Genomic DNA, 277,246 nt, shown 5'->3' on the forward strand with positions numbered 1-277,246 from the left:
AAAAAAAAAAAAGAAAAAAAAAAAAAAAAAAAAAAAGGTCACAACAATAATAGCTAGTTATCCTTTACCAAATATATTATATCACGTATGTTATGTAAAATAAAATCCTATTTATAGCTTCATAAGTAAGCTGCACTGCCTCATGAACATTGTGACTGCTTTATTAGAGTAATTGACTGCTCTATTAGAGTATCTCGATCTTGTATGCAATTTCTTGAAGGGGGGGGGGGGGGCATTTGCCCCAAATGCCCCATCCTGGATCCGCCATTGCAAGGGGTGTGCAGCTAGCTAGACCAATAAGGGGTGAGGTCATCTTGTTAAGTAAATAGCTTGATCGTTCAGAGGTGTGGTCTCCATACTCTATCGCTATTAATATTTAATTGTGAAGTTACAGATATCTAGCTCTTATATAGTGTCGGGACTGAAGCGGTTCTGAAATCCAGCTCTGCAATAATTCTGTGGCATCTAAATAATTATGCTGCTGAAAGAAGTGTTGATACAGAAAATTAACGCCTCGATATGGTTTCATGCTTGAAGAAGAAGACAACCAACCTGATTGAAGACAAAAGGTCGGAACCCCAATAGGCATGTCCTACTGGTGAGCTTGTTATTGTGGCGTAAAACAGTGGCTGTGCAATGTTTAGTTTGGCCTCTAGGCTTGTGATCATGTTCAGGCAGTGAGTGAGTTAGGCAGACAAAATTTCACGTTTTGGTGATTTAAAAAAAATCTATATCTGGTCACCAGTAAGTGTTTTCTTGCTTTTAATACTGTATATATTTCATGTTAGATGGACTAATATTATTATGCAAAGGTGATTTTTGTCACATATGATGCCTCTAGGATGATTTTTGGCAGCGCATGTCACTTTTGGAGCAATCCCTACTTAAACAGTGCTATCATACAGTTTGAAACACCCACACCATTTTCTAAGTCAGTTAGAGACCGCCCACTCAGATCTCCAAGGCTTTAATTGCCTCGGGTTTTTAAAATCACAAAGATCCTCCTGGTAGGTCTCTAACTATAACTTAAAGTACTTTGTGTGGGTGAGATCAAAGCAAAAAGTGTGCTTTATTTTCCGTAACGCATTCTAGTGTGCTATATTTTCCATTTGCGTCACAATAAAGTATAGTTATGCATTGGTTTGGAAAATAAAGAACAGTTATGCATTGATTGCAAAAAAATTTACGAAAAACAAGATCACGTGCGTAACATTTCTAATCACCAAAAGTAGCCAAAAAAGATACTATATATTTGTTTTACTACTACACCTGTACTACATAGACACTTATCAATTGTCTGATGACTGAAAACCAATGTGGTTCCGAGTTCATGAAATGAACGCTCCGAACAAGACAACAAGACAGCACGTAAACTAGCTATGCTTGTACAATATGAAAATAACAACACTCAGGCATGGTTGAGCCTAATGTAGCACTCGGCTTCACCTTGTGCTATATTAGTCTCTTGCCCTTTTATTTCCATATTGTATGCGCGGCAGTGCTTTAACCAGTATTTGTGACCGGGCCTGCGAAAACAGGGCATGTGGGCACAAACTACACCCCATCGCTCTACAGGTCATATCTCCATACTGGAAACGTATATTTCCATCCTGTAACTTGCATCATGGTGCCAATTAAATGCTTAATAAGAGCTGAAAATTGTAATGCCATAGCATAATGGTACAGAAAGTTATGAGTGATGAAAGTGTGAAAAAGTATGCAAAAATCATGTGCCCACATGCCCTATTATCGCAGGCCCAGTCACATTTATATCATACACTATGGTAGTACTGCATATAAGAGATTATGGTTGTGTGCACTTTCTCACAAAAAAATATTGATCAGAAAGCAGCCATATAATATCTTTCATGGCACCTTGGCTAAATTGGTTAGGTAAAATCAAGTCCAAAAGTGTCTTCAGAGCAGCCAAAAAAGCTTCTGACAAAACTACTTAACCTCTCTATGGCCAGATGCTTCCAAACTCAATACAGTGAAACTTCCCTTATCTGGACCTCTGATCTACTATCTAGGCACCTCCATTGTTTGAACAGCCCAAATTAGTTACGTGGCTTGTAATCTTGACAGTAATGAGTTTGGGTTAGATGAAAGCATAAGGAGGGAGTCTAAAGGTTGTTATTTGCCTGTTAGGGGGCTTGCTTATTCTACTAACAATAACTAACACTTGGTTGCTAGGTAATAAAACATTTTTACAGCCCAGGGGAGTGATCATGGATGTTACTTCTCCCTATGCCAACTAAATTGTATAGTACAAACTGATAGCAATAACAACATCGCTTGAATTTAAAACAGTTACTTTAGTTACAGACATTTCTAAGATATACAGTATAGACAGTAGTTCCAGTAGTTCCAGTGTATTGGCTAAGGCTATGGGCTTGGTTTTTCCCATTTAGATGTAGGACAGGTGCCTTTTGGCATACCGCAGTACACACAATGCATGCAACATGGACTTATCTTTGTTGTCCTTTCTATCCCATTTCTTCTTGCTGACAGTGCAAGATGTTAATTCATGGTAGTGCATGATGACTTCCCTACTGTTAATTTCAGTTTTGTTTGAACACTTCCTCTAAATTGCAACAATTCGCAAGATAATGTTGGTCAGTGAATAATTTGTTCACTTGTCAACTGTCGTCCAACGATGGTGGTTGTTTGGTAGGTGTTTCGTGGTTCTCCTATATGATCATGCAAATAGGAACAGTGATATAATCAGCCACAAATTGTGGCTCCCATTTACATGAGGCTTGGGGATGACATACCTGGGGTTTCCCAACTTTGAAGCTACAGGGTTAAGGCCATCCTAACAATTCTAATGAACAAGCCATGAGAAGTCTTATGGATTGGTACCAACCACTAACAAGAGTCTATTCATAAGAAGTCACCATTATACAGTACAATAATTCAGCTAAGCTAATACAATAATACAGCTTAGCTAAATAAGGATTTTAGCTTCACCTCATGAACTCATAATGAAAAATTATTGATGCAGACAGAACTGTTTAACTGGAACTGAAATCAACAGTTAGCAGTTACAGTACTACGTACATTTGTAATGGAAATTATCTATATTTTCCATAGTGACTGGATAGATTGCAAAAGTACTTCTTGTAATGTTATTTGTTTGCAACGCTGTGTAACGGGCTGAACATACTGTAACTGAAAACGAAGCACACTGACCACTTCACTTATTCATTCAGTAATTGATAGTTGGGGCACACTATCAGATGAAAGAGTCTGATGCCATTCTTTCTTTTGATGTGGTATGTGTTAATTTACAAGTCATAATAATATTATTAAATAACATCTAATCCAAAACAGCCAAGCTGTAAAAAAAGTGTGCGGCCCTCAAAAAGGCTATGGTGAAAAAAGATGTGAAATCCAAGGTGGCGGCCAAGCAATGGTTGTGATGGTAGGTTAATAGTAAAAATTTTAATAATGACAATTCAGGTGAATTTTGGTGCTGCTTGGTCAATTGGCACAAAATTCAACTGAATTGTCATTATTAAATTTTTTTACCATTAACCTACCATCACAGCCATTGCTTGGCCGCCATCTTGGATTTCACATCTTTTTTCACCATAGCCTTTTTGAGGGCCGCACACTTTTTTTACAGCTTGGCTGTTTTGGATTAGATTTCACTTCTTTTTGTATTTGCATACCCCAAAGCCGGCCTATGGCCAGCTTTGGGACTTTTTTAACCTATATTTTTTTCTTTGCCACAGGAAGAAGAAAAGATGAAGCAGATGTACTTTAGATATTTCTGAATTTATCAGTAAATGTACAAATTATATATATAATAAATATATTTATCACATAACTCTCCATGGTGGTTTCTTTGTAACTGAACACTCTACAAGGTGACTTCTTCTAGCTGCTCTCTCTACAGGGTGAATTGTTTGTAGCTGAATGATCTACAAGGTAACTTCTTCTAGCTGATCTCTCTACAGAGTGATTTGTTTGTAGCTGAACTATCTACAAGGTAACTTCTTCTAGCTGATCTTTCTACAGGGTGATTTGTTTGTAGCTGAATTCTGTACAGGTGATTTGTTTGCAGCTGAGCTCTTTACAGAATGGCTTCTTTGTAGCTGAACTCTCTACAAGGTAACTTCTTCTAACTGATCTTTCTACAAGGCAATTTGTTTGTGGTTGAATTTTTTACAGGGTGATTTCTTTGCAGCTGAACTCTCTACATGGTGGTTTCTTTGTAGCTGAGCTCTCTACAAGGTAGTTTCTTCTAGCTGATCTCTCTACAGGGTGATTTGTTGGTAGCTGAATTCTCTACATGGTAGTTTCTTTGTAACTGAACTCTCTACAAGGTAATTTCTTCTAGCTTATCTTTCTACAGGGTGATTTGTTTGTAGTTGAATTCTGTACAGGTGATTTGTTTGCAGCTGAACTCTCTACATGATGGTTTCTTTGTAGCTGAACTCTCTACAAGGTAACTTATTCTAGCTGATCTCTACAGGGTGATTTGTTTGTAGCTGAGCTATCTACAAGATAACTTCTTCTAGCTGACACTGTGAAAAAAGAGGAATATAAGATGGTATATCTAATGGCTTAAACTATACAAATAATCTCAGTATAGCCTTGCATTAGGTTGTATACAATCACTGGACTGGACTAGTGGACTGGACTGATGGACTGGACTGGTGGACTGGACTACTGGACTCAGGTATTTTCCCTTTTTAAACCAAATATTTGGGCAACTGGTTGCAAGTATGTTAGTCTCATGTAGTTAGACCACTCCCCCACACACAAACAAAAGAAAGGTGTGATCATGCCAGACTTGTCAACATTGCCCAGCTTCAGCTATGTACAGAGGTTCTAATAGTTCTTGTTTGTCAACAAATCTAAAACAGAAGTTACATGCGGTAATTATAGTTTAAAGTTCAAAATGAATCAATTTTATTGGTTGAAATCTTGTGCATGTGATTTCACTTGTTATTGCTGTCGTGCAAAAACTATAGAACCTTTTTACCAGCTATTGAATAGCAAGACAGTTAACTGTCGCTACTTAATTTAGCTGACTCCATGACTATAATTTGCATTGTTACAACAACACTACATACACATGTACTGTATGGTTTGTACTTCATGATAAGACAAATGGTAGTCGTACAATAGAGATTATGCCAAAAGAGAGAGAATTGCACACAATTCTAAAATAACAGACAGTGCCAAGTAGACAGATTCACCTGCATATTTTACATTCAGTGTAGCAATAGCTACGACCAGTTGCCCAAATATGTGCTAAAATGAAAAACAAACAAAAAAAATCTGAGTCCAGTAGTCCAGTCCACCAGTCCAGTCCACTAGTCCAGTCCAGTGATTGTATACAACCCTTGCATTATACTAACTATCTTATACTTTAGTATAAACTCCATCTTATATTATGGGAAACAGATTATACTTTAGTTTAATACACATTCTTTGTATGGCTTTGTTTACTTAACAAATGTGATAACTTTTTAGCTTCACCATCAGATCTCATTATTGTCTCATTTTTAGCTTCACCATCTCATGTGACTTAAGATTTTTTTACTGTACCAAAGTCATGATGATTTTACAATAAGTAGCTACACTTCTGTTAATCACTATAGCTAGCTAACTAGCTTCAGTTTGTTGTGATAATTTCATACGCACACATTTTCATACGGTAAAGCATATAATACCAGTAAAATTAATTATTCAATCTAAGAGTCATACAAATCTAGATTTTCTTGCACAGTTAGCACACTTGCAAAAGTTCGTAGTAATGCTTGTTTAAAATTGAAGGGGTCAGTGGTGTGCGCATGTGTATCAGATGCAATTAAGTCGCCATCTTTGTCACTATTGTTGTATCAGAGGTTGTAAATGTGAGTGATACGACGGCGTATCTCGCGGAGAGAGTGTGCGCGATCGGCGCCATCGTCCAATGAGCCACGATGATAGTTATGGACCACAACTGTAAATCCCTGCTGACTGTAGTGGTGAAGTGGCGCGGCCAAGTGGGCAATTCCTTCGATGGCAGCAATCAAAAACAGCTCTAGGTGAGTAAGTATTAGACTAAAATGATAGCTCGTACGATAGGTTTAGCTGTATTAAATTGTTTATTGTGTATTGTATGACAATGGCCTGCAAATGATTCAACTTTGGTGTTGCTGTGTACGTAGCTATTACATCTTTTATATCCTGTTATCTCAGATGACGAGTGGACACAGTTCATCAGCCATCAACAGTAAGAGTATGCATGGTCTGCTCTTACGATTTTGTATATTATCTTTTCAGAGGTACAGTTTCTTGTCGAACCTCTTAGTTCTACAGGCTGTCAGTGTACAACATCTGCAGTATTAGTTTCTTTCAATGGCAGCTGCTTCCTTTAAAGAATCTGGTAGTGACCATATGTGGACAGTTTTGTTCTTTTTTCACGGAGTTGTTCGACGTCATCTAATTACTTATAGCTGTAAGTGCATTAAGCCTGATTGTGTTTTTATTCATTTTCTTTTCAATAGGGTAGGAATTACAGACTTGGTCTCAGTTCTAGGAGATTCTTCTTATTGCTAACATCTGTAAGTAAGTACACTGAGAGTGTCCAGCATACGATTTATATTTACCTTCGTTTAGGTTTGTGGAAACTGGTCTCATTTCTTGTGGAAACTGGTCTCATTTCTTCTGGGAACCGGTCTCATTTCTTCATGTTTTTCATCAACAGCTGACGGCTGCTACCTCGTCTGGCACTGTAAATGAGTTGAGTGCTTTCAAGAACCTGTTCCGTCTTGTTTGTCCTTATTTCACTGACCATGCTCGTATTGCTAACAAAAGTAAGTTCACTGAGAGTATGCAAATTATATTATATTTAGTCTTGTTTCAGTTGTACTTAGTGATTACAAGATTCTTGGACTTGGTTATGAGTGTATCAGATGCTTCTTGTGAGCTTACGTAACACGTTAGCCCAACAAAGTCACATACTAAGTGGCTGTTTTATGTCTGGTTAGACTCACTGATAACACCTGTAAGTACACCAAATAATCCAGAATATGAATTATGTTTGCCTCCATTTAGGGTTGTGAGACCTGGTCTTATCAAACTTGTCTTAGATGTACATGGATTGTCGGTCTCAGTTTTAAAAGATTGTTACAAACTGTAAGTATAATGATTGTTCAGTATACGCATTATATTTACCATCTTTAATAGAGTTGTGGGACCTAGCCGCCGTTCTACTTGGTAATACTAGGTTTCCAGACAAGGTCGTGGTTTTATGAGATTCTTATTGTTACAAACTGTAAGTCCAACGATTATCCAGAATACACATTATATTTACCATCTTTGTATTAGAGCTGTGGGACAGTTCTACCAGACGACTAACAGATTGTCACAGAGTTCTACATAGTGATGATAATACAGGTAATTTGTAATGGAATTTGTGAATTGTATTTACTGTCTTATCTGCTGCAGTTGGATAAAGACTGATAAATGACAAAATTGATTTGATACTGTCATGGCCAGCCAAGGAGACATTGATTTACTAGCTGTACCTATTGTGGTTTTAGCATATTTACAGAATTAAATTCATTACAAATATAATTATAGAAATTATTTAATTAAGGTAGCCACAGATTATAGGAAAGTAAAAAAGTACAGTAGTATAGTAGCCAATACATGGCTGAAATAGGCTTAGTATAGTCTGATAATACACCGCACTATACTAGTGATTTATTTACAGCTGAGCTCTTTACAGAATGGTTTCTTTGTAGCTGAACTCTCTACAAGGTAACTTCTTCCAGCTGATGTCTCTACAGGGTCACTAGTTTATAGCTGAACTCTCTACATGGTGGTTTCTTTGTAACTGAACTCTCTACAAGGTGACTTCTTCTAGCTGATCTCTCTACAGGGTGATTTGTTTGTAGTTGAACTCTCTACAAGGAAACTTCTTCTAGCTGATCTCTCTACAGGGAGATTTGTTTGTAGCTGAACTCTCTACAGGTGATTTGTTTGCAGCTGAACTCTCTACATGATGGTTTCTTTGTAGCTGAACTCTCTACAAGGTAACTTATTCTAGCTGATCTCTACAGGGTGATTTGTTTGTAGCTGAGCTATCTACAAGATAACTTCTTCTAGCTGATCTCTCTACAGGGTTATTTGTTGGTAGCTGAATTCTGTATATAGGTGATTTATTTGCAGCTGAGCTCTTTACAGAATGGTTTCTTTGTAGCTGAACTCTCTACAAGGTGACTTCTTCTAGCTGATCTTTCTACAGGGTGATTTGTTTGCAGCTGAACTACCTACAAGGTAACATCTTCTAGCTGATCTCTCGACAGGGTGATTTGTTTGTAGCTGAACTATCTACAAGATAACTTCTTCTAGCTGATCTCTCTACAGGGTGATGATTTGTTTGTAGCTGAATTCTGTACAGGTGATTTGTTTGCAGCTGAACTCTCTACAAGGTAACTTCTTCTAGCCGATGCCTCTACAGGGTCACTAGTTTGTAGCTGAATTCTCTACATGGTGCACGTGGTTTCTTTGTAACTGAACTCTTTACAAGGTAACTGATCTCTCTACAGGGTAATTTGTTTGTACGTAGCTGAATTCTGTACAGGTGATTTGTTTGCAGCTGAGCTCTTTACAGAATGGTTTCTTTGTAGCTGAACTCTCTACAAGGTAACTTCTTCTAGTTGATCTCTCTACAGGGAGATTTGTTTGTAGCTGAACTCTCTACAGGTGATTTGTTTGCAGCTGAACTCTCTACATGATGGTTTCTTTTTAACTGAACTCTCTACAAGGTAACTTCTTCTAGCTGATCTCTCTACAGGGAGATTTGTTTGTAGCTGATCTCTCTACATGATGGTTTCTTTGTAGCTGATGAACTCTCTGCAAGATAACTTCTTCTATTGATATCTCTACAGGGCGATTTGTTTTTAGCTGAATTCTCTACATGGTGGTCTCTTTGTAACTGAACTCTCTACAAGGTAACTTCTTCTAGCTGATCTTTCTACAGGGTGATTTGTTTGTAGCTGAATTCTGTACAGGTGATTTGTTTGCAGCCATAGGCGGATCTGAGGGGGGGCCAAGGGGTGCTGTGCCCCCCCTGGCCCTTCTCTGGCCCCCCTTGGACCTACAGTACCATATGTATACCAGAAACTAGAATCATGCATTCACACTGCATTTAGAAGTATAGAAAGCCAATTGGCAAATAGAAGACAACGCTTATAAATGTGCCTAACATTTATAGTTAAACTGTACACTGTAAAGAAAGTGAGGCAAATAAATTTGAATTTTGTGCAAGGATCGAGATACTCTAATAGAGCAGTCACTACTCTAATAGAATAGTCGCAATTCTGATGTCATCAATTTACAAATTTTACAAATCGTAACAATGTTAGCTACTCCTTATTTTGATTTGGTATACACTTTACCATCAAACAGGTTATCACTGTGAAAAAGGAGGGATATAATATGATATTTCCAGTGGCTTATTGAATACAAATAAGCCGTAATATAAATCCTGCATTATACTCATCTTATACTTTAGTATAATCCATACTATACTATTACATATATGGTTTCAGTTTATTTACCACATTACCTCAAATAGCTTATATCTAATATAATGCCCACACTGTACCATCACATATATGGTTTCAGTATGTTTAACACATTAACTAAAGCCTTATGTGAGATTGTTAGTATAATATAGGTTATATCAAGCTTTTTTGTATTCAATAAGCCACTGGAAATACCATCTTATATCCCTCTTTTTTCACAGTGTATCTCAGATAGGCTAACCAATCTTTGTACGCATTGCAAATCATACACTCTTTAAGCTAAGCATTATCAAAAATGCTCTGAAATTCAAACCTGGGAGGTCTGATTTTTAAAATTTTCTCCAACTACAGTTTTACAAACTGTATGTCCATCGTTCATCCAGCTATATGCTGAATAAGGTTATGCAAATGAATATAACTTGTGTTCTAGAATTTCCCCATAGCTCATAGTAGAATAAACACTGTTGTGCACTAAAACTTCTTGCCCCCCCTTGGCCCCCCCTGACAGTGTCTCCTAGATCCGCCTATGTTTGCAGCTGAGCTCTTTACAGAATGGTTTCTTTGTAGCTGAACTCTCTACAAGGTAACTTCTTCTAGCTGATCTCTCTACAGGGAGATTTGTTTGTAGCTGAACTCTGCAGGTGATTTGTTTGCAGCTGAACTCTCTACATGATGGTTTCTTTTTAGCTGAACTCTCTACAAGGTAACTTCTTCTAGCTGATCTCTCTACAGGGAGATTTGTTTGTAGCTAGGGACCCGCCGATTATGCTGGCATAATTATGAGCATAATAGGTGTCTGAAAGCATTGAGCATAATAGGTAGAATATTTGTGTAATAGTATGAATTCTTGCTTATCAAAATAGTTATCACAAAAAGATCGATATACTCTAATAGAACAGTCAGTAACTCTAATAGAACAATCATATAACTGACTGTTCTATTAGAGTATATCGATCTTTTCTGTGATATGCATTTTGACAAGTAAGTTTGTGCTTCAGCCACTTATTATTTATCCATAAATTGGAAATTATTACTAGAGCATGGGAACTGAAACATAAATAATTGGGCATAATTTGAGCATAATGGGTAAGTATTGAGCATATATTTAAGCATAATAGGTAAATTTTTGAGCAGTGCAGCATAGCATAATAGGTAAAATTATCGGCGGGTCCCTATTTGTAGCTGAACTCTCTACAGGTGATTTGTTTGCAGCTGAACTCTCTTATGATGGTTTCTTTTTAGCTGAACTCTCTACAAGGTAACTTCTTCTAGCTGATCTCTCTACAGGGAAATTTGTTTGTAGCTGATCTCTCTATATATAATGGTTTCTTTGTAGCTGAACTCTCTGCAAGGTAACTTCCTCTATTGATCTCTTTACAGGGCGATTTGTTTGTAGCTGAACTCTCTACCTGGTGGTTTCTTTGTAGCTGAACTCTACAGGTGATTTCTTCTAGCTGAACTATCTCTTTCCATAGTTGCATGAACTCCCTACTTCTAGCTGATCTCTCTACAGGGTGAATTGTTTGTAGCTGATCTCTTTACAGGGTGGCTTGTTTGTAGCTGATCTCTTGAATTCTCTTCAGGGTGGCTGCTCTATTAGGATGACTGCTCTATTAGAGTATCTCGATCTCGCACTTGCTACACCAAGTTGGATTTCGTGTTATAACTCCGTGGCTTTAAGTCTGATTCTTCTACACCATTGAAGAGCCTTTCTAAGATGATTACTCCATCTGTACAGCAATTTTCAAAGCATTAACCCAAGCGGTGTTACTGTATCTGGTAGGCGTGGCAAACAGTCGTTTTTTTATTAGCTAATCTCGATTGCGTAATTGTTACACACTGTTGGTTTTTTCGTTGTATCTTCCTGGTTTTTAGCTCGATTCCTTTCAAACCACAAAAGGTTTGAGGTTTAATAGTTAACCTATTCACCCACCGATTTTCAGCTTCTTCCCATACGCGGTTTACCCTGTAGGCGTGACAACATATTGGTGTTATTTTTAGTGCATAATCGCTCATAACTCTTTTCCTGTTTATCGTATTCCAGCCAAAGTTGGTGCCGAGATGCGCCTTTATATCCCCCTTCTGTGTGCCAAATTTCAAGGCAATCGGATATGGCGTTCGCGTTTTATAGCAGTTTTTGTAAGTGTGCGAAAAGAGGAAGAAAAATAAGAAGAGTTTTCATCACGTGATTGAAATTACGAAGCCGCCATTTTGTTGCACAGGTAGCAATGGTGTTATGCGCGATAGTCGACTGTTCAAGTCGTTCTGACAATGGCAGCGGAATATCTTTCTACGGTATTCCTACTGTGACTGATCGATACGGAGAAGCAGAACTTGAACTACGGAAAAAGAGGAGAGACGGATATTTGGCTGCTATTTCCAGGGCAGATTTAGACCTGACTACACTACACAATTACAAGATTTGTGAAAAGCACTTCCATTCTGGCAAGCCGGCTTATCTCTATAATACAACGGATCCTGACTGGTTGCCCACCTTGCACCTTGGCCACAAGGAACATGGGAGTTAGTCTGGCGGCGCCCGCCCCTTCGCATAGAGTAAGGGTCTGGTATGCTTAGTATCACCGAGTTGTTCTGGAGGAATTTAATTTGAATGTAATGACGTAACGAAATGGCCTTAACGGAAGTGCCTCACCCAAAACTGTGGCAGAGATATTGAACTTTCTTCGCCTTTACACAGGCGAAAGTGGATTGGTCTACTTTTATAAAAGACACATGTCTCCCTACCTAGGAAATCAGAGCGTAACATGGTTTTTTCGCGTATCAAACAAGGCGAAAAGCCCTTCCCGATATAACACTTTCTTCTCTTTGTTCTTTATTAGCTAACTCCTTTTGTTTCTTCAGTACTGTTAGGGCATTTGATTCCTTCTTTTGACGTAACATACACAAAAATGCGCTGATTAAACGTGGAGCGTTCTGATTGGTTGCACCAGTTTTTGGTAATCCGGTACAACTCCACTATACTAAGCATACCAGACCCTTACTCTATGCGAAGGGGCGGGCGCCGCCAGACTACATGGAGTACTGATACAGCGGATGTCACAGCTTCAGTGGATAGATGGAGAAGAGCTCAAGAAAGAGAGAAGTGGAAGAGGATAGAAGAATTGTTGCCGACTTTAGTAGCAGAGGAAGTCCAGGTAATTGTTGCAGAAGAGATTAGACTAGTTGCCACGGTTAAGGATAGAATTACACTAATTGCATACACACTCCTATACTATATAGGAGAGATTTTGCATACCCCACGCAGAATTACTCCCATATTATATAGGAAAGATTTTGCATACCCCACGCAAAATTACTCCCATATTATATAGGAAAGATTCTGCGTACCCCATGCAGAATTACTCCCATATTATATAGGAAAGATTTTGCGTACCCCACGCAAAATTACTCCCATATTATATAGGAAAGATTCTGCGTACCCCATGCAGAATTACTCCCATATTACATAGGAGAAATTTTTTAGTCTTTGTCAGTGTGACTCCCACTTCTTTTATTCAATATTCTTTTATTCAATATTATCACTTTCTTTGTCACTTACAACTAAGGTCATTGTGACCTTCACTTTAATCTATCAAAGAAAGTGTTTCTTTGAAGCTTTGGTTCACACTTCTGCATCACTTTAAAAGCTTGGTGCATATATAAGCCAGCTGCAGAACTGTTCAGCACAGTTGTTGAAAGCTCTTGAAATGGAGTGTAGCAGATGAGTCATGGAGAATCCCTATTGCATTGAAGATGACTTTCAGGAACAGCCTGACAATCTGGAAGATTTTACACAGGATCAAATTACTGGTGAGTATCAATAAATATGTATTTTGTCAGAACTGGTATCATTGATGTTACAACCCAGTAGATATCTGTGAACATTGTCAGAATGTTGCCACATTTTACTGTGAAGAATGCAGCAATGCTTACTGCATGATGTGCAGCACAGTGAGGCACAAACAACCATCAAGAGCCAATCACCACATTGTACGGTTGAGCACGCTGCCTCACCAGGTGTCCTCACATCAACACGATCAATCCTCTGGTAAGTAATGTACATCATGCGCAGAAACTGCAGATGTTATGTATGTTATAATACAGACCAACTGGAAGCACAAATCACTGACCTCATGATTAAGCACTTTGCAATACATTCGATCAAGGACTGGCAGCTTGAGATGATAATGGCTACATTGAAAGGCCACAATACACTAGTGGTCCAGCCTACTGGATCTGGCAAAAGCTTATGTTTTCAACTGTTACCACTGCTTACTGGAAAATTGACAATTGTTTTAACACCAACTATCAGCTTGATGAAAGATCAATACTGTACTCTTGAGAGCAAAGTTTCAGCTACATTTGTTGGAAGTAGCCAGACAGACAAAGAAATTGATGACAAGATTCTTAGCGGACATTTTAAAATTGTGTATACAACACCAGAAAAGTTCTTTGATGACACCGGGACTCCTTCCTACCCTTTCAGTGAGCTTATCATGAAATCACGAGTCGGGCTGATTGCACTTGATGAGGTTCACTTGATAAGTAGTTGGAAGTTTTTCAGGTACAGTGTATGTCTTTAGTGAATTGATGTGTACCATTCATATATACCAACAGGCCTGCATTTGGACACATTTTTGAATTCTGTAAATCTGCAAGCTGCCCCACCATGGCTCTCACTGCAACGGCAACTCCATCAGTCCGACAGGAAATTATTCAACATCTCATCCAAACAACACAGGCTGTTGGTAGTGTGAATCAGCAAAACATATTTTACTCCTGCCATGAGTTAAAGTTACAGCCACAAGGTATATTATGCATAAAATTGAATGCACATAACCTGATTGCTCTCCCATAGGAGATGATCGATATACACAAATAGCCAAGAACATTACACCCATCATTTCCAGCAAGGATCAGAGAGTTATTGTCTATGTTGACTTTGTAAAGGATGCTGCTCCTTTAGCCATCTCTCTCCGTCAGGCTGGCTACAGTACCTGCAGTTACCATGGCCAAAACATGTCTGCAAATGATAAGATAGAATCCATGGATAGCTGGAGGAGTGGTACTGTAAAGATCATGGTGTGCACCACTGCATTCGGCATGGGAATTGACCAACCAGATGTCGAAATGGTAATTCGGATTGGATGTCCACCAACATTGGAGTCAATGGTTCAAGAATTTGGCAGAGCTGGACGAGATGGTCGACCAGCACGGGGTATGTATTGTACTATGTGCTTACACAAATGTATACCCAAAATGCATAGGGATTCTGTTCTATCAAGAGAGTGATTTGCAGCATGCTTCTTTCTGGACCAAGACAAACACTAATGTGCTACAATCCTTCTCACATTCCTGGAGGTATTACTTCACACTATATCAATACGTATGTGTATAACATCATCTGCTCCACACATAGGTTTGCCTATGCACATCTCCACAAGAAGTGTAGACGTGTAGTGCTGTTAGAATACTTTGGAGAAGATGCCACGGCTAATGATCCTTGTTGTGATGTTTGTGAATTGTCTAGTACATCCACAAGTGACTATTCTTGTGAGATAAGGGCTGTTGTTCAAGTTGTGGATGAATTGCCAACATCTGGTGAAAAAAAGGTATTTAGAAATGCCCCAATATTGCTGTCCCTCTTTATGAATGCTTTCATGTCTTATAGATAGCACAGTGGATCCGAGGTTCAGCAGACAAGACAGTACAGAAGTTGAAGAACTCTTCTTCCAAAAGTTTTGGTTGTGGTAATCAATTCAATCATTCTGTCGACAAATGGCGCAAACTGGTTCGTCAAGCTTGGTTGCTGGGCTTTCTAGAACGTTCATTAGCTGTTGGTAGTGCACATAACCGGATGTCAAGGATCATATACGCTGCATATACAGTAACTGGACAAGGAAGGGATTTGCTGACAGAAGATGATGTTCAAGAGGTGTTGCTACCAGATGAAACCATTGATACAGGCACTAACAAAGATAAGCTAGACTGTGAAGTAGAGATTGTCTCAGCCGTACGAAAAGGAAAAGGGACTCACATTCTTAATGTTGCAAAGGAACTCATTTCAGACAAGAATAATTGGTTTCCTATCAAGGAGTCGAAGGACTACAATTTTCCCGGGATTTTTAACACACCTTTCCCCCAACGACTTGGGTACTGTGATGACATAACAAAACTACCTAATTATGAATCCACCGACCCTCACTTTCTATACTCCGACATACAGATTGGCAAGGGAAAGGCACGACCAAAGCGTTTGATTCCAATGAATATCGACGGAAAGGTTGAAAATGTTTTTTATCGTTTTGCACCTTGTGGAGGGGTAAAGAAGTGCAGTATGCACAGTGATGGCTGCTCGCACATAGTTCCCACCAGCTCTGTTAAGCCATGCAGCATTCATCCTAATGCAGCTTTGGAGCGTTCTGGTGATTGTCCAGTGGATTTTGTTTACATTTGGCCTGCAGATCAAAGTGACAACAGAAGGTGGCTATCTGGAATAATCAGATGTGGTGACATGCATTCGTCAGACCTACACAATCATCCTCACCATAAGGAGAGCAAGATTCCAGTGAAGGTGGATACCGACATAAGGCGAGCAGTTATAGAAAATCCTCACTTAAAATCATCAGAGTTGTTGATTGGTACGTTTGCTGTATGTATGTACGTACTTACGCAGATACGTATGTAGGTACTGTATGTATGTATGAAATAAAATAAGGAGCCGGCAATAAAGTTGCCTGAAAATGTCATTAGTAAACCTTTATTGCCATTACCAAAACTTTATTGCCATTACCATCATTACAGCTATTTCTGGGCCGCCAGCTTGAGCTTCACAACTTTTCCAACCTGGCATGTTTCTTGCAGACCACACTCTTTTTTACGGCAGGGCTGTTATGGATGTAATTTGTTTGCAAACCAAATAATGGTACTGTCTTCATAACAAAGTGTGTTGCCCCTTCAATCACAAATTAACATTGTAAAACAAATAAAGTTGTGTTTTTGCAAGTTTAGATGAATTCAGAAAAAATGCTTTGTTGCTGGTGTCAAAATAGCACTGTTATGCAAAACAATTTTCACACCATCAGCCAACAAAATCATTCAAATACTTTGAGGGAAATCAGATAAATATAAAATTGATATTTGTGACCGCCTCAGCTAAACCCGACTTGCTCGCACAATAAAAAAAATTATTATTGTCTCAGCCATATTTGCATTGTACAAAGAATGGAATATCTGAGTTTCAGCCCACTGTGTTGAGTAGATTTGAAATTATAGTGCTAGACAGCAGGAGGGTGGGAGAAATTGATTTGTAGTGAGTATTGGAATAATTAACTACAGGCGCTTACATTTGTCATCATAACTTTTGTTTGGAATGGCCTACAAAGTTGAAATTTGGATTACAGCACTCACCATGAAGTGGTACATTGATTGAGGTACAATGTTATCTCTGTAGTAGCTTGAGGGTCCAGTTATGAAGGCATTTAAAACAAAGAAATGATGACAATTTTGTTTACGTCTAAGGCATCGTGAACAAACGCACGTAACATGTGAACCGTTGGGGCTACAGGCACGAAACAAAGATTTTTTCGAACTGTCCATGAGCAGGCGAATAAGATGGTATATTAGTTTAATGGATTTGAGAATGGCTTCCCCACGTAATGGCTCGATTAAAACTTGCATAATTTATTATTGAGGCATGCATAATTTTACGAAATATTTTTAAATCTTGCTTTTCTCAATAAGTATGCATGTATGAACAAGTTGGGTTTTAGCTGAGACGGTCACATATGCAAAATATTGTTCATGTGAATGTTTCTGGATTTACATAGTAATGAAAATCACTGTACTAAGTTGAACATACCATTAATTCACTTACCCTTGCAATAATTTTGAATTGTAACTTGACAGGAAAAGGAATGCACTACTTGCCTGGGGCAGCTAGTTTGGCAGCAACTAATCATTTGAAGATCAAAAACATTCGATTAAGTACTCTCAGAGAAACACAGCCAAATAGAGATCCTCGGTCTGCCATAATGAGTTTTGAGACCGATGCAAAGAACTATGATCGCTCAATGAGAGATAAAGTGGAAGGTGAGCAAAAAGATGCATTAAATATAAAATACTGATCTTTATAATTCACCAGAAAAGAACCTAGATGAATACAGTCATTTTGGCCACCCATACGTCCAGAAATATGGAATTGGAGACACATTCACATGGGTCTTGGCAATGAGCCCATTGATGTCAGAAGTTTTCAGCGTTGCTGACTGTGTTGAGGTGGATGTGACTTACAAAAGCTGCTATGAACTGCCATACTTATTCAATGTTGTTGCTTTCAATTACTTAACCATGAGATGTAAGTGGACTTCAATGCTTTTGTATTTATTGGCATTTTTTCACACGTTTGTACTATATAGGGATGGTTGTTGGACGAGTGAGAATGAATCTCATTGATACAGATGCTTATGCTGAGTGCTTTAGAGCATTGTTTGAACAAGTTGCTTCAGATCATCCAACATTCAAAGTTGGCGAATCGTTAACTGGGATCATTGCTGATTGGTCAGATCAACAAGCAAATGGGTTGGAGAAAGCAGTAGGGAAGTTAGTTGCTAGAAACATGCTTAAAGGATGTCAGGTATGTACACATTGCTATGTATGTACAAAAGTATATTACGACATGGTCAATAGGTTCATTTTATTTGATCAGTTCAGCGTGTTGCAAAGAAACTAAATCTCCACACTAAGGAAGGAAAAGAAACATTTATAGCAGTAGGTCAGCAAATACTTGAAGCCAAGTCAGCCAGTGAAGTGATGACATTATTTGACATCCTGAGAGGAGAAAAACCTATTGATGAGGCTAATTTACCCAACATTGCAGGTACTATGGATACCAAGGAATGGAAGAAGGCTGTACCATGGGTAGATTGGTGGATGCGAAAGCAACACTTGGGTAAGTATGAAAATCAATGCAAAAAAATAATGTGATTGATATTTTACAGCTATGCTTAGTCCTCATTTCTCAACAATGACCGATGAACAATTCAAAACATTACCAAACTCTACCAATGCAGTAGAATCCCACAATCGTTTATCCAAAATACCAAAGCCTGAAATTCTTAGTGCTGCCATGTTAACAACATACAAAGTTGACATGGCAGCTGCACTGGAACACATGGCAAGGCTCGAGGGACTATCAACTAGCTACGAAGACAGAAGCGATAGTACTCGCATTAAAAAGAACAAAGCTGTTCAAGTCACGTTCAAAACGAAAGCTATAGATTAATGATGATGATGGTCCACCAGACAAGAGCAAACACTTTCAATCAAGTAAGCAATGAACACAGTACTGCATGTCAATATCATCATAATTCTAACCAACAGATCCTAAGAAAAGAAAGAAGAATTCCACCTCTTCAGCCATTGACGTCAAGGATAAGAAGAGCGCCACCTCTTCAGCCATTGATGTCAACGATAAGAAGAAAGCCACCTCTGCAGCCATTGTTATTAATGATATTAATGTGCATATCCAATTAGTGTAAAATTGTACTTATCCAGTTGCCACAGAACAAATAGAAATTGCAAGACAGTGCTTTAGACCAGTGGACAGTTGTGAGTGCTCAAGCAAGATTGAAAGTCTGAAGGTATCAGTCAGTCACTTACTTACTCAGTCAGTAGAAAATTCTGTTGAATAAAAATAATTTTAAAATTCTGTAGCAACTTGTTGAAAGCGTTTCGGGTCAATCTGAAAGCTTGTTTGGGCTTAGTTTTACCTCACCAATACTGCCTCATCATCGTCAGGGAAAATTGAGGCTGGTTTTTGGATGATTTTTTGGTGGGCCACGCCTACTCCTTTGTCGTCCCTACTATACAGTTACTATTATACTGTATGATGAATCAGCAGGCACCCTAGTATATGTGACCGAATCTGTGAAAATAGGACATAATCGCATTTTTCAAATTCCCGTTTATTAAATATTTATAATCTACTTAGCCAAGTGTACCAAATGGCAAAGTTTCAGCTTCATATACCAATAACTTTGGGAGTTACAGCCCTACAAAGTAGCAACAACAGAAAAATCGATTTGTACAGCAAGTATAGGGAAAATACATTACAGGCGCTTACAAAAATGGTTGTAACTTGCCAACAGATTGAGGTACAAAGCTAACATTTTCACCATTGTGTTCACCATGAACAGGGTAATCAATTATTGGGTACATTTGTCCTTTAGTCGCCCTTCCTCACTGCATACAAAGGTGAAATTCATGAAGAAAAGTTGATAGCATATGATTGCTTTGACATGATGTAAACAAACACTTATAATGCATGTGTCCTTGGGTCTACTGCAATGAAAAAGATTTTCCAACTCCTCTTGAGCAGGCAAATGAGATGATATCCAGGTTTTTATTGTTAGTCCCTTCCTTCACTAAAAAAGAGGGGCTAAAAAGTTTATGGAATTTTCAATAATATGCCAGTATTTTCACCCAATGTATTCAATGCCTTATATTGTAAATTTAGGCTTGTGTGATTATGTCCCTTTTTGCAGATCCGGTAACTCCAGCACGTGATTGGTAAAGAGCAGCTTGTGGAGACAACTGGATTACTTTACCTGTTTCTGCAAGAGCCATATCAGAGTGATAGCTCGTAGTTTGTCTCTGCTCAAGTCCAGTTTCCTATTGTGGACCCTTCAGTTTCTGGCATTGTAATGTCCACTCTAGCTGGGGTACAGTACTATATTTTAGCGTGCACCATGGATGGACTACTGCATCGCATCCAAGGATAAAGGTACTTGCACTTGTTCAGGCATTTACAGCTGACCTTACACAGTTTCTTAGTTATACAACCAGTCACTTACCTAGTGACATCTCGCTGTCAGGTCTACCATACAATGCTTTGTCACGGTACAACTTGGCATCGTCAAGGAGCTTCTGGACCCTAACAACAATAGTAGCATGCTGCAGCTCATGGACTACGTGTTGGTTTCCTATCTCTGTTAGCTATTTGGTGCAGCGTGTCCACAACAGTTCAGTATTATGGATAGTGTGTTCCCACCTCAATTCCATGGATAATGTGTTCTGATTCAGTTACAGAAGGAACTTGCTAAGAGTAAAGAGCATGCTACATCTCTAACAATGGAACTTAAAAAACTCACTTTTAATGAAGAATGCTTAGTAGATGACGATTTTGCAAAGACTCACACTGGTTTGCCTAATGCCAAAACTGTAAAGCTGTTTTTGAGCACGTGCTCAAGACTCTGCCATCAGATGGTGTAACCAAGTTATCACCATTTCAAGAGTTCATGTGTGTGTTGCTCAAGTTAAGAATGAATAGTTCAGTGGAATATCTGGCATATCGTTTTGGAGTCTCACCGTCGACAGTATCCAGAACATTCTTAAAGTGGTTGAAGCAGATGGATTTATGACTAAGCAATTTGATATTGTTGCCAGACCGTGAAGCTCTTCGTAAAACACTGCCAGCCTGCTTTTCAAGCCTCTTTTGGGAAGAAAGTTGCTATCATTATCGATTGCTTTGAGATTTTCATAGATCGACCATCCAACTTGCAAGCTCGAGCCAGCACCTGGTCCAACTATAAGCATAATAACACTGTAAAGGTGCTTATTGGCATTACACCCCAAGGAGTAGTGTCGTTTGTGTCAAAATGTTGGGGAGGCCGAATAAGCGATAAATACCTAACAGACCATTGTGGTCTTTTAGGCAAGTTGCTACCTGGAGATATTGTTTTGGCTGACAGGGGATTTGACATTGCCGAATCTGTTGGTTTAATGCAAGCTAGTTTGCATATTCCAGCATTTACTAGGGGTAAACAACAGCTTTCAGCCATAGAAATCGAAGACACAACTCACACAAGGCAAATTGCAAATGTTCGTATTCATGTTGAACGGGTGATTGGCTGTGTAAGGCAGAAATACTCTATTTTGCGGAGCACTGTACCAATTAATTTTGTAACGAAGAGGGCAAATGAAGAAGTGCCTATTCTAGACCATATTGTCCGTGTCTGTTGTGCCTGGAACAACCTATGCGATTCCGTTGTTCCGTTCGAATAGCACACTTTGTTAACTACTACATAGTGAACATTTTCATCCATGTACATACACTGTTAACAGTTTTATTCATGTACTATATATATATACATAGTGAACATTTTTATTCATGTACATACACTGTGAACATTTTATTACATGTATACTAATAATCACTTCTTTGATTTTCTTTTCCCTTTTGATTTGCTGAATCTGGGTAATATTCTGCAATCTGGGCAGTACCACTTTCCCTTTGGCACAGAATCTGCCTTAATTTTTAAGCACTTTAAATGGAACCATTCAATGGTACAATCTAGATTGTCACACCCTATCATCTCGCCAATTTCTGGGCCATTGCAGTAACAAAAAGTTTGACTAGGTGGTGACCTGGTTTCGTCTGATACGCTGCTGCTATACTGAGAATTGTCTACATGTCCCTGAGATGAACTGTGGCCATGAGTTTCCAAAGTACTGCTATCAATTGCAATCTCATGGGTGTAGTGAGGGGTCGTGTGTACCAACTACCCAATAATTCAGGAAGCAAGCAAGTCCTGAAAAAAGCTTCTGCTTTTGGTACACATTCATTCTTCCAAAACGCATTGTTTCTGGAGATTCTTTCAATGTGAATTGTAGACTCCTCATTTCCAGAGAAGGTACACACACAGAAATCACAATAATCAACATCACAGACAAATATCTGTGTCTGCACCTGATAATAGTAGGCATGGTTATGATCTAGGCTGATTTGTCCATTCACTTCAATAAGACAAAAATTCTTATCCTTTGCAACAGCAGCTGATATGGACTCATCACGATGACAATAAGGGCATTTAATTTCAAGCACACCTTTGGGACAGCAGTCACAATAGATGATGCCATCTGGAGATGCCCCAATGTAAGGCCATTGTGGATTAATGAACAACCCGCATTCAGCTACATGCAAGTTTGTATGCTTGGATTTAACTGTTTTTTCGTACCTTTCTCTGGCTTGCTTTTCATGTCTACAACCCCAGCTTGTCTGCTTGGATGTAAAGCTGAAAGCATCGGGATAACACAAATACTTTTTACCAAGCTCTGAGCCGGGTTGGTTACATCAGTGTGACAGACAGCCTTCATCCGAGATGCAGTAACTCTTCCAGCCCTGTACTTAAACCATAGTGGTGTTTTACTTTGCTTCCTTGTTTCCTTCTCCACAGCCTGTGACATGTCATCAGTTATTTCTATAGAAACTTTTTCACAGGAATTCAACAAATCAGGGTAATTTAGTTTGCAGCTATCTGAAGTACGGAGTGATGGTAGTGGTTTGGGGAAATTTGAAAGTGATGCTTTTGGAATATAGCTATCTGAATGTGGAGGAACTAATGATAGAATTGCTGGCTTTGTATCACACAAGCTCAGATTGTTAAAAAATTGTTCCATTTCTGTGTCTGTTGGTAATGTACCACTTCTTGAAACTGGTCTATCTGAGTTGGTTTCACTGCCCTCTAACGTTTCATCCAATTTTCTCATGCCGATGTGAAGTCAATATCTTTGATCTCCAAGTACTCAACTGCTGTTGATGCTGAAGGTATTATCCAACCACATTGCTGTTGTGTGCAAGTTTGTACTTCTTCCATTCGGTACAGAGCCTCCAAATAAAACAAAAATGCTGCAACATGTGTGCACACTTCTCCTAGCCCTGCCAAGCAGTTACAATGTGCACAGGAGATTTCACCAGTGGTTTCAATGATAACCCAACACTTCAATGGAGTCTCTCTCAGCCGTTGTGAATGACGGACCTACACGTTAGAACAAACAAGAGTTTAAACATTACTTTTTATTCAACACAATGCAGTGTAATAATAGTACAAGAAATGCATGTAGATGTTGCTGGCAAAAAAAGAGCCAGAAGTTGTACGAAATAGCTACTCACTTGACCAGTAGTGAGATACTTGTCAGCAACTTTACGAGTCTTAATCTCCTTCACCCATCCACAAACAAACTGGTTATATGCCTCTAGGCCTTTACGGGCTTTAAACTGCTAAGCTGTGACGAAACTAGTCTGTAGGACACCAAATCACACGCATCTACGGTAGGTGTCACATCCACTTCTTCCCCAAACAGGCCGTCAGATAGAGGATCTGTTCCATTAATAACCGAGATTTTGGCAAGGTACCTGTCTTTGGCATCAGGTGGCAGGTTTTCGGCGTATAACGATAAACGCTGCATGAGTCCTGTTCCATACGCAACACATGTGCAGACAAATGGCGGATTCGAAAAATTACGTAATTTAGATCACGCGATGAAAACACTATAAAGGGGGAGAAACTAAGCCAATTTTTGAAGTCGCATATCTCGGGAACGCTTGAAGCGATTTCGCTCAAATTTGGAATGTGGAGTGCTGAAGTTAGAGGGAGTGTCCACAGCAAAAATCGTCTTGTTTCATCAAGGCAGCACAGAGCTATGAATGTGTGAAAATTGTGTTTTCTTTCTTCCTGTCAATATACTCACGGGTGTTGCGCGCCGGCTTCTTGGGCCGCACGACACACTACCGTGTGTCTTGATACAACTAAAAAATTAGAAATTATAAGTTCAATTAGAGATCATGGATATAAAAACTAGCAAAACAAGGTAAATAGCATACACCTGAAGATACACTAGTAGACATTTAATCCCTAATTCAGTTATGGGTATAGACTGAAACAGGGATTAAATATACATATCTTAAGGTGTAGGAGACCTTCCTTGGTTCACTGCTTTGTTTATGATCCCAAATTGATCTTAAAATTTCTTGTACTGTATTGTATTTACTATGCATATACATTATACTTGTGTAAAACTTGACCACTATTTCAATGACATATTTGACATAATGTATATGCAATGGTAGGCCAAATATAGTTATAATTATTACAGTATAAAAATAGAATGGGGGGTACAAAATTAATAGATTAACAGGGAAAAAGTAATAAAAAGAAAAAAATAAACTACTGGTGTATGCATAGCAAATAAGGTTAATGTAAAACAGCAACACTGTGTTCAACGATACTCATAGGCATAGAGAAATTGAATGTGTTCTTGCTTCACATCATTGTCTTTAAGAATTTCAATCAAGTTACCCAATGTAGGTTTAGATTCCACATACTGAGCAAGAGTTTCATACATTTTGTGATACATTGATTCATATTCATCTATTTTCTCCTTCTGTTTATCTGTAAGACCAAAATCCCGGTACAGCATTCTGTGGTTCACCTTATCAGCACAGAGTAGCTTTGCTAATGCCTTTATCACAGAATTGTGCTTATTGGGATCCAAGTTCATATCAGCATCTAAACATTATGTGTGCATAAACAACAGGGTGACAAAAGTATGTAAAAGTGCATTTCAAAAACCATATCAAATGACTGCTTCAAAATGTTTACTTCCTACATATGTACAGTAGCTTACTGTTACGCTCATGAAGATATCAAGGGTATTAGGTTAATATTTAATGCAAAAAATGGGAGCAGGAATAACAAAAATACAGGGATGCAATCTCAATGAAATAGTATACGTAGCTTTACAGCCTACGTGGGCCTATGGAGCACATGTTTGCCAGATGTAGTAACGCTTAGTACTATTGGGAATTTGTACATATTTTGTACGTACTTATTATACGTATTTTGTATATTGTAACTGATTATGATGCCAATTCTATTATATAATAGTGAAATATTGAATTTGATAACATCTATACTAGCTACTGTAATATCATTAGTACTTTGATACACAAATATAGTTTGTCTAAGCCAGTTCACACAGACACAGTGAATACAGGTATAACTCCTTGAATAACACTGGCAGCATGGAAAAAATTCCTGCTCTATCCATTTAAGTGAGCAAAATCAATCAAACTGGTACATTCTAAGTAACACACAGCATCAACAAAAATCCATGGATCAATTACACAGGAGCCTAATTAGGCAGTTCTTAAATGTTGGCTATGACTTACAAGTGAATGAATTAACACTACAGACAGCAGAAAGCACAGCATTTCAGACAAAGACATTCAACAATCACTTGGAATCTGTTTCAGTTTCTTGTTTTTATTAGTTGGTTTCAAGTTGTCTTAAAGTATCCAATACGTAGGTTAAGAAATTCAAAAAGTTGCTGTAGACCTTCTGTGCTGGTCACTGTAAAGCTCTAATAAAAATTACGAATCCCACAATCAAATTTAAAAGTATATACTAAGGCTGGATACTTAGGCTGGTTTTTGGTTAATACTTTTGGTGTGAAAATACAAACCTTTGTGATTCTTAACATGTACAGTACTATTGTACTGTATGAAATATGTGGTACATCAAAAGGCAGGTGTTGGGCCCAAGTGAAAATCAAGCCCAAAGCATTAATTAAACTTGTTTAAGTCACCAAGTAGTTAATCGTTTATTGATTTAGTCACTGACTTACATACTAAAAAGTTCAGTGCACTATTTTTTGAAAACATTTCTGGTTACATTGATTGCATATTTAGGCTTGATTGTACCTAGCCAATACTGTCAAGGTGCCATGGAGACATGTGAAGTGATTGCTGGTTGGTATTTGAGGCAGTAAAATGATTATTCAGATATTATATAAATTATTTGCAACACTGGACACACCTATTATGTATCCCAATACTTGTCAACCATATTTGTTAACAACGCAGTTACATGCACCTTTTAAAGGAAACTCCTTATATCCCATTTCATATATTCCTTCCTCTTTAGATAGCATGCATCAATTCATGATTTTTTTTTGTAGCAAATCATGTTATACAAAGTTCACATGACTGCAAGTGAAACAAAATAGTCAGTCAGCATCAGGAGCGTAAAACTAGACTTTAAATGCTACATAATAAGCGAGCAGCTGTTGATACAGTAATCATTCACCATTGCTAATTATGTCATCATCAGATGTAAGTTAATTACAATATGACTAACTATTTTGTTGTTGTCCATTGCTGAGAGCTCCTTGACCATCAGACTCATCCCGTTTGTCATTTACTGCAATGATATTACAACATGACATAATGGCAGCAATATAAAAGTCAACGTGAAAATTCAGGAACTAATTGCTACCTAATAAATTATGTCAATGTGCAGTACTTAGAAAGTATTGGCTCGGTCATCTGAGAGGCACGCTATATAATGGGGGAACATGGCTGAAAGCAAAGCACTTTGCTTTTCAGTAATTGATGGTTGGGGTGAGCATTCATCAGTCGTGCAATTCTTGTGGCTGGTGCCATCCTTTCCTTTAATGCAGTATATACTGGGTTTACCAAGTAATGTAAATATGTAGGGCTATATACTCGTCAAATAAGCTAAGACAATTTATGTGGAGGGCATGTACAGACTATAAATATAAAAACAAGTACCTGTATATATTTTCTAAGTGGTTATGTAATATTTTTTTGTAGTCTAGCAGTATATACTACATATGTGTAAGGAAAAAAAAGGAATTTTATATTTGAGTAGGGATCATAGAAATAAAAAGCAAGAAACAACAAGAAAGGTCATCTATGCCTGCAGCTATACTAGTGTACATTTAATTCTTACTTCAGTCATGGCTGTATAATTATTTATATATTTAATTTTTATTTATTTATCAAGACACACGGTAGTGTGTCATGCAGCCCAAGAAGCCGGTGTGCAACACCATGAGTATATTGACAGGAAGAAAACACGATTTTCATGCATTTGTAACTCCATGCTGCCTTTACGAAATACCATGATTTTGCTGTGGACATGCCCACCAATGTCTTTACCCCACAAACCAAATTTCAGCAAAAATCGCTTCAAGCATTCCCAAGATATGAGACTTCAAAATAGGCTTAGTTTCCTTCTTCGTTTTTTTTGTCTTTTCGCACACTTACAAAAACTGCCATAAACATGAATGCAATATATTCGATTGCCTTGAAATTTGGAACACAGAAAAGGGGTGTAAAGGTAAATCTTGGTACCACATTAGGCTGGAATATAATGAGCAGCCAAAGAGTTATTAGCAATTATTCATGAAAATAGCACTAACATACTGTCACGCCTACAGGGTAAACCGCTTACAGGAAGAAGCTGAAAATCGGTACGTGGATAGGTTAACTATTGAACCTCAAACCTTTTGTGGTTTGAAAGAAATTGAGTTAAAGACCATGACATACAAGGAAAAAACCAACAGTGTGTAACAATTATGCGATTGAGATTAACTAATAAAAAACGAATACTTGCCATGCTTACCAACAAACCGCTCAGTGGAATGATTTGAAAATTGGTGTACACATGGATTAACCACCTTAAAATGGCCCTTCAATAGTTGAAAGAAAGTCAGAGTTATAACACAAAATCCAACTCCTTGCAGTATATGCGAGATCGAGATACTCTAATAGAGCAGTCATTTTAATAGAGTAGCCACCCTGAAGAGAGATCAGCTAGAAACAAGGGAGAGCTCAGCTAAAAGATCTCACCTTGTAGAGTATTCAGCTACAAACAAATCACACTGCAAAGAGTTCAGCTACAAACAAGTCACACTGTAGAGAGATCAGCTAGAAGAAGCCACCTTGTAGAGAGTTCAGCTACAAAGAAACCATCATTTAGAGAGTTCAGCCATGAACAGACCACCCTGTAGAGAGTTCAGCAAGAAATAAATCACCCTGTAGAGAGATCAGCTAGAAGAAGTCACCTTGTAGAGAATCCAGCTTTACAAAAAAACCACCCTGTAGAGAGTTCATCTGCAATCAAATCATCCTGTATAGAGTTCAGCTAGAAACAAGTCACCAGGTAGACAGATCAGCTAGAAACAAGTCACCCTGTAGAGAGTTCAGCTACAAACAAATCACCATGTTGAGATTTCAACTACAAACAAATCATCTTATAGAGAGTTCAACTACATACAAATCACCCTGTAAAGAGTTCAGCTTTCGACTACAAACAAATCATCTTGTAGAGAGTTCAACTACATACAAATCACCCTGTAGAGAGTTCAGCTACAAACAAATCACCCTGTAGAGAGATAAGCTAGAAACAAGTTACAGAGATCAGCTAGAAGAAGTCACCTTGTAGAGAATTCAGCTACAACTGTAGAGAGTTCAGCTACAATGAAAACCATTCTGTATAGAATTCAGCTAGAAAAGTCACCCTATATATAGAGAGATCAGCTAGCACCCTGTAGAGAGCTCAGCTACAAATAGATCATCCTGTAGAAAGATCAACTACGAACAGATCATCCTGTATAGAGTTCAAGTCATGCTGTAGAGAGATCAGCTACAAGAAGTCACTTTGTAGAGAGTTTAGCTACAAAAAAACACCCTGCAGAGTGCTCAGCCAGAAACAGAGAAATCACCTAGAAACAAGTCACCATGTACAGAATTTAGCAGTACAAACAAATGACCCTGTAGAAAGATCAGCTATGAACAGATCACCCTAAAAAGAGTTCAGCTTGAAACAAGTCACCCAGTAGAGAGATCAGCTAGAAACAAGTCACCTATAGAGAGATCAGCTAGAAGAAGTCACCTTGTACAGAGTTCAGCTACAAAGAAACCACCCTGTAGAGAGTTCAGCTACAAACAAATCGCCCTGTAGTGAGTTCAGCTACAAACAAATCACCCTGTAGAGAGTTTAACCTTGTAGAGAGTTCCAGTCAGCTACAAACAAATCATCCTGTAGAGAGATCGGCTACAAACAAGTTACACAGATCAGCTAGAAGAAGTCACCTTGTAGAGAATTCAGCTACAAATAAACCACCCTGTAGAGAGTTCAGCTACAAAGAAACCATCCTGCACAGAGTTCAGCCAGAAACAAGCCACCCTATAGAGAGATCAGCTAGAAAAAAGTCACCCTGTAGAGAGCGCAGCTACAAATACATCACCCTTTAGAGAGTTCAGCTATGAACAGATCACCCTGAAGAGAGTTCAAGTAGAAGCAAGTCATGCTGTAGAGAGATCAGCTAGAAGAAGTCACATTGTAGAGAGTTCAGCTATAAAAAACATCCTGTGGAGAGTTCCGCCACAAACAAGTTACACTATAGAGATATCAGCTAGAAACAAGTCACCCTGTAGAGAGTTCAGCTATGAACAGATCACCCTAGAAAGAGTTCAGCTTGAAACTAGTCACGCAGTAGAGACATCAGCTAGAAACAAGTCACCCTGTAGAGAGATCAGCTAAAAGAAGTCACCTTGTAGAGAGTTCAGCTACAAACGAATTACCCTGTAGAGAGATCAGCTACAAACAAGCCAACGTGTAGAGAGATCAGCTAGAAATAAATCACCCTGTAGAGAGTTTCAATCCATTTCAAGTCACCCAGTAGAGAGATCAGCTGCAAACAAGTCCTGTAGGGAATAATTGCCATGTAATAAATATATGTATATGATTTGTATAACTACTGATCCCATCCAAAAACAGTTTATAACTGTAAAAAAAGTGCGCGTCAAGTAAAGCAGAGTTAACTGCGACAAAAAGTAATGATATCATAATGCGGCCATGTGCGAGGTGTGCAAGTTGTAAAATTAATATTAGCTAATCAGATAACACAATATTATTGTTAGTGTTAATGAGAACTATGTGATGCTGCTAGTTTTTAAATGTGTGAGCATCTAACATAAATGCCACACAAATTTGATTCTCAATAAAGCAATGTGTATAGATTCTCTGATAGCAATAAATAATTTGAGCTTGGCCGCCTTTCCTTTGTTCATAACATTGCCGTATACAGGCCAAACTCAAACTATTTATTGCTATCAGAGAATCTATACACATTGCTTTATTGAGAATTAAATTTGTGTGGCATTTATGTTAGATGCTCACACACTTAAAAACTAGCAGCATCACATAGTTCTCATTAACACTGTAACAATAATATTGTGTTATCTGATTAGTTAATATTAATTTTACAACCTGCACACCTCGCACATGGCCGCATTATGATATCATTACTTTTTGTCGCAGTTAACTCTGCTTCACTTGGACACGCACTTTTTTACAGCTATAAGCTGTTTTTGGATGGTATTTCAATACTTTTTGTTAGAATTAGCATACACTGTTGATAACAGTAGGTGAGTTTCCATGGTTTTGACAGAAACCCCAGATTATAGTGACAGAATATTAAAATGCAACTGTAATTTTAGTGGCATGTAACTGCAGTCAACTATCACCCAATTAAACTAACAAACCCTTAGTAACACTTTGCCTTTCATCTTGTATTGCATTAACACGATCAAGATACTCTAATAGAGCAGTCACAAAACAGCTGTAACACAGCAATCAACATTACAGCATAGTTACAACTTCTACCTAGCATTGGATTGTATAGTTTAAATTACTAGCTACTTACAGACTTTACAATATAAAAATACAGCACTTGTAGAAACATGACTGTTCTATTAGAGTATCTTGATCTACTTCAGGTATTGACTAATTCAAGCAGAGAAGTTACGTCTCTGCTCATATCAATAGGAGCTCTTGTGAAATGAAATGAGAATAGTAGAGAAATGGCAAGTATGTACAGAGACAATAGAGGGGTGCGTAATCATGTCCTGTTGTAAATAAACGCCTTAAAATTTATGTTACTACTAAATAAGCGCACCAGAATAGGCTATGATCTTTGCGAGGCTGTTGTCTCATTGCTTGTCTTTTCATGTTGAAGGGATTTAGTGCAACTGAGACACAATTGGTAAGTTAAACTATACATGTTGTAAAAAGGCGATTAGCACATACCATGATAAAACATGTATTTGTACAGTAGAGTCTCTCACGATTATTAGACATTGGACCAAGTAAAACTTTTACTGCTATATTTAGAGGTTGTAGCATTTGTATATCTTAGTATCTTAATAAATAATCCTCCATGATCGCTAATCACTAATAGTACAGTGAAAGCTGGTCATTATTCAGGTAGGGACAAAATTTTCTGACCTAGCTTATTAAGGAGGCGGCTGCATTTTGCAGCCTTAAAATGGTAAGAAGCATGCTGTTCTAACTGGCTATAGAGATGGATTTAGTGTGTGACAGCGAATGAGACAGTGAGTGCTGGCAGCAAGGGGGCAGCCAATCTGTTAGAGCACCAAAGGCACTGTTTCAGACGTAGGCAGTTGGCTGTCAGCCCAAAGTGTAAAAATTTTCACTTTTGGTCCTTACAAGCTCCTGATGCAGAAAGTGATGAAGTCATTATCCATAGGATATATATATTTTCAGAGTATCCCTTTCAGTTCTCAATATAGTAGCCAAGCATAAGACGAACATAACACAGCATTCCAGTGGTTTAGTGGTGACCTAAACACTGCCTGAGTTAAACTGTGGTGAGATTTGAGACTACCAGAAGCCCTGCAATGCCTTCAACACATGAAATACCAAATATCTAATGCCTGGCTTTCATCCACAGTGGACCAGCTGCCACACAGTATTGCAAGCAAAACAGTTGCCATGCCCCTTAATTATCAATTTTTAAAATCTTGAGCAAAATTTTGTGTGCAAGCGGGTGTGATGTGCTTCAGCAGTGCCGTGTATATGGTAGCCATATCAGACACTGCCTAGCAGTGACACATCATGAGTATTTAAGTCACCATGTGTTACTTTATCATCCATCTAAATACAATCCCTGAATGTGTCATTTTGTGTACAGAGCAATCTGCCACAAGAAGTGACCTGAGTAAGGTTTCGGTGTAAACCATTAATATTGTTCACCATTAATTGTTAACCGTATGTACAGTGATACCTCACTTAGTGGCCACCTCTTTAAAAAAAACCACCTTGTTATATTGGTCACCTCTAGTAGGTCCCAAATATAGCTAAGCAGTACTTTATGACCTCATTAGTAAGGCCATCTTGTTATTCAGGCCAAATTTTTTGGTCCGAGGTTTCACTGTACTTACTTGAATTTTTATTTTTTTGTAACTTTTCTTCTTCAGGTTTACTGATGGGCACTATGAAGCATTGTTGACTGGTTCATGCATAATGCGGTGACTTGAAATGCTAAAACGGTACATAGCATGTCTTGTATGTACATGTTGTAATGTGTTGTAATGTGTCACACATCTTAGAAATTGTATTCTCTATAAATACTCAGTTCCATTGTGCCACTGGGTCATAAGTGGGTTGAGTATGGATCATCCAGGACATTTGGGTCACATTTTGTCCTGGCCAAGTGGATCTCATCCACTGACAGAATATACAGGATCAGATCACATGTATAAATTACAGTGGAACTTGCTTATTGCCACCTTCACTCAATAAGCAGGTAGCAGCGTATAAATTCTCAATTTGGAATTGGCTTTTCAAGAGAGGTCGTCTTTCTATACATGGTGGCCATTCAGACAGGTTGTACTGATTGAGTGTACATACTAGAGCTGCAACAATATCCTCCACTTAGTGTCATTTGATAGTGATGCAATGGAGACTATGTATTGTTGCATTTAAATACTTTACTATTATATTGCTACTCTAGCACATATTTATAACAGGAATGTTTGTTAACTGTTTAGACATACTGGAGTCGCACCCACTCATCTGGATTCTACAAATGGAGTCATACCAACTTGTTGTCGTTGCACATACTCGTTACTCCCATTGTGTTAGGATGAATATATATGCCGTCGTGTGAGATTTGCTACCATGGCAGGCCACTGGAGAAGATTTTCATAACAGTTATATCACAGTCATTATTCTACAATTCTTATATTATTGTTGTGAAAACTTTTTGGTATTCATGTGTCCTCTGTATATTGTAATTACGTGTGTAATTTTGTGTGGGGGTGCTATAAAATGCATGGTAAAAATTGTAAATTATCAGGTGACCTTCCTTTTAGGCTAGCTACATGTGCTAATTAATCACAGCTTGTGTCAACAACTGGTAACCAGAGTTGTGCTCTGTGTCATTCTTTAAGCCGTGCCCTTAGAGAGCAAATTACATGGGGGGCGACTAAATTCAAATTTCAAATCGAATGATGGTATGCGTGCATAGATTATAGTCAGCACACTTCTTTGTGGCCACATGCACTGATTAACTACACACAGCACCAGCTCATCAATAACCAGTGACCGCAGTTGTGCTCTGCGTCATTCTTTAAATTCTGAGTTAGATTCTTAGAGAGCAAATTACGTGGGGGCAACTAACTTCAAATTTCAAACTAGCCATTCTCGAGAACATATGATTCAATCTCAACAAAACTTTTAGAACAGTTTAAAGACACATTGCCCTACATGCCAAGCGAGTATTGTGGAAAACAACAATATGGGTTTTGTATTTAGCCTCTAGGTTGACTGAGGACAATTGAAACTTTGTTTGGTGCTGAAATTACGACTGTAGGGTAATGATGTATGGTGAAATCAATGATGTGAATCTTGAGGAGAGTGAGAGAGTACTGAAGCGATAGCAGGGTAATCAACGTTTGGAATGCACAAAGGAACGCAAGGCATACACCTGCAGTTGCATCTAACCGCATGCGATAAAAAAAAGTACCCTTTGATGTCAGAAATCTCGATCACGAAACAGTCACCATGGATTTGCTTTACTGCTTGTGTGGTAGTTACTAGTGACACGATGAATTCAACTCTACAGTTTCAGAGGGATAGCGTAAGTGATGGGTGAGTTACAGGAAGGCTGAATTTGACAACATTTGTTCCTGTAAAATCCTCACATGTAGTGGTCGTGTCATTTATTGTCTGCAGTGCACGTTTCTGCTTTACTGGCTGTGCGACTCACTACCGTGAGTCTTGATAAAATCAAAAATAGTTGAAGAATAAAAATCTCTTTTTCTTCTTCCTGTGGTAAAGAAAAAAAAGATAGGTTAAGGTGGCACTGAACCGATTAAGTCCAGCCGCACAAAACAATTTGTTTCAACCCACGTGCTTAATGAGCTATTTTAGGGTGCCCAAAACTTTGCTAGTGTACAACTTAATCTATGCCTAAAAAGCTGTTGTGATAGCTTGTGATGCTTTAGTTTAGCATACAAAGTTTCGTGAAATAACATGCCTTCATTTTTCGCCTATAAAACTCCTAAGTTTTAACCCGATTTTTTAAATAACTTGGCCAGTAAACAACTTAACGCTAAGCCACTTCGGTTCCAACCATTTCTCACCTTGTAGAACAATTCTACGCTTTCCTTTTCACTGATAGCAACATGAAAAGTGGTGAAAACGCACACCTGTGGGCTACAACATTGGCTAACAACTCCATCAAATCCGAATCACAAAAATTCGAAGCGTACTATTGTAGAGTATCGCTAACCCAATTCCTATACCAAATTTTGATGGTCTGTGGTGCATAATTTTGAAGTTATTTAGCGAGAAAGGAGATGGTGTGGCTAGTCAGGGTGCGGTCTGTATAACAGTAATCACACGATGGCAGCTGGTGCCGTTCGCCGGTGAATTAACCAGAGTTGTGACAAGCTAATAGTTTTAAAGCATGAATAACGTTAGTTGTATCAACAAAAGTAGCTGGACAGTCTGACAGAGCTTGTTCCGTTAGTCCACTAAGCCGCTTCGCTGTGGTCCATGGATTTCCACATTTGTTCACGCATGACCACAAACATGCTGTACAATTAACTTTGTGTGGCTGCCCTTAATCGGTTCAGCGCCACCTTAAAAAGCCCTAAAGCATGCCATATAGCTTTGGGGTATCATACAGTACGATAATATCATACAGTATAATAGTACTATATAGTAGAGGTTGGTAAGAAATCATAGGGTTTCATAGATTTTCGCACCTAAAAAATGGCCTTGCAATAAGTTTTACCCGAAAAAACCATCTGGAATACATTAGTACTGCTGTAATGATGCTGTACCTTGGCTTAACGAAGCGAAAAGTCGAATGTTTCAAGGTACAGTCAGTTTTAAAATTTTAAAAATTCAACTGGAATTTGTCTGTCTGCCTGCCTGCTGTAAGACCTGGTTGTGCTAGGTGCACAGCTCCAGAAATTTCAGACAGCTAAGGTAATGACGGAAGATTCACGAATTGGTTCTCTGATTACGATCTGTCCACTGCACCACGCTGTTTGCTTTCATCATTCATTCACTTCTTTGTTCTTCTAGAAGGATAATTAATAATTGTAGCGCTTAATAGTTGCGGCGTGCCACAACTCATACACATGATTTTAACAAAGTGTGAGTAGATGTGTGTAAGTAGTACCCAAGGAGTTGTCTCTAGCATTTATTAATACTGGGTAGTCGTTTTATATAGTCTCAATTACCAGTTTAGCTTTTTTTTGAGGTAGCTAGCTAATAATGTCCTTGAGGGGCGGATCCACATTGGGATCCAGACTTCAAAAAGCGAGGGTTCCACTCTTAATGGTGGACTATCCAGCGATGCTTTACTGTAAAATCATCAATATTTAGGCCATTATAAATGCAGCTGAAGCTTTTAACAGTTGCTATAATAGCTTTAAAAGACAAGACAATAAATATTTTTAGAGACGCTTATTGCGCACGAGGGTAAAATATAGCTGCTTCAACTGATATTTATACTATGTGGAGAAAAAAAGAGAGTATAATGTAGCTAGCTAGCTAACTAGACAAAAAGTAAACAAACTAGGTATTTAAAAAATATAATTTTTTAAAAGGAAATAGGGATTGGTATAGTATACATGCTACAAAAAGTAAGGAAACAAGCTCAAAAATGTTACAGCTGAAATGAGAAATGATCCAGCAGTAAAAAGTAAGGGAACAAGATTAGACGACTACTTGCTAAAATGAGACTCACTTTAATCCCTACTTTTGGCTAATTTGATGGTCTCATTTCAAGATGCTAGCTAGCCAAAAGTAGGCATTAATGTTGTCACTAACCTTGCCTGGGACAACTGTATTCTGTGATTCTCTGCCACAATCCGTAGCCTCACTTGTCTCCCAAAATCATCTAGCTCAACCACGATCTGTAGTTGATTGTGGTGAGTTGGTAGGTGTGCAAGGCCTCGACTGCTTTGGGTCAAGACTTTTTACTTTTGATTAAAGGCCAAGAGTAACATTACAAATTAGGTGACAAATACTTGGGCAGGCAAGAATGTTGGAGCAGGGCCAGCAAAATTGACCGTCCAAATTCTTGCTGCAGAAGCCATCCTATGAATGTGCTTATAAAGCAGTCATCCTAAGTGAGACCTTGCACTATCACACTGCCTCTAGAGGGAATGGAGGTGCTGCATGTGCAGCAAATGAAGAGCCTTGGTAAGTGCGATGTATTGGTTAGTAAATAAAGCCTTTTGTTTAAGTATGAAGCAGACTTTGTCCTAAATTGGCTCTTCTTAGTAGGCATACCCGAAGTGGGTGGACCTATATTTACCCTAGTGGTAGCGGTATAGGTCTTGGATAACCAACAAATAGCAACCATCTGCATAAGTGTGAACCAACATTTGCCTTAGTGGCAGCAACATTGGCTCAGTAACCAAGATTGTGCATGTAATAACAATGAACCAATATTTGCCTTAGTGGCAGCAACATTGGCTCAGTAACCAAGATTGTGCATGTAATAACAATGATCTAATATTTGCCTTAGTAGCAGCAACATTGGCTCAGTAACCAAGATTGTGCATGTAATAACAATGATCTAATATTTGCCTTAGTAGCAGCAACATTGGCTCAGTAACCAAGATTGTGCATGTAATAACAATGATCTAATATTTGCCTTAGTGGCAGCAACATTGGCTCAGTAACCAAGATTGTGCATGTAATAACAATGAACCAATATTTTCCTTATTGGCAGCAGTATTGGCTTGGTTACCAACAGTACATATAACAGTAACGGACCAATATTTTCCTTAGTGGCAGCAGTATTAGCTCAGTAACAACAGTGTATACATGTATAAAATAATGAATGTTGCCTTAGAGGCAGCAGCATTGACATAGATATCAAACAGTATGCATGTAAATACATATCTGTCTTAAAGTTACCATGTGAAAATATTGAACCCAACATCTATTTTAAAGTTACCATATGACAATAATGACCAACATAATTATGTCTTAGAATTACCATACGAGAATAATGATTCAACACTGAAGCAGCGTCTACCTTAGTCCAGTAGGATTATTATTATTAGTCTGTGATGCAGAGCATAGACATTGTGACAGAAGCATGATTGGGAGGGGAGGGATTGGGAAGAGCAATTGCCGACTCGTTTGATTAGTTGCACGTGTTACTGCGCATGTGTCAGTATTCTAATTACAGCACTGATACTCTTATTGATGCCCTACTCTGATAGCCATTGGATACTAGTATTTTTTTACCTGTATCACGGTGAGTATTACATCTGTTAGTTTCCAACATTAACTCGTTTTAAATGCTTTAAACTTCATTTAATGTTGTCATTAACCTTGCTTGGGACAACTGTATTCTGTGATTCTCTGCCACAATCCGTAGCCTCACTTGTCTCCCAAAATCATCTAGCTCAACCACGATCTGTAGTTGATTGTGGTGAGTTGGTAGGTGTGCAAGGCCTCGACTGCTTTGGGTCAAGACTTTTTACTTTTGATTAAAGGCCAAGAGTAACATTACAAATTAGGCGACAAATACTTGGGCAGGCAAGAATGTTGGAGCAGGGCCAGCAAAATTGACCGTCCAAATTCTTGCTGCAGAAGCCATAGAAAGGAGACCATGTGCACATGGGAATCTTTCACCCCAAGGATTCTGGCGCTTGAACTCGATGATGCTTATTGTTATACATGAATGCATAATACAATGTTTACAATTGAATGGTGCAAAGTTGAGTTACTTTCTATAAGCTGGGTGCTGTGTAAATGATGTCACTGAAGTGGAGGAAGGTGTTATGTACTTGTGTATTGCAATGAATGTATGTGTAGTCGCATAGAAAAAAAAAAATACTGAGCAGAAATCACATTGCGTCAACACCATCACCAGGTGAGTCCTTGGCCATGCTCTGTGAGGAATAGAGGGCCAGTTTGTGTTACTCTTCGTGCCAGATATGGAAGCATCCCTAGTATGGGGCATACAGGGGTGTCAGTTGCTCCCAAGTAAATTTGTACACCCTGTCGAACAGGTCAGTGTTTGATAGTGATTTAAATTTTTTTTGGGACTTGAGGATATTTCTATACAAGTAGGGTTGATTGGATAGTGTCTGCTTGATACTTAGCATTATTTCGGAGAGTGATCGGCAATCTGACTCTGTGGGGAGTCCAATGCTTGAGACTTTTTTTGATGCCACGTAAAAACTAGCTGAAGTCAAGGTGTGAGCTGCTCACTGAAAGATACACTTTGATAGTGGTGCAAGAGATGTTGACCTCAGCTAGGATGTGTGACAAATAGAATTACTGTTGATTCTGATGATGGCATTCGGGAGGTCCTAGATGTTTGCAGAAATGGATGTACTTTTTCTTTCCTGCAGAGTACGTTGTTATAGATGATGGGGTTAGTTTTTTGAGCAAGGAAGTGATCAGCTTTGCTGCGGAGATCGGCTAAATGTGGGACATCCAGGGTGGTGGCACACATCTACAGGAGATGATGGTGGTAAACGATAAGGATAACAACATGATTACAGTGCTTGTGGATATGTGGGCAGTTGCAATACATACAGCTTGGAGCAAACACACCAGTATGAGATTCTTGGTCAACATGCCGGGCATGCATGTACCGGTGTGAAATATACATATAAGCAACTAGGCCAGTGAATTATATAGGGCCCTGTCACATTTGCAATGTGCATGACATATATCCCATAAATATTATGAGTAGGTTCACGCGTGCCCACACACACGTTATTTGTACATACATCATGATTACATATACAGCTATACATAGAAATAAAATAGTACATGGATATCAAGTGCACTAGAGACATAGGTCCTGTTTGAAAAAATGTGGTGTATTCATTGCGGCGTAATGCAGTTGTGACTAGTAGCAGAGGTTACTGGGGCATCTGGATGACTTGGAGTGTTGGAGGAACTGAGGCGACATCTAGTCGAGCTGTCTTAGCGACACAATTCGAGCAAGGCAAAGTGGAATTGGCAGTTGGTAAGCAAGTGGCTGTTGGCTGTGAGACGAGGAATTGTTGAAGCTTGTTTCTTGACAGCAGGTCTGCTGCCGTGTTTTGGACTCCCGGAAGGTGTGAAACTGTGATGTGAATGTCATAGTGGGCTGTGAAAAAACAAAACCCGAGACATCTGAGAAAGTGCATCATTATGTTGTCTTTAGATGCACATTTCTGAATGGGCTCCACAAGGCCAAGATTGTCACAAAAGAGCTGTACCCTCTTTCTACTCAGGAATCTGTCCCATACTGAACAGCTGAAGATGATAGCAACAAGTTCCTTGGCCGTTATGGTAATCGGCTTCCACTCAGGGGGGCCAGGGGGAACTGGAAGCATTGATCTCCAAATCGTGCACCACAGCCCCATGTGCCAGAGGCATCTGTCTGTATCTGGTAATCCAACGAAGTTTCCTGAGAGTGGTACAGAAAACTGATGCCATTTCGGGATGTAATGAACAGTGTAAGTCGGATTTGAACTCAGTGGTAAGTCTGATCCGATGAGACAACTTCTTTACCTTATTTATTATTTTTAAAGCAAGTGTTAATGGCCGACTCTGCTGCAGTTAATGTGCACTTGCAACCGAACTGTAGAAAACCACCTCATGATCTCTAGCCCTCATATGTTGTTATGCCTTTATTAATGTAATGTGGAGGGCTGTTGATTTGGAGCTCCACTGGTAAATAGTAACTGTTGATTGGTGATGATGACAGATGTGAGGTGCTAACAATATATATATATATATAGCTGTTAAAGTATTGTCATTTGTTGTTCATAATGTTTGTTTTTGTATCAGCAGAAGGCTGAACACTTAGTGAAGCATGATGAAATTAACACACTTTGCATGCTTGACAACCATGAGGGTTTGAACTATTCTCAGCTAACTAAGTATTCAGCAAGTAAATATTACAGTGATGGACAGTTAATAGGTTTACCACAGTATGTATGTGTGTCTGCATCACCTTTTGTTTATCTGTGTAATAATACAAATAGACTGTAACACAACATAATACCGTACCATGGCTATGCTGTTACTGTGTAGACTTTGTGAGCATGTGTAATGTAATGTTGAATGGTATAGCTGGTGTAACGCTATGATCAGAATTCTGTTGTTTTTTTTTAAATTAATTTTATTTTAAAACAGATATTGATGGCTGACTCTGCTGCCATTAATGTGCACTTGCAACTGAATCCCAGAAAACCACCTCCTGGCCATAACACAATTAGAATTTGAAACTAGCATGGTACTGTTAATCGCAGAAAACACTTTTCAAATATTTCTAAAATTTTCCTTGTAATTCAAGGTTTATCGTACCCCTTAATGGGTAGGAATTTTTACCTATAATGCTATGTTTCAGAGCTTAATTTTTAATGTGACGAATGCACCCGTAAGGGAAAATTAGGTCACATATGTCTTTGCTATTACTTATAATCACTACTGTGTGGCAAAGGATGATAATAGCATGACCTTGCAATGGGAAATAGGCGGATAAAACTCCAGCTGTGCATCATTGCATTGTTATACAGGAAATACACTACTGAAGTAACTACTACAGTAGTAAAGAATGACTACATGAATTCTAGGTTAGCAACTCTGCGGCCAATAATGTTTGGCAAACAAGACATCCAAGATAATTATCACAAGAAACTTTAGTTTAGGTTGGTTAGAGGCCGAGTGATATCAATAGTTTACTATCAAGATGTATAATCAGTTTAGATCTTGTAACAAAATGTTTGGTAAGCAAGCTGCATTGACTACCACCCAGCATTACTTATTGTTTAAATTGGTTCTAATTGTCTACACAGAATGACAATCATTTTTTTTTGCATAAAGTTAGCATGTGATCTGCAGACGGTGATTGCTGGGACTAAGCACACTGACAGTATACCTGGGGGTTTACATCTAACCATTCCATTAGGTTTCTGTGATCATGTAGCCCCAATAGACAATTACTCAAACCCACAATTAGTATAATAAGCATGACTGATTATTTAAACCCACAATCGATTATTTTATGCCACAATGTGGCAATGCTGTATCTCTAGGGATGGCAGTTCTAAGTTTACACAGGTAAGTGTGTGTACGTATTTGGTTTAATCTGCCTGTATCCTGGGGTTACCATTCTAGCAAGTGACTCAGGCTATCTACATTAGGAATTTGCTAGAAAATATGCTAGGGTAGCCATAACAATTAATACCCTTTTATGAAAATAAACACATTGCATCATGGTGAAAGTAGGTATTACTTCAAACACTAACTTACGTATGTATGGAGCCCTTGTAGGGGGAGACGCTCGTTGTTGTCTTTCATTAATGAATGGAAGTCAACTCTTCCTTTGGCTGTCGCTCTGAGTTTATTTGCCTGTCTGGTGGGATGTTATTCATTGATAACAAATCAATTCATTGCCGTTCCATTTAGTCACTCTCGCTCTACTATCCTTCTGGTGGAGGCCTTAACTATCAGCCACCTGTCGACACGTCTCCAGTGTTCTGGTAGTGATGTCATCCCGAAGTCACTGCTATCGATTTCAGTAAAGCACGCGGTCTGTTGATTTTTCATGAATCACTATTGCCATCAGGTTGGCACTAATTTCACTGAGGCACCTAGTTGCCAGGTTGCATCTGAGTCACTCTCTTGCTCTGGAGGCTGTGTCAGCAGGTCGATTTCTCTTGCACCTCTAGTTTTACAGCGTCTCCGCGACTTTCGTGAATAGCACTCCCTATCTGGCCTTGAGTCTCACAAGAGGTCATGCCAGTGACAGCTGTGGTCGTCGTTGGGGGTGGTGGCAGCAATGGTAGGGGGACGCGGCGGTGGTGATGATCCGCCCGACGTAGACGCCACGGTGGTAATAGTGGTTAATCCTCCCGACGTCAATCCAGAGGGTGGTGCCCGAATAGCCGCTATGATTGCAGGGATGTTATTCATTGTTAAGGGGCAAGGCGTAGTCGTGGAACGTCGGCTTCGCTTCAGAGGCAGCTCCAGTGTGTCCTGGCTCTGTCCAGAAGTACAGGTGCTTGAAGGGGATTGGCGAGAAGCTGTAGCTTTCTTCCTCGGCATGACATTACGAAGAGCAATTGCCGACTCGTTTGATTAGTTGCACGTGTTCCTGCGCATGTGTCAGTATTCTAATTACAGCACTGATACTCTTATTGATGCCCTACTCTGATAGCCATTGGATAGTAGTATTTTTTTACCTGCATCACGGTGAGTATTACATCTGTTAGTTTCCAACATTAACTCGTTTTAAATGCTTTAAACTTCATTTAAAGTGAGTTTCATTTTAGCAAGTAGTTGTCTAATCTTGTTTCCTTACTTTTTACTCCTGGATCATTTCTCATTTCAGCTGTAACATTTTTGAACTTATTTCCTTACTTTTTGGTATATGTAATAGGATGGATGGCTGTGGTATTCGGGGTTAATAGTGCAAGTATTGTAAACAGGAAGGAGTATTCGCCGAGCACTATTTCCTTCCTGTTTACAATGCAAGAACTATATTAATCCTGAATAGTACAGCCATCCGTCCTATTGCAAATTAATCTGACAACCATAGTAACTGTTGCTAGGCAACAGAGTTTCAAAAATAACCACTTCAAAAGACCAATCACACCTAGACTACAACAAATTTGATACTGAAATTTGATTGGCTGAAAATGTGGTCTCTAATTCCCGTAGAGCCACGCTCATGTCCAATAGAGACCATGTTCTGAGGCGATACAAAACTATAACTATGTGCTTGTAACATTGGCAACATACGGGTGTTTAAATGGGTAGTAACAGCCGTACTGAATTAGAGGGAGGTGTAATGGGTTTGTTTGTACTAATCAACACTATATTACTTGTTTACAAGCAGCTGTTGAGGCACAATGATAGCAGCAATGAGTTGTAGTCCAGTCACTCGACTCCACTACTTCGAAACATAGAACACACCTGTAACATTGGCAATGCATGGGAATTTAAACGGGTAGCAACAGCCACGCTGAGGTCCCACCATGTAGAGGGCTTGTTTCCAGTAATTAGCCATACATTTCTTGTTTACAAGCAGCTGTCAACTCAAGGTACAATAAGGAGTTGTAGTCTAAATAAGTTAGACGTCAAGAACCACTGGGCTCTACAGGATTTAGAAAACCCTCAGGCCCTTAGTAGCGCCAGAGCGCAGCGAGAGCGCTACAGCCCAAGGCCTTCGAGTTTCCAAAATTCCATAGAACCCTGGTTCTTGACATCTAACTATTATTTAGCAACCGTTGCCTAGCAACTGTTGCTATGGTCTCAAATGACTTTTACCTTAGCAATGGTTGCTAGACAACCATATTGTTGCTATGCCTTGGGTATGTATCACTATGGTAACAATAGTTGTCAAGTTGGACATTTACTTGTAATAGAAACACACCACAGTATTTTAGCCAATCAAATTAGTATTACAGATTTTTGTCAAGGGACCTTGACAAACAAGTATAATACTAATTCTATTGGCTAACTGCTTGACGTATCTCAATATAATATGTCAAGCTGCTACTGAGAGTATTATATTGTAACACATTCGCTTGTTGGATTATAGCATGTATATTATACCAATCCCTACTTCCTTTTAAAATTTTAGATCTTTTAAAAAGCTAGTATAAATACAAAAGGAAGTGATATCTAATCAAAAACAGCCAAGCTGTAAAAAAAGGTGTGGCCCCCAAAAAGGCCATGGTGAAAAAGATGTGAAATCCAAGATGATGGCCTAGAAACGGCTGTGATGGTAGGTTAAGTGGCACCAAATTCACCTGAATTGTTGTTATTAAAATTTTTACCGTTAACCTACCATCACAGCCATTTCTTCACTGCCACCTTGGATTTCACATCTTTTTTTTACCATGGCCTTTCCCATTAACCTACCATCACAGCCATTTCTTGGCTGCCATCTTGGATTTCACATCTTTTTCACCATGGCATTTTTGGGGTTGCACTTTTTTTACAGCTTGGTTGTTTTTGATTGGATAGATATTATCATTATAATTATAGATTCATTGTGTGTGTGGCTTAACAATGATGCAGTGCATGGCTGCTGAAGGAGTTTTGGACATCAAATGCTATCATTTGCAATCTCAGAGTGTTTATAATCCAAAAATTTCCTGGGATACATGCCCCCAGACTCCCCCCTATCTTGTCATGTTCACTGATGTTGTATGTGCTTTGTAAATTCATTGTTATACAATGTCAGGTCATGTCAGATCAACTTCGGTTTTGATCTGACATAATGTCAGATCAATGAAAGTTGGTTGTAATCTGCTCTGCATGCTCTTAGCTATCTTCTAATTTATCTGTGAGATGGAAACAGATATGTCTAAGTAGGAGTAGTTTAAAAGTGATGTTGACACTTTTAATGATTGAACACTTTGTTAGCCCTAAGCACCAAAGCATAGCTATAGTTGCATCTTGCTAACAAACACCTTGACCATGGATTTCACTACTTTAACTACTAGTATACAGTATATGTGCTTCACTGCATTCATCTGCCTCTTGTTTAAAGCAATTATGAGCTTTCTGAAATCGCTGTTGTGCCAGACAGTTATCTTTCACCAAGCAATCAAGTCTAACCTACAAAGCTGCAATGGAGTTATATAAGAAGATACCTGGTACAGATTTTAATACTATGTAGTAGCAAGAGTATATAATAAAAATCAAGAGTGCCGAACGGTGCATTAGCTTGTGATTAATGATTGCATAAAATAACACAGATATTTCAGTAATATGTTTGGTTACACAAAATGGTACGTAATTTGAAATGCGTATGTGGCAATGGGTCTTTCTTTGCCAGTTTTCCGTGTTATTGTACATGTATTCAACAGTTATCGTACAAGGAAAGTGTAGTAAGGACCCAAGAAAATTCCAGCTTGCTAAAATAATGGTTGCACAAATGAGCATATTGCCACGCCATTTCTCTTTAATGCTATCACGTTTTCACTCGGTTTAGTGGCCGAATTGGGTTAAATACAGCAACCCTTAATGGCAATATAAACGAACAATTACTGAAGTATCTGTGTTACTTCACGCAAATCACAGGGTAATAATACACCCATTTGATACTCTTGGTTACTATTATATACTCTTGGTAGTACACAACAATGGCTCAACAAATTATGTTATAACTACATACCTTATCAAACTGTTCACTTTCAAGACGATACTTAGCTGATTTTGGTTGGAATCAGCCAAGTGTCAGTTCTAGCCAAATCAAGCCAACTGACATTTTGAAAAAAGAAACCACATAATTCACTCTTAAAGTTAAATAGAATCATACTTTGATTAAGCATTTATCTCTTATAGCCAAAGTAGAAAGTACTGCTAATTATCTGAATAAACAAACTCACAATTAATTTTTTTTGTAACGATAATGTGCAATCCACAATCAAACTATTTCTTGAAGAATTCTTGAAGCAGCCCCCTTTTGGAGCAGTGTTAAACAGTGGTTATAGTTATTTTATATTGCTACTTATTAACTAAATTTAAATTACTTCAGTAGGCTAGAAAACTCTGTGACACACATCTTTAGGCACCAATAACTATGGGAATAATCTTCCACATATGCTCTAAATCTACACGCCATCTTAAATTTGAATCTTTTCAATAACCTCTTCTGCAAACTGGTTATTTGAGGGGGACAATCAACATACTACTTTGAAGCCTTTGTCAATTGCAACCATGGTTGGATTTGGGAGGTGGGGTGGTGGCTAAGGGGCTGGCTAAGGGGCTGTAGTCCTCTTTCCTTTATTAACTAATACTTTGCCATCATGACCCAAATTCTCTATGTTTAATCAAAAGCAAACTTATTTCAGGAACCATACATTACTAGTCTATTTTTACTGCATGTAATACCACCATTTATCTGAGTTCAGTGTTGGTGACAAGACTTCTGAGTGTTGTTTCATGAATAAGTCTGCTTTCTAAGATGGTGACTACATCTTTATTAAGGGTTTGCAGAAATTCCACTGTCATCACAATTATGAACTCAATTCTGTGATTCATAATAATCCCAATTACTTCCAAGTTTGAAACCAAACTTGAACTTTTGCACTTCTGAACAAATAATACTGTGATTATATAGTTAAATGTCGTGGCTACTATTAGCCTAGTATCAAAAATTGGTACGGTTATTATTCAAAGGTGGCCACTATTAACATGCAGTGTAATAGCATAAGCAGCTCATGGCAATGGACCTGATCCAAAACTATCCAAAACCATACAAGTGCCGTATACTATCTGTTTTACGAATGCTATACTTTTGCTACATTTCCATGTCGCGTCCATGATATTTTAATTGGGGGTGTAGTTTGTACAGGAGCCTATGGGAGAATGGTAAGTTGAGTGTATAGAGTAGGTCTAGCTTTACGAGACACAAGTACTGTATGTTTTGTTGTTAAAAAGACGGTGTTTTAAGATGGCAAAAAGTTTAGCAGTAGGCTTTTTGATAATGTGCGCTAAATAGAGTTGGCACAAAGAACATGTTATCGCGTTAATCTAACATTCATCATTGTTTCAATTAGCCTACGTGCTTTTACATTGCTAAGTACATGCAAACATAGTGCAGTTACAGTTCATTAAACGAATCTATGAAAGTTTCTAATTAGCGCATGCAGCAAAATAAACCTGCTTTGAGGCATCATTCCTGGGTTTTGCCATCTTAGAGAGCTGTATTTTAAACAACAAAACAACATACTTGTACGCTTAACTCACCTTTCTCCCATAGGCTCCTGTACAAACTACAACTCACCTTTCTCCCATAGGCTCCTGTATAAACTACACCCCCAGTTAAAATATCATGGATGCGACATGGAAATGTAGCGAAAGTATAGTGTTCATAAAACGGATAGTATACGGCACTTATATGGTTTCACATAGTTTTGGATAAGGCCCATTACCGTACCTATTACAGCACACAAAAACTGTTGTTATACATGTAAGAAGAGTATGTGCTTTACTTACTTCATGTTTAGTAACTCTATTACATTTAACTGGGATGTGCACTAATAGGAAACAGCAGATGTACGGTATATGGCCTCTAGATAGAGACTATCCCCTTATTTTTTCCTAACTAAAACACTACCACATAATATTGCTGAACAGAGGCGTAGCCAGAACCTGGTCTAGGCCAGGGAATCAACAATTTAAATTTTAAGATTGAGATACTCCAATAGAACAGTCAATCACTCTAATAAAGCAGCTACACTATTCAGAGAAGCAGTGTAGCAAATATGCAGTTATGATTTTTATGTACTACATTAGTAATTTGGTGGAGGGCTGCCATTGTGAGTAGGCAGTTACCTTTTTTCGCTCTTGTGCCTTACCAAACCAGTGAGTCTAGATATGCCACTAGCCAGACTTTTGGTGATGCCAGGGCCTAGCAACATGACATTGTATACAATGTCATGCAGCTAGGTCCTGGCATCACCTTAAATGTCATGTAGTTAGGCCCTGGCATCACCATAAATGTCATGTAGCTATGCCCTGGCATCACTAAAAGTCTGGCTATACTCCTGCTACTGCATGGATAGCTACCTAACTCAAGGATAAGCAATCAATTCCTTAGAACAATTGAGGATTATGGATTCATATAGCTGTGATGTTTATTCAAGGGCAGTGTTTATGCTCAATCTTTTAAGGCACAGCAACCTTTTAAGGTGCGGTGTTTAATGGAAATTTGGTTTACACATTTTTTGCACAAGACAGGCCCTCAGGCAGCCATTCATAGTTAAATTTCTCACTGTGGCATGCTTAAAGATGTTATGCCAGTACACACATAAAATAACTTACTATTATCTTGATGATTAGCTGGAAATGCAAAGAGAGATGGAGGTAGTAAAGCACTCTGTATTCCCGGTTTGGGTTGTCCAGCCACAGTACCTCCTGTATACGCATGCAAAACAGTTAACTTTAAGCAAATGAAATTACAAACCACTACAAACTACATGTTTAGTTATACTACTGGCACGAGAGCACATACTATACAGGCAAAGCATGAGTTCCTGTGATATGAACTGTATGTTCTATGTGGGTAATTTACTTGCATATGCACATGAAAAATTGCAAGCACGCTTCGTCAGTGTATTAATGATGAATTTTGATAGCAAATAGTGATTACATAATTCAAGAATAACAAGCCTATACAGAGGATTCAAATGAATGCATAAGTATGTACACAAGCATACAAAAAGATTTGATTTAGTGTTCCATCAATAATCGGATCGGTATCAAATCGAAGCTGATATTGGGCATTTTGGCATCGATCGGTATTGGTTATAGGTGTTACAATACCGATTTATAGCCACTTGCACCAATCGTCATCATCATAACTATCATCATAAATGCTATGCTAGCAAAACGTGGGGTATAACAGGCTGAAAATAGTTTGAGTATTATTCTAGCATAAATGGTGCAGGAATTGCTTTGTTAAACATTGAGCAACTGCTACTTACTATGTTTGCATGAAAAAGATCGAAATACTCTAATAGAACAGTCACTGCACAACAAAATGTTCTAATAGAGCAGCCACACATAGCCAACATGAGCGGTGTGTAAATTATATGGCAATTATCGGTATCAGTATCTGTATCGGTGAAAGTTTACTGATAGATATCGGTATCGGATCAGTAGGCATTTTTCTGCATCAGTGGAACCGTAATTTGATTGAGGGTTTATATGCATGGTGAGCAATTAAACACAGGTCATTGAAATGTAAACTATCTCTAGTTTCCTAAACTTTATATTGTTCACAAAACTTAATACCACAATCAATCCAATGAAGTATGATTATATTATAGTGGGGAGATAAAGTTTAATTATAGAAATTTAATGATTTAGTATTGTAGTAATTCTTGGAATGCACTAACAAGTGGAAGTAGTACAATACAATATGATAGTTTGCTCCATTAGATACCCCCTCCCCCACCCATAAAATGCTGCTGTCAAAAATCATCATAGAACTAAATATGTGACCCAGTCTGAGAAAACCAGTCTTATTGCCCATGTCAGCAGATTCGATTTTTTACCCAGGACACAAAGCTACATAAATAGACTATCTAATTCCACAATCAAAATCAGTTAGACTTGAGTGGTCTGGTTTTGCTGGCTGCGTTTCCCAAGCCCAGTGGCGATCCGTATGTGTGGTGTGGGGCCTTAATAGAGCTCTGGTCAGCCTGGGGATGACTGCATGTAGCTGTACAGCTCTGTGGTATTGAGTAAGTACCTCTGCTGTGAATTTCCTGTCATTTTAGCCAGTTTTGAGACTTCACTGGCCCAAAGCTTGGCCTAATTCATCCCTTGGCCTTCCTTTTCAATTTTTGAACACCATCTTGCCCACCTTCCAGGGCCCCCGCCTCCCACCCAATTTGCAGTCGCCTGATACAGTCAACCTCGGTTTAAAAACTATCTAAAATGGTGGGAAACTTAGCTGTTGGCTACTTGCACAGTGGATGTTCTGGAAGGTAAGGAATTGGTGTAAAACGTGTGAAAATTTGGTACACATAGCTTTAACCATTGGTGAGCTACAACACACTAAATACTTAAAACTGGCGTTTCTCGATACTTTTAAATAGGCGATAAGCCCGGTTTTCCCAGACTGGGTCACATATCATATGTGACAGCACCTCATCTTAATGTATCTAATGTCAAATCTAGCATTAAAACAAGAAAAATACTCCAGAACACGATTAATATTTAATTTAAAATTCACCAAACCTGGCTTTTGGTCTACCTGCTTACCTGACCACTGTCACAAGGCTAGAGGTCAAATGAAGCAGTCAATGGCCACCATTTCACACCACAATAACAAACTCACATATGGCATATGTCTTTCAGGTTCTGACAAGTGTATAATACCCCTTTGTTCCTTGTATTTATCTTTCACCTCCATGTTGTCACTTTCATTTATACAAAGAAACCATAACAAGGCATTAAATTTTTCCATTTCAAAAATTTATTTATATTTAGTCACCATGAAATCACGTATTCAATAACCACAAAAGAATGCATTTGAAGCATTTATGCTATTGTAAGAATGGGTAGATAGTAGTGTAGTGATGTGCGATATGAGATATTTAAACCCCAGTGTGTGGGAGTATCAAAGCGCCGCGCTGGGTTATAACTACCATACAGCTAGACAGAGCGGCGCTGCTACTGTACGATATATTAGTTATCACCCAGTGATAACTAACTTATCACCCTGTTGCGGAGCCACTCAGTCTCTTTCGTGACATCATAATAACCGCGAATGGCATTGTTTACCAATGGAACAAAAAGCCAAATAAGGAAATATTGATACAAAACACACCAATACAGCACTTAAAACTACCTAAATCTTACAAGAAAACTGTTAATCCTTTACACAATAACACTACAAGTTACCAATACCGTGATAGCTAGTTTAACAAATGTCAAGAATAGTCCGTGACGATTTTCGCTCCAGCAATCACTCCCAACGGTCAATATGGTGAAGAACTAACTTCCTCTAGCTTCATCGTTCTATCTTGGACTATGGTAGCCACTTGTTGGTCTTTATTTTTCTCTTGCACACCACGCGACACCACCATACCAATTTCTGACGAAGGTGAATCGTACCTGGAACCGCTGCTTCATAACACTGGCCTTCGCTACAGTTTGTAGGCAGTATGTAAGGTCTCTCTTGTAGCTACGAAGTAGAATCTCCACACAATTCGGACGAAATCTTGAGCACAGTGACAGGAACTCAAACCGGAACTTAATTTACTATCCGTAAACTTCTGCGCACTCCCGCGCACTGGGATATAAAACAGTTATATCCTGTATACTCGGATGATATCATTGTTATTACACTCGTCCTCGGCTCCGCCTCGGACTCGTGTAATAACAATGATATCACCCTCGTACCGGGATATAACTATAACATATCGAAATATCGTGATAAAAAGTTTTATATCGTGATATGATATAGAATCTTTATATCGTGATATAAGCCTAGGTATAGATTTAACTATAATTAGAGAAAAATGTACCCAAGATGTCATTGTACACTGTACTTTTTTTTGATAAAAGAGCTTGCAATGTTGTATGTTAGCCATGTACCATGTTGTATTGTACTTCTAGTACATCACTGCTACAAGTGTCATCAGTGTAAATACACTAGCTGAGTGATGAGTTGTTGTATATTGTGATATATATCGTATCGTAATATATTTGTGCAATAATCGTGATAGGAAAATATCCTATATCGCACACCACTAGTAGATAGCTGCACTTATTAAATCAGATCTAAAACAGAGCACAGCACCATGTCCCTGATTAGTTTGCTCAAAGAAGGCACAACAACTACACCCCTTGTTATATCACATAAGTCTCTACCAGAGGCTCACTCAACATTAGCATCCAGATTGAGATAGTCTAATAAAGCACTCACCCTTATACAACAGCCATGTACTGTACAATATTCTAATGGAACAGTCACACATGTATATTGTATGTGACTGTCTCAGCAAAAATCTGACTTGTTTGCACAAGCATACGTTTTTGAGAAAAAAAATTAAATATCATAAAATTCACATGCTACAAAGAAAAAATACACATGTTTTTATTGGGCTATTACTCAGAGAAGACAAACTCAAATCGATTGAAACTATACACCATCTGATTTCGGTGATTTTCCTGCTCATGGAGAGTTCAAAAACTTTTTGTAGCCCCAACATTATGCATGTCATGTGTGTTTGTTTATGAAGAGGTAATAATTGTAAATAAGATTGTTGTCATTTCTTCAACTAAACTGCCTTTATACCCACATATGTAAGTGACTACAGGGCCAACCACTATAGTTTGGTTGATTTGCTAATCCATTGTGAACATTTTAAGCCACATTCCAACATTTTAGAGAAATGCAAATGGAAGTTATGGCTGTGAATGTAGTTTATTTAGTATAGTTGCTGTACAAATTGATTTTCTTGCTCTCCCTATAGTCTAGCGCTATAATTCCAAAACTATACACAACAATATGCTGAAATTTTCATAATCCATTCCTTGGACACAATGCTGAGAAAATCTTTAATAAATCACAAGTTGTGCAAACAAGGTGAGTTTTTGCTGAGAAGATCACATATAGCAATCATACTAAACAATTAAACTATAAAGTATTTATGTAAAGGGATCTGAGCACCAAAAATTAGTGAAATAAGATACATGGATGATGAGTCACATTACTACACATGCAGTTAAGTGGAAGAATCCCTACTTTAGCATTGAATGAAATTAATCAAGACACACGATAGTGTGTCATGCAGCCGCATGATAGTGTGTCGTGCAACTGCACGATAGTGTGTTGTGCAGCCCAAGAAGCCGGCACGCCACACTGTGGGTATATTGACAGGAAGAAAGAAAACATCATTTTCACATCTTTGTATCTTGGTGATCCCTTATCTGATTGGAACCAAATTTGCTGCAGAGTTGCCTGCCAGCTCGGGGAGCCCACATACCTAATTTGAAGGAAATCGCCCTAGCCATTTCGAGATACAAGCAGCCAAAGTTTCAATTTTTTTCTTTGTTTTTTCTCTTCGTATTTTTGTACATTTTGCAAAAATTGCTATAAAACACAAACGCGTAATCTGATTACCTTGAAATTTGGCACACATAAAGGGAGTCCAAAGGCGAACCTTAGTATCAAATTTGGTGCAAATCCGATGAAATGCTTCAGGATTTATGACCAATTATTCACGTAAAACAAGACCGATTTGTTGTCACGCCTACAGGGTAAACCGCTCAATGGAATGCGTTGAAAATCAGTTTGTGGGTACATCAACCATTGTAGGAGTGCCTTTTGGTGGTTTGAAAGCAATCAAAATAAAGATCATGGAGATATGACACGAAACTGAAGGTGTGTAACAATTGTGCGATCGAGATTTATGAATTAAAATACCAATAATTTCATGTCTACCAGGCAAACCACTTCGGGCAATGAGCTGAAAATTGGTATGTAGCTGGAATAATCATCGTAGAAAGTTCTTGCAGTAGTACAAAATAATCAGATTACAAACCACTGAGTCATGATTTGAAAGCCAACTCTGTGTAGCAAATGCAAGATACTCTAATAGAACAGTCACCCTAACAGAACATTCAGCTACTACTCCATTATAGAATTCTAATATATATATATATATATATATATATATTGCAAGTTATTCTGTAGGGACTTCAGCTGCAAACAGCTAATCTTATAGACAGTTCAGCTATAAGCAAGTCACCCTGTAGAGAGTTCAGCTACAAATATATCGCTGTAGAGATTCAGAACATTACAAGTCACACTGAAGAGAGTTCAGCTATAAACAAGTCATGCACTGAAAAGAGTTCAGCTACAAACAAGTCACTGTGTAGAGAGTTCAGCTACAAAGAAACTCTCCTGTAGAGAGTTCATCTATACAAACAAGTTGATCAGCTGCAAACAAGTAACCCTGTAGAGAGTTCGCTACAAACAAATCACTTTATACAAGGTTCACGATCAGCTATAAGTAAGTTACTCTGTAGAGAGTTCAGCTACAAACAAGTCACTCTGTAGATAATTCTGCTACAAACAAGTCACCGTGTAGAGAATTCAGCAACCAAAAAACCACCCTGTTAAGAGTTCAGCTATACAAACAAGTTACTGTATAGAGTGATCAGCTAGAAAAAGAGAGAGAGCTCAGCTAGAACACGTCACCTTGTAGAAATTCAGCTACAAACAAATCACCCTGCAGAGAGATCAGCTAGAAGAAGCCACCTTGTAGAGAGTTCAGCTACAAAGAAACCACCATTTAGAGAGATCAGCTATGAACAGATCACCCTGTAGAGAGTTCAGCTATAAGAAGTCACCTTGAAGATAGTTCAGCATTACAAAGAAACCATCCTGTAGAGAGTTCAGCTACGAACAGATCACCCTGTAGAGAGTTCAAGTAGAAACAAGTCATGCTGTAGAGTGATCAGCTAGAAGAAATCACTTTGTAGAGAGTTCAGCTACAAAAAAACACCCTGTAGAGAGTTCAGCCACAAACAGAGAGATCAGCTAGAAACAAATCAGCTAGAAACAAATCACCTGTAGAGAGTTCGGCTACGAACAGAAAACCTTGTAGTGAGTTCAACTAGATAAAAGTCACCCTGTAGAGAGGTCAGTTAGAAGAAGTTACCTTGTAGAGAGATCAGCTAGAAACAAGTCACCTTGTAGAGAGTTCAGCTACAAAGAAACCATCCTGTAGAGAGTTCAGCTACAAACAAATAACCCTGCAGAAAATTCGGCTGCAAACAAATCACCCTGTAGAGAGTTCAGCTACAAATAAATCACCCTTTAGAGAGTTCAGCTATGAACAGATCACCCTAGAAAGAGATCGGCTAGAAACAAGTCACCCTGTAGAGAGATCAGCTACAGAGAAACCACCCTGTAGAGAGTTCAGCTACAAACAAATTACGCTGCAGAAAACTCAGCTAGAAACAAATCGCCCTGTAGAGAGTTCTGGTACAAACAAATCACCCTGTAGAGAGTTCAGCTACAAAAAACCACCCTGTATAGAGTTCAGCTACATACAAATCACTCTGTAGAGACTTCAGCAACAAACAAATCACCCTGTAGAGAGATCAGCTAGAAACAAGTCACCTTGTAGAGAGTTCAGCTACAAAGAAACCATCTTGTAGAGAGCACAGCTACAAACAAGTTACCCTACAGAGAGATCAGCTAGAAACAAGTCGTCCTGTAGAGAATTCAGCTAGATAAAAGTCACCCATAGAGAGATCAGCTAGAAGAAGTCACCTTGTAGAGAGATCAGCAAGAAACAATCACCTTGTAGAGAGTTCAGCTACAAAGAAACCATCATGTAGAGAGTTCAGCTACAAACAAACCACCCTGCAGTGAGTTCAGCTGCAAAAAATCGCCCTGTAGATAGTTCAGCTCCAAGTAAATCACCCTGTAGAGAGTTCAGCTAGATTAAAGTCACTCTGCAGAGAGATAAGGTCACTCTATAGAGTGATCAGTTAGAAGAAGTCACCTTGTAGAGAGTTCAGCTACAAAGAACCCATGCACTCTGTAGAGAGTTCAGCTATAAACAGGTTACTGTATAGAGGGATCAGCTAGAAACAAGTCACCCTGCAGAGAATTCAGCTACAAACAAATCACCCTGTAAAGCGTTCAGCTACAAACAAGTTACCCTATAGAGAGTTCAGTTAGAAACAAGTCACTCAGTAGAGACTTCAGCCACACACACACAAATACCCTGTAGAGAGTTCAGCTACGAACAGCTCACCCTGTAGAGAGTTTAGCTAGATACAAGTCACCTTGTAGAGAGATCAGCTAGAAACAAGTCACCTTGTAGAGAGTTCAGCTATATACAAAGAAACCATTCTGTAGAGAACTCAGCTAGAAACTAGACACAATGTAGGGAGTTCAGCTACAAGCAAATCACAGTGTAGAGAGTTTAGCTACAAACAAGTTACCCTGCATGCACCCTTATAGCTACAAACAAATCGCCCTGTAGAGAGTTCAACTACAAACAGATAACCCTGTAGAGAGCTCAGCTAGAAACAAGTCATCCTGTAGAGAGAATCCAGTAGAGAGTTCAGCTACAAGCAAATCACCCTGTAGAGAGTTCAGCTACATTTCAAGTCACCAAGTACAGAGATCAGCTGCAAACAAGTTATCCTGTAGGGAATATTTGGCATGTAATAAATATATGTATATAATTTGTATAATTACTGATAAATTGATTCAGAAGTATTAAAAATCTGCTTTTCAAGTTTTTTTTCTTCTTTCTGTGGTAAACAAAAAAACGAATGATTGAAAAAGCCCCTAAGCTGGCCATAGTCCGGCTTTGGGGTATACAAATACAAAAAGAAGTGATATATAATCAAAAACGGCCAAGCTGTAAAAAAAGGTACAGCCCCAAGTGAAAAAAGATGTGAAATTCTAAGATGGTGGCCAAGAAAAGGCTGTGATGGTAGGTTAATGGGAAAAGGCCATTGTGAAAAAGGTGCTGGCACCAAATTCACCTGAATGGTCGTTATTAAAATTTTTACCATTAACCTATCATCACAGCCATTTCTTAGCCGCCACCTTGGATTTCACATCTTTTTCACCATGGCCTTTTTCCATTAACGTACCATCACAGCCATTTATTGGCCACCACCTTGGATTTCACATATTTCACTTGGGGGCTACACCTTTTTTTACAGCTTGGCTGTTTTTGATTAGATTGTTATAACATGCCAATATAGGAATTTTCCCAAATAGCTATATTTAACTGGATCTGCAACAGCATTTTCAAATTACATTTAAGTAGCCAAAGGAATGCTCAACCAAAGTTTCAGTTCTAGAAGCCAAGAAATTTTAAAGTTACAGTGCTATATACAAAGTAGCAACAACAGAAAAATCAATTAATTTTTGTACTGTGACAATCTGGAAAATAACCTACGTACAGGTGCACTGCTTAATCAAACAGTCATAATTTAAGAATGCAGTCCTCTACTGAGATGCAACCTACATCATTGGGTTTTTAATGAAAAGGCGAATCCATTGCTGGGTAAGTTTTGTCTTCCAGGAGCTTCCTATGACCATGGCAAAGGTGAAAACGTGAGAAAAATGATAACAAACCACTCAAGACAGACTATTGCTCATATCTTCTGTCTCCTTGGAAGTACTGACATGAACAAAATTTTTGAACTCCTCTTGAACTTGTCTCTTGGGGATCAATTTTATCCATTGCATTCATTGCATTCTACTATAAAATTAGTAAGATGTGGGATTCTTGCAGATTCAATCACATATTATCCATACACCTTGTTTTATTGCTTGGATCACTGCTTCATTACTTAATTTTTGAACACATTAGCCCTTCCTTGGAGGGATATCCTTTTGATATACTATGCACCTCTGTTGCTCATTACTGCATTCATAAGCACTGTTTTAGTAAAAGTGTTATGGTATTTATATATTATTTTGAAGTGGGTTTTAAAAGTTATGAAATATATGGCGGTGGCCAAGAAATTGCTCCTTAAACAACTTGTTTTATTGTTAGAATAACTACTTAATCAAATACTCAAATTCTAATAAACATGAACTTGTTAAACTTTAATAAAAGTAGTATTTTATGCATCTTGAATCATTATAATGCTTAAACGCCTGTACTGATACATGTACATAGCTTGTGATTGCAAACCCACCTATTCTTGTGTTAGCAGCACTAAGAGTTGGTGGCTGAGCAGCTGCATAGGTAGGCTGATGAGCAGATTGGAATCTATGAGTATCGGTATCATCTGTTGCATTTCCTATAGAAGATACATGAAAGAATAACACACGTCTTTGATTGAAAATTGAACAATGTCCATATATTTTGTGATATCAATTAAACACTAATACTAATTGGTCACACAAAAATGCAGTTATTTAAAATTGTCAGGTCTGTCTGTCTGCTAATGTACTGGTGAGACTCTATGTGAGTCACTAGGATGAGCAGCTAAATATAAATATGTGACTGGATATGCGAAAACCAGACATAGCTAATTGTGCAAGCTTGATCTAATAGTATAATGCTTTGTTTACAATGGGTAAAATACACAAGTATTATTTTAAAAATCCGTAAAATTTTTAAGCGCTTTGTTATTTGTGAAAAAAGGGTCTGGCTGTTATCTTATTTGCCTACTTAAGAGAAGTTAGTTTCATTGCAGTAATCTAAAGGAGAACGTAAGTTATGGGCATTTGTTGATGTCACATTGAAGAAGATGTATGTGATAGATCTTTCTTTACTGATTTCGTCTTTGAAGAAAAATGATATATACAAGACAAAAATCTACCCAGCAATAGATTCCCCTATTCATGACAAGCACAATGGTACAAATTGCAACACCCTGTGTATATTTTTGTGTCCATAAGTTACAACCATTTTACGTAGTAATTGCCTGTACCTATACTTGCTGTACAAATTGATCCTTCTGCTGTTGCTACTTTGTAGGGCTGTAACTCCAAAAGGTCTGGGCTTATGAGGCTGAAGTTTCACCAGAATATACACTTAGCTAAGTAGATTATAAAAATTTAATGATAAAGAATGCGTGCTAATGTCAGGTTTTATACACACCAACTGGAGAAGGTTTTCAGTGGTAGGGTCATGAAGGCTGTGCTCAATATGCCTTAGACGGATGGCTGCCAGGTACCCTTTTATGGTCTTGTAGGAGATGTGTTGGGCCTCATGTACACAGAAGTATTGCAGAGTTAGACAGGATGCTGGCAGTGCAGCTAGGTTGTACTGGTCACAGAATAATTGGAACTTGGTGAGGCCTGAGTGGTAGATACGCCTTGTGGACTGGGAAATTTCATGTTACCAGCACTGCAGGAGGCTTGCATGAAGGTTTGCATTTGCCATGTAGGGATGGTGCCCGGTGTTGGGTTGGAGTTGGGTTGGCATTGGGGGAACTAGCCCTGTCTATCTGAAAACGGGAAAGAGTATCAGCAATTTCATTACCTGTAGACACCCTGCACATGGACTACACATATACATTAAGGTCATGGTGTACAGCACAAAAATACAGTAGCCGTACTAAAGCCATAGTGTGTGTGGCACAAGTTGACCCTTTGTCACCCTGTTGACCCTTATATGTCCACCACTGATCGATTGTCACAGTGGAATAGGATTTTTTGACGGGACCAAAATGAACCCCATGCGTGCACACTTGATATATAGTTGCGCCTCGGTGGTTAACGGAATGTGATGTTTTAGTTGTTTTACTGGTGTGGATAAGTCAATCATTCTACGGAGAAAGAGTCTACCAGCAGGTAGTACTTTGCAACAACTTCCCAATTAAAGAAAGTAGTTCCTTCTTTGTGTAGCTATCCTTGTGCATCATCCAGTGAAATTCATGAAGAAGTTCCAGTTTCTTTTCAGACGAGATACTGACCTCCCTAGAGATTGTATTCAGTTGAATTCTCAGGAAGATCAGTAAAGTGGTGGGGCCTATGACTTTGGACATCTTAATTGGGGCATTGATCCTGTCACAAAGCATGAACATGGCTGTGATTTGCATACACGCTGGTGAATCAGTGGGACCGGCAGTGAAGAAGTCATCCAAGTAGTGGAGTAGATGTTGTACGCTGTAAGAGTGCTACAAAATCCAGTGAATAGTAGTTGATAGTTCGTTGAAGATGTGGGAGGCTGACCTGAGGCCGAAAGGCAAACATGTGTCTACATAGAATTGCACCCCAGCACACCCCAAGAAGGTTCCACTCATTTGGTCTAACTGGGATGAGACGAAATGCATTTTTAAGATCAATTTTGCTCATAAGTGCACCTGGGCCTAACGTGTTAATTACTTTGTGTGCATCATCTATTGTGCAATAAGGTAGAGAATATTCTGTTGGGTTGATGTAAGCTTTACATTTATGACGTACTGAAAGGTGATAAATGATTTGCTATCCTCTGTCATGTTTTGGCACAAGGCCTAAACCAGAGGTACGGAAGTTCGGGAGGGGTAGCGAAAGGGTCCAAGAACACGTCCAGTTTTGCACACATCTTTCAGGGTGGCATCAATTATTTCTGGCTGCTGAGATGCTGAGTATAAATTATTAGCAAAGTAAGTAAACTGAGGTCCTGCATAGCCGATTGTATAGCTGTGTCGTAAGTTATTAATGAGCTGCCTAACAAAGGCTTTGTTGGCATAGTTACTTAGCTCACGTTAAAGAACAAACGGTCGTATCAGGGTCCATGGTAGGGTTTGTTGAGGTCTGGGCTGTCCACGGAATGGGCAGCTCTTGACCGGGTGGTCACCTCCACAGTAGTCGCATTTGTGGACATAGTTGTAATACAGGGGGTGTATGTGCGGTAGCAGCCTGCCTGGTTGTAATCTCGACAAATGGGTGAGCATTTTTGATGTACATTTGAGTGAGATGGCTGTCCAGAAGGTAGTTTGTTTCCTGCTCGAGTGCTTGAAGATGAGGGACAAAAAGGACATCTGTCAGGGAAATGTCTAATGGATCCACAATGAGGGAATGGCCAGTGCAGTGATTGTATAGCGTTTGCGGTAAAGCATTCAAGCCATAAGTCAGAGTCATGAGTATCCCATCTTAGAGATGAGTCATTTGCAGCTTTGGTGTGAATTTTTTGGTCGAGTTTAAGCCATGCTGACAAGGGGGGTCAGAGGTTATAATGCACTGGTAATGTATTAATTCTAGTGCACAAGAGGGGTTAAGGGATGTGTGAACTGGTAAGTATATGTTCCAGGTCCCCATCCAAGTAGCAAAGGAGAGTATTATTGCGAAGGAATTGCTGGCAGTAGCCATGGGTTGGATGGCGAATGAGTCACCATCAGGATTAAGTTAAATTGTTATTGACTGCTGGGTCAAGGGATTGTTTGTGCCAAACATGGCTTTAGATAACAAGGTTGCAAAGTCAATATACTCACTTCTTGCTATCTTATCTTGATCCTAGTGGGGATGACGGGTAGTGGAGTCCTTGTTGAGTTAGCCAGAGGTGGAAGGATGGTAACAGCAAGTATTGTTGCAGGTAGCGGGGTCCTAGTGACAGCAGGTAACGTGGCACCTGATGTTACAACAGGTAATGAATTTACAATTGAGCTTGAACCAAGACAGTGGCATGGGTTGACCCCGATGCAACAGACAGGTTATCATCATCTATAACATTTCCACTGTTACTGACCTGGTTTTCTACTGGTGGGTTTTGATACTGTTGGAGGTAAGCAGTCATTTGATCTGTTATGACTTTGTAATTAACCAATTACATGTTAATATGAAATGGAGCCTTCCGAAATGTAAGTTGTTGTCGCAGAGGTGGAGTGCTGGAATTTACTGACTGTGTTGTTGCCTGTGTTGTAGAATGTGCTGATCGGGCACTGGAAGTTGTTGATTTGGTAGTAGAATTTGCTGCTTGGGAGCCATGCGTGTCAGCAGCAGGGTTACTTTCAGCTGCTCTTTCAGAAAGTGATCATATGTGGTTGTAGAGATGGTCTACTACTGCAGTTTTGTTCCCTGCAGTAGTGCTGAAGGTGGGATTTCAATGCCATTACTGTTAAAGCCGCTAGTTAGGGTTTGGGTGCGCCCACAAGGCTGTAGGGTTCGGCTGCTAGTGTGCAACGAGTGGCTGGTATTACAATACAGGGGTGTACGGAGGGGGTTTCCAGGGGTTTCAGGAAACCCCTTTGAATTTTATACTGTACTTGAAACATTAAGAAATTGAAACTTCAGGTTTCCAGAATCTGGAATCTGTCATGGAACAGGACACATTTTAAACCTTTATCTTAGTTAAATAATAGTTTATCACATGATAGCAGCACTTATAACATTGTTCTGAAGTATGATTTTAGTGAAAGATCGAAATACTCTAATAAAGCAGTCAGGCAATATTAGCTACTCTAATATAACAGTCACTTGGCTCTACTGGAAACCCCTTTTCAAAATTCCTGTGTACGCCCCTGCAATAATTACTGCAGCTGTGAACAACATACATTTGAAATAACAAAATGCACACAAAATAACTCATGCACATCAGAATGACAGCAGTGTTAGGACAACGGTAACGGCAGTATTAGGCATCCACTTGGGCTCGGCGGCGGGGTGGTGCTGTTAGTGGTTGACGAACAAAAATTGGAGAGTCAGCAGTGGTACACTCGTTCATGGCAGCAATGATGACGGATTGATAACGGGTCACCTTTTCAGTAAAGACAGAGCGTTTAGTATCAGAATCTGGTACTTTTTTACAGCCAGAGATAATATCACACTTTAACAGGGTGTTGACTCATGAGACATGGTATAGCACATGAGCTTCCAGAACTTGCTTATCAAGTGTTATTGCCTCAACTTTTATTATTGAAATTTTTGCCACATGCTATGTATACTGAGCACGTTAACTTCAATTTAATGGTGAGCAATAAATTACATTTGCCATACAAAAACCTAGTTTTAAAACACCTACAGTGTAATTGACCATTAAGGTAATGTGTGATCCTTTAGAGTGAAAGGATGTAAGCAGGATTAGTGAAACAGTTATGCCAGGTCGCACACAGCTCCTCAGTATAAACTATTGTATCTGCATGGTTCCAGTAATATCATTTTTTAGATGCACAGAAGTAACTATCCAATCATGCAAGTTGTTTATTTACTACAGCAGCAGTAATGAGGTAAATCTGAACAAACAGTTTTGCATGTCAGTGCACACCCATGTGCTTAAAACACAGATGTAGATATTCTGGATGCTGCAGCAGTAAGTGTGAAAGAAGCTTGTACCTACTGTAATACAACACACTAGACCAATAAACAAATAGACAAATATGTCGGAAATTTGCCTGCCCTACCCCAAAAATACTATAAGAGTCCCTATGATGTAAGGAAGTTATCTTCCAGTACTGAAAAACTGAGCATAAGAGTTTGTAGATGAAGACTTACATGAAACAGATAGAAGGTGCATGAAAAAGGTCCCAAAAGTGATAAAAAAGGTATGACCTTGAACTCATGTTGGTTATAATAACTTGGGGCTAAGGGAGGTGAGCAAATTGCCATGGTTGTTTATCACACTGTGGTTTTGACAGAAATGTAGTTCAATTTTACAGTGATCCTTCCCTACACCAGTGCCTTCATCACTCTATAAAGAACAAACAAAAGCACATATTGATTTGCTACATTACTCAAGTTGCCAGATGATGGGAGTTTAATTTCACCAAAATTCCACGTCAACACGTGCTTTGCATGCCAAGATATGATGAGTTAAAAGTCGAGTTTTAAAAAGGTGTGCACAAAAAGAAAAAAAATCTGCCAACACGTGAATTTGAACCCACGACCTCTTACACACTGGTCAGGCGTTTTACCACTTGAACAGGTATGTACTGTGGTTTTCAAAGGAATGTTGCTCAAGTTTTCTCTACACCTTGGCCTTCTACTTGCTGTAGAGACCGAACAGAAGCATGCGTGAACTTGTGATAATAATCTTAGAGTAGCTGGATGACGAGTGCTTCATTATCAGCACAGATTGTGTCAATTCACACTGAGTTTGGTAAGTAAGTAAGTGGCGTGACAGATGGACAGACAGCTTTTAGCTTTATATCTATATACGTAGATGATGCTCACCTTGAATAAAAGCCTGATAGATTGGACCTTATATGACTGGCCAGCTATAGTTATAGCTAGCTACATGCGTACTCATTGCGTAGCATGCAGTTCCAGGGGTGGATCTAGGGGAGGGATATGGAGGATGAAGCTCCCCCTTCACTTTAGACTTTACTTGATCAATATGCTGAAGACTGTAATGAACTTTTGTCTTAGCATAGTTATACTGATGAGTAATAGTACAAATACTCATTGAACCCACCTTATGACCATCTTTTCAAGGCATTATCACTGGATATGTGCTAAAGGTTATCCAACAAAGGCCCAGATCACTGGGATCACCATTGGAGGTGCACAAGATTGAGATACTCTAATAGAGCAGTCACCTAACTACCCCAATAGAACATTCAGCAGATACATAATATGTAGTTGGTTCTGCTATGGAATTTATCCATATCTGTCTGCACCTAAAAATGTGTCTATACATACGATGAAGTGCATCGGTCTGTTTAAAAAGCCTTCATTAATAACTAATTCATTTACTTGTACAATCATTATGTATGGCAATACTTAATTCAAGTATACACATGTCACTGAAATGCTCTCAGATTAAATCTTGCATCATTCAAATTTCAAAATTTTCCATTATTATTCTAACATATACTTGTTGTTGTGCAATTGTGAGAGGGTGTTGGTTGTCTGAACCTACTCAAACCTTTCTATTAACAAATGCTGCTGAGTTATACCTGATCTAAAGGGCAGTTAACATGCAAGTTCCCCTGCCCACCCCCATAAGGGAGCTAGTGTGAGCCCGGCCTGCTTGCTCGAATGCCACCCCACTGCCCTCAAACTCACTGCCCTGCCCACTGCCGATTGTTTCTATGGAACAGTTATCTTCCCCTTGAAGGATGTCCAATCCCCTGGCAAGTGGGTGTAAAATAGCACGGTAGTCTTTTAGAAAAGCAATCTCCTTGTCACTAAAACATCACAACCCCAACCTCGTGCACAGTTCATTTAGTTCATCTGTTGTATTTTCTGTTATCTAAACAATGGCATCATTATATGAGTTCCATCGAGTAGGACTTGGGACAATGAGCTTTCGCTTTGAAATTTCTTGGACAGTATCAGATGCTAAAGATGACCTGCTTGCCTTATTCCAGGCTGCTGCACACTTAGCAAAGGATCTTCTATAAAGAGCCCTTGAAGCAGATAAATGTTTGTCTACATCTTTACTGGCCACTAAATTTAAGGTGTGTGCAGCACACCTTTCATGGGCCGGCAAGCCATATTGTAACTGGGTAAGATCATCACTATCATTGTTAACGTCTAGCAATTGATCCACGTCCTCAAAAGTGTGTTGGCATTCTCTTCTTCATTATCATTTAAGTTCTTCTTCAGTAACTAGCATTGTTGCTTCAACAGATGGTGATGAACAATCAAATGGATGATGAAATATTGCAAAGACCTTTACGAAATTTGATCTATTATCAGTGACTGTAGAGTTAATTTTCCCAGTAAGCTCATATGAAGTGTGTATATGCTCTATGTTAGCAGCAAGAGTATCGCATGTATAGTGCCCTGTTACTCTAGTACACGCAATTGCAACTTATTGTCATTTCAAACTAATTGGGTCAATCCAGTGGACCGTCATTCCTAGGAAACTCTGGTTATAAGCGGTCCACACATCTACTGTAGTGTAAATATGGTTAACTTTCTCCAATGACGTCTTGACTCTCTGCACCATTTCATCATACAGATCATCCATATAAAGTGTAAAGACTTTTTGCCAGGCAGTGGCGAAGAGCAAATCCCACCAATTAGCTTTAGAAAGGCTGGAGCTTCCACAGTGGATAAAGGCATCATCTCTTCAATAACATAATTGGAAAACAAATTTTGCAATCTGGTGGCTGGAACAGTATTATTCGGCAAAGTACACTGTTTCTTTTGTGGTTGACTTGGTTCACTTTGCTGCTCATCAATCTTTCGTTTCCTTCTTTCCGAGCTTTCATTTGCTTGCTCCACTTCCTTCGCTACTAAAACCATGCTTTATAAACATTGGCAAGGTGGTTTTTAAAAGTTAGAAGTTGTGTTTCGCGCGCTCGACAAAGTTTTATTGCCAACACATAACTTACTATGCACCCGCATATTCTTATCACCTTCATGGTCCTGGACGACAACAAAATAGTGACTGTAATTCCAACCGTTAAATGTGGAGGGTACTGGCACTTTGCTGCAACTGGGAACACCAGCCATCACCGACATTTGATCTCACATTCGAGTCTGATTCGACAAAGTTCACTAAACCACATGTTGGTAGAGTCGGCACATTATTCAGATCATGTGTACTCAACACACTTGTTCAGATCACGTGAATGATGTAGACTACACTCGTAAGAAAATGTCTAACCATGTACAAGGTTGCTCGCTATAAAGCATTACAAAGTAGCGTGCTATATTGTAGTAACTCGAAAGTAGTGCGATATGAGTGATTCATTACATCGCTACAAGTAGCGCGTTATATTACATTAACTCGTTAATATGTAACGCCCTAATTTTGCAAAGGGTAGCGTCCGCTACATACAGTACAGCTCAAAGGTAACGTCGTGAGTATACACATGCGAGTAATGCTCGCATCTCCTCGCGAGATCATTCTTTTGCAATGTACTGTACAGTACCTGTGGAATATCGCGTGGATATGCACTAGCCGCGCGAGAAGCTCGCCACACATGAGAACACTCGCTACTGAGTTTAGTAAATTCATATAACACTTGTGATCGGTCCCATAATTATGTTCGTGCAATCCTAGCTAGCTAATTATACAGTAGAATGTAATAAACGCACGCTGGGCCTGCAGAACGCAATGGGTTGAATATTTACGAAAATGAAAAAAAATCCGTAAATTCTAAAGCGCTTGTTTCACAGTGAAGGAAAGTGATAACACTAAAAACCTTGGTAGCATCGTGATCCCAAGAGCAAGAGGAGTTCCAAAATCTTTGTTTCGTGTCGGAGACAGCAGATATAAGCGTTAGTCTTCCTTGCGTTGGACGAGCGGTTCACTATCGCTTTTTCTCACATTCGTTCGTCTTCGCCGGTCCCCCGTGGACGTAGGAAAGGCCTGGAAGACAAAACTTACCCAGCAATGGATTTGCTTGTTCATGGAGAATTCGATGGTGCAAGTTTCATCTTGGTAGAGGACTGCATCTGTATGTTATGATTGTTTTATTAAACGCCTGTAGTTTATTGTCACTGTACAAATTGATTTTTTGCTGTTAGCACTTCGGAGCACTGTAACTTTGAAATTTCTTGGCTTCTAGAGTTGAAACTTCGGTTGACCATTCCTTTAACTATCTAGATAAAGAAAATGTGAATCAGAAAAATGCACTAACTGGGGTTCTGTGGCATTACTTGGCGACCAATCCATCTAGGTTTACGGTAGCTACTGCTAGCTACAGTACTGACTGTAGTCCGTGACAGAGTCGAGTAGGTTACCAAGTATTCGGTAGCTACAACACAGGCATTGCAATAGCAGCTGGCGGAACTGAGCCAGTTCCGCCTCCCAAGACCATATATAGGTGAGACCTGTTATCTGGTCTTGCGTGACGCTCTCGAGTAAAGCTGGCTATCATGGAACATTACTGTAGCCTTGCTGCATCCACACGGGTCACTCGAGCACACGTCATGCGCGTCATGCGACGTTACCCGTGAGCTGTACTGTATTACTCATTATAAAGACATGTAATGGGTTATATTACTTTGTTACAACATAGGTAATATTATTACATAATGTATTACAAATGTAACTCGTTACCCCCAACTCTGCTGTTCTCCAAGGTACCAACCCACTGCCATTGCTAACAAATGCCTCTCATAGACCCTCACTACTACCTATAACACCATGTATCCAAGACAAGGTGAGTATATTGATTTTGCTACACTCACCACAAAAGCCACATTTGGTGCATCGGAGCTAGCATCGCAAACCTCATTACACTGTACACTTGAACTTGCCCCTTCTGGCGATTCATTTGCTATTCAACCTACCAGTAGCCATAAACGGATTTTATCATTTCCTGCTTGGTTGAGGCCTGGAATATTTTTCAGCAATAATGGTTACCTTAAGGTGACTAAATTTAATGATTTTAGCGATTTTGGTTTTTTTGCTAATAGTCAGGTTCACTATGTACTTTTGTTCAAAGTTTATGGAGATTAGCAAACCTATACATTTTTGGAAAGCTTAGAGCATGAGAAATCTGAAAATTAATGTTTACATTTGCACAGATTCCTGCAAGGTCAGCATTTTTAAATTTCAAAATGGCAGCCAATAAAGTAAGAAATTCCCGATATATCATAAGAAATTCCCGATATATCAATTTAAATTTGACATAAAAGTTCATCAATAAACTCAACAAATTCTCTGGTGACATTTGTACATCTCTATTTATTAGAGGTGATAGTTAATCAAGAATAATTAGAAGTTTTTACAAACGGAATAGAAGAGTATCCATTATGCTGCAATAACTCAAGAATAGTTCTAAGCGAAAAGAATTGTGGAATATTCCAGATTAATTTAATGAGATCTATGTATAACTGGAGCAAAGTATAAGTTTGGCTTTCACTGAAACAGTTCAAGCCTAAAAACAGCAGAAAAATTGAGTTACTCTAATAGAGCAGTCACATACTCTAATAAAGCAGTCAACTTTGAGTCCATATTGCTAATGTAGCAGTCACTTTTATGAAACTCCTAGCTAGTGTGCTTATGTTTGACATAAATTTCAGGAGATTAGCTAATACTAGGTTTGAAAGAATAATTGTAATTTGCATAAAATATTCTCTCTTAAAAGAAACTTTGTTAATTAGCAATTGGCAACTATGACTTCACCCTGACTAGATCCAAGAGCACTTTTGCATGTACCAGTTGGTGGCATGCATTGACACAGTTTACTATGTCAAATAACTTTGCTCAAAATTTATGGGCCTACATAATTATTATTAGAAAGCTTAGAGCATGGAGATCAATGCTTACATTTATACAGATACCTACATGTTAGTCAATTAGCAGTTTGAAAATAGCAATCCATATGGTGCAAATTTCTCCATATATCAGCCTCTTATTGACAGAGAATTGCAAAAAACACTATTTCTATGTTCTCACACCCATATAGAACCATTAATAGCCTCTAAAATGCTAAGAAACTTAAAAGCAATTCATTTGGCAAATAGTTATTGCATGAAACAAAGTGAATAAGTGAATTATTTTACACTGAGATGTAGGGTACAGCTATGTATAAAGACATCATGGTTACGTATGTATGTACATGTACATGTATTTATATCTATTACAGTTAATTCAAAGATATGAACCTTATGTCTATTACAGTTAATTCAAAGATATGAACCTAACAATCATCATGATCAACACTGTCACTGTTGTCATTTTCGATGTATTATATACAGTATGATAGTATTATATATTAGGGATCATGCAGAATTGAGCTTTTCCAGGTCAAAATATCACCCTAAAACCAGTCTCAATTTCCCTTCATGACAGCTTTGCAATATTGGCTAGGCACAGCCAAGCTCAAAAATGTCTTTAGACTAACCCCAAACTCTTCCAACAAAATTTCTATAGCATTTTATTAAAGTTTTTCTATTCAACAGAATTTTACGCTGACTGACTGACTGACAGCCAAGCATAATTTGACATATGGGCTTGAATTTGCCAACCACAGTACATACAATATACACATCATGGGCTTGCCTTTGTCCTCCTTTGTGTTCCAGTTCTCTTCACTGACAATGCAAGGTGTCAATTTACACTACATAATGTGATATGGCTCAACTGTGGCTGTGTTAGCTTATCGCCAGTATTTTCCATAGCAATATGATTGATAGTGGAGACACTTCGCACGCTGTTTTTTGTTTGCAACGCTGTGTAATGTGAAAAGCATAGCTGAAAATGAATCGTAATGGCTTGCTACAAAATTGATAGTTGGGGGCTTGGGGCATGTGTCCAGGTGTAAGGTTTTCCAAGTGCCCTTCTTCCTTTGATGCAGTATATGCGCGGGTTCACCAGTCATAATTATGTTAGTCCCACATTTAATCCCTATATTTCAGTCTATACAGTAGTGAACAAAAGAGGTTGCCTATATTCTGCAGTGGACATTTAATCCGTAATTCAGTCGTGGTTATAGACTGAATGAAGTAAAGGTCCGCTAGTATATCTGTAGATGTTAAGGCAACCTCTCTTCTTTCACTACTTTTTAGCAATTCCTTTGTTTCTTCACTTTTTTGATCGTAATCCAACTTCAAAAATTTTCATTTTTCCTTCTACTTGTATGTATAAATCTCCGTCACTTGTGCATCTGTACCACACAAACACAGTTCTGTGCAAGGTAAATCGTTGTAATAGCACCAGCATTTTAGCATGGAGCAGTTACTTGTAAGCCTGCCATTAAAAACATCTTGGCTAGATTTTTTTCATCTTCTGGATAAGAATCACTCCATCGACAATGGCAATATTTGGATTATTTAAAGATGGTAATCATTCTGTCACTGAAAAAGAAATTTACATTGGATAACAGTTAGGTAACAGTGGATACTAATTTTCAAGATCATGTATCAATTTTAACTTGTTGGTGCATGTCTATCTGGTGCATAAAATTGCTCTTGGTGATCATGGTGAATTCATTGTTTATGTAAAAAAGAAACTTCCCTTTTAGGAGAGAGCTAATTCCATTTACTTTTAAAATGAAAATTCTTTCAAAATTCGTCTAGTGCTAATTATGCTAAACATATGTAAGCATATTACCAAAAAAATGGACTCAAAAGTTGACTGCCTTTAAGCGACTGCTCTATTAGAGTATCTAAATTTTTGGCTTTTTTAAGGTTTGAAATGTTTTAGTAGAAGCCATTATTATACTTTGCACCAGTTATACTCCAAATAATCCAGAATATTCATTAATTCTTTTCATGATAAATTATTCCTGAATTATTGCAGTATAGCTAATAGACGTTCTTCTATTCCCTTTGTAAAAACTTTCAATTGTTCATGATTAAATGTCTCACCTCTAATGAAAAGAGGTGTAAAAATGTCACCAGAGAATTTGTTGAGTTCATTTATTAAACTTTTATGTTAAATTTAACTTGATATATTAGAATTTTCTTATTTTATTAGCTGTCACTTTGAAATTAAAAAATGCTGACCTTGCAGGAATCTGTGCAAATGTAAACATTGATTTTCAGATTCCTCATGCTCTACACTGTTAAAACAGAGGTGTTCAGTTACACCCTGACAAAGGTGTTTATGGAACACCTACACCTTTAAAAGTGTACATATACACCCAGGAGTGTTATATTACGCCTATAATGTTATTGGATTGTAATAGGTGTAGTGAAGCACCTTTGGGGTGTATTAAAGGTGTTATTGTACACTCTATACTGATACATTTGAAATGAATTTCTTTTTATGTAGGAATGAGTCTACACACCATACAGTGATGCTATAGGATTATAAGCTCATGCAGTGTTGCTGATTTAGTTAAGTGCAACAGTGAAGCCCAAACAATGTTACACTGAGCTCAGCATGCAGACGAGCAGATCAGCAATACTATCCACACTCAATCCATCAACGTACTGTAGCTTGCTAGATTGTACAATTCAATAACTGCTTTTACAAGTACTAATAGTGTTTGTACATTCTGTATATTTGATTTTAGTGTGCATTAATAATTATTCAACTCCGTACAATTAGGCCACTTCAACTAAATCTTTTGTTTCTTGGGCCCGACCGACCCTGTATTTTTCAGCATAAAATAATTATGTTAATCACGTGATCACCTTGCAAAGAGTGATAATGCCACGAAGGAGTTGCAAATGTATCTTTAAGCTCTCAAAAAGTAAATATCTCAACATATAGCTGCCTACTCACAAGTGATACAGCAACCGTAATGTAGCTTAGCCACCGTTTGACTCGCAATATCACTCTTCAGCTAGCAAAATAGCCTATTTTTATTTTTATTTTACTGACCTACCGACTTTTATTTGGCTGAATTTTGCCCGAGAAACAAAAGATTTAGTTGAAGTGGCCTTATAGACATCTAAAATATAAATTGTACACTGTGCAAAAGGCAGAGGTCACAGATATGAGCATGAATGTACGTGCAGTCGATAAAGTAAATAATTCTGTGTGCCGTACTAATTTGTCAGCCATACGATTGCAATCCATTATATAAGCATGGTAATGTCAGTGTTGATACAAGGCTACACATTAAAAGCTACTTCATAATCAGGTTTTCAATCACTCCAGTCGTCAGCTGGGCATGTAATAATATCATTAAGAGACTCCATATCATGTTCAAAATGGAAGGCAATTTTCCTTTGTGATGCCGGCAGGTAGCCTTGTGGTCATCATCATACACTGTGACGTGATTCAAAATGCCAGTTTGTGAGTTCAATTTATACATCAAGCTCAGCTATCGAGATTTTTCATACACTTGATCCGACCTTTAAAATTGCAAGAACTAATGGATGTCAACACATGTTCACTAATGAAAGTTGTTTGTGACAAGGCCAATGGACAATTCAAGCGGATACTGAGCCACACTCCCTGCAGTCCTAGGCCCATGTGTTGGCACGCATACCTTCCAATATACCAAGAAACAAGTGATGACTTGACGATCCAATTGTGTTCCATTGAATTCCCAGCTTTTGAACGGCAGTGCGCACTATATAGCGTGTACCAGGTGCGAGACCAGGTGCACAATATCAGTAATATCTCGAGTAATATGGCCACCAAAAGAAGCAGTTGAGACGATAACGTGCGAGCAGCTTTCGATAGCAAAGAAATGTATCAAAATTTAACAGCATCGACGGCGGGAATGTGAAAGACGATTTGTACACGGCTGCAGCGGCTGTCAGTGCTTGGGTGCCCAGAGTGGGAAAAGGTGAGTAACGGCCTGGCAACTTTGACGTGAATAATACATGATCTATAGCTGTGAAGAAAGAACTGGCGACGGTTAGAAGTGTTCACTTCTGAACAGCGTAATGAGACTGGTATCTTCAGTAGAACTTTATACATTCTCGTGACAATGTTAGAGGCCATTTCCACTGGTTTGACAACTGGCAGGGCAGACAGGAGATAGCTCAGATGCCGAGAACATGCATCATTGCACATCCAAAGTCCGAGGCTTACAATGTGGTGTGCCAGAAGCTGGTTCAAAAGCAACACCCAGCTAGATCCTGGATGACAATGGACAGTGGACTTGTGTCAGTATGTTGTTCAGTGTAAAACCTTGATATACTGGTTTATTTTAGAAATTAAGAATTCAGAGGAGGGTGTAGCAAACAAATTGATCAAAGTATCAGTAATGAACCAACTAAAAAACTTGAGAATGGAGTCCAACGACAATGGATTGGAAATTTCTGATGGCTGAGTATGATGACACTATTCAGTCCATGAAGGGTAACTATTAAAAGAGGGTGGCAAAGGAACTGTACAATTCGAAGATAAGTGGATTTAACCCTACTGAACGCCTGGCTTTAATAGTGACTGAATGTCCACTTTTGTCAGAGGTCATTGATCAAAATTCCCCTCTTTGCACTCAAGTACTTGGGTAAGTGTACCATAATAGTTTGTTATAGTTTGAAAATTATGTTTTCTTTTGGTATACAGATACAAAACAAGTTTAAAGCAACTGTTCCAATTGACGACAATATAAAGGACTCATTTTTATCAACTGGCCTATGTGGAGAACAAAATTGATGTCAACATTTTAGTGTAAGACCAGGCCATAATTTAAGAAGCTATTGGGACTTCTTGGTGAATGTAGCTAATGATTTTTGTCCACCCAGATGGTAAATAACAATTAAGAATACTGAATGTATGTAATAAGGTCTTATTTTTCTCAGATGTTACTGATTGTGTACTTGGAAGCTGATTTGTCATCTGTTACATCCAAGATGGTTTGCAAGGATAGTGTTTTACTTAAGAATTTTGAGGTATGTTTACCTGTAGTGTACATTCACAAAGTTATGTTTGGTTGACATATAAAACCTCTAATAGTTTCACTGCATGAAGCATTAATTATGTATTAGCATATAAATTCACAACTCTAGATAGGCTGTAGTGCTTCTTGGCATCCAAAATCAATAATTGTCCAGTACTACTTACTGTACGGTGGGAGAAATTTTGGCTAATTTGGCAAAATGATTTTGATTCGCCAAAAATGCAATATGACACAACTATTCGCCAATATATTATCCACCAAATTCCTTCTCGAGTAAAATCACCAAAATTTTGTATTGTGCGGTATTCAGCCAAGACTATAGTTCCTTGAAATATGTACCTATTGTCATGCTTGTTATATGTTATATATTTTTATTCTTTTATTTGCAGTGACGTGATGTCGATGTAGACTCTGTGCAGTTTCGAATTGTCAAGAACCATTTCTGGTTTTTACTGGATGCGATCCTGAAGATGAGGGTAGCTGAGTCTTCCATCACTAGTTCCATTCCAGCACTAAGTGTTTAATCTCAAAGATGAGGAGCTGTTGCAACTGGAGACTGTTATTCCAATCTGGAGAAAATGTGCATAGAACAATAAATTCTTATGAAATTAAGTTTATACATTATGTATAGCAGTTTTCAATGCTTGTACTTTTAATATCACCCTAATAAAATTGTAAGACTACTGAACACTGCTAAAGACGTTATTGAAACACCTAGGGGTGTTATGTATACCACCTTAAAGTTTATTGGAACACCGTTGGTGAGTGTTACTGAAACTCCTTTAAGGGTGTACTGGGACACCCTAAGGGGGAGCCTGACAACAATTGTAGATAAAACACCCCAAGGGGTGTTTAATAAAGAACTTTTTTTTAATTGTGTAAGCTTTCAAAAAATGTATAGGTTTGCTAATCTCCATAAACTTTGAGCGAAAGTGTATTTTTTGACATAGTGAACCTGACTATAAATTTTGTACGTTTAATTTCATTACATCAATTCACAAATTCTAAATTTTGTATGAACTAATTTTGCCAATATACAAAATCGCTAAATTTAGTGTATCACTAAATTTAGTCACCTTAAGGTAATCACAAACCTGCTAAGGCTTCAGAATTGATTGTATACCAGGCAATCATAACCTCAGCCAGTAGATACTATCCCCTCCATGCCTGGCTGAATTATGATACACAATTCTGTATCACAGCTGCTAGTAATCCCACTTTGAAGTGGGGACAAGTGCCACTCAGACCTGTGGTTTAAATGTATTACCTTATTTGTGACTGCCATTCAACCAGGTCAATTCCCATGTACCCACTGCAGTCAGACTAATCACTACTCTAAGAATTGTCCTTTTTGCCCCTCACCTACACAACCTCCTAATCAGCAACCAGTTACCAGAGAAGCAACTAGTAACACAGACCCTAGAACTCCAGTCTGCAAGGACTTTAATAACTTCAGGTGCACTCAAACACCCTGCTGGTACTTGCAGTGACCACTGCGGGGGTAACCACCCCTGTAGGGCATGCACTAAACCTCTCCCATGGACTCCGTTATGACCACTCATACTTGGATGGGGATTAAGCAATCATCCTGACAAAATTTTTGTTAAGCAGCTAATTCATTACTTGCAGCATATAGGCTACCTTGGACCACAATTTGCTCACTTAGAAAACAACCTGGCTTCTGCATCGCGACAGCCGAAAGTTATTGACACAGTGCTTCAAAAAGAGTGCAAAGTAGGCAGAATTCTTGTGTCATTCCAGTCACTTTCCTTGCCCAACTTATGCTCGTCAGGCCTGGGCCTTGTACCCCAAAACAACATAGGGTGGCAAGTTATTTACCATGTCTCTGTATCTGCACCACACAACATAAACGATTACATAGACCCTGATTGTGATTCCTTAACCGACTACACTATTGATAGCATTGTTAACAGACTTGGTCGCAATGCACTTCTCAGTAAAATTGACCTAAAAGACACATTCAGGTTGATTCTGGTATGCCCATGCAGAGGACTGGAACCTCCTTGGTATTCAGTGGCGCCAGCTTTTTTATGCAGATACAGTACAGCTCACAGGTAACGTCGCGAGTATACACATGCAAGTAATGCTCATGTTTTCTCGCGGGGCCATTCTTTTGCAATGTACTGCACAATACCTGTGGAACATCGCGTGGATATGCACTAGCCGCACGAGAAACTCGCCACACATGAGAACACTCGCTACTGAGTTTAGTAACTTCATACAACACTTACATCACATAAACATTTGTGACCGGTCCCATATGTTCGTGCAAGCCTAGCTAGCTAATTTTACAGTAGAATGCAATAAACGCATGCTGGGCCTGCAGAACGCAATGGGTGGAATATTTACGAAATCGAAAAAAATTTGTAAATACTAAAGCACTTGTTTCACAATGAGGGGAAGTGATAACACCAAAAACATTGGTAACATTGTGATCCCGAAAGCAAGAGGAGTTCCAAAATCTTTGTCTCGTGTCAGTACTCCCAAGGAGACAGAAGATATCAGCATTGCGTTGGACGAGTAGCTCACTATTGCTTTTTCTCACGTTTGTTCGCCTCTGCCGGTCCCCCTGGTCGTAGGAAAGGCCTGGAAGACAAAACTTACCCAGCAATAGATTGGCTTGTTCATGGAGAATTCGATGGTGCAAGTTGCATCTTGGTAGAGGACTGAATCCGTACGTTATCATCGTTTTATTAAGCGCCTGTAGTTTATTGTCACTGTACAAATCGATTTTTTGCTGTTACCACTTTGTAGCGCTGTAACTTCGAAATTTCTTGGCTTCTAGAGTTGAAACTTCGGTTGGTCATTCCTTTAACTATCTAGATAAAGAAAATGTGAATTAGAAAAATGCACTAACTGGGGTACTGGGTTCTGTGGCATTACTTGGCAACCAATCCATCTAGGTCTACGGTAGCTACTGCTAGCTACGGTACTGACTGTAGTTCGTGACAGGTGAAGTCAGTAACTAAGTGACCAAGTATTCGGTAGCTACAACACAGGCATTGCAATAGGAGACTTCACAGCTTACAGAACTGAGCCAGCACCGCCTCCCAACACCATAGGTGAGACCTGTTATCTCGTCTTGCGTGACGCTCTCGAGTAAAGTTAGCTATCGTGGAGCATTCCTGTAGCCTTGCTGCATCCACGCAGGTCACTCGAGCGCACCTCAGTACATGCGACGTTACCCGTGAGCTGTACTGTATGTGCCTCCCATTTGGCTTGCGTTCTGCCCCTTTCCTATTTAACACCTGTCTGTCTAATGCAATCCACTGGGTATTACAGCACAATTACAGAGTGGCACACTTGCTACACTATTATTATTATTATGTGTAAAAAGGAAAGAAGGCAAAAGCCTGTGATACCTTATCATTACAAAAAATGTTAACTTAAGACTAAAGTTAGTACAATATAATTAAAAATCAATTTGAGTCATTTGATCTGAGAAGAAATCATCAAGCTGGTTCTTAAATACATTAAGAGACTGTGCTGTAACTACATAATCTGGTAAACTGTTCCAAGGATTTACTGCTCTTACTGAAAAAGTGACCTGGTGGTAGCATGGGGCTTGTATGGCTTGTACATGTGGCCTCTAGTAGAAGTGACTGAGGAGATGGTAAAAAGGTCAGAAAAATCGATGCCAATATCATTGTTAACAAGACGGTATAGTAGTATCATATCACCTCTTAGTCGACGATATTGTAATGAAGGTAAGCCTATTATACGTAAACATTCTGTGTAAGGGGTGTCTTTCAAGCCAGCAAGTGTTCTAGTAGCTCTACACTGGATCTTTTCGATGTTCTGTTGGTCAAGACTGTAGTGCGGCCCCCAGATAATGTTACCATACTCAACCACTGGTCTTACCAAAGACTTGTAAAGAGTAACAAACATGTGGTTATCTGTGAAATGAAAGGTCTTCCGAATAATAGCCAGTGTCTGATTAGCTTTGGAGATCACAGATGTGGCATGGGAATGAAATTTTTAAGGTTGTCATCAATGAATACCCCAAGATCTTTGATTGTATCACTGGAAGATATTATTGTACCCTGAATATTGTACTTGCCATACTCATGTGGTGGACAAGAAGCATTTAGAGATGTTAAACCTTAGTTGCCACTTGTTGGCCCAAGTCAACAACTTGTTGATATAATCTTGTAACTGCTGAAAATCCTGAGCATCCTGCATTACACAAAACATTTTTAAATCATCAGCAAATTGTAAGACAGAACTACTGACTTGGATAGGAATGTCGTTAACATAAATATTAAACGACAGGGGACTGAGCACAGAGCCTTGAGGCACACCACTGAGAACATTACACCAAGTTGAAGTTTCACCATTAATAACTACTCTTTGCTTTCTGCCCACTAAAAAGCCTTTTAACCAGCCTAGGAGGTTCCCTGTTAAGCCATATGACTCCAGTTTAGTGAGTAATCGAGTGTGAGGAACTGAATCAAAGGCCTAAACAAAATCGAAATAAATAATGTCAACTGTGTGGCCCTGTTCAAGAGATTTGGTCCAACAGTTCAAAGCAGTGAGCAGTTGGGTAACACAAGATCTTCCAGCAGTGAAACCATGTTGGTGAGGAGTATTTAACCATGTGTTCCATTATTTTGTCCTTGATAATACTTTCCATCATTTTAACAATAGGAGAGGTGAGGCTGATTGGTCTATAATTACCAGTAATAGTGTGGTCACCTTTCTTGAAAATAGGAGTGACTAAAGCCTCTTTCCAGGCATCAGGCAATTAGAAGAGTTAAAAGATTTATTAAACAAAATTGATAGTGGTACACTAAGCTGTTGTCCACATTCCTTCAGTGATAATATTGGCCAACCATCTGGTCCTGATGCTTTGGCTGGGTTGAGCATAGACAACTTAGCATATACTTCTTGTGGTGTAAATTCTATGTCACTGAGTGGATCCACAACGTGGGGCATGTAAAATGAAGGCATGGAGGATAGATCCTCTTTAGTAAAAACACTAGCAAAATAATTACTTAACAATGTGCACTTCTCACTATCAGAATGTAAAACTGTATTGTCAGGACTACGAAGAGAGTCAATTGATGGGTGTACTTTTAATTGAGAGTTAATATATTTCCAAAGCTGCCTAGGATTTTCTTTGGCTCAAGAGACTAACTTGTTTTCATAATTAGAATGTAAACGTCTTGTCAAGTTTCGTAGTTCATTTCTTACTTGACAGTAACATAGGTAATCATCCCGAGAATTACTATGGATGTACTTATTCCACAGTTTGCGTTTTCTGTTTCTTAAATTGAGGGCTCTTTGGTTCATAAAAATACACGATTTCCTTCTAGGTACATCTTGAGGAATGCAGTCATCAAGAATATCTGTGAATGTTTTTGCAAATAATTCCCAAGCAGAGTGAATGTTCAGGGGTGACAAAAATTCATTCCAGTTGACTTCTTCAATCAAATTTCTCATCTTATCAAAGTTAGCTTGGCGTAAATTATATCTAGGTAAAGTTGCTTTGGTACAAGTAGAGTAACATAATAAATTGAACTGAAGACACACATGATCGCTAGAACACTACTTAGATGATTTCTTCACTGCCGGGCCGCCAACACCAATGACTGTATGAATTATCTAACAGCAATGCTTTCCCTTTACAGCAAGATCAATGCACCAGTGAAGTCATCCAAGGTAGAGGGCCCGTCTACATCACTAAACACTACCACTATGGAAGCAAGCATAATGCAAGAGCGAAAGCAGGTCTTACTCTCTGAATTATTCCATCTCAGATACCGCCATAATTGCACTAAGTAAGCTTTGCTTTCCTTAATTGGTAAACTTTCATTTTGTTGCAAAGTCCTACCAGCTGGCCGCATTTTCCTAACAGATTCATAGACTTGAGCATAGCAGTAACGAAACTTCACTACCATCTGTCCTTGGCTGTTGAAGCAAAACTAGATCTCCAATGGTGGCTAGACTTCTTTCCACAATAGTCAGGAAAGAGCGTCATTCTACAAACTAACTGGCTTCCCAGCAAATCAGTGCAACTCTATCCCGACGCTTCCGGCACCCAGGGATGGGGTGTTTACTGGTCATGCAGGTGGCTGCAACGTATCTGGTCCAAAGCACAGCAAGTTATGTATACAACCTGGAAAGAACTATTTGCAATACTCATGGCAGTTCACACCTAGGCTATTCACTGGACCAAACAAAAAAAATTATTTTCCATTGTGACAACCGGGCAGTGGTGGATATCTGGGAAAAGGGTACCACCCACGACCCCTACATCATGGCTCTGGTGCGCCGCCTATTATACGTACTTCAGAGCAGCCCAATATAACATCGATATGTGTGTAATGCACATACCTGGTACTCACAATAATATAGCTGACGCTCTATCTTGCTTTCAGATGACAAAGTTCTATACCAGCTTGTCCCTCTGGCAAAGCAAACTCCTGATCCCATCCCTGTTTGGCCTCCACAATCATTCATCAACACTTCCTGCAATGCTGTTATCATGGAGTTACCACCTCCATTGGACGCTTATACCAATCAGGCATATCAGCTGTCCAACAATTCTTTGTCCGATATGCTTTCGTACCATTGCCAGCATCATCACTAACTCTCCAATACTTCTGTACTAGCAAATCATAACATATGTCTCACAAAACATAGTGCTACCATGATATAGAGATACTCTATAATTATCATATATCACGATATAGAACTAACTGCAACATTTGCAAGACAAACATGTACATATTCCTCATTGTAAGCTAAAATTTAAGGTGAATGTATACCACAAGTAAAAGATGCTCAGGTTTTAAATGCATTCTACTACTGCTATACAGTTGAGACAAGTGGCTGGCACTTCATACAAACCTTAAAACCTCACAGTTTACTTTGGGGTGGGAATGTATCTACCTATAAACCATCAACCTTAATTAAATGCCAAATACCATAATATCTGGCCTCCCCCACATCATTATACTATATCATGATACTTTAATATAACTGATTGACTTTATCAGCACTTTGTTACATTGATATTATCGATATATCATGGCAGCACTAAAAACCTCGTACTTGTGGTTTCTGTCTATGGCACATTGCCCGAAGACCTGACATCAGACCCACTTTTACAACTAGTTTGCAGGGGACACGACTACACTACCTACCAGCTGACCTACAACACTGCAAATGCTTTTATTGCTGTATGCCACTTTTATGCTTATATCACAACTCACTAATACCATGTATGTTATTGCTGTCTGTATTCTGTATGTTTATGATTACAACTAATAGATCACTGCACCATTCAATCAGTAATATACCTTATGTTACAAATAGAATTGTTCAGTACTGATATATATGTGCTAATTTGTAAGTGCGCCACATAAAGCATGCATGCATACTGATGTTAAACTTATCTATGTATGACAGTGACAAGGGGCAGCCATTACAAAAAGCAAAATCAATAGTTAAAATAAATAAAAATCTAGGGAGAAATTGGGCGCTAAGTGTTGCCTACTAAGGCATAAATAAATAAAGTTACTTCGGTACCTATTTGCATGTCACTGTGGTCTATGTTACCATAGCCTAGATGGCTCTACTAAGGATGTCATATTGCACGAGCATCATGCTGGATGGCACGTAGGCTCCAAATTGCTATAAACACTACTATATGGGTGTATGACATCCCACAAACATGTGGGTTCCCAGTGCTGCTGCTATTATTGCTTGCATGGCTGCTTTACCAATCCACATAGCTGCTGTACCCATCTGGGTTCCAGTGATGCTGTTATTATTGCTTGCATGGATGCTTTACCTACCCACAAAGCTGCTGTACACATGTGGGTTCCAGTGCTGCTGCTATTATTGTTTGCATGGCTGCTTTACCTACCTGATATAGCTACTGTACACATGTGGGTTCCCCATGTTGCTTGCTGCTCTCTCATACAGCAAACTCATATAATCCATACCACGTGCCGTCAGCTGCACAGCTGAATAAGTAAAGCAATTCTGCCCAATGACTCCTCAGTTGCTCTTTGTTACTCCAGAGTTATCACAGCAGGCTAATAAGCACTAGACATCACAACCTGAGGATGAGAAAGCGTGCTGTTTAAGCTTCATTTGGTAAATACTTAAAAATAATTCTATGGTATGTAGATATGTGTTTATGGTGGAAAATAACTATCCCCTTCCCCCTTCAGGGGAGGGTGCAAGGAGCTTGGCTTGCTTGCAATAAGTACTTGGGGCAGTTGGGCGGCATACAAACAAGTGGGTCGGACTCGCACTTAGCCCTCCTATGGGGGGTGGGCTGGGGACCTTGCATATGTTAAGATTACAGTCTGAGTCCAGGATGGAAGCAGAGAATTTATTGGAGTGGTCTCACATACGTAGCAGCTCAGTATACAGCACGTGAAGTTAAAATTGATAGCCTGGTAGCTACAGTATGGCATATGTACAATGATACACAACAAACGAAGAGTCGTGCATAACTTATTATCTGCAAAAAACGATTTATCTTGCATGGTACTAGTTACCAACATGCACAATACCTAGATTAACATAGCTAGAAATGTTTGTTCAGGTTCAATATGCTTTCACACGTGGCTTGCGTGTAGGCATGTGACACTCATGTTGCGAGTGAGGCAAGTACACGCACTCGCGACGTTGCTCGTGAGCGGTACTGTAACAATACCTAGTAATATATATATATTTCACGTATTCCATATGCACTTACACCAAGGCAAGCTTTTAGGTATACACCATTCTCATTACGTATATCACATGTAAAAAGCTATAGATTACATAGACATTAGCATAATGCTTTACAAGTTCATCACTTAGTTCATAACCAAGTGTATACCAGCTGCATTGATTGGTTTGCCCATTCAGGTTAAATGGTTTTTAAAGAAGCAGTATATTATTGTACTTCTTTTATGCATACATGAACATGCATACACGCATACTTAAAAAGCTATATTCTCAGAATTGGAAGCAATTAGTATACATAATCACATACATTATCATGCGATTAGGGAATAATTGTACTAGTAGCAGTCAAAATTACATGAAAATATGTGTGAGTGCTTACTAATCATATAGTGACCACCTTCATGCTTTGAAACTCACATGTATCTAGTTCTGTGTGGCCATTAACCATTACAGGTGACAATTATTCTTTCAGCACTTAAAACTTGATTGGCTACTCAAAATATCACTACTTAAAATGCTTAAAAGGCTTCTATTGTCAGTCTATTTGATTGGCTACTGATTAAATCACTTTCTTGTTGCACTTACAGTAAATGGCTACTGTGATTCTGTTATTCCATTGGCTGTTTTACAGTGCAATTACAAAACAAACCATGTGATTTGGGATTAATCACACTTCTACTATTGGAACAAATGTATGACACACTAAATCACTATGTGATTAGTATGTAAATCAGATGTACGTATATACATACCTTGTTTTTTAAACAACAAACTCAAATCTAATCTCTCAAGATCTTGTAAAAGGTAATGATTTGCAGCTAGAGCAGCAGTGGGTTGCCATTTCTTTGTTTTTTCACCAGCATAATCACATACTCCTTTAACTATAATGCAATCCATCTTAGTTGTCATGATACCAAAGCCTTCCATCTCATATCCTTTGGCTTCCTTGCAATGTGCTTCAAGAAGCTCCTTTCTTTTTTTCACGTCATTTAAAAGCTCTGAGTTACTTAAGAATGGTCCTGAAACAACCACAGAACATCGTTCTTTGTCTTTTGTGCATGGAAAAACCCAATCATGCTTTCTTAATAATCGATCAAACATGTATTTAGAAACTGGCAATGTATTGCCACGCGGAATAATTTCTCCCTCCTGTGACTTTCTTATTGAGCAATCATGAACTCTTTCTGCAATTAGCACATCACCAAGCTTTACTTTGTTTTCAGGAAAGCCAGCTGCAACTCCAACTGCAATAATGATTTGCATGTCACGAAAGACCTCTTTGTCAGCATGAAGAGCAGCATCCCTTCCAGACCCTTGCCTGATTCGTGTAACAGCAACTGGACATTTCCCAAATTTTCCAATCAGAAATATCCGAGGATCAAAATCAGATCCATACTTGGCTTTACAGTGAATCTCCAAAACAACTTTGCTACCATCTGGAGGCCTTAGGTAACACTTAGTTGCAAGATCTTCATAATCATTGACCACGACTAACATAGCCTGAACTTTAGCAACTATTTCTTTTTCCTTTTTGTCTAGTTCATCATAATTTAGCACTACCACCCTAAAATTGGCATCCAAATACATTTTATCCAAATCACTTTTATCATATAGTGGTTCTAAATGTGGTAAATACAAAAGATCAACATGGTTATATGCACTATATACAAGAATAAGGAAAAATTACGAATTTTAAGTTTGATAAGGCATGAAAAAGTAGTGAAACAAGGGAAGTAGCCTACACCTGAAGATATATTAGTGAACATTTAATCCCTAATTCAGTCGTGAGTATAGGGATTAAATGTCCACTAATATATCTTCAGGTGTAGGCTACCTCCCTTGTTTCATTACTTTTGATCCCTAATCAAACTTAAAATTCGATCTTAATTTTCCTTATGCTTGTTTTTTCACTTTTTTGTAACATTATTATGACTGGTAAACCCATGCATACTGCTTTAGAACAGAAAGAATGTCGTCATGCTTATTGTTTTTGTCTGAACATACCCCAACTATCAATTACTGAAATAGTGTAGTGGCCATTATGCATTGTTTTGAGTTATGTTCAGCCCGTTACACAGCATTACAAATAAAGAACACTAGGAGAACCCTCTGCAATCAATCCAGTCACAACAGAAAACTTGAACAATTCCCGTCAAACATAGGGAAACCATCACATTGCGCTAGCACGAATCAACACCATGTGTTGTCAGCAAAGATAAACGGGACATAAAGGAGGACACAGGTTAAGTCCATGAAGCATGCATTATATGCACCAAAAGGCACCTGCCAGGCTGAAGCAACATTGAACAGCGAAAAAAGCCTGGAGTCTTAGCTGTTATCGAGTTACCCTTGTCTGAAGGCACTAGTCAGTCAGTCAGTCAGGCAGTCAGTAGAAAAGTCAAAATTTTCTAGCAACACTTTGGAAGTGTTTCAGGTTGTACTGAATAGAGCTGTACCAATATGGGTTTTTGGCATGTACCAATATCCGATATAGATACCACCAAAAGAAGCGGATAACTGCTAGTCGATCCGATATTTGTATTACAAACAAAAGTCATAGATAATCTATGCAATAGTGTACATTAACTTACTATACAACAACATGTGGATATATTCATTGCTCACTCTATGCCTGTGGTGATAGTGACTTGGGTTTCTATTGTGCAATCCAGACAATTAGGCACCCACAAACATTTTTATGCATACTCCCATGAAGCCTTAAATTGATATTTCTGCATTACTCCGCATTTTATTAGCTTGTGTGAAGGCTGGTATAGTAGGTTTCCTTGGTTATTCTGTGACTGTTCTTTTATAATACAAAGGTGCTATATAACCGCTTCGTTTACGACTGATAAGCTTTCCAACAACAAACACTAGAATTACATGTATTAGTATGGCTTCTCATAGCATAGCATTTGCTGTAGAGTGAACAATATACTAAACAGCCACATGCATAACGTAGAAAACCAATATTATAATCCGTTTATGTACAAACTATTGCTGTATAAATATTGGTAGCGATATCAGTCTTCTTACTGTTCTGTACCGATTCTGATATTGGTAAAAAATGCCATATCGGTGGCCGATATTTTGGCTGATCCGATTATCGGTACAGCTCTAGTACTGAAGGTACTTTGGGGCTTGGTTATACATAACCAATACTGTCAAGGCACCATGAAGGCATTTTGAGGCTGGCCTAAAAAGCTCAAACCTTTATGATCCCTAACATACAGTACTATCATATTGCATGACACTACAATGCAAACAATAGTACAATTGAACATTTACTTAGATATGCACGTCTATAAAGCAAATATACCTTCAGTGTCCTCAAAAGTAGAAGTTTCTTCATAATCTGTCATGTGCTTTTCCTGAACACGTGCTGTGGAAATACAGCCAACAAATTGTAGGGGTGAAGATGTGCAAATTACTACTGAGCATACATATGTACAAAATCATGTTGATGTATTTTTAAATGCACGTACATGTCTATGCAAAACCACAGGATATATACATTTTGCATGTAAACCTCTTTACAGGAATACGGTACATCCCTGGAAAAGTTTGAATTTCTTCTATCAAAGTATAATACATTGATCTGGCACTGATACCCCCAGTTTCTTTTTATAAACATTCAGGATAAAATCGATTATGGGAATTAATTAATGCTGCACGAGATGATTTTTTGCCAAAAGTGTTAAAACAGAACATTATGTTATCCTTGCTATCTTGTGAGCTGATATATGTAATTTAAGGTCATGGTTGATATGTCAATTAAGGGACAATGCAAGCGTAATGTTCGGTCTGGCTATAGTCCCACTCCAGCCATTATCAATCCAATTTCCGTAGCCTCTAATATCTATATTCTTATCTTCAAGACCAGAAATTACTATTCGAACTTGTCATACTACCCAGATAACATGACACTTAAACTAGCCTTAAGTAGTTTGAGTAATGCTGAGGCTAAACACCAGTAGTATGGTAGTGTAGCTACCCACTGAGGGCATTAGTTTGATTTCACCTGTTTGCAAATTGGATTGGTTTTGTAAAATCTGGTCACATGTAGTGCCTTTCTATAGTAGTTACAAAGTTAAATCTCTAATATAACTCAGATGAAATATAACTAGTGATGTGCAATTCCTATCAATATAACGGAATATTGTAAAATACTCTGGCTGTATCGCAATACCGATATCATGCTCGCGCATCAATAATCTGATTGCACAATCATGGAATTGTGAAGGTCTAGTTTTGTGCATTTTAAATGGTGTAGCTTAGTTGTACCAGTTCCTAGACTCTTTAAGCTTGTTATATAACAGTGCAGTGGAGTAATAGCTGGTACTAAACTATCAGCTGCCCATGCATTTAAAGATTACATTTAATATGGATCTCTGTACTTTTGCACTGTAACAGTATAGCTGGGTTGCTTACTGCTTTCCTAAATTCTTTTCAAAGCTTGTTATATAACAGTGCAATGAGGTAACAGCTGGTACTTACGTAGCTATGAAAATTTATTAGCAGCAAACGTACTTAAAGCATTTTTAGAAAATGTACATACATAATAATATAACATACATAATAATCCCTGTATTCTAGGATATAAAATAAATAGTGCTGCTATGATATAGAAAAATCTTTCGTCACATATGTACATTGAAGGTTTATAACACAATATGTATATATATATATATATACACAAAAACAGCCAAGTTGTAAAAAAAGGATGAGGTCCCAAAAAATCCAGGTGAAATCCAAGGTGGCGGCCAAGAAATGGCTGTGATGGTAGGTTAATGGCAAAAATCTTAATAACAACAATTCAGGTAAATTCAGGTAAATTCAGGTGAATTTGGTACGCCTTCTGATTCAGCACCAAATTCACCTGAATTGTTGTTATTAAAGTTTTTGCCATTAACTTATCATCACAGCCATTTCTTGACTGTCACCTTGGATTTCACATTGTTTTTCACCTTGGATTTTTGGGGTCCGCACCTTTTTTCACAGTTTGGCTGTTTTATATAGATATCAGCTCCTTTTTGTATTTGTATACTCCAAAGCCAGCCTGTGGCCATCTTTGGAGCCTTTTTACTTGTCTTATTTCTTTACTGCAGAAAGAAGGAAGAGATCAAGAATGGAATTCTTTTGTATTTTGTATATATATAATTTAGTATGCATTACAAATAATACTGTATTATTATTACATATACAGGTTGGCTGGCTTGTAGTAGAAATTCCTACAACTACAAGGTAACTTGTTTGTAGCTGAACTTTCTTACAGAGTGACTTCCAGTGTAGCTAGACTCTCTATAGGGTGATTTGTTGGAGATGAACTATAGTTACAAGATGACTTGTTTGTAACTTGACTCTCTACATGGTGATTTGTTTGTGGAACAAGGTGACTTTTTGGTTGCTGAATTCTCTACAAGGTGATTTGTTTGTAGCTGAAACTCTCCACAGCTTGAATTGTTTGTAGGTGAACTCTCTACAAAGCTACTTTTTTGTAGCTGAACTCTCCCCAGGGTGTTTGTAGCTAAACTCTCTACTGGGAGACCTGTTTGTGGCTGAACTATCTACAGGTGACTTGTTTCTAGCTGATCTCTCTATAGGGTGGCTTTTTGTAGTTGAATATTCCACAGGGTGATTTGTTTGTAGCTGAGCTCTCTACAGGGTAACTGAACTGTCTACTGGGTGACTTGATGCGTACATAGCTGAATTCTCTACACAGTGACTTGTTAAGTAGCTGAACGCTCTAATAGAGTAACTTACTGATGATGCAGAATGCTCTATTAGTGTGACTGTACTATTAGAGTATCCTGATCGCACACTTGCTACACATAGTTGGATTTTTTATTATAACTCAGTGGCTTTTGCTCCAATTCTTTAATACTACTCCATGGACTTTCTATGATGATTATTTACATACTGGTTTTCAGCTCACTCTTCTTAGCGGATTGCTTGGTAGGCGTGAAAACCAATAGTTTTTTATTCGTAAAACTCAATCGTGTAATTGTGACACAGGTTGAGTTTTGTGCCATATCTCGATGGTCTTTATCTTGGTTCTTTTCAAATCACAAAAGGCACTTCTACGATGAATACTCCATCTACATAGCAATTTTCAGCTCAATCTTTCAAGGGGTTTACCCTGTGGGCATGACAGAAGTTCGATCTTATTTTACACGAATGATTGATATAACTCCACAATTCTTTACCGGATTCCCACCAAACTTGGTTTATACTGAGATTCGCTTTAATGAGCCCTTAAAGTGTGCCAAGTTTCAACTTGATCGGAGTATGTGTTTGTATTTTATGGCAGATTTTGCAAAGTGTGCAAAAAGAAGAAAAAGCAAAGTAAAACCAGAAACTTTGGCTCGTATCTCAGAAATGGCTGGGGCGATTTTCTTCAACGTTCATATGTAGACCCCCGTACCGTGCAGGAACCTTTGTACCAAATTTGATTCCAGTTGGATAAAAGATCACAGAGCTACATATGCATGAAAATCATGTTTTCTTTCTTCCTGTCAATATGTTCGTGATGTTGCGTGCTGGCTCCTTGGGCCAGATGACACACTACGATGTGTCTTGATATACATATGTGACCCACTGAGTGAAAACTGGCCTTTTCACAAAATTCTATTTTGTGATAAAAACATATTGAAATAAACTGGGTAAAAGTATGTGTGCTACATAAAAATTTTACGTACATTTTAATCACATTGGCATGTGCTGAAACAAAGCTCAAATCAATAACAACCAGATTCTCCTGTTCATGGAGAGTAAGAAAATCTTTATTTCATCTTTGTACAGCATATGGAATGTGAGTTATGGGTGCTTATTTACAATTTGTAAAAATGAAGTTTACCATCATCATTTCATTATTGAAATGGCCTTTTTTTTGTCCACACAGAGATGTAAAGGAAAAACACTATTATATCTTGATTGATGTGCCATGCCAGTTCATGGTGAACAGACTGAGCCAAACCCCATCTTCGTAGCTTGTTTCAGTCGTGAGTTATTATTGATTAAATAAGCACCTGCAATTTATTTGCCGCATTGTTGCTGTACAAATCACCTGTTCCAACTGCCTACCACTAGAAGTACAAGACTATTCATCACGAAAAGCTGAAACTTTGGCTGTCCACTCCTTCGTTACTATACATAACAGAAAAGTGATAAAATGGAATTCAGCAAAAATGGTCAGTTTTTGCTCAGCGGGTTGCATATATCATATGACATAGAATTAATTGTAACATTTGCAAGGCAAGAATTCTTTCTAGGTTAAGATCTATACCACAAGTAAAAGTAAACACGTGATCAAGTCTGACAAAATGAATGGGGATTATAGCCGGAAATACATGTGTTTGCTTAATAATGTGTATCTTCATTTCTGTGAAAGCTATACATATAACAATTCTGTAAGTTTCAGTAAAATCTCCATAAATTTCTACATAAGCGGTGAATAGTTATCAATCAAGTCCATAGAAAAAGTAGTAATATTTCAAACTTTGATTGGCTATAAGCCCCATTTTGTCATACAGTTGAGGCAAGTGGTTGGCAGTCTGGCACTACATAGAAACCTTAAAATTAAGGTCTAGGAAACTTCAAACACTACCCTTTATACATGCAGTGTCCTTTTACACAGAGGGACCTTTAATATACAGTAGAAGATACAAGTATATCCAGCATTACAAGAGCTAGACAATTCCTTATTTATTAAGGGTCTGTTTCAAGCACAGTTTATGAGTGAAGTCCGTGAATACAGACTGTGCAATACACGGACTTCACTCACTTTGGATTAAAGTGTTCATTACCTAAAATTAAAAATGAATCTTCTAATGCTGTCATTTGTCGTACATTTATTGTGAGTGGACCTGTGAAAACTAGGCATGTGGGTACATACTCCATCCTATCGCATAACAGGTCATGTCTCAGTGATGGAATAGAATATATCTGCTGCACCCTGTAAGTTGTAATTACAATGCCATTTAACCATAATGGCATAAAAAGTTATGAGACAATCAAGTTAATATGCCAGTTTTAATTCACATTCCCATTCAAGTATAATGGACTCTTGTGACCAATAGTCATCAGTTTCACCTGCACATTATAGAAAGTTACACCACAATTATCACCTAACATAGTGAAAGAAACATTCGGGTATATCTAAATGTCATAAAGCGGGCTAGACACTGTCACACAGTGATTGGAATCCATGCAACTGATTCTAAATTATTGTAGGAACAAAAAGACAGCTAAGATGTTTGTAATCTCTGTATTTCAGATTTCCTTGAATTTTGTTCATCCATGCATGTATAATGGAAGGCTTTGACACAGGAGATTTTTATATATGTGACTGGAACCAGGAAACTGGTCTTATAAGTCATGATAGCAGGTTTGATTGCTCACCACAAACACAAAGGTACAGTAGTGGTAAAAAAGTTCCTGTTGCATTTGCATTGGGTTGATATGTGTTTGTGTTCATTCTCCAAGTGGTGCATTTGCTTTGCGGTTGTGTTGCATCTGCATTCTGTTTGCATTGCATCTGCATTGTGGTTTCCATGTGTTTAGGCTTGCTACTTTACGGAGCATTGAAAGAAGGTTGGACACTAACAAATAAATTGATGAAGTACAGGATTCAGGTCTATGCATCAGGTTAGCAATCATATACAGTATGCGTCAAAATAAAATTAACATAGTCGTAGCCGTACTATGGTCACACTTCAATGCTTACAAGGACAAGTGAGGGACTAAGGGTTACAGATTTTGGGCTAAAAACACCATTTCTTTTCTGGCTTTAGACAAGAGCAGCTTGGAGTAACTACATTGCCACCAGTACTAAATACCCTCTTCGATGCGCCACTAGTTGCACAAGCTGACAGATACTTTTTAACCAGTGTCGACAATATTCAAAAGTGTGCCTGGTGAATTTTCCACCACTCAAGAGGGTTAGATTTAATTTCTGGGCAAGGTACATATGAGTAAGTATTGAGGCAATTCATCTTGAATAAATTGTTCAACAGTTTTAGATCTAGTTGAGGATGTAGATGCTTTACTTTGACTTAGTATGTCGGATAATTTTCTTTTTTTTAGTGCTTAGATAGTCTCATCTTGTTGACTTGCTTCTGTTAATGTCATTTCTTCTGGCACAGCTGATTCTTCTATCCTTCTGGCTAAAATTTTCCCTCCAGCAATAATTTTTTTCTTGTAAAGTAGTTTTGTCCTCTTCAGTACAATAGTTTGACTTTAATCGTGGAACCAAGATAGTAGCCAAGCTGGTTAATTCCCTTGTATTGTCATTATCATATTTTGTATTCATGTATTGTTTAATCTTATTTTGTATATCTGTTTTTAGGGTAGTATCTCCTTCATTTGCCACCAGTGCTTCTGTATTGAGGTGGTCCAACATTGGCTTCAAGGAAGAGGCGGTCACCTGCTTTTCAGCAGCTAAAGCTTCTGTGAAGTCAGCTACTGGTTTTAGTGCACCCACGATTGATTCTATTACACCTGCATCCTGCCATCGGAGCTTAAGATGACTAGTTTCGGGATCTGCACCAAGTTTTGGCACACAGCTTGCTCTTGCTCCAGCAATCGTTGGAGCATCTTGTACCTAGTATCCCATCTAGTTACACATTCCTGAGAGAAAGATTTATAATACAAAAAATGTAGATTTGCTAGTGTTGTGAGCCTGTATTAAAAAACCAGTTATTACGTGTTAACTGGCCTGCCTTACCAAGCTATGCTGTATTTTGAGCAGCGATCAAGTGCAAGGCATCAAGTCATGCCCCCAAAACCAAAGGAGAAGAATGGTCCGAAGAAGAAGGGAAGCGCGAACAAGAGCACCGCAAGAAGAAGGAAGATAGCGTCTCCACCAAATAATTCATCAACACAAGAGGATCCACCCGCCACCACTACGACCGGCAGAAAGAGATGACAAGCCAACAGTACGGAAGGCTCTCGGGCAAAGCAACTGAAGACATGCCCCTTGACAACCGCTGATATCCCAGATATTGTCTCAGCAGTAGTATAAGCTCTCCCGCCGCAAACACAAACGAACCCAGTGAGATCTAGCCGACGGAAAAGAATCAACCCACCCAGACTGAGCAGACGTCACGCCGCCGTAGAACTGGAACCCCCGCAAGCCCGGAACCTCAATGCAGCACCGACGAGGAGGATATAGAAAACGAAGACTTCGGTAAGCAACAGCATAAGCTGTACTTTGCATAATTAGTCACTGCATGTGCTATTTTCAAATAAAGTGCACTATGCCCTAGCTTTTGCAGCACGCAATCAAAAAAAATTTTAAAAATAACCCCCCTCCCCTGCACTGGTGTTCTTATTAATGCTCACCCCTTTACTTGTAAGGCTGCATCATGCTGAATCACTGGCATGCAGCTAATGTGCACATTCGTTCTGTGTCTTGCCTGCAGCACCTGATGACCTCCCCGACAGCAGCCGGCTGTCACATATCCTGGAACTTGATGACGAGATTGCCAGCATCGATAGCGATGACACAGGAGATTTGTCCCAAAAACCAAGAAACTGATATTGATCAGCAACAGGCTACCTCCAATACCAGCAAGACTAGTGAAACGTGTGGAGGATGGTTTATTTGTTGAGATGGCTGAGCTCCTGCCAAGCTACTTGGACACGGCAGATCTTAACACAGACGACCAACATACCAGATCACGGAAGCGACCCCCAGTGCTATCGGATATTATGGATTGGGTGCAGTGTTTTGGGATGTACATTGCCATAGTTTCTCGCCATAAGCCCAAGCGTGTGGCAGATCTTCTGGGATATCAAAGAATCATAATGGGAGCATCCCTGGATTGTCGTGAACGAAAATGGTTAACTTATGACTGTTGTTTCCATTTAAAGGCATCTGCTTCTAATCTCAAGCAGTGGTCTACCATAGATATCACCATCTGGAACACAACCTTCCCAGAAAGGGCTATCCGGGGTCATCAACCACAAGGTCCTCCCCATTACTACCAGCCGAACTCAAACCCTCATCAAAGGTCAACACGCCAAAACCAACCCCTACCAACAAGACAGCCTATATGCCTGGATTGGAATGACAGCCCTAACGGTTGCTCTCGGCCTTCCTGCCGCTATGCTCATTTATCCTACAGATGTGTCCATAACCCTAGAGTCACAGACAGGAATCACAAAGCCTCCCAGTGCACAGTTGATGTGAGTAGATGGAAGGAGGCACTTTCAGACCACACAAATAAGCCACTAACCGACTTCTTTCTTTCTGGAGTCACACAGGGCTTCCGCATAGGCTTCAAGCAACAACTGCACCCATTGAAGTCTGCAAAGTGGAATTTATGCTGTGCTCTCCAACAACCCCGACACAGTGGAGAAGTACCTGGCTGAGGAGATCGCTTTAGGGAGGGTTGCTGGCCCATTTCAACAGTCACTGGTCCCACACTCACATCTTAGCCGTTTTGGAGTCATCCCCAAAAATCACCAACCAAACAAATGGAGATTAATCGTTGACCTGTCTCACCCAGTTGATGGCAGCGTCAATGGAGGGATCCCAAAAGGATTATGCTCACTGAAGTACATCACCGTAGACTCGGCAATCGACCAGATCAAACAGATAGGGTATGGCACACTGATGGCAAAGATTGATGTTAAAAGTGCCTTTCGCCTACTTCCTGTGCACCCAGCCGATCGTCACCTATTGTCAATGAAATAGAATAATCAGATCTTTATTGACACTTGTTTACCTTTTGGGCTACGATCTGCCCCCAAGCTGTTTAATGTCTTGGCTGACCTGTTGTCGTGGATTCTCAAACAACAGCAGGTGACACCAGTGATGCATTATTTGGATGATTTTCTCACTTTGGGCCCACGTGACTCCCCTTTGTGTGCCAACAACCTTCAAAAATTAAGGACACCTGCTCCAGCTTAGGAATTCCACTTGCGCTGGAAAAGATCGAGGGGCCGTTCCAGCGCTTGACATTTCTAGGGATTACCTTAGATACTGAACTGATACAGGCTCGCCTACTTGAGGACAAGCTCAGTCGACTGTGTAACCAAGTAAAAGCCTGGCTATCCCCCAAAAAATCTACTAAAAGAGAGATTTTGTCCTTGGTAGGTCTTCTACAGCACGCCACTAAGGTGGTAATACCAGGGAGGACCTTTGTCTTAGAATGTATACAGCAGCAGCTCGCCTCAAAAAGCTATCTCACAGTACAAGGCTCACAGCCAGCTTCTGGTCGGACCTCAGATGGTGGCACCTGTTTGCATCCTGTTGGAATGGGACCAGCTTTCTTGACAACTCCCCGGACCACTTCATTGCTACAGATGCGTCAGGGTCCTGGGGGTCTTTGGACTTCAATGGATACAATTGGCTTGGTCGAAGGAATGGGCACGGAGGGATATCATGGCAAAGGAACTGGTACCAATCGTCTTAAGCTGTGCCGTGTGGGGCCCACTACTGTCAGGCAGCAAGGTTCAATTCAAGTGTGATAACAGTGGGGTGGTAGACTCAATCAACAAGGGCTCTTCTAAGGAGCCATTGGTCATGCATCTTTTACTGTATCTTTGGTTCTTCTCAGCCTATTTCGGTTTCACAATTGTAGCCTGCCATATTCCAGGGGCGCTGAACACGGTTACAGATCAGCTCTCCAGAAACAGATCGGCAGAATCCTTAAAGCTGAATGCACATGTGTCCATCATCCCGGAGGTTATCCCAATGTCACTCTTGAAACTCATATCACCACAAAAGCTGGATTGGACACCCCCCTCCTTTTAGCGCCACTTCAAACGCTCCGTTAAGAAACTTCATGCACCCTTTAATTAATGGGAACTAATAAACACATACCACTATACTGTATAGGCTATATTAATACATTGTATATATGCACACTTTTGATTCTGGTTACTGTGCAATGATATGTACGCATATATATATAATATAATATAACAAGCTTGTCTACTGCACCTGTCTATCAAGGGTATTATTTACAGATTGCTTCAAACTACCATCCTCGCTAAGAACTGTCCACCTCAATAGATTCCTTGGGAAAGCTCATAAACTACTACACACCAGCCTGGCTAAGTCAAGCAGGAAGACCTATGCGCAGTTAACCCTTAAACGCGCAAAGGCCATTATAATGGCCCTATTATTTATTACACCGAAAACGCACGAAAGTTTATGCTTACTTTCACGAAAATAATCGCGCGTCTTTACAAGGCTGTATCTCTGAAAATCCTTGACGTATCAACTTGAAACTTGGTACACAGATGATGGATACCCTGGGGTTTACCCATCGTGACTATCAATTGTTTATCATTAATGCTTCTCTATTTATCCGAAGTAATATGCGCATAATTTGGAAATAACCGTCATGGTAGGTAGCTCCGTTGGCGATTCACCTCAATACTTGGTGTCGAGAAAGAGTTGTACCTTTGATACAAGGTGGTGAAATTTCATTGACATAGCTGCAACTCTCAGGTATTTATGAATTTTAGAAAAAACTTGTGGTATTCACACAATTGTGCGAAGTAACCGCACGTCTTTACACGACTGTATCTGTGAAAATCCTTGATGTATCAGCTTGTAACTTGGTACACAGACGGTGGATAACCTGGGGTTTATCCAATATTATTATTATGTTTTTATCAATAACACTTCTCCATTTATCCACAGCAATACGCGCATCATTTGGAAATAATCATCATGGTAGGCAGCTCCTCTGTCCATTCGCCTCTACACTTGGTGTTTAGAAAGGGTGGTATCCTTGATACAAGGTGGTGAAATTCCATTAACATAGCTACAACTCTCAGGTAGTTGTGAATTGAAAAAAAATTGTCGTATTCACATAATTATTTTTACCCTGTAGGCATGTAACAAAGAACTCCAACACAATCACTGTGACGTTTCAACGTGCTGCCAAGACGTATTCTGGTGACTGGTAAATCAAATACCAACAGCAATCCATTTTATCATGCACTGTTCATCAAACATAAAGTATTATTATTAGCATTAGAATTTGAAAAACTTTTCAAACATAAAATGTACATGAAATACATACACTAAAGAGCTGGATCTTTACTCAGTAAAGGGTTTGCCTCATTTAGAAACCACCGATCCAAGTGATTTCAGAGAAAAAAACCACAATCGTGGAAAAAACTGAATTACAAACAGCTCTGTACATAACTAAACAGATAATACTGTCAACTCATCTAAACTATATACATCGGCTGAACCTGTAAAAAGTCTACAGTGTACAATATAAGGGAAAATTATTGCTCGGACAGAATGGCTGATCAAAAGTAAATTTAATTGGCCATTTCTGAAATTGCATGGCCATAAGATAGAGGTGTACTATCCTGGTGTGTGAAGCACAAGCCTTCTAGGGGGTCTGGGGGCATGCCCCCCCCCCCAGGAAATTTTTGAAAAGGGATCACTCTGAGATTGAATCTGAGACCACTCTCAACTACTTATCACTGCACATGCATTTTACAGAGTTTATTAGTAATACATGTACAAAATTTGTGTTGCTGCATACATATTTTACAAAAAAAAACTATGAATCAATGTAATGTAAAGCCAGTTTGTAGACTTAGCTGTGCTAAATGCTTTGTTACAAGTGTGTTGAGTCAGCACAGATTGAATTATCAACTAGCTATTGCTTGTGAATAGCAATAGATCAAAACTTACTCTCGAACTTTCCGTGTGCAGAACACTTTTATCCCCTGACTTTCATTCCACTTTCTCCAGCCAGTGCATTTTTACAGATTCTAACAACGAAATGGCCATTGTATACTTAATATCATACCTCCACTTCACAAAAATTACTTTCTTTTCTTCTCCTGGAAGGCGCCATTCGTGTAGTCAGAGTAGTGATCGCTTCTTCAAAACATCGACAGTAACCCACAATCGATAATTGGGATAATACAAGGTGCAGTGCTCTAGCTTACGCATGCGCATCGAGTGATGCTTCGACGGGATCGAGACTTCACGTAGCGATTAAATAGCTTTGGTAAGGAAAGGTAACGATACGACAATGATAATAACTATAATAATACATGTTATAAAGACTAATAATAAAGAATTACAGTTGTAAAAAAATTGATCGGCACAAATGGCCGACCAACGGCTACATTGATCAGTCAACAGCATCACTTGGTCGGAAAATGGCCGATGGCCGACTGTTATATTGTACTCTGGTCTAAGACACAGTAAATAGCATACACCCCTTATTTATTTATAGTTTTCCTTGGTGTGGTATATCTTAAAACAATTTTCAAGGCACAAATGAACCATTCCACAATTTACGCAGCCATACTTAGTACGTTTTCTCTGTGTCTTCCGGTCAGAACACACTGCACAGTCACTGTCAGTCCCAAGGTTCTCTATGAAATGGCGTTCCTCAAGCCTCGCAGGCGATTGAGGTGGAAGAGCCTGTGATTGACGTCCTCCATGCTGGCGTGAGCTATGTTGACATAAAAGTTTAGTAGCCAGTTCCTCCCTAAAGCTTTTGATGGTCCTACGATCATTCACAGGTGCGAAACAGCACTCTAGAGTATAAGCATTATCGATAGCCAAATCCAATGCAAACCAAAACAAACGAAGATACCACCTGCGTGATGATTTATGCGTACAAGTGTGAAACCTAAGCGTTTGATCAGCCAAATCTACCCCACCCATGCTTTGATTGTAAGCCACAACAGCAGGTGGACACGGTACAGACACTGATGAACCATCTCTTAGAGACCTAGCAACTGTGGTGGGTACAGTGCATCCCAACTCGGTGTCAATAAAAAATACAGGCTTAGCATCTAACCAAACAAAGCAGTGAACTTTATCATCAAGAGTAATGGAATGGGTCATTCCCCGGGTACATCCAGCAACAGAAGATTTTTTTAAATCCTTGGGAAACCCTGTCCTATCATATTGGGTCGTTGCTACAGAAGTGGTCCCATTTTGCAGGTCAGCAGCTAAACTGACACTAGAGAAAAAGTTGTCATAGTAAACCTTATAACCTTTCCCTAAAATATCCTCACATATTCCCATGACTACTTTGTGACCTAAGTCCCTGACAGGGCCATCTACCTTTCCCGTGTAAACCGTAAATTTACAAACGTACCCATTTTGGCTGTCAGCTAAACACCAAACTTTGAATCATCGTTTGACGGGTTTCAATGGTTGGTACTGTTTGATTGATGAGCGTCCCTTGAACTTCACCATGGCTTCATCGACACTTAATTTTTGTGCAGGGTTGTAAAGCGACCTACTTTTCTCGCAAATTTGTTGCAGTATTGGCCTAATTTTGTAAAGCCTATCATAGCCGTCAGTTCCATGAGCAGGTGCTTGAGCATTATTATTGAAATGAAGCCGGCCACACAATTACTCAAAACGGTTCCGTGACATCCCTGCGACAATGGCAGGCTGACCAAAAAAAGATTTTGTTTTCCAATAATCCCGAAGGTCAGGTAAACTTACTAACCCAGTGGAAATTATAATCCCCAAAAACTGTTTTATGTCATTGGTACTTGCGTCACGCCAGTGGTAGTTTATCCGGTTGTAGGGACGCTGTTGAGCAAGCATATCGATTTGTCTCAGCCGCTATATGTTCAAGTAACGCGTCATCAAAAAACAGTGAGAAATAAGTGAGTGCATTTACACTACTGGGATCCCGCCAACTAAAATTGGGGCCTTGGGGTTGTCCTATGAAGGGAGGAGGATTAGAAAAAGAATACGTCACATTAGGAAAGGTGACAGGAGGAGGAGATTCATCCCGCTCATTCTCTCGGCGCCCTCTACTGCCCCTACCGGTACCTCTACCCTTACCAGTACCTTTCCTCCTACCTCGACTAGGCACAAGATCCATTGGAGACACAGTTCCCCTACCCCTTCCTCTACCTCTACCCCTCCCTCTACCTCTACCACTCCCTCTATTTCTACCAGACAAAGGATCAGATGGAGATGGTGAGTAGTCCCTGCCTCTATCACTAGGTGAAAATGGGGCATGTGGAGAAGAACGAGAGCGCAGGGAAGAACCAACAGGAGAGCCATGGTAAGCCACAGGAGAATAACTACAGGGGTATTCAGTTTCCAGGCTACCCATCCTACCGTCACTCACTCCACTATGTAGCCCAGATGGTCCAGGATGGCTTGACTCATCATGACCTTCACAATATCTCACATCAGCTATTAGAAGAAGCAGGACTCAAGTTATAAAACATGTGAAAAGCATTATACCTTCATAATCATTGTTTGTTTCTTCCTCGATGTCTTCTTCGTCGTTGCTGAACTCTTCCTCACGATCATTTTCTTCCACATCGCCATAATCATCTATAATGGCAGGCGAAGTGATAGGACCGATTCATCTGTCTGCCATTTTACCGTCTTGTTTCCTGGTAAGCCTATCAAGGACAAAAGAGTCTTCTCCATGGACAAAAGAGTCCTCTTCGTCCGAGTTGTTCCAGTCATCGTCGGTGTCGCTATAGAAAAGTTGATCAACAACAGTATTTTCATCCATATCTCACTTATCTTTAATCACAGCACAAAGTTCTTGAGCTCAAATTAAAGCCCAGAAACGTGGCTTTCCATTGCACTAAACCGTTTCACGATCACGCAATCCTAGCGCACGCACCTCTGTGCCAAATATGGAGGGCCACTTAAATGGCCCTTGCGATTTCAGTGCAATATTTCGTAAATTCGCGTGCGGGTTTAAGGGTTAAAAGAAGATATTTCAACTTTTGCAAGTTGGTGGGAAAAAAGCCAATTCCTACAACTGAGTGCACCCTGACACTATTTGTTACACACTTGGCAACATCTAACACATCACTGAGGACTATAAAGGTCTACTTAGCAGCTGTCAGACACATGCATGTCTGCAAGGGGTTGCATAAGCAGTTCAATTACCAAGTCACTCCCCGGCTTCAGCTCATCCTAAGGGGAATTAAGAAGCGTAAAGCTGGCAGGCACTTCACCAACCACGCCTGCCAATCACCATTCCCATTCTACGCAGCATCAAAACTGCATTGTCAAAAGAAGCCCCCTCTTACGACAGCACTACATTCTGAGCTATGTGCTGCCTTGCCTTCTTCAGCTTCCTAAGGGTCAGTGAGTTCACTATTCCTCCAGAGAATTCATATGACTTATCCTGCCACTTATCACTTGGTGATATTGCGGTTGACAACAGAACAAAGCCCCGTTTACTGCAACTCTTTCTTAAGCAATCAAAAACTGACCCATACAAGCAGGGTACCAAAGTGTACATGGGCGCCACTGATAGTATAGTCTGCCCAGTAAAGGCAGTTCTTTCTTATTTGCTAAAAAGAAGTACCCAGCCAGGACTACTCTTCGTCACTGAGAAGGGAAAAGGCTGGACCAGGAGCATGTTCTGTGCAAGACTCAAATCTGTGCTACATAAGCTTAAGTTAGACAATAACTGCTATAATGCTCACAGCTTCCGCATTGGCGCAGCAGCCTCTGCTTCACTAGCTCAACTACCAGATGCTCACGTTCAAATGCTGGGCCACTGGAGGAGCAATGCCTTTCAACGATACATCAGACCTCCTCCCAAAGAATTAGCAAGACTGTCTAAGACTATTGTAACAGGTCATCACCCACGTGCAAGGACTGTATAATATCCTCTATGACCTTTGTTGTAATAAAGTGCTGACATATTTCAATGATCAAGTATTCCTTATGTAACTGTTGCATTACTATAATTACTCTTGCATGCCAAGAAACGTACATTAGATATCTATGAAGAACCAGATACTTGGGTGAAAGGCTGACTGTGCTCTGCAGTCCTCCTTTCTGTGGCTTGAAGGAAGGCATTTGGAGCATAGAATACCTCTTGAACACCAAATCCCTTCTCTACCCAAGTATCGGCTAACTGGAAATAGAGAAATAATATAAGACTAGTGTTGCACTGATAATCGGTTCAATAATCGGTATCGGCCGATATTGGCTACTAGCCGATTAATCGGTTTTGATTAAATCAAGGCCGATGTTAATCTCCACTGCGCTGTGTAGTATAATGACGTGGGGGAGGCTAGACATAAGTTATTTGGCATTTTAATCATAATGGTTTGGCGGTGACTACAAGCGGTGGCTACAAGCGGTGACTACAAGCCGTGCCCATAATAAACTGTCAGGGTTTAGGCCATGCCCAACAATAAACTGAGGTTTTTAGGTTTCTATGTAGTACCAGCCACTTGTCTCAACTGTATAGCAGTAGTAAAATGTACTTAAAACCTGTTTACCATGAGTAACTTTTACTTGTGGTGTACATCTAACTTTACATTTTAGCCTAGAATGAGTTGTATATCAATGGTTATGTCACTAATATGAGCCATTTAATAATGATGAGGATGAGTGTTAGTGTTATTAGTGTATATCAGATCGGTTATCGGTATCGGCTAATTCTGTTGCTTAATATCGGTTATCGGAATAATCCGCTAATTTGGATATCGGTGCAACACTATATAAGACCCTGTAGGCCAATAAGCAAACTAAAATAAATTTATTAGGACAGAATAAAATATTTTGACCCAGTGTGGTAACTGGGACTGGGTACATTTACCAAACCACCACCACTAACATTAGTCAGTGGGAGGCAACTGCCGGAGGAGCTAATGTTTCTGCCCAAGATATGTTTAAGGTTAGTCGAGTACAAAACATTAAATGGCCATTTTACACTGAAGTCTTTTTCTACCTGAAGCATTAATAGGCAATTTCATTCCAAACTTACAATTCTTTGTATTATGAATTTTGAGATAATTTACCTCTCCATGGGTAATTTACACCCCAAGGACAGAGAATTTTGTAAATAATAAAAATGATCATATATGGTAAGTTCAAATAAAAACCAACTTGTTTCATTCAACAAGACCTTTATTCGGTACCATGTTTTAACAAGTTAATTAATGCCTCAGGGAGATAAAGACAGAAAATTTCAAATTTCTGTACAAAAATGTCTCCAAAGATCAAATCTGCAATGGCAATATATCAATAAAATACATGTCATGAGGACTACTATATATGTGACCAGATCTGCAAAAACCCAACACAATCGCGCAAACCTAAATTTACAGCGAATACAATGGGTGAAATCATTGCGTATTAGTAAAAAAAAAATTCAATAAATTTTTTGGATGCTTTGTTCTTAGTGAAGAAAAGGCATAACAATTGATTAAAACTTGGATACCATCTTATCCGCCTGCTCAAGAGGAGTTTGAAAACTTTTGTTTCGTTGCAGTTAATGCAAGGATACAGAAGTTATGGGCGTTTGTTTATGTTGCATCAAAATGATAGTATGTGATCTATTGTTCTACAATAATTTTTCCTTTGTATGTAGTAAAGAAGGTGATGCAAGGACAAACTTACCTGGTAATTGATTTCCCTACTAATGGCAAACAGGATGGTGCCAATTTCAACTCCGTGCGCCATTCTGCTCATATGTTACGACCACTTTAGTAAGTGCCTGTAATTTATTTTCCCTATACTTGTTGACAAATCGATCTTTCTGTTGTTGCTACTTTGTAGGGCTGCAACTCCCAAAGTTATTGGCATATGCTGAAACTTTGCCAGAGCATGCATTTGGCTAAGTATATTATAAATATTTAATAAACTGGAATTCGAAAATGAGCGTTTTCGCAAATCTGGTCACATATGTAGAAAGTTCATGGTTTTATGTAAATAACATGATTTGGATAAATTTGGGGGCTACACTACTATACTAAATCACTGAAAATGGTGTGTGCGATGACCACACTCCTCAATGACCTAGCTACAGTCATAAAGATCAAGCTTGATGAGCATGCCTCTTAATGGTGTAACTACATTTCAAGCATGATGACCATGCTCAGTTGCACCTACAGTGATCAAATACAGTGATCATGCCCCTTAACAACAATAGAGGCATGGCAAACATGTACATTTATGATCTTCCTATACTTATAGCAACCAAGCACAGCCACCATGCATCCTTATTGGTATTACATGTACGTATATGTGACCGTCTCAGCGAAAACCCATCTAGTTCACACAAGCATGCGTTTTTAGAAAAAAAAAATTAAAAAAAAAAATCGTTGAATTTACGTGTGTCACAAAAAAAACTTTTATGAAAATTTTAGTCGAGCCATTACTCAGAGAAAGAAGATTCAAATCAATAAAACCTATGCACCGTCTTATTCGCCTACCCATGGGGAGTTTGAAAATCTTTGTTTAATTTCTGTAGCCCCATGTCACATGCTTTTGTTTATGATGCCGTACACGTAAACAAAATTGTTGCCATTTCTTTAATAAAACTGCCTTCATATGCCTATGCGCAAATAACTGCTGGGCAAAAACTAAACCTTCCAATCCACGATGCAGGTGCACATTGTAAGCCTAATTCCAACTCTGTAGACTAATCCAAACGGAAGTTATGGCTGTGAATGTAAGTGCCTGTAGTTTACTTTTAGTATAGTCACTGTACAAATCGATTTCCTTGCTCTTTCTACTGTCTAGCACTGTAATTCCAAAACTATTCACCATAATCGGCTGAAATTTTGGTGAAACATTCCTTGTATAATGCAGATTATGATGAGAAAATAAAAAGAAATTCGGAAGTTGTGCAAACTAGACGAGTTTTCGCTGAGATGGTCACATATAGCAAAACAAATAAACAAACTAGTAACGTATGTATTTCCTCATGTAAAAGCCACATTCAAATAAATGCATCTTGATTGTAAGCCAAGGGGTTTTCAGCACATTAGGAAAATGAATGCCACTTCTCAAATTAAGGCTTAGGCTAGTAATGAAATTCACTGTTACTGGTTTTAATTATTCTCCTTGTCCCTTGCTGATACTGTTGTTACTGAAGAGATATGTCGTAATTCCTTTACTCATAGCTCTTTGTTTCATAGCTTTTAATTAATCCTTATTACATTTTTAAAATTTTAATACATATTAAATGATTAAAGGAGTAATTACATGCTGTAACTGACCATCAACAGTTTTCTTTTCTTTATCTCTTTCTGCTCCTTTGTGAAATGTGATTGCACTCCTACCTGCATTGTAAGGAATAATAATTTTGATTGATGGCCATTACTGTACTTCATACATCAGTAAACTATAAATAACAACTCAATTATATAAAAATAACACAGTTTTTGCATTAAGAAGTTGATTCATTTTCAGACTGTTGCAATATTCCAGGTTGAGGCTGCCATCTGCAGACTATTTAGAGACTACTTCACATCACAGAGATTTGTGGAAATACAGGAGGTGGTATATGTTCTTCTTACTGTAATTAGTGTTTATGCTCTTACCTTTAGAGCACCAAGACATATAAAGGAGACAGTTTGGAATAATTTACAATAGCTAAAGTGCCTGATTCTGATATAATTGTTGATGTTGGGTGACTTTACGGGGCTTTGTTTGAAGGTTTGCTCCTATTGTGATGCTGTTAGTTGGCCATTAGATAAAAGCTGTAGCATCACGCTTCACCCTTAGAAGATCACGTATAGTGTCTCTGAGTCCTTCTTCCTGTTAGTGATTTGCTATGAGAGAAACCACCCAAGTTCATCGTGCTAATGTCAAGCTTATGGTAAGGTTCAGATTAATTAGATTTTTGACTAGATTCCCACATTTAGCATAGCTGATTTTTCTATAGAGGAGAAAGACGATATGGCGGTAAGGTGGTATGGCGATATAAAAAAAACAGCCGATATCAAAACCAGTACGACTTAAATATCACAGTTTACTAACAATACCAAAAGACATCACCCAGCTACAGCAAACATTTAGCTGACTTTCAGGATATTCTTTACATCTGAAAGAATCAAGACACACGGTAGTGTGTCGTGCGGCCCAAGAAGCCGGCGCGTAACACCCGTGAGTATATTGACAGGAAGAAAGAAAACGCAATTTTCGCACCTCCGTAGCTCTGTGCTTCCTTGATGAAACAAGACGATTTTTGCTGTGGACATGCCCCCCAACTACAGCACTCCACATTCCAAATTTGAGCGAAATCGCTTCGCGCGTTCTCGAGATATGCGACTTCAAAAATTGGCTCAGTTTCTTCGTTTTTTTTTTTCTTCTTATTTTTCTTTTTCTTGTCGCACACTTACAAAAACTGCTATAAAACTCGAACGCCATATCCGATTGCCTTAAAATTTGGCACACAGAAGGGGGATATAAAGGCGCATCTCGGTACCAACTTTGGCTGGAATACGATAAACAGGCAAAGAGTTATGAGCGATTATTCACGAAAAATAACACCAATATGTTGTCACGCCTACAGGGTAAACCGCGTATGGGAAGAAGCTGAAAATCGGTGGGTGAATAGGTTAACTATTGAACCTCAAACCTTTTGTGGTTTGAAAGAAATCGAGCTAAAAAACAGGAAGATACAACGAAAAAACCAACAGTGTGTAACAATTACGCAATCGAGACTAGCTAATAAAAAAAACGACTGCTTGCCACGCCTACCAGATAAACCGCTTGGGGTAATGCTTTGAAAATCGTTGTACAGATGGAGTAATCATCTTAGAAAGGCTCATCAATGGTGTAGAAGAATCAGACTTAAAGCCACGGAGTTATAACACGTAATCCAACTTGGTGCAGCAAGTGCGAGATCGAGATACTCTAATAGAGCAGTCATCCTAATAGAGCAGTCACCCTGAAGAGAATTCAAGAGATCAGCTAGAAACAAGAAACCTGTATAGAGATCAGCTACACACAAGACACCCTGTAGAGAGATCAGCTAGAAGAAGTTACCTTGTAGGGAGTTCATGCAACTATGGAAAGGGATAGTTCAGCTAGAAAAAATCACCTTGTAGAGTTCAGCTACAAAGAAACCATCATGTAGAGAGTTCAGCTACAAACAAATCTCCCTGTAGAGAGATCAGCTAGAAGAAGTTACCTTGTAGAGAGTTCAGCTTCAAACAAATCACCCTGTAGAAAGATCAGCTAGAAGAGGTCACCTTGTAGAGAGTTCAGTTACAAAGAAACCACCATGTAGAGAGCTCAGCTACAAACTAGTGACTTTGTAGAGACATCAGCTAGAAGAAGTTACCTTGTAGAGAGTTCAGCTACAAAGAAACCATTCTTTAAAGAGCTCAGCTGCAAACAAATCACCTGTACAGAATTCAGCTACAAATAAATCACCCTGTAGAAAGATGAGCTAGAAAAAGTTACCTTGTAGAGAGTTCAGTTACAAAGAAACCACCATGTAGAGAATTCAGCTACAAACTAGTGACCCTGTAAAGACATCAGCTAGAAGAAGTTACCTTGAGAGAGTTCAGCTACAAAGAAACCATTATTTAAAGAGCTCAGCTGCAAACAAATCACCTATACAGAATTCAGCTACAAACAAATCACCATGTAGAGAGATCAGCTAGAAGAGGTTATCTTGTAGATAGTTCAGCTACAAGCAAATCACCCTGTAGAGAGATCAGCTAGAAGAAGTTTACTTGTAGAGAGTTCAGCTACAAAGAAACCATCATTTAGAGAGTTCAGCTTCAAACAAATCACCTGTAGAGAGTTCAGCTACAAACAAATCTCCCTGTAGAGAGATCAGCTAGAAGAAGTTACCTTGTAGAGAGGTCAGCTACAAACAAATCACCCTGTAGAAAGATCAGCTAGAAGACGTTACCTTGTAGAGAGTTCAGCTACAAAGAAACCACCATGTAGAGTTCAGCTACAAACTAGTCACCTTGTAGAGATATCAGCTAGAAGAAGTTACCTTGTAGAGAGTTCAGCTACAAAGAAACCATTCTGTTTAGAGCTCAGCTGCAAACAAATCACCTGTACAGAATTCAGCTACAAACAAATCACCCTGTAGAGAGGTCAGCTAGAAGAAATTACCTTGTACATAGTTCAGCTACTAAGAAACCACCAAGTAGAGAGTTCAGCTGCAAAGAAATCACCCTGTATAAAATTCTGCCACAAACAAATTGCCCTGTAGAAAGATCAGTTAGAAGAAGTTACCTTGTAGAGAGTTCAGCTACAAAGAAACCATTTTGTAAAGAGCTCAGCTGCAAACAAATCACCTGTACAGAATTCAGCTACGAACAAATCATCCTGTAGAGAGATCAGCTAGAAGAAGTTACCTTGTAGATAGTTCAGCTACAAACAAATCTCCCTGTAAAGAGATCAGCTAGAAGAAATTACCGTGTAGAGAGTTCAGCTACAAAGAAACCACCATGTAGAGAGTTCAGCTGCAAAGAAATCACCCTGTAGAAAATTCTGCCAGAAACAAATTTCCCTGTAGAAAGATCAGTTATAAGAAGTTACCTTTTAGAGAGTTCAGCTACAAAGAAACCATTCTGTAAAGAGTTCAGCTGCAAACAAATCACCTGTACAGAATTCAGCTACGAACAAATCATCCTGTAGAGAGATCAGCTAGAAGAAGTTACCTTGTAGATAGTTCAGCTACAAACAAATCTCCCTGTAGAGAGATCAGCTAGAAGAAATTACCTTGTAGAGAGTTCAGCTACAAAGAAACCATCATTTAGAAAGTTCAGCTTCAAACAAATCACCTGTAGAGAGTTCAGCTACAAACAAATCTCCCTGTAGAGAGATCAGCTAGAAGAAGTTACCTTGTAGATAGTTTAGCTGCAAACAAATCTCCCTGTAGAGAGATCAGCTAGAAGAAATTACCTTGTAGAGAGTTCAGCTACAAAGAAACCATCATTTAGAAAGTTCAGCTTCAAACAAATCTCCTTGTAGAGAGATCAACTAGAAGTTACCTTGTAGAGAGTGAAGCTACAAACAAATCATCCTATTGAAAGATCAGCTAGAAGAAGTCACCTTGTAGAAAGTTCAGTTACAAAGAAACCACCATGTAGAGAGTTCAGCTACAAACTAGCCACCTTGTAGAGACATCAGCTAGAAAAGTTACCTTGTAGAGAGTTCAGCTACAAACAAATCTCCCTGTAGAGAGGTCAGCTAGAAGAAATTACCTTGTAGAGAGTTCAGCTACAAAGAAACCATTCTGTAAAGAGCTCAGCTGCAAACAAATCACCTGTACAGAATTCAGCTTCAAACAAATCACCCTGTAGAGAGATCAGCTAGAAGATATTACCTTGAAGATAGTTCAGCTACAAACAAATCATCCTGTAGAAAGATCAGTTAGAAGAAGTTACCTTTTAGAGAGTTCAGCTACAAAGAAACCATTCTGTAAAGAGCTCAGCTGCAAACAAATCAACTGTACAGAATTCAGCTACAAACAAATCACCTGTAGAGAGTTCAGCTACAAACAAATCTCCCTGTAGAGAGATCAGCTAGAAGAAGTTACCTTGTAGAGAGTGAAGCTACAAACAAATCACCCTATTGAAAGATCAGCTAGAAGAAGTCACCTTGTAGAAAGTTCAGTTACAAAAAGAAACCACCATGTAGAGAGTTCAGCTACAAACTAGTCACCTTGTAGAGACATCAGCTAGAAAAGTTACCTTGTAGAGAGTTCAGCTACAAAGAAATCATTCTGTAAAGAGCTCAGCTGCAAACAAATCACCTGTACAGAATTCAGCTACAAACAAATCACCCTGTAGAGAGCAGAGGCGTAGCTAAGGGGGGGCAAGGGGGGGCATTTGCCCCCCCCCCCATCACTAAATGATATTTTTTTAAACCTTCGTCACAAGTTTACCAGTATTAAACTGACACGCAAATGACTGTAAATTATGTACACTACTACGCGGTATCACCAGGGGTTGCTAGTGAATGCGCACACACAACATTCAACTCGCTCGTGGATCCATCAAACGAAAATATTAGAGACATACTTCTATATTTAGCCTAGATTACTCGCGTGATAGAACATTTTTTAATCTAAAGAGTGACCCGCTTCTCCGCAGCAGGAGTCACAACTCACAAGTGACAAAGCCCAATTGACGCTACGAACTTACTGCCTACAAGATGATAAAGTGTTAGCTAAATAAATGTACCAAGTTTATTTTATCGAGTCGATCACACTGGATCTTTGTACGTACGGCAGTGCAGTCTGTTTTTACTTTGTCAGTCAGTCAGTCAGGTGGATCAGTCAAGCTTACAAGTTCTGCTAGCAAGACAGGTGGGATTTCGTGCAATACATGGCATTTGAATTTCGCTGAGTGAAGTGAGTGAATACGTCATCCTGTCAGCAGTGTGCTAGGACTGCAGCACAGGCTGTGGCTAACGTAAAGTAACTTGTATTTGCACTAAAGTATTAGCTCTACGGGGCTGTGGATAAATTTGTTGGAGTACAGTTGTGGCACGTGCGATGATGCTCGACGAATATAGCTACCTCGATTGGAAGCAGTCAGTACTGAAATAGTTACGTAGCTAGTTATTTAAGCTGTAATAATCTAGTGCTAGGGGTGGTGGCAAGGGGTGCTGGTTACCCCGGGAAAAAAAAAAATAATGCAACACCGTATGTTGGCTAGCCCACCATTGGGTCATTAGCCTTTTTTGCAATCATGAATGATTTTGAGTGTTTCATGGGGGCATGCCTGCCCCTCCATCACCTTCTGGCTAGCTACGCCCCTGGTAGAGAGATCAGCTAGAAGAAATTACCTTGTAGATAGTTCAGCTACAAACAAATCACCCTGTAGAAAGATCAGTTAGAAGAAGTTACGTTGTAGAGAGTTCAGCTACAAAGAAACCATCATGTAGAGAGTTCAGCTGCAAAGAAATCACCACTGCCCAAATTTCAAGGCAATAGCTCTTTCCAATCTGAAGTTATCAATTGTCAAAGTTGGCAAATTTGATGTATGGAAGGCCCCTTTTTGCAAATCCGGTCACATATGTATTATATGTGACCGGATTTACGAAAAGGGTCTTCCACACACATCCAATTCTATGAACTTGAATGACCATACCTTTGTGCTCAAAGTAGATACTAACCTGAAATTTTGTTCATGTATTAACCTATGTTGTTACTCATCACTGTCCAAATTTCAAGGCAATACTATTTTCCTATCTGACATTATGAACTGCCAAAGTTCGTAAATTAGATGTGTGTGGAAGACCCCTTTTCGCAAATCCGGTCACATATATATAATTTGTACATTTACTGATAAAATATTTAAAGTATATCTACTTCATCTTTTCTTCTTCCTGTAGTAAAGAAAAAAAACATAAGTTAAAAAAGTCCCAAAGCTGGCCATAGGCCGGCTTTGGGGTATACAAATACAAAAAGAAATGAAATCTAATCCAAAACAGCCAAGCTGTAAAAAAAGTGTGCGGCCCTCAGAAAGGCTATGGTGAAAAAAGATGTGAAATCCAAGGTGGCGGCCAAGAAATGGCTGTGATGGTAGGTTAATGGTAAAAATTTTAATAATGACAATTCAGGTGAATTTTTGTGCCGCTTCACAAAATTTACCTGAATTGTCATTATTAAAATTTTTACCATTAACCTACCATCACAGCCATTTCTTGGCCGCCACCTTGGATTTCACATCTTTTTTCACCATAGCCTTTCTGAGGGCCGCACACTTTTTTTACAGCTTGGCTGTTTTGGATTAGATCATCTTAACACCAGAACTTTACTTACATTTACACCAGAAGTTTGGTGACACGATATATACAATTCATGTAATTTTCAAATATCTTGCAACAGCAAAAACAACAACAACAAAAATCCTATACTTGCATCACGCAGGTGGGAAAAGAATGTTTTACTGGAACAAGTACACAAAAAAATTGGATTTTCAACTAGAGTAGGGACCATAGCACATCGATAAAAAGTACTGAAACAAGTTGGAGTAGTCCATGATATTAAATCACAGTAAAACAATAAGAAATGTTATATCCTAACTGTGCTCAAGATACCATAACAGAAATGCACAGTAGGGATATAACACTTCTTATTGTTTTATTGTGAGTTAAGGGTGCTCTGTACAGTCCGCTTATATGGCTTCCCATGAAATTCAATTTGTTCTATAACTTACGAATGGTTTTAGCAAGTGTTCTGTACTTTTTTACTGGATATAAACTAACACTAGTACACAGTTTAGTCCAAACCCAACTGCTAAATTTGCTTTAGAACATGAGTTACAGTTTTTCCCTTTATACTAGAACTAGTCCTACAGTTTACGCACAAGAGCCTTGATACTTTTATGATACACTATGCTAAACAGCACAAACCATTGTGCGTTTTTATTTTTGTCTTTTAGCTTCTCATTCATCACATATTTATCTTTTGGGTTGACACTCCCAGAAATCCTTTTCTTTACTTCCATGTTGTTCATCATCTGAACTTGCTATTTAAAAATGGCAAACGCTCTTCTTTAGCAAAATTACTAAAGTAGCTTGTGTGAAAATTTCATGTCCATTGGATTAAAAATGATGGAGTAGTTCTAATTTAAGTGAGAGGGTGTAGAATAGCAAGATGCGTACGCTTGTTGCTATGGGATACCTAATTTATGGGTACTAAAATGTGTCAACATGTCACAGACTAATTAAGTGACCAAAATATTTATTTTAGTGCAAAACAGACTATGTCTTGGGAAGCTTTGTACGAACTGTACAGAGCACCCTTAATATCATGGACTACTCCAACTTGTTTCAGTACTTTTTATCGATATGCTATGATCCCTACTCTAGTGGAAAATTCCAAAAAAAATTTTGTGTATTAGTTTGTAAACTTTTTTGTAAATAATTATTATTACTGGTGAACCCACACATACCCCATCTGAAATGGCACCACGCGCCCCAGCTATATCAATTATCATCTGAAAAGTGAAGTACCCATTACACTTTGTTGTCGGCTATAGATGTTCAACCCATTACACAGCAGTACGAATCAAGAACTGTTCGAAAACCAATTCTGCAATCAAAATAGCTGCTATGAAAAATACAGGCGATTTCCGTTACAAAGGGAAGCCATCATGTGCTACCGCCAAATTGACACTTTTTGCTGTCAGCAAAGATAAATGGGACACAAAGGAGGACACTGGTAAGTCCATGAAGAATGCATTGTACATACTGCGGTATGCCAAAAGGCACCTCTCAGGCCAAAGCAACGTCAAACAGTGAATAAATTAAGCCGGTAGCCTTACGCTTGTCTTAAGGCATCAGTCAGTCAGTCAGTCAGTCAGTCAGTCAGTCAGTTTAAAATTCTGTTAAATATATATATTTTTTAAATTCCGTAGCAACTTGTTGAAAGCGTTTCGGGTTAATCTAAAAGATTTTTTTGGGCTTAGTTTTACCTAACCAATACTGCCTCATCGTTGTCAGGGAAAATTGAGGCTGGTTTTTGGGTCATGTTATTTCATGGGCCATGCCTACTCCTTTGTGGTCCCTACTATACAGTACTATGGTACTGTATGATACAGCCAGCATAGGGATGACCTACAGTAGATTGTCGGCACATTTGGCTTCATCATATCTGATCAAAGCCAGTAATCTGCCAACAACCAGCATGCATGGTTGCAACTAGCATTTTCTACAGACTATCACTTGATTAATAGTCAAACTATGATGATATGCTTGGATAGGTTTTGCTAGGTATTTAACGCTTCCTAACAAAATCACCTGCATGTGTTGTACTAACTAAGACTCTACGTGAACATTAGTTGTCGTCAATGTAAGAGTCAGTCAAGAAGACCTATCATTGGTGATGAATAGCAAACAACATTTCCTTCTATAGCCAAGTAGATGTCTTCAAGAATGAAGTTGTAGTCAGGGCTACTGATTAAAATGTGCATGCCAAGTGAGTCCATAGGTAAAGTGTCGGAAATGTGCACTGGATATTTACTATGGATGATTTACTTCAGCTTTATACTGAGGCAGATAGACCTGGTACTCAAGCCACACATTTACAAAGAGTCCTGTCTGAGAACCCTTCCTTATGGAAACATTGATGTATAACAGATAAAAATATCACATATATCATATCTATGTCAGATTTCTTTGGTGAAAGGTAATTGTTTAACAATTCCCTTTCTGTGGCCAGAGTCTGGGAAGGACTGATAATAGCCCTACCCCAGATGACTTGCTAACCCAAGTATCTGCCACAACAAGTCTGGTATCAATGGCTTAACATTTTTGGCCTATACAATCTAAAACACTACAAAAAAGTTTGTCACATAACTGTCAAGGCCTTGTACACTTACCAAACCCTCCACAATCAACTGATAGTGTGAGGTCTGCAACAGCAGTAACCAAGAGAAAAGGAACTTGGGGCATTAAACTGAGGCTGTGGTGTAAAAAGGTTAGTAAATAACATTAACTCACGATAAACTCATGTGTATTTTGTTTGCAAGTACATAACTTTTGATTGATGAAATGCTTGCTGATGATATTCATGTACAGTCTACAAATCCTTTGCTAAATTGATCTGCAATAACCATAGCCTGTTGTTGTTTGCTACGTATTTTGTCTTGTTGCAGGTACTAGCAAGTGATGTCAGGTGTGAGCTGCACTGCTATGAACTCCGTACGGTATAGCTGAACTATCTACAGGCTGATGTTTGCTAAACGCTCTACAGGGTTAAGCTGAACTCTACATGATGACTTGATTGTAGATGATCTCTATATAGGGTGACTTGTAACATACCTAAATTCTACAGGGTGCAGAATCCTCTATAGGGCGACTTGTAACATTGTTGAACTCTCTACAGAGTGACTTGTTTGTATAGCTAGCTACAGGATGACTTGTTTTTTTTTAAGCTGAACTTTCTACAAGGTGACTTCTATGTCTACATGGTGACTTGCAACATAACTAATCTCTGTATAGTGTGACTTGTAGCTGAACACTCTACAGGGTGATTTTTTTGTAGATGAACTCTGTACAGGGTGATTGGTTTGTAGCTGAACTCTTTATATACAGGATGACTTGTTTGTAGCTGAACTTTCTACAGGGTGACTTGCAACATGGCTGAACTCTGTACATGGTGACTTGTTATGTTGCTGAATGTTCTAATAGAGTAACTGCACTATTAGAGTATGAATATTTCGACTGTGCACTTGTTACACCTGATTGGTTTGCACAGTGATTATTAATCTGATTCCTTGTAAACCACTGAAACACCTTTCTAAAATAATTAATCTATCTAGTTGCTTATTTTCCATTAATTAGTTTAACTGGTAGGTGTGTTTTTTATTCACAAAAAATCACGTGTTTATCATGCACAGTTGGTGTTTTTGTTGTAACTTCAATGTATTTTATTGTATCACAATAAATTGCAAGTTAACATGCATGCTGCAGATATCACAATATAGCACTATAAGAACTTGCACATAATTTCTGTGACCTAAGTGCACGCTATAGCGTACGGGTGCGCTATGATCTAAGCACGTGAAGTAATGTTGAGATGGTTTCAAGTATTGTGTAATCAACAAACTGGTTTAACAGGTTTGCGGTCACATGACATGCCACGTTCTTGAAAGGTGAATGGCCTAGTTAAAGAAAAAAAGTATCGCCACTTAATGAAACATTATTGCGGCCACGTAAATGTGATCACTGCTGTGAGCTTAAGGGTGCCACTATTGCATGATCTACCGAGAGTGTGGAGACTAGCAGAGTACTGTGCGATGCTCTTGCTGCTGCATGATATGCAACCTCATGATATACCAAAGCACTGCTGCATGAATTTTATGGCTCCTGCATGTCTGCTATTACTGTTGCCACAACTATTGAACTACAACTCTGCCGCAAGTAATTTACTTCTACTGTTTCATTGCTAGTATTGCTGCCACTGCATGCATGCTCTTCACTATAGCCTTGCGAGTTATCACTGCTTCTGCAGACAGGCATGTCCTAACTGTTGCTTTCATGTAATACCATGCTTATGCGACTGCTACACTATTTAGTGACCACCTCAGTTGTCCAATCCCACTCTAATCTTACTAGCTGATGCATTATCATTACTGTCACTGACATCATTATATTTCCATGATTGACCTACCACTAATGTGTAACCACTCTCCAATCCCTTCTACACCAACCCCCCCTCTATGCTATTAATTATGTACCTAGTGGGTATTTGTACACATTTCTATGTCAAAAGTGTATTTTACTTTAGTAATACTATTATCTCCTTAAGCATGGCAGCTCTTAGACATGCTTGGGTTATTCCATTTCCACCTTTGAGTATGTGAAATTGCCACCAGGTAGTTACATTGCAGTAACTTTCTGTCATTGAACATGCATATGTGACCACTGCACTTCAGCTGTGGTACTCTCTACAGGCTTGCTCCATGCCCATGCATATGCAGGTCCATTGGTGGCTACAGGCAGTTAGGAGGTGCGCATATCTACACCACGGTTGCACATCCCTTCTCCATGTATATAACACCTTACTATAGGGTTTCCTTTCCCTGGTTTAACAGTAGGATAGGCGTCATTGTCTAGGGCCCCTTTACAAGCTTTCCATACCTCTGCAACCTACCTACGTTCTTATGCAATTAAATATTTCATTCGGTTGCTAATGTAACTTGTAATATCTCCAACTGTTGCATACCTATATAGCTCAATGGCCGTTGCTTTCGCAGGCATGCTCCATACTCAGGCATATGCATGTTCATTGGTGGCTGCATGCAGGTAGGAGGCTGGGTGCATATATCAACATTTACCAGCTTGTTTTGGAGGTACATACCTCCAATCCTCAGTTGCACTTGCCTTCGTCAGTACATAGTGTCTGTGTGCACAAGAGTACTCTTGTACTTTAAACTTGAAAGCATCTGCATACAATATAAACTGCTAAAATCATTGCAGGCTTTTATACTACATATGTAACCTCTTTAGCTCTAATTGTAAGTTTACCAGTGCTTACCAATGTCTGTATGTATAGTACTTGGCTGCATTCAGACTTGGAATACAACTGTTGCTGCTGCTTATGGGCTTTTACATTTATGTTCTGTTTACATGCTTGCAAAAATGCATATCAGTATTTGCAAAGTCACTTAATGCTCACTAATGTGTGCATAAATTAGTTGCTGCATACAGGTAGTTGACACTCGCATACAATCAATTGGCAGACCTACTGTGTACATTACATTCATGTTATATTTACACACTCCTTTATACTTATGCTATACCTGCACACTCCTTGGTACTCACAGGTTCTCAGGCATTAGTCCCTGGTGGTCCTGCAAAACTCTGCTTAGTAAGATGCTTACCGCTATCGGTACACATACAGGCTCACTTAGTTGTATTCTCATTTGGCATTGTCGTAATTTTCTATATACCATCGGGATGTGTCATATACTTCATGCATACTTGTGCTATGTGTGGTTATTATAACTACAATAATATTACTGTCTGTGTACTAATATAATTTTATATGTGGGGTACAGCAAGCTTGGGCAACTGGGGAAATTTGGAGGAATTTGGGTGAAGTAGATGCTAGCTATGTAGCTGTAATGCTTTATCAATTGATGCCAATATTAATGTCCATGACATAGCTTGGTCTGTCATTTTGGTTGCTAGTGATCAATTGCTGCAATTTGACATGTCTTAGCGGTTTACTTGCAAATGCTATGTTCATTGTTCATTCATCTACCCTGTTTATGGAAGAACTTACTGCCCGCCCTATGATTTCCTCAGTTGCCCGTTATTCATCCAAACTCATCCTCTCTATATCACATATGTGACCGTCTCAGCAAAAACCCGACTTGTTCGCACAAGCATGCGTATTGAGAAAAACGCAATTTAAAAATAATTCGTAAAATTACACATGCTGCAAAGAAAAATACGCATGCTGCAAAGAAAAATACGCAAGTTTTTATTGGGCCAGTATTCGAAGAAGGAAGACTCACATCGATTAAAACAATATACCATCTTATTCACCTGCTCATGGAGAGTTCGAAAATCTTTGTTTCGTTTCTGTAGCTTCAATGGTATGCATGTCACGTGCGTTTGTTTACGATGCAGTAAATATAAACAAGATCGTCATCGTTTCTTCTACCAAACCTCTTTCATATCCATATGCGCAAGTGTCTACATGGCTAACATTATACCTTGGCTGATGTACTGATCCATGGTGAACATTTTAAGCCAAATTGCAATGCTGTAGACTAATCCAAACGGAAGTTATGACTGCGAATGTAAGCGCCCGTAGTTTATTTTCAGTATAGTCACTGTACAAATCAATTATCTTACTCTTCCTACTGACTAGTGCTATAATTTCAAAACTACACACTACAGAAGGCTGAAACTTTGGTGATCCATTCCTTGGACACTGCTAATAATGTTGAGTGAATAAAAAATTTTTTTTAATTGTGCGAACAAGTCGGGTTTTTGCTGAGACGGTCACATATATGATCTATATATATATATACATATTGTCATGTTATGCACGATCTCATGTAGATATAATGCTATTATAGTATCATTGTATTCTTGTTGCATGATTGTTGAACTTGTGTATTGTCACGTATACCACTTTTCAGCTACTTGAATTTGAAAAAGATCGAGATACTCTAATAGAGCAGTCATCATAATATACTCTAATAGAACGGTCATCGCAATACTTTAATAGAGCATTCGGTATAGAATATAGCCACTGTTCTACTTAGTCTAAGCCATTACATCTATGTTAATGTCCTCAAATCACTCAAAAGTTCCAGTGAGTCATCTGCATTGGGCTAATTGATCATACATGTGAGCATGTCATGCATGCATTAGCAATTACAAACCCAATGGTTTCTGTATCTCAAAGAACTAAGCTTTCACTGAAATTTTGAAAGTAAAAGAGTGCAACCCTCAAAAAGGCTATGGTGAAAAAAGATGTGAAATCCAAGGTGGCGGCCAAGAAATGACAGGTTAATGGTAAAAATTTTAATAACGACAATTCACCTGAATTGTTGTTATTAAAAGTTTTACCATTGACCCACCATCAGTCATTTCTTGGCTGTCAGATCATTTTTCACCATAGCCTTTTTGAGGGCCACACTCTTTTTAACAGCTTGGCTGTTTTGGATTAGATCTTTATTAACTGCAATATTATTACAAAATCTAGAAGCATACAAAACTAGATACAATAAATCTAAAACCATAGATATACAAATAGCCAAATAATTGTGGTTGCTACCATGGTAACAAGTGTACAAAAATGTGATAACCCTTGAGAGTAATTATGTGCAAAATTCAGATTTGGTGTATACACTATTATAATAAAAAATATGAAATTTAAAATTGCCTAGGAGTTGATATCTTGTTATGCCATAAACAGGGGCCATAATTGGGAAAGCTACTGATTCAGCATTGCTATCATGCCAATATACAATCTACCAACATGTATCTTCAGGAAAATGCATGATAGAATTGGTCACCTTGAATGGCACTGATGTGACTCGTGGGCTAAATACTAATACAAAAACCATAAATATACATATAGCGGCATAATGCCATGGTAGCTAACAAGTATACAAATAACTAACAACCCTTGAGGGTAATCATGTGCAAAAACAGCATTAAGATATGTGGTATAGATGTGAGGTTATAATCAAAAAAGTGAAATTTAAAATTGTCTAGGAGTTGATATCTTGTTGCACCGTGGTAACATAAACAAGGGCCGTACAGTGGGAAAGCTACTGATTCAGCATTGCTATCATGACAATATACAATCTATAGACAGACTCTTTCAGGAAAAGCATGATAGAGATGCCACCTTGAATGGTACTGATCAATCAAATTTGGGTGGACTATTATTCTTTACATACCATGAGATGACAAGTTGTCCACTGCATCAATCAAATGTTCCCAAGAAGCATTAACATGATTATCCAACCAGTCAGACAACATATCTATACAGCAGGCCTCACAATCATTGGGGTTGTCCTTTTCTATGATTTTCATCACACTGTGACCAATTTCCAATTGGACTCCCAACTGTTTCCATTCTGATGACCACCATGGTACCACGTAGTTATGAAGATCTTTTAAAGCTGGTCTTCTTTTTCCTGCAATGATAATCACAATAAGCACATTATTAACTATTTCATTTATGCCACAAAATTTTTAATCCAAAGGGCTTATCTAGAAATATCATCCTAAAAACCAGCCTCACTTTTCTTCATACTCGATAGGCTGCATTGGTTAATAATTAGGCATACTCAAGCAGTTCAGAGTGACTCTAAACCCTTCCAACAAGCATCTACAAAACTTAAGTTTTTATGTAACTAAATTGTTTGCTATCTGACTGACTGACTGACTGATTGACTGACTGACTAATTCCTCCAGCCAAGCATATCTCAACAATAGATAAGGCTATGTGCTTGATTTCTTCACTGTTCGATGTCACTTCATCCTGAGGCATGCCTTTTCTCCAATTGTAGCAGCTACAATGCACGCATCATGGGCTTACCCTTGTTCTCCTTTGAGTTCCATTTTTTTCTCCACTATAACATAGGTGTTGATTGGTGGTAGTACATCATGGATTTAATGCTTTAATTTCTGTGGATTGATTGTACAGAAGCTTGTTGTACTGATCTGTGTGTGTAATGGGTGGAACACAGCTGACACTGAAGTAAATGGTCATTTCGCATTTCAGTATTGATAGTTGGAGCATGTGTTCAGTCATAATTTCTGTAGTGGCTGGACTGATTGCAGAGGCACTTCTTGTATAACAGGTGGAACATATTGTAGCTGAAAATGAAGCAGAATAGCCACTTTGCACTTCAGTCATTGATAGTTGGGCCATGCGCTCAGTTGCACAATTAAGTTTTACAATGTATCCCTTTGATGTGGTATGTGACAGCTCACCAGTAACAAATTACTATAGAACTTTTACACTTTTACATTTGAGTAGGTATCATAGAAACAATGAAACAAGTGATGTCATCTACACCTCCAGCTATGACATTCAATTCCTACTTCATTCAGTCTTGGCTATACTACCAACAGGCTGTATTCTGTATATGACTGAAGTAGGAATTAAATGTAAACTAGTATAGCTGCAGGTGTAGATGACCTCCCTTATTTCATTGCTTTATATTATACTAGCATTGGTACCTGCCCTATGTGCAGGACCATCTCCACATTAAACATTTTAATGCCACGAAGAGGGACTAAGCATTAAACACCAGCACTGCTAATGTAGCTATGTAGGGTACATGGTGATGTCACATTTTTTAAAGAGCATGAGGTTTTCTTATGTCATTAATGATGCAAAACACTAAAGTTTATTGTTTGTGGTTTTGACAGGAATGTAGTTTAATTATTCAGTGCATCTTCCCTACCAGTGACTTCAACGTGCTGTATAGAACAAACGAAACCTTTGCTGCTTTACATGAGAACTAATGCAACAATAATTAATATATTGGGAACCAAGCATAAATATTAGTGTCCTATATTTGCTGTGTAGCATGTATGTCGATAGTGCTTTAAAGTACATGATCCTTATGCAGTACATAATAATTTATAGTGAAGCATGCATGCAAGGCTAGCTAATTAGTTAAACTGCATGTGAGCTAAGGCAATTGTATACAGTATACCCTACATTACATACAGGTTGTGTACACACGGTACAGCTTCAGTTTCTACATTTTGATGTTTACCTTACCGACTGTCACAAAGAGAAATGAACTTGAGCATAATTTAAAGTCAACACAATTTGCAGTTATAGTTACTGCATGGCAAGCAAAAGTTCAGAACTTGTCCTATGCACTTTCAGTTCTGATGTTGCAGTGACACATATACCTCTTGCCATACAAAACCCAGTTTTGAAACACCTGCAGTGTAATTGACCAATAAGGTAATGTATGAATCTTTAGAGTGAAAGCATGTAAGCAGGATAGTGAAACAGTTGTGCCAGGTCAGATGCAGTTCCTCGGTGTAAACTATGGATCTGCATGGTTCCAGTATTATCATTTTTCAGATGCACAGTAGTATTTGTTCAATCATGCAAGCTGCCTATTACTACAGCAGTATTGAGGTAAGTCTGAACAAACAGTTTTTCATGTCAGTGCACACCTATGTGCTTAAAACAAAGATGTAGATATTCTGGATACTGGTGAAAGAAGCTTTTACCTACTCTAATACAACACACTGGACCAACACACTGGACCAACACACAGATGGACAAATATGTTGGCAATTAGTCTGCCCTGTCCCAAAAGTGCTATAAGAGTCCCTATTATGTGAGGTAATTCAGTGCCAGTGCTGAAAAATTGATCATAAGAGTTTGTAGATGAAGACTTGCATGGAACAGATAGAGCAAAAAGGTGCATCAAAAAGGTCCCAAAAGTGAAAAAAAAGTTATGACCTAGGCGGGGATTGAACCCTGGCTGGTTATAATAACTTGGGGTTAAGGGAGGTGCACAAATCGCCACAGTTGTTTATCAGTGGTTTTGACAGGAATGTAGCTCAACTTTTCAGTGATCCTTCCCTACACCAGTGCCTTCATCGCCCTATAAAGAGCGAACAAAAGCACGTATTGATTTGCTACAACAACACTCGAGTTGCCAGATGATGGGCGTTTAATTTCGCTAAAGTCCCGCCTCTATACGTACTGTGCATGCCAAGATATGATGAGCTAAAAGTCGTGTTTTAAAAAGGTGTTCACAAAAAGGTACTGAGTAGAAAGAAAAAAATCTGTCAACACGTGGATTTGAACCCACGACCTCTTACACGCTAGTCAGGCGTTCTACCACTTGAACAGTATGTACTGTGGTTTTCAAAGGAATGTTGCTCAAGTTTTCTCTACACCTTGGCCTTCTACGTGCTGTAGAGACCGAACGGAAGCACTCGTGAACTCGTGATAACAATCTTAGAGTAGGCGGATGATGAGCGCTTCATTATCAGCACAGACTATGTCGATTCGCGCCAAGTCTGGTGAGTAAGCAGCGTGACCGTCAGACAGACAGACAGACAGACATTTTCAGCTTTATATATATAGATTATCTGTTCTTACACATAAATATAATTTACATTTTTTTTATACTACAGTGTATATTACAGGCTTCTATTATTGAATTCGGCACCTTTGTTGCTTTTGCAGTAGAATTCATTGATTCGATAATATTAGGAATTAAGTAGGGCTGAAATGATCATGGTATTTTAGTATTCAGGTAATCACGAATACTAGTTGCATGTAGTCATACCAATTTGACATGTTTTGTACCAACCTTAAACAGTTTACAGCTATTCAAGTAGCAACAATGATACACACACTGTATTAAAGTACTAATGTTAGTGTCCCTGACAAAAAAAAACAACAATTATGCCAATCAAATTCTGCAGCCTTCTTTGCGTCACTTCCGGATGACAAATGCATCATGTGAGCTGGGTCATGTGATCTTAACGAGTACTTGAGTACCAATTTTACTATTCAAGTAGCAAAATCCTTAACGAGTACTCGTCGAATATTAGTATTTGTTTCAGCCCTAAAATTAAGTAAGATGAGCAACTGACTGCAGTGGTGGAGGTCCCCTGGACAAACTTTATTCTAACGTTTTTGGTGTACTTTTTTTTACTTCTCGGTGACTTTTATTACAGTATCTCGATTCACATGTTTGGTAATTGCTTTAAATCCACATGTTTGGTAATTGCTTTAAATCTAGCAGTTTCAAACCACAATAGGTTTGCAATATGATAGTTACAGTACTTCATGTACACAGACCAACTTTTTAAGTTATTCCGTCAAGCAGATTACCTTGTAGGGATGAAACTCTTTGACATTCCCTATCCACTGGATCCGCCCCTGAAATGACTAATATATCATCCAATGATTTCTGGTATTGTCTACATTCCCCATTTCTTATTAATGTATTTCAGGCATTTCCAGACATCAGCAGATTTCTTTGCTTAAACTTTGTTATCTCCCCTGATATAGTGCAGTGACACTTTACGAGATCAATTGCACTGGAAATAATTATGTATTTGTCTATATGTGCGACAGAGTACATATGAAGCAACTATAGTTAACTATGTACCACTCTGTGTGGGCAGTTCAAGTGCTATAATTCGTATATAGCATTGCTGCACTAACCACAGCGAGTGCATTATAACTTATAATGCACTGACCGCAGTGCAACATATGTGACCAGATCTGCGAAAAAGGGACATAATCGCACAAGCCTAAATTTACAGTATAAAGCATTGAATACATTGGGTGAAATACTTGCATATTATTGAAAAATTCCGTATATTCTTTTAACCCCTCTTGTTTAGTGAAGGAAGGGATTAACACTAAAAACCTGGATATCATCTTATTCGCCTGCTCAAAAGGAGTTAGAAAATTGTTGTTTCATTGCAGTAGACCCAAGGATACGCAAGTTATGAGCGTTTGTTTACGTCATGTCGAAGTGATCGTACGCGATTGATTTTTCTTCACGAATTTTGCAAGTGTATGCAGTGACAAAGGGCGAGTAAAGGAAAAACTTACCCAGTAATTCATTCCCCTGTTCATGGCGAACACGATGGTGAAAAGTTTAGCTCTGTACCTCGATCCGTTGGTACGTTATAACCGTTTTTGTAAGCGCCTGTAATTTATTCTCTCTATACTTGCTGTACAAATCGATTTTTCTGTTGTTGCTACTTTGTAGGGCTGTAGCTGTAACTCCCCGAGTGTTTGGCATATGAAGCTGAAATTTTGCCAGTGGGTACACTTGGCTACGTAGATTATAAATATTCAATAAACAGGAATTCAGAAAAAATGCGATTATGTCCTGTTTTCCCAGATCCGGTCACATATTTTATTGCACTGGTTACGGTTTTGTGCTACATTGCACAAGTGCCAGTGGCTAAGGCCGTTATGACACCTCACCTAATAGGTGGCAAGACGCTACACTGTTTACTCGAATTCTTATGTAGCCTAAGATGCGAAATTCGATTGTGGGGCCATACAGGGAAAGTCACTACTATGTTATACATGCTATCTAAAAGTAGCCAATGGCGATCAAAGAGGGAAACACGGCAGGTAAAACTCTATTTACATATATATAAACGTAGTTACATACCTTACTAGTTTGATCGAAGCTTCCACCTTAACAAATCGCTTTTTACAATATTATAATTGATACTCACCATAACAATTGATTGTGGCGTTGTCATGTGATTGTATGCTCAAAGCCATGCTTGATACGTAATAATGTCGTTAATTTTAGAGCACCACAATCGATATCGGCATTCTACCTTATAAAGAAATGTAGTTGCAGTGTTGGATCTTTCCACCTATTAGGTGAGTGGTACATAACAGTTATACAACGTGTACTTGTGCTCTGCCTGTATAAACGCACTCGCCTTTGGGCCTAACGGCCCTCAGGCTCATGCGTTTATATCAGGCAGAGCACTCGTGACTGTTGTATAACTATATAATATTATGTGTATCATATGTGAGACAACCTGAATATGATTTGAATATTACAAAGATCACAAGTGACATTTGTAACATATGTATGCTAGTGGTTTTGTGCAGTATATATAATAACACATTTGCTACACATTTAGTTCATCTGCAATCCCATGGCACATACATATGTACCTTATATTTACTAGTGTGGCCTATGCATGATACACATGATATGAATATGATGTAAATATGAAGTGAATATGAATTACACATCAAACTAAGTACACTTTGCACTATAGCTCACTACCATGTGAACAATTGTTTACAAAACTCACTATATTAAGTATAAATATACCAAACACATGGTGAGTTGTCATGTATAAAATTACAGATTTCTTTACTGACAGATACACAGCAAGAACAGCCTCTGTTCCAGTGTTCAGTTGCCGGAAATGCACTTGATTTTGATCACTAGTAGAAATAATGCTGGCCAAATGGCTTTTTCAGTGTAGCATACCAAAATAAATTGGCCTGAGCTGAGCTAGTAGAGACAGTGGATTTTCAAATCATTGTACTTTTGTCATACAAATTTCCTTGCATTCATTTTCTACCAGCAGATTCTGATATTATAACATACAGAACAGGCCACATCAATATGCGGCCATCATTTCCAATCCAATACGCTTCAATGCATGCTGAATGTATACCTTCTACCATGATGCTATCTCTCCAACCACCAATGAATGGATTTGATGATTTACATGTGGTAAAAAGTTACTTAAGATGTTCTAAGGCAAGAAACTTTGTTACTGCTAAATCCATGTAGTGAGTATACGGTGGTACATGTTTAACAAATAATGTACCACTCTGCGTGGGCAGTTCAAAGGCACCGCGAGTGCTATAATTTGTATATAGCACTGCTGCACTAACCGCAGTGAGTGCATTATAACTTATAATGCACTGATCGCAGTGCAATATATTTATATTGCACTGGCTGCGGTTTTGTGCTACATTGCACAAGTGCCGGCAGCTTAGGCCACTACGACACCTCACCTAATAGGTGGCAAGACGCTACACTGTTTACTCGAATTCTTATATAGCCTAACATGCGTAATTTAATTGTGGGGCCAAACAGGGAACATCACTACTACGTTATACATGCGATCTAAAAGCAGCCAATGGCGATCAAAGAGGCAAACACGGCAGATAAAACTCTATTTACATATATATAAACGTAGTTACATACCTTACTAGTTTGATCGAAGCTTCCACCTTGACAAATCGCTTTTTAAAATAATGTTATTCTAATTGAAACTCACCATAACAATCGATTGTGGCGTTGCCATGTGATTGTATGGTCAAGGCCATGCTTGATACGTAATAATGTCATTAGTTTTAGAGTGCCACAATCGATATCAGTATTCTACCTTATAAAAGAAATGTAGTTGCAGCGTTGGATCTTTCCACCTATTAGGTGAGAGGTACATAATAGTTATACAACGTGCACTTGTGCTCCGCCTGTATAAACACACTCGCCTTCGAGTCTAACGGCCCTCAGGCTCGTGCGTTTATATCAGGCAGAGCACTCGTGCCCGTTGTATAACTATATAATACTGCATTGCACAAATCTCTGCATGGTATAAGATAAAATATTGGTAAGTTGCTTGGAGGATAGGTGTCTTGCTCTAGCAAAGTCTTAGACAAAGTACCAAAAGTTTTTTAATCAAATAAAGATAAGTTTATATCAATGTTTACATGTTGTACATAACAACCAAATTTCAACTTGATTATTTGTTTGCACATGGGGAAATACCATCATCGTAACTCAGGAAACTACACAACCAGCATCCGTATAGTCCTTCAGAATATCAGATATTCATGTGTAGATGCATATAGAAACTGAGTTAACAGAATCTACTCATACAGCATTTCAGCAGCAACAAAGAACTGATACATTAGGTCCAGGGTACTACGTATTAGTGCTGGGCGATATAGTCGACATACAACATAATTTTTTATATCGTGATACAATAGCTAGAAATTATATCACGATATAGTGCACGTGATCTACATGAGCTCATAAGATGGCATCTCCAGTTTTGCCATTACTCCTGCTGCACCCACGTCTCACCTACGTCAACGGTGTGGCATACTGTTAGGTGTTTTGTAGGCGCTATCTACTTAGATCTGTGTGCAATGGTTGGGACATGTAGAAAGCAACAGACCAGTGAGAAGAATAGCAGTTCAAAGAGCCACTGTGATTAACTAGCGCCACTTTTCAGCTACTTGAACTTGTAGAAAGGTCGAAATACTCTAATAGAGCAGTCAGTGCGATACTCTAATACAACAGTCAGTAGAATATATAAGTATAATCATTGCTCTCATTATACTGCTTGGTCTAAACTATCTTCACATTAAAAAAGAAAGGAGAAAGAGACTGTATATGTAAAAAAGCCTCCAATGCCATTTCAAAGCATCTGTTTTTTAAAAATTCCCTGGGGAGCATGCCCCTCCTAGCTTGCATGTGCTTTGCACAAGTAGTTATTGTAAACTGATAATCTCTAAATATCATAATAGATCAAGATGACGAAGCTATTGGAGATTAAATTATAGGTGGACCAGAAGACTAAGTATTGTAAATCGCCAATCAACATTTTCATTTTAACTAGCTGTATAAGCGCATATGATGTATTAGCTAATAAATGATCTTATTCCTGTGTTTTGTGTACAGTATAGTAGTAGCTACAAACTTTAAAACCATCCAAAACAAAGAAAATAAACATTCAAGTTAAAATATTGGTATATATCGTGACACATATTCAAATCGTGAATAAATTTTGCCATGACATATGACATAAGAAAATTCTATATCGCCCAGCACTACTACGTATAGCTAGTAGTTTAATCATTGATCATTTAGAATGGCAGAATTCACTACAACACCAACATACCTGAGACCACTGAATCCAGCATGAATTATAAACAGTGAGTTCGATTTGTCCATTAATTGGCAGTTAATCTTGCAAATTTGACAGAATTTTGAGTGGAATTTGTTCATATTTCATGAGTCAGTGTCAGTAGGCTTCTGTATCACAGGCTATGTCAATTGTCTACTTTTTTTGCCTTGTACGCTTACCAAATCACCTTTACTACATAGGTTAGAACTGGGCAAACCCATTCCTTCTTCTAACATTGCTTCGAGTCATCTTCATAATTCAGTTCTTCGCCTACAGCTTGCCAGGATCTAGCTCGGCCAGGACAAGCGGCAGACAGGCAGGATTTTTTTATGATGAATCCGGTTTCGATTTTTAGGATCACAAACAGGTCCTCTTTCTTCTTGTAAACCCAAACAGCAAATGATACCTCATGGTTTCGGCATACTTTTTGCTAGAGTGTGCCTCCATCCAGGCCTCCATGAAGAAAGGAGCTCACGTGCTGCATGTCACGGGACAACACGGGCAAGTGACAAACAGGGGCTGTGTGAAACTCATGGAAGAAACCCAGAAGCCCTGTCACTCCCAGAGGAACTCTGCTGAGAAAAACTTGGACTCCATCATCAGGGCGGCTGTAATGTTCTACGAGTGACAGATGCCCAGCGGCTAGAACAACACTGGTGCTGGGGCAAGCTATAACAAAGCCATTACCTGATGAACTCAACCATACAGGGAAGTCGTAAGTTAATGATGTAACCAATTCAATTACTGGGATATGTGGTAACATTTCAGTGCTCATATTTCATCCGAAGAAGGCCAACTTGTGTTGAATCTAGTACAACAACAAGTATCCAGACTATAGATCAAAGGCTTATTCTAACTCTGGTAAAGATGTGACAAGGGCTGCTCACATACCAAGATACTTTAATAGTGTAAGTTGCATTTTCTGCTTAAAAGTATAATCATTTAGTGATCATAGGAATCAGTGATCATAGGAAGTTGTCCGTGACATATCAGTATTGGATGATGATGATGATGATGATAAGATTGTAGAAGAACTATACCGGCATTTCAGTCTCAAGTATGAATACATGTTACTTGAGAAACTTATTTACTCCCACAATATTGCCAGATTTGGTGAAAGGACTTCATTGGATGGTAATCAAGAAAGCATGCAAGCAGTTATTGATAAAATGACAAATGAAGTAGTACTGAAGCTACTACTATTAAATGTGTGTTCCAAAAATGTGTGTTCTGTGTGTACAGTTGTCCATTTTCTGATAGGAGTAGTGACTTCAGAAAGGCCACAAATGCCAGGAGAGAAACATGACAACAGTCAGCTTGCACTGCCATTCTAGGAGAAGACAGAGATGGCACATTGTAAGAATTACTGTGGCTTGTATTACAATATGTTACAGGTATTCTTTAGTAGAAAGAAAGTGCGTCAAGCACTACAGAATTCTTCAGCTATTGGCGCAGAATCAAAATGGAAGTATGAAGGAGTACTAAGAGCAACCGATGAATTAATCGGGCAAGATTCTGGTGGCAGCTAGTGCACCGACAGAGATAAGACATCTAATCACCCACCAGAAAAAAAAAGAAGCTGATTACATACACACTGTAGTGGTGTTGTAGAAAATTACAGGATGTGGAAAGTCTCTTAACAACAAAATAGATGTCGTAGCACAAGAGAACTATGTTAGAGAATCCACATGTCAAGACCACAGCCTTGTGAACTTTTCAGTTAGTGTCAAACTAATTTAACTAACAGTAGAAAAAACTGTCAATGGAGATGTATATATAATTATTTTCATGTTTCATTTTCAAATCAAATTAATTGTCAAATCAAACTACATATATAGCTATAAGTGAAATATTTCATGTGTATGTAGTTATACAACGGACACAAGTGCGTTTATACAGGCAGAGCACAAGTACACGTTGTATAACTGTTATGTACCTCTCACCTAATAGGTGGAAAGATCCAACGCTGTAGCTACATTTCTTTTATAAGGTAGAATGCCAATACCAATTGTGGTGCTCTGAAACTAACGACATTATTATGCATCAAGCATGGCGGAAGTCCGACATGAACTAAGCACTGTTGAAAAGAATTCGCAGTAATTGCATTCTTTAAATGGTAAATTCACGGAAAACCAATCTGTAGACAAGATTGGTGAACTGCAAAGCTACTTAGATACTTGTGCAGTTGATTTTCACTGGTTTTCTCTTCCCAACTTGTTGCTTGGCTTTATTTAGTACGGTTAGTTATTCATCACGTGACGGTTCCTCCAATAGGCTGTGTATATCAAAACTGAACCACTGGGGTTGAATGGGGTTGATTGCACTGTTGAATTAAGTATAAGAAAAGAGTTTGATCGGTGCGTAGTTTTCGTTGATAACCCCACGAAATAGCTTCCCTGTACAAAACATATGCGCTCATGCGTGCGTGTCAGACCTCCTCTGGCCTTGACCAATGATACAATCACATGGCAATGCCAACAATCGATTGTTATGGTGAGTATCAATTAGAATAATATTTTAAAAAGTGATTTGTTACGGTGGAAGTTTCGATCAACTAGTAAGGTATTTAACTACAATTATATATTTGTAAATAGAGTTTTACCTGCCGTGTTTGCCTCTTTGATCGCCATTGGCTGCTTTTAGATCACATATATAACATAGCAGTGACTCTCCCTGTATGGCCCCACAATCGAATTACGCATGTTAGGCTACATAAGAATTCGAGTAAACAGTGTAGTGTCTTACCACCTATTAGGTGAGGTGTCATAGCGGCCTTAGCCGTCGGCACTTGTGCAATGTAGCACAAAACCGCAGCCAGTGCAATATAACACTTTGGTCAGTGCATTATAAATTATAATGCACTGCAGTCAAGTGAAGTTATAATACACTTGCTGCGATTAGTGCAGCAGTGCTATATAATATCTAATCAAAAACAGCCAAGCTGTAAAAAAAGGTGCGGCCCCCAAAAAGGCCATGGTGAAAAAAGTTGTGAAATCCAAGGTGGCGGCCAAGAAATGGCTATGATGGTAGGTTAATGGTAAAAATTTTAATAACGACAATTCAGGTGAATTTGGTGCCAAGACCAAGCGGCACAAAATTCATCTGAATTGTCGTTATTAAAATTTTTACCATTAACCTACCATCACAGCCATTTCTTGGCCGCCACCTTGGATTTCACATCTTTTTTCACCATGGCCTTTTTGGGGGCCACACCTTTTTTTACAGCTTGGCTGTTTTTGATTAGATATCACTTCTTTTTGTATTTGTATACTGCAAAGCCGGCCAATGGCTGGCTTTGGGGTTTTTTTAACCCATGTGTTTTTTCTTTACCACAGGAAGAAGAAAAGAACTTAAAGAAGATTTTTAATACTTCAATTATTTTTGATTTTATTAGTAATTATACAAATTATATACATATATTTATTACATGCCCATTATTCCCCACAGGATATTATTTTGCAGCTGATCTCTCTACTGGGTGACTTGAAATGTAGCTGAACTATCTATAAGGTGACCTCTTCTACCTGATCTCTATACAGGGTGATTTGTTTCTAGATGAACTCTCTACAGGTGATTTGTTTGCAGCTAAACTCTCTACATGGTGGTTTCTTTGTAGCTGAACTCTCTACACGATGGTTTCTTTGTAGCTGAACTCTCTACAAGGTGACTTCTTCTAGCTGAACTCTCTACAGGGTGACCTTTTTGTAGCTGAACTCTCTACAGGGTGATTTTTTTGCAGCTGAACTCTCTACATGATGGTTTCTTTGTAACTGAACACTCTACAAGGTGATTTCTTCTAGCTGATCTTTCTACAGGGTGCTTTCTTTGTAGCTGAACTCTCTATATGATGGTTTCTTTGTAGCTGAACTCTCTACAAGGTGACTTCTTCTAGCTAAACTCTCTACAGGGTGATCTTTTTGTAGCTGAACTCTCTACAGGGTGATTTGTTTGCAGCTGAACTCTTTACATGATGGTTTCTTTGTAGCTGAACTCTCTACAAGGTGACTTCTTCTAGCTGAACTCTCTACAGGGTGATTTCTTTGTAGCTGAACTCTATATGATGGTTTCTTTGTAGCTGAACTCTCTACAAGGTGACTTCTTCTAGCTGATCCCTCTACAGGGGGATTTGTTTGTAGCTGAACTCTCAACAAGTGATTTATTTGCAGCTGACCTCTTTATGTGGTGGTTTCTTTGTAGCTGAACTCACTATAAGATGACCTCTTCTAGCTGATCTCTCTCCAGGGTGATGTGTTTCTAGCTGAACTCTCTACTGGTGATTTGTTGCAGTTAAACTCTCTACATAGTGGTTTCTTTGTAGCTGAATTCTTTACAAGGTGACTTCTTCTAGCTGAACTCTCTATAAGGTGATTTCTTTGTAGCTGAACTCTCTACATGATGGTTTCTTTGTAGCTGAACTCTCTACAAGGTGACCTCTTCTAGCTAATCCTTCTACAGGGCGATTTGTTTGTAGTTGAATTCTCTACATGGTGATTTGTTTGAGGCTGAACTCTCTACCTGGCGGTTTCTTTGTAGCTGAACTCTCTACAAGGTGACCTCTTCTAGCTGACCTCTCTACAGGGTAATTTGTTTCTAGCTGAACTCTCTACATGATATTTGTTTGCAGCTAAACTCTCTACATGGTGATTTCGTTGTAGCTGAACTCTCTACACGATGGTTTCTTTGTAGCTGAACTCTCTACAAGGTGACTTCTTCTAGCTGAACTCTCTACAGAGTAATTTGTTTGCAGCTTAACTCTCAGAGTCTACATGATGGTTTCTTTGTAGCTGAACTCTCTACAAGGTGACTTCTTCTAGCTGAACTCTCTACAGGGTGATCTTTTTGTAGCTGCACTCTCTACAGTGTGATTTGTTTGCAGCTGAACTCTCTACATGATGGTTTCTTTGTAGCTGAACTCTCTACAAGGTGACCTCTTCTAGCTGATCTCTCTACAGGGTGATTTGTTTCTAGTTGTGTGAACTCTCTACAGGCGATATGTTTGCAGCTGAACTGTCTACATGGTGGTTTCTTTGTACCTGAACTCTCTACAAGGTGACTTGTTTCTAGCTGATCCCTCTACAAGGTGACTTCCTCAAGCTGATCTCTCTACAGGTTGATTTGTTTGTAGCTGAACTCTCTACAGGGTGATTTGTTTGTAGCTGAACTCTCTACAGGGTGATTTGTTTGCAGCTGAACTCTCTACAGGGTGATTTGTTTGTAGCTGAACCCTCTACAGGATGGTTTCATTTGTTACTGAACTTTCTACAAGGCAACTTTTTCTAGCTGATCTCTCTACAAGGTGACTTCCTCTAGCTGATCTCTCTATAGGGTGACTTGTATCTAGCTGAACTATCTACAGGATGATTTGTTCATAGTTGAACTCTCTACAGGTTAATTTGTTTGTAGCTGAAACCTCTTGTTTCAACTGATCTCACTGTAGCATAACTTCTTTGTAGCTTAACTCTCTACAGAGTGATTTTTTTGTAGCTGAACTGTATATAGGGTGATTTGTTTGTACCTGAACTTTCTACAGGGTGATTTGTTTATAGCTGAATGCTCTGCAGGGTGATTTGTTTGTAGTTGATCTCTCTACAGGGTTTCTTTGCAGCTGAGTTCTCTACAGGGTGACTTCTTCTAGCTGAACTCTCTCTTGTTTCTAGCTGATCTCTCTACAGAGTAACTTGTTTGTATAGCTGAACTCTTTACAGAGTAGTATTTTGGTTGCTGAACTCTCTACACGGTGACTTGTTTGTAGCAAAATTCTTTACAGAGTGACTTGGTGGTAGCTGAATTCTCTACAGAGTGACTTATTTGTAGCTGAATTCTCTACAGAGTGACTTACTTGTAGCTGAACACTGTATAAACTATAAAGTGACTTGTCTGTAGCTGAACTCTCTTCAGGGTTACTTGTTTGAAGGTGATCTCTATAGGGTAACTTGTTTGTATAGATGAACTCTTTACAGGATAGTTTCTTTGTAGCTGAACTCTCTCCACGTGACTTGTTTGTAGCTGAATTCTCTAGAGAGTGTAGCCGAACTCTCTACAGGGTGCATGACTTGTTTATAGCTGAACTCTCTTCAGTGTGACTTGCAATGTTATGAATCACTACAGCGATATATTTGTAGCTGAACTCTCTATAGGGTAACTTGCTTCTTGCTGAACTGTCTATAAGATTAACTGTTTGCAGCTGAACTCCCTACAGAATATGGTAATAGAATTCTATAATGGAGTAAATAAATTAGCTGAATGCTCTATTAGGGTGACTGTTCTATTAGAGTATCTTGATCTCGCATTTGCTACACGGAGTTGGCTTTCGAATCATAACTCAGTGGTTTGTAATCCAATTCTTCTATACTACTGCAAGGACTTTCAATGAAGATTATTCCAGCTATACACCGATTTTCAGCTCATTGCTCTAAGCAGTTTGCCTAGTAGGCGTGAAAACTAATACTTTTTTATTCCTAAAAATCGATCGCGTAATTGTGACACAGGTTGGGTTTTGTGTCATATCTCCGTGGTCTTTATCTCGATTCCTTTCAAACCACCAAAAGGCACTCCTACGATGGTTACTCCATCTACATAGCAATTTTCAACTCATTCCATGAAGCGGTTTACCCTGTAGGCGTGACAACAAATCGATCTTGTTTTACGCAAATAATCGGTCATAACTCCTGAATCATTCACCGGATTTGCACCAAATTTGATGCTAGGATTCGCCTTTGTACCCCCCTTCTGTGTGCCAAATTTCAAGGCGATCGGAGTACGCGTTTGCGTTTTATAGCAATTTTTGCAAGTGTGCGAAAAGACGAAGAGAAAAAAAAACGAAGAGAAAAAAAACGAAACTTTGGCCACTCGTATCTCGGAAATGGTTTGAGTGATTTCCTTCAAATTTGGAATGTAGACTCCCCTAGCTGGCGGGAAACTCTGCAGCACATTTGGTTCCAATTGGATGAGGTATCACCGAGATACAAATGTGTGAAAATGACGTTTTCTTTCTTCCTGTCAATATACTCACGGTGTGGCGCGCCGGCTTCTTGGGCCGCACGACACACTATCTTGTGTCTTGATATATATATATATATATATATATATATATATATACAAAATATAGCACTCGCGGTGCCTTTGGACTGCCCACGCAGAGTGGTACATACAGAGCTTATGATAACGTCCGGACACCAGACAAAATCCGGTCAAATTGTATAGATGTCTGACCATAATGCAATTTGTCCAGACACAGTGTCCCATCAAAGCATAAAGAAGGAGCCTAAGGGCTGAGCTGGCATGCTATCAATAATAACAGTCACTTGGTTGCCAGGAGATAGTATACATTCTTACAACCCAAGGGAGTGACCACAAATGTACCATTTGCCAACTGCCAACCCTCTGGTGTACTTTAACCACATAACAGCTGCAGTAAGGCATGTGATGTCTTACCACTATAATGTTTATTTGCTATGCTACAGTACAGTCTATTTCCGGTTGGTTGACCAGAGAAACAAAGTGTTAAAAGTTACGTGCTTGAAAGTAGCCAATGAGATCAGCAGCCTTCAGTTTAAACTAGCGCCGTCCGCCTAGTGTGAAATTTCATTGGTTATTTCTATTCACGTGATATTTTGCGTTTGGCTTACGTGGACAACCAACCTGAAATAGACTGTAAACATGTTGGGCATTCATCTCATGTCCAGTCAATTTGGCAATTGTCCAGTCAATTTGGCAATTGTCTGGCGATTTTGGTTTGTCAGGACATTGTGGCAGGACAACAGAGAATTCTTATCATAAGCTCTGTACATATGTCTTATACATGCACTTTGGATTCATAGCATCTATCCTACATCTGTCCATGCATGTGAATTGCACAAATACAGGCCACATGTACTGTAAATCTTGTTTATCTTCTTCTACACTCAACAACAAATGTGAAGCAAATAACACATTTACTCTAGAGCAAATATGATGAATGAAAGTAATGTTTGCTTAATATGCACTGTATAGCACTGCAGGTACAAATATGATTTTCAAGTGTTGTGTGTAGATGTCATGCATAGATTTAGTCATTAGCATTGCAAACATATTCACGACTTTAATATATTTATGGCTAGTAAATTGAGTACCTTAGCTTGCATTTAGGTTTTCTGTGCTTATTTGTATTTGTACACTTACATTCAGCCTCAGAATACCTTAACATTATTTTCATATATGTTATCCATGACTAAAATTTACATGGCCCACTATAAATATACTTGCAAAACATGCGTGCAGTTTCTCACACTTGTAGGTGAGTCACCAAATCGAAAGTGCATGGAACACTGTAACACGGGTAATTTTGATTTGCCTGATATACATGCATATGCCCTTGGGGCTGCGGCCCTTGTGCTTTTGCATATACAAGTATAAGAACAAAGAAAAAAGTAATGAAACAAGGAAATAACTAAAAGTAGTGAAACTAGAGAGATTGCATATGCATAGAGGTATACTAGTGGACATTCACTCCTTATACTTCAGTCTGAATTAGGGATTAAATGCCCATTAGTTTATCTACAGGTATAGGCAACCTCTCTGGTTTCACTACTTTTTCCTTTAAGATGTTTGTTTATACTTTTTAAAATATTTGGTACACATGAAGAATGTTATACACATAGCATGTCTAAATCTCTGGGTTTATACAAAGCATGAGGACATCATGGTATCCTTAGCAGTTAAAGGGATAAAATTCATTGTGTTACTAGTGAAAAGAATGGGACACACAAGAGGAGAAAGGAAAGTCATGATGCGGCCTTGTACCTCATGTGATCTGTGAAAAACCATGTGTTGAGCCAAAGCAACATCTAGCAGTGAAGAAATCATTTATATATTCTATTTAAATTATTTATATAGTTATTTATTTATTAAATGAATTGAGTGAACAGACCTTCCTTCAAATTAAAAGCAATCAGAAGAATAGTAGTTCCCCAAAACCTTGAGGTAGCCAGACCAAACATATTTACCCTATAGAGACACATTTCTTCCACATGCAGCCTTTCCCAGACCATCACTTTTAGACTAGTCTCACACAGGGTAGTTGGAAAAGGTGGATACGGTCGGACATGGACACGGACACGGATATTTTTAAAATACAGTTTAACTTTTACAAAACAGTTCTTTTTCATACCTAACGTTGTTTTTACAGCAGCATTCGCTTCCAGACCCAGGCGTCGATCTTGTCATAGCGCTTATTCATTTATAAGTGCATGTGCGAAGGATAGACTAGCATTCTAAAGATCATAATTGTGTTGTACACGTGCTGTAGAAATATAATTCACTGTCATAGAGATTAAGCTGGCATGTCCCAACCTAATCTTGTAGGCCAGGTCCTTAATTCTGTACATAGTAGTTGTAACATGGGCACGAGTGATTTGCCTGAAATATATGCACAAGCACGAGGGCGCAGCCAGAGTGCGAGTGCGTATATTTCAGGCAAATCACAAGTGCCCATGTTACAACTAATATATTCCACTTGGGTGATTCATCTGCAAGTGTGGGGAAACTGCAGGAATGCTTTGCGAGTGTATTTATATGGGACCATGTGAATTTCGATTGTGGATAGTGTTGTAAGAGCAACGACAAGGTGCTGCTGAGAGGCCCAACTAAGTGTATTAACACAAGCATGCAGATCACTTCGATTGTGGGTACGCAATTAAACACAGGAAACCCAAATGCGAGCTGAACAGCTCATAACGAAGCTTAAGTGACACTATAAAGTACTTACTATACTAGCCACGAATAAACTAAAGCCTAAAGCAGTGAATATGTTTACAGCGCTATAATCAGGGCTGCTTAGAGAAATTAAGGGGCCCAGGGAAAGAGTTAAAGTGGGCCCCAGGGGCAAGGAGGTTTCCATTCTGAATCACAATTTCACCCAAGCTGTAAGTGGAAGACTTAAAAAAAAGGTCATTACATGCTGACAATGACAATAGCACCCCTCAACAACCATATCTCCTTATTTATAAGTTTGCAACACTGCTCCTCTAAAGAATACTGTGACTGCTTTATTAGAGTATCTAGATCTGACTGCTCTATTAGAGTATATCGATCTTTTAAACAGGTATTCAAGGGGCCCTTTGTGGGGCCTCCTGGGGCCCGGGGCAACATGTCCCAGTTCCCCCTCCCCCCCGTGGGCAGCCCTGGCTATAATGGCCTAGTCAATTAAGCGCCACTCCCAGTCACTACGCGTGTGTGACATCGCGCCAGGTGTCAAAACAGCAATATAAAGATGATTCGAGTGCACTAAAGTACTTACTTTACTAGCCATGAATAAACTACAGTAGTGAGGAATATTGTTAACACTAATGGCCAAATCAATTTAGCGCTACGCCTAGTGTCTGGACATTGCCACATGACTATACAATCAAAACAGCAATATAAACTAATCCGTGGCCTTCTTCATTCAGTAAAACAATGAACTATCTTCTTCCCCAAGTCCATCATCTATGCTTTGGCTCACTTTACAATATTAAAACCCACTATCAGTCCTGTGAAGTGTCACTATATTAAAGCAGAGGAGATCACACAGTTTCATGAAAGAAATCAGAAGATTTCTCAGAATGCTTGGAATGCATTAATGAAGTATATACAAGTTATATCCCTCCTAGGAGGGATATAACTTGTATATACTACCTCCATTTCTTGTTAATGCATTCCTGAACACTCATAGCAGTACTATTATACCACTTATACGCCACCTTTTCCCTTTGAAGTGAGGTGTGAAAGTGGTATATTAGACTTTAGAGCATGTATACAATTGCAACACTATATGGTCTTTGGCATTCTGTAGAGTGCTGGTCTGGTCCTTCACACGTGCGCATATAAATAGAAAAGCACTATGACAAGATCGATGTCTGGGTCTGGAAGAGAAGACTGCTGTAAAAGCAATGTTAGGTATGAAAAATAACTGTTATATAAATGTAAAAGTGCTTTCTGAAAATGTCCGTGTATGTGTCCGCGTCCGTGTCCGATTGTATCCGCCCTTTCCAACTACCCTCTCACACAGCCAGATCATACTGAATTTGGCCACAGGGAATACTAGAACAGGGGGGCACCCCAATATAACCTGTACTCCAATATTTGTCATTGTTTAAAGTGATCAAACTTGAAAAATAAGGCTATTGAAAATTGCACTTTTCCCCTGAACAAATTCTAGTACAGAGATAAACAACTTTGGTGGGGGTAAACTTCGGCGAATAGCAAACTAAATTGCATTTGGCGAAATAAACATTGGCGAATTCAAGCTCAATCTATAGCTATAAAGATGCTAATCTCAAGATTCACCAATGCCAAAGACTACCTCTATACGGTATTGATGAATAGATTATAGCACAACAATAATAAACGAGTCCTCAGGCACACACAGTTACCAATGGTAATTAAATCTCATAAGTGGGTATGGAAAGAAAAGAGAAAGAAAAGTAAAAATGTATGTAATAGTTGTAACACAAGCATGAGGGCTTTACTTGAAATGCGGCCCTTGGTCAGGCATCCATTTCAGGCAAAGTTCAAAAGCCCCATGTTACAGCTATAGTACGTTCGCGTTGAGCTGAACCCTGGGTTGGTGATTAAGAAGCCATACAAGATCAAAGGCTTTAAACATGATGTTCATGACGCATTTATTCGTAAGCTCATGTTACGGGCGTGCACTTAATTGTCGAAAATATGGCGTCCAGTGCAGCGTTAGTGAGTGCGGAGCGAAACCCTCTTGGAAAGAGGTTAAACAGCCAAACAAAGTTTCTACTCATGAAGCTATGGACCTACTTCGAGCAAGAAGCGAACAAGTCTAAAGTTTCCGTCAATGTGAAGCAGAGAATCTCTAAGGCCACTGGTATTAAATATCTTTGCAGCTGGGTTTGGTATTGATTTCGCCACGTAGGGATTTCAGAGTCATCTATTGTAAGAGTGAGGATGGAGTACCGCAAGAAAGGCGGGTTTTCTACGCCAAGAAAAAGGTACAAAAGTAGTTTGCAGGAGGCTACTCTATTCATCTAATCGTCACTGCAGGTACAAACGTTCACGAATCCGTGTCGATGCAGACAGTTTCGACCGGGATGCAATCAGACGGAAAATACATTCGTTATACGACAAGAAAGAAAATCTATCACTGTCGAAGATTTTGGTGGGTGAATTTGAACGCTCGAGCCTTTGGTTTTGTTACTCCGTCTACAGTCAAAACTCCAGAATGATGGTGTTTTCTGCAGCTGATTACCATCAAGAAATGAATGCAGAGAATTTTGAAAGGTGGTTTAAAGAAAAGTTACTTCCAGCATTACCAGCCAATTGTCTGATTGTAATGGACAATGCCAGTTACCATAGGTAGGTATTAGATTTGTCAACTGTAAACATTACTGTGTTAACTGCAGTCGCCACTTGGAGGAGCAACCAAAGCAAAAGTGGCGAAAAGCACAGCTGAAAGAGTGGTTAAATAAGAAACGTAAGGCAGTGTGTATATACTGTCACTGTTTCAGTATGTGACTGTATGATGATTCACAGGTATAGCATATCCAGAAAGTTCACTGAAAAGAGATCTGTGGGAAATCATCAAACGAGCAAAAACTCCTGCAAGATATGCTATAGATGAGATAGCTGGAAGTAAAGGTATGTTAAGTGTATACATTGTGGCTCTGACATTTTTCTGGTATGGCTTTTTTCTGGTATACTGTTGTGATCCCAGTTCTTTCGGCTAACATAATAATAGGCCATGAAGTAGTCAGACTACCAGTTGCACACTGTGAACTGAATCCTATTGAGATGGCCTGGAGTCAAGTGAAGGGACACGTAAAGCGGAACAACAAGAGGTATATCAACATTGTTATGGACATTGTTATAGTTTGGCATCTATTTAGGTTTACTTTGACTGAAGTTAAGGAACTGGTTTATCAAGGATTTGAGGCTGTTACATCTGAGAGGTGGCAATCTTTGATAAAGCACGTTCAAGAAGAAGTCGAAGATCATTACTGGGAACAGGATGGACTTCATGAGGAACTTCTAGAAGGATTCCTCATTCACGTCAGCAGTGATAGTAGCGATAGTGAAGATGGTGATGGTGGTGATGGTGGTATTAATGACTCCTCCACCACCAGCAACAGTGAGTCCGAGTCTTCTTCTGAGCCTACTTCATCTGATGTAAGATTGTTTGATATTTACAATACTAGTGTTACAACTTGTATGTTGTTCTCCAGGAGTCATCGGATGGCTGGGATTGAACTCTGCAAAGTACATGAAAAAAAACAACAGATGAAGTGTAAGTGCATGCACTTTCAAAGTTATTGTTACTTTATTATGCTTGCAGAAGGTGAACATACCAGACATTGTGTATATTGATCAGTGCAGGAGTGTTTAAAAGTCACTAAAGGTATTATAGGTCCAAATGCATACAAACAGTATTTCATTTAGTGAAACTTTCTGTAGAGTTCTGTGGGAATGTGACTTTGAGAACCAGGTGCTGATTTGAAACGGCTTGTATGGCATGTGCACAAAGTGATGGGAAAAGGATTAAAATGACAAATTGACTAGATGGGAATAGGAGAGAATAAGCAGCTGTGTGGTAAATGTGAAGTTAAAAACATGTTGTTTGCCTCACTTGCAGGTACACCTATGCTGGATAAAAGTACTTGAGCTGTTATAATTTGGGTTTTTACTCTTAATGGCTGAAAGAGGTTTTTCCCCTGAAGATAAGTGGGCCACTTACCTTCTAAATACAATGCAACAGTGGCCCCAGCTCTTCTACTCACGCAACTCTGTTTTACACACACAAAAACTGTTTATTTTTTCTTGCAAAAGTGTATTACAGCCTCTTACATAACAGATGGTGATATCATGCGTGTTGAGGGCGGGAGTGTGACGTCTGGCTTCGCCACAAACATGTGTCAACATGAATATCAAAGGGCCGCGCTTTAGAGGCTTCCCCATTGAAAATGTATGGAGAAACTTTGCAGTGTCATAACTAGAGTGTCTTACATTCGAATGAAGCGCTTTTAATATATTTTTAGCGGATTGAGAAGCGCTACGTATCGAGCAATACAGGAGGCCCATGCGATGTAGCAATCGTAAGTTATTAATCGTTTTTGAGGGTTCAGCTCAACGCGAACGTACTATAATATGTAACACTTCCCATCTGTGTCAGGTTGATAGCAGCAATCAATCACTCAAACTAACCACTAGATGAATTATATAAGTATGCCTAAAAACTTCAATTATGGGTCAGCAACCACTATGTTCTAGTTACGTTTTGGTTCCGATGAATGGACAAATTGTAGACATATTGTGGAAAATTTCAGTTACGCAAGTTTAATGTTTTAATCAGTGCTGCTGAATCGTTTATGGAATTATTATGGATTTTACTAACGGCCTAGATAGGTAAGCTTGCTTGTAGAGTGGTTACTTCGTGCAGAGTGGTAACTACATGATGGGGGTGTGGTAGAAATGTGCACAAACGATTGGTGAATAAGCTATAGCACTAGTTCTCACCTTAGCTCAATGTTTTTCAACTTGTAGGATAGCAAGGATAATAAAACGCTCTCCGTCTGAGTGGCTTTCATGGAGAAATCCAAGTTGTGCATGCGTACTAATCATGTGGGTATTAATCGATCTCCACAATCAATTTCGGCCTTAATATCTATGTAACCACTGCCCAGTTGTATCCTGGTCTACATTCAGATGTAGCCCGGCTAGGTGGGCTACATATATGAAATGCAGCCCAGACGGCTCCTTTGATCTGAAGTGTGAAATTGTCACTAAGTAATTATGTAAATACAAAATGGAATGAAAAGTGGTAAATGTCCAAGATTCTCCTGGGCAATCTCTTGCCATGAATATTCTTCTTGAAGAAGAGATTGAAACAGCAGCTGCCAAGTCAAAAATTCATCTGCAGGTTGATGTACATATTAATGCTGTCCTCATTTTGACTATATTTACACAGTTGATGGTAGATAATGGCCTAAAACACTTATATGGATTCTAGGGATTGACGAGAAGCTACATGCTAACCTGTATATGTGAAAATATTTTCAAGTCTGAAGAAGCTGAATGTCTAAAAGTTTCCTCAAACATTATGGAAATGGTTGTACATAGGTTGGGGGTCTGCTGCCAGTGCAATTAAAGACTACTTATCAATAAATCTTGAAGGAAAGTTGACCTAATCCAAAACAGCCAAGCTGTAAAACAAGAGTGCAGCCCCCAAAAAGGCTATCTTGAAAAAAGATGTGAAATCCAAGGTGGTGGCCAAGAAATGGCTGTGATGGTGTGTTAATGGTAAAAATTTAATAACGACAATTCAGGTGAATTTTGTGCCAAGATTAAGCGGCACCAAATTCACCTGAATTGTCGTTATTAAAATTTTTACCATTAACCTACTATCACAGCCATTTCTTGGCCACCACCTTGGATTTTACATCTTTTCACCATAGCATTTTTGGGGGCCGCACTCTTTTTTTTTACAGCTTGGCTGGTTTGGATTAGATATCACTTCTTTTTGTATTTGCATATCCCAAAGCTGGCCTATGGCCAGCTTTGGGGCTTTTAACCCTTAAAGCCACATAAAACTTTACAAAACGCATGCACCGCATCTGCATAAGCCACTATAGTGGCTATTGATATTGAACGATCGATAACTTGTATACGGAAGGTCACACGGACTTGGAATTAAGATTGTCGGAATGCTGACATCACAAAGAATAAAATGGTGTCCACGTTTTACTGATTCTGACGCTCCTTCACCAAGTTATGACGGTTTAAACACAGGAGTATAAATCCGCGTAATGTTTAGAGAAGAAAATATCTTTGAGGTTTGTGAACGCTGTGGACTCTAGTCGTGTGGAAGGTGTTTCTGTTGATCTACAAGTTGATATGGTCCACTGTGGAACTGTTCAAGCAGCGTCGCTTTTAGCAAGTCCCTCAAGATTAGTCATCTTGTTGTCAACTTCATGAGCGAAGCGTTTGAGTGAGCTGATGGCGATTATTGCCAATTGAGGACAGATTTTCAACTGAAACCAGACGAAGAAGACTGTGAAACACAAGGAGAAACAGTACTAACTGTTTTATTATTGATATCTGTAAGTATATAACACTTTCTGTTATGAAACAGTTTTTGGTTAAACATCATGCATTTCCAGGCGTTTCTTAATATTGCCACTATAGTGGCTTATGCGCTTTTAAGGGTTAAACCTATCTTTTTTTCTGTACCATAGGAAGAAGAAAAAGAATTAATCATGATCGTAATCAAGATTTAAAGCAGATTTTTAATATTTAACTATTTTTGATTTTATCAGTAATTACACATATCAAGACACACGGTAGTGTGTCGTGCGGCCCAAGAAGCCGGCGCGTAACACCCGTGAGTATATTGACAGGAAGAAAGAAAACGCAATTTTCGCACCTCCGTAGCTCTGTGCTTCCTTGATGAAACAAGACGATTTTTGCTGTGGACATGCCCCCCAACTGCAGCACTCTACATTCCAAATTTGAGCGAAATCGCTTCGCGCGTTCCCGAGATATGCGACTTCAAAAATTGGCTGAGTTTCTTCGTTTTTTTTTTCTTCTTCTTCTTCTTCTTCTTCTTCTTATTTTTCTTTTTCTTGTCGCACACTTACAAAAACTGCTATAAAACTCGAACGCGTTATCCGATTGCCTTGAAATTTGGCACACAGAAGGGGGGTATAAAGGCGCATCTCGGTACCAACTTTGGCTGGAATACCATAAACAGACAAAGAGTTATGAGCGATTATGCACGAAAAATAACACCAATATGTTGTCACGCCTACAGGGTAAACCGCATATGGGAAGAAGCTGAAAATCGGTGGGTGAATAGGTTAACTATTGAACCTCAAACCTTTTGTGGTTTGAAAGAAATCGAGCTAAAAACCAGGAAGATACAGCGAAAAAATCAACAGTGTGTAACAATTACGCAATCGAGATTAGCTAATTTTTAATATTTTTATTTTATTATTATTATTATTATTATGCTTGCCACGCCTACCAGGTAAACCACTTGGGGTAATGCTTTCAAAATCGCTGTACAGATGGAGTTATCATCTTAGAAAGGCTCTTCAATGGTGTAGAAGAATCAGACTTAAATCCACGGAGTTATAACACGAAATCCAACTTGGTGTAGCAAGTGCGAGATCGAGATACTCTAATAGAGCAGTCATCCTAATAGAGCAGTCACCCTGAACAGAATTAAAGAGATCAGTTAGAAATAAGTAACCTGTATAGAGATCAGCTACAAACAAATCACCCTGTAGAGAGTTCAGCTACAAACAATTCACCCTGTTAAAACATCAGTTAGAAGAAGATTTCTTGTAGAGAGTTCAAATACAAACAAATCACCCTGTTGAAAGATTAGCTAGAAGATGTCACCTTGTAGATAGTTCAGTTACAAAGAAACCACCATGTAGAGAATTCAGCTACAAACTAGTGACCCTGTAGATACATCAGCTAGAAGAAGTTACCTTGTAGAGAGTTCAGCTACAAAGAAACCATTCTGTAAAGAGCTCAGCTGCAAACAAATCACCTATACAGAATTCAGCTACAAACAAATCACCCTGTAGAGAGATCAGCTAGAAGAAGTTACCTTGTAGATAGTTCAGCTACAAACAAATCATCCTGTAGAGAGATCAGCTAGAAGAAGTTACCTTGTAGATAGTTCAGCTACAAACAATTCACCCTGTACAGAGCTCAGTTAAAAGAGGTTTCCTTGTAAAAAGTTCAGCTACAAACAAATCACCCTGTAGAGAGATAAGTAAGAAGAAGTTACCTTGTAGATCGTTCTGCTACAAACAATTCACCCTGTAAAGAGATCAGCTAGAAGAAGTTACCTTGTAGAGAGTTCAGCTACAAAGAAACCATCATGTAGAGAATTCAGCCGCAAACAAATCATGTATAGAGAGTTCAGCTACAAACAAATCTCCCTGTAGAGAGATCAGCTAGAAGAAGTTTCCTTGTAGAGAGTTCTGCTACAAACAAATCACCCCGTAGAAAGATCAGCTAGAAGAAATCACCTCATAGAGAGTTCAGCTTCAAAGAAACACTCATGTGAGAGTTCAGGTACAAACAAATTGTCCTGTAGAGAGATCAGCTAGAAGAAGTTACCTTGTAGAGAGTTCAGCTACAAAGAAACCATCATGTAGATAGTTCAGGTACAAACAAATCACCCTGTAGAAAGATCAGCTATAGAAGAAATCACCTTGTAGAGAGTTCAGCTACAAAGAATCTATCGTGTAGAGAGTTTAACTACAAACAAATCACCCTGTAGAAAGATCAGCTATAGAAGAAATCACCTTGTAGAGAGTTCAGCTACAAAGAAACCATCATGTAGAGAGTTCAGCTACAAACAAATCGGCCTGTAGAGAGATCAGCTAGAAGAAATTACCTTGTAGAGAGTTCAGCTACAAAGAAACAATCATGTAGAGAGTTCAGCTGCAAACAAATCACCTGTAGAGAGTTCAGCTAGAAACAAGTCACCCTGTAGAGAGATCAGCTAGAAACAAGTCACCTTGTAGAGAGTTCAGCTAGAAGAAGTAACATTGTAGAGCTACAAAGAAGCTACCATGTAGAGTTCAGCTGCAAACAAATCACCCTGTAGAGAACTCAGCTACAAACAAATCGCCCTGTAGAAAGATTAGCTAGAAGAAGTTACTTTATAGGGAGTTCAGCTATGAACAGATCACCCTGTAGAGAGTTCAGCTACAAACAAATCACCCTGTAGAGAGTTAAGTTACAAAGAAACCACCATGTAGAGAGTTCAGCTGCAAAAAAAATCAATCACTCTGTAGAGAGTTCAGCTAGAAGAAGTCACCTTGTAGAGAGTTAAGCTGCAAATAAATCACCCTGTAGAGAATTCAGCTACAAACAAATCACCCTGTAGAAAGATCAGCTAGAAGAAGTTACCTTGTAGAGAGTTCAGCTACAAAGAAACCACCATGTAGAGAGTTCAGCTGCAAACAAATCACCTGTAGAGAATTCAGCTAGAAACAAGTCACCCTGTAGAGAGATCAGCTAGAAACAAGTCACCCTGTAGAGAGTTCAGCTAGAAGAAGTCACATTGTAGAGAGTTCAGCTACAAAGAAACTACCACGTAGAGAATCCAGCTGCAAACAAATCATCCTGTAGAGAGTTCAGCTAGAAGAAGTCACCTTTTAGAGAGTTCAGCTACAAAGCAACCACCATGTAAAGAGTTCAGCTGCAAAAAACTCAATCACCTTGTAGAAAGATCGGCTAGAAGAAGTTACCTTGTAGAGAGTTCAGCTACAAAGAAACCACCATGTAGAGAGTTCAGCTGCAAACAAATCACCTGTAGAGAGTTCAGCTAGAAACAAGTCACCCTGTAGAGAGTTCAGCTAGAAGAAGTCACATTGTAGAGAGTTCAGCTACAATGAAACTCCCATGTAGAGAGTTCAGCTGCAAACAAATCACCCTGTAGAGAACTCAGCTACAAACAAATATGCAGTGAAAAAGATCAGCTAGAAGAAGTTATCTTGTAGAGAGTTCAGCTACAACGAAACCACCATGTAGAGAGTTCAGCTACAAACAAATCACCTGTAGAGAGTTCAGCTAGAAACAAGTCACCCTGTAGAGAGATCAGCTAGAAACAAGTCACCTTGTAGAGAGTTCAGCTAGAAGAAGTCACATTGTAGAGAGTTCAGCTACAAAGAAACCACCATTTAGAGAGTTCAGCTGCAAACAAATCACCCAGTAGAAAGTTCAGCTATGAACAGATCACCCTGTTGAGAGTTCAGTTAGAAACAAGGAATCCTGTAGAGAAATCACCTAGAAGTATCGCCTTGTAGAGTTCAGCTACAAACAAATCACCTGTAGAGAGTTCAGCTACAAACAAATCACCCTGTAGAGAGATCAGCTAGAAGAAGTTACCTTGTAGGGATTTCAGCTACAAACAAATCACCCTGTAGAGAGTTCAGCTACAAAGAAACTATTCTGTAAAGAGCTCAGCTGCAAACAAATCACTTGTACAGAATTCAGCTACAAACAAATCGCCCTGTAGAGAGATCAGCTAGAAGAAATTACCTTGTAGATAGTTCAGCTACAAACAAATCACCCTGTAGAAAGATCAGTTAGAAGAACTTACCTTGGAGAAAGTTCAGCTACAAAGAAACCATTTTGTAAAGAGCTCAGCTGCAAACAAATCACCTGTACAGAATTCAACTACGAACAAATCACCCTGTAGAGATCAGCTATAAGAAGTTACCTTGTAGATAGTTCAGCTACAAACAAATCTCCCTGTAGAGAGATCAGCTAGAAGAAATTACCTTGTAGAGAGTTCAGCTACAAAGAAACCACCATGTAGAGAGTTCAGCTGCAAAGAAATCACCCTGTAGAAAATTCTGCCAGAAACAAATTGCCCTGTAGAAAGATCAGTTAGAAGAAGTTACCTTTTAGAGAGTTCAGCTACAAAGAAACCATTCTGTAAAGAGCTCAGCTGCAAACAAATCACCTATACAAAATTCAGCTACAAACACATCACCTGTAGAGAGATCAGCTAGAAGAAGTTACCTTGTAGATCGTTCAGCTACAAACAATTCACCCTGTAGAGAGAGCAATTAGAAGAAGTCACCTTGTAGAGTGTTCAGTTACAAAGAAACCACCATGGAGATTTCTGTAATCAATATATGTGACCGGATTTGCGAAAAGGGGTCTTCCACACACATCCAATTCCGTAAATGTTGGAGACCATAACTCAGTGTTCAAGTAACATAATTATTAACCTGAACATTTCACCATGTATTCAGCTATAGTGGTGCTCACCACTGCCCAAATATCAAGGCAATAGCTCTTTCCAATCTGAAGTTATCAATTGTCAAAGTTGGCAAATTGGACCCCTTTTCGCAAATCCGGTCACATATGTATTATACAGTATATATAATTTGTACATTTACTGATAAAATATTTAAAGTACATCTACTTCATCTTTTCTTCTTCCTGTAGTAAAGAAAAAAACATAGGTTAAAAAAGTCCCAAAGCTGGCCATAGGCCGGCTTTGGGGTATACAAATACAAAAAGAAATGAAATCTAATCCAAAACAGCCAAGCTGTAAAAAAAGTGTGCGGCCCTCAGAAAGGCTATGGTGAAAAAAGATGTGAAATCCAAGGTGGCGGCCAAGAAATGGCTGTGATGGTAGGTTAGTGGTAAAAATTTTAATAATGACAATTCAGGTGAATTTTTGTGCCGCTTCACAAAAATTCACCTGAATTGTCGTTATTAAAATTTTTACCACTAACCTACCATCACAGCCATTTCTTGGCCGCCACCTTGGATTTCACATCTTTTTTCACCATAGCCTTTCTGAGGGCCGCACACTTTTTTTACAGCTTGGCTGTTTTGGATTAGATTATTTATTACATGCCAGTTATTTGCTACAGAATAACTTGTTTGCAGCTGATCTCTCTGCTGGGTGACTTGAAATGTAGCTGAACTCTCTACAGGGTGATTTGCTTGATGATGAACTCTCTACAGGATTCTCTCTACAGGGTGACTTGTTTCTAGTTGAACTCTCTATAGTGTTATCTGTTAATATAGTTGAACTCTCTACAGGGTGATTTGTTTCTAGCTGAACTCTCCACAAGATGATTTGTTTCTAGCTGATCTCTCTATAGGGTAACTTGTATGTAGCTGAACTCTCTACAGGATGGTTTCTTTGTAGCTGAACTCCCTACAGGGTGACTTGTTTCTAGCTGATCTCTCTCTACAGGGTGACTTGTTTCTAGCTGAGCTCTCTACAGTTGATTTGTTTGCAGCTGAACTCTCTACAAGGTGACTTCTTCTAGCTGATCTCTCTACAGGGTGATTTGCTTGCAGCTGAACTCTCTACAGGGTGGTTTTTTGTAGCTGAATTCTCTGCATACAAAGTGATTTCTTCTAGCTGGTCTCTATATAGGATGACTTGTTTCTAGCTGTCGTGATCTCTCTGCAGGGTGAATTGTTTCTAGTTGAACTCTACAGGGTGATCTGTTCATAGCTGAACTCTCTACAGGGTGCTTTGTTTGCAGCTGAACTCTCTATATGATGGCTTCTTTGTAGCTGAACTCTCTACAAGGTGACTTCTTCTAGCTGATCTCTCTACAGGATGACTTGTTTCTAGCTGAACTCTCTACAGGGTGATCTGTTCATAGCTGAACACTCTACAAGGTGATTTGTTTGCAGCTAAACTATCTACATGATACTTTCTTTTTAGCTGAACTCTCCAAAAGGTAAGTTCTTCTAGCTGATCTGTTTACAGGGTGACTTGTTTCTAGCTGATCTCTCTACAGGATGAATTGTTTCTAGCTGAACTCTACAGGGTGATCTGTTCATAGCTAAACTCTCTACAGGGTGATTTGATTGTAGCTGAACTCTCTAACAGTGTATTTTCTGGCATTTGAACAAAGTGAATTAGCAAGAAAATAAGCTCCCACGTGAATATGTTAGTAGTGTCACGTGGTGCATGGTATATAAGGATGTGTGGTGTGTATTAAATTCATTCTAGGCCACGTGTGTGATCGGGTTGGCTGTTTTCGTTTTCTCGAGTTCCGTGCGATGGAGAACGAAATGTTTGATAAGTTGATGGCTGAGCTCCAACAAACCCACCGTGAAATGGATGAGAAGATTACTTCGTCCATGGCTGAAGTTAAGAGCGAGGTCTCTTATGCGCAAGAAAGGACGGCCAAGGATTTCTCAAAAAAGCTTAATCGGACGACCTACCAGTTCCGCAAGAAAGGGAATGAGAAGCAGTACACTTTCAACTCGGGAGTTGAAGAATCTATCACGTCAGCCCAGCAGGAGTTGGAGAAGACGGCGTCATCGGTGGATGATGGTGGGAAGGATTCGCTCAAAAAAGCGGCGGATCACTTGGAGGAAGGTGCGTCCACATTAAAAACGCATCAGAAGCATATAAAGGTGGCCGACCGCTCGGATTACGGATGGGGGGTGGTTCGCCACTATCAGAGCGACCCACTGGCCAATGACAGTGACGATGAAAAGCAGATCCGAAGGGCAGACAAGGAGGCCAAGAAGGACTTTGAGGAGTCGGAGGCCTTCAACAGGAAAACCACCAGAGGAGGAAGCTGGGGCGGCAGAAGGGGACACCGCTACAACCCCTACAAACATTATGACTCCTGGGCTGATGGCCCTGGACCCAGTGCAAGGAGAGATGCACCGCCACCAGCTCCGAGACCACTTATGTCTCTAGGACCTCAGAGGCAGACCAGGCAAAAGGTCTTGGGTTCTTGCTTCACTTGTGGTGGGTTTGGCCACCTGGCACGAACATGCCACTACAAAGGAAGACAGTATCTTTTTAATCTGCCTGTGGTAAGCAGTGCAGATACCACATGTGTTACTGCTGAGTCAAGACAAATGTCTATGAGTATGCAAGGTGTTGATAACTGTATTAATGAACTTGTTGATAACTGTATGTTTGAATCAGATGTACCTATAGAATGTGTAAATAGATTGCAAAGCGCAGATGAGGTTGTTGATACCTCTGGGTTGTCTGACACTGGTAGACCTGACAGTGTAGATAATTGTGAGCTGCATAACCTAACAAAATTTTGGGAAGTTGAAGATACATTAGCAGAGGTACCAGTACAAATTTCAGATGTTCAAGGCAGGCTTAAACAGAATATTAACTTTTGGTGCGAGGTTCTGCAAGCCCCTCCCCCTATCATAGACTGTATAGAGAATGGCTACCGCTTACCACTAAAATTTGTCCCCCCACCCTATTTTCAACAGAACCACAAGTCTGTTGAGTTGTACAGTGAATTTGTGAATGATGCAGTCCTAAAATTGATAGCAAACCGTTGTGTGATGAAAGTAGAAGAAAAACCAGAGGTGTGTAGCCCCTTGTCAGTGGTAGGTAACCCTCAGGGAAAGCTGTGCCTGGTTTTAAACCTGAGATATCTGAACCAGTTCCTGCACGTCTTGAGTTTCAAGTATGAGGACCTGCGTATAGCTGCGCTAATTTTTGAACAAGGTGAGTGCCTGTTTAAATTTGATTTGAAGTCTGGGTACCATCACGTTGATGTATGCCCTGGGCACTACCAATTCCTGGGATTCCACTGGGATATGAATGGTATAGGGAATTACTATGTGTTTAAAGTCCTCCCGTTTGGGCTGCCCACTGCCTGCTACCTCTTTACCAAGTTAATGAGACCTTTAGTGAAATACTGGCGTGGCAGGGGCTCGAAAGCGATCGTTTATTTGGAAGATGGGATTATAGCAGTGAAAGGAGAAGTACAGGCAAAAATTGAAAGCAACAAAGTTAAACAGGATCTAGAAAAGGCTGAGTTTATCGTTAATATAGAAAAGTAAGTCTGGGAACCATCTCATAGTATAGAATGGCTTGGATTTCACATTGACTTAGCACTAGGTGAGTTTTCAGTACCAACTTCAAAAATCGATGCGTTTAAGTTGAAGCTTTTGGGAAGCCAAGCATGCAAGATTCCTCCCGGCCAAACAGCTAGCCAGTCTAATAGGAAAAATTATGTCAATGTCCCCCGCCTTAGGTCCTGTTGCCCGTTTAATGACCCGTAGCTTATATACCACCCTGAATGGCAGGATGAGTTGGTGTCATCGGTTAACACTGACAGAAGAAGCCTTGCTAGAAATAGAATTTGGCATTCCGAGATTTCAAGTTTTAATGGGCAGCATATTTGGCCAAGACCGTCAGCTGTTAGGGTGGTATATTCAGATGCAAGCTCCACAGGTTATGGTGGATATGTAGTGGAGCACGGTAATTTAATCGCTAATGGTCAGTGGTCCCCTGATGATGCAGATAAGAGTTCAACATGGCGTGAGCTGCAGGCAGTACGGCTGGTGCTGGACTCCTTCCAGGATAAGCTTAAAAATGAGCGGATTCGCTGGTTTTCAGATAATCAGAACGTGGTGAGAATAGTGCAATGTGGAAGTAGGCAGCCTTACCTTCAGTCAGAAGCACTGAGTATATTTGCCACTCAAGGGATGAGAATGAGCTGGCCGACTACTATAGTCGTATAGTAGACTATGATGATTACAGGTTGCATCCCGCAGTATTCCAATGGTTAGACAGTGTTTGGGGGTCCCGCACAGTAGATAGGTTTGCTAATCCTACAAATTCCCAATTAGAGAGATTCAATTCCAGGTTTTGGACCCCGGGTACAGATGCAGTAGATGCGTTTACTTACAGTTGGGTGGAGGATAACAATTGGTGGTTTCCCCCAGTCTATCTGATCCCCCAGGTGATTAGGTACGCGCAAAGCCTTGGTGCAAGGGGTACCCTAATAGCCCCCCAGTGGTTGTCATCACTTTTTTGGCTTCCTAAATGGAGTGGACCCAGCAGAATTTGTAGTGGGGTACCTGGTGCTACCAAGCCAGGCCACTTAGGCACTAGTCTGTTTAAGGGCCCCCCAAATACACCAGGTGTTAGCCATCAGGCTAGAGTTCCAATAATAATAGTAATACAAAGATTCTAATAAATAAAAAAAATTAATAATTTTTTTTTTTAAAGTTTAAAAAAATAAATAAATAAAATTAAAAAATTGGTTGTCAATTGTCTCAGAATTGTTAGTAGCCATAGGTGCTGTGTGGCACAGCTAATGTTTTTGTGTGTACACTTCAATGGGTACAACTATGTATGACCTGTATGTTCCAACATGATTTCAGTGGTCAACCTGTATGTCTCATTGAAAGGCTAATATGTATGCCCTGACTGGTCTCATCGGTCACAACAAAAGGTTGATATGTATGACCTCTGTGTCCTGTCTATTTTCATTGGTCACAGCAAAAAGGCTGGTATGTATGACCTGTGTGTCCTTTAACTGATTTTATTTGGTCACAGCAAAAAAGGCTGGTATGTATGACCTGTGTGTCCTTAGATGACTATTTTTATTTGGTCACAGCAAAAAAGGCTGGTATGTATGACCTGTGAGTGTGTCTGGACTATTTTCATTGGTCACAGCAGAAAGCATTAGGATGACCTGTATGTCCTGAATGTCCACAGTAAAAGGCTGGTATGTATGACCGTATGTCCTCACTATTTTTAATTGGTCACAGCATAAAGGCTGGTATGTATGACCCGTGAGTGTGTCTGGACTATTTTCATTGGTCACAGCAGAAAGCGTTAGGATGACCTGTATGTCCTGAATGTCCACAATAAAAGACTGGTATGTATGACAGTATCTCCTGACTGTTTTCATTGTTGGCTAGTATTTATGACCGGTAGGTCCTGGGTATGACCTGACTGTTTTTCATTGGTCACAGCAAAGGCTGGTATGTATGACCTGTATGTCCTGACTGGGATCTTTGGTAGCAGCAAGAGGCCGGTATGAAAGGCCTGTATGTCCTAACCGGTTTCATATCATTGGCCATACCAATTAAAAATCTGGAGAGAAATCACTGACAGAATTGTTAAGGCCACGAATGTCTAATTAATTGGTGTATATACTAAATCTCCTGTAGGTTTGCCAAGAGAAGAAACCTGGAAACATTTGGATGAGCTGCACGATCCCATGTTAAAGGACCTGGCTAGTCGCCTGCCCAACACGATTCTACAGTCGTGCTAGCAGTACGGTGAAGAAGTATCTTGGAGCGTACAGGAGGTGGAAGTCATGGGCAGTTTCACATCAGCTCCCACCTATTCCAGCCAAGCCTCAACATTTTGTCCTATACCACCAGCATCTAGGGGAGACAGTCAAATCCAAGTCTGCAGTTAAAGAGGCATGTAATGCTTTGTCATGGGTACACTCAAGCTCTGGTTTTGCGGCTCCGTCATCCCACCCTTTTGTGAGAGCTACCCTAGAAGGGCTGCAGCGTGAATTGGCAAAACCCATAGTTAAAAAGGAGCCAGTTACAGTCGAGATGCTGGAGGCAATGGTCAAGGATGCAGAAAGCTCAGGTACCTTATCAGACTTCAGACTGGTAACTGCCTGTTTACTTAGCTTCGCGGGGTTCTTGCGTTCCAGTGAACTGGTAGAGTTAAGGCCATGTGACTGCTCAGCTACAACACAGATGCTAAAAGTCAATATTGTTAAAAGCAAGAATGACCAATTACGTCATGGCAGTGAGCTTCTTATAGCCAGGACCAATTCAAGCACTTGCCCAGTGGCTATGTTGGAGCGATATATGGCCAGGACAGGCATGAGATGGGGAGATGATTGCTACATATTTAGAGCAATTCAGATAACAAAAAATGGAGAAACTCTCAGACAGTCGGGTCACATAAGCTAATCCTGTGTAATGGACCTATTCAAGAAGGTGTCCAAATTAAGTTTCGAAGCTCCAGAGTTTGGGCTCCATAGTCTGAGATCGGGAGGAGCTACAACTGCGGCTAATGCTGGAGTCCCTGACCGGTTATTTAAACGCCATGGTCGGTGGCGGTCAGAAAATGTAAAAGACAGATACATCAAAGATAGTGTGGAGAAGAGGCTGCAAGTTTCCAAGAAATTGGGACTGTATCTTCTCAGCTGCAGCCTTCTTTGTAGCTCTAGGTGTGTTATTAGTTACAGCCAACCAGCTTGTGGTGGCACAAACCTAAGGTGGTAATGGTGGTTTCTTTGTAACTAAACTCTCTACAAGGTGACTTCTTCTAGCTGATCTCTCTAGAGGATGACTTGTTTCTAGCTGAACTCTCTAAAGGATAATCTGTTCACAGCTGAACTCTCTATAGGTATGGATGGCACCAAGCACAATATCAAGTGTCATAAATTTGAATTGGTGTTGCACTGATATTCTGTTCAGTAATCGGTATCGGCTGATATTGGCTACTAGCTGGTTAATTGGTTTTGATTAAATCAAAGCCCATGTTAATCCGCCACTGCACTGTGTAGTACAATTATGTGGGGGAAGCTAGACATAAAGTTATTGGACCTTTTTTATTTAAGTTGTGCATTGTTGATGGTTGAGTGGTGACTACAAGCCACGCTCATAATAAACTGTCAGGTTTTAGCCGAACAGTAAACTGAGGTTTTAGGTTTCTATGTAGTACCACCCACTTGTCTCAACTGTGTAGCAGTAGTAAAATGTACTTAAAACCTGTTTACCATGAGTAACTTTTAATTGTGGTATACAACTAACTTTTACATTGTAGCCTAGAATGAGCTATATATCAATACTTATGTCACCAATGTGAGTCATGTAGTAATGATGAGGGTAAGTGTTAGTGTTATTAGTGTATAGCAGATTGGCTATCGGTATTGACTAATTCTGTTGCTTAATATCAGTTATCGAATAGTAGGCTAATTTGGATATCAGTGCAACACTAATTTGAATATGAATCTCCTGTGAGTCCTAATGACATGAAATTTTTACCACATAACTACTTAATGTAGTAAAATTCACGAGCTATAGGTAAAACCGACCACTCCTTTGTAGAATGACCAAACATAATAATGTAACCGGGCAAAACAATTTCAGTAAACCAGGCACGTTTCCACACTGCTTTTGTCCGGCAGTGAGCACACGCCTGGTTTAAAAAATCCAGACCCCTTTTGATTTTCATAAAATTTGGCACAAACATGGACCCTATCAAGAAGCTTTCTCACACCAAAATGTGGCTCATTTCACAGGTCTCCCTGTAAGTTATGACCACTCAAACTTTCTTTTAAGAATTTTCACCTAACTTATACTTCTATAATAAAATACCCACAATTTTGCTTGTGACTAACATAGAAATTTCTGGTTTAGAGATATTGAAATCCTTTTTATATTCTCTTTCAGGTGAAACACAATTTGTTATTCAGTTAATTTTATTTTTGTTTATTTGTTGGTCTAATTAACGCTCTTCATTCACCACTGAGTTTAAAGTTGGGATCAATACCATGAGTTATAAGTGTTAATGTGTAGTCGTATGGTACAAGTATTGGTATATATATAGATTGGCAACATGCCAGTAACCATATAATACTACATGTATGTTAGGACTGAGCGATACTGCTATTTTAGTATCGCGATCGATACTAACGCCACTATTCACGATGATACTCAATAGTTCACAATACTTAATCATAGCTGGTGCTACATAGTGTATTGCTCAGTATTATACTGAGTAATACACTATGTAGCACCAATTCCTGCAGGAAGTCCTTACAGGTGATAGCAAACTAGCCACTATAATTCTTGTTTACAATATGCTTTGAGGTTATGTTACGGTGTTCACACTTCTCTGCAGGGGTAACCAGCTGGATGAGCTTTATCACTTACAAGAATACTTGGGAGTGTATAAACAGTGGTAAGTACAAACAGTGGACCCGGGGACCAAGGACCCGGGACCAGAGGACCCAGGGACCCACCTTTTTTGGAATCCTATACACTTCACAATATTCCATACTTGTACTAGGTACCTATGCAAGTAGTCTTGCATGGCCAATCCACTTTTCCTCATCACGGTGTCACACGATGTGTATACCATTTAGTAATTAATTTATATAAGTGCCTCTGAAAAAGTGTCTAAAGCTGACAGCATTTAATGGCCACTCGCCTGCTGCACAATGAACCTACTAGTCTATTATATCACCTAGCTACAGTACTAAAGTTGAAATATTATGCAAACAATTATTCCAGGGAAATAACAATTGCTAAGCCTCGTAGCTGGAAAGTTTCAGACCAGGAACTCTACTACCAGACCTCATACAACATGGTGCATTTTCATAAATGTTTAGTAGCTAGGCAACATAATAGACTAGTGTGCTCATTGTGCAGCAAGCAAATTTGGTGTGGTTTCATGCATACCTAGTATTACAATTAAAGTGGGTGTGGTTCACAAAAGTACTTATCTTGTTGCAAGACTAGACTATATATAACTTGTACAATTATCGATTAGTGGACGTGGCTCCACATAAGCTTGCAGACAGCAACGGACACAGTTTCATGCTACAAACTGCACATACTAATTAATGGGCGTGGCTGAGCGTATGTTTGTAATGCAATAAGTGGGCGTGGCTCACAAAAGAACTACGCAACTAGCGTTTATAAGTTTCCACTTCGTCAAACGAACAATTTCGTTTCTCACGTGATCCAATCCAGGTCAGACCCGGATAATTTGTAAACCGGGTCAGACCCGGAGAACATGTGACCCGGTTGACCCGATCTGGTTTCCTACCCTATAAACAGTGGAATGGACTACTGGAATGGTGGAATACTGGAATGAAATTGAAGTTAAATATCTTTTTTTTACATCCAAATAAGTACAACTCTCCCTTAAGTAAGCAAACAAATAGGTTTCCCTTGAAATCATCTTTTAGCATACTTCACCAGGTGTATCCATTCACTGGACTGGACTACTGGACTTGAGTTTCATCTTTTTTTTTCTTGCCTTTTAGCCAGACTTAATCACAAAAACCGTTTTAGAAATTGATGCTATTCACCATGACACATAAAACTTGAACATTGATCACAAAAACTGTACTGAAACTTTATTGCAGTTTGTTATCATAAATAATTTGCCTGCTGCTAGCAATGATGCAAGCACTGTACACTGTTAAAACTGCTAATACATCTGTCAGTCTTCACTATAATCTTCTTTTATGAAATAGCACATAATATATTATTATGTTTTACACCATGCAATTACATTATACCTATAGCCTTTCAGTGCTCCATGTATTCACTCTAGCTTCACTGGCTCTTTGGTTTATAATGTTTGTAAATAGCAACGAGCGCACAGTGTTACATTTTTAAAAAGAATCCCCCCAATGTGCACACTTTCAAATAGGAAGGTAAAAGGTTACACATACTTGCAAAAATACAGCAAGTGTAACCTTTTTCATATAACATCTTTAAATTGGCTGTATAGGACCAGGTATCCTACAGACCTTCAGCACTTGTGCTGTAAAGCCTTAATAAATAAATTTTTAAAACCAACCACAGTTAGCTGTATGTGCCTCTAAGACAAGATATGGAGAGCCCTTGTGGCATATTAATCTAAGTAAGTGATTGAAAAGGTGATTGAGCAAACTTTGTGAGTCCAGTAGTCAAATCCAGTAATCCAGTCCGGTGAATGGATACACCCTACTTCACCCACCATAGACAAAGTTTACCAATGTAATGTACTGTAAAGATTACGGACTGTAAAGTCATGCACAATAACGGTTTATTGGGAATACCAAGAAGACACCTGACTTAACCCTTGTTTCTTTACTATTTATTTAATATAATTTACACACATAGATTTTCAACATGAGTTAATCAGATAGAGAGAGTTTTCCCTCACACACCGCCAGGGAGAAGCCAGTGAAATCTCCCAGGGGCCGACTAGCAGTGGGGCGGCTGTCATGAAGACACATACTGGCCGGGCGTAGCTGGGAGAATGACACTATGCAGCAAACAAAAAGATGACTAGAGCTGGGCGATATCAAGAATTTTACATCAACGATATATCACCAATTATGAGCAACGATATTACTAAATATCACGATATTGTATTATTTCAATAAATCTATTATTTTTTATGTAGGTACTCAAGACTGCTACTGATATGTACTACACAGAGTCCACAGCTATAGTGGCTACTACAAGTCTACAAAATCAAACTATTGTACTGTAGTCTGTAATGTATGTCATGTTACTCAAGTAATGTTAGTCTTTCATATTTAGTGCTAGAAACACTAAACTGTCCACTTTGTCTGGTTTAAGGCATGACCTTTTGTCAGATACGATGTTCCCTGCACAGCTAAAAACCCGTTCAGCTGGAACACTTGTAGCACATACACTCAGATACCTTCTTGCTAGTTGAGCAACCAGAGGGTATCGACTTGATTCATTTCTCCACCACTCAAGTGGACACTCTTCAACATCAAGGTGAGGATGTGACAAATACTGATCAAGTTGTTGCTTCACTTTCTCTTGAGGTGTTGAAGGGGCAGCTGAACTATGACCAAGGCACCGACCAAGCATCTTGCTCAAGCCTTTGGCTTTCTTGGCTGGAGGCTGATCAGTAGTAGTATCCTCATCAGTTGACTCAGTGGTGATTTGTTCACTAGAAAAGCACTCAAGCATTTGTTTTTCCACATCTTCCAAAACTTTTACTCTATCTTTAACATATGCCAATTTAAATCTCGGATTCAAAAAACAAGAAAGCTGTAAGAGGTAATCCACACCTGCATCTAGTGCAGGCTCAACATATCTCATCTCCATATCCACTCTAATCCTTTCTTTTATTTCTTTTGCTAACTCAACATCATCTTCCTTATCAACCAATACTTCTGTGGAGAGATGATTTAACAGTGGCTTTACAGCTGATATGGTAGGACACTTCTCTGCTGACAGGGCATCAGTCATCTCCTTCAGAGGTTTAAGTGCTGTAGCAACAGCCTGTAGAACATCACAGTCCTGCCAAGTAGGAATCAAATGTGATGAGCTCCTGTCAGCACCAAGAACAATCCTAATGGCTTCAATCTGTTCAAGCACTCTCTCCACCATATCGTACGCAGACCCCCAGCGTGTTACAACGTCTAGTTTGAGTTGGTGAAATGGAAGGTTCTTCTGTCCTTGTGCAATTGCCAAGTCTCGTTTCTTTTTCCAGCTACGAGAGAAGGCTGCAACCATACTTCTGCACACTCTCAATGCTCGTTGGACACGGGAATCATTTAGGCCTTTATTAACTGCCAAATTCAAGTTGTGTCCGAAACAACTTAGTCGTAGCCACCCAAGGATCTCGCAGGCTGCCTTAAAATTTGAGCCACTGTCTGTAGTAATCCCAACCAACCTGCTCTCTTCTAGTTTCCAATGTTGTAAGGTTTCAGCAAGCACTTCTGAAATATTAATGGCAGTGTGGTCTTCAGGTAAGTAGTGTGTTTGTAGACAATAGGTCTTGATCACCCAGTTGCTATCAATGAAGTGACAAGTTAAAGTAATGTATGGGTCTCCTGAAACTGATGTCCAGAGGTCAGTTGTAGTTGAAAAGTATTCCAACTCTCTGCCAGCAATTAGCCCTTCAATTTTATCTCGAACCTGTGACACTAACGATGGTATTGCTACTTTTGTGAAATGCTTCCGAGTAGGTAGCTGGAACCTTGGATTGAACTTGTACAACATTGCCCGAAAACCAGGTTTATCTACTGTGGACAAAGGTAGCATATCTTTGGCTAAGCAGTTAGCCACTGACTTTGTCAACTCCTTGTACTCCCTAGACGACGTCGATAATAGCTTTTGTTTATCCCATGTAGCCGTGAGCGATGGTTGGTTCGGATCCGGTGCTTTCTCTTTCTTAGGCCCCTTTTCACTGGCACGCTGCACTAAAGAATATTCCTCCGGGTGTTTATGCTTCAGGTGGCTGTGTAAATTAATGGTATTAGAATCTTTCGCCGCTACAGTATTGTAGCATAATCGACATTTTGGTGCTTCCATCGAGAGAGGCTGACTATTTGTGTCCACCTCAAATCCAAAGTACTTCCATACTAGTGCCTTCGTGTTCTTTTTTGAGACTAACTCAAAATCACTCGACGAATTTTCGGTAGTGTTTTCGTCACTCTCATCGTCACCTTCTTCAAGTTCCGCCATTTTCCCCAGCTCAATTGTAATTGATTCTATTATTTTCATGCACGCGATAATATCGTCCATGACTTAATAAATATCGTTTAATGTGAATATCGCCGATATCAATAAATACCGTGATATCGCCCAGCTCTAAAGATGACAGCATTATACCGTATAGAGGGAAACTTTGGCAGGGAAAAACTTTGGTGAATTTGGCGATTCGCTACAAATTCGCCAAAGTTTAATCTGCCAATACTTGTAGTTCCATAGATTAGCATCTTTATAGCTATAGATTGAGCTTGAATTCGCCAATGTTTATTTCACCAAATGCAATTTAGTTTGCTATTCACCCCCGCCAAAGTTTCGCTCTATAAGGTATTTCTGGCTTTGCTTTGCGGCAAGAAGTAACTCTAGTTGTTTGTATGTAATTTCAGTTGATTTTCTCATTCCACCTAAAGCTGAAAATACAAGAGGTGTGAATGATGCCCCCTTCTATTTCATGAACATGTTGATAAGTCCTTCACTTTTCTCAGTAACGTGATCGGAAACAGCTGGCAGAAGTAGTGTAGCAATTTGTGGCTGCCAAAGGATTAAAGATGTGAACGTCAAAGTAAGCTTGTTGATGGTCAACACCCCAGAAACCCTGAGCTCTCACATCACTTAACCCTTGTTCCCAAATGGGAAATCTCAGAAAACAACATTTAAGTCAAAGTTTGTTGTGGTGGTGCCATATTCCACACTGAACATAACACAGTTATAGTTTTCAGATAAGTGATAAAGTATTGATTCATAAGCCATACAAGTGTTATGGTGAGGAGAAGTATACTAAAAGAGCTGACTCAAGGTGTAGGTAAAAACAGTGGACCCGGGACCAAGGACCCAACTCTTCTGGAATTTTATACACTTCACAATATTCTATACTTGTACTAGATACCTTTGTAAGTAGTCTTGCATGGCCAATTCACTTTTTCCCCCATCACGGTGTCTCGCACAATGTTTACACTAATTAGAAATTATAAGCGCTTGTATAAAAAGTGTCCGAAGCTGACTACATTTATAAACCACTTCCTGCTGCACAATGAGCATACTAGTCTATTATGTTGCCTAGTTACTAGAGTAGTTTAGAAACATTGTGTAAACGCACCATAATGTATGAAGTCTGGTTGTCAAGCTGCTGGAACTTGCTTAGCTCAACTTGGCTAGTAATCGCTATTTCCTTGGAATATTTGTTTGCACAATATTTCTAAACTTTAGTAGCTAGGCGACACAAGACTAGTATACTCATTATGCAGCAGGCGAGTATGCAGTCAGCTTCAGACACTTTTTCAGAGGCACTCATAATTTCTAATTGGTGTAAACATCATACGAGACACCGTGATGGGGGAAAAAGTGTGGCCATGCAAGAGAGGTACCTACTGTAGTACAAGTGTAGAATATCGTGAAGCGTATAAAATTTCAAGACAAGCTGAATTCCCGTGAGTCCCCAGTTCCCCTGGTTCCAGGTCCGTCCACTGTTTTTACCTACCCCTGACTCAAGAGGAGTCCTACTTATTTGCTTACTTAAGGGGGAGGAGTTTTGGTTATTTGGATGTAAAAACTTATAATTATTATATTGAGCTTTTAAAAATCCATTCCACCATTTCAGTAGTCCATTCCACTGTTTACACACTCTCCATAACAAATGGCTTTTAATAACAGTAATGTACAGGCATAATTTATAATGAAACATTGTGTTAACGATACTTTCAGAATACTGCAATATATGCTAAAACGATAATATTGCTCAGCCCTAATGTATGTCACAAATCATTATGTACATTGTTGGGTAAAATAGATCTGATGTTAGGGTTATTATGGGCCAAATCAAGACACATGGTAGTGTGTTTTGTGGCCTAAGAAGCCGGCACGCCACACCGTGAATATATTGACAGGAAGAAAGAAAACACGGTTTTTACACATATGTAGCTCCGTGATCCCTTACCAAATTTGTTACAGAAGTGCCCACACGGCAGGGGAGACTACAACCAAAATTTGAAGAAAGTTGCTCCAGCCATTTCCGAGATACAAGCAGCCAAATTTTCAGTCTTTTCTTCGTTTGTTTCTTCCTCTTCTGCTTTGCATAATCTGCAATAAAGTACAAATGCGTACTCCAATCAAGCTGAAATTTGGTGCACGTAAAGGGCTCAAAATGCAAATCTCAGTACCAAGTTTGGTGGGAATCCAAAGAACTTTCACGGAGTTGTGGCTAATTATTCACATAAAATAAGATTGAACTTCTGTCATGCCCACAGGGTAAACTCCTTGAAGAAATTAGCTGAAAATTGCTATGTAGATGGAACAATCATCATAGGAGTGCCTTAGTGTGGTATGAAAGGAATCCAGATAAAGGCCAACCTGCGTCACAATTATGTGATTGAGTTTTATGAATAAAGTTATATTAGTTTTTACGTTAACCAGACAAATCACTTAGATCAATGAGCTGAAAACGGTATGTAGCTGGAATAATCATCACAGAAAGCCCTTGCAGTAGTACAGAATAACAAACCACTTAGTTATGATTCAAAAGCCAACTATGTGTAGCAAAGCGAGATCGAAATACTCTAATAGTACAGTCACCCCAATAAAGCATTCAGCTGCCAAGATACTCAAATAAAACAGTCACCCTTTAGAGAGTACAACTACAAGTAAATCACTCTAGCACCCTGTAGGGAAATCAGCTTGAAACCAATCAAACTGTAGAGAGTTCAGTCACAAACAAATCACCTTGTACAGAGTTCAGCTTCAAGCAAGTCACCCTGCAGAGAGCTCAGCTAAAACAAATCACCCTATAGAGAGTTTAACTAGAAAAAACTCACCCTGTAGAGAGATCAGCTAGAAACAGCTCACCCTGTAGAAAGATCAGCTACAAACAAGTTAACCTGTAGAGAGTTCTGCTACAAACAAATGACCCTAGAGAGTTCAGCCACAAACAAATCACCCTGTAGAGAGTTCGGCTACAAACAAATTACTCTGTAGAAAATTTGGCTACAAACAAGTAACCCTAGGTAGATCAGCTAGATACAAGTCACCAAATAGCGTAAGCAACCATTTATCAGATGGGCTCAATTACCGGAAATGCATATTTCAATTACCAGACAGATGTTATAATAACAAAAACGGTAAAATTCTGTGGTACAAAGAAGTGGAACGGTACACAAAGAGTGTGCTATGTTTGTTAAAGGTTGTAATTCTACTGATAAAGGATTGGACAAAGGTTGACAGTACATGTTACTTCCGTACTGTGGATTTGGGGCTGTTTTTAGAAGCGAGCTCAGCCTGCGTCATCAATGGTGCATTCTCTTCGTCACTTTGAATGCCCATGACAGTCTATTGTTAATTTCTACTTCAGTGTTAGTCACCAAATAAAAAGGAAGCAAGCAAAGCCATGATCAACGCAAGGAGTCACTGAAACTTCCACAAAAAAACACAGTACAGCTAGTGTCAAACTTGGGAGTTAAACTGGCGTAACCTAAGACAACATGGCAGCTGTGATGAAGCTAAAGATTGGTGAAACTGTAGTCCAAAACAGTGTACTACCATCTAGCCAACTATTGAGAAGCGTACGGAACCTAATCGCCACGACTAGAGTTCAAGTATGGCAAGTTCAAGTATGGCACAATGGTTTCCCTACAAAGCTTCTAGCTAGAAACCACCAAGAGATCAAGAACAGAACCAAGAGAAAGATTTACAATTGGTTGGGAGTTGGTTGTTGTACTGTTGAATACTGTAGGGCCCTTAAATGACCATTGTGTGTCTAATTATCAAAAAAATTGTGTGCACTTTTAAAAAAAAAAAAGCTCAATGATTACACGATCTGGCGTGCTGAAATTTTGCATGGGTGTCAGTCAGACTTTCATAAATATGCTGAATTTTTTTCAAATTTTTGTGAGGTTACAACGCGAGGCCATGACCAATGTCTAATAATTGATAAACACAAGCCTACCCTGTGATTGAGCCATGGTTCCAATAAACGGTTACTTCAACTTTTCACATTTTCAGCTGTTACAGGTCAGGGGAAGCACCTTTTGACACCAAACTTGATACACAGGAAGATGAAGTCCAGTGGAATACCTCTGCCAAAAAATCGTGCTCCAGGGATGTTCGTACGAGAAGGGATGTGCAGCAGGAATAAACATTCCGTTAATTGATTGCTTACACTAGAGAGATTATCTAGAAATGATTTACCTTGCACAGAGATCAGCTAGAACCAAGTCACCATGTAGAGAGCTCAGCTACAAATAAATCTCACTGTAATTCAGCTACAAATAAGTCACCCTGTAGAGAGTTCAGCTACAAACAAGTCACCCTGTAGAGAGATCAACTGGAAACAGGTTACCCTGTAGAAGGATCAGCTAGAAACAAATCACCCTGAAGAGAGTTCAGCTACAAACAAGTCACCCTGTAGAGAGAGGGGCTATCACCCTGTACAAAGTTTAACTACACTTCAATTCACCTTGTAGTGAGTTCAGCTTAAAATGAGTCACCATGTAGAGAGTACAGCTACAAACAATTCACCCTGTGGAGAGATCAGCTAGAAACACGTCACCCTGTAGAGAGATCAGCTAGAAATAATTTACCCTGTAGAGAGATCAGCTAGAAACAAGTCACCCTGTAGAAAGTTTGGCTACATACAGTTTACCCTGTAGAGAGTTCAGTTACAAACAAGTCACCCTGTAGAAAGATCAGCTAGAACCGAGTCATCATGTAGAGAGTTCAGCTACAAACAAATCACTCTGTATGGAGATCAGCTAGAAACAAGTCACCCTGTAGAGAGAGCAGCTAGAAATAAATCACCCTGTATGGAGATCAGCTAGAAACAAGTCACCCTGTGGAGAGATCAGCTAGAAACAAGTCATCCTGAGTGAGTTCACCTACAAATGAGCCACCCTGTAGAGAGATCAGCTACAAAAAAAATCACACAGTAGAGAGATAAGCTACAAAAAGAGAGTTCAGCTGAAAACAAATCACCATGTAAAGAGTTCAACTACAAACAAGTCACCCTGTAGAGAGATCAGCTAGAAAAGTTACCATGCAGAGAGTTCAGCTGCAAACAAATCATACTGTAGAGAGGTCAGCTACGACATCAGCTAGAAATAATTAAGTCACTTCAGAGAAAGATCAGCTAGAACTAGGGCATCATGTAGAGAGTTCAGCTACAAACAAATCACTCTGTAGATAGAAACAAGTCACTCTGTACAGAGTTCAACTACACTTCAAGTTAACCTGAGTTAAAAACAAATAACCCTGTAGAGAGTTCAGCTACAAACAAATCACTCTGTAGATAGAAACAAGTCACTCTGTACAGAAATACACTTCAAGTTAACCTGAGTTAAAAACAAATAACCCTGTAGAGAGATCAGCTACAAACAAATCACCCTGTGGTGAATTCAGCTACAAACAAGTCACCCTGTAGATAGTTCAGCTAGAATTAAATCACCCTTTAGAGAGATTAGTTAGAAACAAATCACCCTGTAGAGAGATCAGGCCACCGCGTAAAGAGATGAAGTCATCATGTAGAGAGTTCAGCTACAAATCAGAGAGATCAGTTAAAGCAGAGTTCAGCTACAAACAAATTACCATGTTCGACCACCTAGAAACAACTTACCCTTTATAGAGATCAGCTAGAAACAAGTCACCCTGTAGAGAGTTCAACTATACACAAATCATGCTGTAGAGAGATCAGCTACAAAAAAGTCACCCTGTGGAGAGATTAGTTAGAAACAAGTCACCCTGTAGAGAGATCAGCTAGAAAAACCCTGTAGAGAGTTCAGCTATGTACAAAATTAATCACCCTGTAGAGAGTTCAGCTTCAAACTAGTCATCCTGTGGAAAAATCAGCTAGAAATAAGTCACCATGTAAAGAGAGTTCAGCTGCAAACAAATTATGTCACCATGTAGAGAGTTCAGCTACATTTCAAGTCACCCAGTGGAGATCAGCTACTAGAAACAAGTTATCCTGTAGAAAAGAAATGGCATGTAATAATTTCAAATTGTGTATAATTACTGATAAAATCAAAACTACAGTAGTTAATATAAAGTCTGCTTTGAATGTCTTTCTTCTTTCTCTGTAGTAAAGAAAAATGCAGGTTAAAATAATCCCAAAACTGGCAATAAGACAGCTTTGGTGTATACAAATACAAAAAGAAGTGATATTTAATCAAAAACACCCAAGCTATAAAAAAGGTGTGGCCCCCAAAAAGGCCATGGTGAAAAAAGATGTGAAATCCAAGGTGGCGGCCAAGAAATGGCTGTGATGGTAGGTTAATGGAAAGGTCTTGGCACCAAATTCACCTGAATTGTTGTTATTAAATTTTTTACCATTAACCTACCTTCTTGGCCGCCACCTTGGATTTCACATCTCTTTTCAGCATGGCCTTTTCCCTTAAACCTACCAGCACAACCATTTCTTGGCCACCACCTTGGATTTCACTTTTTTTTTTTTACCATAGCCTTTTTGGGGGCCGCACCTCTTTTTACAGCTTGGCTGTTTGGCTGTATGTGTTAGAGACCTAGTAGAGGTGACCACTATAAAGGTGGTCTTATTACAGAGGTGGCTACTAATCACCATTAAACGCTACATGGTGCAACAGTAGCAATAGCAGTAGACAGTTGCTAATAGTGTACTATTTAGGGACCATACACAAAGTTGGTAGTAGTGCTGCCACGATATAGAAAAACTCTAGTCATATATCACCAAGGTTTATATCACGATATAAACATATATCACGATATAGAACTAACTATAACATTTGCAAGACAAACATATTTTAAATGTATACCACAAGCAAAAGCTACTCTTGTTTATCAGGGTTTTAAATGCATTTTGCTACTGCTTTATACAGTTGAGACAAGTGGCTGGCACTACATAGAAACCTTAAAACCTCCCAGTTTACTTTGGGGTTGGCTTGTTTACCACACTACACCATCAACACATAACTTAATTAAATGCCACATACCATATGTCTGGCCTCCCCCACATCGTTACACTAAGCGGCGCCACTATTGCGCAACCATCGATATAACTGATTGGTACCGGGGTTTTCAAGTCCGTTGTCCTATGTATTTTGGCGCATGCACTTAGCAGTTAAGCGCATTCGAAAGAAATGGCAGATTCAAGTGAGATCAGGTAACTGTGTGTGCCCTATTATGATGGATGATTGTAAATGTGGTAAAACTATTACTCACTGTGTTGTTGTGACTCCTTTATCACCAGTGAATGGCCCTTCGGTTAGTAGGTTTTTAGCGCATGCGCAATTATAATAGGACAACGGACTTGAAAATCCCGGTATATCATATCATATCACCACCTTGTAAAATGTTATATCGATACTATCGATGTATCGTGGCAACACTAGTTGGTAGTGGGTAAATTACAGTACTCAGTAATATTGTTACTATTGTAGTAATACGGTACGTACTAAATACATGTACGAACTAATTACCTTACCTACAACCAATGTACAAACATACAAAATGACTTGCGACATAGTATTATATGTTACTTGCCATTAGTATTGCAGATCATTATTTGCAACATACAATTACAAGTTTATTAACACTTATAACTCATGATCTACTATTGGTCCCAACTTTAAACTCACAGTAGTGAATGATGGGTAATTGAGCAACATGTAAATCAAAAATACAAGTACTTAAAGAATACATATTTGTAAAATTTGAGACCAAAGGTAAGTCACATTTTTGTGGTTTGCTCTTTTCCTTTGAGTACTTGTAAAAAATTATAAATCATCTGAATGAGAATTTAATAAGGATTTCAAATATCCAAATGAGAAGTTTCTACGTTAGTTGCAAGCAAAGCTATGAGCACTTTATTAAAGAAGTATAAGCTAGATGAAATTTTCAACAGAACTGTTGGGTGGTCATAACTGACTAATGAAATGGAATATTCTGCCAAATTTCATGGAAATCAAAAAGGGTCTGAATTTTTTTGTTGGTTTGGCATGAAATGACCCAATATGGAGAGTATGAGTGTTGGTACATGGTTTCTTATAACCCCAATATCAATTATATTGTAGAAACAGGAAATGTTCACAATATTATTAAAGTATTGATCATGGCATACGCTTTGTGAACTGTGCTTTGACCAACACAATTAAATTTCTAACTCAGCTTTTGACTTTTGCTTTGATCAACAATGAAGATCGGAGTACAGGATATTAGGGCTGTACCGATACCAATACATCGATATCAGTACCAATAGTACAAGCATCAGTATCGGTCAATTGCAAGTCTACAATATAGATATTTCACTCGACTTATATGCACTACTGAAACTAGTATAAGTACTATGAAAAGCGCCTTACCAGCCAGAGTGAATTAGTTATAACCATACCAATTTGGCCTGCATTCAAATCCCAGGTTGGTCAAGTTTGAGGGTTTCTGGTTCCACTTTTTTTGGTTTTTTGGTGGTTAATCTTTTTGTTCTGTGATTTGCACTGACAAAATCTGGATAAAAATCTCTTGTGAACATGCAGTCATAAGTACCAACGGATCTGCATTGGAAATAGACAATAAATATTGGTATTGGATGTAAAATGTGGTATCAGTACAGCCCTACAGGATAATTATATTGGAATTCCACCACAAAACCTGGTATTAAATGATAAACGCTTTGATTTGATTGATTTGATTTTCAAATTAGACTCCTATATTCGGTATAACCAATCTTCCATACAGGAGTATGAGAACATACAACTACATACAAATACAAAGCACTGAAACATTAACTAAATACTAGGCTACAATACAACAAAAGTAATACGTATAACAAAAATAACTGAGACCTGCTCCAAACCTTATGGACCTATCATAGTAAGTCCAACCCTCTCCCAAATGTGCATGGGGGAAAATAGTATGGGATTTGATTCAGCTGTCCAGCACTTTAACACCTAGTACTGGGAGTGGTGGCAAGGGCAGTCCGTCTAGCCTAGGGGGAAAAAGGGATTTGATTAGGCCCCACTAGTAGAGAATTTGGTCATCAAAATTTTTTTTAAGCATTTTTTTGACTTTATAGGCTATGCCAGGGCTGGCTCTGGCCAAATTGGGTTGGGTGGGCCATCCATGGTTGGTGGTAAGTAGTGTGTGAAGTAGACTCAGCATGCAGAGCATGCTCCCGCTAGGGGGTTCTGGGGCATGCTTCCCCAGGAAATTTTTTTAAATTATCACCTACGAAATGCCATCTAGAAGCATATTTAGCCTAATTTCAGTTGGGCATAGTTATTCGATATTACAATCAATAACTACACTGAATTTGTTCATTAACAGCTGTATGTATAAGCATTCCCTCTAAGCTTATTGGCCAGTTGCTATATGAACAATGACCACAGTACTGTTACTGTAATAGTGGTGTGGCCTAAATTGCACCACATAGACAATAAGGCACCCACAAATGTGACCCAGTCTGACAAAACCAGGCTTATCGCCTATTTAAAAATATCGAGAAGTGCTGGTTTTAGGCGGGGGCCCTGGAAGGCGGGCAAGATGGTGTTCAAAAATTGAAAAGGAAGGCCAAGGGATGAATTAGGCCAAGTTTTGAGCCATTGAGGTCTCAAAACTGGCTAAAATGAAAGGAAATTCACAGCAGAGGTACTTATTCAACATCACAGAGCTGTACAGCCACATACAGTCATTCCCAGGCTGACCAGAGCTCCATTAAGGCCCCACACCACACGTACGGATCGCCACTGGGCTTGGGAAAAGCAGCCAGCAAAACCAGACCACTCAAGTCTAGCTGATTTTAAATGTGGAATTAGATAGTTTATTCATGTAGATGTGTGTCCTGGGTGAAAAATCGAATCTGCTGACATGGGCGATAAGACCAGTTTTCTCAGACTGGGTCACAAATATTTTGATACATGCTCCTGCCAAGACTTTTCCGTAATACGCAGTGTTTGGGACTCTGGTAGACTTGTCACACAGTACCTAAGTCCTCTAACCTATTTCATGCAATACAGACTAGTGCTTAGTACAGTTTACAAGAAGTTTTGGTAAGATGAGTGGAAATTTTACTTTAAAAAAAAGCAAACTTGCACGTGTGCGAGAGGGTCCGAAACCAAGCAAAAATTGCCTGAGATTTCAAAATCTTCAGATTTTACCCAAGATTTCAAGACTAGATTAACGTGTAATATCAGTGTGTATCCGACAATTTCCGGAAATTTTAAAGATTTCAGATTTCGATTCCAGAGATTTCTTGTTAAGATTTCAGGATCAACCTACGAGATTTCCAGCTTGTTTCGGACCCTTCGCACGTGTAATTGTATGGTTTTTCATACTGTTACTGATTCGACTAGTGGCATATATACCTACGTGACACCCTTGCCCCACAAGCATATATTCCATTAGTTGGCCGGGGGGGGCTTTGATTTTTGAAAGTCAAATCCCCGATTATTTGTTTAAACTCCAAGTACTCAGCCAAAGGCCGTATTTCCGTATCCCCTTTTGCCTGGAGGTGCTTTCGATCCAGGATGTATCCCTCCCTTGCTTTCATTTACATTGTATAATGCAGTCGTATATGCGCATGCAGTCGTGCATTGCCATTATTTTCCAGCCAGGACCGCGGTAACCCACAATAACAACAACAAAAAATCGCTCACTTTAACGTGCATGTACTTACTTTGTAATTCATTTCTGAATGAATACAGAAGCTTCGGCGAGGACTCTTCTACCTCCCAGTGGTCAGCCATTTGTACATTGGTGCGCATGCGTATTAAACCTCGCCCATCCGTGCGCCCATCGAAACTGAGAATGGTGGGATCATGGAACAGTGCGTTACTGCCACTGGATTTGCCAACGTTTAATTAACGACATAACTGAAGGTATTAGCTAGCAGCCAGATGAAACTCTTTGCAGACGATTGCCTGATAGCCATGAAGTGAATCAGTATCCATGAATAATAGACCGGCCATCAAACACTTCAGCAAGACTTAACAACGAGCGGATAAATGGCAAATGGCATTTGGTATTTTAAGTGCTATCCCACTAGGGACCTGTGAGAAGGCTAGGCCCTACAGGGAGTCAGGAAACTTGTATCTGAAACTGTAAAGAATGCAGCAGACCTATGCAATGGTGACTATCCCCCACAACTTTATGCTGATGATGTGGTGCTCTATAGAGCGATACATTCTGTTGCAGACCACGATATTTACAACAAGACCTGCATTCCCTAACAAAATGGGCAAAAACATCAGTGACAAATGACATTTGATTTATCCAAATGTGAGCTACTGCACATTACAAACAAACAAAACCCCTCAAGATGTTGTTATTATATGAATGGTGAGGAGATGAGGTCAGTGTCTAAAGCAAAGTATTTGGGAGTTATTCTGGATGAGCATTTCACATTTAATGAACATAATAGAAAATTGTTAATAAAGACCAAGTTAAAGGTTTTTTTAAAAAGAAACATTGGTTCTTGCCCAGCTAGGGTGAAAGAAGCTTGTTATAAATCTATGGTAAGACCAGTTGTGGAATATTCTAGTGTTGTGTGGTCACCGTTTACGAATACAAACATAAATTTAGTTGAATCAGTACAGCGTAGAGCTGCAAGATTTGTAACTGCCAGGTGATTGTGGCTTTATGTCTAGTGTTACAGGGATGTTGAACTCACTTGGATGGACGTCTTTGGAATGTAGGTGAGAAATCTCACGGGTTATCATGCTTTTTAAAATTTTGCATAATGAAATTTCCATTCCCAGTCACCACCTTCCTATGTTAATAATAACTACATGTACAAGAGGGCACTCTCTAAGATTCAGACAGGTGTCAGCTCACTTAAATGTTTATTGTCACTCATTTATTCCTGCCACTATTAAAATATGGAACAGCCTCCCAGCAACTGCAATTGAAGCAAGTAATATAGATGACTTTAAGTAATAGATTGTAGACCATTTTTGTATTAACCCAGCTATAGACTAAAATGTTGTATGCAGGAGCGGATCCAGGACCTGGCAAGGGGTGGGGCACAAACAGGCCAAGTTGTAGGTGGTTGGGGAGAGCCAGCTGCAGATTCTCTTATTAGTTAGTTGCTGCATTTTTGAAGCAGCAAATAATACACCTCTTATCTCACTGTTGATTTTTGCCATTCTGGCCTTTGGTTGTGAAGTCTTAAAAACTGTTTAAAAGCCTCTGAATGCCTTAAACAATAGCAACACGATAATTATTTTAGAGGCGCTTAGTACCCTCGAAGGTGCATGGTAACAATTTCATAGATAGCTTGACTTTGCTTCGCTTTGACTTCAGGTATATTTGTAATAAAATGTGCATATTTTCGTGAGTTATATAAGTTGATCTTGGCCTGACATAAAGTTTAGCATTTTCATCAGAAGTGTGGCTCCTCCATGCATTGGTATGCTTTGTGCTTATATATGTTTTCTTGTGTGTATCTGTGCTTTATACTCCCTAATGGAGGTCTGCACGGTATCGATAATAAATAAATAAATAAAACTTGCAATCTAGGGGCGTCTGGATTCAGTGGAATGGAATGGTAGACCGGAATCATGGAATGGAATGGAATGACTGGTAATTGGATAATTTCATCCAGTGCTGACCTCTTTATAAAGACCACCTTCTAACAAAGACCACCTCTTTAAGACCGTAATGTTTAAATTGCTGCTATCTTGTTTTTTAAGAGTGTATCCCCATAGGATTATCTTTAACATGCCTAGAAAAGTCAGAGTGATATCTGATTTGTAATACAGCAATACCCCATGCAAAAAAAGCTTGGCTATACAAAAATGACATGTTCATAAAACTAAAAGTAACTGACAACTAAAGGAGCTAATATCTGTTGAGGCCAAGAAATGAATTTTATAATACCGGCAAGTAACTATAATTTATAAAAATTAGAAGGTGGTCTTATAAAGAGGTGACCACTAAGTGAAATTACCTAATTACCATTCCATTCCACTGAATCCACCAAACGCCTGCAAACTAGGCACGTACCAAGGGAGCCACAACAGCTGGGATCTGAGATATTCTCTGCATACACTACTTAAACATTCACTTCTCGCCATCAAAGGTTTTATAGTAGGTGCTATCCCACTAGGGACCTGCATGTGAGAAGGCTAGGCCTATAAACACAGGAAGTCAGAAACTTGTGCAGAAAAAAATCCCAGACCCAATGGTGACTTGAACCCCCTAATCTAGGTACACGCCAAGGGAGCCACAACAGCCGGGATATCTGAGATATTCACTGCATTCAACCACTAGTTAAACATTGACTTATCTTTCATCAGTAAATGTAAGTTTCAAACCATCATAGTAAGAGTTTGTTTACATATGTAATGAATGGCATCCCACTGGCAGTTACAGAACAATTGACACTTGCATCTTGGAGTCAAATTACATCACAAACTCACATGGAAACTTCACACAGACTACATTTGTAATAAGGCAAACAAAACTATTGGTTTTTGTAAAAGAAATCTTCATCACTACCCCAAACATCTACGTGAACTAGCATATAGCATATGAAGAATTTGTAATACCTGTATTAGAGTACTGTTTACCAATATGGGATCCTTATCACCAATCTTATATAAATCAACTTGAAATGATCCAGCATAGAGCTGCTTGTTTTGTGACAGGAAAACTGTGGAGAAGAGATCAAAGAGATAGCATCACTAACATCTTGACCATTAACATTAATTGGCCAACACTTCAAGAACATCGTAGACAGGCAACACTAGTTTTACTGTTACTAACTAGACCTACAGTGTATCTGTTATCTTCCAATAAGATCATCTGTATCGAGAACCCACTTTTCACACAAATTTAAACTTGTACCTTATCAACCCTGAATCGACTTATATAAGTATACTCCCTCCTACCAAGAACTATACCCGAATGGAATAGACTGAATGATGATACTATTGAAACTAACTGTGTAGAATTATTTAAACAAAAATTACCACTAATCATGTAATTAACTGCATTTGATTGTAATTGTACTGCACATCAGCATTATATCCCTGGAGGGTCCTGCCGATAGAAATAAATATAATATAGTACACCAGCAAACAAAATAATTATATGCTGCAGCAGTTGAGTTTTTAAACTGATTAAGGCAATGCTAATCTTTATAGAAGGTAGAAGCAAACTTATAGCTATACTAGCTATAGTTATATTGAATGCTAACACGTAAGAACATGATAAATTTTTAGCTCCAGGTTTGTAGAAATGTATCTTTGTATTATGGAACCCCACCCACCATGCATATATTTATGCAGAATTTAACAGTCCTGCTTTATTGCAGGGTAGAGGGTTTCCAAGGTTTCCAAAAACCCCTTGAGGTTTGGCTTATTAACTACTTCAGAACAACTCTCTGGCCATTAGGCAACTATAGCTAGCTATTGTAACATAGTTGTACATATGCATTATTATTATTATTATCAATACTTTACAATACACTAAACATGTTCAAACATACTTTCTGTAACAATTTTAAAACAGGCTGTAGGACCAGGTGTCCTACAGACCTTCAGCACTTGCTGTAAAGCCTTAATAAATAGATAAATAAAATAAATAAATATTGATAACAACCTGTGTTGGCAGCCAGAAAAAGTTGATTAAATACAAAACTTAATCTAAAGTACTAAGAGATTGCTAGATAAACCTACATTATAACAATTGCTACATCTGCAACAAAAATGATATGTACAGGGATTGTCAGCTGAAAATGGAGTATGAAGTGTTGATGTAGTGGATACTTGCAGATCTTGGCTTAATGACTGATGATCATCGGCTCAGGTTGATGGACAGTAATTTATTGCAGTCTTGATATTCTATTGAAATAGAAGTTCCTGATGTAATTGTTGGAAGTATAGACATGATAAAGTTTATTATTAGAGGAAGATCTGGTGTTTGCAGTGCTAAAAGATACATGGTAATATATATATTAAAATGGTTGAATGGCTGCTTTAGAGCTTTAATGAAATACATGATGTCATAGAAATCCAGTGTATACATTAAAGTCAATAAATCTAGTTTGAGGAGACAAGTCCAATAGTCAGTCTCATAGCCTTTAGGGTGAATTTAGTTACTTTCTAAGATTCTGGTAAAATTGATAAGCTACGGTCAAGACACCATTGTATTTCTGCATTGTAGAAGTTCCAAGAAACACTCAGATGAGACAGTGATGGTATGAGATGATATTAGTGAGGATCAGTATAGACCAATAAAACTAATCCCATACAAAACAGCTAATAGCCGTAAAAAAAAGGGCACGTCCAAGTAAAGCAGAGTTAACTGCGACAAAAAGTAGTGATATACCATAGTGCGGCCATGTGTGAGGTATGCAGGTTGTGAATATTAATCAGATAGTATACAATTGTAACAGTATTAATGAGAACAAACTCAGGATGCTGACAGTTTTTAAGTCCTGCAAGAATCTTCATAAGTTTGTTCTCATTAATACTGTTACAGTTGTACTATCTGATTAATATTCACAACTTGCATACCTCACACATGGCCACACTATGGTATATCACTACTTTTTGTCGTAGTTAACTCTGCTTTACTTGGACGCGTCCTTTTTTTTACAACTATTAACTGTTTTGGATGGGGTTTCAAACCTTTAATAGGCATATACTCTCAATGTTGGAAACAGTAGCAGATCTAGGTGGGTTTCAACAGAAACCCCTTTTAAATTTAGATTACAGTGAAAGAGTATTGCTGTAGTCAATTTATCATAGTGTAACACTGTCTTAAATATAACTGTAATTTTAGTGGCATGCAGCTGCAGTCAACTAACGTCCATTTAAGCTTTTAAACCCTTAGTAACACTTTACGTTTCATCTCGCACTGCAGTAAAACCATAGATTATATACATATTCCTTACCATAGAAATACATAATCTATGGTAAAACGATCAAGATGCAGTCACAAAGCAGCTCTAATAAAGAAGTCAAAGTTACAGCTTAGTTACAACTTTTGCCTAGCATTGCATTGTGTTGTTACGTTGCTAGCTACGTTATGGACTTTACAATATAAAAACACAGCACTTGCATGTAGAAAAGTGACTGAGTGTTAGAGTGCGGATTGACTGCTCTATTAGAGTGTCTCGATCTACTCAACTAATTGAAACAGAAGAACCACGAAACTGCCCATACTATACAATGGCCAGAGATTAATTAATTAATTATATGTAATGTACAGGACTCGACAAGCGAGTGTAAACGTACATAAAGGTGTAGTGTGTGTGTGCAAATATCATTAACAGTTAATTAGATCTTTAATGCATCGGGGTAGAAGGAATATGTAAACGAATTAACTCTGGTAAATGGTTGCTTGAATCTATTTGAATGTCCTCGGGTGGGTAAACTATTCTTGATAAGTGAGTTCCCTGTTTCAATTTCAACAAGATTCAAAACAATTTTGTAGATCATTATCAGTCCAGCTCAGGTTTTCCCTTCTAACTTCAGTGAAGTGTTGTTGCATCCTATTTAACATGTCAGTGACACTAGAGTACATTGAGTGATCATTACATACAAATCTTGCTGCTTTCCTTTGTACTCTTTCTAGTTAATAGAGGGCGCGTAATTATCTGTCTTAAGTAAACGCCTTTAAAAATTTATATTACTTATAAATAAGCACACCAGAATATGCTGTAATCTTTCAGTCACGTTCAGAGGATCTTTGGCTGTTGCAAAGGTTATCGCGAAGGTTATCGCGAAGGTTATCGCGAAGGTTATCGCGAAGGTTATCGCGAAGGTTATCGCGAAGGTTATCGCTTCGTGTTGCAGAGATTGAGACACAATTGGTGAGTTGCCGTATATGTATTTGTGCTGTAAAAAGTAACTGCCAAAAACAGCCCAGCTGTAAAAAAAGGCAAGGCCAAGTACGCACAAGTACATGTTCATGGAGTAACTACAACCAAAAGACATGATATCAAAATCTGGCCAAGAAAGCATTTACAGTACAGGCACTTTTATGCATTCGTTTTCTATATGCTTCACATTATCACATCCAGCTAGCTGTACATGTGTGCTTGCAATATAAACAATACTACTGAGATGATAAAAGATGATTACACTGCATTGTTACCAAAATTAATTTAACCAAAAATTTACAATTGGTTTCTACTTGGCCATCTTTTTGCACTGTATATTAAAATAAAAAGATGGCCAAGTAGAAACCAATTGTAAATTTTTAATTTTGGTAACAATGCAGTATAATCAGCTTTTATCGTCTCAGTAGTATTGTTTATATTGCAAGCACATGTACACATGTACAGCTAGCTGGATGTAATAATGTGAAGCACATATAGAAAACAAATGCATAAAAGTACCTATACTGTAAATGTGACTGGATCTACGAAAACTGTTCTTATCGCCCAAGACAGGAAGTTTGATTTTTTCACACAAACACAAAGCTTAATGAATGCACTATCAAGTTTCACTGCCACAGTCAACCAGAGTTAAGTGGTCTGCTTTTGCTGGCTGCTTTTTTAGAGCACAGTGGCGAGCTGTACGAGTGGTCTGGGGTCTTGATGGAGCCCTGGCCAACCTGGAGATGGCTGTGTGTGGCTGTACAACTCCGTGGTGTTGGACAATGACCTGTGCTGTAAATTTCCTTTCATTTTAGCCAGTTCTGAGCACTGAATGGCCTATAACTTGGCCTGATTCATCCCAGCACGTTTCTTTTCAATTTTGAACACCATCTTGCCCGCCTTCCACGGCCCCCGCCTCCCACCCCTCTGGAGCTCGCCTGATACAGACAACCTCGGTTTAAAAACTATCTAAAATGGCGGGAAACTTAGCTGTTGACTACTTCTTCAGTGGATGATCAGGAAGGTAAGAAATTGTTGTGAAACGTGAGAAAATTTGGTATGCGTAGCTACCACCATTGGCCAGCTACAGCACACTGAATATTTAAAACCGACATTTCTCGATACTTTTAAATGGGCGATGAGACCGGTTTTCCCAGAGACAGTCACCAATGCTTTCTTGGCCAGATTTTGATATCATGTCTTTTGGTTGTAGCTAGTTACTCTATGAACACGTACTTGTGCATTCTTGGCCTCGCCTTTTTTTACAGCTGGGCTGTTTTTGGCACAGGATATCACTACTTTTTGTTGAATGGAGAACATACAGTTACTGAAGATTGGCTATTATATTACATAGGAGACACTGCATGCATGCATGCATGCATAATAACAGCTTCAGTATCAGATTAGCTAGCTAAATCAGTAGCAAAAACATCAAGTTCAGGTTTAGAAGTGCTACTAAAAGTGACTTGCTAATAGAAAACTCGTTCAAACCGTTCAAATTTCCCTCAAGGACTCACATGATAGTTTGTGTGATGTTTCACGTGAAAATAAGGACCGGGGATAGTGACAAAGTCAAGGCTACCATCTTAATGGTTCTTCCTGAAGCGGTGAGTTGGTGATATAACTAGTCTCTGTGCGTAACAAGTGGAGGCGAATCGGCTGCGAGTTGTTGCTGAATGTATGCCTCGGAAAGGACATGATCTTCCTGAAGCGATGAGTTGGTGATATAACTAGTCTCTGTGCGTAACAAGTGGAGGCGAATCGGCTGCGAGTTGTTGCTGAATGTATGCCTCGGAATGGACATGATCTTCCTGAAGCGGTGAGTTGGTGATATAACTAGTCTCTGTGCGTAACAAGTGGAGGCGAATCGGCTGCGAGTTGTTGCTGAATGTATGCCTCGGAATGGACATGAAGGCGCTGAATGCATCACACTATTCTCCCAGTGAATTGCCGAGTAAGTTCGTGTATAAGTCATTGTAAACGGATATATAACTACCGTCGTAATTTTAGACAGGAATCCCCTACGCCATAGTAGCTTCCTGGGATTATATCTATGCTTTTGTAGGCCAGATTCTTGCAGCTGGCTTGTTCTAGCAGCTGTGTGGGTTAGACTGCGAACATGTTGAGCTGAACCAGTGAGAAAACAGCTAAAAATGAAAGAAGGTTTTTTCTCAACATTTCAACCAACCAGATGGTTGGTGATCAAGAGCACACAAATGCTTCCATCAACAGTTCAGGAAAGGCTATAATATAAGGCTATATACTTTTATGACTTCCTCTAATGTATGGTGAAATCTTTGGCTATAAATAATGTGTCAGGCATTTGAATGATTAGCAAGTAAGTCAATACTACAAAACTAATAAGTTAATATTTTTGAGAGCTCAACTCAATGCGTACATACAGTATACCATAATTACTATGCATCAATCGATTGATGTGATGATAATATGTGCAGATCTGAGACAACCATGGACCCTACTATATAGTACATGGGCAGATATATAAAGTTATGTATACTCTGATATAATTGTTGAGTGTTGTAGTTTGCCAATGGTCAAAGCTAAATTAACCATTTTAGATAGCTTTTTGTCAGTGATGTTGAAGATGTCAGGCAAACTCCAGTTAGGGGCAGGCAATAAAAGATCATTTTTCAAAACAGGAAAGGATCATGCTTAGGCCCGCAAGGTACAGGCTTAATTTACTTACCCCAATAGATACACCATATTATATATAATGCAAATATCAATGTATTGCCCTACCCCCCCCCTATATATAGGGCTATAGTGGGCACAACTGAATGTTAAATTCCCCATGGTAGGACAAACCTATTGTGTCAAATCCCCACCATTGCCTCCAGTTGCAACGTGGATTTGACATAGTGTAGAAAAAATACTTGGGTGCTTAATGAATGATTGTCAAATGCCCCATAGTGAAGCAGCAGTTTCATGTCAATTCACCTTGTAAAGCCCCACTTACATCCAAGGGGGGTGGTAGGTTAACACATTGGTAGGTACATAATGAGTTTGCATCATAAACCTTGTGTTGAAATTTAGTCTGTCTTGCTTTTTTCATGCTTATAGCAGCTAATGTGCTTATCCTCAAACAATCAGGACTGGAAAAACTACAAATTGTCTTCTACTTTTATCTATTAACTATCCAATCACTGCTAGTTGTTTAAAATTTCCTTTGCTGTTGTAACTTGTTTACCATTATGCTATAACCATTAGTCCCTCCTAGTTTATATGTCTCCTAGCAACAAAAATTGTTATGTCAACAATGTAGGTGAGAACCACAAAAGAAATCAAGTAATATACTCCAAAATTGGTCATCAACTGCTGCAGTATGCTGAACACATCTTGGGAATGACTATGTTGGATGCTGACTTTAACAATAATCATAATAGTGGAAGTGAGTGTTTGTTGACATGTTAGTCTGACTATGATTACATGTTTTTAGTTAGCTGTGCCTTACCGTACTGTATATCCCTTTCTGTATATGCAGGGTGGATACTGATGTTGTGACTGTTGGCGGGTGAGTTTATGGTCAATGGACAAATCACGCAAATGGTGCCGAAAGAAAAAAATAATATGTGGTACCAAGACCAAGACCCCACTACTATATTATGAACTCTTGGTGGTACTTCATAGCCAAACACTAGTGTATCTGGCTTCTTGTGCTATTGTAGTAATTTAAAAAAAAATTTATGGGATCATCATAATGTAAATGTTTACTATTACAATATATCATGCTATCATTAAAGAGTTTCTATAATTGTGGATGGTTGCATGAGGGTCTACGAAGTGCTGTGACTGAAAGGTGATGCGCTGGCTGATGCTGAAGTTTCACAGGCACTGAACAGAGGAGGTAGGACGTGACGTATGCATACTGTACATTTGCCATGGGGTTGAGTTCTAGTAAACCGTGAAGATTAGCGTTGTACTTATAGTCAGAAATAGTAATTCAATAGTGAAGAAATCGTTTTATCTACTAAGCCCCAGCGATATTACGGTGAATTTTGTCTTCTGATCTTAGTTTCAGGTACCTGTGTATTTTTTCGCTGTATTCTTAGTTGTTAGTAGTAAATGCGATCGACTTCGGCGTCTACAATGATGCAACTAGCTGATACATTAAGTTTTTTATCTCATAATTATCATTGGAATTCAATTCAATTAAATTACGCAAAATTTTACGCGTTATGACATCATGTCCTACCCCCCTGGGCACTGAAGGGCTGGGGCGGGATTAGAGACGTGCATGGGTAATGTAGCAGTAAATTACTTCAACTGTATCACTACAGTGGGTATGAAGCAACTGGCTATAGCTATGTACGGCCCTGCCGGCATGGGCCGGAGTCACGCTGACGAGTCAGTGCAGGCATGGAGGCCTCACATTTGTTCGCCACAATGCTTTGCAAAACATCACTGCAGAGTGGCTTTCCAAGACATGTCATGGTGTGGCCCTTGAGCCACCTTTATAGCCACTTACTGGGGAGATCATTGCACCTAAGACTGCCAACCGTCAGGATGAGGCTAGGGTAGACATACATGCTATAGGGGATTCTGGGGGCAGCGGCAAAGTGCCTTTTTTTACGTAAGGGTGTTTCATCCTAATGCACCGAGCTACTGCAACACCAGTGTCCCCTCTTTGTATCGACGTCACGAGGCACAGAAGAAATGTGAGTATGGTGACAGTGTAAGAGAGGTTGAGCAGGCCTCCTTCACTCCCCTTGTCATGTGTTTGCGCGGACCACTGGAGGTATGGGAAGGGAGGCAATAGTTTTCTACCGTCGTTTGGCTGACCATCTATCTCGCCGCGGCTCTACTAGTTACAGTCAGACTCTGGCTTTTATCCGATGCACATTGTCTTTTTCTCTACTTCGGTCCGGCAGCTACAATGTGCATACGTGGAAGTAGGTCCATCTCGCATCGCTCCTCTGATGCCTCTCCTGAGATGGGCCGCATTGATGAGCACAGGGACTTTTAAACTTTCAGCAATCTGGTCCTTTTTATTCAGTTGTCCAGCACGTGCTTTCTTTGTGCTGGGGGTGGTAGGCAAGGGCAGTCCATCCAGCCTGGGAAAAAAAAACGAGTCAGTGGAGGCATACCATGGCGAAATTAAAACAAACTGATCAGTGACTACTCACAATTAAACCAAGAGTTGACAGCACGGTATCTATCAAATCAGCCAGCTCGCTATGGCTAATGACCTTGCCCACTTCCACACTGTTTGGGTTTTGGGAATTGATGCGGGCGCCTCACACCTCGACGTCATGGCGGCAAGTTTGAATCTTCAAAGAGCACAAAAGCGATCTCATAAACTAACAAACAACTTTTAGCGAAATTAAATGTACAGATACATTGTGTAAAAAGCCCCTGATAGTCGCAGCCTGTTTACAATACGACTTCATGGTTGAAAGAAAATCGCTTCAATGCATATGTGGCTTGAAATGAGGTATGTAAGTTTGGAAATTAGACTGCTTGTTACTGGTTACAATAGTAACAGAGTAACAGAGTAACAACCATGTTAATATCCTTGTGTGCACCTATGAATACTACCAACTGCATAACATCAAACAACAGTGGGTAACACCAGGCAACAGAGGGTAACACCAGGCAACAGTGGGTAACAGCAGGCAACAGTGGGTAACAGTGGGTAACAGCAGGCAACAGTGGGTAACAGCAGGCAACAGTGGGTAACAGCAGGCAACAGTGGGTAACAGCAGGCAACAGAGGGTAACAGTGGGTAACAGCAGGCAACAGTGGGTAACAGCAGGCAACAGTGGGTAACAGCAGGCAACAGTGGGTAACAGCAGGCAACAGTGGGTAACAGCAGGCAACAGAGGGTAACAGCAGGCAACAGTGGGTAACAGCAGGCAACAGTGGGTAACAGCAGGCAACAGTGGGTAACAGCAGGTAACAGTGGGTAACAGCAGGCAACAGTGGGTAACAGCAGGCAACAGTGGGTAACAGCAGGCAACAGTGGGTAACAGCAGGCAACAGTGGGTAACAGCAGGCAACAGTGGGTAACAGCAGGCAACAGTGGGTAACAGCAGGCAACAGAGGGTAACACCAGGCAACAGTGGGTAACAGCAGGCAACAGTGGGTAACAGCAGGCAACAGAGGGTAACAGCAGGCAACAGAGGGTAACAGCAGGCAACAGTGGGTAACAGCAGGCAACAGTGGGTAACAGCAGGCAACAGAGGGTAACAGTGGGTAACAGCAGGCAACAGTGGGTAACAGCAGGCAACAGTGGGTAACAGCAGGCAACAGTGGGTAACAGTAGGCAACAGTGGATAACAGCAGGCAACAGTGGGTAATAGTAGGCAACAGTGGGTAACAGCAGGCAACAGAGGGTAACAGTTGATAACAGAGGGTAACACCAGGCAACAGTGGGTAACAGCAGGCAACAGTGGGTAACAGCAGGCAACAGTGGGTAACAGCAGGCAACAGTGGGTAACAGCAGGCAACAGTGGGTAACAGCAGGCAACAGAGGGTAACAGTGGGTAACAGCAGGCAACACTGGGTAACAGCAGGCAACAGTGGGTAACAGCAGGCAACACTGGGTAACAGCAGGCAACAGTGGGTAACAGCAGGCAACAGAGGGTAACAGTGGGTAACAGCAGGCAACACTGGGTAACAGCAGGCAACACTGGGTAACAGCAGGCAACAGTGGGTAACAGCAGGCAACAGAGGGTAACAGTGGGTAACAGCAGGCAACACTGGGTAACAGCAGGCAACACTGGGTAACAGCAGGCAACAGTGGGTAACAGCAGGCAACAGAGGGTAACAGCAGGCAACAGTGGGTAACAGCAGGCAACAGTGGGTAACAGCAGACAACAGTGGGTAACAGCAGACAACAGTGGGTAACAGCAGGCAACAGAGGGTAATACCAGGCAACAGTGGGTAACAGCAGGCAACAGAGGGTAACAGCAGGCAACACTGGGTAACAGCAGGCAACAGTGGGTAACAGCAGGCAACAGAGGGTAACAGTGGGTAACAGCAGGCAACAGAGGGTAACAGCAGGCAACAGAGGGTAACAGTAGGCAACAGTGGGTAACAGCAGGCAACAGAGGGTAACAGCAGGCAACAGTGGGTAACAGCAGACAACAGTGGGTAACAGCAGACAACAGTGGGTAACAGCAGGCAACAGAGGGTAACACCAGGCAACAGTGAGTAACACCAGGCAACAGTGGGTAACAGCAGGCAACAGAGGGTAACAGTTGATAACAGCATGCAACAGAAGTTAACAGTGTGTAACAGCAGGCAACAGTGGGCAACAGCATGTAACAGAGGGTAACAGCAGGCAACAATGGTCTAAGTTCATACCTGGGAGCAATACAATATTTCCTGATTAGAAAATTAGTGGTTAAGCTCTCCTAGTTTCCAATCGATTTACCACTGTTATATATTAGTAAAATTTGTAGCCAATAACAAATAGCACATATATACTTGAATAATGCTTTATCAATTTTGAAGCAGCTAATAAGGTGTTGAAAAAAAATTAACATCAGGGGTTGATTTATGGTGGGGTATGCTTGGGATGCTGGACCATTCCTTCAAGATTACTACTATGACATAGCAGGGAAGACAGTACAAAGCATAGGTGCAATTACGTGTTAAAAACATACAATGCAGAAGAACGGTTAATTTTTCTATACTTATGGAGGAGACATCCTTAAAATGATTCATTTTTTAGTAGTATATAGGGACCAAATTAAGTATAATATCAAAAATTCTAACAAAACAGTCATGCATAATGAACATCTAATAGCAATTTCATCAACTATATAATTGCAGTGGAAACAATTTCTTGCTTTTATTATCTTTTTGTTCCCACCATCCTGTCACGTCAAATCTAAACTTTTCATAAAGACCTAGTCTATAAAAACCGGGCATGTGGGTACACATATATCAGATGCATGGCTTACCTTTGTGGCACAGCCACCAGACATTTTACCCTCTAATAAGAATGTAGATGGCTTTTTAAGTCAGTTTACAGAATGTATAATATGTTATTCTACATGATCTTATAATCCTATTATGTGGAGTTATAGTTGTAGTTACAGTACATGGAGTTCCAATCCACGTATAATCCTATTACATATGTGAGCTGAGTTACATGTGACTCTGCCAACATGGTCAACTATATTATGCATTTTAATACCTTTCAAGATTCCAAACCAAACTTATGTACATGTATGCTTGCAATAAGTGCACAATAGAAATGTCAGATGTACCAGTACCTTGCATTAGTTTTTATGTTGCATCATTATAACACGTCATACTCAGTATTAATTTATGTATTTGCTGTCTAACTATGGACTTTACCTGCAATTACATCACAAGTGTAAAATTGGCTGCCATAGTTGTGGATGTGCTTAACAATTTGTATGGGCAACTATGGGAATTGGACAATTATATATGTCTCAGAAGATATCAAGCTCTAACCGACAGGTATGGCTATATGTAGAGACACTGTAATCCAAACAATTTTCGAAAGATACTTAAATGTATTCCCAAGATCCCTAGTGCCTGCTACTATCGTTAATATTTTATGCTAAATCGATTTACACATCAAACATGTATGGATCAAACTTTTCTTCTGTACCAGTAGTTATATTAGTGATCTGAGTTACACATGACTACTGTAGTTTAATACCTTTCAGGCCAAACAAGATTCCAAAGCAATCATTAATGCTGTAACTGTATTCAGTCCTCTAGGATATTATCAAGAGTTAACTTGTGATGCTATACTTTAAATCTTTGCTTCCAAATTGTTACTAAATCCAATGCTAGAAAGAGTATTTTTAAAAATTACTTGAAGGCATACCTCCAGACCCTGGATAGCCATGGAGCTTGCTCTACTAGCATGCTTAGTATGCTTTGCACATGCATCCACTGTATTAGTATCAACCAGTTAGATACCCCATTAAATTTTGCTCCAGTTAGCACTCCTCCTAGGGTCTGCCCTTGAATGTATACTTCATAAATTTGGGCTCTGATTACATGACTCCAACATGATGTATATACAATTTCTACACAACAGTTTCTGAAAAAAAAAGTTAAGTGCACAGCTGATAATATGCATAAGCACAGTAAATCTGTATGGACACTCGATAAACAAGCTATATAATACTGAGTACTTATAGTTGATTTATTATGATCCTTGTTCACCAAGCTTTGCATGTATGTCTACCATATTGAACTCTAGTTCTCTACAACCATTGTAATCATAATTTATGAATTGGTGTCATACTGCACATGTATACAATTTCATAAATAAATACACTGTCATACAAACACTACCAAATAATTACACTACTAATCACATCAATTGTCAGTTGTCTTTGGCTTTGGAGCCACAACTCTTAATTCATTGGCATAGCAATAAGAAATATATTTGTTGCGACGCTTTATCATTCGGTGTAAAAAGAAATGAAAATGTGTCTTTGGCATGCCACAAAGTATCTTCTTAAAGCGGCTCAACCATGCAAATGTTTGCTCACATGCCATCGTATTCAAATCTGGTTTAGCTTTTCGTAGGTTTTCTGAGCTATACTTCTGTTTACAGGAAGCATCACGATGATTTTTCATATGGAAATCATCAATAACTTTGTTCACATCTAACCAAATATATTTCAAGTCATTTGGTAGTGGTAGTGGTAAGCGAGAAACTCGCAAATTATTGAGATGACACATATTATCATAAGATATGGTCAGTGTTTTCCAAGCATCTCGACCTTTAGTTCCAAACTGGCACACTAGCCACATCACCACTAACATGAAAACTTGAGCTGGACCCTCCGACCTACAAACAAAATAACAGTAACTATGTAATATGTGACCAGATTTGTAAAAAGAACACCTTTTCCACACATTGACATGTCAGTAAACAACTGCTACTTCTCTGCACTGGCGGTATGAAAATAAAGTAGGTTTAATCATGGAAAATAGAAAACAAATTTCAGCATTGATACAAAAGTTACAAAGTTTTAAAGTTCACAAAATGGGTCAAATTGTATGTGGGAAAGTAGTACCTTTTTGCAAATACGGTCACATTTTATACAATAACAGCATTTTGACAGCTACCATGTGTGTACAAAGTATCAAGGGATGATAACCCCCATGTTACGCCTCTGGTGCTGTAGTAATGTTTTAATAGGATTCCCCGCAAAAGTGATATGCACCACTAAAATGTTTTGTCTAAATACCCCTTGGAATTAAAATAAGCAAGAAAGGTCACCAACTTAGTATATCTAAATCATATGCAGCTCTACAACAAGAAAAGATGACAACCCGGATTTTCCTCTGCCTGTTTGATCAATGATCCTAAGTTAGAGGCTCATAGATGCAACAAACGGCCACCATTTCAGGCCACAATGAGTGGCATGTACCCATTCTAGTTACAAAGAGTGTCTGTCTTCTGTGTTTTGCCTTTCTTCTTGCATAGATACCTGCCCTACCAGCAGGACCATCTAGCACATTCTAAAATAATGTCCTTCTACTAAATAATTATGTACAGTAGCACAGAATTATAGTGAATCACAACATTCCAGTTATTGAAGTTCTGTGATGTGCATGCTTACTGTATGTGTTAGAATTTTTTTAATCTTACCTGTACAATGGTTGCCATCTTTCTATATGGCCTCCAGCACCAACACAAAACCATGTTCCTCTTGTCCACTTCTGTAGTGTGCCAGGTTTTTCTCCTGTGTCCTTGTTACATGTAGTTTTTGTTGCTGTCACTTCTTCAGTCTGGTCCACTGCTTTGGCAAATTCAGCATAGCGTTTAATACCAGAATCAGTTCCTGGATATTAAATTAATTTTATAATACATTTGGCCATTTAAGGCTACACATGGTATATCATAGTGCATTGACAGGTGTATTCACAGGTGTATTCACACACTATACTCATTATCATGTATAGGGAATTGAGGCACACACTAGCATTAATGATATTTTATAAATATTTATCCTAAAAGTGATTGGCAGAGCAGCAAGGTAAACCACAAATTCCTACATTGTATTTTGACCTTTATTTGAAAAATGTTTTAACAAGCAAGAAAGTGAAGTCTGTAAATTGGAATTTAGGGTTTATTTAGCCACTTCAATAATTGCTTCTTTTTTGTTGCCTTTCAGGGTCAGATGTGTAGCTACTTGTATGGGCATCTAAGGCAGCTGCCTCACCAAATTTTGGGTGGTTCAGTAAATTGACAAACTAAATAATCTGTCATTTTATATTTATTCAAAATTTTCATAAACTTTTAATGAGCTATGCTATCTAGTTTACCCGAGATAATGCTGAGGGAAGACCTCAGAAGTAATTCCAGATAGGCTCAGAGGTTTTAAGTTGTCATACAAGATCAATATACCCTAATAGAGCAGTCTGTCTCATCAATTTAAAAAATTCTGGCTACATCCTTATTTTAGTTTTTCATTCCTTTTTAATGATTGTTCTAATAGAATGACTGCTAAAGTCGTGTTATGGCAACTGCTTCACTAGGGTGTATCATTCTTATGTAATAATCTGGATTAAACTCTCTATTGAAGCATGATTAATATTTGACAGCTTTCGTCATAAATTTTAAATTCACTGAAGCCAAGCAATTTATATAGCTAGAGTTGTACCTTCTGCATATGTATAATTTTAATCTAGGTATCTCAATAATTATCTACACTATTATCATGTGTACCTGGTTGACGGAAACTGGTTAATTTGTTGTATGGCTTAACCCATACAGGAAGACGGAGAAAGCCAGGAACAAAAATAGTATCAGACCTAAAATTTACTTTGCTTTCAACTAAGAGTAAATTACTGGGACTCGATGTAAATATGGAAATTATGTCACGTGTCATTTAGCTTCTAGTCTTTCAACTGCTATACTTACCTAGATTCCAAAATCAACTTATGTAGTTTTGTATAATTTTAATATTTCAAATTCAAGAATGCCTCAAGTGAAAACTTGTTGATGGTTGTGATAAGTGATAGATGGTTGTATTCAGTTTTTTATTTGAAATGGTTTTGTTATTGAGGATTTGACTATATTTGTTTTGACTGCTATTAATGCTTTAAAAATCCTACCATCTTTTAATGTTGGTGCAAAAGCAACTATATGGGGTTGCAGATCCCATGCTGAAAATTTTTAAAAATCCATGGGAAAAGTTGTGGCATAGAGATTTTTAATAATTTTAGTATCAATTTGAATTCTAAAACTTCTACAGCTTCTAGGGGTGCAACATAGGTGCAACTCCCAGACTCATTTGAAATTTATTTATTTACAGCTATATATATATATATATAACAATGTTCATGCTGTCCCACCTGTATGTCTGGTCTAGAATTGCCAGTGTTTGACATCATGAGTTGTATAAACAATGCTAATTTACACAGTACATTTAAGTCAACAGAACAGAATGATTATGTTATTGACATGCATAGGATAGACCTGTCCAGCCCACAACAAATATGCTTGCAGCACCTTTGCAAATGGTGGGATGCCTGTTTCACACATTACAGCTCAGTCTAAAGCATTCCAGAACATCATTTACATGTAGTACTTTGTCAATAGCAAGTTATCTTGTTTATCGGCAAGTTACATTACTTAATGCTTTGTCACCTACCCACCAACCCTACTACTTCAGTCAAAAGAAAAAACCCAACCTTTCAGTGATTGACAACTGACATGGGATCCCAGTTTGGAGGGGCACAGTGTTTATTGCTTAAATTAACAGTAATTCTCAAGGAGATGACGATCTCTCAAGGGGAGCAATTTTAATAAAGATATTGCTGCAGCAACATCATCCCACCTCCTTTGCCTAAGAGATTTCACATGCCCCAGTGAAGTCCTGGGTTTGTCCAATTTATCACCAAGTTAGCTTAATTACATAAGCCATAACCATGCAATAGTTTTACTGACCTGCCTAGGATGCATGTGAGATTGTGATGCTTGCGTGGATGATGTCATTTGGGTCAGGGGCTAAAATAGCTACTTTTTACAACTAGCCCAACTCGAAACCAGAGGGAGAGAGAGGCGCTATATTACACAGAGGCATAACCAGAAGGTGTGTGTGTTTTACAACTACAACAAAAAGTACTGGTAGCAGGGGTCTGGGGGCCCAGCTGTTGAAAGACTTTGAGCATTTTTATAGTACAAAAGTCAACTTGTTTCGACTTTTTATTTTATTGAGGATGTGCCAAACACATGCACCCTAGTGCATGATCATTATATGTGAGTCTATTAATTTCATTCTAATACTGCAGACTACAGTATGTAGTATGTGTAAACTCACCCCTATATGATAGATGCAGGTCAGGTTTGGTACACGGTTTATATAAACTGTTAATACAATAAACTTGAATGATTTGGTTGAAAATAGTTATTTTGAGATTGGGTATTTTTAAAGTGAAATGTTATTTACAGTAAACTTTAATGATCTGTGCTAATTTTGCCTCACATGTACATTTTACAACTAGTCTATTCATCATTTACAACTAGCCAAAGGTCAGTTATAACTAGCTTTTTGGCCACAAATAGACCCCTTTTTTGCGGTACTCACATGTGGCTAGTATATGAAGGTGATGAACTATATGTAAATAAGGAAAGGAGTAGTAAGTCTAGTGAAAAGTAATAATGTTCAAGCATGTATGCAAGAAACTACCAATGTATCATGAAGAGTTTAATAACAAAAACTAAAGACAACATTACAATGACATACCCTGACATATTGCAGCTGATTGAACTGATACACCAACATTCCCTGAAAAACATTGAACATGTTTTTTGAAGTTGAGATATTCTTTTAACGTCACAGGAACACCTTTCTTCTTCATCACCTCAGAGTGCTCAGAGCAAAAGGCATTTCCAGGTAGAGGTCCATTGGAGCATGTTTTAACATAATTTAGATTGTTGGAAAATGCATCTTCGCTTTTATCAACATCAAACGTGCACACAGGGTAGTGCAATTTATTTCCATCAATGGCCCACAATTCTCCACATCCTACAGTTGAAAAATATGTGCTATATACATTAAACCAAATACATACTGATATATTTCTGACCTCGTTTTTTGCATTCATCAGAGCAATTTTCATGTTTATAAACTGAATTGGCCCTTTTTATGTCTACTTCTTCCATGTAATTTTCTTGGGCTTGGGGTCCACTGAAAATATAACTATGGTGATTCTCTTCAGACAATTCTTTTTCGATTTGATGTGTCCACCAAGCACTTGCTACACTCTTGCGGTGCAGAAGCTGACTAGTCTGTTGCTCTTGGGAGTTATCTGAACATATGTTAAAAGGTTACAAATTGAAGAATGACTGAAAGTAAGTGCAATATAACAATAAGATGGAAGTTATAGAGTCCTATGAAAATCGTAGGATATATTCATTAATGTAAGTACATATGTGATGTAGTGGTGACAAAACCTAGAGGGTCTATTGCCTAGTGTGTGGTTGGAACTATATAATCTATATACATATACTGTATGCCACGCATATTTCACTATATCTTCTTACATACGTATGCTAGAGTATCCACCATACATATCTAAATTTGATACGTTTACAACCATTTCACACAGTTTTTTTAATCGATGCTCACTGCATGTATCAGGAAAGCTCAATTTTATAGTGGCAAGAGTGGGTGGAAGGATGGTATGACATTTTACAAAGCATAAAAATTAAAGCACCATTTTGGGAATCGGTATGGATAAGCCAAGTTATGAGCCAATTAGTACTCAAAACCAGCAACTCAATATTTAACACCGTGAAACTGTACAGCCACACAGCCATCTCTTAGTTGACATATAAGTCCCAGGCAAAGGGAGACCTCACACATTGAACTTATTACTTTATATATATTATTATTAAAATGCGACCGGGCCTGCAAAACACAGAGCGTGTGGCCACATAAAATTTGTCCACTTTTTATAACTTTGCTGACTCATAATTTCTTCTGTCATTTGGCTATGGCTAAGCAATGTTCATCACTTATTGTGAATTTAACTGGTCATGTAATGCAAGTTACAGAATGAAAATATTCTCTTCCAGCACTGAGATATGTTTTGTTCTGTGATGAGATTAGTGCATGCCAACATGCCCAATTTTCGCAGGTCCGGTCAGATATTTTATTTCATGTATTCATTTTGTAAAGCATGACGGTAAATTCTACACATACATTAAGCTCCAACTGTTTTGGAGATATATAGACCAGTATAATTGTCCTTTCAATTTTATTTCACAGGGTTCCATTATAATATTTTATTAACAGAGGATGTCCAAAATTTCTAGGGAATGCTTTCAGACCTTTAGAATGCCTGTTCCTACTGGATCATTGTCAATGTCGCAGAACTCACACTACTGTCTCCAAGACTGAGCCAGTTGACCAAGCTGCTCACATCTGTCAACAACACAGCAGCACCAATCAACCGATTTTTGTCCACGTTGCTACCCCAACTGCTATACTATTCCGGACAACTGCTGCAGCTTAACTGACCATGCAACTGGCCCCAGCCAACCAGGCTGCAGTTGGCCACGGTTTACAGCCAACTCACATCACCAACTGGTTACTTGACTGACTCAACCTACTGTATGATTATAGTTTTCAACTGTAGTTGTGAAGTAAGAACCAATCTCCTAGGCTTAACTTTGTCATTGTCACAGCAGCTTCTTCGCATCTGCATCGTTCACTACTCACTCAGTGGTGGGGAGTACTGTGGCAACCAGCTACCAGGTATTAGCATTTGCTTACATCAAGAAGCCATTGAAGCCTATATCTTCACATTATAGACCCAAATTTCTAGTAATGGTTCTGGTTTTCACAATGAGTTCCAGTGAAAATCTATATACCCCAGGAACTTGAGAGTTTGAAGTGAGGACCTGTTAAGTACACCAGTCTGCATTGATTGGGTTTTGCTGAAACATACACTGTATTTGCTATGTGAGGTAGCTCAAATCAGGCAAAATGTTTCATGCTGATCAAAATGGCACAAAATGGACCACCACTGTAAGTCACCTTATACGTACTGTAGTTAAACAACACAGATGCATACTGGTGCTGTTAATTTTCACTGAACAACTGATTAAATGATTGGAGATCATTGAAACTCTAATAATCGATAATACTAATTGATAATTGGCTTCCAAAAGTTTTACTGAAATGCACACCTATATTTGAAATTTTGAGTAGCTGTAAGAGCATGCTGAACAAGCTTATCACGATAAACTTAGCAAATCAGGTCTCAGCTATTTCATGTTTTTATCAATAAAGAATAGTTTAGCATACTCTGGCACAGATTTACTGTTTAAGAATTGCACCTTGATAGTAAGTATTTAATTGTACCGATTAACTGATTACGAACAATTATTTATGACCAATTAATTGGAGATACATTCCGTAGCTGCACAGCGCCAATGTACAAACAAATCATGTTACTATACTGTGTTAACATACCTACTGCATTTGCTCTCAAGTTTACACTGTTGTATTTCTTCAGAAAATACTTTAAATTAATATAATTGTAGTTATTGGTTTCCCTCATCCACTCATTGTATACTTCTGCAGATCCTTCAAAGCTTGTCCAGCAATGATGCCTGCATAATAATACAGTGTGCATTAAATTGTGCTAGCAATAATGAACTGCAGAAGCTACAATACTTCACATACAATTCAAATTTTCCAATCACATTTTTATACTGTACATATACAAAAGATTAAACTTTGGTTGGTTTTAAAGTATAGTCATGAAATAGCTACGTACTGTGAAATAATGTGACACATATTAAAGTTCATTTTGTGGAATACTAGTAAATTCATTGGTAAGTTTAAGGCTCTGTTTGCTTAAATATACCGCACATAATCATACTTGTTTAAAATATACAAGCGCACATTTGCACATTTGAGCTAGAGAACACAGCACACAAGCTAAGACAATTCACATATGATTTTTGAATAACACTGTATTGCCATAGTCAGCAAATTTACATGCAGGATTAACATAGCATGTGGACCCATAAACTAGCTACATAACCAGTGAAAGGTAGAATTTGTAATGTACAGCTTGATAACTTACCCAGCTGAAGCCCATTTTTCACACAGAGCTCTTTCGATATAGCAAACATTAGATGCTTTTACCAGGTCATTTTCATTGTCATAAAATCTGTATGAAACATGCACAATCAACTATCTAGCATCATGATAGCTCACACTCTAACCTGTATCCGCCAAAAGTATCTCCACCAAATGAGTCGTACCTGTAGTTGATACCACATGACTTACATCTTAAAATAATCTTCTGGGCTGGGACAGGGCCACTAATCATATAACAGATGACAGTAATTGGATTGTGGTTGATATGCAGTGTTGATGAGCATTGCAGACATTCAGTACACTTAGGGCCAAGAAACTTGTTAACTGGTTTACCAAGTTTCATTGTTGCCTATAAAAGATTCATATCTGACATTTATTTAAAAGCACAAACTGATACTTACCTCCCACAGGATTCTTTCTGATGGCTTTCCACAAAGTTCTTTGGTGACAGATGGAAATGCATCAGCTTCTGCTAACAACTGGTTGATAGTAGAGACTTCATAACTAGTTGAAAAAATTGAATTCATTATGGTGCAAATGAGAGCAGCTCTGTGATGCTTGTAGGTTGTCGGCACATGTTGTGAAAGCTGAATGAGCAAAGTTGCTTGATCAAATTGTCCATTTTCCATTGAACCCAGTAGAAGCTTTTCTGAGAAATGGAAATAAAAATGTAATGATGTCTCCTGGCCTTACTGGTATTTATATAACTTATAATTAATCAGATCTGTGATGTCAACGGGCCAGGCAGAGGAGACTAGACACACATCAAAACCCTTACATAATGACAAAGTGATCATGAGTAGCAATTTCCTATGAGCAAACCACGGACAGTAGTGATGGTTTACACAGTTCTTATTGTTTTTCTTTTAGCTTATAGCTTTACACTGAACTTTTTCAATAAAGGATAAAATTAGCAACAAACAATTTAATTATATTTAAGCCTAAATGATGAAAATTAAAGGCTTTATGATTATTGCTAGTAAGCAGTTGGCTTTTGCAGTAATATCTGAGCTAAACCATCAGCATGCATTAGCATGCAGGTATTCCATGAGCTAAAACTGTATAATTACCTTGCTAGTTACAGACCCATGCTATAATGTACATAGATTAACACTATTCTATCATGTAGGATGCATATCTTCACTGTTTAATTGCAGTGCATAGTAATGAGTTAAACACAAAACCTAATGGTGTATGTTGTGATTTATATACCAGTGTATGAGCAAGAACATAAGCTAATCTATCCCAGAACAGCACATGGGACAAATACAAAGTAGATCAATATGTCTTTTTGTCCAACTCAGCATTGCCTGTGCTGATAAATTGTGGATACAAATGCTGGTTGATATGGGTGGGATTGATATATCGTTTGAGGTTAACACACTGGTACGTAAACACACTAAAGTTATTGTGGTTTGTTTTTTTCAGGAATGTAGCTCACCAATATGTTTTGAGGGCTCCATGCCAGGGCTGAAAACTGTAGGCCAAAACGTTGGTAGGTAAAACTGTAGTATAAAGGTGCTATCAAGAGAATGAGGAACTTCTTGATATGGGAATGGGTCATATAAGTAAAAGGTATTCTCTCTACAGTTAAGTGGTGAACATTATGAAATATTCATGGGTGAACATTATGAAATATTCATGAGTGTCCAGATCAAGCACCAAACTATTGACAAGAACTTAGCTCTATTTTTCCATAAATCTTTTCCTAAACCATGTTCTATACACTTACCAGGGCTTATTGAATTATAGCCTATAGCCTACGTCTGCTAAAGTAAACTAGCTAGCTAGCTACTGTTTAATCCATTGAATAGAATAGGCAAAGTTGTAACTCAGTGCTAGAATGGACAAAAACGGTGTAACAAAACATATTGAAAAGAAAAGGTGCAACTAAAAGGCTAGCCAAAACAACAAAAAAAAACATTTATTACCTGGGATTTGACCGACATATAATTTTACTTGTCAGATCTGTGTACTACCATCATGCTAATATGTGAAATGTGGTTAACTTCACTGTAAAAATTGTTTATGAATTCGAACGCATGAGTAGGTTGAACGAAATATAATTGTGGCTTATAGGATGAATTTATGCTGCACACTGTTGGGTGTGAATGACGAACAACAGCAGTTAGAAGCTTCATTTAAACATCAAGTTGTTCCTGTGCTAGGCTGTTGCACTTGAGGAGTCAAGCTATTTACAAACTGCATGGTTGAATGCAGAGAAAATCCTGAATCCCAGGCTATGTGGCTCCGGCAAGTAGCGGGATGTCAAGCATGATCACCACCTGGAAGTCTGCATGTGCTCATCACAGTTTTCAGTACATGTTTCTGACTCCCTGCTTTACAGGCTGAGTGAAGCCTCGGCAGGCAGCTTGATTACTGTGACTTGTTTCTTGTCCCGACCACGTCACCCTTTATCTGGATTACATCACCTTAAATTTTGATAACCTTTTAAGATTATAAAGAACTGTTGATAGGTGTTGAATAAGGTGAAGGTGGTGTTGATACACTCCACAGTGATTTTGAGTACCAAATAAAAATGACTCAAGCTCTAGCATGGCTGGATTGGCTGGGAGTGCCTCAGACACTGTCTTTGGGCAGCATTGTCAAACTTCAAAAGGTATCCAAAATCTAATTGCTTTAGATAACAGTTTAAGGGTGCTCTGTACAGTCCACTTATATGGCTTCCCATGAAATTTAATTTGTTCTATAACTTTCCGTACTTTTTTACTGGATACAAGCTAACACTAGTACACAGTTTAGTCCAAACCCAACTGCTAAATTTGCTTTAGAACATGAGTTACAGTTTTTCCCTTTATACTAGAACTAGTCCTACAGTTTATGCACAAGAGCCTTGATACTTTTACGATACACTATGCTAAACAGCACAAACCATTGTGCGTTTTTATTTTTGTCTTTTAGCTTCTCATTCATCACATATTTATCTTTCGGGTTGACACTCCCAGAAATCCTTTTCTTTACTTCCATGTTATTCATCATCTGGACTTGCTATTTAAAAATGGCAAACGTTCTTCTTTGGCAACATTACTAAAGTAGCTTGTGTGAAAAGTTCATGTCCATTGGATTAGAAATGATGGAGTAGTTCTAATTTAAGTGAGAGGGTGTAGAATAGCAAGATGCGTGCTCTTGTTGCTATGGGATACCTAATTTATGGGTACTAAAATGTGTCAACATGTCACAGACTAATTAAGTGACCATAATATTTCTTTTAGTGCAAAACAGACTATGTCTTGGGAAGCCTTGTACAAACTGTACAGAGCACCCTTAACATGATTATTCTCTTGAATCTTCCTATACACTCTGTTACACAATTTTCTATAATGAAATGGCCATAAAGTTCACCAAAGCTCAACTCTGTGATGACACTATATCACAAATTTCAGAGTACTATTTATGTAGAGAATTGCATTGCATGGTTTTATGAAAACGTGTGTAATATTTGGGTTTTGCCATTCTATTATAAAGATCTCCCCGTAGAAGTGATTAGATCCCCTTTCCCATAAGGTGATAAGTCCCATACTCCGAGTTTATTAAACCTATTGTACGTATATACAACAGATTCTACAGCAAACAGTAAAAAATTATTTTGTATCATTTTATATTTTAATTACAGCCACAGTTTTGTCAGCAATCACCACATTCAGAGTCTTAGAACTTTCATTGGTAGTGCTGAGAGGAATCACCATGGTCTCTGTTACGCAAAGATAAATGATGACCTTTGGAGTCTGTATATCTTCGAGCTTGTACAGGCTGGAAGGCAAACATCTAGTTGGTCTATTAAGACCCTAGTTACTTGTCTTGGTAGGCAACCAGCTTCCTCTACATGGGTACTGGGACCAGATATCCAAGTCAATAGCTCAGGAGACTTGATTCCATTGGAAGACCAGAAATACTATTGGTTTGTATTTAGTTACCAATGCTGTATGACTAGCTCTGTATGAATAGTCAAAAAATATAATTTTAGAAGAGGTTTTCAAATAGCCATTCACATATAGAACTCATGAAATCATAATAAAATATGACTGTGAATGTGACTGTATATCAATCACATGGCTGTGTTTTGACACCAGAAATATTACCTATAAAACAGCTTGCTTTTAATGCATATCTGCCTGTAAATGATTGTGAACAATTTTCATTGTTTTAAATGTTTGAAGTATCTTTTAAAATTGCACTATATGCTTTCCTCAGTACTTCACTAAACACAAAAATTCCTATTAATTCAAGCACACCAATATAAGGGATTTTCAAAAATTTGGTAACAAATGTCAACATTGCATTTTAACTATCGTGTTATAGGTTAAAGCTTATTTGTATACTGATCATGATGATATAACATGAATAAATGTTTTATTTAGAATACAGCTTATACATGTTCTGACAGTAAAAACCAAGTGCTCTTTTTGCAGGTATTCTGGGTACTGTCATCATGGGACACAACTTCAAGAACTAAAAATTGAATTACCCCTTGGTACCAACTCTCTCGTTCAACTAATAACTGCTGAAAAAGAAGGCCTATCCAACAATTTTATCAGCTCATTCATTGCACATGCAGGAAGCCTAGTAGTTTTTCATTCAGAAGCTCTGAAAGAGGTACAAGATGATTGTCCGATTATTCTTTGCTACAGCAAACATTCTGGAACAGGTATATAAAATAATTTCACTACAATGAATTGTATGCAGATAGCTATGCATATAAGCAAGCATGTTTATCGTGCTTAAAATATATCAAAATTACTAACTTATATTTTTGTATGTTTTAAGGGAAATCTACAACAGCTAAGAATATTTTGGGTACCTTTGGAGCTGCTCAACATGTATTCTCGGCAAGGTCGAGTACTGCCAGCATAGTTAACCATGCATCAATTTCAACGATACCTGTGGGTAAGTTTAGCTAACTTTGTGTACGGTAACAATCGGTATTCTGAGTACGTATATATAAATAGTGGTAGACGACATCAACAGTACAAAGAAGTTTGAAGAATTGACGGTAGAACTATTCAATGATTTTTCAACAACTACTATGCAAGGGGGGGAAACAAAGCACAAAGCAGGGATTATAGTCACTGCGAATACTGCATTTGCTGAAACACAAAGGTTAGCTCTAGTTTCACAATGTGTACAAGAACATGTATATATGCACGACCAGTAAAGAGATACCACCATGTATGTATGCATGCCTATGATCTACCACCAGAGTATGGCATACCCATATTTTTTTTTGTAGAAAAGCTCAAAGGATTGTCCATGTTCCTTTTTTCGAACCTTTGTCAATCCATGACGAAGCGAGGCAAATTGAAATTGAAGACAGCTACAATGACTACCGGAAAGCAGCTTCCAGTGCAATAGGCTATATTATAAGTATAAGAGATCGCCTATTGTCATCAAGGAACAGGAGATACATCGGTGAATTGTTGCTCCCTTTTATTTCAGTGCATTTAAGCAATGTCCACCATCGGACAAAGAAAGGCTATGCCCTTGTCCTTTTAGCAACGAAACTGGTAAGCGTGTTCTAACAGGTATTACAAACATTCAGCTTTGCAATTCTAGCTTTGCGATGAAATAGGAGGTGTTATAACATTTGAAGAAATTCTAGACTTTTTTGTGAAGAAATGGGCCCCCATTGTCAATGACCTACACAGTGCAACATCAGCAAAATTAATGATGTTGAAGAAGTGCTATGGGAGGTGCTTGAAGTTATTAGGGAACTTCCAACAAATGAAGTGAGAAAGCTGCAGATATGTATTATATTATCATTACGTGTATATATTTATAGGTAATACAGATGGTTCTTTCAAATACCTTCAAGAGGAAGACTAAAACATTATGTGTATCAATATATTGTCCAGTACTTAGAGAGCACCTAAATACCAAAGCAAAGAAACGACTTGAGGAAATCAAAGATGCTGTCAAACAAATGGGTGGGGAAAGCAACGGTGGATGCCAGTTTCTGAAATCCGGATGCAAGGACACCCGTTGTACCAGCAACAACACTTCCACTTGCAAAGGCGTGTTGCAAATACCCCGAACAAACATATCTGAACGATTACTAAGGCTGTTAGACTCAGGTACGTGATAAATTTTTCATGAATTGGTAATACATGTAGTATGTGTAATGTAACAATATACAGTATGCTACCCACACAAAGAACATCCTGGAGTTGAAGAAGAAACTGATACACCACAAATCACTGGTAGTATGTCTACCCAGCAAGTCACCATAGCTGAGTTGCTAGGTGATCCTAGGTCTGACACAGAAGGTAAGGTTGATGCACACTCACGTCATACTATACAATGTATGAATAGTAGTAATGAACCCTGTAACTCTATAACAGTAACATGACACACCTGTACTTATGTAGAACTAACAATTTAACACATAGTTTTAATTCTGATTGTTGCTAGATCCAGAACAATTTTTGGATAATATGGATTGGGATGATCTAGGTAATGTTAGTGCAAGTATTATAAGTCTTGCATATAATTCTTTTGTAGAGAATGATGGTGACTCACTTGGTAAGCTCAATTAACCATATGCTTTATGGTTAGATAATATATACTTGGACAACCTGGAGTGACATTAAGTTGTGCATAACAATCTAAGAATCTGTATGGAAGTGTTAAACTCTTTGGTTGTCTATCAGTAGGGAATATAACTATTTCAATTTAAACAGCTGTCTAATTGCTGCTTATGTTTTATTCAGTGTCAACAACTCTGCTAGCTGCCCCAGTAACTTTGGTGCCACCAATAGTTCCATCCACTAGTGGTAAGATGACTTTATTTTTGCATACACAGCTTTCTAACTGTTACCGCTCGTGTTTTACTCAGGGTCGACAACTCTGTCAGCTGCCCCAGTAACTTTGGTGCCATCGTTAGTTCCATCTGCTAGTGGTAATATGACTCTGTATTTGCAAATGCACAACTTTCTATCTGCTAATGCTTGTGTTTTATTCAGTGTCCACAATTCTGCCAGCTGTCCCAGTAACTTTGGTGCCACCTACTAGTGGTAAGATGACTTCATATTTGTATACTTTCTATTTGCTGCTCGTGTTTTGCTCAGGGTCAACAACTCTATCAGCTGCCCCAGTAACTTTGGTGCCACCATTAGTTCCATCTACTAGTGGTAAGATGACTTTGTATTTGCATACACAGCTTTCTAACTGCTACTGCTCGTGTTTTATTCAGTGTCAACAATTCTGCCAGCTGCCCCAGTAACTTTGGTGCCACCAATATTTCCATCCACTAGTGGTAAGATGACTTCATATTTGTATACTTTCTATCTGCTGGTCATGTTTTACTCTGTGTCAACAATTCTGCCAGCTGCCCCAGTAACTTTGGTGCCACCATTAGTTCCATCTACTAGTGGTAAGATGACTTTTTATTTGCATACACAGCTTTCTAACTGCTACTGCATGATCATGTTTTATTCAGTGTCAACAACTCTGCCAGCTGTCCCAGTAACTTTAGTGCCACCAACAGTTCTATCTAGCAGTGGTAAGATGATTTAATATTTGTCTATACAGCTTCCTAACTTCTGCTGCTAGTGTTATACTCAGTGTCGACAACTATGTCAACTGTCCTGGTGCCACCATCTACTAGTGGTAAGATGACTTTGTATTTGCATACACAGCTTTCTAACTGCTACTGCTCATATTTTATGCAGTGTCAACAATTCTGCCAGCTGTCTCAGTAACTTTGGTGCCAACAATAGTTCCATCCACTAGTGGTAAGATGATTTCATACATGTATTTGTATACTTTCTATCTGCTGCTCGTGTTTTACTCAGGGTCAACAACTCTGTCAGCTGCCCCAGTAACTTCGGCGCCACCATTAGTTTCATCTACTAGTGGTAAGATGACTTTGTATTTGCATACACAGTTTTCTAACTGCTGTTGTCCATGTTTTATCCAGTGACAACTCTGTCAGATGTCCCAGTAACTTTGATGCCACCAATATCTCCATCTACAAGTGGTACTATGATTTAATATTTGTATGTAAAGTTTTCTAACTGCTATTGCTCGTGTTTTATTCAGTGTCAACAACTCTGCCAGCTGTCTCAGTAACTTTGGTGCCATCAACAGTTCTATCTAGCAGTGGTAAGATGATTTAGTATTTGTCTACACAGCTTCCTAACTTCTGCTGCTGTATTTTACTCAGTGTCAACAACTATGCCTACTGTCTTGGTTCCGCCAATAGTTTCATCTACTAGTGGTAAGATGATTTTATATTTGCATACACAGCTTTCTAACTGCTACTGCTTGTGCTTTATTCAGGGTCGACAATTCTGCCATATGTCCCAGTAACTCTGACACCACCAATATCTCCATCTACTAGTGGTAAGATGATTTAATATTTATATGAACAACTCTCTAACTGTTACTGCTTGTGTTTTATTCAGGGTCGACAATTCTGCCAGTAACTTTGGTGCAACCTACAGTTCTATCTACTAGTGGTAAGATGATTTAATATTTGTCTACACAGCTTTCTATCTGTTACTGCTTTTATTTTATTCAGGGTCGACAACTCTGCCAGCTGTCCCAGTAACTTTAGTGCCACCAACAGTTCTATCTACTAGTGGTAAGACAATTGGATACAGCTTTCTAACTGCTACTGCTTGTGTTTTATTCAGGGTCGACAATTCTGCCAGCTGTCCCAGTAACTTTGATGCCACCAATACTTCCATCTACTAGTGGTAAGATGATTTAATATTTGTGACCCAGTCTGCAAAAAGGGCTCCTACAGCCTTTCCAAATATCCAAGTTTAACAAATCATTACTTGTGCTCGACTTAACCTTTCACCTTGTAATTACATTCACAACTAGTGCTATGTTAGGAGTGTACACTGACCAAATTGTAGACTCGTATCTTATTCGCCAGCCAAGTTATGGGTTATGGTGTTTACATAGTTGAAAAGGCTATAAGAGTCCTTTTCACAGCCTGGGTCATGTTTGTATACACAGCTTTCTAACTGCTGCTGCTCATATTTTACTCAGTGTCGACAACTCTGCCCAATGTCCAAGTAACTTTGATGCCACCAACAGTTCCATCTACTAGTGGTAAGATGATTCAATATTGCTTTCTAGCTGTTACTGCTTGTGTTTTACTCAGTGTCGACAACTCTGCCAAATGTCCCAGTAACATTGATGCCTCCATCTACAAGTGGTAAGATGATCTTATACTTTTGTAGACAGTCTCCTGTTTATATTTTATACAGTGTCAACAACTGTACTGGCTGCATCAGTTTCAGTAGCACCCACAATTCAATCAGCCAGTGGTAAACTTATAGTTTATAAGTATATAGCATGGTATCGTGGTGCACAGCTGTATCATTAATATAATCAACACAAAAATACTGACCTGTCTTATCTTACAGTTTGGTAGTCCTCTATATTAGGGACTGGAAATATACAGGGTATTTATGTGGTCTATTAAAAATATTAACAACAAAAAATAAACCAATCTTGATTTTCTTTGCCGTACTACTGGGTAGGTGTCATAGCCGAAATAAAGGCTATCAAAATGCTTCTCAATCTTTCCAATATGTTTTGAATATTAAAGATTACATTGTATCTCACTACCTTTCTGATGCATTGATAAACTGGCTAAATTATATCTCTTAAAAAATATTTACAGAAACTTTCCAAACTTTGTTAAAGATAGATCTGTGCATTTTAGGATTGTCTTTCCTTTTGTCCTTCAATGCCCATCAGTCAGGCACATAATTGTCACAGTACATACCTTCTGATTTTCAGCAATTATACTTTCATTGATTTTGTGGTATTGATGTGGGTGGTCTGTGTAAATAGACCTGCCTATAGCATTGATACAATCATATGCTAAATTCCAAAAAAGCAATGTGCAGCAAATAACATTGACTATGTAATAATAATGTTATTGTATAGTCTATGCAAAACTCAAGTATTATTTATCCGTCCAACAAATCAAATTGAAAATGTTACATTAGTAAATACCAGGGAATAATGCGTACTGTTTAGTAAAAAAAGGACATATTAATTATTTCCTTTGTACATTAGCAAAAATTATGGGTGGATTAAGGGGGGGGGGGGGGGGGAGGGCTAAGCCCTTTCCTAATTTCTGTCACCCTAATAGAACAGTCAGGCACAAATGCTTCTGAAATACCCAATCTCCTGACACTATATTTTCAACTGGGGGTTTACTACCGACATAAATTTTGGACAACCCAACTTTGACAACATCGATATCCTCCTTTGAGCACCACACAGTGCAATGAAACATGACACTCAAGATATATTTGTGCTATATCTTTTGTTGAATGCAATGTATCTTAATATAGAGTGTGTTAACCACCTGGGCAGACCAGGGCAGTCACTGTTATGTCAGCTGTGGTCTTGGGTTTACATTACAGGTAGCCATAAATAGCATGTGTTGAAGTTACGCAGTAGATCAAGCTTAGAAAGTGTGGTTTCAATAAAGTTCTATTGTTCTCCACTACGTCAGAGAGAGCTTGCTCATAATGATTTTCTAAGCTGTTCAGACTCCCTCCTAACTCATCACAGCTTCCTTTAAAACAAATATGATATATGATTAACAGATTAAAGTGATGATGCAATAAACCACTGAATATCAATGAATATTAATAACTTCCCTATATGGTTTAGAGGTTAAAAGTGTTTGTGGATGGCTTAAATCACTAGTGTCACACCCTTCAGTGCTTATAAACTCTTGATATTATGTCCCCGTATACATACAAAATTTTGAGATTGCTTGAATTTTTATTCCTAGAAAATAACAAAAAAAAACAGGATTTAGACTATGCTGTACAATAGAAAAATCACCCATAGTATCAGCAAGAACACATTCGGGGCGATTATGTGTGCTCCTGGTATCACCAATTCTCAAAAATAAAACCACGAAAATGCTGAATTACCAATCTGTGAAAATGACACACTCTATATATACATACGGTATACCTGTACTATTAGTTACACAGCAACATTCAGGTTGCATCTCCTAGCCTGTATGTAGGGTCTATGATCAACACTTCTATCAGGTCACTGTTCAGCTCACCCCCCCCTCCCATTATATTTCACAAAATACCTGTTTACCTACCTATCCAACATCTGGAAGAGTAAACATGTGGCAAGACATGTGTGGCTTTAGTTTGTATTGTTTACCATTGTCAAGCCACAATATACTTCAAACTTTGTGCCTAAGGCCCCTAATAGCTGCCAGGTATAGGATAAAAGCCAGTTAAATCCCAGCGGCGGATCTAAATGGGTTTCGGTAGTTTCGACCGAAACCCCCTTTCAAAAGCCTACTTAGGTGGCACCACCCATTGCATTAAGTACAGATCGATATACTTAAATAGTGCAGTCAGCTAACTACTATAATAGAGCAATCAGAACAGCAACTTAGCCACAAATTCAGTTACGTAGCTAGCTTGTTTACTCACAATTTAAGTAACTCAAAACTGTTCTAAATTTCAATCTCAGAAATCTCAGAAACTCTAAAGTTTTCTTGAGCCATGTCCTTCGATACTTCATTATTTTTAAACAATTATTTTACGTTCAGAAATCCCCTTTAAAAAATCTTAGATCCGCCACTGAATCCCACCAGCACTCATAGGATATTTTCTTAGTTATAACACCTCAGCCTCATTGCACTCAGCTTTGGTTAATAATGATATTCTACTTGTGGTTATAGGTTTAACTATAACTGAAGAATCTGTTAAAGAATCTACACATATCTTCTAGATTAACAACATGTGACTATTAAAAATCCTTTGGTCATTCATATTAAAAGCTTGAATTATGTCTTTTTTCACTCTTGTTTTTAGAGTCATGTTTCAATTCTTGAACACTGCTACAATACTGCAGTTTCTATTCTCTTTACTGAAAAAAAAATATGGCAATGATAGCTCATGCATAAATTAAAATTCATTTTTGTTATACTACAATAAAATCACTGCCTTGGACAAATCACAGAAACTTCACACACATTCAAAGCATGACTATCTCTCATTAGACAATGGTATGCAGTGTTTCCTTTGATGTGTGTTAGTGTATTATTCACAAAGACATTTGGTAGCAGGTCTCTTATTGGTAAGAGACGTGGCCTTGTTTACAACCACAGTGAGACCCATAATAATACAATTAGCTGTTGTGGACACTTTATATTTTGCACATTTGCACACACCAAGCGATTGTGAACACAATTGTAAAGAAGAGATCACACTAAGGTACGCTTGCTTTCTGTTGGCTGAATCAATCATCGTGGTAGCAGGCTAATAACTAAGCCATATAATTCAGTGGTTATAGCATACACAGCCATATGGTAGCCATTCATCAATCTGTAATACTAGCTAGCTTGTCTGGCATTCCCATTCACTACCATTCTCCCCACATCCCAGACACTTCAAGCCTAAATCAGTACAAACTTTATCAAGTAAAACTTTCCAATAGCACTTTATGGTTTTGCCTTACAATGTTGCGAATACCCTAGCACTAGAACCGTGACTAAAACACTTTGGTAATCACAATATGAACACTCTGTACTAGCTCACTGTCTGCTTGCCATTGTCCACTTATACACTCGTAGTGGTCTCTTCACGAATTTAAAAAAATCCACTGGTGACATAAATAATTATCTCAGCTATGCCTTGGTAATTATTGACATCATCTCAGGTTTTTAAATTGTCTAAAACACCTACTACGAGTGTCTAACTATTACTTGGACGCTGTGTCTAATCTCCACTTTGAATATAATTATGATTAATCTATGTTTATGGTTTAACTGTACTCTATGTTATGTGCTACATGAAATTCACTGATTTTGTGTGCTAATGTGAAACTGGATCGTCTAATATTCTAATGTAGGCTCTTCAAAAAGGAAAAAGAAGAGAGGCAAAGTTGAGCCATCAAAGGATATTTGTCCTCCGGATTATTGCAAACGTAAAGGAAAGAAGCTTGCAATGATGTGCTGCAATGGTTGCGACCAGTGGTTTCACTGTGTCTGCCTGTCTACAACAATACGAGAAGCACAAAAGCTTCCATCATGGTACTGCCCTATGTGCAAACAATAATAGTTATAACAGTTAATAGTTATTTGTTTGTATTTTGCTAATCAAGTATGGTCTGCATTAAACATAGAATAACTGTACCGGATAGTTTGTTCTTACCTGGCCTGGGGAGAATAGCACTTAGCGGTCAACAATATTCATACTGTTTTAAACTCACTTTCCAGATCTCAAAGGGTTTCAAATACTTAACAAAATAAGGGTATGTAAATGGAAAGCCTTACAAATTATTAAACAGTATTGATAAAACATCTGTGTATCAGGATTTGTATTTATAAAACAGTTGATATCTATCTGCATAGTGCATGATAAGCCAATTGAAATGTAGATTTTAACCATGTTGATATCATTTACCAGACATTCTTAAAGTAGTTTAGGTATCCCCATGCAATACATGCAAGTAGCATAGTCCATGTTGTATTGTAAATATACAATGGATTAATCATATGCTCAGTGTGCTTTATTTGGAGGAAATGAGAATTTATGCTGGTACTATGAACCAGTGTTTAATCTAGGGTTGTTAGGAGGGGAAGTTTTCCCCTCAGTTTCCCCCTCTAAAATTGGAGTGACAACTACCCAGGGGCACTGTTTATATACAAAATGATGTCAGAAGTGCTCCCAGGTTGATTTTTAGATACCGAGTTTAAATAACTAAATTATCCTTGGCACGCATTGGACAAGTGTAAAAATGTTGTTAGTTTTGGTCTATTTTTCAGACATGTTAGTCTGTAGTGGCCATTGAACTCCAAAAATGATGGGCAGTGTGTGTTAACTTGGACACCCCCAAAGTTCCTAACCCCCCCCCCCCCCCCCCCAACAGAGAACTGTCCTAGATTAAACAGTGCTATGAACAATACATGAAAGTGCATTGCATGGGTGATTTTTTTCTCAGAACCAAATCCATTCAGCTACTAAGAATATTATAATCGTACAATCAATTATGCATGCAGTTAAAAATCACACCAACATCAAAACATCTTAACTACTTATACTCTCAAATTATAAAGGTCTCCATCCTTTACCAAGCTATAACAGCTTGTACAGTATGAGAAACAAATGTTACTGCCATTCTTTTCTGCCAGTAGAATAAGCACTGTACTATCCTGTCCTCCCTTCCCCCCCCCCCCCTAATTAAGCTCCCTAACAATGCTTCTAGATTCACCCCTGCATACTTGTCAAGCATTGATATAGCTTCTTCAAACGTAACACATGCTTTGATATGATTATCATGAAGAGCAGAATTAAATTCTTCTAAAATCTTGTAACAACCACAGCTTGGCTGATATCATTCTCTTCTTTTGTCTTGCATTGAATAATATGATGCTTTAATTCAATCCAGAAGTACAGCGCATTTCAAACTGAAGCAACAACATTTGTGCTCTTAAGTAAATCTGTTAAGATAACTTTATCAGTGCATAAACATACAGAAAGACTGCGATGCCTGGTTATGGCCAGTTTACCGTTGTTGTTATTTCCTAACTTGCTCTAGTATTGCCATCAATTAAAAATAAGAATTATATAGTCAGTTGTATCATGAGTGCCTGGTGGCCTGGGGTCAAATGGGAAAACAGTCTATCTAGCTGTATAATGAAAGAATCCTTGTTGCTAGTAAGGGAAGCAAATTCTTGTCTCTCTTAGTGGTGTTCAGACTGTTGTGAAACTTTTGAGCTCTACAGTCCCTTCCCATTACTCCTGCACAATCCTTCTGCAGGTTGTTATCTCAGGATTTTCCTGCATCAACACAGAGTACATGAGTGGTGCTCAGACATCCCAGTGGGCAGCAATAAGCATGTTTAGCATGGCTTTGCTGTACAACAACAGTTTCTTAAAATTTCATAAAGCTTGAATAGTTTCTTTCCTTAAGCACATGATGTTACTTGCCATAAAATAATTAAATGGCCATTGTCTTCTTCCTCGATCACTTTAATTTGGTTTACTCGCCACCAATCTGAGAACTTGTGTAAGCCTGTTTAGTGCCTGCCTGATACCATTGCAAATTTTTGTTATGGATTTCTAAAGTGACATGCATAAAACCTTTTTACCAGGCAGCACTGAAAATATCAAGTGTACAATAGTGATTGGGGTGGAACACTGTGGTCAATGCACTATATTCTCTAGCAAAACCCCACACAGTGTAACCAAAACCTATAATACTGGAATATATTATAAACTACATATGGAATATAAATCACAAGGGTTACTAGTCTGGTCTGTTACATCAAAATTTGACAAAAATCGTGATACGCTGGTCCAAAGCACCAAACTTGGTACAATTACTCCTAAGCATACATGAAGTGATGCCAGAAGGGGTGCCACCCCAGATTTTACCTTTGGTGACCTTTACAGCCATTTTTTGCCTAAAATTGGTCGTTTTTGCGTTTATCTCCCTTAGGAAATCACTGCATGGAATTAAACTTACAGATCTTACTTAAAGAAACAGTTTGGTCTTTGTTTGGAGTCAATAGCATGGTTAAGCACTATATCAGTCCTGCTAATTGGTCCGCCCACGCATTTAATTAAATAATAGAAAAGAGTTCATTTTCATGTTTTACTAGTAATGGTTCAAGTGTAATGTTAGATAGGCATGTATTTCCCACTACCCAAACTTTAGTGGTTTCCTGCTGCTATGGGAACCTATTAATATGACCTATTAGCTTTATCCACAAATACATCACGAGCATTAAAATGGCATCTGTATTGGGAGACTTCAATATTTTCGATTACAGACGCCTATGGAAACAAAAACTTTGATCGATCATATCTTAACCGGGAAAGAAGATATCGAGCTCTAACAAACAGGTATGGTTATAGATTAGTGGTTAATTACATTTGACACCTAGTTCTCATCAGATACCATGATACAGCTGTTTAATTAATATAATTAGCTTTTGTGATTGTGCAATAATCTAGTCTACTTTAAAATTAATAAGCAATAAGGTGTTGATGCCTCACGCCCCTCATAAAAGATGCATTAAAATGCTCAAGATTTGTTACCACCTGAGGGTTGTGTATTGTAAGTTATTTTTGATAGACAGAGCTCCTTCTGAAAAACCCTGGCTACAAACATAATTGAAAAAGGATTGCCAGTCAGGAAACAAAGACATATCCAAAGTTACATTAGACACCTAGCTACAATCAGATACAATGGCACAGCTGTTTAATTATCTTTGTGATTGTGCTCTAATGTAGTCTACTTTAAAATTAATAAGCAATAAGGTGCAGATGCCCAGGTGTGAATATTATAAAAGCATTTCATGTTGCCTGCTGTTACCCTCTGTTGCCTGCTGTTACCCACTGTTGCCTGCTGTTACCCACTGTTGCCTGCTGTTACCCACTGTTGCCTGGTGTTACCCACTGTTGCCTGCTGTTACTCACTGTTACCTGGTGTTACCCTCTGTTGCCTGCTGTTACCCACTGTTGCCTGCTGTTACCCACTATTGCCTGGTGTTACCCACTGTTGCCTGCTGTTACCCACTGTTGCCTGCTGTTACCCACTGTTGCCTGCTGTTACCCACTGTTGCCTGCTGTTACCCACTGTTACCCACTGTTGCCTGCTGTTACCCACTGTTGCCTGGTGTTACCCTCTGTTGCCTGCTGTTACCCTCTGTTGCCTGCTGTTACCCACTGTTGCCTGCTGTTACCCACTGTTGCCTGCTGTTACCCACTGCTGCCTGGTGTTACCCTCTGTTGCCTGCTGTTACCCTCTGTTGCCTGCTGTTACCCTCTGTTGCCTGCTGTTACCCACTGTTGCCTGCTGTTGCCTGCTGTTACCCACTGTTGCCTGCTGTTACCCTCTGTTGCCTGCTGTTACCCAGTGTTGCCTGCTGTTACCCACTGTTGCCTGCTGTTACCCAGTGTTGCCTGCTGTTACCCTCTGTTTCCTGCTGTTACCCACTGTTGCCTGCTGTTACCCACTGTTGCCTGGTGTTACACACTGTTGCCTGGTGTTACCCACTGTTGCCTGGTGTTACCCACTGTTGCCTGCTGTTACCCAGTGTTGCCTGCTGTTACCCACTGTTGCCTGCTGTTACCCACTGTTGCCTGGTGTTACTCTCTGTTTCCTGCTGTTACCCACTGTTGCCTGCTGTTACCCACTGTTGCCTGCTGTTACCCACTGTTGCCTGGTGTTACCCACTGTTGCCTGCTGTTACCCACTGTTGCCTGCTGTTACCCACTGTTGCCTGCTGTTACCCACTGTTGCCTGCTGTTACCCACTGTTGCCTGGTGTTACCCTCTGTTGCCTGCTGTTACCCACTGTTGCCTGCTGTTACCCTCTGTTGCCTGCTGTTACCCACTGTTGCCTGGTGTTACCCTCTGTTGCCTGCTGTTACCCTCTGTTGCCTGCTGTTACCCACTGTTGCCTGTTGTTACCCTCTGTTGCCTGCTGTTACCCACTGTTGCCTGCTGTTACCCTCTGTTGCCTGCTGTTACCCAGTGTTGCCTGCTGTTACCCACTGTTGCCTGCTGTTACCCACTGTTGCCTGCTGTTACCCACTGTTGCCTGCTGTTACCCAGTGTTGCCTGCTGTTACCCTCTGTTTCCTGCTGTTACCCACTGTTGCCTGCTGTTACCCACTGTTGCCTGCTGTTACCCACTGTTGCCTGGTGTTACCCACTGTTGCCTGGTGTTACCCACTGTTGCCTGGTGTTACCCACTGTTGCCTGCTGTTACCCAGTGTTGCCTGCTGTTACCCACTGTTGCCTGCTGTTACCCACTGTTGCCTGGTGTTACCCTCTGTTTCCTGCTGTTACCCACTGTTGCCTGCTGTTACCCACTGTTGCCTGCTGTTACCCACTGTTGCCTGGTGTTACCCACTGTTGCCTGCTGTTACCCACTGTTGCCTGCTGTTACCCACTGTTGCCTGCTGTTACCCACTGTTGCCTGCTGTTACCCACTGTTGCCTGGTGTTACCCTCTGTTGCCTGCTGTTACCCACTGTTGCCTGCTGTTACCCTCTGTTGCCTGCTGTTACCCACTGTTGCCTGGTGTTACCCTCTGTTGCCCACTGTTGCCTGCTGTTACCCTCTGTTGCCTGCTGTTACCCACTGTTGCCTGCTGTTACCCCCTGTTGCCTGCTGTTACCCACTGTTGCCTGTTGTAAGCACTTTGTTGATCCCTGCCCTTATATTCCTGCATGCGATTAATCCTCTGTTGCCTTGTTATCTCCGTAACTGGTATCACTTGCTCCATTTTCCACATTGCTATACCTCATTTTGAGCCAGGTCTACTTCAATGGGATGCGATGACGAAGAAAATGAAAAAAAGAACGATGCATATTTGAATAAATAATTTAATTAACGCATGGTAAATGGGTGGGCGATGGGACAAACTACTCCAACAATTCGCCTGACTTTTCGTGTGGTAGTTACTCATTACACAAAGGTTACATGCCCCTGGTTTCGAATTCGAGGTGGAATCTTTTAGTAAGCCTGAGATTTCGCCATGCGGATTTTAAAAGATTGCGTAATCGATCCCTCATGTAAATGACTCACAGTAGAACAGGAAAAGTTACTGAATGATAAATAATATGCAAAATTTTACAACAAATATGACTATCCACATACTCTATGGAATTGTTGGCCAATTGAATACACTATACCAAGGAAAATCACCTGTGAAATCTATTGTGATATTTATTGTAGAATTGTTTATAGAATTTGTAATGCATTTTTCTGTGAATCTTATCACAAATCATCTGACAAACTTATTGTATTTCATTTGTTAAATTTTCTATAAAACCATTGAAGAATTCCCCATTGCAGGTTTACTAATTCTGTTATAATTTTTCACGACACAAAAAAAACTTTTACAAAAATACAATCAAAACTAAAAGCATGTACAGTAATACAACATGTCCTGCATCAGTACCGTAACTATAGTCCTGTCCTTTAGTAATCATCATATGCATGTTCTGTCTGTTAAGTGATCAACAAATGTTCCATCTGTTTAGAGATCAACAAAATAATGTTCCATGCATCTGTTTAGTGATCAACAAATTTCTGTCTGTTTAGTGTTCAACAAATGTTGCATCTGTTTAGTGATCAACAAATTTTCCATCTGTTTAGAGATCAACAAAATAATGTTCCATCTGTTTAGTGATCAACAAATTTCCGTCTGTTTAGTGTTCAACAAATGTTCCATCTGTTTAGTGAATAACAAATGTTCTGTCTGTTTAGTGTTCAACAAATTTTTCCGTCCGTTTAGTGATCAACAAATTTTCCGTCTGTTTAGAGATCAACAAAATAATGTTCCATCTATTTAGTGATCAACAAATTTCCATCTGTTTAGTATTCAACAAATGTTCCATCTGTTTAATGAAATTTCCATCTGTTTAGTATTCAACAAATGTTCTGTCTGTTTAATGATCAACAAATTTCCATCTGTTTAGTAATCAACAAATGTCTGTCTGCTTAGTGTTCAACAAATGCTCCATCTGTTTAGTGATCAACATATGTTCCATCTATTTAGTGATCATCAACAAAATTTAATGTTCCATCTGTGTAGAGATCAACAAACGTTCCATCTATTTAGTAATCATCAACAAATGTTCCATCCAAAGAATTCTCCACATACAAATCACAATTGTTACAAATGTGTGGCTCGAATAAAATATCTTCAGCAAATTGGCCACAGCCTCAGAAATATAGCTTTTCCCTGCAGTTATCAGCTGTGCATACTTATATAATTAAATAATAACTCACAAAGTTTAGACAGCCAATATTCATGCTGAAATCCTTCCAGATTCTTACAGGTTTTAGTTTGACTTGCTACAATGATGCATACACAATAATAGGAACTGATGTGCTTGCTTACCAGATGAAGTGGATCCTTAAGTTGGTTAGCCAACACTACAGCCTGAAATTTTTACATTCGACAACCATACAAGTCAGGCATTAGCTATCACTTCGGCCTGTAGTGTTACTTCAATGGCAGCCAATCTATACGGTTACCATTAACAATAAATTTTCAGTTGTACAAATGAAAGTGCATGTGTGCAAACAAATTGAAAACGATTAAATGGCATCGCTCAGTCAACACATGCTACAATTGCAACTTACCTCTCTAAAGTGCCGCCAGTTTTATCGCGGCTGGTCTCGGCTGGCATCATTGAAGAACTATAACATCTCCTTCTTAATACCACTGATCAAAACGCCCATACTTATTAAAGAATACCTTCGTGAAGCCGAAAACACTTAAGCTTTCTCTCAAACATCCTGCACGACGTGCACGTCTTCATCAGTTTGAACTGAGTTCCCACCGTTTCTATCATGTGGTTACTGTCATGGTGACAATCACGTGAATTGCTCAACGCTCGTAAGTTCGTCGTTCTGGAAGCCTTTGGTGATGGTTTATGCAAACAGCAAGATGTTTTCAGTCCGTGCAGAGACATTTCAGAGTGTTTGGAAATGAAAGCAAGAAGAAGTTTCACAAGAATACATCTCGGAATACATGCATGCTCTGTGCGCATGCGTATAAGGATCTATGACCTGATTATTTACTGTAGATGAGGCAAGTGGCCATGGTATGTGTCCAGATATAAAGGGATCACATCACTACAATACTAAGAAGAGACGTGCTTATGATGAGAGGTTGCTTTTCTCCTCTGGTTTTTTCTGCTTGTGGAGGTATGGGACCGACTGCAACTATCGTGTATAAGAAACTTACTTTCATGTTGGCTGACAAGTGGGAAATGAATTATAGTCGGTGTTTGTACTGGATGAAATGCAGACTTTGCTTCTCTTTATTAAGATCAGCCATTATGTATTTGAGTGGTCATTGCTCTACTGTACATTGTCCAACATCTACCAGTATTGATCTGGCCTATTCTGAGGGCAGGCTTAATGCCAATGTCCTTGAATAGCATTGTTATTAATAGTTGCTGGTGTTATCCAGCTGTCCAGCACTTGACAACCAGTGGTGGTAAGGGCATTCCATCTAGCCCGGGAGAAAAAAATGCAATGCCATGCATATAGCTAGAATCATGTTACTTTCTATAAAAGCTGATGCTTTTTGGAAAACTCATATTGGGACTTGAATAGAAGGTTGATTTAGTATGAAGTTCAGAACACTTATAAAGGAAGTTCAGTTTTTGGTTAGTGACTCTGTCCGCATGCTGCAGTAGCATGCACATTGTTTACAGTGATCATTTACTTTGATTGGGTCATGCATGGTGGCTTATACAAGGACGTTTTGCTGCTGTCGGGTCATCACAGCCCTATACACCCAGTCTTTAATCAGTGATGAAATCACAAGTCCACGATGATTTGCATACAACCACAGTCCAAGCAAGTTGGATGAACATGCAGAAATAGAATTCTACAAAGCATTTTACAATGCACTAAAATTTGCTGTAAAATAAAGCACACTATTTTGTAGTCATCGTATCACTATTTGTAAAGTGAGAATACATTGTAATCATCTGTTACAGGACTATACGGCGTTAGACACTCTCCTCTCTATATTATTAACTCTTGGTGGTACTTACCTGTAGTAGACTAACATCTTCCTCTACTTTCAACTATACTATCAGAAATCACTTTTTGCAGCGAGTTACCCATCACCCTTATTTAGGAATTCTCTGACTCAAAAATGTCATTTTCACCACATATCAATCAAGTTATCTCTAAAGCAACAAGGATGCTAAACTGACGTAGCCAGGATATTTTTGAAGGGCGTTTGGAGTTAAAGTGGTATTCCTTAAGGGAAAGCCTGGGTGTTTCCCCTAGACCATGTTTGAACGAAATGAAACATACACGCAAAATGTGCCCTTAGGCAATAACATTAAAAGCTACTGTTTGTGCATCTAACTAGCTAAAACCTACACACTGCTGTTTATGCAGCTTATAGAAACTATAAACCTATTGTAAAACTAACTAATCTTCACTTCCAGACAGCATACTGACAGTCAACTTCAATTTCCCAGCACACGAAAGCCCTCCACACTTAGTTGGCACTTCTTTCCAGCTATACATTATTCTCGGCCGGTCCTCCTGTAGATAGTCCGAGCTTCAGACTTGGCTTGTACTCCAATTTGTTCGAGACATCACGTGCCCACAATATGTAACAAATAAACAAACCATTCATCAGGTAAATTATGCATCAACAATTCACAGTTCGTTCTAACCTGACACATGTATAACACGAGATCACTCAAGTTTAGCAGCTGCTGCCTTGTAGTGATGTGCGATATATCGAAAAAATATCGATTTAGCGATAATTTTGTCGATATCGTTATCGTATCGATTTTCGATACTGTTTTAGCAGATTTCGATATTTATCGAAAAGGTAATATTTTGCGATAATTATCGAAATATCGAAGAATATTTCGATAAATCTACAGTGTGATTGCGCAATCACGCTAGAAATGAAGGTTGGTTCTGTACTATCTAGCCACTTTAAAAACTTGTCTACCAGTTTCCTAGGCTTATTATTAGTTTTATGCAATAGTTTGTGTGTAAAGTGTATTTCAAGCATATTTATAAGTATCGGCCGCCCACGCAATTACACCACCCACACAATTAAAAATTATCGAAAATCGTATCGAAATTTCGATATTTACCCCAATATCATATCGATAACATATCGAAATAAAATCCTGATATCGCACACCACTACTGCCTTGTAATATGTCTCAACCAACCACTGAACAGTCCTTCACCATTTCACCATGCATCACGTGCACAATTGACCACGCGATGTAATAAATACTATTTGCATATTCAGTAATGTGATTAGTCTGGCGTCGCCCGCCCCTTCGCAAAAAGTAAGGGTTTGGAGAAATACAAATACCTAATCATTTCAAAAGGAATTCAATTAGACAGCGCACGTAATGCTTGTTACGTCAGATAATTGCACTTCAATTCGAACAAAAGCATTGTGTTGCCAAGGCGATTTCTGTATGAACGTCATTGGCATGCACTAATTGGCTAGCGCCGAATCTGGGCGCTAGAAATGATTTAGTATCTGTATTTCACCAGACCCTTACTTGATTATGATTATTATTATTACTGAGCAGTCAGCCCTGCTGGTGTGCTCAGATTTGCCCGAATACATGTAACACAATTACAATAATGATTGTAGTTCAGTTCTAAAAATGTCAGCATCTGCAACTTCAACAAGATCTACTGGTAAGGAGTTCCAATCATTAATTGTTCTTGAAAAATAACTATTTTGGTGTGCAGTGGTAGATACATGTGGTAAGATGTAGTGCAGTGGATGGTACTGTCTCGTGGATCGTGATGTTGGTAGGTAGTATGGAGGAATTGTAAGTGATATTTGTTGGTAAAAAATTTTGTGTAAAGTTTGTAGTCAAGATAATTTGCGGCGAGTCTGGAGAGTTGGCCATGAAAGCTGATTTAACATTGAGGTGACAGAACTAAGTCTACCATAATCATTCATTACCCAGCGTGCTGCTCTTCGTTGTATTTTTCTAGCTCTACAATATCTCCAGTTTGGTGAGGGTCCCAGACGTCAGATGCATATTCTAGTTGTGGCCTGACCATTGTTAGATAAGCAGATTCTTTAACTTGTTCTGAACATTTGTTTAAGTTACGTTTCAGGAAATTAAGTGTTTTAGATGCTTTAGTAACAATACTAGAAATGTGTGGTGACCAAGATAGTGATGTATTAAGGATTACTCCCAAGTAAGTATGTTGATCAGATAGATTTAGGATGTGATTATTGAGGGTATAGACGTGATTGAATGGTGTCAAGGATCTTGTACAACATATGACAGTACATTTACTAACATTGAATCTAAGTTGCCAGGTGTTTGCCCATTCTGATAACCTATTCAGGTCTTCTTGAAGCATGTTGGCATCTTCTGCACTGTTAATAACTCTGTAAAGTAGACAATCATCAGCAAACAAGCAGAGTGGTGAGTTGATATCTTTAGTAATGTCATTAATGTACAACAGAAACATTAATGGTCCTAGCACTGTGCCTTGTGGTACTCCAGAAAGCACCGGTGCTGGACTTGAGGATTCGCTATCTAACACAACAGACTGGGAGCGGTGAGTAAGCCAAGTTTGGATCCAATTGTAACTATTACCATTAATTCCATAGAATCTTAATTTGGTTAGTAGTCGCTGGTGTGGTACTGTGTCAAATGCTTTGGAAAAGTCTAATAGGATGATGTCTGTTTGTTTTTGGTGGTCTAAAGCAAAAACAAACAGACATCATCGGAATTACTTTATGCGAAGGGGCGGGCGGCGCCAGACTATAATGTGATGTGACCCTCAAGAGTAGTACAGAGGAGCGCCAGTGGGCAAGTAGCTACCAGAGAGCTCCAGGACTGTAAGATTTGGTGTGATTTTAATTTTTAAAAATTCTGTCTCTGAAAGGGTGGTTCGTCCGAACCCCCCTGCCTACGCCCTTGAACGTAACCTTTACAGATGTTCTGCAGAAGCTAAATCTTTAGCTTACACCAGTAGAGTGAGACCACTGTTAGAATATGGATCGGTAGTATGGGATCCCTACTTACAGAAGAACATACAAATTATAGAAATGGTACAATGACGTGCTGCTTGCAGTGTTGGGTCAAGTCAGACTACCGATATAACAGCAGTGTTACATCTATGTTAGCAGATCTACGATGGCCATCACTTCAATACCGACGATATGTGACTAGATTAAAACTCTTCTACAACATTGTTTACTCCTCATCAGTATTAACAGTCCCAAATTACTTCGCTAACACCACATATCCCACCTAGTCTGGCGCGGCCGCCCCTTCGCAAACAGGAAGGGTTTGGTGATTCTAGCATAGTGTACTTGTGCAAATGGAATGTAATTAGTGGGAGAGACGTGGTTTTCCGTAATTAGATTGCACCGTTATCGTTAGTCATTGCGATATTCATATCCAGTGGAACGCTCAAAAACTCACCGCTTCTAACTTACAAGACTACTTAATGTGCTCTTTGTACTATTTTAATATGCCATCTTTATTCCTTCACAAGAAATTGTTCTAATTGGACAAGACTGGAGGCAAACAAAACAGAAGCCATAGTTTGCCGTCTATAAAGTTAGCCAAAACGGATATTCACGTCACTAATTGAGCAGGCAAGTGATTTGATTGGACGCACCAGTTTTCGGTAAGTTCGCACTATGTGTACTAGACTAGGCGTTAGGGAGAGCACATTAGCACTCCGTGAAATTAAAGCTCACGTGATCTCACGTGACCTGATGACGTCACACAAGCCCACGTTGTGTGATACGTCATCGTCCGGGTGCATTCACTCCGGACTTGCAGCTCCAAGGCTACATCAAGTGTGAATTTCACTGCATCGTTTTTATACCCCTCCTAGCTGAAATCGATGGTGGGTATCTATAAACAACGTTTTGAAAACGTTTTTAGACTGTACTGAACTTAGAAAAAAACTGAAAAGTCTCGAGCGAAAAAAAAAGTGAACTACAGCGGGAATCGAACCTTCGACCACTTGATTTCAAGCCTCATGCACTACCGCTTCGCTACTGTGACTACTTGTATAATATTTACTAATTCTAGCTATAAAAGTCTAACACTCTTACCCTAACCCTACCTAGCAGATTATAAATGATTGCCTAACTCTTACCCTAACCCTAACCTAGCAGATTATAAATGATTGCTTAACTCTTACCCTAACCCTAACCTAGCAGATTATAAATGATTGCCTAACTCTTACCCTAACCCTAACCTAACAGATTATAAAGATTGCCTAACTCTTACCCTAACCCTAACCTAACTTTTACTACCCGATGTGACATTAAAGCTAGTCAGTTCTCTAACCTCGAGACGAAACAGGCTCAGGAAAGTGTTCCTTCATTACCATTCTAATCTATAGACTAAATAAAAGACTAACCAGTCGTATCAACATCCGTACTGTATTCCGCGAGGCATTTCATCATTACCTCGTGGCCAGGAAGACCAGACTAATCACGTGATATAGATTACGGGATACTTTACGGTATGCTAATGTGCTTTCCCTAATGGTTACTCACAATGCTAGAGTCCCCAGACCCTTCCTGTTTGCGAAGGGGCGGCCGCGCCAGACTATATCCCACCCGCCACCACCACCCTTTCCATTTTGAGATTCCGTTTGCTAGAACAGATCATTATAAATTCAGCTATTACCCCAAATCTATCCGCGACTGGAACAATTTACCCACTGACACTATTGAATCCCAATCTCTACAAGTATTTTTAGATAAATTATAACTGACTCTTATCTATGTGTAGGGCCGCCCACAGGGGAGGCAACTGGGGCATTTTTCCCCGGGGGCCCCAGCCTGAAAGGGGCCCCAGGAGGCCCCATGAAGGGCCCCTTGAATACCTGTTTAAAAGATCGATATACTCTAATAGAGCAGTCAGATCTAAATACTCTAATAGAGCAGTCACAGTATTCTTCAGAGGAGCAGTGCAGAAGCTTATAGATAAGGAGATCTAATCCAAAACAGCCAAGCTGTAAAAAAGTGTGCGGTCCTCAGAAAGGCTATGGTGAAAAAAGATGTGAAATTCAAGGTGGCGGCCAAGAAATGGCTGTGATGGTAGGTTAATGGTAAAAATTTTAATAACGACAATTCAGGTGAATTTTTGTGCCGCTTCACAAAATTTACCTGAATTGTCATTATTAAAATTTTTACCATTAACCTACCATCACAGCCATTTCTTGGCCGCCACCTTGGATTTCACATCTTTTTTCACCATAGCCTTTCTGAGGGCCGCACACTTTTTTACAGCTTGGCTGTTTTGGATTAGATTTCATTTCTTTTTGTATTTGTATACCCCAAAGCCGGCCCATAGGCCAGCTTTGGGACTTTTTTAACCTATGTTTTTTTTCTTTACTACAGGAAGAAGAAATGATGAAGTAGATGTACTTTAACTATTTTATCAGTAAATGTACAAATTATATATATTATATATATATATATATATATAATACATATGTGACCGGATTTGCGAAAAGGGGCCATCCACACACATCCAATTTGCCTACTATGACAATTGATAACTTCAGATTGGAAAGAGCTATTGCCTTGAAATTTGGGCAGTGGTGATTTCTTTGCAGCTGAACTCTCTACATGATGGTTTCTTTGTAGCTGAACTCTCTACAAGGTAATTTCTTCTAGCTGATCTCTCTACAGGGAGATTTGTTTGTAGCTGAACTATCTACAAGGTAACTTCTTCTAGCTGATCTCTCTACAGGGTGATTTGTTCGTAGCTGAATTCTGTACAGGTGATTTCTTGCAGCTGAGCTCTTTACAAAATGGTTTCTTTGTAGCTGAACTCTCTACAAAGTAACTTCTTCTAACTGATCTTTCTACAGGGTGATTTGTTTGTAGCTGAACTATCTACAAGGTAATTTCTTCTAGCTGATCTCTCTACAGGGTGATTTGTTTGTAGCTGAATTCTGTACAGGTGATTTGTTTGCAGCTGAGCTCTTTAAAGAATGGTTTCTTTGTAGCTGAACTCTCTACAAGATAACTTTTCTAGCTGATGTCTCTACAAGGTGACTAGTTTGTAGCTGAACTCTCTACATGGTGGTTTCTTTGTAACTGAACTTTCTACAAGGTGACTTCTTCTAGCTGATCTTTCAATAGGGTGATTTGTTTGTAGCTTCACTCTCTACAAGGTAACTTCTTCTAACTGATCTCTCTACAGGGAGATTTGTTTGTAGCTGAACTCTCTACAGGTGATTTGTTTGAAGCTGAACTTTCTAAATGATGGTTTCTTTGTAGCTGAACTCTCTACAAGTTAACTTCTTCTAGCTGATCTCTCTACAGGGTGATTTGTTTGTAGCTGAATTCTGTACAGATGATTTGTTTGCAGTTGAGCTCTTTACAGAATGGTTTATTTGTAGCTGAACTCTCTAAAAGGTAACTTCTTCTAACTGATCTTTCTACAGGGCAATTTGTTTGTGGCTGAATTTTCTACAGGGTGATTTCTTTGCAGCTGAACTCTCTACTTGGTGGTTTCTTTGTAGCTGAACTATGTACAAGGTAATTTCTTCTAGCTGACCTCTCTACAGGGTGATTTGTTTGTAACTGAATTCTGTACAGGTGATTTGTTTGCAGCTGAGCTCTAAACAGAATGGTTTCTTTGTAGCTGAACTCTCTACAAGATAACTTTTCTAGCTGATGTCTCTACAAGGTGACTAGTTTGTAGCTGAACTCTCTACATGGTGGTTTCTTTGTAACTGAACTTTCTACAAGGTGACTTCTTCTAGCTGATCTTTCTACAGGGTGATTTGTTTGTAGCTGAACTCTCCACAAGGTAACTTCTTCTAGCTGATCTCTCTACAGGGCAATTTGTTTGTAGCTGAACTCTCTACAGGTGATTTGTTTCAAGCTGAACTCTCTACTTGGTGGTTTCTTAATAGCTGAACTATGGAAGAGGTAATTTCTTCTAGCTGACCTCTCTACAGGGTGATTTGTTTGTAACTGAATTCTGTACAGGTGATTTGTTTGCAGCTGAGCTCTAAACAGAATGGTTTCTTTGTAGCTGAACTCTCTACATGGTGGTTTCTTTGTAACTGAACTTTCTACAAGGTGACTTCTTCTAGCTGATCTTTCTACAGGGTGATTTGTTTGTAGCTGAACTCTCTACAAGGTAACTTCTTCTAGCTGATCTCTCTACAGGGCAATTTGTTTGTAGCTGAACTCTCTACAGGTGATTTGTTTGAAGCTGAACTCTCTAAATGATGGTTTCTTTGTAGCTGAACTCTCTACAAGTTAACTTCTTCTAGCTGATCTCTCTACAGGGTGATTTGTTTGTAGCTGAATTCTTTATAGGTGATTTGTTTGCAGCTGAGCTCTTTAAATAATGGTTTCTTTGTAGCTGAACTATCTACAAGATAGCTTCTTCTAGCTGATCTCTCTACATGGTGATTTGTTTGTAGCTGAATTCTGTATAGGTGATTTGTTTGCAGCTGAGTTCTTTAAATAATGGTTTCTTTGTAGCTGAACTCTCTCAAGGTAACTTCTTCTAGCTGATGTCTTTACAGGGTCACTAGTTTGTAGCTGAATTCTCTACATGGTGGTTTCTTTGTAACTTAACTCTCTACAAGGTAACTTCTTCTAGCTCATCTTTCTGCAGGGTGATTTATTTGTATCTGAATTCTGTACAGGTGATTTGTTTGCAGCTGAGCTCTTTAAAGAATGGTTTCTTTGTAGCTGAACTCTCTATAAGGTAACTTCTTCTAGCTGATCTCTCTACAGGGAGATTTGTTTGTAGCTGAACTCTCTACATGATGGTTTCTTTGTAGCTGAACTCTCTACAAGGTAACTTCTTCTAGCTAATCTCTCTACAGGGAGATTTGTTTGTAGCTGAACTCTCTACATGATGGTTTCTTTGTAGCTGAACTCTCTGCAAGGTAACTTCTTCTATTGATCTCTCCACAGGGCGATTTGTTTGTAGCTGAACTCTCTACATGGTGGTTTCTTTGTAGCTGAACTCTACAAGGTGATTTTTTCTAGCTGAACTATCTCTTTCCATAGTTGCATGAACTCCCTACAAGGTAACTTCTTCTAGCTGATCTCTCTACAGGGTGACTTGTTTGTAGCTGATCTCTATACAGGTTTCTTATTTCTAGCTGATCTCTTGAATTCTCTTCAGGGTGACTGCTCTATTAGGATGACTGCTCTATTAGAGTATCTCGATCTCGCACTTGCTGCACCAAGTTGGATTTCGTGTTATAACTCCGTGGCTTTAAGTCTGATTCTTCTACACCATTGATGAGCCTTTCTAAGATGATTACTCCATCTGTATAACGATTTTCAAAGCATTACCCCAAGCGGTTTATCTGGTAGGCGTGGCAAGCAGTCGTTTTTTTATTAGCTAATCTCGATTGCGTAATTGTTACACACTGTTGGTTTTTTCGTTGTATCTTCCTGTTTTTTAACTCGATTTCTTTCAAACCACAAAAGGTTTGAGGTTCAATAGTTAACCTATTCACCCACCGATTTTCAGCTTCTTCCCATACGCGGTTTACCCTGTAGGCGTGACAACATATTGGTGTTATTTTTCGTGAATAATCGCTCATAACTCTTTGCCTGTTTATCGTATTCCAGCCAAAGTTGGTATCGAGATGCGCCTTTATATCCCCCTTCTGTGTGCCAAATTTCAAGGCAATCGGATATGGCGTTCGAGTTTTATAGCAGTTTTTGTAAGTGTGCGACAAGAAAAAGAAAAATAAGAAGAAAAAAAACGAAGAAACTGAGCCAATTTTTGAAGTCGCATATCTCGGGAACGCGCTAAGCGATTTCGCTCAAATTTGGAATGTAGAGTGCTGCAGTTGGGGGGCATGTCCACAGCAAAAATCGTCTGGTTTCATCAAGGAAGCACAGAGCTACGGAGGTGCGAAAATTGCGTTTTCTTTCTTCCTGTCAATATACTCACGGGTGTTACGCGCCGGCTTCTTGGGCCGCACGACACACTACCGTGTGTCTTGATATGGTTGGTGAGGGGTAGTTATTGTCATTGTCAGCAGGTTTTTTTTTGTTTTTTTCGGTCTTCAACTTACAGCTTGGGTGAAGTTGTGATTCAAACCTCCTTGCCTCTGGGGCCCCACTTTAACTCTTTGCCCTGGCCCCTTAATTTCTCTGGGCGGCCCTGTCTATGTGATTTGTAATGTTTTCCTTGTTTGAACATATCAGTTTGTAACTGTGTTTTCACACAACTTTTCAGTAATCATATATATATATATATATTTTTTTTTGTGATTTGTCTGTACATTTTTCTTCATTTCTGAAGTTGTACAGTATAGGTAAATAATAATAATAATCATAATCATTAGTTCATTGTTGTCATCACTTAAGTGGCCAACCCTACAATTTCGAAGAGAGAGCACTCTTACTTTATAAAATAATCTTACAAATTCCAACAAATTATCTACCAACTCCATCACCAATTACTACCACCAGATCAAGAAATGACATGAAGTTCCTCCATTACCAGCCTACCATAGATTGTTTTTAAGTACTCCTTTTGTCCATGCACCATTCCCAAATGGAACCGATTGCCTTCAGATATTATTCAATAATTTCACATCCCGTATAAAATATGTTCATGACGTGATAATTTGTTGCATTTTATTACATCACGGCGCCACAAAATGGAGAACTTGTAGCGATCTTCTAATGGGAATATTGCATTTTTTATTATTACTATATATTTGATTAGCAGAGCCCACCTGGGGCATGAAGCTAATTTACAAGTATTACAAATATGAATTATAGCCGTATCTGTTCAGTAGTTTTGAAACTATATCTATTGCAGCATGCACTTGTATGGCTTGGAGTACTGTCCCTTTAACACTACCCAATCATCCGGGTAGTATAGAGGGGTTGCACGCGATCTTGTTAGCACGTGATTCAACGGAAACCGCCATATTTTTGGTCTTGTGTACGCCATGGTTGTGTGTTGCGTGAAAGGCTGTAATAACAAAAGCCTATTTACCAAGGGCATATCCTATTTCTCTATTCCAGCTGTGGTCAAACACCAAGGATCCCGGACGATGGAACTCTCTGCTAAGCGTCGTGAAGCGTGGATATCCAAGATCAACCGAAAGAACTGGGCTCCAAATACGAATTCTTTTGTATGCCAGTGCCACTTCACATCTGGTAAGTTGTTATTTAGCCTGTCTTGATTCGAAGAATTATTTTTTGCATAAAAATTAGGGAAACCATCAGCATTATATGCAGAAACACATCCAGACTGGGCTCCTTCATTACGTTTAGGATACAAGTCTTCAGTGCCTGATGAGTCTAGATATGATAGATTGCAGCAGCGCAATGCAATAAAACGGCCTGCAGACCAAGATGGTGAGATACGAAAGAGGACACGAGGAGAGCATCAAGAAGAAGAAAATTTGTCAACTGCAGAAGCATGTAATGAAGACCAGCTGCAGAATGATGAACAAGTTGATGACCAGAATGAAGACACAGATGGTCTAGAAAGGTCTGAATTGTTATTATTGAAATCCCAACATGCTGAACTGACATCTGAGCTTGCAACCTTACATTCTGAAATTGCTGTGCTGAGGTCTAACAATGCTACGTTAAAGGCAGAAAATTCTATGTTGAAGAAGGAGGTAGAGGAACTCAGAAAGTCTAAGTCTGCAAATTTTACAGAAGAATTTTTAAAGGAGAAAGAGAATGAAAGCATTTTGAAATTTTATACAGGTTTGTACAAGCATATTTATATAATGTATTACAGTATATTGTCTGTATGTAGGCTTTCCAGAATGGATCACATTTAGTGCCTTCATCGATTTATTAAAGCCTTCTTTATCAGGTCACCATTACAAGCTTCCAATACTGACATTGATTTTTATGTTTTTGATGAAGCTTCGGTTGAATTTATTTGATGAAGACATTGCCCACCGGTTTGGAGTTCATCGATCCACTGTGTCCAGAAATTTTCACAGAATATTGAATATAGCTGTAGCAAAATCCAGCTTTCTTATAAAGTGGCCCGAAAGAGACATGCTTCGTTTAACGATGCCTGTGTCATTCAGAAGATTTTTTTAAAAATGTTGCATAATAATTGATTGTACTGAAATTTTTATGGAAAGGCCCAGTGACCTGCTTGCTCATGCTCAACTTTGGAGTAACTATAAGCATCACTCCACAGTTAAATTTCTTATTGGCATTACGCCACAAGGAAGCATGCATGCATATCCTTTGTTTCTAAGTGTGCAGGTGGAAGAATGAGCGATAAAGAAATCACGGAGTCATGTGGGTTAATGGACCTATTACTACCAGGTATATATTTATTGTATGCAATTTACATATATACTCTATAAAATTTAATATAGGTGATGTAGTATTAGCAGATAGGGGCTTTACCTGCAATGAGAAAGCCAGGATGGTTTTGGCAGAGGTAAAAACTCCTCCATTTACGAAGGGCAAGAAACAGCTTGAGAAGCAAGAAGTTGATTGGAGTCGTGAACTGTCCATTGTGAGAATTCATGTTGAGAGAGTGATTGGGGTACTTAAACAGAAATATACAATTCTTCAAGGAACGCTACCTATAAGTTTAATTAATGACAATGATGATGATAATGAAACAACCATAGACAAAATAGTTAGAGTTTGTTGTGCATTAATTAATATGTGTCCTCCTGTAGTTCCAATTGAATAATTGTTTTTTTCTGGATCTATTAAATTTAGGTAGCAGCCTGCAAGAAGGACAATACCATTTTCCTTTGGGAGCAGCACGCAACTCCAGACAATCGAAATGAAACCATATGATGGTACACTGTTTGTTGTCACACATTATCATCTCCCCGAAGCTTGGCTTACTACAGTAGCACCACGATCTCCCTGGATCATCATCGTCGTCGTCATTTCCTGTTGATTGTGCGGTAACAGCAACACGTGGAATTGGTACAACTCCAGTCGAGTCAGCTACGGGCCCTCTTGAATACCACTTGCCTACTATCTCTGGAAGGCACCCATTTGTAAAGAAATATTTAACAATCTCAGTTTTTTCACGGATGAATGCACTGTTTTTATCAAGCCTTTCTACAATAGTATCCTGCTTAGTCCACAGCACGAAATCTGCATAGTTTAAATTGCATACATGTAGCTGCAGTTGCACTTGATAAAAATACGCATGGTTCTGTTTAAGTGACCATTTTCCCTCCTTATTCACCATGCAAAAGTTTGTACTGTCTTCATCAGGGAGACCTTCCTTAAAACAATAAGGGCATTTGATTTCCACCACCCTTTCTTCACAACAATCACATTGTGCAATGCCATCAGGAGATGTACCTAAGAAAGGGTTATCTGTATCTATAAACAGCCCACTGTCCTTAAAAGTAAATCCTGGATGACTCTCCTTCATTATGTCACAATAAGCTGTTTTAGCATCCTGCTCATGCTTACAACCCCACCTATAAAATGCTGTTGCGTAACAACATCATTGAATGTACAGGAATTACCTTGTAGCTGTGGTAGAAAACTTATGGTTCTCTGGATAACAAAGGCGGCTGATAAGGCTCAGGGAAGGCATACAGCTATTTGTGACTACAGCAGATTTAAAATTAGAAGCAGTAATACGTCCTGCTCTATGTGCAAACCATAGCTTGCTACAAGATTGCTCCCTCGTGTGAGCTTCTAAATATGCAGACTGTTCCTTTGTTACCAGCAGTAAATATATATACTACAGCGGTTAACAAAATATACAGTACCTTATATAAAGCATACACACGTTTACATTCCGTCAATAAGTCAGGGTACGTCAACAGAAGTGCAGCTGGATCATAAAGGTCAGTAATGGGCTTTGGATATGATGGCAGTGTGATTTTGGGGACTAATTCTTTGGCATAAGGTGGCACAAGCCTTAAAACAACTGCCTTTCCAACTGCTAGGTTTAATGTGGCAAAGCACTTGGCTTCTTGCTCTTCAGTAGCAGCTGCATAGACAATAGAGGTGGTCTGGCTAGTACTCACACTTGTCCTTGTGCTGCAGGTAGATTGAGCAGTATTACAGACCATGCTAGTCTGACTGGTAGTGCCACTGGTTTGACTGGTAGTGCCACTGGTTTGACTGGTAGTGCCACTGGTTTGGCTGGTAGTACCAGTGCTCTGACTGGTAGTGCCACTGGTTTGACTGGTAGTATCAGCAGCACTGCAGGTCCCACTGGTGGTTTCAGCGATCTCACAAGCTTGACTGGTACTTTCAGTGGCAGTATCATTGACTGTGATAATAGCTTCATTGCCATGCGTTACTGTTTCACCAGTGTTGTTGCGACTATCAGCACTTGCACTGCTGTCACAAGTGGTTTCATTCTGTACACACACAGTTCTTTTGTTAGCTGAATTCTTTGATGCATTTAGTAAAGATCTTTTCCGACTGCCTTGCCCATAGAAATGAACATCTTTTAAAAATGCTGGCTTGACCTGTTTAAAATTGCTTAAATTTTGCAAAAGTCTACAGTTAAGTTACTTCTTTTGCAGAGTGATTCCAGCCGCACAAATTAGAAGTACAGGAATCTTCTCCATGTTGTCTTCTCACTTCAGTTGCATTGATTAGACAGGAAATTATAGCTGCAATATGTGAACAAGCTTCCCCTAAACTGGAGAGAATTTCAGTTTTAGTACAACAGATATATTATCACTTACCCCGCCATACAGGTACAATGCACAGCCAAAATCTTTCCACTTTTCTGAACTGCAATCCAGGGCAACAGAAAACTAGCTGAAACTTGCTGTGAATGTTTCACCTACGAAACATTTTACACCAACAGCACAAAATCAAACTGAACTTACTTTTCCCATTGCAACAAATGCCTCCCCTTCACGATTAGAAAATGGGCAGAGTTTCAATTGATGAACCCATCCAGCTCGCATAAAACACCCTCCGTCCAGCATTCCTTTCCATGCCTGTTTTAATATGATGACTTAACATTAGGGATACTAACAAAACTTACTTTGACTGCCTCACGAGTGTTATCACTAGGAGTCTCAGTCATATATGTTAGCATATCACTCCATTTCACGTCTGGAGAACTGTCCAATTGCTCGTGCCAGCATTCAATACAATATGGATCATTAGACAAACCAGCGTTAATGACCTTTTGTTTATATCTTTCCCTCGCAACGAAAGATAATCCAGAAAAATACTCTGACTGGCGCTATATCACTAGAATGTAGACCAAAAGTATGGCGGATGGCAACTGTTTCTAAGGACACACCCACTAAATTATTTCCGATGCAACCCGTCTATCAAGACGAGTGTGGGATTCGAGACCCTTTTTATCCTTCGTTTTTTTTCTCCCTACCCAATGACAGAGAAAAAAGCGGTCTGGCCATGCGAGACTATAGGTAGGAGCTTCTGAGGCTAATCACGCTTATATTACATAAGGGTCACGAAAGGTGGTGAAAAGAGTAAAAACCGTACGATACTAACACAAGTAGCTAAAGTCTTTGAGCAGGCTGTAGGACCAGGTGTCCTACAGACCTTCAGCACTTGTGCTGTAAAGCATTAATAAATAAATAAATAAACACGGTAAATTCCCTGTGCGGTAACTTTGTTGGGCGGGGCTTAATACACATGCGCGTTCAAATGCAAATGGCGACAAAAATGAGTGTTCCTGGTGTCGGTGAAGCTTCCTCTTCTGGCAATGAATTTCAAAGTTAGTATTGACAACTGTATTTGTGTTTTCATTCTGGTATATGTAAGTATATTTATGATTAGGCATGTGTAATACACCGGAAAATCTACAAATTTTCACTGAAATAATATGGTAGCTACATCACTTCAAAACACTGTTTGCACGGTGTTCCTGAAGCCTTTTTATAAGCGCCGCATAGACTATTACAATCGAAACGAGATCATATTTTAAGGGTTCAGAATTTCAAAGCGCGCCCCATAATGTCACCCAATAAGCCTGTAACAAAGATGGTCCGTAGTCTCGCGTTTCCAGACCCTTTCCGTGCAGCCGCTTATCGATTGGAGATTATAAGCGGCGCGCTAGAAGGGTCTGGAATAGTTCGTGGTTTTTAAAAATACTGCTCTCACCAGTGGTTGGTGAGTGTTAATTGGCTCACACGATCTTTTAATCGCCAAATTAGTGTAATTACTGAAGAACGAGCTGAAGAAGACCTCTGGGGAAGACGACTACCGACCCATGTGAATTTTTCCTTCTACCTACCATTGAATCTTCAACAAGTACAGTTGAATATAGACAAACAAGTATGGTTGAATAATAGACAAACAAGTATGGTTGAATATAGACAAACAAGGTCGGTTCATCTTGGCTTACAGGGAAAGTAGGCAAAAGATTTTGAATGGATTTGCTAATCAGAGATTCGAGGGAAAAAGATCCGTTGCATTTTGTCCCTTTGTTAGGGTCCGCAATCCGATTATGTGGAGCGTGAGAGGTGAAGTCAAATTTGGACGAATTTGCTACCTTCCCTGATGCATAGCTTAGAGCAAGGCATGGAAGCTGTGGATGAAATGATAATTGACAACCGCTGCTACCAAACGTTCAGGGACATCTTTTGCCATAGTTTTAGTCAATAACTAATGATTGTTGTGGCTGCAGACACACTGGAAATGGCTAGAAGGCATGATAATTCTTTAATGCTGCAGAAAATTTTGACGCTCGTCACCCAGATGGTAAAAAGTCTCAGATCTATTTCAAACTAACAGCATAGATAGACTATGCACCCAACCGTATCGAAACACTATGAGGAAGAGTTGGCTTCTCTTGTCCTGGGTGGTAGGGCAGTTTGAAATCGAAATTTCATATTTCTTTGTCTGATTTTTCAAAGAAAGCAACCCTGTGCCAGGCACCCAGCAAATCATTTACTTATTTCTGTGCGTACTTTTTAACTGCAACAACTCTGGATATGATCTGGCTAAGTAGCATGTTTCATCCGGTCCTTTGTGTGGAGCACGAAAGCTTAAAAGTAAATTTTGCATCTCGCGAGATATTTCTGTGAAGATAACAATCGTGCCTCCGGTTTCATGGTGGATCTAGCAATGGGATACTACAATAAACATTCCACAATGGTAGGGGGATCGATTTGTTATGGTAGCAGCTTCAAATCTTGACTAGATCACCCTACATTAACATTATGCTGCAAAACAAACCAAAAAAAGCACAAAATCTTTCAATTTGGACTCGAGCTGGGTGGAGCACCTGGTGAGCTGCTGGTATACTGCATCATATGAAATCACAGAAACACCAACTGCTACTAGTACCAAACGTTTTTAACCACCATTTATCATCATTCTAAACAAAATTAGGTGACCAGTGTGGCATCAGAAATACTGGAAAGGACTTTGGCACCATTGAGAGAATCCCTTGAAACGACGCAAGAAAATTTTGACGCTCTTCACCCAGATGGTGAGAAGTCTCAGATCCTTTCCAGACTAACAGCATAGACAGACTATGCATCCAACCTTATCACATCACTATGAGGAAGAATTGGCTTTCTGGTAGGGCAGTTTCAATTCAAAAATTTGTGTTTCGTTTTCTGATTTTTGAAAGAAAACAACCCTATGTCAGGAGCCCAGTGAATCATTTGCTTATTACTGTGCATACTATTTAACTACAATAACTCTAGATAGTATCTAGCTAAGTAGCAAGTTTTATCCTGTTCTTTGTGTGGAGCATGAAATTCAAAAAATATTTTTTGCATCTCATGAAACACTAAAATCGATATTTCTGTGAAAACAACAATCGTGCCTCCGGTTTCATGGTGGATCTAGTAATGGGATACTACAATGAACATCCCACAATGGTAGGGGGCCGATTTGTAAAAGTTGATTTTTCAGATTGCAGACCCTACCTTTGTGTTCTGAGTCAACCAATCGTCACCAATAACATGTTGAAAATTTTTACGTTCACAAACTATTGCAGACCCTTGTAGTACACCGCTTATAATCTCCAATCGATGAGTGCTGCACGGAAGGTGTCTGGACACATGAGACTAAATGGTCCGGGTGCATAAATGGTCCGGCCGGACCACATATCAGCCTCACCCCTGAGCCCAAGGCATAGGAATGATTTTCAGAGTGGGGGGAGGGGGGGGGCAAAGATAGCCATATAACCAGTTAGCCATAAACTGATCACTCATGCAGACACACAAGGCCCCATTGATACAGCTCCCCTGTACCCAGTTCATATGTGCGTTTATATAAAAGTGTTGTGGGGTGTGTTATCACTAGCTAATAACCCTAAACCTAGCTATATCTCTTCACTCCCTATCCTGCTAATGGCTGCTATGCCTCTACACCTACTGCATGTGCTTGATGCATGTATCATGTGAGAAATCATAGTCACTCACTTTATGTGAGTTTTATGTATTTCACACTATAAGTATTACAGCATTAATAGTTATTTTCCTCAAAGGGAACTACAAGCTCGGATGTCTGCTCTAGCAGGTGTTTCCAAACTAAGTGTAGATCACGTGAATACAACACTACGTTCACGGTTGGCCACTTTCATTTTCAGCATCCTTGTTTGTTTCTCTTGATAAATCAACTACACCACAAAGTCTTAATAATTTCTGGTTTAATCATCAGTAGTCAGCAATTCTCATACACTCATGCACTACAGTGAGACTGCCCTCTTAGACTTGGATCTGTTACCACTCTCAATTCGAGTTAAATCTTTCCCACATATGTGACCAGATTTGCGAAAAGGGGTCTTCCACACACATCCAATTCTCTGAACTTGTGAGACCATAACTTAGTGTTCAATTAACATATAAACCTGAAATCGTCTCCATCCATTAAGCTATGTGAGTACTCACTACTGACCAAATTTCAAGTCAATATCTTTTTCCAATCTTAAGTTATTAATTGTCAAAGTTGGTAAATTGCATGTGTGTGGAAGACCCCTTTTTGCAAATCCGGTCACATATAATGCCATGGATGAGGCACTCTATCTACTGATTAAACTTCTCACTGCACGGGATCCAGACAATAGATATCACGTGTAAGCATAACAGAAATAAAATTACAGGAGCTTTTGAGTTTAATACAGTGCAATGAATGGCTTAACAGTTGCGATGGACTGGTGATGCCACACCCCAGAGTGCTTTTGCGTGGTGGTTGTATGGCTTCTTGTATGGAGGTATGTATTTCTGTGTGTGTATATATAACTTTGGCTGATTGGCTACTAGTATACTTGGCCCAAAAGTGGGGTGCCAAAACATGTGTAACACTGCTGAGCTGACAGTATTACAGTATTTTGATTGACTGTTATGTTAGAGTAGTTAGCTATGTAGGAGTCACGTGCTAGGTAGTGAGTAATAAATAGAGTGCTGCCACGCGGTCTAACTATTTGACAGTATCTTTAAGGTCACGGGATGGTAGATTACAGTGGACGTCCTACCGAGATCTGAGTAGTCAGGTGCCATGACAAGTTCACAGGACTCGGAAGCAACCGAGCCCTTGCCAAGCCGTGAAGTGGATGCGACAATAGAGGGTGCCACCTATGATAGAGATTGGCCTGAGGGGGATATGATCCCATTGAATACGAGGCGTTTAACTGTGCCAATGCTTCGCAAGATAGGCAAGGCTTTGGGTGTACCGTCATCCGCATCTGCCTTGAGTTCGGAGCTGAGACTGATGGTTGAAGGAAAACTGACAGAACTAGGATATGATCTGTAAAATGTACAGGTATTTTTATCTGATGAGATAAGTGGAGTAATGTACCTTGTTAATGATGAAGGTGTCATAAAGTGTATTAAAAAAGTGGCCGCGCATGTGATTGACGATTCACATGATGACGTACGCAGTGCACTGCGTGTTATGAGAGAAGAGTGTGATCAACTGTGCACTTCATTAGAGGCTAAAGAAGAAGTGATAGACACTCTTGAAGTAGAGTTGGCAGACGCTCGGACTACCATCGAACAATTGAAGACTATGCCACCCTCTGAGTTAACCCAAGAAGTGGAGGGATTGAAGGCAGACCTGACTAAGGAAACGCAGAGTCCAAAAGATTTTGGAAGTTGAGGTGTGATCAGATGCTCAAACATGAAGAGGAAATGAGTGCCAGAAACACCTAAGTGGTGCTATTTAAGGCCTGATTGCTGGCACTGGAGAGCAACCGATGAAGCAGTGTTAGTGATAGCAGTACCAGCACGACGAGCATGGGTAAAATATTATCAACCGAATGAGGACCTCGAAGCCAGATGCGACTTGGGAAAGTTCCTCCCGTGGAGCCATTCACTGGTGAGAAGGCTGATCAATTGTGGGAGGACTGGCTTCCAATGTTGGAGAGAACTGGTGCATGGTATGGGTGGGAGGGAAAAGAGAAGCTGTTGCAACTTGCAGAGTATTTACGGGGTAAGGCACAAAGAGTGGGACCTACTTGAGTCGAGCAGCAAGCAGTCATATGAAACTGCAATTAAAGCACTTGTAGACGAGCTAAACCTTGATGGAAAAGCAGTTGCAGCACAGGATTTCCGTCACATGTCTCAACGTGCCGGAGAAACTGTGTCTGAATTTGTTAGTAGGCTCAAAAAGACATTTTGCAAAGCGTATGTGCATGAGAGTATAACTACTGAAACACGAAATACTCTGCTATATGGAGGATATGGTCTGCTAAAGGCCCCATTAGTATCAGGTGCCACTAACTGTACACAGCTATGTGTTGCTGCTAGAAATGAGGAGGGAAGGTAGACTGAATTGGCCAGAAGACATGTACACTACCAGCAGGACAACAGTCACCCCAGTAGGCGAGACCTCACTAAACGTTCTGAGACAATGCTGCCAGATAATTGTAACAGGTTCAAAGGAAGTGGCACTATAAATGCCCCCTCCCTCCCAAGTCATAGTCAAGGATGGCAGCTCAAATGCTGGAACTGCAACCAAAGTGGGCACTTGGCAAAGGAATGCATAGTCAAGGTTGGCAGCCCAAATGCTGAAACTGCAACCAAAGTGGACACTTGGCAAAGAAATTCCCAGCTATCAAATGGGAGAGCATAGATAGTACCTGGCAAAAGTCACTCTTTTGGGGCTAATGCAATACAGAGTAGCAATGTTGAGGACCCACTAACTTGTTTGTTACCTGACTCCGAATCAGATAGTGATGGTGATGGACTGAAAATAGTAACTGTGGCTGATGGAGGTAGCCAATCTCAGAAAGCAAAAGTAATTGTAGGAGGGGTTCCATTATCAGGCATTATAGATAGTGGGGCGGACATAACAATAATGGGAGGTTCTGCTTTTAAGCAGGTGGCAGTAGTAGCCAAGTTGAAGAAATGGGACTTCAAAGCCCCAGATGAAGTCCCTAGAACTATGATCGTCAGACCTTCCACATTGATGGTAAAATAGAAATAGATGGTAACGCTATGAAGACTCCTATCTACATCAAGATGGATGCTCCTGAATCATTGCTACTGTCAGAAGGTATGTGCAGGAAGCTCGGAATAATATCTTACCACCCGAATGTACAGGATGGTGGGTCGACCAAGCAGGATCAGTCTATAACTGAGAATAGTTGTACGGTGCCGACTGTGAGAGTGCGCCTCATACACGATATACATCTACTTCCAGATGAGTGTGTTACTGCTCAAGTTAAATTGGAGGGAGAAGTGGATATGGCTGACGAACAACCTTTTCTGATTGAAGCAGACCACAACAAGCTGAGGGAGATTAAGATGAAAGAGTTTGATGTTGTAGTGCAGGTGACGGCAAGTGGGGTAGTACAACTATCTTTAATAAACCAGCTAGGTATGAGTCAAAAGATTGATAAGGGGATGGCAATACCTAATGTCCTTGGTGCTATGCAGTGTTGTGACAGTAAGCAAGGAAGTGAGAAGAGTGTAGTTCCACCAATTGTAGCAATGGTGAGTGGTTCTATTATTGCTGAGGAAGAGAGGAAAGGTAAGCTGAAGGAATACTTGGAGTCTGTAGAAATAAGTAGTTGCCTGACATCAGAGGAAAATTGTGCGATATTGTCACTGTTAGAAAATTACCATGATGTATTCAGCTTAATAGAGGGGAACGAGGAGAGACAGATCTACTAGAGATGTTTATAGACACAGGTGATGCCTTGCCAAGAAAGCAAGCTGCTAGCCGTGTACCATTTGCAGTACGACAAAACATTGCAGAGCAGTTGAAGAGTATGTTGAAGAACCAGGTGATACAGCCATCTAATAGTCCCTGGGCAAGTCCGATTGTTTTGATGAGGAAGAAAGATGGTACCCTAAGATTATGTGTGGACTATAGAGGTCTCAATTCTGTCACTAAGCCCAATCAGTTCCCCTTGCCAAGAATTGACAATATGCTTGATCAGCTGAATAGCACACAATACTTTACAACTTTGGATCTAGCTGCCGGTTATTGGCAGGTTAGAATGAGCAGTGCCTCTAGAGAGAAGACAGCTTTTGTAACCCAGCAGAGATTGTTTGAATTCTGTGTCATGCCATTTGGTTTGACAAATGCTCCTGCTGTCTTTCAAAGACTGATGGAACAGCTGATTAGTGGCCTTAACCCCTGCGGGGCAACTGTTTACATAGATGACTGCTAATCTATTCTAGATCATGGCAGGAGCACCTGGACCACTTATCTGCAGTTACGAACAGGCTAAGGGAAATGAATCTTAAACTGAAGCTGTCTAAATGTCATTTCATTAGGAAATCAGTGGAATTTTTGGGACAGGTGCTCACTCCCCAAGGGCTCCAACCTAATCCAGGAAAGGTAACTGCAGTGCAGGCATTTCCAGCCCCACACAACATGTCTGAGTTGTGTCAATTTTTGGGGCTCACTTCCTACTATCGAAGATTTATTGCTGGTTTTTCTAAGATAGCCTCCCCTCTACACCACCTGACTCAGAAAGAAATCAGATGGAACTGTGCACCTGAGTGTCAACAAGCTTTTGAGCTGTTGAAGGAAAACCTGACTTCTGCGCTGGTGTTGGCCTACCCTAATTTTGACCTTGATTTTGTGCTGGAGACAGATGCCAGCATAAGAGGTTTAAATGTAATACTCTCTCCCAAAAGAAATCCGGCAGCCCATGCCATCCGATAGCATATGCCAGTAGGTCTTTGTCTAGCACAGAACAGCACTACGATTCTATAATTAATGGATGATAGACCTCAGAACAGAAGACGAGCGGTTGTGTTATGTCATTTACAACAGCAAATTCTTTATGACTACCATAGTGGGCAGATGGCAGGGAATTTTTCAGGTAACAGATTACATGATATGCTTTGTGTTACAAGTGGTGGTGGGAAAGGATGTATACAGATGCTATTAAATACTGTGAAAACTGTGCTGTAGCTATGGGAGTAAGAAGGAGAAAGAGGCCACCCCTTCATCCGATTATGGTAAAGAGACCATTCCAAATACTTGGGAATGATGTAGTGGAACTACCTAGAACATCTAAAGGTAACAAGTATGTCATTGTTGTACAGGATTTTTTGACTAAATGGCCTCTGGTATACCCAACCCTGACCAAAAGGCTATCCTAATTGCTCGGTTGTTAGTAGATGAGGTTCTTCCCATTTTTGGTGTTCCTGAAGCACTGTTATCAGATCGTGGGACCAACATGCTAGCAAATATGGTTCAAGATGTATGCCAATTACTGGGAATCACTAATCTGAATACCACTTCCTACCATCCCCAGTGTGATGGGATGGTAGAGCGCTTTAATAGTACATTGAAGAATATGCTCAAAAAACATGCTGTCTAGTTCAATAAACAATGGGACTGTCACTTGCCTGGAGTGTTATGGGAATACCAAAATACACCCCATGAGGCAACTAAATAAAAGCCTTCATACCTGCTGTTTGGTTATGACTGCAGATCTCCCACTGAAGCAGCATTCCTTCCCGTAGAAATACATGGTTACACTGATACTATGGAATATCGAGAAAAAATTGTCCTCTCTCTGGCTTCAGCTCGAGAATTAGCTGCAGCCAACATTAAGAAATCCCAAGAATACTACAAGTGACAACATGATTGTCATGCCGCCACTACATGTTACAAAATAGGTGATTTAGTGTTAGTGATGTTCCCACATAAAGAAAGTGGAAAATTCTCATGCCCATGGCATGGACCATAAAATTATAGGTTTATTCAACGTAATGATCCTGATGTAACTGTGGTTAAGCAGTTCTTTCCTGAGGCAGGACCCATTCAGATGCATCAACTTCGTGTATGTCCATGTCCCAACTTACCAGTTGGCTTCTATTAGTATGGAAGTAACTCCCACAGTGCTGGAAGTGTTCCTAGATGGGTTGAGAAACTAACTCAATGTGGAATCCAGAACTCAGTATTAGAACCTGATGAGGAGCAAGAACAAAGCGACGATGATGTTGATTCTACTCCTGAATTGGAGGGTAGTGTCTGCAACAGAGATGAGCCCCAGGTTAACCTGGAGGTTGATAGTACTTGTGAATTTGATCACTCTGATGAGCTTAAATCAATGACACTAGGGAGGATGCCCGCACAGATTTGAACCAGGAGCAATTGTTGGATGTCCCGAGATACCAGCTTAGAGACCGTTCAACCAGGAGAGCACCTGATCGATACTCAAGACAAGTTCAAGTTTGGGACGAACTTTCAACAGAGGGAGAGATTGATGTAACACTGCTGAGCTGACAGTATTATGGTATTTTGATTGACTGTTATATTAGAGTAGTTATATGACTGTTATATTAGAGTAGTTAGCTATGTAAGAGTCATGTGCTAGGTAGTAAGTAATAAATAAAATGTTGCCACGTGGTCTAACGATTTTTCAGTATCTTTAAGGTCACGGGATGGTAGATTACACATGCTTTTAAAAATAGTGTGGGAGCCATGGCCCCCCCCGGTTCCGACACCCTTGCCTGAGCCTGTTTACACTAGTTCAAAGTATCTCAATTTAGAGTGATTTCCAAGTTAGTATAACAACCCATTTACACTAGACACCTAGTTTGAACTATCTTGGATCAGAGCGATTTTTAAGTTACACCCTGTTCACACTAACATGCTTTACTAACCCAAATGAGAATGGTGTTATTCATCCCATATTGGGGCTGGTTCACACTACAAAATTTGGTCCGAGTTGCTCACCAAGTTGAAAACGATAACCTATAATTAGGCCTCAGTTGTGACATACCTGTATGCATACGTGCACAAAAATTTTGTTTTAGGCACTTGTAGCATGGCGACTTTTGTAGCTGAAACGGTTGAAGCGACAGATAAAACAGTGAAGAAGCTAGGAAAGAAATGGATGGAAGCTAGGAAACAAAGCCTAACGTTTAGTTTACTAGTTGGTGCTGCATGGTGATTATTTATGTAGTGGCCATTGTTTCCAAAGTAAATTGATATCTATTCTACAGGATGTGTATTACACAGGAGTTTAATAGCATGTGTAGTAGTGAACACTGGAACTTTTGATTGTGACAGACCTTTTATGTACTATTTTAATTATTAAATCAGTGTGTGCATGTACAACATTACACATGTGTTTTCATAAATAATATAAAAGTCACAGTATAACTATGTTTTTTCACAAGGTCAAATAATTGGTGTAGCCATATAGTGCTGGAAATATTTTCTCATCGTGATTGGTTACTAAACTTCTGTTAAAGTCGAGTAACATTCAACTACTTGTGCAGACAACTATGTCCATACATAGCATACAATAATACACAGCTAAGGAGTTCTATATCAGTTGAGAAGTGGGTAGCCATCACTCTGTGGACACTGGCATCTCCAGTAGATTATAGGATTGTTAGTCATTTATTTGGTGTTGGCCGTTCAACTGTTTGTGAAATAGTCCTTGAGACTTGCCAGGCAATAGTTGATCACCTACTTCGCAAATACATTTTCTTTCCATCGCCTGAAAATCAGCAGAGTACATCAACAATTTTGAGCAAAAGTGGAGTGTTCCACAGTGTATTGGGCTCAGATATTCCAGTTTCTCCTCCCACAGCCTGTCATACAGACTACTTTGGTACTCTGTGCTTATTCGAGCTGTTGTTGATTACAGGTACTGCTTTCTTGAAATTTATCCAGGGAGTGTACATGATACTTGGGTGTTGGTACATTCATCACTTTACAAAAAAAAGCTAATGATGAACACCTGCTGTCACCTGTCACCTGTAACCAAAGCAATTATTGGAGCCAATGTTCCAGTATTTATTATTGGAGATTCTACTTAACCCAATGCTGCTGTGGCTAATGAAGCCATACACTCAACCAAACGTAGACAGTGCTCAGAAGACGACATACAATTACAGAATATGTCATGGCCAAATTGTAGTAGAAATTGCTTTTGGTCATTTAATAGCTAGGTGGAGAAGACTTTCAAAACGCAATGACATGTTGGTGAAGAATGTGTTTAATGCGATAGCAGCTGCTTGTGTCTTGCACAAAATGTGCAAAATTCACGGAGAAGCATTTGACGAATCATGGGCTGATAGTGTACCTGATTTATTCCAACCAGAACCACTTGCACAATCCGCAGTGGCTCAATATTGATTAGGGAAGCTTTAGTACAATATTTCACCGATCATTAAATAAAGATTGTCACAGTACATATGTGACTGAAGTTTTGAAAATCGCCCATATGGGCGCATGTGAAACCAGTTAATAGCCGTGGCTACTATAACTTTCAGCAAGTAAAAACCTGCAGCTACTATGCGAAAGCGGCTACTATCCGAGGGCAGCTACTATGGGCTTGTGTGGCAGCAGCCTGTGGCATTTATACGGATTCACAAATGACTGACCTTGTTCAATCATCTGTCAATACTGTCATTCATTCTAACTCCTCTCAAAAATGATGTTTCCTGGCTTAAAACAACTTTGCCAGGTTTCTGTTTCAAACATGTCTTATCAACACTTGCAACAGTGTGCTCAGATACAAGCCGTGGCTCTTATCCGAGGGTGGCTCTTATTACAATAATTCTAGGCTGTGGAGCGGCTACTATCCGGAGGTGGCTATTAACTGGTCTTGTTTGTCTCATCTTTTATTTTGTGATACTTTTTCTTTGGCTTCTTTGTTTTGTCACGGCACTGTTCAAAAGTTCTATTATAGCCTGCATCACACATTTACTGAGAGATATGAACAAAATCATCTTTGTTATGATGACTTCCTTCTAGTTCCAATTGTATTTTGTCATCAGCCCAAATATTGATTGCAGCTACAGTAGAGGTGGGAAAAATCGAGATCGAGGAGAGAACAGTGTGTGAAGATGGTCATTTGGCAAAGAGATGAGACATTCAAACTCATAATGATGCAGCTGCTGCTGTTCCAATAGACACACACCTGCCATTGGGATTAATTTTGATAGCACTCGATTCTCATGTGTCGATCAGCTAGCCCCAAACTGTTCACACTTCTGTCCAACTGGAACCAGCCCACATGTTTTATGGGGCCAGGCTTTTCCAGGTTTGACATGGCATTGTTGATTCACACTCAAGGTAACAGCGAACCATGCCGAGCTAAAACCCAGATTACAGGTCATTGTGAAAGGAGTGTTAGTGTAAATGCATACTTTTTTGAACTGAACTGTGTCAAGCCGCTCTGGAGTGGACCTGCTAGGGTTGGGGGTCTGGTTCGCTCTCATGCTGCCACGATATAGAAAAACTCCATGTCATGTATCACCAAGGTTTATGTCACGATATGAACATATATCACAATATAGAACTAACTGTAACATTTGCAAGACAAACATATACATACTCTTCATTACATTTAGGAAAGCTCTGTTTTTCTATCAACATGTAATCAGCATAATTACAGGGTATAACAGTCAAGTAAAAGCTACTCTTTAAAATGCATTTTGCTACTGCATGTAACCGTAAAGCCTCCCAGTTTACTTTGGGGTTGGCTTGCTTATCACACTACGCCATCAACACATAACTTAATTAAATTCCAAATACCATATGTCTGCCCCCCCCACATCATTATACTAAGCAGTGCACCATCAATGTAACTGATTGGCTATATCATGTCACCACCTAGTTATATCGATATTAACGATGTATCAATATACCGTGGCAACACTAGTTCGCTCCACTTACCCAGTATAAACAGGTGCAGCCCTGCAGTTTGATTTAGCTCTAATAAACGGAATAAAGATATGGAGAACTACAGCTAAAATGGTGACTGTAATGATGAAATGAAACAGCAGCAAAGTTGTTAGACAAAGAACAGCCTCAAACAAACAGGTACACAGGTGAATGAATAGTTAACTACTGTAACTTCACATAATTGAGAAGTTGTCGCCAATGCTTAAGCTTTTATATCATGCCTACTAACCTTGCACAAATAGAGAGCTCAAATCCTTCAACTCTATCCACAGTCTCTACTTTCATGAAACTTATGATTGTGGGTTTAAGTTTTTGTTGGCAGAAGTGGGTTTGGCCTTTGTAGTACAAAAAATCGAATCTGGATCGCACTGAGTCGATCTCATTTAGAGCAATTTATAGTATAAACAGGCTGTAACATGTATCATATTGAACTGAACTATGTCGAACCACTCTGAAATGGGCCTACTATGGATGTGTCTGGTTCTATCTAGTTTGCTCCACTCACCAGTGTAAACAGTTGCAACCCTACAGTTCGATTTGGCTTTGGTAAACGGAATAAAAATACGGAGAACTACAACTAAAATGGTGACTGTAATGATGAAATGAACAAAGGAAAAGTCAATATAGAAGGACGGACTCAAGAACAACACAAGGGCTTAAGAACGAACAGGTACACTTGCAAATAAATATTCAACCAACTCTATAGAATTGAAAGATTGTCGTCAACACTTAAGACTTTATCATGCCTACTAACCTGACAATAATACACAGCAGAAATCCTTTAACTCCATCATCAATCTCTACTTTGATGAAAACTGTGGGTTTAAGTTTTTGCTGATTGGACCAGGCCCAACCTTCATATTATAAATGCCACTCAGCAATCAATCTGGATCACACTGAAGCAAACTAATCCAGAGCGATCTTGTAATATAAACAGGCTATATGTTCAACATAGATGATCCGGCCAGATCAACTGACAAAAAAAATCATCCATGATATATATTTTAATGTTAAAGCTAAACCACTTGTCACAACTTGTCATGATTAGCTAGCTACTGCATAAGTGACAAAAATAATAATTCTCTTTTTCAGTTGCTAGGTATACTGTACATGCATGGTTTCAGCTGCATCTCTTTGAAGTGATGTCTTCACACAAGTCTATCAAAAATCTCTCAAAATCCTTGAACATCAGTTTCTCAGTTATATGTGCCCGGACTGCAAAAACCTGACACAATCATGCATTTTCAAATTCCTGTTTATAATCTGCTTAGCTAGGGCTCTCAGTTTCGATTAATTTATTAATTGATTAATCACCGATTACTAAATCGATTGATCTATATGTAGTGAACACCATGCATATAGCATCAGCTACACTTATTCAATACTGTACACAGTATAGTAGTGGTAGTCTACCCACCACCCAGAATAACATTATAGTAGTAAAAGGAGAGTTGAAAGAATGGCAGCAGTTGATAGGTAGCTACCATTAGTAGTTTAGCTGGCAACACTAGCAATCTTTGTCAGCACTTAAAGGCTGCAATGTGGCATGTTTGTGAGCTCAGGATCTGTCATGGATCTGTCATGGATGTGGTGAGCCAAGTAGAGGTGTATGGTAATACTTGGTAACATTGAGAAAAGAGAAGTGATGTAACTTTTGCTATAAAACACAACGGGTAAGTAGAATTCTAGGAAAACGGGAACGGAACGGAAACGGAAAGCAGGAACGGAAACGACCAACAGAAAATGCCTGATGAAGGTTATCATGTCAATATACGGGTTAGATTTTACAGCATGATGCTTCTTTGTAACATTGTTGGACCCTTTCGTACTGTTCCGCTAAAGCGATCGAAACTCTCTAATAGAGCAGTCACCGTGCATTAAAATACTCTACTATAAAACAGTCAAGAATGTTTTTGTAAACTATGCGGACCTGCTTTAAACCTGTGAATGATATGGCTGGCAAAGATTAGGTATGTAGACTAGCTAAGTCATCAACACTGACTGTTAACTGTTCCTTTAAAACTATAAACATTTAAAAAGATTCAACACTGAAACATGCTTGAAGAAGTTTGTGAAGTATTCTAATTATATAGACTGAAGACAGTGTCTATATAGGCTATGCACTTACATGCAGCTTCCTGATATGAGTTGTGTATGATAAGGTATGCTGTTAGCTTGCTTGTCAGCTCCAAGACGTGCATGGCTGGTCTCATATGACACACACTAGCTATATCATCAACACTCTATTTAATTTTTTTTTCATTAAAGCTTTACAGCACAAGTGCTGAAGGTCTGTAAGACACCTGGTCCTACAGCCTGCTCAAAGACATTAGATACTAAGACATTAGCTACTTAAGGTGTGTTTGAAAAGTTGCAGAAAGGAGAAAAAAAACTGAAATAACTATACTCCTTGAAACCATACAAAAGATTCAACAATTAAGAATGAAGTGATTTCAATTGACAGTGTTTACATAAAGATGTTCCTTGTCAAGATAAAAGTTAGGTAGGTGGTAGATACAGTATGTGTCAGGCTGAGGTGACTCCAATGAAGAGGCTAAGGGTTGCCAGCTATAGTACAATGATTCACAAGCTTTCAATACTAAAAGGCCCCTGGTGAGATACATGGTTTGCAAAACATTCTGTGACTGCTCCATTAGAATATTTTAATGGACGGTGACTGCTCTATTAGAGAGTTTCGATCATTTTAGCGAGAACAGTACGGAGGGTCCAACAATGTTACAAAGAAGCATCGTGCTGTAAAATCTAACCCGTATATTGAGATGATAACCTTCATCAGGCATTTTCCGTTGGTCGTTTCCGTTCCCGCTTTCCGTTTCCGTTCCGTTCCCGTTTTCCTAGAATTCTACTTACCCAAACACAACAATACCTGGTTACCAATAATGGTGTGGCCTCTATTACATAATCCAGACAATTGGGCACCACAAATATTTTACATATGCTCCCTTGTCTGTATTACTCTGTGTTTTGATTAGTTATCAAGATGGCTGCTATACAGAGATTATCAGTTTATTTTCCCTGTGATGCAGTTCTTTATTCTTAAATATAACAGCTACTGTTTCCAGAAGACCTGGGTAAGAATATTTTAACACTAATAGTAGTACTTACATGTGTGGTTGTACGGCTTCTTGTAATTTAGTGCTTTTGGAATAGTACAGAGAGGCTTTCTATTTTTTGTAGTGAGCAAAGAGGCTTTTCACTTAGAATTTTTATTGATTACATGTATACTATGCAATAAATCGATTACAAAATAAAAATCGATTATATTGTTTTCATCGAATAATCAGTATTATCAATTAATCATGAGAGCCCTATACTTGGTAGGTGTACCCTCTGGCATATGCCAATAACTTTCAGAGTTATAGCCTTATAAAGTAACAACAGCAGAAAGATCAATTTGTACAGCAAGTATTGGGAAAATAAATTACAGGTGCTTACAAAACAGCAAACACAGTGCAGTGCAGAGTTGTAACTTGCACCATCGTGTTCACCATGAATAAGGGAATTGATCACTGGGTAAGTTTTCCTTCTATCACTTTTCTTCACTACATACAGAGTTGAAATCAGTGAAGAAAGATCAATCGTGTATAATTGCTTCGATGTGACGTTAAACAACCGTCCATAACTCATATATCCTTTGGTCTACTGCAACAAAACAAGGATTTTCAAACTTATCTTGAGTAGGCAAATAAAATGATATCCAGGTTTTATTGTTAGTCCCTTCCTTCACTAAGAAAAAGGCACTCAAAAATTTATGGATTTTTTTCAACAATACATGCTCAACAATATGCAAGTATTTCACTCATTGTATTCAATGCTTTATACTGTAAATGTAGGGTTGCGTGATTGTGTCTGGTTTTTGCAGATCCAGTCACATATAGCTAGTTGAATTCGCAGACACAGTGGGACTTGAACTGATTGGTGCAAATGCAAATAGTTTGTACGTACTAATCCTGTTTTAAGCCTTATAGCTAGCTAGCTATCACACCTAATTGAACAACCAGCTGTTGCACAGTGAATCAACTAGGTAGCAAAGTGATCATGGCTTCAGATGAAGAGGATAGCTACTGAAGAGATGTCACAAATGAAACTGAGACTGACTTGCTAGAAGATGTTTATCTTTACCTATACCTAAGAAGCATATCAAAACTTTTGTCAAATATACCACACAAATAATTTGACACTGTTTATTACACATAATTTTCATTAAAATACATGGCATAGTTAACTCCAACAATGCTCTAGTACATTTTTATGGTTTGTTTATCACAATAGGGCTTGGCCATTCCTGCCTTGTTAGTAGAAAGCCTTCCTTGTATTAGATCAGCTTGCTATTTGATAGCAAAAGTTACAGTGTAATGTTTCTACAGCATTAATTTGTATTGCATATTTTTGCATAACCCATAATTAGTGGTTTCCTAGTGACTTCATTAAGGAGATTTCCCCACTTTTACGGCTGGCAACTGTTAAAGCACTTTATTAGCTTTGTTTTTGTGTTTAGTTTGTATTGGTACACTTCCGTAGCATAGAGAAATACTTGGTCTTTTGATTACCTGTCATGGCCAACTTGGATTGCCTTGTTGAGGCTGAATTGGATTGCCCTGTTTTAGCTGAAATAGGTGAAGACAGAACAATTTGCACAAACTTATTGATGATAGCTTCAGACAATTCAGAAAGACTTCCACCTAACTATGCCTTGCTATTTCAAAATGATAATACAAAATAATGTAAAATGTATGCTTTTTGTATTAGAGAAATCGAAGAAGTGGTCCATCCGGTCTGAAACCTTTCAAAAGAATCGAAGTTATATTGGTCCATTTCATGGTCTAAGGACAGAAAACAAAGGACACTGGTATTGTACAGTATTGCCCATAAAATGATTATTGGATTTTGGAATTGTTACGATTTTGACTTAACAAATTGTAGTATATTATGTTATGATATGAAGAGGATAACCATTGCATAGATTCACAAGTAAAACTGAGACTGACTTGCTAGAAGATGTTTATCTTCACCTACCTACATATATTCTGCAAAATCACTCCAGCATAATTAGTGGGTACATGAGTTTAAGCTATTCAATGAAGCAGAGTGGTATAGCCCTACCCACCTGAAGAATTCCATTGTGACTGTCTCAGCAAAAAACCGTCTAGTTCGCACAAGCATGTATTTCGAGAAATATGAATTTTTTTTAAATGGTAAAATTACGCATGTTGCAAAGAAAATTTTATGCAAAGTTTAATCAAGTCATTACTCAGGAAAGGAAGTCTTACATTGATTAAACCTATACACCATCTTATTCGCCTACTCATGGGGAGTTTGAAAATCTTTGTTTCATTTCTGTAGCCTCAATGGTTTGTGTGTCATGTGTGTTTGTTTACAATACAGTAGATGTAAACAAAATCGTCACCATTTCTTCAGCAAAACCGCCTTCATACACCTATATGCAAGTGACCGCAGAGTTAAACTATACCTTGGTTGATCTGTCAATCCATGGTGAGCATTGTAAGCCAAATTCCAACTTTGTAGACTAAAGTGTAAGCACCTGTAGTTTATTTTTGGTATAGTCACTGTACAAATCGATTTCCTTGTTCTTCCTACTGTCTGTTGCTGTAATTCCAAAACTACTCACCATAATTGACTAAAAGAACCATTCCTTGGACAATGCAGATAATAAAAAAATTCAGAGGTTGTGCCTATCTAGAGATGGTCACAATTGTGTTAACCTCACGTCCGGAGTACTTATCACAGGTAGACTCCACTGTGAAATCACTACGTTTCTAACAAATCTGACCGTATAAGTATGAAAAATATATCACTCCTATAATAAGGAACTGCTGTAAAATCATTCTAGTTGAATATTCCTGGAGATCGCTGCGTAGTTTGTGGAAATTCACAGAAGGACCCGTTGGCTTCCTTTTATCGTATTCGAAAAGAATGAATTTCAGAGTTTGGGTTACCCATCAACTGTATAAAAAGGTTTACTCATGTCTGTAGCAGACATTTCAGAAATGGCAATATCATTAATGAGCCAAACAAGCACTTGGGAGTAGTTAGATTTGCTTTGCTGAAGAAATGGGGCACAGCCAGGGTACAAAGGCTTGGAATGCACAAAGTGTTGTGAAATGAGCATTTTAGAGCTTGGGTATTGTGACACTTGTATGATTCGTTGAGGTGAGCACCTGGAATATCATCTTCGGTGAGCTGAATGTGACAAGCTGGTTGAGACATAGCTGGTTGAGATGTAGCTGGTTGATGGGGCTGAATGGTTGCTAGTGACGACTCACCAGTACTGTTTAACAAAGTTGATGACTCGACAGATTTATAAAACTAGTATATAGCTAAGTTGTCTTCTACCACATTTTTCAACTCATTATCGTCCAAAGTGTACTGTTTTTATTAATCCATAACTCGGGGCTACTTAGTCCAATCTTTGAGCAATAGGGGGTTTAGTACAAGCGTCTGGAAATGCAATTAGCGTTACTTGCATATTGCGCAACCACTGGATGCCCATAAAAATGTATTAAAGCCATTGGAAAAACGATGATAACCAACAATAAAACCTCCATTACTTACAAAGTATATGGTATGTTCCAATTTTTTGTACATAGATAGGAACGACATTGATTTCTCTTTCGTTTCATGGTTGTCTGCTACGTATTACTAGGATAAAGGGTTAGCGAGTTATGGCGCCATAAAGTTAAAGATTCACAAAACAACGCTTTCCAAGGCTGATACTTCTGAGTTTCTACTTGAAAACTACTCAGAACTGATTGGCAAAGCTTGGTAATAAATAATTTCATTGATTCCATGGAATATGAATACTACAATTGACCAGACAGGCTAACAAGCAAATATGAAGTTTAGCTTATTTGTAAACACTATTCAGGTGATTCTGATGCTTGTTCTTGTGTTGTTCTTTGATCAAAACATAGAAACAAGCATCTGTTTGCATACCTAAATACCAGAACACTTTCACCAGGTATTTTCAACTTCAGCAACTTGTAACTATGACCAGCAGACAACCACCAAAACATGTATATAGAAATCAATGTAGTTTCAGGTGCTGTTTACAAGACTGGAGCATCTCCTTTTGTTTCCATATAACAATGGTTTTAGTGTCCATGGTCATCCATTTCACAATGATTTCTGTACATTTTTATGGCTAACCACAGCATTCAGTAGTTGTGCAACAGCAATTAACAGATCAATTAAAATATTTCTGCTTATGCTAAACTCCTCTATTAGAAGAGAAAAAACTCACATTTCTGTGAGTTTCGTGTTATTGGAACATACGGTAGCATTTGTGAGTAACTGTCGACCTAAATGACGTAAATTACTACTAGCTTTTATTGAGAATCCCGTAAACTACCATAATAATGTACTCCAAGTGTAGTGGTTTCTTCGTAATTGCTCACTGAAAAGTTTCAATGAAGTTCTGCCAGTGGTCCAATGAACGTTACAACAACAAAATTGTGGATTCAGTAAATGTAGGTTATTGTACAAGTCCAAGTATCTGTGCTGTTTTAGAAACTTGAAGAATGACACCTCTGGCTTCACCTTCAGTGATCACTGTACCATTCTGAATGTCTGTCAATGTATGGGTGTATAATCTGTTTAGATACATACTCACCAGTATCTATACTGTATTTTTAATAACTCATTAATAGCTAAACTTCAAAGTATACTGTGCATGACATATGTAGTAGCAGGAGCTTATAGGTGCCAGGTACTTATAAACGTCAAAGATGCTTATAAGGGTCAAGGACGCTTATAAGGTCTGCACCAATACGGATATTTTTATCAGTGTGGCCATTTTTGATGGTATTGAATCAGTATTGGTTATGGTTTAAGTACCTGATACCATAATATGGTCATGTAATCGTTTTTTATGATAGCGGCATGGGATAGATTACTGTAGAAACTTGTTGGAAGGGTTTGGGGTTGCTCTTAAGACATTTATGGGCTTAGCTATGCCTATCCAATACCACCAAGCTGTTATGAAGGAACAGTGAGGCTGGTTTTTGGGTGGTATTTTTGTGTAAGAAAGTACGTACTACCATTCTGTATGATATCCCTCATACTTATGTTTAGCAAATGGTTGCAAGACAAACCAGAAAGACTCTGTGAAAGCATCAAACTCATCTAAGGAAAATGGCTGCAACTGCAATACTGATGAAGGTAAGGAGTGTTTGAATTAATTTTAAGTCTTAAATATCTTATTTATGTAGTACAAGTATGTGATGTGTGTATAAGTTCTTACAACCATGCATTGCTTTTTAATTTATGTAGAGCCTTTATATGATAATAATTATTTGGAAAAAATGTATAGAGAAGCTAATGTTCAAATAGAGGCAATGAACTATTTTGACCTAGATCAAAAACAAAAAGAAATAGTTGCTAAAGTCCAAGCTATGATAGTAGTGGTCGATGATTATGAAGTTCTTGCTACCAAGTGTTTCTTGAAGCCACCAGATCATAGCAAGGTTGTTCTAGAAGTCCATCATAAAGCAAAGTATGGGTCCAGCTTTGATCCTCGGATATTTCTGATTGGAAGATATGGGATGTGTCCTGTTGCTGTAACACAAGTCAGGCAAGGCCATGGCAGGGATGCTGCTCTTCATGCTGATAGGGACATTTTTCATGATATGCAGATTATTATTGCAGTTGGAGTTGCAGCTGGCTTCCCTGAAAATGATGTTAAATTTGGTGATGTGCTGATTGCAGAAAGAATTCATGATTGTTCATTGAAGAAGTTCAGAGATGGAGAAATTGTCCCGCAAGGAAATGTTTTACCAGTTTCTAAATATATGTTTGATCGTTTACTAAGGAAACATGATTGGCATTTTCCATGCACAAAAGATAAAAAACGACATTCTGCTGTTATTTCAGGTCCATTTCTAAGCAATTCTGAAACTTTACATGATGCCAAGAAAAGGAAGGAACTTCTTCAAGCTCACTGTAAAGATGCAAAAGGATATGAGATGGAAGGCTTTGGTATCATGACAAGTAAGATGGATTGCATTATAGTTAAAGGAGTATGTGATTATGCTGGTGAAAAAACAGAGAAATGGAAACCCACTGCTGCTCTAGCTGCAAATCATTACCTTTGTCAAGATTTTGAAAAATTAGATTTGAGACTATTACTCAGTAGTAATAAACAAGGTAAATACTGTATGTATGTATGTTTCAAAGTATGCAATTGTTGTTGTGCAGTCTAAGTAGTAATTGTGACCATCTCAGCAAAAACCCGACTTGTTCAAGCATGTGTATTGAGAAAATCAATTTTTTTAATTGTAAATTATGCATCCTACAAAGAAAAAATATGCAAGTTTAGGGCCATTACTTGGAGAAAGAAGACTCAAATCAATTAAAATTATGTATCATCTTATTCTCCTGGTCATGAAGAGTTTGAAAATCTTTGTTTCTTTTCTGTAGCCCCAATGGTATGCGTGTCACATGCATTTGTTTACAACGTGGTAAACTTAAGCAAGATTATCATCACTTCTTCAATTAAACTACATTCATACCCATATTGGTAAGTGACTACAGGGCTAACACTATCCTTTGGCTAATTTGCTAATCCATGCTGAACATTTTAAGCCAAATTGCAATGTTATAGACTAATGCAAATGGAAATTATAGCTGCAAATGTAAGCACTTATGCAGTGGAACCTCAATTATCTGAACACTGATTAACTATCCGAACACCAAATCGATGCTCAGTTAAGGTATTTTGTCAACAAGTGTATGTTTTATTAGAGTAGTTGAGCAAAGCTCTGTATATAAATGTATGGAAGTTCGATTTTACGTACTATTCAATTATATGAATACCCTTTCTCCCAATTAGTTTGGATAATCGAGGTTCCACTGTAGTTAATATTCAGTTTAGTTGCTGTGCAAATCAATTATCTTGCTCTTCCTACTGTCTATCGCTATAATTCCAAAACTACTCACCATAGAAGGCTGAAACTTTGGTGATCCATTCCTTGGACACTGCAGATAATGTCGAGAAGTTTTATTTTAAACCGGAAGTTGCACAAACAAGTTGGATTTTTGCTGAGACGGTCACTATTGTATCTGAAAATTAAGCAACGTTTACATATAATCCTACTAAAACCATATTCCAAACAGTTTACAGGGACTGTATGGCAGGTATTGCCTTGACTATTTCCCAGCAAATTGTCTTAAAGAGAAGTGTTGAAATCAATGGCAAATTGTAAATACAATCAGCAATACAAGCTGGTTACATTACAGAAATATTTAACTTTATAATAATCTCAGTGGTCGTGAAATATTTATGACTTTGAAGCCACTCCTATATAATATAGTAGTTTAACTGATGAGTGGCCCTTCTCACAACTGTCTATCTTGGTGCAGTGGAATGGTGAGACAGCTCCATGGCTCAGCAGGACTATAGAAGCCTACTCACATGATCCAGGGAGGGGGTGGCGGTTACACATGAATTGATTTTGCATTTGTTAGTAAAGAATGAGTGCTATAGTTAGCAATGGGTTAAATAGCTTCCTCTAAAAGTCTCCTTGTCTTTTAGTGTGTTGTAGTGTGTTCACAAGGCTGACCAAAACAATGAAGAACTAAGGTCCAAGAAACCCAGGGTGGACAACTCAGATAATATACTTGCTCATACTCACAACCGTGTAACCACGTATGGCTTTTTGAACTTGCATTCCTCTTGGTTTTGTCACGTGTTCTGGTGCCCTTGCTCTGTACTGTGCAAGCTTATAAAAAACTGCTGTAAATTACTTGTGAAGCTGCTCACGTTTGTTAGCAACCCTTTCCCTTCTTGAGAAATATACCAAGGCCCTATCCGGTCACGAATTGCTAGTATCTGACACAGCTCTTACTTGTGTCTACTCCGCCCATTAGGCATTATGCCCCAAAACAGTCCTTAAGAATGTTCCTGAAATTCAGTGATGGGGCCAACAATCTGGAGCCTCATGGCTCCCCACCACTGAGAGATGACAGTGGCTCTCCCAACAATAACATTTTCAGCTAGTGGTTGGCTAAGACATTGTCAGGCAGTGTTTCAAGTGGCAAGCTCAGGCTTTCGAGAATTGTTGTGAGCAGCCACACCATTCACACATTTCCACAAGTAAGCAGCAAGCTTCGGATTGGCTTTAGGCTGAGCCACCGCATTCCTGAAGTCTACAGTAAACTTCTTTATCTTCATCACTACCAGAGTGAGTGGTAGTTTATTTATTGTGATTCTTTGTCTTTATCTTGCCAGCAATGCAATCATTAAGTCATGGAGTTGGCCTCTTTGCTTTCCTTGATGTAACCTTTTGCAATGGAGCAATTGAATTCAATGAGTCAAGTAAAAATGTAAAATTGAATGGAGCATCTCCCATCAGTAATCAAATGTAGAGGTTACATGCCGAGGAGTAAATGCAAGGCCTCTTGTAGCTTATCGCAGCCACATTTTCAAAATCCACATGGTTCTAGCTAGGGTTGAGCGATACTACCGTTTTAGCGATATATCGCGATGTTTTGAAACTATCGATATCGCGATATTTTGTTATTAGCTATCGTGATACCATGCCTGTACATTACTGTCATTAAAAATCCATTTGTTATGCAGTACTAGGCTAAGAATCCTTGTAAATGATAAAGTCCACCCATCTGGTTTCCCCTGCAGAGAGGTGTGAACACCATAACAACCTCAAAGCATGTGTTACAATAACTGTTACTGTAAACAAGGATGATAGTGGCTAGTTTGCTATCACCTATAAGGACTTCCTGCAGGAATGCTGAGAATATGCAATGTAGCACCAGCTATGATTGACTTATTTGTAAGTATCGTGAACTATTCAGTATCGTGAATAGTGGCTTTAGTATCGATCGTGATACTAAAATGGCAGTATCACTCAGCCCTAGTTCTAGCTTCCTGAGACCACACAAGAGCTTTAAAATCGACACATTATATAAAATGATATCTTAATCCCACTGCCTTAAATGAGTGAGCAATGGACAGTTGACTGCTACTAATGTGGTCATTAAGAGTAGCAGAATCATTGCACCCTCTACTAGATTCATTAATATGTTGGGTTAGGCAGACGTCATCTCTTTGACATAGATAAATTAGAAGAAATATCAATTTATAGTCCCCTGCAACAAAAAAAGTGTTTTAACATGAATTGACAGTTTTAACAATATAGAATGCAATTCAGTAACAACAGTTTGCAACATGTACCAGGAGATTGATAAACAGACAGCACAGCAGTGTGACTATGCTGAAACAGCTAAACATGTAGTTGACTGTCAAGAATTTTCACATATCTCTGGGTGAGAAAGTACTACGGCATTGGAAATAAGTATACAATATCCAAGCAATAGCCTTTTCCCTGTAGGTCTTCCTAATAATGGAGATCAATAAGAAACAAATCCTGGTACAGCAGGGATTCTATCATTTTGTAACCACATTTCACTACAGCAAGCAATAGCATTGGAACCATGGCTGGAATGAAGCCACTGGCAAGTTTCAGTAAATTTTGACAGAAAACCTTGTACATTATGGTGAGCAACACATACATAGGTCTGCAGAGAGAGATCTTCCAAATAAATCAGCTTGTAACAACAATGTATTATCCAACTTGGAATCATTATACATAGTGTCAGTGCTTAAATTAAATACATCATCAGTTGGCAAAAGATCAAACAAGCACAACAAACATGACCAGTCAAACTGACTCATCATACTATAATTGTCATATTCATCTGGAGAAATCCTGGTGCACTGATGTGGAACCAGTTACGTACCACGGGTATCACAAAGCAGGGCCCCATAAGTAGGTTGCACAAACTCCACAAGGGTAATGAGATGGGCCATGATTAGGACAAACGTCACCACATAACAAAACATTAAGCAACTAAATCTTGCCAAATAATTAGCTTTGAAACAGGAATATGCTGCTAGGTGACATCCAACAATGGTCCGCAACCCTGCAAGGTGAATGGATAAGTCTGAGTTGTAACAACAGTTAATAGTTTTGCACTACAATGTAGTCGTTCCTTCTTCCCAGAGTATATATTGGTAACATTGGCTATTGAATCATAGGGAAGCTTGACAATGAGCAGAAGAAAGCCCTAAAGCAACTGCAAAACATACTCCACTGGCTTTTTTTTTGTTTCAATATATGGGAAGAATATGCCTGTCCAACTTATTGTTACATCATGTATATATGTTTGCATGTGTTTAGCAATGTAGTTAATACATACATAGTTACTACACACAGGTTAATGCTAAAGAAGTGAACTCCAATAAAACAGAGTATGTATTGGACTAGCTTAATTGTTTCATCTTTTTGTAATCCTTTTTTTGTTTTTTACTTATTATTTTTAATTCTGCTGACAAAATCATTTAAATTGATTTCAAATTGAAACAGTCACTGGTAGCTACAAATATTAGTAGCATTTCGGATGGAGGAATTTCAGACAGCCATAGTGATCATGTGTTAACTTGCATGTATTTCAAACATAATATTGGTTACACTTTGGGGATTAAAATAACTTTTTGTTTTGGACTGAACTTTGTCAGACCACAGCATGATTTGGTCAGCCATTGGTGAGACTGTTCCGATACATTACAAAGTAGAAGTAGCTCCACAGTGTGCTTCTGAAATGCAAAGCATTAAGCCTTCTAGGGAGGTCTGGGGCATGCCCCCCAGGAAAATTTCGAAAATTTGCATACTCATGCAGACATCCAATTTTGGTGGTTTTATATGGTTTTGTCTCTTATTCCATAATAATATAGTTTAAGACATTTTTCACATACACTAGACATAATCAAGACACATGGTAGTGTGTCGTGCGGCCCAAGAAGTCGGCGCGCCACACTGTGAGTATATTAACAGGAAGAAAGAAAACATAATTTTCACACCTATGTAGCTCTGTGATCCCTTATCCGATTGGAACCAAATTTGCTAGAGATGTGCCGCCCAGTTAGGGGAGTCTACATACCAAATTTGAAGAAAATCACTTTAGCCATTTCCGAGATACGAGTGAACAAACATTTTGTTTTAATTTCTTCATTTTTTTTCTTCTTCATCTTCATTTCGCACACTTCGCAAAATTCGCCATAAAACACAAATACATGCTCGGATTGGACCAAAATTTGGTACACTTAAAGGGCGCATTAAGGCGGATCTCCATACCAACTTTGGTAGAAATCCGATAAACATTCACGGAGTTATGACTGATTATTTGTGTAAAATAAGGTCGAATGTCTGTCACGCCCACAGAGTAAACCCCTTGGAGGAATCAGTTGAAAATTGATATGTAGATGGAGCAACCATCGTAGGAGTGCCTTTTTGTGGTTTGAAATGAATCGGGATAAAGACCATGGAGATATGACACTAAACCCAACCTGTGTCAAAATTACGCGATCGATTTTTATGAATAAAGCAACTATTAGTTTTCGTGTCTACCAGGCAAATCGCTTAGAGCAACGAGCTGAAAATCAGTATGTAGCTGGAATAATCATCATAGAAAGTCTTTGCAGTAGTACAGAAGAATCGGATTACAAATCACTGAGTTATGATTCGAAAGGCAACTACGTGTAGCAAATGCGAGATCGAGATACTCTAATAGAACAGTCACCCTAATAAAGCATTCAACTGCATTTATAATTTACTCAATTATATTACATTGCAAGTTATTCTGTAGGGAATTCAGCTACAAACAAGTCACCCTGTAGTCAGATCAGCTAGAAGAAGGTACCTAATAGAGAGTTCAGCTACAAACAAACCATCATGTAGAGAGTTCAGCTGCAAACAAATCACCCAGTAGAAAGTTCCACTATGAACAGATCACCCTGTAGAGAGTTCAGTTAGAAACAAGTCATCCTGTAGAGAGATCAGCTAGAAGAAGTCACCTTGTAGAGAGTTCAGCTACAAAGAAACCACCATGTAAGAGAGTTCAGCTGCAAACAAATCACCTGTAGAGAGTTCAGCTAGAAACAAGTCACCCTGTAGAGAGATCAGCTAGAAACAAGTCACCCTGTAGAGAGTTCAGCTAGAAGAAGTTACCTTGTAGAGAGTTCAGCTACAAACAAATCACCCTGTAGAGAGTTCAGCTACAACCAAGTCATCTGGTAGAGAGATCAGCTAGAAGGATCACCTTGTAGGGAGTTCAGCTACAAAGAAATCACCTGCTTCATCTTTTCTTCTTCCTGTGGTAAAGAAAAAAAATGATAGGTTAAAAAGCCCTAAAGCCGGCCATAGGCCGGCTTTGGGGTATACAAATGCAAAAAGAAGTGAAATCCAATCCAAAACAGCCAAGCTGTAAAAAAAGAGTGCGGCCCTGAGAAAGGCTATGGTGAAAAAAGATGTGAAATCCAAGGTGGCGGCCAAGAAATGGCTGTGATGGTAGGTTAATGGTAAAAATTTTAATAATGACAATTCAGGTGAATTTTGTGAAGCGGCACCAAATTCACCTGAATTGTTGTTATTAAATTTTTTACCATTACCCTACCATCACAGCCATTTCTTGGCCGCCACCTTGGATTTCACATCTTTTTTCAGAATAGCCTTTCTCAGGACCGCACTCTTTTTTTACAGCTTGGCTGTTTTGGATTAGATATAGTATACTACATGAAAGCTGACGTTTGTAAAGAAAGTTATTTATCATAATTCATGTTGTTAACAGTTCATCTCATTTCTGATGATTCAGGAATCAGATTGCCATTGGTGAGAATCACTTGGAGCTGAGCTGGAGAGTTCTTCATCATCATGAACCAGTTATCCCACTGCTGCAAATCTAGTTCATTTTCAGACTCTTTTCGAGGCTTTTGGTTAACTCTTCTTCCAGATGAACAATCACTCTACCATAGGTCCACTGCTGCATCAGCTGAAAAGTCATTCAGAGTGGGACCTTCCGTGTTCACTTCCAGCAGATCATTAAGTGTGGAACAACTGAGATTCGTCCTTGTTTCATTCTTGAGTATCTTCAAAGTAGAAAACAAGTGTTCAACTTTACCAGTTGAGAAAGGTAAGCTAAAAAGCAATTCACTGACCAGTAGCACATTAGGCCACTTGACTAATCAGGTGAAGAGTGTAGCTGATACCATATCTTCCTGTAACTTTCATGTCCAATCCGAAGGTAAACCCTGGCGTACTCTACAATGTCTTCAATCTCATCCAAGGTTGAGGTAAGGTCAACTCCTTTAGCCTGAAGGGGAGCACGTAAAATATCAATGATACTTACAAGGGCTGCCTTCACTTCAATCAAACGATCATCATCACCAGAAGCGGAGCTTTCTTCTGATTCCATCTGCATCACTCTTAGTTGGCTCTAACATACAAAAGTACCTTGCATGGGTGGTTACTTCCAGTAATACATCATCTCTTTTACAATAGTAGAATAACGAATAGTTCATTCTCTACACGCCCCTTGTCGGTAGAAGCATCCATCAGAACACTGTAAAATGAGCACAATTTTAGGTTAGCAGAAAACTGCTGTCTGGCTTTCAGCAATGTAGTGAACAAAATTGCGAGCATAATCTCTGTTTTTGTATGTACATGGAATCTCTACGTTGGGATAGTGTAGTTTGTTATCACCACATGTATAATGATAATTGGGCTCCGTTTGTGGGTGAAATCCTTCGTGTACCACAATGCAAAAGACTGCTTTGCTCCATGCATGGTGAAAGGAAATGCAGGTGCTGGGGAGACATTATCATCAGGCATGTGCCACAAGAAATTTCACGTCTCTTGTGTTGTATTTCATTGAGCATCGTGGAAATGTTGTGTGTGTAATTACTGGGCATAGGAAGCGCAGTATTGGCTTAGACGTATCATGCATTGATAACTTTCAATGCCAAGAAAAAGATCTGAGTCAAAAGTTAAGAGACGACTGATTGAATATGAATAGCATGAAATACGTAGTTGTATTACATACAAGATGGATATAATGGTAATGAATATACAGTACACTCACTAAATGATATGCACACTTCTTTAACATACAGTAAAGTGATTGTGAGCTATAGATTATACATCTACTGTGTAATCCATCCACAAAAATGGATGAAATATTTCCTCATTAGGGATGGAGCTAAATGACTCGATCTGTAGACTTCTGAAGTAACCTTTTGTCATTGGATGGCTCACTCTCTGAAGAAAGAACAATTACACGTACATCATCATCACAATGGCTATCATTATCAGAATCAGACAAGGCATCACTTTCGCTGATAGTTGTTTCTAAGTTGTTACCAGTATCCTCAGAGCTAGCAAAAGGATCACTGTCATCAACTTTATACCCTTCCAAACCCTTTATATTTATTGATCATCCTCGGACCCACCTACTGACAAATATTCCACACTTTTTAAAGCCTTGTATTGCAATATCCTGGTTTGCAGACACTTCCTCCCAAGCATTTGCAATCCATTCAGTTAGCAAAATTCTACAATTGCTGGCTGTAAAATTTCCATGTACGAATGGAAGTGGAATTTGATCCATATTAGCCAGACTGCTACTTCTAAATCGGCCTTATTCCCTCTGCTCCCAAGACTTTGACTCCTGCCTAGTTTTTTGATGAAACCTTTGAAAAAGCTGTTCTTTATCAGCCGGTGTGTGTTGTGCTTTGTTAGTTGGTCACCGAAGACCAACGTTAACGTGTCATTTAAAACCATCAGCCACCCCATTAGAAAATTCAGCATTTGGGTACCTTTCTTGAAGCATCTGTTTCATCCTATAGTCTAGAACCACCAGCCTTAACCTTCAGTCCCCATTGGCATAAGCTCCAATATTCCTTATAGAGTGAATCCTCAACATTACGAAGTACACTTGAACTGTTTGGCTTCCTGGCTATTGCGAATCTTCCTTTTATCCTTGATCCATTTCAGAACAGTTTTTGTGTTTAACTCATATCTTTTGCAAGTCCCAGAACCATTGACAAACTTTTCCAACTTCTCCTCTTGTTCATCTCGTGTTGGGCCATGTGCGATTATCAGCCATTGTTATTACAAGAAATGCGCTTTACAAATAATATCAAGAGTTCATAATATATATACTGAGGAGAGTATCCTACTCTCATATACCCCTGTAGAAGGGCGTATCGTGAAGTTATGATGTAACGACAAGATGTAGTGGTTTGTGACGTACGGGAAGCCGTAAAAGTGCAAGAATCGTTAGCACCGTTTCACACTCGCGATGCTCAGGATATCCGTATTCGCGAATGGCCTAGCAAGAAATACCTACGAAACGGTCTTAACCCATGAAAGAACGATTGTAGTTCGGTGAGATACTCTTAGAGCTGGAGTTAATTTGGTTGCTAGCGACGTTGTTAGGCACACGTTCAATCAATACCATGTTCAACTAATGACATCATTAATTATACAAAGAAAAACGGGCGAACTCGGAAGTTCTACGTCATAACTTCACGATACGCCCTTCTACAAGGGTATATGAGAGTAGGATACTCTCCTTAGTATATATATTATGAACTCTTGATAATATACATTTAATAGACACATGCACTTAGCAACTCGAAGTTACAGTATCATGATTTAGCTCTGACCATAGGATTATATATGAAATATAATCTAATCCAATACAGCCAAGCTGTAAAAAAAAAAGTCCGGCCCTCAGAAAGGCTATGGTGAAAAAAGATGTGAAATCCAAGGTGGCGGCCAAGAAATGGCTGTGATGGTAGGTTAATGGTAAAAATTTTAATAATGACAATTCAGGTGAATTTGGTGCCACTTGGTCTTGGCACAAAATTCACCTGAATTGTCATTATTAAAATTTTTACCATTAACCTACCATCACAGCCATTTCTTGGCCGCCACCTTGGCTTTCACATCTTTTTTCACTTTCTCAGGGCCGCACTCTTTTTTTACAGCTTGGCTGTTTTGGATTAGATTTCACTTCTTTTTATATTTGTATAACCTATCTTTTTTTCTTTACCACAGGAAGGAGAAAAGATGAAGCAGATGTTAAATACTTTAAATATTTCTGATTTTATCAGTAAATGTACAAATTATATATAATACATGTATTTATTACTGAACTCTCTACATGATGTTTCTTTGTAACTGAACACTCTACAAGGTGACTTCTTCTAGCTTATCTTTCTACAGGGTGAATTGTTTGTAGCTGAACTATCTACAAGGTAACTTCTTCTAGCTGATCTCTCTACAAGTGATTTATTTACAGCTGAATTCTTTATGTGGTGGTTTCTTTGTAGCTGAACTCTCTACAAGGTGACCTCTTCTAGCTGATCTCCCTACAGGGTAATTTGTTTCTAGCTGAACTCTCTACAGGTGATCTGTTTGCAGCTAAACTCTCTACATGGTGGTTTCTTTGTAGCTGAACTCTCTACATGATGGTTTCTTTGTATCTGAACTCTCTACAAGGTAACTTATTCTAGCTGATCCCTCTACAGGGTGATTTGTTTGTAGCTGAATTCTCTACAGGGTGATTTGTTTGAGGCTGAACTCTCTAAATGGCAGTTTCGCTCTGAACTCTTTACAAGGTTACTTCTTCTAGCTGAACTCTGTACAGAGTGATTTGTTTGCAGCTGAACTCTCTACATGACGGTTTCTTTGTAGCTGAACTCTCTACAAGTTGAATTCTTCTAGCTGAACTCTCTATACATAATAGGGTGATCTTTTTGTAGCTGAACTCTCTACATGGTGGTTTCTTTGTAGCTGAACTCTGTACAAGGTGATTTCTTCTAGCTGAACTCTCTACAGGATAATTTGTTTGCAGCTGAACTCTCTGCATGATGGTGTCTTTGTAGCTGAACTCTCTACAAGGTAACTTCTTCTAGCTGAACTCTCTACAGAGTGATTTGTTTGCAGCTGAACTCTCTACATGATGGTTTCTTTGTAGCTGAACTCTCTACAAGGTGACTTCTTCTAGCTGAACTCTCTACAGGGTGATCTTTTTGTAGCTGAACTCTCTACAGGGTGATTTGTTTGCAGCTGACCTCTCTACAGGGTGATTTGTTTCTAGCTGCATGAACTCTGTACAGGTGATTTGTTTGAAGCTGAACTCTCTACATGGTGGTTTCTTTGTAGCTGAACTCTCTACATGATGGTTTCTTTGTAGCCGAACTCTCTGCAGGATGATTTGTTTGTAGCTGAACTCTCTACAGGGTGATTTGTTTGTAGCTGAACTCTCTACAGGGTGATTTGTTTGTAGCTGAACTCTCCACAGGATGGTTTCTTTGTAGCTGAACTCTCTGCAAGGTGACTTGCTTGTAGCTGTATTGTCTAAAATATTAACTGGTTGCTGCTGAACTCTCTACAGCATAACTTGCAATCTATAACATGAACTAGGTGAATGCTCTATTAGGGTAACTGTTCTATTAGAGTATCTCGATCTCGCATTTGCTACATGGAGTTGGCTTTGGAATCATAAGTCAGTGGTTTGTGAACCGATTGTTCTGTACTACTGCAAGGACTTTCTACGATGACTATTCCAGCTACATGCCAATTTTCAGCTCACTGTTCTAAGCAGTTTGCCTGGTAGGCGTGAAAATTATTGGTATTTTTATTCATGAATCTCGATCGTGCAATTGTTACACACCTTCGGTTTCATGTGATATCTCCATGATCTTAATTTTGATTGTTTTCAAACCACCAAAAGGCACTCCTACAATGGTTGATCTATCCACAAACCAATTTTCAACTCATTTCATGAAGCGGTTTACCCTGTAGGTGTGACAACAAATCGATCTTGTTTTACGTGAATACTCGATCATACCTCCTGAACCATTCACCGAATTTGTACCAAATTTGATACTAGAATGTTTCGTTGGACTCCCTTTACGTGTGCCAAATTGCAAGGCGATCAGAATATGCGTTTGTGTTTTATAACAATTTTTCAAAGTGTGCAAAAAGACGAAGAATAGGAAGAAAGAAAAAAATGAAGAAATAAAAATGAACTTTTGGGCACTCATATCTCGGAAATGGCTAAGGAAATTTTCTTCAAATTTGATATGTGGGGTGGCCTACCTGGCAGGCACCTCTGCAGCAAAACTGGTTCCAATCAGATGAAGGATCACAGAGCTGCAAAGGTGTGAAAATCACGTTTTCTTCCTGTCGGTATACTTACGGTGTGGTGCGCCGGCTTCTTGGGCCGCACGGCACACTACCGTGTGTCTTGATGCTGTAGTTATAATGCTGTAGTATTTTTGGTTTGAGGTATAAAAGTGGTAGCTATAAGAAAATCAAGTACATAATAGCAATATTCTAGTGTTATCATGCAGACTGTTTTATATACTCTTTATAATATCCATTATGTGTAGCATACAATTGTGACCATCTCAGCAAAAACCTTGTAGTTTGCACCATTAAACATTTTACTTGTACAATTTAGGTTAGTGCTAAGATGGCCACAATTATAAATTGTCTGTATTATTCATTGCAGAAAACAAGCACTTTCATGTTGATGATGTTACACATGATTTAAGGGAGCGGTATAAACAAAGCAGATTTGTTCCATCAGAAAATGATTGGCTTCCGTATTATCCCAAACATTATACTCCGCTATCCATTATTCATCATAAAGAAAAGTGTACTGAGGATGAAATCAAGTATATAGCAAAAACAATGGTGTCTCTAGGAACTGTAGCTGATGTGCAACACAATAATAGTTTTATTAAAAATGTCAGTGGATTGTTTGGTCCCTATGAAGGGGAACTGACTGCTCCATACATGATACTTATTGAAGGAGCACCTGGAATGGGAAAAACGATCTTAAGCAAAGAAGTTGCATTTCAATGGGCTAATCAGGAGATAATGAATAATAAAAAACTGCTGTTTCTTTTGTGTATGCATGATGCTCAAGTAAAAAAAATTAATGGCATCCGTTCGCTTGTTAGATATTTTTGTCAGAGTGATGCAGTTGTTAAAAAAACCACTGACTGGCTTATTGATACTAAAGGGAAATATCTTACCATACTGCTTGATGGCTATGATGAAACATCTGTTGATAATAGTAAACAGTGCTTCATACACAATATTATTAGCCGTAAATGGTTGGCGCAGTGTGGGCTTGTATTCACATCTCGTCCAGCAGCTTCATCAAAACTCCATGATAAGGTTAATCGTAGGGTAGAATTGTTGGGTTTTACTATGGAAAATCAGCGGGATTTTATCCAGTCTGCCTTGCAGGATGAAGGAGGTAAAGCTAAACAGCTTGATGAATTTCTGCAATCTAATTTATTCTTTCAAGCAATATGTAGCATTCCCTTAAATCTAAGTATACTGCTTTGCTTGACTGTGGGGGGTGCTATGAACGCATTGCTTAAATCTAAAACAATTTTATATCAGAGGATAGTGGTCATGACAATCAGTCATTATCTTAACAAAGAAAAAATATCTGTATGTACTACTTTGCAGAATCTCAATGAGTTACCTGATCCATATGATAAAATAATTAAAGAAGTATCTCAGTTTGCTTTCAGTGCCTTGCAACAGGATCAGCTTGTGTTCACAACAACTGAGGTTAATTCTAATCTTACTCCTGCCAAGTGGTATGGACTTGGGTTATTTAAAACTGCTAAGTATTTTAATCCACAAGCCGGCTGTTACTATGAATCATTTCATTTCCTTCATTTAGGTACTCGGGATTACATGGCAGCTAACTACATTGCCTCACTACAAGACAGTAAACTGTCGAAAGTGCTTAATGATACTTTTTGGGATGTTCATTATTGCAATACATGGCGAATGTATGTTAGTATCACTGGTGGTAATACTGCTGCATTTCATCATTTTCTATCAGGAAAACGCTTCCGTAGGCACTCAAGCTTTTCAAGAGAATTTCAAAATGATAAAATTAAATGTCTTTACCTCCTGTGCTGTTTAAAAGATGTTGATAATCATGTATTTAAGCCGATTGTTGAAAATGTATTCCGTGATGGAACTATTGACCTTAGCAACCAGTGCTTGTCATCTAATGATGTTCACGCACTTGCATATTTTCTGTTAAATTTGCCATGTAAGCAGTGGGAAAAGCTTAATTTATCACAATGTGATATTAATGACACAAGATGTGATGCACTGTATGAATATTTTAAGTCCAAAAGTGTAAAAATTAAGGTAAAATCTGTTGATATTTCTTCCAATAATTTACATTATGAATCTATTGAGAAGTTATGTGGTACTCTGCAATTGTGGCAAACCGAAGAGTTAATTCTCTGTATTGATATGTTATATGACAGTAAAACAATTAGAAACATCAACATGTTTGCAGATCAACTAAAAGAAACAGTAAGTAAAGGGAAATTACCAGAGAAAAGTGTTGACAGTTTACTGCTGATCACATACATAGAGGGAAAAAATAAAATGCTTGCAGTATATTCTAAACCACAGTATATAAAGTGTACTCAATTTGCTGCAGATTCCATGAAAGAGGAAGTGAAAAAGTTTATTAGTACAATAGGTGTAAAAGGAGTTGCTGAAGTGGCATTCAATTACTACATTGATGTCCATCAGGCCAACAGTAAAGTTGATATGCTATGTTCTTGTATTAGTAACTTGAAATTTTATGGAAATTACTTACGCTCAAAAGGTGCAGTCATTTTGAATCATGTTGCAAAAATGGAATGTCTATACAAATCATCACACACAAAGGTAGCAGATTTCTTGTCAGCCGTTGCATGTCACAACATTGAAACCAAGGCATCATATCTTAAATCATTACCAGATGCAATTCTTATACCATTAAAAGATGATTTACAAATTTTTCCATCTTTGACATCACTAAATATTTCCAATCAGAACATTGGCATTGAAGCAGCAGCTGATGTTGCAGAAATTATAGTTCATAATTCTATGTTAGAATTGTTGTATCTAGATGACAACAATTTGCAAACACTCGGTGCTATTACAATTGCAGAAAGTTTGAAAGATACTGCCACATTAATAGCACTTGGTATGTCAGGCAACAATATTGGTGTTGAAGCAGCAGGTTACGTTGCAACTGTTTTATCCCACAATTGTAATTTAAAACTTTTGTATCTAGATGAAAATAATTTCCAGACAGAAGGTGCTATTAAGATTGCAAATGGTTTGCAGAATACTTCATCTCTGACAGTATTTAACATTTCCAGTAATAATATTAATGTTGAAGCAGCAGATGACATTGCTACTGTTTTATCACGAAATACCAAACTGCAAAAGTTTTATATACATAATAATAATTTACAAACAGTAGGTGCGATTAAAATTGCAAAATCTTTGCAAAACACTTCAAGTCTAATGTCATTTGGTATTTCAAACAATGCTATTGGTGCCAAAGCAGGAAACTGTTTTGCAACCTTTTTATCTCATAATACTAAACTGCATACATTAGATTTGGGTGGAAATAATTTGCAATCAAAAGGTGTTGGCATGATTATCAAAGCTATGAAGAATATTTCAACTTTAACACTATTAAATGTTTCGAGCAACAATATTAATGTGGAGGCAGCAGATGATATTGCCAATCTTTTAAATCATAATCCAAAATTAGAAGTATTAGAAATAGGCAGAAATAACTTAGGAACAGTAGGTGTCATTAAGATTACAAAAGCCTTAAAACATTGTTCAACTTTAACGGTATTTAATATTTCAAACAACAATATTGGTGTTGAAGCAACAGATGATATTACAGCTGTATTATCTCATAACACTAAACTACTTGTGTTAGATCTGGGTGGAAACAATTTGCAAACAGGAGTTGCTAAGATTGCAATCGCATTGCACAAGACATCAGCTCTAACAGTGTTCAATATTACAAACAACATAGTTGGTACTAAAGCAGCAGAAGACATTGCAACTTTTTTAACTTGCAATATAAAACTACAGAAATTGGCATTGGGTGGAAATAACTTACAGGGAGCAGGTGTAACTAAAATCGTAAAAGCATTACAAAATGTAACCACCCTGACAGTATTTACTATTTCAAACAACAATATTGGTGTTGAAGCAGCCAATGAAATCGCAACTCTTTTATCTCAAAACACTAAACTGCAGATATTAGAATTGGGTGGAAATCATTTTCAATCTGCAGGTGCAATTAAGATTGCCAAAGGTTTGAATAATATTTGTGCTTTGACAGCTTTTGATATATCACACAATAATATTGATAATAATGCTGCAGTTGATATTGCAAAGATTTTGTTGCAAAACACCAAATTACAATGCTTAGACTTAAGCAAAAATAATTTACAAGCAGCAGGTGCCATTGAAATTGCAAATAGTTTGCAACATTTATTAGATCTAAGGATTTTTGATATTTCAAACAATAACATTGGAATTAAAGCAGCTAATAAAATTGCAAAAGCATTGTCTAAACATTCCAAACTACAAGAACTCTATCTAGATGGAAATAATTTACAAGTAGATGGTGCTGTTGACATTGCTAGGGGCTTACAAAGTATTGCAACGCTAACAGTGTTTAGCATTTCAAACAACAATATCAGTGTGGAGGCTGTTGATGATATAGCAGCTTTTCTCTCTCATAACACAAAATTGCAGCACCTTCTTTTAGATAAGAATAATTTAGAAACAGAGGGGATTGTCAAGATAACAAACGTTTTGCAAAATACTCTCACAGTATTTAGTATTTCAAACAACAATATAGGTGCAGGAGCAGCTGAAAATATTGCAACGTTTTTATCCAGTTGTAGAAATCTCCAACGTTTATATCTAGATGAGAATAACTTGCAAGCAGAGGGTATTGCTAAGATAGCAAATGCCTTGCAATATGCTTCGTCACTTACAGTGTTTAGTATTTCTAATAATTGTGCCAAGGTTGAAATTGTAGATGAAATTGCAGCTGTTGTTTATCGTAATGCCAAACTTAAACAGTTGTATATTGATGGTAGCAATTTGCAAACAAAGGGTGCTACCACAATTGCACAGTCTTTACAGCATACTACAAATATGACAGTTTTTAGTGTCGCAAACAATAACATTGGTATTCGTGCATCTGGTGATATTGCAAGTGTTATTGCCTGCAACACCAAACTTCAAGCATTAGAGCTTGGTGAAAATGATTTGCGAACTACAGGCATTAGTAAAATTGCAAAAAGTTTGAAATTGACTTTCACCCTGAGGGTGTTTGGCATTTCAAACAACAACATTGGTGTTGAAGCAGCAGATGATATAGTAGCTGTTATATCACAAAATTCAAAATTGCAGATATTAAAGTTAGGTGGTAATATTTTGCAATCTAAAGGTGCAATTAAAATTGCAAATGCTTTGCTTCATATTTCAACTCTGACAGTGTTTAGTATTTCAAATAATGATGTTGGAGTTGAAGCAGCAGATGGCATTGCAAGAGTTATTGAGTGTAATGCTGGACTACAGATATTAGAACTTGATGGGAATAATTTAGGATCCTCAGGTGCTATCAAAATTGCAATTGCTCTACAAAAGATTTCTTCACTTACAGCATTTGGTATTTCAAGCAATAACATTGATGATAAGGCAGCGAATGCTATTGCAGGTGCTTTGTCTCGTAATATCTTACTACAAGAGTTGTGGTTGGGGGATAACAACTTGAAAACAGAAGGTGTCATTAAGATTTTAAAATATTTGCAAAGTAATTCAACTCTGACTGTATTTAGTATTTCATCCAATAGCATTGGCGTTGAGGCAGCAGAAGGTATTGCAACGGTTTTATCTCACAATAGCAACCTCAAATCATTGCATCTACATGATAACCATTTACAAGCAACAGGTATCAAGACGATTTCTAAAGCATTACAAGATGTTTCAACTTTAACAGAAGTTAGTCTTTCATCTAACAGCATAACATATGAAGCAGCAGATGATATTGCAGCTATTTTATGCCATAATACAAAACTGCAAAAGTTATATCTAGGTAACAATAACTTACAAGTAGCAGGTTCTGTTACAATTTTAAAAGCTTTGTGCAATACTTCAACCTTGACAGTGCTTAGTATTTCATCTAACAGTATAACAGATGAAGCAGCAGATTATGTTGCAAGTGTTTTATTTCACAATACAAAACTGCAAGAGTTATACCTAGGTAGTAATCTTTTACGAGTTACAGGTGTCAGGAAGATTTCTAAAGCTTTACAATTAACTTCTCATTTGAAAGAATTTAACATTTCAAACAATGATATTGGGGCTGAAGCAGCAGATGATATTGCAATTGCTTTATCTCGGATCAGAACATTGCAAAAGTTGTATCTTAGCAATAACAATTTGCAAACAGTGGGAGCCATTAAGATCATGAAAGGTTTACGCAGTACTTCAACTTTGAATGTATTAAACATTTCAAACAATGATATTGGTATGAAAGCAGCAAATACTATTTCACACATTTTATTCCTCAATACTAATTTACAAGAGTTTAACATTGGTGGAAATAAATTACAAACAAAAGGTACTGTTGAGATAACAAAAGGTTTACAAAATACTTCCTCTCTTATAGCATTAAATCTTTCAGACAACAACATTACTAACGATGCAGCAGATGCTCTTGCAAAAGTTTTACTTAATAATAACAAATTACAAAAATTACATATTGGTAATAATGGGTTACAATCAGTGGGTGCAATTGAAATCTCAAGTGGTTTGCAAAATACTTCAAGTCTGACAGTATTTAATATGTCATCAAATAGTATACATGTTGATGCTGCCAATAATATTGCAGCGGTTTTAGCTCATAATACTAAATTGCAAAAATTACATTTAGGTAGTAATTTCTTAGGAACGGGAGGTGCTGTTCAGATTGCACAGAGGTTACAAAATACATTGTTGACATCATGTAATTTGTCAAACAATGGTATTGGTGTTGAAGCAGCAGATGTTATTGCACTGTTTTTATCTCGTAACACTAAATTACGAGAGATAAACCTGAGCAAAAATAAGTTAAAAACAGAAGGTGCTATTAAGATAGCAAAAGCTTTGCACAAAGTTACTACTCTAAAAGTATTTAATATTGCAAGCAACGATATTGGCCATGAAGCAGGAGATGACATTGCAGTGTGTTTATCTCACAACACTAAGTTACAAAAACTACATCTTAATCACAACAATTTAAAAACAGGTGGAACTGCGAGGATTACAAAAGCTCTATACAAGATTTCAACCCTGACAGTTTTTAACATTGCAGACAATGATATCAGCTCTGATGCAGCTGATGGTGTTGCAGCTGTCTTAACTCAAACTAGCAAATTACAAAAATTGTACCTGCATGACAATAGCTTAAAAACAAATGGTGTAATTAAGATTGCAAAAGCATTAAAACACATCTCAACACTGAGAGTCTTTGATGTTGATAACAACCAAATTGGTGTTGATGCTGCTGAGGATATTGCAGAATTTATGAAGCTGAACATTAAACTGGAAAAGTTGAATTTGAGTGGAAATAACCTACAAACTCCAGGTATTGTTATAATTGCAAGTGCTTTGCAAGCTATTTCAAGTCTGATAGTACTTAATATATCCGACAACAATATTGGAGGTGAAGCAGCAGGTCATATTGCAGGTGCCATATCTTGTAACACTAATCTACAAAGGTTACGCATGAGTAATAATGATTTACAAACAGAAGGTGCCCTAAAGGTTGCAAGTGCTTTGCGTAACAATTCAACTTTGACTATATTTGACGTTTCAAACAACAACATTAGAGTTGATGCAGGAGAAAAGCTTGGAAATGTTATGATGAATAATCAAAGTCTGCACTCCTTATTTCTAGTCTACAACAGCTCTCAAATGCAGTACTGCACCAAGGTAGTAAGAAGTGAAACAAATACTTTAATCAAAGCTCGTGTTTCATCCAATGATATTGATATTGATAATGACTTAGTTGTTTTGTTTTCATAGTTTGTCTATAAAGTATCACTAGATTTGCTGTTGACTTACCCCTGTACAATAGTTTACATTAGAGTAATGTATTTTATTTACTTTGTAAGATTGTGCTTAATTTAATGTGTAATTTAGTTGCTCTCTTATAACTGCATTCTTTTTAATATTTAGTAGTAAAATGTTGTTGGAAGTTCAAGGATAGAATTACTGCATGAAGATGGAACATATATAAATTAAGCTACAGTTATTTATTGGTTACTGCAATGCACAACAAAAACTGACAGGAATATTGTACAATGAGCGAGCACCTACATATAATATATAAACCATGGCTATGAGGTGTACCCAACTCCAAAATCAGAGGAAGTTTACTTTTGATAAACACCAAGGGATTTATCAACAATAAACTTCAATGACTGTGGAGGAAGGGTGTGTATAAGTGCATACACTGAAATGACAAACAGGTTTCCCAGTAAAGAGTTCAGCTACAAACAAGTTACACAGTAAAGAGTTCAACTACATCACCCTGTGGAGAGTTTAGCAACTTCAGCTACAAACAAGTAGCTCTGTAGAGAGTTGAGCTACAAGCTAGACCCTACAGAGAATTCAGCTACAAACAAATCACCCTGTGGTGAGTTCAGCTAAAACAAGTTACCGGAGATCAGCTAGAAAGAAGCTTAAGTCACTTGTGGAGTTCACATACAAACAGGTCACCTTGTAGAGAATTCAGCTACAAACAAATCACCCTGTGCACGGAGAGTTCAGCTATAATGTAGAGATATCAATTCAACTAGTGGAGGGCTCAACTACAAACAAGTTACTCTGTTGAGAGTTCAGCTACAAACAATTCACCTTGTAGGCAGTTCAGCTACAAACAAGTCACCCTATAGATAGTTCAAGTACAGATGAATCACCCTGTGGAGAGTTCAGCTACAAACAAATCACCCTGTAGAGAATTCAGCAACAACGAAAAATCACCTTGTGCCACAAACAAATCACCGTGTGTAGAGTTCAGCTCCCTTAGAGAATCCATGGCCAAGTACAAACAAGTCATCTTGTTACCAGAGTTCAGCTACAATAAATCACCCTATAGAGTGTTGGCTACATTGGAAGTCACTCTGTAAGAGAGTTTAGCTACAAACAAGTTACCTTGTAGTTGTAGGGATTTCTGCTACAAGCCAGCCAACCTGTAGATGTAATAATAATATGGTATTGTTTTTTAATGCATCATTATATATAAGCAAAATACAAAAGAATTCCATTCTTGATGTTTTCCTTCTTTTAGCAGTAAAGAAGATAAAGACAAGTAAAAGAAGCTCCAAAGCTGGCCACATGGCCACAAGCCAGCTTTGGAGTATACAAATACAAAAAGAAGTGATATCTACACAAAACAGCCAAGCTGTGAAAAAAGGGTGTGGCCTCCAAAAAGCCAGGGTAAGAAAAGATGTGAAATTCAAGGTGCACGTGGTGGCCAAGAAATGGCTGTGATAGTAGATTAATGCAACTTCATGGCAAAAGGTTTAATGACGACAATTCAGGTGAATTTGGTGCTGAATCCTAGTGAAACTTGGAGGAGACAACACAAATTCACCTGATCGTGAATTGTCATTATTAAATTTTGTCATTAACCTACATCACAGCCATTTCTTGGCCACGACCATGGATTTCACATCTTTTTTTCGCCCTGGCTTTTTAGGGGCCGCACCCTTCTTCACAGCTTAGCTGTTTTGTATATATATATATATCCTAAAACAAAAACAGCCCTTGGGGGCTGTAAAAAAGGGCTCTGCCAGGCAAAGTAGGATCAATCAAGCAATATGACTGGTAAGAACAAGGACTGATATCAAGTTGCGGCCAAATAGATTGGAATATTACCATGATCAGTCTGTAAAACAACTGGTAAGAGCAAGGACTGATATCAAGTTGCAGCCAAGTAAATGCAGTATTACCCATTCTTTTGTATCTAGCTATAACTATATAGAACAAATACACATGCAATTGTATTAAAATATTACACATGCATCTTTTTAATATCACACACTATGTGTATTTGCTCTAGTTTTATTATGTAGCTAGATACAAAGAGAATGGGTAATACTGCATTTAATTGGCCACAACTTGATATCAGTCCTTGTTCTTACCATGGGCCAATCATGTTGTTTGATTGATCCTACTTTGCTTGGCAGCACCCTTTGTTTACAGCCTCAAGGCTGTTTTTGTTTTAGGATATCACACATTTTTGTCACTGCACAATATCAATCAGGACAAAAAAAATTAATGCATAAAGCTAATAGTTTATACAAGTGGTTATCACAACAGCTCAACAGTTATGTGTGTATTGCGCATGCATCATAGCTGGCTTGGGACATTAAATAGCAAAACCAAAGAATGTAGTTTGGTACAAGTAGGCAGGTACTTGTTAGTGTTGCAACCTCAATAGGGTATGGCTGAGTAAAGGCCATTTCCCGACAGGTGAGAATGTGCCCAACTTTGAAACATACTGGATTGTCCCTTGAAATGCACAAACAAAGCTGTATTGTGGGCTGCTTTAGCTACTTAATTATTAAAGAACAACTGAATAACAAGTACTTATGAAAATAGCACACAATAGCAAATTCACCGAGTTCACCACAATGATTCATCTAGCATTGACTGCAAATAACGCTTAGATCGAATTCACCGAGTTCAGAAATGCTACTGTACACATGGCATGCAGTGAAATTTCATGAGATTTCCTTATTCAAGGACACATGGCATGTAGTGAGATTTCCTATGCTATTTAGAAATTTGACATTTACATGAAATTTCCTTACATGGCATGTAGTGAGATTTTGCAAATTTTCACTCATTTTAGTCAGAGATTGTCACTCCAACTGCTGTCATACCTGACTACTGTAACACTTTACAGATTAAGATAAGGTCTCTGTGTAACCTGTGTATTTGGAAATGCAATATATACGATACATTATAGACTTTATTATAGGCCAAGGACACATCATGTAAATTTCAACATTTACTGGACATTTCCTACAGCAACCGGAAATGTGATACCCACAATGAAATAGTATCTTGCAAGCTCTAGTGTACTAATGCTGTCTGTTTTTTTTGCCATTTAGGAAATGTCCATAAATTTATTGTCATATATGTGTCCTGAACTGGTGAGAGGATAATGCCCATTGGCACTATGCTGTCCCCCATCTATGTTATGTTGAGGAAATGTGATGACACATGACATTTCCTAGACAGGAAATTTACATTTTGACACCACCTAACCTGAATGTAGGAAATGTTAAGAAATTTCTGAAAATTTGATTTTTCCTGTGTTTTAGAAATGTCACTAAATTTCATCTATCCTACATTAGGAAATGTCATGGAAATTGTGCCCTATACTACTTCAGGAAATGTGCAAATTTCATGTATACCGGGAATGGAATCTCTGTACATGTACTAGGGATTTCCGAATACCTGAAATGCAGCTTTTCTTCCTGTGTTAAGTACAAAATAGTTCAATTAAAGCTGTGAAGTACAAAATAGTTCAATTGCACAGAGATAATTATAGGCCAATGAAACTTGATTAGCAGAAAATTAATATTCATAGCTAAGTTGTAACCCAGTCTGGGAAAACCGGGCTTATCACCTATTTTAAAGTATCCGGTTTTAGGTGTTTAGTGTGTTGTAGCTTGACAATGGTTGAAGCTGTGTGTACTAAATTTTCACACATTTATAGAGCATCCACTGTACAAGTAGCCAGCAGCTAAGTTTCCCACCATTTTAAAACGTTTTTGAACCGAATTTGGCTGTATCAGGCGAGCTCCAAATGGGGTGGGAGGTGGGGGCCCAGAAGGAGGGCAAGAGGCTGTTCAAAAAATTGAAGAGGAACATGTAGGGATAAATGTGACCGGATATGTGAAAAGGTACCTTTTCCACACATTTTACATACCAGCAAACAAAATGATGTAACACCTGACTCCTTACACTGATTAACTTGCTCTTAGTATCAAAATGCAGCCAGATACTGTAACTATAAATTCCATTTATAAGGTAGAAAATATAATAATCTCAACAACTGTGATAAGAGCAGCTCAGTGGTTAAGGATTTCGGTATTTAGTATGGAGATCCCTGGTTTGAAAGTTTTTATCTAACATTTTCCATGCACCTATATTACCCCACAGTGACTGTTCTATTAGCCCCATGATTTAGTTTAGTTTTTGCTTTGTAACTCTATAGCTAGGGACCAACCTATTATGCTCAAGTTTTATGCCTCATTTCTAGGCACCAGCCTATTATGCTTTTAATTTTGCCTATTATGCTATGCTGAAGTGCTAAAAAATTTAGCCTATTATGCTCATAATTATGTCCAAACTTTTTTCCACAGTTCCCATGTTTTGTTCGTAAATTTCTCTTTCTAATGGATAATGATAAACTCTGGCATACGAACCAACTGGTTAAATGTAAAAAAAAAATGCTTGTTGTGCATTAAGAATTCTGCATTGTAAACAGTTATGTAAAATTACTAATTCCGTCATATCAGTAGCAATAGCTGTTCTAGTAGTTGGAAGTCAGCCTTTTTCAGTGGCATGCATTTTTGCTTACAGTAACAGTATGACAATTATTATTCTGCCTATTATGCTTGAAGCTGTCTGGTACCTATTTTAAATTATGCCAGCATAATAGGCTGGTGCCTACTCATTTCCCATGTTTTGTTAATAAATTTGCAGTTATCAGCACATAGTAAGTGGCTGAATCACATTTTTGCTCTCGCATGCATTTTGAAGAGCAAAGATTGATATATTCTAATAGAACAGTCAGCTGCCTGGTTGTTGTATTAGAGTATATCGATCTTGATCTGTGATATATATTTTGACCATCAAGGATTTTAGTATGGCTCAAATATTCTTCCTATTATTATGCTCAATGCTTTCAGGCACCTATTATGCTCATAATTATGCTAGCAAAATCAGTGGGTCCCCCTATCTATAGCTGTATGCCATTTCTTTTAAACCACAAAAGGTTTGAGCCATCCTACATGCATACCAATTTTTAAGTTATTCCTATAAGTGATTTACCCTGTAGGCATGACAAGTTGGTCTTTTTT

General features: G+C 38.8%; 10 protein-coding genes, 5 long non-coding RNA genes and 1 pseudogene across 25 annotated transcripts; 12 read left to right on the forward strand and 4 right to left on the reverse strand.

Moving 5' to 3' along the window:
* The first annotated feature begins 5,690 nt into the window (after positions 1-5,690).
* LOC136266207 (uncharacterized) lies at positions 5,691-7,578 on the forward strand. Of its 4 annotated transcripts, XR_010705958.1 has the most exons (10): positions 5,692-6,044; positions 6,199-6,232; positions 6,283-6,457; positions 6,507-6,563; positions 6,619-6,815; positions 6,866-7,006; positions 7,057-7,137; positions 7,189-7,276; positions 7,330-7,398; positions 7,450-7,578. It is a non-coding gene; the product is annotated as an uncharacterized lncRNA (long non-coding RNA). The 4 variants fall into 4 exon arrangements; XR_010705960.1 differs by having other exon boundaries at positions 5,691-6,044; positions 6,507-6,567; positions 6,707-6,815; positions 7,057-7,276; XR_010705957.1 differs by having other exon boundaries at positions 7,057-7,276.
* A 5,317-nt stretch (positions 7,579-12,895) lies between these two features.
* On the forward strand, positions 12,896-33,299 carry LOC136266341 (uncharacterized). Its single transcript, XM_066061359.1, has 16 exons — positions 12,896-13,346; positions 13,408-13,584; positions 13,641-14,100; positions 14,154-14,344; positions 14,395-14,754; positions 14,804-14,897; positions 14,956-15,148; positions 15,208-16,177; positions 17,445-17,627; positions 17,680-17,892; positions 17,954-18,171; positions 18,225-18,486; positions 18,536-18,863; positions 18,918-19,177; positions 32,464-32,535; positions 33,037-33,299. Exons 1-12 carry the CDS (start codon positions 13,265-13,267, stop codon positions 18,237-18,239), a joined length of 3,156 nt encoding a protein of 1,051 aa, XP_065917431.1. The 5' UTR covers positions 12,896-13,264; the 3' UTR covers positions 18,240-18,486; positions 18,536-18,863; positions 18,918-19,177; positions 32,464-32,535; positions 33,037-33,299.
* LOC136266343 (uncharacterized) lies at positions 24,384-171,624 on the reverse strand. 5 transcript variants are annotated; one of them, XM_066061361.1, is made up of 9 exons: positions 171,544-171,624; positions 118,892-119,131; positions 104,252-104,314; positions 85,611-85,673; positions 83,044-83,910; positions 57,695-57,799; positions 48,317-48,409; positions 26,513-26,575; positions 24,384-24,883 (listed from the first exon to the last, which is right to left on the reverse strand). In XM_066061361.1, the coding sequence occupies exons 1-9, from the start codon at positions 171,611-171,613 to the stop codon at positions 24,594-24,596; spliced, it is 1,854 nt and encodes a 617-aa protein (XP_065917433.1). In that variant the 5' UTR covers positions 171,614-171,624; the 3' UTR covers positions 24,384-24,593. The 5 variants fall into 5 exon arrangements, with proteins under 5 accessions (XP_065917433.1, XP_065917434.1, XP_065917437.1 ...); XM_066061362.1 differs by lacking the exon at positions 104,252-104,314; XM_066061365.1 differs by lacking the exon at positions 83,044-83,910.
* LOC136266506 (uncharacterized) lies at positions 72,801-74,011 on the forward strand. Of its 3 annotated transcripts, none has more exons than XR_010706141.1 (5): positions 72,801-72,843; positions 72,888-73,186; positions 73,246-73,427; positions 73,482-73,571; positions 73,969-74,011. It is a non-coding gene; the product is annotated as an uncharacterized lncRNA (long non-coding RNA). The 3 variants fall into 3 exon arrangements; XR_010706142.1 differs by having other exon boundaries at positions 72,801-72,839; XR_010706140.1 differs by having other exon boundaries at positions 72,807-73,186.
* Positions 98,803-99,839, reverse strand: LOC136266457 (bromodomain adjacent to zinc finger domain protein 1A-like). The gene is made up of 3 exons (XM_066061473.1): positions 99,651-99,839; positions 99,507-99,599; positions 98,803-99,455 (listed from the first exon to the last, which is right to left on the reverse strand). The coding sequence occupies exons 1-3, from the start codon at positions 99,784-99,786 to the stop codon at positions 98,803-98,805; spliced, it is 882 nt and encodes a 293-aa protein (XP_065917545.1). The 5' UTR covers positions 99,787-99,839.
* On the forward strand, positions 139,066-139,646 carry LOC136266460 (uncharacterized). Its single transcript, XM_066061474.1, has 4 exons — positions 139,066-139,269; positions 139,318-139,393; positions 139,446-139,560; positions 139,611-139,646. The coding sequence occupies exons 1-4, from the start codon at positions 139,104-139,106 to the stop codon at positions 139,644-139,646; spliced, it is 393 nt and encodes a 130-aa protein (XP_065917546.1). The 5' UTR covers positions 139,066-139,103.
* On the forward strand, positions 139,642-141,246 carry LOC136266347 (uncharacterized). The gene is made up of 8 exons (XM_066061369.1): positions 139,642-139,757; positions 139,805-139,875; positions 139,935-140,039; positions 140,140-140,239; positions 140,288-140,567; positions 140,624-140,685; positions 140,734-140,796; positions 140,853-141,246. The coding sequence occupies exons 1-6, from the start codon at positions 139,660-139,662 to the stop codon at positions 140,645-140,647; spliced, it is 678 nt and encodes a 225-aa protein (XP_065917441.1). The 5' UTR covers positions 139,642-139,659; the 3' UTR covers positions 140,648-140,685; positions 140,734-140,796; positions 140,853-141,246.
* A 5,896-nt stretch (positions 171,625-177,520) lies between the features above and the next one.
* LOC136266352 (uncharacterized) lies at positions 177,521-181,450 on the forward strand. The gene is made up of 3 exons (XR_010706069.1): positions 177,521-177,687; positions 180,980-181,105; positions 181,199-181,450. It is a non-coding gene; the product is annotated as an uncharacterized lncRNA (long non-coding RNA).
* Positions 181,451-186,920: 5,470 nt separating this feature from the next.
* Positions 186,921-195,788, reverse strand: LOC136266344 (uncharacterized). Its single transcript, XM_066061366.1, has 8 exons — positions 195,188-195,788; positions 194,912-195,135; positions 194,770-194,856; positions 194,151-194,290; positions 191,758-191,979; positions 191,415-191,696; positions 188,312-188,504; positions 186,921-187,504 (listed from the first exon to the last, which is right to left on the reverse strand). The coding sequence occupies exons 1-8, from the start codon at positions 195,413-195,415 to the stop codon at positions 187,027-187,029; spliced, it is 1,854 nt and encodes a 617-aa protein (XP_065917438.1). The 5' UTR covers positions 195,416-195,788; the 3' UTR covers positions 186,921-187,026.
* Positions 195,789-196,003: 215 nt separating this feature from the next.
* LOC136266353 (uncharacterized) lies at positions 196,004-198,073 on the forward strand. The gene is made up of 3 exons (XR_010706070.1): positions 196,004-196,160; positions 196,215-196,281; positions 197,709-198,073. It is a non-coding gene; the product is annotated as an uncharacterized lncRNA (long non-coding RNA).
* Positions 198,074-201,744: 3,671 nt separating this feature from the next.
* On the forward strand, positions 201,745-207,935 carry LOC136267480 (uncharacterized). Its single transcript, XM_066062645.1, has 19 exons — positions 201,745-201,814; positions 201,869-201,931; positions 201,994-202,056; positions 202,129-202,173; positions 202,240-202,302; positions 202,353-202,409; positions 202,472-202,534; positions 202,595-202,657; positions 202,720-202,779; positions 202,842-202,904; positions 202,966-203,019; positions 203,082-203,144; positions 203,207-203,260; positions 203,323-203,385; positions 203,438-203,500; positions 203,802-203,864; positions 203,917-203,970; positions 204,023-204,082; positions 207,666-207,935. The coding sequence occupies exons 1-19, from the start codon at positions 201,745-201,747 to the stop codon at positions 207,869-207,871; spliced, it is 1,290 nt and encodes a 429-aa protein (XP_065918717.1). The 3' UTR covers positions 207,872-207,935.
* Positions 207,936-217,855: 9,920 nt separating this feature from the next.
* On the forward strand, positions 217,856-218,692 carry LOC136266351 (uncharacterized). 2 transcript variants are annotated; one of them, XR_010706068.1, is made up of 3 exons: positions 217,856-218,230; positions 218,298-218,507; positions 218,557-218,692. It is a non-coding gene; the product is annotated as an uncharacterized lncRNA (long non-coding RNA). The 2 variants fall into 2 exon arrangements; XR_010706067.1 differs by having other exon boundaries at positions 217,856-217,991; positions 218,052-218,230; positions 218,298-218,648.
* A 7,516-nt stretch (positions 218,693-226,208) lies between these two features.
* On the forward strand, positions 226,209-227,998 carry LOC136266345 (uncharacterized; annotated as a pseudogene).
* On the reverse strand, positions 227,887-230,570 carry LOC136266346 (uncharacterized). Its single transcript, XM_066061368.1, has 6 exons — positions 230,276-230,570; positions 230,115-230,228; positions 229,968-230,068; positions 229,792-229,921; positions 228,786-229,745; positions 227,887-228,737 (listed from the first exon to the last, which is right to left on the reverse strand). The coding sequence occupies exons 1-5, from the start codon at positions 230,327-230,329 to the stop codon at positions 228,933-228,935; spliced, it is 1,212 nt and encodes a 403-aa protein (XP_065917440.1). The 5' UTR covers positions 230,330-230,570; the 3' UTR covers positions 227,887-228,737; positions 228,786-228,932.
* A 343-nt stretch (positions 230,571-230,913) lies between these two features.
* LOC136266340 (uncharacterized) lies at positions 230,914-272,333 on the forward strand. Its single transcript, XM_066061357.1, has 4 exons — positions 230,914-230,980; positions 251,446-251,532; positions 251,644-252,516; positions 264,748-272,333. The coding sequence occupies exons 1-4, from the start codon at positions 230,917-230,919 to the stop codon at positions 272,166-272,168; spliced, it is 8,445 nt and encodes a 2,814-aa protein (XP_065917429.1). The 5' UTR covers positions 230,914-230,916; the 3' UTR covers positions 272,169-272,333.
* Positions 236,560-240,778, forward strand: LOC136266348 (uncharacterized). Its single transcript, XM_066061370.1, has 2 exons — positions 236,560-239,923; positions 240,447-240,778. The coding sequence occupies exon 1, from the start codon at positions 236,658-236,660 to the stop codon at positions 237,333-237,335; it is 678 nt and encodes a 225-aa protein (XP_065917442.1). The 5' UTR covers positions 236,560-236,657; the 3' UTR covers positions 237,336-239,923; positions 240,447-240,778.
* Positions 272,334-277,246: the final 4,913 nt, after the last annotated feature.

This window comes from Dysidea avara, chromosome 9 (assembly GCF_963678975.1).
Source record: "Dysidea avara chromosome 9, odDysAvar1.4, whole genome shotgun sequence".
NCBI lineage: Eukaryota > Metazoa > Porifera > Demospongiae > Dictyoceratida > Dysideidae > Dysidea > Dysidea avara.

Coding starts and splice junctions, on each gene's coding strand:
- LOC136266341 (XM_066061359.1), top strand. CDS start 13,265: ATGGAGAATCCCTATTGCATTGAAGATGACTTTCAGGAACAGCCTGAC. Junction 14,345..14,394: donor GTTAAAGTTACAGCCACAAG/GTATATTATGCA, acceptor GCTCTCCCATAG/GAGATGATCGATATACACAA. Junction 14,755..14,803: donor AGATGGTCGACCAGCACGGG/GTATGTATTGTA, acceptor CAAAATGCATAG/GGATTCTGTTCTATCAAGAG.
- LOC136266457 (XM_066061473.1), bottom strand. CDS start 99,786: ATGGATGAAAATACTGTTGTTGATCAACTTTTCTATAGCGACACCGAC. Junction 99,600..99,650: donor GCTTACCAGGAAACAAGACG/GTAAAATGGCAG, acceptor CTGCCATTATAG/ATGATTATGGCGATGTGGAA. Junction 99,456..99,506: donor AACAAACAATGATTATGAAG/GTATAATGCTTT, acceptor TTCTTCTAATAG/CTGATGTGAGATATTGTGAA.
- LOC136266460 (XM_066061474.1), top strand. CDS start 139,104: ATGGCGTCCAGTGCAGCGTTAGTGAGTGCGGAGCGAAACCCTCTTGGA. Junction 139,270..139,317: donor GAGAATCTCTAAGGCCACTG/GTATTAAATATC, acceptor TTCGCCACGTAG/GGATTTCAGAGTCATCTATT. Junction 139,561..139,610: donor TATCACTGTCGAAGATTTTG/GTGGGTGAATTT, acceptor CTCCGTCTACAG/TCAAAACTCCAGAATGATGG.
- LOC136266347 (XM_066061369.1), top strand. CDS start 139,660: ATGAATGCAGAGAATTTTGAAAGGTGGTTTAAAGAAAAGTTACTTCCA. Junction 139,876..139,934: donor AGAGTGGTTAAATAAGAAAC/GTAAGGCAGTGT, acceptor GATGATTCACAG/GTATAGCATATCCAGAAAGT. Junction 140,240..140,287: donor GTAAAGCGGAACAACAAGAG/GTATATCAACAT, acceptor GCATCTATTTAG/GTTTACTTTGACTGAAGTTA.
- LOC136266343 (XM_066061361.1), bottom strand. CDS start 171,613: ATGGCTGACCACTGGGAGGTAGAAGAGTCCTCGCCGAAGCTTCTGTAT. Junction 104,315..118,891: donor GGACAACTTGTCATCTCATG/GTATGTAAAGAA, acceptor CTTACAATGCAG/GTAGGAGTGCAATCACATTT. Junction 83,911..85,610: donor TACTTTTGAGGACACTGAAG/GTATATTTGCTT, acceptor TACCACATTTAG/AACCACTATATGATAAAAGT.
- LOC136266344 (XM_066061366.1), bottom strand. CDS start 195,415: ATGGAAAATGGACAATTTGATCAAGCAACTTTGCTCATTCAGCTTTCA. Junction 194,857..194,911: donor GATACTTTTGGCGGATACAG/GTTAGAGTGTGA, acceptor TGTTTCATACAG/ATTTTATGACAATGAAAATG. Junction 191,697..191,757: donor TGATGAATGCAAAAAACGAG/GTCAGAAATATA, acceptor TTTCAACTGTAG/GATGTGGAGAATTGTGGGCC.
- LOC136267480 (XM_066062645.1), top strand. CDS start 201,745: ATGCTTGTGTTTTATTCAGTGTCCACAATTCTGCCAGCTGTCCCAGTA. Junction 202,303..202,352: donor AACAGTTCTATCTAGCAGTG/GTAAGATGATTT, acceptor TTCTGCTGCTAG/TGTTATACTCAGTGTCGACA. Junction 202,780..202,841: donor AATATCTCCATCTACAAGTG/GTACTATGATTT, acceptor TGTTTTATTCAG/TGTCAACAACTCTGCCAGCT.
- LOC136266346 (XM_066061368.1), bottom strand. CDS start 230,329: ATGCTAACATATATGACTGAGACTCCTAGTGATAACACTCGTGAGGCA. Junction 230,069..230,114: donor CATTTGTTGCAATGGGAAAA/GTAAGTTCAGTT, acceptor AATGTTTCGTAG/GTGAAACATTCACAGCAAGT. Junction 229,922..229,967: donor CATTGTACCTGTATGGCGGG/GTAAGTGATAAT, acceptor AATTCTCTCCAG/TTTAGGGGAAGCTTGTTCAC.
- LOC136266340 (XM_066061357.1), top strand. CDS start 230,917: ATGGCGACAAAAATGAGTGTTCCTGGTGTCGGTGAAGCTTCCTCTTCT. Junction 230,981..251,445: donor TTCTGGCAATGAATTTCAAA/GTTAGTATTGAC, acceptor ACTTATGTTTAG/CAAATGGTTGCAAGACAAAC. Junction 252,517..264,747: donor ACTCAGTAGTAATAAACAAG/GTAAATACTGTA, acceptor TATTCATTGCAG/AAAACAAGCACTTTCATGTT.
- LOC136266348 (XM_066061370.1), top strand. CDS start 236,658: ATGAAGACTCCTATCTACATCAAGATGGATGCTCCTGAATCATTGCTA.